Source organism: Puma concolor, chromosome B1 (genome assembly GCF_028749965.1).
Source record: "Puma concolor isolate L17-30 chromosome B1, mPumCon1.1.hap2, whole genome shotgun sequence".
Classification (NCBI taxonomy): domain Eukaryota; kingdom Metazoa; phylum Chordata; class Mammalia; order Carnivora; family Felidae; genus Puma; species Puma concolor.
The window spans coordinates 44711988-44959184 of record NC_141670.1 but is presented as its reverse complement, the minus strand read 5'-3'; the positions used below and the strand labels follow the sequence as shown (position 1 = coordinate 44959184).

Here is a 247197-nt window from a genome sequence, read left to right as displayed (position 1 = left end):
AGGGCCCAAGATACCAATTTCCACAAAGTTTTGATTTTTATACACACACATACACACATTATGCACATATGTATGTGTGTATGTTTTTTAACAGATTTTTTTTTAATTTTGAGATAATTTTAGACCTCCTGAAGAGTTGTAAAATGAGTAGTTTATGTGCATCTTCATTGAACTTTCCCTTATGTTAACATCTTATACAACTATAGAACATTTGTCAAATTAAGAAATTAGCCTTGATACAATACTGTTAACAAAAGTAGAGACTTTAAAAAGTAGAGATTTTCTTGGTCTTTTCAGTGATGTCCTTTTACTGTTCCAAGATCCAGTGCAGGATCCCACCTTGCACTTAGTTGTCATGTCTACATAGTGTCTTCCAATCTGTGACAGTGTATCATGACATCTGATGTCATAATGTATTTCTGGTGTTGTTAACCTTAATCACTGAGGTGGTGTCTGCTAGGATTCTCTACTGTAAAATTACTATGTTTTTCTTTGTAATGACTATTTGCTGGAGCTACTTTGAGACTATGCAAATGTCCTGTTTCTGCTTAAACTATTGCCCACTCATTTTCGCATTTGCCCACTCATATTGCCAGATCTTGCTTGTGTAAGTTACTACTGTGGTGTTCTAATGGTGACTTTCTATTTCTCTCATTTCTTCTACATTTATTAATTGGCATTCTTATGTAAGGAAGGGTTATCACATTCGGATTTATATTTTTAATTATAGTAAGATATTCAAGATAAGTACAAATTTAGAACTTAAAGATGTAAACCGTGTTAAAATGATTCCAAATACCAATATCAAAGAAAGGAAAGCTAAATTTGTAACCTGTTTGAGAAAATATAATGAACTTAAGAAGGAAAATAGTATTTATGATTTGTGGGTTTGGTTCAGTATTTGACTCAGTATCGACTCCAGACTAAATTCAAAATTGTCTTGGAATTTCACATCTGGACTTTCTAGAAGTCTCTAAATTTATATTACTTTGGGGGTAGTTTTTGTCAAAAGCTTGAATAAAGTTACCAAGACCTGGCATGTTAAACACAGCTATGTCTTCTTTATAATAAGCCACTAATGTTTCAAATGTAAATGCCAATATAAATATTTAGACAGATATGCCCTAATGAAGTATCTGGTATGGTGGTTTATGCTTGTTTCTACTTTGTTGGTGTGGAATTCTTCTAAATGCTTTAAAAAATAGGGTTTTAAAAACAGTTTGTAGTGGTTACTATAATTCTATTAATGGTAGGAAGATTTTTTAAAAAGTTGAAGAATATAGATTAAATTGGCATTTACAAAAGGTTTTTGTTTTTTTGTTTTGTTTTTTAGTTTTATTTATTTATTTTGAGAGAGAGAGAAAGCATGGGTGTGGAAGGGGCAGAGAGAGGCAAGAGAGAGAATCCCAAGCAGGCTCCGGAGTATCAGTGTGGAGCCCAATGTGGGGCTCAAACCCAAGAACCATGAGCTCATGACCTGAGCTGCAGTTGGACGCTTAACCGATTGAACCACCCAAGCATTTTTTGGGAGATGGGTAGTTGATGACTGGAATTTTTTCTTTTTCATCTTTTTTTTGTTTGTTTGTTTTTAAAAAGTTGAGTTTTAAAGACTCAAACAATTCTATGGAGGTTATAAGGTTAAAGAGTCAATTCTGTGACAGGGACCATGCTCCTGCTCCCAGTCCTGTGTTTCCTTTTACAAAAGCAACAACTTTTTTTTTAAATTATTATTTTTTTTAAGTTACATCCAAGTTAGTTAACATGTAGTGTAATAATGATTTCAGGAATAGGATTTAGTGATTCATAACTTACGTATAACACCCAGTACTCATTCCAGCAAGTTTCCTCCTTAATGCCCCTTGCCTGTTTAGCTCATCCTCCCACCCAAAACCCCTCCAGTAACCCTCAGTGTGTTCTCAGTATTTAAGTGTCTCTTACGGTTTGTCTCTCTTCCTGTTTTTATATTATTTTTGCTTCCCTTTATGTTCGTCTGTTTTGTATCTTAAATTCCACATATGAGTGAAGTCATATATTTGCCTTTCTCTAATTTTACTTAGCATGATACACTCTAGTTCCATCCACATTGTTGCAAATGGCAAGATTTCATTCTTTTTAATTGCCAAGTAATATTCCATTGTAGATATATACACCTCACCTTCTTTAAAAAAATTTTTTTTAATGTTAATGTATTTGAGAGAGAGAGAGAGAGCAAGCAGGGGAGGAGCAGAGAGAGGGAGACACAGAATCTGAAGCAGGCTCCAGGCAAGCTGTCAGCACAGAGCCCGACGCAGGGCTTGAACTCAAGAACTGTGAGATCATGACCTGAGCTGAAGTCGGACACTCAACCCACTGAGCCACCCAGGTGCCCCTATATACCACATCTTCTTTATCTGTTCATCAGTCAATGGACATTTGGACTCTTTTCATACTTCGGCTGTTGTCGATAATGCTATGTAAACATTGGGGTGCATGTGCCCCTTTGGAACAGCCCTCCTATATCCTTGGGTAAATACCTGGTAGTACAATTGTTGGGTTGTAGGGTAGTTCTTTTAATTTTTGGAAGAACTTCCATACTGTTTTCCAGAGTGGCTGCACCAGTTTACATTCCCACCAGCAGTGCCAAAAGGTTCCTCTTTCTCCACATCCTTGCCAACATCTGTTGTTGCCTGAGTTGTTAATTTTAGCCATCTGACAGGTGGTATCTCTGTGGTTTTTACTTGTATTTCCCCGATGATGAGTGATATTGACCATTTCTTCATGTCTGTTAGCCATCCAGATGTCTTCTTTGGAAAAGTGTCTGTTCATGTCTTTTACCCATTTCTTCACTGGGTTATTATTTTTTTTTTTTTTTTGGGTGTTGAGTTTGATGAGTTCTTCATAGATTTTGGATATTAACCCTTTATCTGATATCTCATTTGCAAATATCTTCTCCCATTCTGTCTGTTGCCTTGTAGTTTTGCTGTCTGTTTCCTTTGCTTTGCAGAAGGTTTTTATCTTGATGAAGTCCCAATAGTTCATTTTTGCTTTTGTTTCCCTTGTCTCCAAAGACATGTCAAGTAAGAAGTTGCTGCAGCCAAGGGTGAAGAGGTTGTTGCCCACAAGCAACGACTTTTAACTGAGGTTTTAAAAAATTATCCCTGTATTTTTTGTTCTATCGTTTAGTTCCTATATCATTTATTTTTGCTCTCATCTTTATTATTTCCTTCCTTTTGCTGGTTTTGGGTTTTGTGTTTGGTCTTTTTCTAACTCCTTTAGGTGTTACCTCCATATTTTAAATTTTTGTTTATATTTTAAAAGATTGGGGTGCCTGGGTGGCGCAGTCGGTTAAGCGTCCGACTTCAGCCAGGTCACGATCTCGCGGTCCGTGAGTTCGAGCCCCGTGTCAGGCTCTGGGGTGATGGCTCAGAGCCTGGAGCCTGTTTCCGATTCTGTGTCTCCCTCTCTCTCTGCCCCTCCCCCGTTCATGCTCTGTCTTTCTCTGTCCCAAAAATAAATAAACGTTGAAAAAAAAAATTAAAAAAAAAAAAAAGATTTTGTTTTAAGTAATCTCTACACCCAACATGGGGCTTGAATTTACAACCCCGAGATCAAGAGTAGCATGCTGTACTGACTAAGCCAGCCACATGCCTCTCCATGTTTTGTAATGACATAATTGTATTGCTTCTTTTGATTTATCAATTTTAGGTCATTTCTACTGATTTTCTATTACAGAGGGTGGAGGGTTAGGTTTAACTCTCTGCCCCTACAATACACACATCTCAGTCCTCATCTCCCCCGTACTCAAAATCCACCCCCTAATCTATGCGATGATTTTGTTGTACATTATTATGACCATGTAAATGCTAACCAGAGCTCAGTAATGTTGTAAACTGTGAATACATGTCCTTTTCTGAACAACTTCTTTTCCCTGCAATTAATCCTTTATCTTATTTATTGAGTTTGCTCATGTACTTATAACTAATTTTATCTCAAACCCTTCATCATTTATGTAAATCTTTTAAGATGTTCAGACATATATTTTGTCAGTTTCAAATTCCTGAAGAAGTCTACCCTGGAGCCTTCTGACTGTAGAACTGGTATGTTCCTAGTGCATATTGTCATTCTGGGATCTTCTACTTATCCTGGGGATTCTTTTGGCTTCTCCTGCTGGTTTCCTCTTTTCTGTAATTTATGTCTTTCTCTTAATTTATTCCCCCATTTTTGTAGAGCATGTTCTCCAGTAGCTTCCTGCAAAAGGGTGCATGAGAAATAGTTTTTTTAACATCTTGCATATTTGAGAATGTGTTTTCATGACCCTTTGTATAAAATCCTTCTCTCTGGAAGCTTGTAGGATATTTTTGTCTCCTCTCTTATGAAATTTCCTAACAATATAGCTTTGGTGTGGGTCTGTTTTTTGTGCACTTTACTGGGCACCTTTCATTCTGGAAACTTATACCCTAAGCCCTATGACATTGTCTTGACTTTGTTAATTTTGGCCCTCCATCACCCTCATCTCTGTTAACTCTTTCTAGAATTCCTGTTTCTGTCTAGACCTCTTAGGCTGGTTCTTTGATTCATTTTGCTTTCTTTTTTATTTTTTGCCTTTTTTGCAGTATTTTGTGGGAGATTTACTTACCTTTATCTTCTAAATCTTCATCTGGAGTTTTACATCTTGACTATATTTTTAAATTTTAAGAATTTTGGGGCGCCTGGGTGGCGCAGTCGGTTAAGCGTCCGACTTCAGCCAGGTCACGATCTCGCGGTCTGTGAGTTCGAGCCCCGCGTCAGGCTATGGGCTGATGGCTCAGAGCCTGGAGCCTGTTTCCGATTCTGTGTCTCCCTCTCTCTCTGCCCCTCCCCCGTTCATGCTCTGTCTCTCTCTGTCCCAAAAATAAATAAACGTTGAAAAAAAAAATTTAAATTTTAAGAATTTTTTTGTTCTCTGTGTTCCCGTATGGAATTCTGCTTTTGTCTGTGGCTGTAAGCACCTTATCTTGGAGGATTATTAATGATAATTTCTTGATGTTTTCTTTTTACTGAATAATGAATTTCCTCCAAAATGCATTTTCCTTTCTTTTTTGATCTTCAACTTTATCATGTTAGAGATATTTTCTTACATGTCTGGTGGTTCTTGGATTCTAGTGTTATACTGGAGACCCAAAATTACTTCTAGAAAGTGATTCATGACCATTCTGTTTTGTTTTGTTTTTTTCATAATCTTTGTTAGAGGGGGATAGCTCTTTTTATTTTTAAAGTTTATTTATTTATTTTGAGACAGAACGCAAGCAGGGGAAGGGCAGAGAGAGGGAGAGAGAGAATCCCAAGCAAGCTCTGCACTGTTAGTAAGGAGCCTGATGCGGGACTTGAATTCACGAACCGTGAGATCATCGCCTGAGCAGAAATCAAGAGTTGGATGCTTAACTGACTGAGCCAGCTAGGTGCCCCAGGGGATAGCTCTTTTAAATCTGAAATTGGGAAGGATAGATTATCTGATCATTTTCATTCCTGTGTGTAAACAGGAGGGTTTATACTCCATGTGGCTTTTCTTACCAGGAGTAGTGGGCACGTTTGTTGTCAGGAAATGTGAGGTGCAGGAGGTCCCAGCTGCTGAGAGTGAGGATTTAGGGGTTTCTGGGTTCAGAGCACATTTTGTGTCAGCCAATCCTTAAATCTCCTTTTCTTTTGCAATATGTACTCTGTCTTCATAAGCTAATGCTGAGTAGTATTGTCTGATAAATTATAGGACTCCTAGTTACATTTGGATTTCAGATGAATAACCTCATTTTTTTGAAGTTTTTTTTTTTTAATGTTTATTTATTTTTGAGAGAGAGTGAGTAGGGGAGGGGTAGAGAGGGAGGGAGACAGAGAATCCCAAGCAGGCTCCACACTGTCAGTGCAGAACTGATGTGGGGCTCAAACTCATGAATCATGAGCTCATGACCTGAGCTGAAATCAAGGTTAACCAACTGAGTCACTCAGATGCCCCAACAAATCATTTTTTAAAATAAATATATTCCAAATATTGTATAGGATATACCAATACTAAAAATGATTGTTTCCCTGAAATTCAAATTTACTCGGGGTATTATGTTTTCAAATTAAAGTTCTTATGTTAAGATAATTGTAGATTCACATGCAGTTTTAAGAAATAATGCACAGCTTTCATGTACCCTTTACCCAGTTTCCCCCAATGGTAATATTTTTGCATAACTTACTGCAGTGTCACAACCAGTATATTGACACTGATACAGTCAAAATACAGAATAATTCCACCATCACAATTATTTTACTATTGACCTTTCATAGCCACACCTACTTCTCTTTTCCCACCATTCTAAACCCGTGGCAATCACCAATCTGTTCTCCATTTCTGAATTGTGCCATTTCAAGAATGTTATATAAGTAGAATTGTACAGTATTGTAACCATTAGAGATTGGCTTTTTTTTCACTCAGCATAATTCTCTTGAGATTCATTCAAGTTCTCTCCTTATCAATAGTTCTTTTTTATTGCTAAGTAGTGGTCTATGATACGGATGTGCCACTATTTGTTTACTCACCTGTTGAGGACATCTTAGTTGTTTCCAGTTTGGGGCTATTATGAATAAAGCTGCTATGTACATTCATGTACAGGTTTTTGTGTGGACATGGTTCTCATTTCTTTGGGAAAAATGCCCAGGAATGCAGCTCTGGGTCAAAGAGTGGTTGCATGCTTAATTTTGTAGGCTGTTACCAAACTTTTCTAGGACGGCTGCACCATTTTGCATTCCCACCAGCATGCATGAATTTCTCTGCATCCCTACCAGTATTTGATGGTGTCACTATTTTTTATTTTAGGTGTTCTAACAGATGCATAGTGATACCTCATTGTGGTTTAATGATTTTGCATTTCTTTGATAGTTAATGATGTTGAACATCTTTTCATGTGCTTATTTGCCATCTGTGTATTCTCTTCTGTGAAATGTCTGTTCTTTTGCCCATTTCTGGGGGACTTATTCTAATAAACTTATTTTAGAATAGTTTAGATTCACAGAAAACTTACGATGCTACAGAGTTCCTATATACTCCACACTCTATTACCACTTTAGTGTTATACATTTGACACAGTTAGTGGACCAATAATGATACATTCTTATTAACTAAAATGCATACTGTCTTCAGATTTCCTTAGTTTTTTACCTGACATCCTTTTCCTCTTCCAGGATCCCATTCATGAAGAATACCACATTACATTTACTCATCATATAGTAAGAGCCTCTTGGCTGTGACAGTTTCTCAGATCTTCCTTGTTTTTGATGACTGTGACAGTCCTGAGGAGTACTGGTCAGATTTTGTAGACTGCCCCTCAACTGGGATTTGTCTGATGTTTTTCTCATATACAGTGGGGCTGTGGGTTTTTGAGAGGAAGACCACAGAGATGGTAAGTGCCCATCTCATCATATATCAAATGCATATATACTATCAACGTAACTTATACTGTTGATGTTAACCTTAATCACCTGGCTGAGGTAGTGTTTGTTGGGTTTCTCCACATAAAATTACTTTTCCCCCCCTTTTTCATACTACACTCTTTGGAAGGAAGTCACTACATGACTTAAGAAATAGGGAGTTGGGGCGCCTGGGTGGCGCAGTTGGTTAAGCGTCCGACTTCAGCCAGGTCACGATCTCGCGGTCTGTGAGTTCGAGCCCCGCGTCGGGCTCTGGGCTGATGGCTCGGAGCCTGGAGCCTGTTTCCGATTCTGTGTCTCCCTCTCTCTCTGCCCCTCCCCCATTCATGCTCTGTCTCTCTCTGTCCCAAAAATAAATAAATGTTGAAAAAAAAACTAAAAAAAAAAAAAAAAAAAGAAATAGGGAGTTATCCTCCACCTTCTTGAGTGTGTTTATCTGTGTAAATTATTTGGAATTTCCCTGCAAGGGAAATTTATTCTCCCATTTATTTGTCTGTGTAACCATTTTTATCAGTATGGACTCATAAATGCTTATTTTATACTTTATGTTACGATCTAATACTGCCTTATTTATTTTGTTCCTCCAATTCTCTTGTTTTGGCTGTTGGGAGCGCTCTCAGTTGTGTCCTTTTGACATACCTCCCGTCGTCATTGTATGTGGCTTTTTTGACTCCCTTCCCTTACTTTCTGGTACTAGAAGGTTTTTCCAGGCTTGTCCTGTTCTAGTCCTAGAATCAGTTGTTTCTCCAAGAAGCCCTGGCTCCTGTTACTGAAAAACAGTATTGAAAGCACATTTGGGCTCCATCGTCTTCCCTGATGAGTTTTGAGAATTCTTTGTTTTCTGGATACAAGTCCCTTATCGGATGTGTGGTTAGCAAATATTTTATTTTTGTAGCTTGTCTTTTCTTTCTTTTTTTTTAAATTTTTTTTTAATGTTTATTTATTTTTGAGACAGAGAGAGAGCATGAATGGGGGAGGGTCAGAGAGAGAGGGAGACACAGAATCCGAAGCAGGCTCCAGGCTCTGAGCACAGGTTCTGAGCCTCAGCTCAGAGCCTGACGCGGGGCTCGAACCCACAGACCGTGAGATCATGACCTGAGCCGAAGTCGGACGCTCAACCTACTGAGCCACCCAGGTGCCCCAGTAGCTTGTCTTTTCATCCTATTAACAGAGTCTTTCCCGGAGCAAAAGTTTTTAATTTTGAAGAAAACCTATTTATCATTTTTTCCTTTTAAGGATTGGACTTTTGGTGTCAAATCTCTTAGAACCACTGGTTTACTTAACCCCAGTTCCTGAAGATTCTCTCCTAGTTTTTTTTCTTAAAGTATTACACTTTTACATTTGTGTTTGCTACATTTACACTGGCTCTGAGGGGAAGAAAAAATTCTTCCTCTATTCTTAAGGTCTTCCTTAGCTGAACTAAGAATTAAATTTACATGAGACAGATGAATAGGAAAAAAACCCCAAAGTTTTATTACATGTGCACAGAGGCCCAATACTGAAATTGAGACCTCAAGAAATGACCAAGGCAACCAGTTTTTATACTTTTCAGACAAAGAGACAAATTTGTGAGGAATTGACAGGACACAGAAAATTTAACTCTGGGAGGTTTAATTAGTAAGGAATTGTAAACAGAATTTGGGTTGGGGTAGTAAATAAGTAAAAAATAACAAGGGTTGTTTACACAACCTTCTTGGCTCTAGATTTCCTAGCTCTGGGTGGTAAGGATGTCTCTTTACCTCCTGGTGCAGTGAGTGTACCTTTCACAGGGGAGATTTGTTTCCTGTTTTCAGAGAGACAGAGGATAATCTGAGTGTCCTTCCTGCACAGCTGTTTCTTCAGTAACTTTTATTTTAAATAATCAATATGCCAAAGTGGCCTATCATAGGCCACCTGCCCTGGGCCCCTACAGCCCATTCTGACAGCCGTAGCCAACAGGAAGGAAGCCTTGATGGAAACCTCCCAGGGCTGGTGGAAAGCCAGCTTGCTGCACAGCTTAAACTGACATTCTTAGGTTATCGGCCTCTAAAACAGCTTTCATTGCAGGAAGACAGAGAAATCACAGGGAAAGTATGTATCATTTTCCTCAAAGTGAAAACACTCTAAGATTATTAAATTGAGGGCAGGAACTATTCATTTGGGGCTGTGAAGTAATACAATGAATTTTCAAAACAACTTTTTTTTTTTTAATGTTTATTTTCTTTGAGAGAGAGTGTACATGTGTGAGTTGGGAGGGGTAGAGAGAGGGAAAGAGAGAGAGAATCCCATGCAGGCTCCACGCTAATACATTGTGTTTTCATGAACGGTTTATGGACTGACTTAACAAAAATTACCAACTTTGGGTTGGAAGAGAACATCACACTGGATATCAGTAAGGTTTCTTCTAGTTCTGACATTCTTATTTTATTTTTTTTAATGTTTATTTGAGAGAGCATGTGCATACACACACTCACATGTGGGGGAGGAGCAGAGAGGGAGAGAGAGAATCCCAAGCAGGCTCTGAGCTTAGCATGGAGCCCAACACGGGGCTCCATCTCAGGACCACAAGATCATGACCTGAGCCGATATCAATTGTCAGACACTTAACCGACTGAGCCATGCAGGTGTCCCTAATATTATCTTATAAACAAAGGTAGTGGCATAGCCAAAATTCTAGCTCAGACCTCTGTTTCTTGATTTAAGCACTTTGCCTCACAGCGGCTGCCTGTATATTCTTGGTTAAAGTGTAGATTCAATGACCCCTCTGATTAAACTATTTCAGTTAATAAGAAGCTCTGGGTGTTGGATCTAAAAGTCTACATTTTATTTTTTTATTTAAAAAATTTTTTTATTTTTTAATGTTTAGTTACTTTTGAAGGAGAGAGAGACAGACTGTGAGTCGGGGAGGGGCAGAGAGAGAGAGGAAGACACAGAATCTGAAGCAGGCTCCAGGCTCAGAGCTGTCAGCACAGAGCCCGATGCTGGGCTCGAACTCACAAGAACTCACAAACTGTGAGATCATGACCTGAGCTGAAGTCGGATGCTCAAACGACTGAGCCACCCAGGCACCCCTAAAAATCTACATTTTAAAGACTCTCCTTAGCATATCCTTCCATTCATTTGAATTTGAGAACCACCATCACAGCCTGAAGCCCTGCTCTTGTTATTTTTATAGTCAGACCATCCAAGACAATGGTGGAATTTTCTCCATTCAGGATGCCTAGCTGTCCACCAGGTATTGAGGACTCCTGCCTCCAAAAACTATGTATCCTCTTACCTAATGCCTTGATAGGCACTCAACGCATACATTTTGATGCTGAAATATGGTTTATTTTGGAAAGACATGAGAATTCAAAATTGATGCCTAGCAGTTTTTCCAACTCGGGATATAAAATCCAGTTGTTTCATGACCCTTAGACTCTTGCTTTTGCTCTTTAGGCAGCTTACTGGCAATTAGCAGTATCTTTTGTACTAGTGCATGGAGTCAGCAAACTGCCTAGCACTGGAGACCCAATGTAACCTCTCCTTTTGCAAACAAAGTTTTGTTGAGACACAGCCACACTCAACTGTTTACCTCTTGTCTCTGGCTATTTTTGTGTTACAACAAGCGATCTAATTAGTTGTGACAGAAACCTTATGGCCCACAGAGCCTGAAATATTTGTCTGGCTCTTCACAGAAAAAAGTTTGCTGCCTCCTGCACTAGACAATTGAAAGGGAAAGGTAGGGTTTGTTTCAGATTTTGCCTTTTTTTTCTGATAAGAGATCTGATATACAACTGTTAACAATAGCCAGTGAAATTGTATGTGTGTGTGTGTTCTGAGCGATATACCATAAAATATTCTCTTTCTGAGCCTACCTACTGGGCCTTCTTGGGAACCTAAAATTTATCTGCTTAAGGCAGTGTTTCTTAAAGTGTAGATCCCACACTATCTGCGTCTAAGTCATCTGGAGTGCTTGTTTAAAATGCAAATACATGAATCCCATCAAAGACTGACGGAATGAAAATTTCTGGAAGTATACCAGGACATTTGATTGCTCCCTCCTTTGGAACTGTTAGTGTATATGGTTCCTGTCTCTTAGGACACTCAAGATACATTAATTTGTTTATCTGCTTGTCTCTTAAGACTGTAAACTCCTTCAGGGTAGGTACTGTGTTAATCATTATTTTTGTATTCTAAGCTGCAGGGTGGGCACATTTAATTGCTATGGTCCATGCAAGCTGGGGATCCTTTCAGGGATCATAAGATCAGTCCATTAAGCAACCAACTCTTGATCTCAGCTCAGGACTTGATCTCAGGGTCATGTGTTCAAGCCCCGTGTTGGGCTCTGGACTACGCATGGAGCCTATTTAAAACAACAAAACTATTAATACTAAGACATAATTTGCTTTTTTCGCTGTTTTTTTTTTTTTTTTAATTTAATGTTTTATTTATTTTGAGAGACAGAGTATGAGCCAGGGAGGGGCAGAGAGAGAGGGAGACATAGAATCTGAAGCAGGCTCCAAGCTCTGAGCTGTCAGCACAGAGCCCAATGTAGGGCTGTAACTTGTGAACTGCGAGATCATGACCTGAGCCAAAGTCAGACGCGTCACCAACTGAGCCATCCAGGGGCCCCATTGCTATGTTTTTGACATTTGCACTGTTGATGCAAAAGCAATGGTGGGTAAAACTGCTTGCGCCTTAGCAGGAATTGTGAAAACTGTTAGGATGTCCTTGGAACCACAGAAGGGACGGCCATCTTGCCAGTGCAACCCAAGGAAAAGCCCCTAGTAGCGTGCCAGTACGAATTGGAGGTCAACCAATCACCGAGCGACAGCACGACCTGACGCGAAAAAGGCCCACCCGGACCTAAACCCGGAACCGCTGCAGCTCAAAAACCCCACCCCTCCACACCTGGGGGCGACTTCCCTGACTCCTCTCTCTCTCTCTCCCTGAGTCACAGAACCTCGCCGGAGACCTTAGTTCCCAAATAAAGCCTTTGACTGCTAAAATTTTTTAGCCTCTGACTCCTATCTTTACCCTGCCTTACGCCTGACCCTAACAAAAACAAATTGTAGTCATTCATTGTATTGTGCACTGCCATGCATCCATAATAAAAAGTGAAAATTTCACTTAAAAATACTGTTCACGGGGCGCCTGGGTGGCTCAGTCAGTTAAGCGTCCGACTTCAGCTCAGGTCACGATCTCGCGGTCCGTGAGTTCGAGCCCCGCATCAGGCTCTGGGCTGATGGCTCAGAGCCTGCAGTCTGCTTCCGATTCTGTGTCTCCCTCTCTCTCTGCCCCTCCCCCATTCATGCTCTGTCTCTCTGTCCCAAAAATAAATAAAATGTTAAAAAAAAATTAAAAAAAATACTGTTCACAAAGTACAAATTATTAATTTTATTAAATCCTAACCCTTGCATTCACACCTTTTTCAGATTCTATGTGACAAAATAGTATGCATAAAACAGTTCTGTATACTAAAGTATGCTGGTCTCTTGAGGAAAAAGAAAGATTATTTGAATTGGTAACTGAACTAGCTACTTTTTTTCATGGAGCAACATTTTTATTTAAAAGTATAACAGAGAAACTAGGACTAGTCAGATTTAGCTATTTGACAGAGCTTTTCTTGACAACAAAGTGAGCTGGTCACTTCAAGGAAAACAACTGACAGTAGTTCTTGCCTGTGATAAAGGCCTTTCAAGAAAAAAAGCAGAATTTAGAGAACTTGTATTTGCTAAGAGCTTGACAGCTTCCCAATATTTACAGACTCTTCTGAGATTGATGGTAATTAAAAAGAAAAAATATACATATATATTGTATTATGAAATGTGTTAATATTTGAAAGACTGCACAGCACAGTGAATTGATATTTTCCAAATGACCAATGGTTGATCTCATAAATCACGTATAGGTAAAAAATCCACTCAAACTGCAAAACTGACCAATGGATTTTAATGTATCAGAGTATAAAAAATTCACTGATATGTTTTCAGATTCCATATTGCAACTAACCTTTAAAAAGCCACCACTTGTTGAATTTTAGTGTAGCATTAAAAAGAATAGCCACAATTATCTGAAGAGGCTATTAAAATACTTCCTCCTTCTCCAGCTACAGCATAGTTGCGGGAGGCTGGGTTTTCTTCACAAACATCAACCAAAACTAAAGTTGTAAGTTTGAATGCAGAAACAAATATGAGAATCCAACAGTTTTCTATTAAACTAGACATTAAAGAAATTTACAAAACTGTAAAGCAATGTCATTCTTTTCTCTGATTTTTCTTTCACTTTGGAAACTAGTTATTTTTCCATAAAAAAATTTACAAATAAAATGGGCTTTTAATGTTATTTTAAATGAATTAGTAAATATTTAAATTTGTTTTAATTTCTAGTACAGTAAACAGTGATATATATAACTTACATAAACAATACCCTATAGGGTTCTCAATAATTACAGGGCAGAGTTCTTGAGACCAAAACAAAATTGTGAACAGCTCGTATAGAGGATATGGAGATTTAGAGATGATCTAAATTCAAGTTCTAGTTTTGTCACTTAACTGACTGATTTTAGGTAAGTTACTTAGGTGGAGACTCTGAAGATAGATACTGTGTTTATAATTTTGACTCCATCACTTTCTGGTAGTATGACTTTGGGTAAGTCATTTTATCTCTGCAAATAGGGATAACCATAGTCTGTACTTCATCAAGTTGCCAGGAGGACTAAATGGGATTACACCTGTAAGATGCTTACAAGTCTACCTAGAATGTAGTAAGAGATTAGCAAATGCCAGCTATTAGTCTATGATATTAGCTAATCATCTGACAAGATCCTGGAGAATGGGACAGTTCTGGCATTCCTCACCCTCTTCCTGCAGAGCAGAAGCTATTTAGGTGTTACAAATTTGAGAAGGTATAAATAAACTTGTGGATATCTGTGTGTGGCTATTGACCTGTAAGAGAATTAAAGTGTTGTAAGTTTTTTTCTCGGTTCTGAAGAAAAAAACTAAAAAACATTCCCTGAACCCTTGCCCTATAATCTAGATAGAAAACAGGCAAGTATCTTACAGAACACCCAAAGGAGCCGCGTCTTCCATAAAACTAAATACTCAGGAGAGCAGGGCAGGGCCATTAGCTTCATGACTGTGGGAAATTCGTTTAAACTTTTCACCTCAATTATGTCATCTTGTTTTGACAAAAATATCTCGTTTCCAACCTCTCGTGCAGCTTTTAAATCCGGTGAAGCTCACCTCTGCATTTTTTAGACATCTTTTTTGGCAGCCTTGAAATCCTAATAAAACAGAACGAGGAGGGGGAAAGCCCCAGAGATAACCCTTTTTTCTTTGCAAATGCCAATGGTATCCATTCTCCTGTGCACCCAAGGAGTCTGGGTGGACGATGCCGCTGCCAGCGCCCTATCGTTCTATTGCGTCTCCCTCGGGTTCCCGGCACCATTCCCGGCCCTTTAGTGCGGTCCGACATAGTACCGGGGTCAGCGGGCCTCTTTTCCCATTTAATCTACCAAGTGAGGAGGATGGGCTGATTAATCCCGAAGAAGCTTTGTCTTTCCCTGAAACTCAAAATGCTCCCTTAACCTGTCATCCTCCAACCCTGCCTTTCAAAGACTTCCGACCTCAGCCAGAGACTCCGCGCGCTGGCTCAGAGGGCAAGGCACGCCCCACGCACCGCCCGTGCGCTCGGCGCTCCGGCTCCCTGCCCGCAGGAAGGAGCCACATCTCGCGCGATTCCTTCTACTTCTCGCGACACTTCCTGCCAGTCTCCTGCTGCCTTCCTCGCCCCACCCATCGCTTCCACGCCGCGGTCCCGGCCACCTCACCTTTGCTCTTAGTAGCTTGGCTTGCCGCTCACCCGCTGGGAGCGCAGTGGAGACCGGTGTTGGGCACGAGCCTGGCGGGGCCGCAGGCTCCGCCCTGCTCCGCCCCGCCTCGCCCGGGCTCAGGGGAAAGGCCGCCGCGGGGACATGTGCCCCCCTCAGCGAGGACAGGAGAGTGTGAAAGGCAGCGGGGCAGCCAGGTGAGCCCGCGACGGCTTGCTGGGGTGGGCGCTGGGCTGAGGGAGGCCCCACTAGGGTGCGGGTTGGAGGCACTGCGGGATGGAGATGCCGGGGGCGGAGTCGGACGCGATGCCTGAGGCAGGGAAAGGGGGTGTTGGGAGTACCAGCCCAGGGGTGGGTGACCCCGGTCCTTAGGGAAGCGGTCAGGGCCCCCTTTGTATCGACTGCGCCCTGTGAGGCACTGGGAAATTACCTTGTTTCTATTGGTGGTTCCGCTCCTCTCTGCAGGGCTGGAAGCGGGAGGAGGCAAGTCCCCGAGCTCTGAGGTCCCAGATCCGGGCTGCAGAAGGCCCAGGGTCGTGGGGAGAAGGGACACGCCAAGGTGGCCGAGGTAAGTTGGCGCTAGGAAAAAAAGATCAAAGTGGCCGATAGCCTCGAGAGCGTTCGCTCTGAGCGAAGCCGGGTGTTTGCCATCCCGCTGCGCTCGGTGCCGAGAGACCAATAACGTTGCTCACTCTCCGCAGAGCTTGAGTGCTCTTTGATGTGTGCTGTTCTTTAACGAGTGGGCTGAGTGTTGACGGGGTAGGACCACGTAGGCCAGAGTCGCCTCTGAGGGAAGGAGGCTTTCGAGGTCGCTTGTTACTTTTCACCTGAGCCTTGGCAGGTGTGAGTGGGTGCGCTCTTGCGCACAGTGGCCCAAACGGGGGTTCGTGTTTTCGGAATTTGTGCTCTAGTCCCCGATTAAGCACATTTCCAAGATCAATAAAAGGTAACAGGTTCTTAAGTGAATAGTTTCATTTTCAGTATTTTAAGATTCCGGTAATCATGTCAATGTATAATGATAGGGGTCTGGAGCCCTAAAATCCAGGAGTTACTAAGACAGTTGGAGTTAATTTTTTGTCTTTATCAATAGACTTAGATTGAAATTGGGATCAGATGCTTTGTTGCCGTCAAGTTTTTGACCGTGTGTTTTCTTCTGATTCTGGGTTTGTCTTCTAATTTATTGTCTGATTAAAACCATGTAGTTTTCTGAGAGGATTGGGAGATCAGTGTAAAGTGGTTGGTCTGACTATAAGAAACATTGTGTTTAAAGCTCCCTCTCAAATCCAGCTCTTAATTTAGAACTTATTTCTATTTTCAGTTTAGATTTAGATTTTTTTTAGAAGTGGTTCCTTAAAAATGACCAGGTATGTGTGTGAGAGAGAGCAATTTCAGCGTTAATAGAAGGAAAATAACTTTTTCCCGATAGTTTTCTTTCATCTTGTCTTTTAGAGAGCGAAATGTCATCTGTGGGGTCACACCAGGAACAATTGTCCCAGTCAGATCCATCCCCATCACCAAACTCATGTAGTTCCTTTGAGCTACTAGACATGGATGCTGGCAGTTTGTATGAACCAGTTTCTCCTCATTGGTTCTATTGTAAAATAATAGATTCTAAGGAGACATGGATTCCTTTTAACTCTGAGGATTCACAGCAGCTGGAAGACGCCTATGGTTCTGGTAGGATGAAGATGATGATTTGTATTAGATAAAGACATACTGTTTCTCTCAGTCTGATGTAATAGTTCTTATACTGAGCACTATTAAAAAAGTAAGTTTTAGATTTTTTTCTGGTTGTCTCTATAGCATTTTAAAATACTTAAGAATTTGGTCTGTATTTGAAAACAGTAGTTACAATTTTTGCATAGTTATCTACTATTTCGTATGTTCTAGCTTATGTTTCAGTTTTTGTTTATGAAGAGTGGGGGATGTCACATTGTAAGAGAATGAAATAACTGTCACTTATTTTTTTCTTCTTTTATGAAACAAGAATGACGCTAGTAACCACTTTTACATCATGATGGTCATGGTCATTAATTTACCTTTTGGCCCCTCAAGCAAAAAATTCATAAAAAAGCCTTATATACTTTTTTTTTTTTTTTTAATGAGACACTGTTCTATCTCCTCAGAAAAAGAACAAAACAATGTTGGGTATTATTTTTTTCATGTATCATTGAAACCAGGAATGGTTTTGATGGTTTATAAAGTAGTAAAAAAAATATTATTTCCATTTTGTTTAATGTTAATTTTTTTTTAATGTTTTATTTTTGATAGAGAGAGAGCTAGAGTACAAGCAAGGGAGGGGCAGAGAGAGAGAGAGGGAGACACAGAATCTGCAAAGCAGGCTCCAGGCTCTGAGCTGTCAGTACAGAGCCTGACATGGGGCTCGAACTCGTGAACCATGAGATCATGACCTGAGCCAAAGTCGGATGCTCAACAGACTGAGTCACACAGGTGCCCCCATTTTATTTAATGTTTAGCCAGGTAGAAACAAAATTTGTATGTTTCATAACGTTATTTAGAATATAACTCAGAATTGTATTTTGGCAGGTTTATTTTTAATATATCTACTTCTTTTCCCTTTTCCAATCCTTGATAGGAAAAGATTGCAATGGCAGAGTTGTCCCCACTGATGGGGGCAGATATGATGTGCATTTGGGGGAGAGGATGCGGTACGCTGTATACTGGGATGAGCTAGCATCAGAAGTGAGACGATGTACCTGGTTTTACAAGGGAGACAAAGATAATAAGTATGTTCCCTACTCTGAGAGCTTCAGCCAAGTATTAGAGGTATTCCCCTGACCCCATTTCACTTTTTTCCTTCTCTTATTTAATAATCTTTTCCTGTGACTCATTTTAGTGAAATTTCCAGAGTTTGGTTGTATCCAGATTACATTTATAGCATTTCTTTTTGCAAATTAGTTTCAAGATAAAGTTATGCCTTTATGCCTGTTATGTCTTTAAATTAAAATTTTTTTCCCCTAATGGTGATCATTGTTCATATTTAAACTATGACCACAGGATTGGTCATTTTAGCCTTTTATTTTTCTGGCTCTGGAAACAGTCTGGAATTTGCTTTCTTTAAGTTGGAGTAGACATTAATATTATTGAAAGAAGTATATCAAAATGTTAATGATTTTATCTAGTTTAGATGATAAAATCAGGAGTAATTTTATTCTATACTATTATCTGTTGCAATTTTGAAAGATTTTTCAAATAATTTGATAAATTGGAGTTGGATATTCTTACGTAGTGATTTATCTAGCGGTATTCTTGTAAAAAAAAAAGTTTAATTTTAATAGAAAAGCTATTAGAGAAATCTAATGAAAGGTGTTTTCTTTTAAGGAAACTTACATGCTTGCTGTAACTCTGGATGAATGGAAAAAGAAACTGGAGTCTCCTAACAGAGAAATTATTATATTACACAATCCAAAGGTGAAGCAAATGAAACCTTTCTTTCATGTGGGATTAAAGGTTAATTGCATTAGTAAGGAGAACTTAATTGGTTTCTTTTTCATAGGGATTCTACTTAGGCTAATCTATGGAAATTTTTATATTGCATTCACAATTATGAATCTTAAAACTTGTAGCCACTGCCATCATTTTTTTACCTCATTCAGCTTATACAAAAGAATTTTCTTAGTGAAAATTATGCCACTGTAGATTAAGAATATCACACATGTGAGCATATCTTACATGTGTAGGGTATTATTGAAAGATCTGTTAGTCTGATGTATTTTTTTCTTTTTTGGCTTTATTGAGGTGTAATTGACAAAATTATAAGGTATTTAATGTGTAACACATTGGCCTATAATTTCAGGGTTCTCATTTCAGGCTACTCGAGTTGCATGTCAAAACTGTAGTTGAGATTTGACTATGTATTATGTTTTGAAAGACATGTTCCTGTCCTTCACAAAGAGGGATAAATAGAGATGTCTATAATGTAGAATATATCTGCTATATATGCTTTGATCTTTTCTGTTTAAGCTTATGGTGCATTACCAGCCAGTTGCAGGGTCTGATGAATGGGGTTCAACACCCACTGAACAGGGTCGACCAAGAACAGTGAAGAGAGGGGTTGAGAACATCTCTGTTGACATTCATTGTGGTAATGTTAATCATTTATTTCTTTTCTTCTTTTTCTTTTTTTTTTTTTTTTAAGTCTATTTTGTGAGAGAGAGAAGGGGAGAGGCAGAAAAAGGGAGAGAGAGAATTCCAAGCAGGCTCTGTACTGTCAGCGTGGAGCCTGATGTGGGGCTTGAACTCATTAACCTGAGCTGAAACCAAGAGCAGGAAGCTCAACTGACTAACCCACCCAGTTTTTTTCTTCTGATACACTCATTTATTACTTAAATTGTGACCTTTTCCTGTGGATTTGGATTACCTCAAAACTTAAAAATGATTTAATCATATGGTCTTATGAGTTGAGATCCGCATTGCTTCATGTACTAAGAATCTTAATAGATCTAAATACTGTTTTAAAGTTGCTGAGTATATATTGTGGGATGGGTAAAATTTGGCAGTACTAATCAGGAAGTCACTAGGTACAAATGAACTGATTAGTCCTAATTCTAAAAAGTGTGATTCCACCTGTTTGATTAGAAACTTATTTCTAGGAGCACCTCAGTGGCTCAGTTGGTTAAGTGTCTGACTCTTCATCTTGGTTCAGGTCATGATCTCATGGTTCATGGGATTGTGCCCCACATCAGGCTCCTCACTGATGGCTTGGAGCCTACCTGGGATTCTCTCTCTCCCTCTATCTCTGTCCCTCCCTTGCTCATGCTTTCTCAAAATAAATAAATAAATAAATAAATAAATAAATAAATAAATAAATAAATAACTTAAAAAAAATGGAAATTTATTTCTGGTAATTCCTGTCCTTGAAGATTTTTAGCTAAGGAAAAGTATTTGTCAGTAGGACCTTGATGGTTATCCATTGGTGTCCAGCTAGGTCCATTTATGGTTGGTTTTATAATATATTTAACTGGATTATAAAATTCCTTTTATCTTGCAGAGAAGATGGCTTATCTTAGACTTACTATACTTACAACATTTTAGACTTACTATAATTAAAAAAAAAATTTTTTTTTTTAACGTTTATTTTTGAGACAGAGAGAGACAGAGCATGAACGGGGGAGGGTCAGAGAGAGGGAGACACAGAATCTGAAACAGATTCTAGGCTCTGAGCGGTCAGCACAGAGCCCGACGCAGGGCTTGAACTCACGGACCACGAGATCATGACCTGAGCTGAAGTCGGCCGCTTAACCGATTGAGCCACCCAGGCGCCCCTAGACTTACTATAATTTAAAAAGATGAGTTTAGGGGCGCCTGGGTGGCTCGGTCGGTTAAGCGTCCGACTTCGGCTCAGGTCATGATCTCACGGTCCGTGAGTTCGAGCCCCGTGTCGGGCTCTGTGCTGACTGCTCAGAGCCTGCAGCCTGTTTCAAATTCTGTGTCTCCCTCTCTCTCTGCCCCTCCCTGTTCATGCTCTGTCTCTCTCTGTCTCAAAAATAAATAAACGTTAAAAAAAAAAAAAAAAAAAAAAAAAAAAAAAAAGATGAGTTTAGCGGCACCTGGCTGGCACAGTTGGAGGAGCATGCAACTCTTGATGTTGGGGTCATGAGTTTGAGCCCCACATTGGGTGTAGAGATTACTTAAATAAAAACTTAAAAAAAATAAAAAGATGAGTTTAAATGTTTAGGGTTTATATACACATCACACATTGGAACAATTGATAAAAATGGAATATTAGATAAAAGTGTTCTACCAATGTTATGTTGCCTGAATTTGATTACTGTGGTTATTTAAGAAAATATGTTTAGGAAATACACATTAAAGTATTTAAAGGGCTAAAGAGGTATGATGTATGCAATCTGATTATCTACGCAACTGCTTCCAAATGATTCAGAAAAAAAATGTGTGTGTAACACATACACATAGAGAATAATAAAGCAAGTGATAAACGTTGAAGTGTTGAATTTGTAAAAAGTACAGGGAAGTGTCTATACTGTTCTTTCACGTTTTCTGTAAGATTGTAGTTATTTCAAAATAAAAAGTTTAAAAAAGACTGAAAAGTTTTTTCACAGACTTATGTCAAGATAAATTAGAAACACAGTAAAATCCCTGTATTTTTACTAAGTAAGATATAGGTCTGTTTTATGTCCTTTAAAGTGATCTGCTTATCTTTATAACCTATTCATTGTGAATGTTTGATTTTAGAATATAAGACCAGGTATCTAAAATAATTTGTCTTTTTAATTTCATTTGTAGGAGAACCTTTACAAATAGATCACTTGGTTTTTGTAGTCCATGGGATTGGACCAGCTTGTGATCTCCGCTTTCGAAGCATTGTACAGTGTGGTAGGTTTGCAGAGTGTATAAGATTAAATCATTTTAGGGGAATATTAGTCTGTACTCCCATGAGCTGAGATAAAGTGTCTTTTTAATCTTTTGTCTTACCTGCATAATAAGATTTGGATAGCTAAAGACAGGTGGCAAGGTGGTAAATCTTCTTAACTTAGACCTAAAGTACTAGTAAATTCCCTAGGCTAATAGTTATATTCTTAACTAATAATTCTTGAACGAACAGGCCTTTAATTCTTATAAAATTATTTTATGATGTGATGGTCCTCTATTCCAAATTTAAAGGGAACCAAAAAATGATACAGTTTAAATGGATAACAGAACCTTTAATCATTGTGTAATTTATAGTGTGATAAAGCTCTTGATGTTCTACTTGGAATATTTAGGTCGTTAGTATAACTTGATTTTGAAAGGTAGTGTCTCTAAAACTTAACAGTATATACTCAGAGTCTAATTGTCCCAATTTGGGAATCTTATCCTACTGGCTAATGCTTCTAAGCATAAACGTTCTGGAAAGTTAAGATTGATGTGTATGAATTTCAAATAGTGTATATATTTTTTTAATTTAAAATATTGGATTGTGGTTGTTTATAAGAACCACAAAGTTAGGATAGGAATATAACTGCAAGGCCAATTGAAATAGTCATTTTTTTCTCTTTTATTAAAAAAAGTAAAACAGTCCCCATGACATAATAGAAATTTTGAAGTTAGCTTTTCTTTAGATAAAATGTTTTATATGGTAAAATAAAGTTCTGTGTTAAGGGAATAGCTCTTCCTATATGCACTGATAATATTCACTAAATACCACTTGCTCTTTGTGACTCAGGTAAATATGTGTTCTAAGCAAATGAAGATAGAATATAATTACATGATCTGTTGTATCCTAATTCTATAAATTGATTGCTTCCCTGGTGATGCATAAGTTCATTTCTTTTTCAGTTAACGATTTTCGCAGTGTTTCCTTAAATCTACTACAGACACATTTTAAGAAAGCCCAAGAAAATCAGCAGATTGGGAGGGTAGAATTTCTTCCAGTCAACTGGCATAGTCCTTTGCATTCTACTGGTGTGGATGTGTGAGTAATACCTTTCATATTTGAGTTGTTAACTATGATTGTAATATGTTTTTTGATCATTGATACGCTTGGTATGTTTCTGCTTATAGCTGATTGTATAAAAATTTTTTCAGCAAGTTTTGTGTGCTTCTGTGCCTTTTCTTAGAGAAACATTTTAAAATGTTGACCAATCCCTTAGTTTAACTATCCTGGTTAGGAGTAAAGAGCTGTGTGTATCTTCTAGTATGTTTTATTAGCTCATTACTGTTTACTATTACAGATATATTATTTCTTTAGCATTAAAAACAAACATTGCTTTCTTCCCATGGTATAAGCATTTCCTTCTTTGGACGTCAAAGCTAACCTACCTCAAGATTTATAAAGTATTTTATTGTATCGCTTCTCAGCCTTTTGGCTGAGATCAAGTGTAGTATCTGTTCTTATCAGTTTAATATAAAGTATTTTATTGTTCCTTTTGTGATCTTATTTAGATAACATTTGTCCACATTTGGGGGAAAAAAAAAGGAATCCCAAACATTAAATTATTAGCATTTATTACTTGAAGTATAGTTGTACAACTTTATTTTTTATTTTTTATTTTTTTGGTACAGCTTTTTAAAATTAAAGTTCATATTTATTTATTTTGAGAGAGCGAGCATGTGTGTAGGAGGGGCAGAGAGAGAGGGAGAGAGAGAGAATCTCAAGCAGGCTCTGCACCATCAGAACCATGAGAGCATGACCTGATGAGTCCAATGTCCAACCTACTCAGCCACCCAGGCTTAGTACCCTAATTAGTACAACTTTTAAGTGATGGCTGTTTTTCCTGATTTTGTTTTAGAGAAAGAGCACAAGTGGGGGAGAGGGGAGCCCTCAGAGGGAAGCTCCATGAGCCCAGCATGGAACCCAAAGTGGGGCTCAATCCCATGACCCTGGGATCATGACCTGAGCTGAAATCAAGAGTCAGATGCTCAACTGACTGAGCCATCCAGGCACTTCTTAAGTGATGGCTTTTTTTTTTTTTTTTAATGTTTTATTTATTTTTTTAAGCAAGAGCAAGCAAGAGAGGGATAGAGAGAGGATCCAAAGCGGGCTCTGCGCTGACAGCAGTGAGCCCAGTGAGGAGCTTGAACTCATGAACTGAACTGCAAGATCATGACCTGAGCTGAGCCAAAGTTGGACTTTCAGCCAACTGAGCCTCCCAGGCACCCATTAAGTGATGGCTTTCTTAGGTCACAAGCCCAGTAGTTTTGTTTATGGATTTTATGGTAATGTCAGAAGGTTGCCTTATGTTAAGGATATTCTAGAGAGCTATAGGCTCTCCAAAAAGAAGTGTGTTCATAATATAGTTCTAGGATAGAACTGGCAAATGCTTCTCTGGAAGATAAAGGAAGTAGTTTTACTTCCATGTTGATCTTGGAAATGGTTTTCCTAATTCTGCATCTCTCAGTTCTTAATTCTGTGTGATTTGAGCATATTGCATGTGCCCGATGTTGTATTATGTTGCTTTTACTAGGTATGGAGTTCATACTCATATCTGAACTGATACTAAGAGGTTACTAAGGGCATATTGCCCTCTCTAAACTACAGAAACTGTTGAGTCTTTGAGGAATCTTTATGGGTATCTTGAGAAAGCTTTAACGAAGTTGACTTAGATAATAATGTCTGCATGGTTTTCCTTTGCAGGATGAGAGTTCTGTTTGCCTTCTTTCAGCTTTTGGAAATGATGCATTGAGAAAGGGAGCTGATCCATTTATTATTTGACTTGTGATCCAAAAACCTTAATGCTGAGAATTCTAGGAAAAGCCTCTGTATTATCTGTCTTTTAAAAAAACTTTTTTTATGGTAGACAATTTTGTACAAAAAAGTAGCTTATATAATGAGTCTTCATGTACAGATGATGATTACCCAGCTCCAACAAGTCTCAACACATGGCCGATTCTGCTGTATCCATTATCTTCCTATCCCTGTCTACTGCCCATCCCTCCACCATGTTATTATTTTTTTCCCATCATATTATTTTTGAACCAAATCTTAAGATATTACATCATTTCATTTGTAAATGTTTGTATGTCTGAAAGGACTTTTAAAAATATATTAACCATAACACCATTATCACACCTAAAAAATTCTTAATATCAACAAATATACATATATGTATACATACACAAGCTCACACACACAGATTTTAAGCGGATCTAAATAAGGTCCATAAGTTGCAATTCACTGATACGTCTTTTAAGTCTCTTTTGATCTCTTGGTTACCTTTCCATCTCTTATTTCTTTGTAATTTATGTATTGAAGAAACTAGGTTTGTCTTGTATAGGGTCTCACTCACTTTTGCTGATGAAATTCTTTTGGCTTAATTAAACCTGTCTCTGAGTCCTCTGTATTTACTATAAATTGATTGTCTGTTGTATTTTTAAATATCTAAGTCTGAACTTGAAGGCTAAGCTGGATAATAGCTTAGAGGGGCTTTTGGAATGTATTAGGTTTTCTGCTTAAAATATTTTTCTTTTTTTTCAGAGATCTGCAGCGAATAACTCTGCCCAGCATTAACCGCCTAAGGCACTTCACCAATGACACAATTCTGGATGTCTTCTTCTACAATAGCCCCACCTACTGTCAGACTATTGTGGACACAGTTGCTTCTGAAATGAACCGAATATATACACTTTTTCTGCAGAGGAACCCTGATTTCAAAGGCGGTGTATCCATTGCTGGTCATAGTTTAGGTAACAAATGAGTTTTCTGTGACCAGAAAGGACTATTATATATTAAGGATACCTGTTCTTTAAGTACAGTGTCTTTTATCAGTATCAGATTCAGAGGTCTAGAACTGGTCTTTGATGTACAATTTGGAAGGGGTTGGAAGGGTGGTGGTCGATTGGAAGGAAAGACTTCCTGCTGCATAGATTTTGCTACATGGGTAATTGGCTTAATAATTTTTGTATAAAAGACAGCTATGTAGTGCCAATGCTTAGAAATTGTCCCTTTTTCTATTTTACTTACAGGTTCGCTTATATTGTTTGATATCCTAACAAATCAGAAAGATTCTTTGGGGGATATTGACAGTGAAAAGGTAATTTAGATGTACAGATAGATTCTCATATACTCTCTCTTAGTGTGGATCTTTAGATTTTAGACTTTTAGTTTTTTGCTTAGTTTAGTTTCATACCATAACGTTGATTTTACATTTATTTTAATTTTAATAGACTTGTAATTATCTCTGTCACTTTTGGATGATAGAAGCAAGATAGTAATATGCTCCCACAAATATTTGTCATATTCTAAAATAACTATAGGTATCTTATTTTCCATTATAAATACTCACTTCTGTTCTATTATTAGAATTATAGAATCATTGAGCTGACGTGGAGTTTGCATATGATGTGGAAATGAAGAATAAATTGGATGCAAACTGATATAATTTATAGAAATTCTGTCTGAAAGCAGTGGGAGGACTTGATGTTTAAACATCTTTTGTAAAACAAAGTCCTATGAACATTTATCTATAGTGTTAAATTAGTACTTAGCATATGCTATCTTGTGTATTTTCTCTTTTTATGTAAGTATTCTATTTATATTGTTGGACTATGAGTTCTTCCAGGACAGGGGCATTGTCTTAGATTGTTTTATGTCTTAAACACTTGTTCCTTAATAAGAGCTCAATAAATGTTGTGTTAATGAAGTTGAAAATACTTTGATAATGATTCATGCATTCATTTATTTAAAAACATTGTTTCAACTGAGGTTGCAAATTTAGAGATTAGCCCCTTCTTAAATTTTATATAAATTACAATTTATTTAAAATTAAGTATATCTTTATGTGGAACTCTTATACATTTTTATTGGCAAATAGTAATAATAAAGGAAAATCTAAATAAATTCAGAGAATGTGAGCTTTACTATTTAATTTTTAGGATGCACCAAATATTGTCATGGATCAAGGAGACACACTGACACTAGAGGAAGATTTGGAGAAACTTCAACTCTCTGAATTCTTTAGTATCTTTGAGAAGGAGAAAGTAGATAAGGAAGCGCTGGTAAAAATCATCTTTTAAAACTTTATGCTGTACCATTTTTAGTATGTTTATTGCTTATCTTCATCTTACCACTTACTAAGAGCCTGCCCTTTGGAATCATTTTAGTCATAAATACTTTGTTATCATTAGTGATGTCCTTTAGCTTGTTTATGTGTTTTTTTATCATATAAAGTGAGCTTGCTTTGTGGAAGTGCAAGGTTCAGAGGAGCCATGTCGACAAACATAGTGGCAGAGCAAGGACTAAAAAGCAACACAGCTCGGATAATGTGAACATGAGTTAGAATAAATGACCGCTAACTATTCTGACTCTAGTTTCTGTTATACCTTCAAGAACTCTGCTGCTGATATTTGCTTTTTATTTGTTTTTGTTTTTTGCCACTTTTTTGGTGCTTTTTCGGGTTTGCAATACATTCTTTCATTTAGTAGATATTTAGTGAATGCTTAATATGATCAGGCTTACTATACCAACTACTAGAGATAGAGCAGTCAGTAAGACAGATATGGTCTCTCATATCACTAGATTTATAGTGTAGCAGGGAAGACACATATTAAATACTGTATTACAATTATGGTAAGTTCTGAGTAGGAAAAGCACACAGTGGTATTTAAGAACTAACCTAGTCTGGGAGGGTGAAGGAAGCCTTAACCTCCTCAGGTAAGCAGCACTGAAGCTGAGATACTGATTGTTCATCTGTTTCATGTTCCACATTTGCTGTATGTTCTTACTGCTTGTGTCCATGAGTAGGGATATAGTATTTCTCAGGAATGTGACATCTGAGGCTGCATGGAAATCAAAGAGTGTTTTGTGTCATGCATTATCTACTCACTTCTGTAGGTTTGTTTTTTGTTTTTTTTTTTGTAATAATGTCATCTATATTACTATAGCATTGATACCTTTTATTTTTCTCTAGGCTTTTATGAATAAAATACTCTCTTCTTTTTAAAAAAAAATTTTTTTTTTTTAACATTTATTTATTTTTGAGACAGAGAGAGACAGAGCATGAACGGGGGAGGGTCAGAGAGAGGGAGACACAGAATCTGAAACAGGCTCCGGGCTCTGAGCTGTCAGCACAGGGGCCCGATGCGGGGCTCGAACTCACAGACCGCGAGATTGTGACCTGAGCCGAAGTCGGCGCTCAACTGACTGAGCCACCCAGGCGCCCCTAAAATACTCTCTTCTTAAAATTCTTAATGATGTTATACCACTAGGGACCCCTAGTGATATAAAGCAAAGAACAAGAATGATTAGGTCTTAGTCCTCTCAGAGAATAGGACATGTAATTTATTTTATTTTGCCTAGAAATAAGAAGGATATTTGATTTTCTATATCTAGGCTTTATGTACCGACAAAGATCTTCAGGAAATGGGAATTCCCCTAGGACCAAGAAAGAAGATATTAAACTACATTAGGACCAGAAAAAAATCAACGGTATGTTTAATATAGTTTGTAGGATTAAACAGTTTTTGACATCCTTGTATCCTTATGCTTTGTGAGGTGTTTAGGCAGCTAAGAAATTTTGTTAACTGATCTTCGGCTTTCTTTTTAGATATTAAACACATTTTTTATATTGACATCCTTAAAAAATATTATTAGCTTCAGAAATCTTATCTTCCCTGGAGTCTTCTCACCATTCCGTTTTTTTTTCCTTTCATAACCTTTTTATTGAAATACAATTCACATCACCTACCATAAAATTCACCCTTTTAAAGTATATAATTTAGCCATTTTTAGCGTATTCACAGAGTTGTGTAACCATTACCACTATCTAATTTGAGAACATTTCCATCACCCTAGAAAGAAACCCTTTTACCCATTAGCAGTCACTCCCCATTCCTTCCTCCTGTGAATCACTGGCCTTTCTGTTGTTACGGATTTTGTTATTCTGGATATTTCATATAAATGGAATCATACAGTATGAGGCTTTTTGTGGCTGGCTTCTTTCACTTTAGCATAATGAACTTGAGGTTTATCCACGTTGTAATTGTACTTCTTCTACGTTCAGTTTTTTTGGCCACTGAATTCCTTTCCATATCTTAGTAGTTGTCTTTCAACTTTGTGGCAGGCTGTTCAGTTCTTTCTTAAGGCCCAGTTCTTGGCCCACCATCTGCATAAATTTCTATACTCATAGAGACATTTTGCTTCCATTAAAAGGGCATTGCACTTGATTGAACTCCTTAGCAACCCTCAGCATTCTTTTTCATCATGCTCTGCTGTTGTTTTCTCTCCTAATGGTTGCCTGAAGTTTCAACTGCTGACCAAATGGCTGTGTACAGCTTTTACTATTTTAGAGCATGTATGGATGTTAGTTCATTATTTAAGACAATTTTTGTTTTCATCAGCTTTATCTTGTTTTTTGAGGACTCTTCCTAAAATTCAGAACACTCGTAAGCATCCTTTCAAACCAATAAAAAAACTATATAAGCCTTTGGATATTTTTACTGCATAGCTTCACGGCATTGTATTATTCTTTAGGGTATTAATAGACCAATCCTGCAGCCAGCTTCAGGGGTGAATATATCTAACATCCCCAAAGAATTGGAGTTTTGCAATAAAACAGACTCTACTGGAAATGGTGACTATCTGGATGTTGGCATTGGGCAGGTAACAATTTTAATTAATTCTCTTTGGTCATTTTATTGCCTGCCATTGGTATGGTAGGAACAATTGTCACTTCTGCTAACAATGAGAGATATTTTTATATCCTCTTTCCAGGTGTCTGTAAAATACCCCCGACTCATCTATAAACCAGAGATATTTTTTGCCTTTGGCTCGCCCATTGGAATGTTCCTTACCGTCCGAGGACTAAAAAGAATTGATCCCAACTATAAATTTCCAACATGCAAAGGTTTCTTCAATATTTATCACCCTGTAAGCATTGGACATGTTTTCACCTGAATATTAGGGCTCATTGGTAAAGAGCACATAATTTTCTGTTTCCTTTTTTTTTTTTTAATGGTTATTTCTTGATTTTGAGGGGGGGGAGGGGCAGAGCTAGGGAGAGTGAGAATCCCAAGTAGGTTCCATGCTGTCAGTGTGAGCCCAATTCAGGGCTCAATCCCATGAACCACAAGATCTGAGCCGAAAATAAGAGTCTGATGCTTAACCCACTGAGCCACTCAGGTGCCCCAAGAGCATATAATTTTCTGTTGTGTTGATTTGCTTTTTTTCTATATTATTTTGTGGTAATGAGACAACTTATAATCGTTTGAATCTGAAAGTAATGAGGCAAAATAACTTTTTTTTTAATGAGCTTATAGTTATTCTTGCCTGATAGTTCCTAAGACTTTCTGAGTTTCTTCAGCAGAGGTATATATGTAGCTGTTATTTTTTTTCTATGTAGTTTGATCCTGTGGCCTATAGGATTGAACCGATGGTGGTCCCAGGAGTGGAATTTGAGCCAATGCTGATTCCACACCATAAAGGCAGGAAGCGGATGCACTTAGGTAAGTCTGAGTTCAGAACTTGTAATTCTAGACGGTCTGGTCAGTGCAAACTGACTGGATCTCATTCACTTTATTTAACTGTGTTGGACCCTAAACTCTTTGTAAACCATGTAATGTTGTTATTCATGTATGTTTCAGAACTGAGAGAGGGCTTGACCAGGATGAGTATGGACCTTAAGAACAACTTGTTAGGTTCACTGCGGATGGCCTGGAAGTCTTTCACCAGAGCTCCATACCCTGCCTTACAAGCTTCAGAAACTGCAGAAGAAACTGAAGCAGAATCGGAATCGAGTTCAGAGAAGCTAAGTGGTCAGTGACACTGTACACTTTGATTTCCTACATCACATCAGATAAGAGTAACTCCATGATGTGTAATTCTTCTTCTCCCAGGAGTTCTTACTTACCTGTTTTTCCCTTTTTATTGTATAGGACCAATATTATGAGTCCTAATGGGCTTTCAGCTCTGCTAGTCTTTTCTATTATCGAATAGCCACGAATTATGGAAAAACATTATTTGTGAGGAAAAATGTCAAGAGAAGCTAAGCACCTGGTCAAGAGGCGTTAAAAGACATTCCTCACTTGGGAATTCTGGATGTTAGATCCCTCTGTGAAGCTTTTTCAGGGGAATGTCTGTGTATTCATTAGTCCATTTTATTTTCCTGGCTGGGCACTAGCTCATATATCTCCTCTTAATTTCACAGTTAACTTTGCATTCTTTTTGCTTTAATTTTCAACTGCCTAAAGATTTCTATAGGTACATTTATTTATAAACCAGATGCAAATGAATTCGCTATCAGAGGTACAGGAAAGAAAAAAATGGGATCGGACAAAATCATTGTGACTTGAGGAGAAGCTTTAAGGGGATTGAAAGGAAGAAGGTGCAGAGAGCTTTCTGAACAGAGAGTATCTCATCCCACTGTAAACTTAGCCATCTGAGGGGAAGTTAGGGTAATCTTGGGAGACTGGAAGCTTTTAGATGGTTATTGTGGTTCCTCCATGTCCAGATGTTAACACAGAAGAGGCCTCTGTGGCCGTTAAAGAAGTTCCACCCATCAATGTGGGAATGCTGAATGGAGGCCAACGCATTGACTATGTGCTACAAGAGAAGCCCATTGAAAGTTTTAATGAATATTTATTTGCTTTGCAAAGCCATCTATGCTACTGGTAAGTGTTGTTTGCTTTTGTTTCTGGGGTGTGGGTTTTTACTTATTTATTTTTGGTCTTTTTATTTTACTTTTTTACTTATTATTTTATTACTTATTACTTTTACTATTTATTTTACTTATTTATTTTTTTGGTCTGATTATTTTACAGATATTTGATAGATACAGAAAAGAGAGCATAGGCTAGTGTACATTTGGGATTAGAGTGATTTCTCATTTAGGTACTTACAAAATAACAATCATGTCATTTAAAGAAATCTGATTTAAACACGTTTTATTTTGCTGTTTGATAGAGCATGGGCAGATGATGCTGAGTTCAGTTAGTTTAGTTTTTAAAACCACTTTTTTTTTTTTTAATGTTTATTTTTGAGGCAGACACAGAGTGTGAATGGGGGAGGGTCAGAGAGAGGGGAGACACAGAATCTGAAGCAGGCTCCAGGGTCTGAGCTGTCAGCACAGAGCCTGATGTGGGGCTTGAACTCACGGAGTGTGAGATCTGACCTGAGCCGAAGTCGGATGCTTAACCGACGAGCCACCCAGTCTCCCCTAAAACCGCTTTTAAAGTGGTGTCCTTTGGCTATTGGTAGGACAGGATGGGTATGTATGAATGCACTGGACAAATATGTTACTGTTGCTAAAAGTATTTTAAACCCATTTAAAAGTGTTTATAGTAGCTAGAACAGACTTTATTTTTTGTTTTGTTTTAACATTTAATTTTTTAATTTTTAAAATGTTTCTATTTATTTTGAGAGAGAGAGATAGTAAGAGGGGGAGAGGCAGAGAGAGAGGGAGACAGAATCCTAAGCAGGTTGTGCGCTGTCAGGGCAGAGCCCGATGTGGGGCTCCAGCTCACGAACTGTGTGATCGTGACCTGAGCCGAAACCAAGAGTTGGACGCTTAACTGACTGAGCTACCCAGACACCCCTTTAATGTTTAATCTTTTAATGTTTAAATATTTTTTCAAGATTTAGAGGTGTAATTGACACATTATATAAATTTAAGATGTGCAATGTGATTTGATACATGTATATATTGTGAAGTGGTTAACACAATAGGATTAGATAACACCTCCATCGCTGCACATAATTATATATTGTGCGTGTGTGTGTGATGAGAACATTTAAGATTTACTTTTAGTAACTTCCAGGTATATGGTACAGTGTTACTGACTATAGTACCTTGCTGTAATTAGATCCCCAGAACTTATTCAACAGAATTAATCATTATTAAATATAATTATCTGATGGATTGTAGAATGGATTAATGATGCTTTTTGAAATTCATCTATTAGAAAAGAACTTAATCATCAAATATTTGAAACTAAAGGAAAATACAACTAGGAAAATAAGATGGGTAGGGGGTAAGAGTTCAAAAAATAATGCTTTAACGTCTTGAGAGAAATTTTTCTATTGAGTCCTGATAAAGGAGATTATTATTTGATGGAGTCAGTTTTATCTCTAGGTAATAAGTACAGTAGAGGCCATGACATATAATCTAAGTGCAACTCAATAAAAGCAGTCCTGTAAGAGGCCAAAATAATGCTCTTAAGAATGATCTCTGCTGATGTGGCTTGATAGAAATCTGAAAAAGGGTTGCTTTCTTTTTAAATTATGGTTCTTTATTATATTTTTTTTTTTTTTTAATTTTTTTTTCAACGTTTATTTATTTTTGGGACAGAGAGAGACAGAGCATGAACGGGGGAGGGGCAGAGAGAGAGGGAGACACAGAATCGGAAACAGGCTCCAGGCTCTGAGCCATCAGCCCAGAGCCCGACGCGGGGCTCGAACTCACGGACCGCGAGATCGTGACCTGGCTGAAGTCGGACGCTTAACCGACTGCGCCACCCAGGCGCCCCTATTCTTTATTATATTTTTAAGTTTTTATTTAAATCCATTTAGTTACCATACAGTGTAATGTTAACTTCAGGTGTATAAGATAGTGATTCAGCACTTCCATACGTCCACCTGGTGCTCATCACAAGTGCACTCCTTCATCCTCTCACCTATTTCACCCATCCCCCCACCCATCTCCCTTCTGGTAACCATCAGTTTGTTTTCTAGAGTTAAGAGTCTGTTTCTTGGTTTGCCTCTCTCTTTTTTTTTTTTTTTCCTATGCTCATTTGTTTTGTTTCTTAAATTCCACATATGAGTGAAATCATAGGTGTTTGTCTTTCTTTGATTTATTTCACTTAGCATAATACTCTCTAGCTCCATCCATGTTGTTGCAAATGGCAAGGTTTCATTCTTTCTTATAGCTGAGTAGTATCCATTGTGTATATATACTACCTCTTCTTTATCCATTCGTCTATCAATGGGTTTTGGCTGTTTCCATATTTTGGCTATTGTAGGTAATGCTGCTATAAATCTTGGGGTGTATGTATCCCTTTGAATTACTGTTTTTGTATTCTTTGGGTTAAATACCTAGTAGTGCAATCACTGGATCACAGGGTGTTCTTTTTTTCTTCCTTTTTTAAATTTTTTTATTAAAAAAAAATTTTTTTTTTTAACGTTTATTTATTTTTGAGACAGAGAGAGAGACAGAGCATGAACGGGGGAGGGGCAGAGAGAGAGGGAGACACAGAATCTGAAACAGGCTCCAGGCTCTGAGCAGTCAGCACAGAGCCCGATGCGGGGCTCGAACTCACGGACCGTGAGATCATGACCTGAGCCGAAGTCGGATGCTCAACCGACCGAGCCACCCAGGCGCCCTATTCTTCCTTTTTTTTTAGTAATTTTACTGATTTTATTACTTTTACTAAGCCATTATATCTTCCTCACACTCAGAGCAAAGAAATAAAACACTATAAAGAAAAATACATCCTTGTTGTTATTCACAATGAAAAGCTCCTGGTTCATTTTATAGGACTGGGCATATTATGCAATAGGTAGCACTTAATGGCTCAAGTGGATCAGTTTTTAATTTTTTTAAAAATTAATTTTTTTTTTAATTTAGAGAGAGAGGAGAAAGAATATGAGAAGGGAAGGGGCAGATGGAGACAGAGAAAGAGAATCCCAAATAGGTTCCATACTGTTAGTGCAGAGCCCGACCTAGAACTCAAACCATGAATCATGAGATCATGACCTGAGCTGAAATCAAGAGTCAGACGCTTACCTGACTGAGCCACCCACGCGCCCGTGTAATTATTTTTTTTAATGTTTATTTTTGAGAAAGAGACTGGGTGCAAATAGGGAAGGGGGAGAGGGAGAGGATCCAAAGCAGGCTCTGCACTTGATAGCAGAGAGCCCAGTGCAGGGGTCAAACTCACAAACCATGAGATTACTCATGACATGAGTAGAAAATAGATGCTTAAGCGACTGAGCCACCCAGGCACCTCCAGAGTACAATTTTGATTCTGACCCACTGAATAGAATCTCATGCGTAGTTGGTGACTGGCTAACACCATGAGAGCTGTGATGTATTGAACCATTTCTGTGGTATTCCCAGATCTCACTAAATAAGAAAATACCCTACGCATGAAAAGATAACAATATGTCCATAAATTTTATCTATAGGCTCTTTTTTTAGTGTAAGGTGGGAAAGAGGGCCCTTTCTTGAGTACAGGGATACAAGTATTATGGTCTGTAAAGATTGCTGGATTGATATATGTCTGTTATAAAGAAAGTTAAGGTATACATCAAAACAACTGCCAGATTAATGTCCACAACCTGTCTCAATTCTTCAAATAATGGAGCAAGTTCCTTTTCTAGGTTGACAATTAGTCCTGTATTGGCATTGCTGCTGGCTGTGAAACTCACCACCAAAAATAAACAATTGACTTGAACCACCCAGTAGGTGTTACAGTAACAGATGATACTTTCACTTTTTGGAAGTCCAAGTTTGCTCCTTTGGTCTGTTGGAAGAGCAAAAGTAGTTAAGAAACCAGGTCTCAAAGCATGCTCTGGAGCATTATCACTGGCCACTTTAATAACAGGCACTTCATCTTTATATGACACAACAATAGCATGGAGCTCTTCAACAACCTGATGATTTTTTATACAACAATCACTTTAGGTCATCTACCATGATGAACCCCTTTCTCCCACAGTCTCCACTCCTGGCTTTCTGGGCTGCTGTGTTCTCTCAGCTGTAAATTCAGGGACAGCTTCAAAGACAGTCTTGATCATAGGGTAGTTCTGTTTTCAACTTTTTGAGGAACCTCCTTACTAATTTCTTCTAGAGGTCTATTTTATACATGTATACCACAAGTGTGAATATGTGACTGTATTATATGTCTCTTTTAACGAATACAGAAGTATCATATTATAGGTATTGTTCTGTAACTTGCTTTTTTTACTAGCGAGTCTTGGAGTTTTTTGCCTATCAGGTATAAAGAGTTTCTCCATTCTTTTGTAGCTTTAGTACTCCACTATATGAATATTCTGTAATTCATTTAAATAGTCTTTTATTGCTGGGTCTCTTTAGATTTCTCTACTCTAGAACTTTATACACCTTGTTTATGTCATTTCACCTAATCATGAGTAGATCTGCAAATACTTACAGTTGGAGTTGCTGGCATTATGCCATATGACTTTTTTTTATAAATGGAATCCTATTATATATACCCTTTTTTGTATGGCTTCCTTCATTCTCCATGATGTGTATCAGTTTCTTTCCTTTTTATTGCCAAGTAGTAGTCTATTGTATGCATGTACCCCAATTTGTTCATTTACCTGCTGGTGGACATTTGGGGTGTTTCCAGTTTTTGGCTATTATAGATAAAACTGTGAACATTCGTGTACAAAACTTTATATGGACATATTCTTTAGTTTCTCTTGGGAAAATACCTAGGAGTGTAATAATGGCTAAGTATTGTAGGGTAAAAGTATTTTTAAAAGTGACTGCCAGGGGCGCCTGGGTGGCGCAGTCGGTTAAGCGTCCGACTTCAGCCAGGTCATGATCTCGCGCTCCGTGAGTTCGAGCCCCGCGTCAGGCTCTGGGCTGATGGCTCAGAGCCTGGAGCCTGTTTCCGATTCTGTGTCTCCCTCTCTCTCTGCCCCTCCCCCGTTCATGCTCTGTCTCTCTCTGTCCCAAAAATAAATAAACGTTGAAAAAAAAATTAAAAAAAAAAAAAAAAGTGACTGCCAGGGGTGCCTGGGTGGCTCAGTCGATTAAGCGTTCGACTTTTGATCTCAGCTCAGGTCTTAATCTCAGGGTCATGAGTTCAAGCCCCGCATTGGGCTCTGCGCTGGGTGTGGAGCTGACTTAAAATAAAAAAGAAATTGCCAAACTTTTCCTGCCAGCATTTTCCATTCCCATCAGCAATGTTTGAGAGTTCCAATAGCTCCGTATCTTCAAGGGTACTCGGTATGATAACTTCATGATTTGTCTCTTAGCCTTTCTAAATGGGTTGTAATAACACCTCACTATGGTTTTAATTTGCATTTCCCTAATGATGTTGAATATATTTTCATGTGATTGCCATCTATACATCTTCTTTGGAGAACTGTTTCAATCTTTTGTCCATTAAGGAAAATAGATTCTCTTTTTAAGTTTCAGGAGTTCTTTCTATATGCTAGTTACAAATCCTTTTCAGATACATGTTTTTTTCTCAGAATGTGGTTTTTCATTTTTCCAGCAAAATGTTTTGAAGAGCAAAAGTTTTTGATTTTGATGTAGTCCAATTTATTGACATTTGTGATTTTTTAACATATTTAAGAAATCTTTGCCAAATCCAAAGTCATTAAGATATCACTTGTGTTCTAGAAGTTATATCATTTTAGCTTTTATATTTTGGTCTGTGATCCATTTTGGTTGAGTTAATTTTTTAATATGGTGTGAGGTAAGAATTGAAGTTCACTGGTTTGCATGTAGCTATCCAGTTGTTGTAGCAACATTTATTTATTCAGATGGAGACTGAATTACCTTGGTTCTAGGTTGTTCCATTGATCTATTTGCTTGTCTTTATGCCAGTAAAACATTGTGTTGATTACTGTAGTTTCAAAATAAGTCTTGAAATCAGGTATTGTGAGTCACCCAACTTTATTCTTCTTTATTTTAGCTACTGTAGGTCCTTTGCATTTCCACGTATGTTTTAAATTGAGCTTGTTAATTTCAAATAAAAAGCTTTCTGGGATTTTGTGATTGCATAATATGTGCACATAAAATGACAGAATTGACATCTGAATGATATTGAGTCTTCAGCTCCACAAACACAGTATCTCTCAGTGTATTTTGGTCTTTAATTTCCTTCAGCAATGTTCTGTAGTTTTCAATGTATGTATTTTGCATACTATAGTTTTTATTTTATTTTTAAACTTGGTTGCTTTTCTTTCTTTTTTTTTTTTTTAAAGCCTGGAGCCTGCTTGAGATTCTCTCTTTCTGCTCCTCCCTCCGCCCCTCCCCTTCTTGTGCATGTGCTCTTTTTCTCTAACAACAACAACAAAAAAAAACCAAAAAAAACAAAAACCAAACAAAAAAAATGTCTAGCAGTATGTCTGGTAATGTAAAAAAAAAAAAAAAAATTTAGTAGTAAATGGCCAAGAACTGTTCCCTTTTCACAGAGCTCATTCTTGGGACAGTATGGGAAGAGCCATCCAGTTGGTCATCTTAGTTTTGTTTTGTTTTGTTTTTTACATTTTATTTATTTTGAGAGAGAAAATGTGAGCAGGAGAGGGGCACAGCGAGAGAGAGAATCCCAAGCAGGATCTGTGCTGTCAGCAACACGGGCTCTGTGCTGATAGCACAGGGTCTGCTTGGGATTCTCTCTCACCCCCCCTCTCTGCCCCTCTCCTGCTCATGCTCTCTCTGTCTCTCTCTCTCTCTCTCCCCCTCTCTCCCTCCCCCCCCCCTCTCCTTCAAAATAAATAAACTTAAGAAAAAAGGTAACACTGGGGGCGCCTGGGTGGCTCAGTTGGTTAAGTGTTTGACTTCAGCTCAGGTCATGATCTCAGGCTTATGATTTGGAGCCCCACATCGGGCTCTGTGCTGACAACTCAAAGCCTGGAGCCTGCTTCAGATTCTGTGTCTCCCTGTCTCTGCCCCTCCCCCACTCATGCATGAGTGCACTCGCACTCTCTCTCTCTGTCTCTCTCAAAAAGTAAAAAAAAAAAAAATTTTTAAGGTAATGCAATCACCTGGTTCAAAATTCAAGATATAAAAGGGTATAATAATGAAGTTTCCCTCCCACCGGCTTCTTAACCACTAGTTCCCATCTTATGACAGTCAATGTTATGAATTTCTCATGCATCTTCCAGATACTATTCTGTGTGTGTCCCAGCAATTGCTCATATCCAGTTCATAAAGAAATTTGGTTATATAAAATAACATCATGAAGGATTGCCTTAAGGATATATAGCTCAGGGACTCCTCGGTGGCTCAGTTGGTTGAGTGTGCAACTTTTGATTTTGGCTCAGGTCATGAACCCAGGGTCATGGGATCAAGCCCTGCATCTGACTTTGTGCTGAGCATTTATTTTAAGAGAGAGAAAGAGCATGTGTGAGCAGGGGAGAGAAGAGAGAGGGAGAGAGAGAATGCCAAGCAAGCTCCATGCTTCACAGAGCTGGATGCGGCACTTGATCTCACGACCCTGGGATCATGACTTGAGCCGAAATCCAGAGTCGGATACTCAAACCGACTGAGTCACCCAGGCGCCCCAACTTATTTATAACTGGAAGTTAGTATGTCTTAATTCCCTTCACCTATTTGCCCACACCCATCTCCCTTCTGGCAGCCACATTTGTTCTCTGTGTTTAAGAGTCTGGTTTGTTCATTTGTATTTTAGATTCCACATATAAGTGAAATCATATGGTATTTGTGTCTGGTTCACTTCACTTAGCAACCTCCAGGTCCATTCATATTGTTGCAAAAGGCATGATTTCATTATTCTTTATGGCTGAGTAATAAATATCCCACTGTAAAATGAACTTTTTATTGTAAAAAATGAACTTGCACAGTGGTTGTGTAAATGAGGTAGTATGTGTAAAGCATCTTTAAGTATGAACATTAGCTGCTGCTTTTTACAATGTAAGTTTTTCTCTTTACAGGGAGTCTGAAGATACCGTATTGCTGGTCCTCAAAGAAATCTACCAAACCCAGGGCATCTTCCTTGATCAGCCTTTACAGTAAAAATCAACTATGTATGGCTACTTAATGTGAGTTTTTAAATGTCACGTATGCTGCATGGTTCCTACATATTAATATGTTATGGGGAACAGTGTAGACTTGGGCTCTTTATAAATATACTTTTCTCTTGCCTGTCACCAAGATCTAGGTTATTATTCATTTTTAGAGGGACTCTGGTTAAAATTCCTGGGGGAAAAAGCACAATAGCCCACTTAGAGAAAGGTTAGTTAGTGTTCATTTACTTTGCTAGTGATTTGGTCCAATAACACTTAATCATTTTTAGGATCTAAACTCAGAATCTTAATAGTTCTGATCATCTGAGAGTTACCATGGCAGTAGTTAGAATTTTAATTATGAACAACACATCCTGAGATTTAAGTTACTCAGCCTTTTAGATGTGTAACAAGAACGTCCATGTATCAGGCTCTGGCATTCTGCTTGGCTGCCTTCCAGCTGTGACTGCATTGTGACCTCTTTCCACTCTTCCCTAGACAGACACTGAAGGATCCTTCCCCAGAAAATCTACCTGCTTGTTGCTGCCGTTTTCCTCTCAGCCACGTCATTTCTTGCATGTTACCTGCCACTTACCACTGGGGTCTTTGGAAGATAATCTTTTTTGGAAGCAAAGAGAAGACCGTATTGCTTTTTACCACTGGCTTCGTATAAGCACTTGCCATTCTTCATAGTGGGGCGTGTTTGCATCTTTAATTCTTGGGTGACAGGTGCCATCCTTTATTTTTATTGCTTATTCCTTGAGACCGTATAAAGTCTTTTGAGTTTATTTTGGCTTGGGTAGACATTTTTCTAGGAGGTTATTGCTTGTCTTTAGAAAATGCTCTAGTTTGGAAACAGGCTTGAGATTCAGAAGGCATTTTGGGGTACACATGTCTCATTGGTGTTCTCTGCACTTGAAGGCTAAGTGGGTGTGTAAAAGACTGTTGAGCAAATTCTTTTGAGTCCACTTTTCTTTCCTACAAGTACTTTGTGAAGGACCAAAATGTAGCTGGGAGAGAGTTATTGTTTATTCTCTACAGCTGACAGTTGATCAGAGGAATCACTGATGCTGTTCATTATTTTCACAGCTGTTGGAGCTGCTCTCAGAGTCTAAAGTGGATAGTTTAGTTCACATTAGGTGCATCTTTATAAAGCAAAGATGTTATATATGCTAGACCTGTCTTTGTATATCGTGCTTCAACTTAGGAGAGTTTAGATGAAATTTGACTTAGTTATTGGATAGTAGCTTCTTCCTTAAGTTGAGGGCAAAGTTATACAAGCCTTGACAGACTGCTTTGGTTATAAATAAAAATATTTCAGGAGTACATTTATGGTGAAATAGAATCTGTGACAGTCAACCACCATATCCACTTGGGTGAAGGTAGTACTGTGTGCTCTGTTTGAAAACATTTTGTAAACACCATTGCCTTCCTTGGTACCCATAATCCAGAAAATGTATTAGAAGCCTCATGGCACAGGCAGTGTTGGTTGGGCAGGTCGGTTTGGCTAGGGGGAAATGTTTCTTTTTCTGCAAGAAAAACCTACGCCTGTCGGGGCCAAGGAACAGCTACTGCAGTCATTGTCAGAGCATGCAAAGTGAAGGGTACCTTGAAGATGATGGGTGCGTGTAGACTAACTTTTTCCAGGCATCTGCTCACCACTGTGCTGTTTTCTTTCTCATTGGTCAGTTTGTCTTTGTAGTTCTCTTTGTGATAGTTCTTTACACTCCATAGGCCTATAACAATGGCACAGGCAGGCAAGCTGTGTTTTCGTTTTTTATAAAAAATGTTTTTTTGTAAACGTATCATGGTATCCAGTGCATTGGCATGTAACATTCACTTCAGCCATCCCTTCAACTGCAGTGGTCTTTATCCCTTTCCAGAGAGGAAAGGAAAAGGAAGTTAATCACTGTCACCTTAGAGATGGTAGAGGTGAGGTTGGGGTACAGGGTCAGTGCCTGGCCTTTCCTTGTCCATCTGCTTTACAGGCTAATGCTGACTTAGCCACTAAGAAGTGTCAGATACATGGAATACTTTTGTATATAAACTGAGTTTGAAGTAAGGGTTACTGAGAATTAAGTAGCATTAATTATATTTTAGAGGGGAAGCTTTTGTCAAGTTGTCTTCAAATTTAAGTTTATTCTTCCGATTAGCAGAATAGAGCGTATTTAAGAGTAAACCAAAGGACAAGCAAGGAGGAGTTCCTGTAACCAAAGATGAACAGCATACCCCTGGGATAGCTAGATCAACCACTGCTGGGACTAAGAAATGGTTCTTTCCTGATGGGGAGGGGCAGGCAGCTGTACAAGAGCTTGATGTCTCGTCTCTCCACCTGTGGTAGCATCATGGTTGCATATCACATAGGATGATAGGCTTGATTTAAATCCTTTAGTTATATATTATTTGCACTACTTTGGTCGTATCATGTGCAGTGTCTTGACCAAGACTATTTTTCAACTGTAGAGTATCATTTTCTACATATTTCCTGCTACAGAATTTGTATTGCTTATTTCAGCAACAGATTGTCTGCATGGAAAGATTAATAGTACTGATTAGCTTTCTAATATTTTGCACTTTTTGAAATGTTTGTTTTTTTACATGATTATATTTAAAAGTTTATGAAATACTGAAATAAAACCATATTGACCAGTTGCCTACTTTTACCTGGTTCATCCATTATACAGAAAGTTAATACAATAACCGTTTTCTCCCCGTATATATTTCTAAAGCAAATTAAAAAGATAACGTTTGGGCAAAGAACTAATATTTAAGTTCTTTTCCGAGGACTGGTGTTTTCTTTAGGCAGATACAGTAAAGCGTGGCAATTACAAAATAAATACTGAGACTGTTCTTCAGTAATTGCAGGTATCAGCCTCTACTACCGATAGTCGTGTCACTTATGTCAGATGGGGAATCCAGGGTTTTATTTGGAAATGTTCTGGCTCTCGTGTGGTATTAAGGACCCAAAACACCCACAGTCACCATCTTCTTTGAATATCACATTTATTGAAGGAAAAAGACACACTGAAGATACAGAAACACGTAAGCCAAGGTTATATTTAATGTACGATTGTAAAGAGAAAGGTACTTGTAGGTCCTGTAGCATCTCCTGTAAAATTGTTCCTTGTATCCCATTTGAAGAAGGGTCACAGAAAGTTCATTTTTCTGCTAGATAAGCACATCTGTAATTTTTCTTTCCTGCCTTAGCCAGTTGGCAGAGTTGATGCATTTGGGCAGGTCTTCAGTCATGCATGGAGAGAAGGAAACTAGTGAGCACAGTTTAGGAGTATGTTTCAGTACTAGCAACTGAGGGTGGTTTCCACCTCATTTGTCCTTACCATTTTTTAAAACTGTTTACTTAGTAATTCAATAAATAATTTATGTCCACAGTATTTAAAATGGACAGCAATATTTGACTAGACTCAGGTAAGGTACATATGTAGGAAGGTAAAACAGCCAGAATTGGACATTTTCCTATATAAGGTTTGATGGAATTGTCACCAGAGAAAGTAAACAGAACCAAAATTTCAGTTGGTCATGCCCTGGATTTTAAGATTTTGAGCTATAGAAAATGGAAATTCATCTCTAGCTTCTAGGATATGTAGAGGCTTCTTCGTAAAATCTTTTTTTCTTATTTTAGAGCCTGAGCGAGCAGGGGAGAGGGGCGGAGGGAGAGAATCTTAAGCAGACTCCATGCTCAGCACAGAGCCCGAAATGGGGCTCAATCCCACAACCCTGAAATCATGACCTGAGCCAAAATCGAGTCGGACGCTCAACTGACTGAGCCACCCAGGCACCCCTTGCAAAGGCTTCTTTGTGAAAGATCCTTCCCAGAATGGCATTTAAATGAAATGTAAAATGCTGTAGATATTGGGATACCAGCTGGTAGACTACTGTATGATCTTTTTACCAAATGTGTGGCACAGAGCAGTGAAAAAGAACCTTGAACTTTGACTCCATGATAAATCCATGTGAGCAAAACTGCATAAACATATGGAGGCAGAATGAAGTGCTGATGTCCTCACTTGTACCTCTTAAGAGACAAAAGGTCAGAAATTCTTGGGCAGTTACGAAGGGTGATTCACCTAATCTCCACCGAGGTAGTTCCAATTTCTAAATACTAAAATGATAAGGATCACCAGGCTTCTGTGCAATGGGAAGTACAAGTCTGTCCTGAAATGGTTTATGGCATTCTGCGTCAGTCAGCGGAGGATAATACTGCCTGTAGCAGACATAGGCAAATGTCAGGCCAATCATGGATCCAACTAGTACGTCTGAAAGAGAAGAGATAAGGTCTTCTCTTAATCATATTAGACTCGTAAATCATGTTAAAACACCACGCGGTGCTGGCATACTGATACTGCGAGTTCAACTGTAGATCACTGCAGTAAAGGGAATGTCTCAATAAAGCAAGTCAGATGAATTTTTTGGTTTCCCAGTGCAAGATGAAAGTTACGCTAATACTGTGCCGTAGTCTATTAAGTGTGCAATAGCATTACATCTAAAAAAAAAAAAAAGCATATACCTTAATTAAAAAATACTTTATTGCTAAAAAAATGCTAACCATCATCTGAGCTTTCAGCAAGTCATAACCACTGATCACAGACCACCATAACAAATATAGTAATAATGAAAAAGTTTGAAATATTCAACAATTACCAAAATGAGACAGGGAAACACGAAGTGAGCAAACGTGGAAAACTGGCACTGCGAGACCTGCCTAGCGCAGCATCGCCACAAACTTCGATTTGCACAAGACACGTTATCTGTGAAGTGCAATAAAATGAGGTACGTGGTACAGAGACCTTGGCCCTTCAGGTTTCTCTACTTGTTTGGGCTGCAAAAAAACCTCAATTCCAGGTTTATGGTTTCTTTAGGCTTTCTCAGTTTTGTTATATGAGTAATAGGATTATCATCAGGTTCTTTTCTAAACCAAATCAAAACACATCTTTAGTTAAATAAGTGTAAATGAGCCTTTTTCCAAGTATACCAGATTGAATTTTTTAAAAATTCGGAATAACGTTTCACTTAATGATATTAACCCCTTTTTCATCATTTAAAGAGTTCTAGAGGAAGCAATAAACTCCTCAGGAGTTGCCTTTCTTTGCAGGAAAAAAAAAAAAAGTTTATTCTTTAGGAGCCTTAGGGCTCCTAAGGACTTTTAGGAAATACTGTCAGGTTTTTTTTTTTGAATTAGGAGTTTTCTGGGAAGGTACTCTGTCACTTGGATGTTTTGCTTTGTCATTCAACTTAAATTTCTTTGGTTTAACTACAATTTTATGTTTTCTTGAACTTTAGTTTCTGAACAAAAACCTCATGACAACAAACTTGATTTTTAAGACCCTAAGTGAATTGAGCTTTTGAGGTTTGTGGTAAAAAATTTCTTAGATAAAAATGAAATACGTAGTTTATTCTGAACTTATGATGCTTCAGAGTAATGGAAAATTTAGGATATTTCTCCTTAAAAGGAAACTGTGCTTTCCCATGCTCCATACAGCTGGTTCAGAAACCCAGACCCTCCCATACTTATTTGTTTATTCATTTAGCAGACACATTCAGCGTCTCCTCTGTGCCAAATGCTTGGGGTAAAATGGTGGGTGAAACGTGCGAACTTGCACGGCACGAATACCTCGCTTACCTTGCCAGTGATGCTTATAGTCACAGGTGCGGGAAAGTGCAATCACAGCTGCGAGGAGGAGAGGCGACAGAAAGGCACAGAACCTCCAAGACTTCCCACGGCCTTGTGGCGCGAAGCAATGTAACTTCCCCGCCAGGTAGAAGGAAGCAAAGGCCAGACCAGCAAATGCAACTAGAAGAGGGAAAACCTATAAGTGTATGTCTCTTAAAGGAAGCGCTGTCATCCATCTGCAAATAGGTGGCGGGGGGGGGGGGGGGGGGGGGTGGGAGGGGGACATGCATGTTTTATTCTTTCTGGATACCCTTCTGGTAGAGATCATTGATGATGGAGGAGGAGGAAACAAAAGGGAAAATGAAGGACTTTGTGTCCCAAAGTTAATATTTATTCTGAGAATAGTTTTTGGAATACTAACAATTGGGCGGGTTATTTAACTTCTCAGTGCCTTCGTTTCCTCATGTATAAATGGGAATCATAAAAATACTACCACCCACCTCATTGTGCTATTTTGGTTATTAAATGAGGTAAGAATCAAAAATGCCTTCCAAAGAACCTGACGCATAGTAGTCCTTCAGCAAAGGTTAATGCTTTTATAACTAGTACAAGATTGCAGGATCTAGGCAAATAATACAACAATCCTAAAATGTTCCAGATCTCATGAAGGTAAACTACTTCCTCTCTCCTCCCTGATTTTTGAGGCTCAGACTTGTGAAATCTTGGGGTTATTAAAGAAGGGGGGGGTTCGCTAGTTTCTAGATACAAGAACAAAACTAGTGAGATGATCCCATCCTCACACATTTCCTAGGTTAAATTCAGTGGCCCCCCCAAAAGGCAGAGATGTCAAGTTCACATCGTACAGGAAGAATGTCCACTGGGGAAGCTCTTCCGGCCCTCATTCACCACGTCCTTGTCTCCTGTGCACTTCAAGTCAGAATGGGCTTGCCCATCCGGGAAGCAGCGGTAGAAGAAGTCTGGGCGTGGCCTGAAAGAAGCATGATCTCAACACAGATCGCCTGACAATGCCAGAAATTATTTTTTGGTTTTATCAGACATCTGTAATCTGTAATCCATTTACTCTCGGTCAAATGGTGTCCCAGGCAAAATAATGGAAGTGGATTAGGACAGTCACCATTAAAAGAAAAGCATTATTTCCAGGGTCAGCATTTAAATCGGGAGGTGGGGGGTGGGGTGGGGTGGGCGGGAGCCGGTCCAGCACATGATAAATTGTTAGGGCAAAGAGCAAGTCACCCTGCAGCTTCAGCAGGTGCTCTAGAGGACGTGGACCCTGCTGCGGCTGTCAGTGGGAAATGCTGTTCAGGGCAGCGAAGAGCCCAAGTGTCACCTGCAGGACAACCATAGGGAAAGGGAGGAAGAGTTAAGTGAAAAAAGCAAGGTCAGACAGAGGAGGAAAGGATAAGGAGGAAGCTGTTGGTGCAGCCATGAACCACCTCCTGGGGGGGGGGGGGGGGAAGGGCTGGCACCCAGGTGCAGACCCTGCTCACTCACCTGCCCACTATCAGTTTTATTGTGTTGGTAAAGACACCGTTCAGAGCCAGGGCAAGGCTGGCAGCTGGAAAGCAAAGAAACTTACTGTTAGTTTCTGCCTCAGAGGCGCTGCATGGTCGTTGTCTCTTGAGAGCAGCCATGTCTTTCTGAGACAGGAATGGTCAGGCTCCAACCGGAGCTGAGCGTGGAAATAATTCTCTTAACGTGTTGTTGCACAGAGAGAACTTCTGCACTAGGCTGAAGATGTTTCCGGGGTACAAATTATCCAGTGCATATAGGCACTGCTAGGAAGTTATGTTCTTAGAGTGCTAGTTTTCAGTGTCATGGGTGACAGCACAGGTACAGGGGAGATAGGACGACTTTAGGAATGCAGAACCCCATGGTCTCCACCCACTGAGGTCACACCTCCAGTGGCTGAAGCCCACAACTCCCACCTTCTCATTCCAGCACCAAGGAGGTAACCCAGCCAGAGACCGCTAGTTCTTACCCAGGCAGGCCTGTCTGCTGTCTGTCCTGCCCGCCTTCTTGAGACATCTGGCCAGGAGGATCAGAGACAGTGGGGAGAGAAATGCAATGACCTGAACCGGAACATGGCAGAGGTTAAAAAACCAAACCCCGAGACCACTAGTTGTTAAAGGAGCTCCCACAGGGAAGAGGGGTGGTAGGGACAGCAGAACTCACATGTCAGAGCTCCCTGTTCCCCTGTCAATATAAGCAGCGTCAGACTGGGCACTAGCAGCTCCACCAGCAAGTAACACCATCACCCCATGATTCTAAATGACCAGTTCCCTCGGGCCATCCCCATCCTAAGGAACAGAGCTCAGAACATGGCCCTGGAGCAAAAACTGACATCTTGCTAAATTTGGATCCTAATCATAAGGAAACAAAATTTTTAGCACAAGGGGGACAGTAAGTTTCCGTTTTGGAGCCAAAACGACCACCTCCTGCTGCTTCCTGGCATTAAGCTCAGTAACAGGTACTAAGGGTCAGAAGGAAGGCTAGTTCTCCACGCACAAACATGGGCTTGGTAGGGAAATACTCTGCTTCCACATACGGATTCCGGTAAAGCCACATCTCCTCTGGTTGGATCAGCCGCTGGAAGGGAGGGAGAACCTCTGTTACCCTAAAGGAGAAACAAAAATGTGCAGAGCCTGTCGGCTTGTTTCCTGGAACGGCCGGGGCTTCCGACCTAGGGACCCCGGACCTTGGCCCGCGGGCGGCGCTCGAGGAGCCCCAGGCCGAGGCAGGGGCTGCCTGCCCGCCTCCTTTGGGGTTGGCAGCCCGTCTGGAGTGGGGTCCGACCGCAAGACGCTTACAGGAAGGCCGCGAACAGGGCGACCCGCACGCCCAACTCGGCCCCGAGGGCCGCCGCCGCCTTCTCCATCCTGCGCTTGGCCCCGGACAGACGCCGCGCTGACGTGGCTGCCGCTGCGGCGGCTGCGGGGCGCGCGCCCGCCCCCTGGAGGGCCGTCCCGGGAGGCCGGGCCTCGGCTGCTCTCAGAGCTGGCTAGCGGGCGCCGGGGGAACTGCGCGCGCAGAAGGCGGGCGGCCACCTCGCGGCCGGGGCGGGTCGGCAACCCCGGGAGCAGGAGGGGCGGCTCCGGCGCCGTCCCGAGAGCAGCACCTCGCCAAAGGAATGGGGAGCAAGCGGGGCCGTTCTAGGGTGCTGGGCAGGGAGCTGGCTCCCGGTGCCCAGCCAAGCAGCAGTTTCTCCGTGGAGTCTGAGAAACCGACCGGATGAGAGGGACATCTATCCCCGTGGCGCCCTTCGCCAACCAGTCGGTGCCTCGATATTCTCCTACCACGCCAAGCGGGGAGCGACATTCTCCAAGGACCTCACCTCTATGAATACAAAACCAAACCCCACGAGTGCGGCCCCACGTTAATTCGCAGCGCAGCGGCGGGGACATCCCGAAGGGCCCTGCAGTGCTGCGGACTCCCCACCGCCCCCCTCCCCCTCAGGGTGCACATCTTGGGCCATTCAGCCCTGCGCCGGGTCCCCTCCCTCCCATTATGACCCCTTGTCCAGTAGTTGTGGCAAGAAATGACAGGCAATGAACAAGTCCACAATTTAATTTGTAACATACAGGACAATTTATTGAAGTCAATCTCAAGCAAAATCTGAAATCAGTGGAATGTCATTAAGAACCTTTCCAAATTAATCCTCACGGAAGCAAAAAACACGTCTGAATTCCAAAGTAGTTGTCAAATAAAAAAAGGCAACATCTCAGTAAATATAATGTACAAAAATTTATGTTCCTACCAGCACACACAGTAGTTAGAAGCTTAAAATTACAGGCAATCCTAAATGTACTGTAACTAGTCACCAATAAGCTATCTATATACAGGTTAACCAAGCTTTACACGTTTCACACTATGCAGTAAAACATAGGTCGATCAACAAAATCCCCAAAATATCATGTATCTTGAAGTCTATGTGGCAACATCAAGTCATTATACAGTAATGCCCTAGTGGAACACCCCCCAGGGAAAATGAACACTAATCCCTTAGTGTCAAGAGCTTCTAGCCAAGCCACAGAAACCCAAAAGAGATTGACTTTAGTGAATATTGATGCTCTGTTATTAAAGACTCAAATCTCAAGTGATTTAGGCAAAATAACATTTCACAGGATCTACAAAGTTTATTACAGATAAACAAAGTACAGAAATAACCAGTCTACAAAGGTCATTATCATAGATAAAGATCACAAGAAAATGAAAACAGAATCTGTAGGTATCTGTGTTTGTTGTGCAATATCACAAGTGGTTACAAATGAATTTCTCATACCAATTCCAATTATGCACACACCCCCGTATATAAAAAGGACCTAATTATTAGCCAGTTGTAATCATCATTTAGCATCTTGGTCATCGGAGGCAATATGATTTTCTTTTTTGACACAGGGTATGTGACAGCACAAATGAGATAAAAGTAGAAAAGTAAATTTTATCCAGTCCACTCCTAAACTGACAAGAATACCTTACGAATACCTTATCTCGGGGATCTGCTGGCTGCTGAGAGCCACCAGCTCGAGTCAGAGGTCCGCAGCAGGCAGGGAGAGGGCGCGCTGGCACCCGAGGGTGCTTTCTTGCTAATCCGCAGATGGAGAAGGTCACGTAAGAAAACTAGGGGCTGAATAAATGACTTTGGCAACTGTTTATCTTTTCCCTTTGTCTTACACGTAATGGACTTGCACGGGCTACTGAGGCACAGGTCGCTCTCCTCCTCCTCCCCTTTCACACGTATGTGCCACAAGCACCTGAACTTGTCACCTAAGCAATGGACTGACAAGAAAAGAACGGAAATGTTTTTTGAAACACGCAGGTTACACCCTGCATTTCAGGAGTGCAACGTAAGTGCAAATTTTTGTTTTTTTCCCTACACAGGCATATATATTAAAAGGAAAGAGGAGGTGCACGGGGATAGGGCTGACAAAATGACAAAATAAAGGACATACATAGGAGATATTCATAAAAATGCTGCTGGTATTTCATGCAAGAGTCTCTTCCTCAAATGCATACATGAAATCTGAGATATCTGCTGTGGACACCCTCTCCCATTTGCAGAACTTTGCCTTTAATCCAAGCTAAAGAGGATAAGAGACTAGGCTATTTGTTTTCAAAACAGTATACAAAACAATGCTTTCTACTTCATAAATTTAAAAATAACTGTAAAATAAGGGGAATCTGAAGAGTTTCAAGTACTTAAAAAACCTGAATTCAATGAGGCAGAGGTCTCAATGTTAAAGTGACTACTTCGTACCTGTGGTAAACATGATCAGTCCCCGCCCTCACCCTATTCTACCCCTTCTCTCCCGGTCCCCGCCCCAGGTAAAAGTCGGTAGATTTCAGTATATACAAATTCCCAACTTTTCAGTATTTGTTAATACATGGCAAAGCTGTCTAATTACATCTATTCCCCAGCTCATCTGAAACTGGGAGTTCTACTCTTTGTTTACAGATAACCAGGGACCAATTCGAGGTGGCTCTGGGCCAAAGGAAATGGTTCCCAATGATCTCGTCAAGTCGCAGCAACAAGGCCCAACGACTTGGGGCGGCCAGATGCCGCAGCCTTGGAAGAAGGAAGTGGAGCGGAATTTGCGCTGCCCAGCGATCAAGCAACTTCCCAAGGTCATGGTACCTCACGGAGAAGTACATCAAATGTAAGATTCCCAAGCCGTGAGGACTCCACGGCAACTCGTTTCCTTACCCTGTAGGGACGTGGCATGTGGCAGCACCTTGACTTTAAGGTGAATGCTAAAGGAAGAGCGTGGGACTTAAAAGGAAGTGAAGGACGAGCCACGAGTCCCGGGCAGTCCAGAGACTCCCCCCTGCACAGCGGCCTCCCCACCCTCCACACTGCAGCTCTGGGTCCGGCCCTGTGGAGCACAGACCACGTGACTAGTCCAAAAGGAAACTCTACTTCATGAACCATGAAAGAAACGTGTCCAACAGCCTGCCCTGAGAGTCCTTTACATGATTATCTCAGAATTTCAAAACATTTTTCACAAGCACGTTTCCAAATAGTCTGTGGAAATGGCAGAAGGGAGCTAGGAGCAGCCACCAACCCCCCCTCCCCCGCCATTATTTATTTATTTATTTAAGATATGGTCCTGACTTGAACACACAGCTCCAAGTTTCAATGATTCTAAAAGGCAGCCTATTCTATAGCTCAGGCCATCATTTTTGAGAATTAAGGTAGAGGAGGAACTTGTTAAGATAAAAATGAAAATAAAACCCACCTCCCTCCTGACTCTAGCCCTGATTAGATATTACAGGAGTGAATCACTTCCTCCAGCTGCTTTGGCCTTCCAGGAATGAAGGGTCAGCCACCCCCTCCCAGCCCCAGGCGGCCCTCCTGACTCCCCTGTGACCGGGGTCCAGCCCCTTCCTGCACTGCACACGCCTGGTGGCTTCCAGGATTTCCTCTGTAGTTGTTACTGTCTGATTTCTGAAGCTTTACGCTGATAATCAAAAATTTTACATTCACTTCTTCCAAAGAATTAACAGGAGGCTAAAAAAAAAAAAAATAACACCATTATCCCATGCTGCCATGAGCTATCTCATTTTTGGACAAGAATAAAAACCAACCATCTATGCTCTGACCACACATACAGATTTAAAAGTTAACAAATACCAACTTAAGCCTGAGAGAGAGACACGTCTTTTGGAATACCTCACTGGCGAGGCGCAGTTAGCGCAACTCTCTCTCCCTCTCTGCTTCTATCACCTGCAACTTGGAAATACATGAAAGAGGTCAGGAGTGACACCACGGAGGTGTGAGGAGAGCTCCTTGGCACTGGCAGGACCGAAGCCACTTTTTGGACTGTTAAAGAGCAGTCACGGACAAAGACTCCAGAGCTGTGGTTAGCCACTTTGTTTTCTACCCTGATTTCTGAAATGGCAGAACAATCCTATTAGGTACCCCCCACCCCCAACAAAAACGATGAAATCTCAGCAGAGCTGTTACAGATACATGAACCAAACACAACACAATGAAGAAGCTGCATAAAAATACTTAAACCTAAGGTACCTGCAGTGCAGAGGATGTACCCTGGCTTACCGTAGAAAAGTCCTCAGATATTAAATAGCACTGAGTTGGAAACAAAGCAAGGAGAGAAGATTTCATGTTTGATACTATTTCAACAAGAGTTGCACTTCGAATGTTAAAGGAAATCCTTCATGTTAGTAAGTTTAAAAAAGCAAACATCTATCATATATATATATATATATATATATATATATATATATATATATATATAAAGTTTTAGTATGATAAAACCTAGATTTTCTTAAATTATTTTTTAAAAGGATATCAAACCATATAATTGCTCAAGAGCAATTATGTTGCAAAGAGTTTAGTGTTTTGGTGAAGCTGTACTTCATGTTACTCATAGCAATTATATTTGGTAACACGTACAGCATTTTCCATTTTGCTCTTTCTTCTGGGACCATGTCTGATCAATAGAATTACTGGAGGCCCAAGAAGTCACCTCAGAATTAATTGCTGGAATCAGGCAAATGGCAGTTTAGGAGCTTAAGTAAAGGAAGTGTAGTGTGGTTTTTGTTTGTTTTGTTTTTTTTTACAAGAGAAAACCCAGTACAATTACACATTTACATTAAAAAAAGAGGCACAAAACAGTGTTTCTTCTTTTTTCCAGAGAAGAACTCTAAATTGACAAGAAAAAAGGAACACGCGTGACACAACCGAAGGAATGTGGCCGAGCATCTACTCTCTCAACCTTCATAAGGTTCCTAGAAACTTCTTGAGGGAAAATAAATGCTACCAGGTATCAGCAACTGTAAGCAGTCAGAATCCACAGAGAAAGTTATAGTTCATTCAAGCTAGCCCTAGACTTCTACTTAGCACAGTGTTACAACAAGGTCTGACATGACTAATTACTTCATACCAGGAATACTGGAATATACATATTCCTAAACATGAAATGCAAGTGAATTTTGTGGGCAGACACCTTGGTACACTTGCATCTGTGAGATCCAAGTATCACCACCAACCATTTTTGCTAACGCTGCTTTCTCGGGAGCTTCCCTAAGTGCTTCCTACAACGAAGTGTGTTTGTGTGGCTCTTACCTACCCTGTAGAAGTGTCCCCCTTCCTCAATGGGGGCGATGTTGGTTACTAGGTAATACGAGATATAAATTGTCTACATAGAACTTGGGGCTGCCCCTACCCCTTCTGCCCCCCAAATTAGGAACTAAACCAAGAAACCTACTCAGATACAGCTCAGATTCATTTGTGTAGTTCCCACTAGGAAACATGGCTGAGCGGCCAGCGAGCTGACAAAGGGAATGTTTGATTGGGACAGGGAAGCAGAGACAAGAGAGGAAATGCCCTTAATTCTCTCCAAGATGGACGAGGGGGCTCCACTATACTGAACAGAAAATGGTGCTTGTATGATACAGTGTCTGGTCTGGGCCTCTCGTCTCCCCTTATCTGCCTTTGTCAGTGTGCCAGGATAGAGGGGGGATGACCACTCACGTCCACATAAACACACTTCATCAAAAATGTCCACGATCAATGGAAAATATTTCCAACTCAGTGAACGCACCCCCTTCTGTCTTTCTCCAAAACCCAAAACCACATTACATTCCTTTCTAGGTAGAGTTATCACGTCATAAAGCCCACCTAGGTTAAGACCACAGAGGTAAAATCCACTGAGGCATTTTGTTCTCAAGAGGCCAGATCCAATACTCCCATAAAGCCCTTCTCTGAGACTATGAAAGACGTTCTGAAGGGAAAGAGAAATCAGCCTCCCTACTGCTCAGCAAAGAGGTATATGAAGATCATCAGAGCCTTTTCCAGAGGGCCTGCTCCAGCTCCTACGTGAGACGCACACGCACACTGAACAGACTACCTGACTACATTTCTTAAGATAAAAAAAAAAAAAAAAAAGAAAATAAATAAAGGAATGATGGCTACTTTTGCTTTTTACATACAAGGAACACATCCTAGACTTCAAATTTATCTCATTAACATAACTTTCTCTTCTAAAAGCGAAGACATCTCTTTTTCCAGCTGCAAAGGCATTGAAGCACAATAAAAGGCAAGAAAAGACCAAGGGAATCTGGCCCGCTACAGAAGAGGCCGCAAGCTGACAAAACAGAACCAGATCCCAGCAATTGCTCCTGCCCGCGCCACCCGGCTCCCCATTCGCACTTCAGTAAGGCAGCGCTGAAGGCCAAGGCCGCGCACCGCAGCCGGCTCTTCTTCCACTAACGCGTCACTGATTCCCCTTTTTTCTTTTCTTTTTGTCATTTCAATAAAAAGAAAAAAAAGAAATCACCACCCATTTATTCTCTCAGGTCTTCTCCACGATCCTGCGATTCCAACTTGCATTTGATCTTGCTCCAGTACTCTGCCGACACAGGAGATTCGGGGTCGTGCTCCGAGCAGCAGAGCCGGCCTTCCAGGGCCGAGGGAACCAGAGCGCCCTCTCGGTGATCTTTACAGAAGGAGCGCGGGCAGAACTCGCAGAAGGAGACGGCGGCACTGCCGCACTCCCCGCACTGGTGCCACGGGCACTCCCACTTTCCTAGTGAGGGGTGGGGACAGGGAAAAGAGCCCCATCAGTGCCCGCCTCGACGACCCGTGAAACACTCCCGTTCCCACCGTCTTCTCTGATTGGAGACCGAGTTCACCTGAGCACCACTCCGAATTTCAGCCAAACTTACGAGCAGGTGCACCGGTGAGCCCGGAGGCGTGCTGCTGCCCGAAACTCAAAGCCACAGGAGCCAACTGCTCACCCAGGGCAATAGGGACACAGAGACCAGTCTCTGCTGGCCCGCACCCACTCCCTATTTGCAGGGATACATTTTTCGTGAGCATACTTTATGTCTGCTACTGTTGGCTGTTCTAGTCAGCCTCATCCATTCCACGGCTCCACGAAGGACAGTGAAGTAACTCTTACATTACACGCACGTCAGAGACAGGGTCTCAAGAGTTTAGCTTACCATACGGTGGCTGAGTCAGGTTAAGGCATAAGAGGTGGTATGCTTTGGGACAGTCTTTTTTGTCACACATGACCAGCTCTCCACCATCTCCACACTGAAAACAGTAATCTTCATGCATCTGCTTTGGTTCTGCTTTGATTTTTCGCCTCTTCTGCTTTAATTTAGCATTTTTGGCTTTTTCTTCAGTTGTTGACGCACATGTTGGCTGGCAGGGAGAAGGATCACAGTTGTACTGAACACGGTGCGTGAAACTTCACACAGAACAGGAACTCCCACAACCCCACATTCATTTAAGCTCTTTTAAATTTGGTTGTTCAATGACCTAAAAACCACTGGGAGGACTTATCCCATAACAGTATGAACATGAAAATACGGCTTCATTTTCACTACTTTTGAATAAGGTGCTTTGTTTTTTAAATTGCAAGGATACTGAGACATAATTCGCATACCATAGAACGCACCATTTTTTTTTTTAGTGTTTATTTTTGAGACAGTGAGCGAGCAGAGGAGGGGCAGACAGAGAGGGGGACAGAGGATCTGAAGTGGGTTCTGAGCTGACAGCTGATGCGGGGCTCGAACTCACAAACCACAAGATCGTGACCTGAGCGGAAGTCGGACACTTAACCGACTGTGCCACCCAGGCACCCCAGAACACAAAACATTTTAAAGCGCCTCACTCAGTGGTTTTAAATAGAATGTGAATTTTAAAAAAAAGTTTTGAAAAGGATACTGGTAACTTCAAAAACAATCAGAAATACAGACACATTTTCAGAACCTGACAGGTCTTACTAAGATATGCTTCGTTAGAAAGTTAGAGAGTCTAAGCTCTGGCTACCACAACGACTGTCCCTCGAACTAATCCAGGTACCCATTTGCCAGCATTTTCCTGAGATGGTCATACACTTCTTGAGCAGCCCCACTCCTGATTTCCCGCTGGCTTGGGGTGCTTGCTTCCCTCACGACTGACCTTCGGCCGCACTCCCAGAAAGCCGCTGCAGTTCTCTGCTCCACAGTGGCATTCCGTTCTGCCGTTGCCCAGACAATCCAGGTTATAATTAAATGTTAACTCCATCCCTAAAACAAGAGAAATAATTATTCATACTCAAATCATGGGGAAGAGAAATGCTGCCACGGACACACACTCACAATGAAAGAGAGACATAATTCTGACATGAAGGCTTTTCCCTCACCCGTGTTCCACACAGAAGACAGTGATGGGGAAAAACAATAGAGGAAAACATCCCCATCCACCAGTGATGACAGCAAAAATAGTCTACAGAAGTCATCATATCCTTTTCATTGAAGTGGCCAAGATCCATGTAACACAGACTAAGAATCTAAAATCTGTGCTCAAGACAAATGGGTTCTGGTTTAGTTGCTTTCCTAAAGCTAATTTACACCAATTTCTGAATGACTAATAGGACCATGGCATCTTGGTGACCATACCATCTCTGGTGATTAATGCTTTAGATTATGATCAGAAAAGAATTCACCACGCAGATTTACTATTTACACCAAAGACCCAGGGATTTGAGCTGGGAGGTCCAAGCTTTCTCTTAGCTGGTCTTGAAGAGGCCACAACGTCGGGAATGCCTTTAATCTCTTCTAGCTATAGTTCTTCTCTTCTTACCCATTTTCCTACAAACCCAGCAGAGAAGAAACTAAGTTCTGCTGTTAAGACGCTAGATGGGTAAGGAAAAATGGAAGCAGCAGCTGGCTTCAGAAGCTTTTTATGTCTACCCTGAAACAGATGATCTTCCAACTAAAAAACATACACCCCCCACCCCCCACCAAACAAGCCCAGACACCAGTTGAAGTTAACACAGTATGTTAATACTTTAAAAAAGAAAACAAAAGCTTAAGCATCTGGTTATATCGCACAGACAGCAAGAACTTGGAGAAGTAATTCATTAGGGTCAAGGACCCAGAGAATTCTGTGACATCCTCTCTGCTTGCTTAAACTCCCTTTTGCAGGACACAGATTTTCACTTCTTAACGGCAGATAATAATTCTAAATAGAATTCTATCTTATTTGAATAAATCCTTAAGCCTCAAACCTTGAGGGATGTCCTGCCCAGGGAAGAGGGCATGGGGAACAAGCTGGTTTTTTACCTGCAGGAATATCACAAAGAGCAAAAAGTCCAACTCGAACATCTCCATTCACTGTCCACTTTTGTGTTTCACAGTTTGGATTACAACTGTGGTTCATAAAGCGAGAATAATTTCCTTTGGGGCCAGCATCAATTATACGGTCCTTCAGAAAGAAAAGAAATGAAAGGTGCCTTTAACATAAAGCTAAGTACAAGTCTCTCTCAGAAATAGCCAACTTGGTCAAGAGCCACAGGGAGCAGCTTTTTGCTACCAGCCGATGTCTGACGGCTGACAAATCTGACATCATGTGCTCTCTGAGCCATTGACTAAGTTCTTGACTTTATTTGATGACCTTCAAGTCAAAGCATTTAAGATAAAGTAGAATTTAGCTTTTCTTTCCTTCCTTCCTTCCTTCCTTCCTTCCTTCCTTCCTTCCTTCCTTCCTTCCTTCCTTTCAGTTTGTTTCTAGACATAGACCACAGAATAATGCTATGTGGAAGATCAGTTGGCCACAGGCTGAGGAAGGGCATTCTGCGATGCCAGAGCACAGAGATCGGTGAGCTGCGTGGGGTAGAAGCTATGGTTTTCTGCTGTCAGCCCTCCTTTCCTGCACTGCTCAAGCAGCGAAACGACCATGGGGGCAAATGGAGAAGAGTGTAGGCCACGGAGAGGGAAGGAGGAAAAATGAAAGACTTGGTCTCTGAATGAAGACTTTGGGATTTGATCAATGGAAGGGCTGTCGTGTGGGATATACTCTTTAGTAGTCATCTGTTCCTTCTGTTTCACTTACACTGATGTTCAGAATACAGTCAAAAGCTCAACAATCTGGCCCCTGAATTCAAACTCTGATAATCTGGATAAGCTCTGGAGGACGGGGCCTCCCCAGCATTGTCAAGATGGCTGGAGGGTCCCTGCCAGTGAGGGGAGGATGTGAAGGGCTTACTCAGTAATCAGAAATAATTGGTATTTTATGTTTATGAAAGTTACAATCATGAAAGTTGTAAAACTGTTAAACAATGACATATCAGCTAAAATAAGCTTTTTTGTTTTTAAAGTTTATTTATTTTGAGAGAGACAGTGTGAATGCTGGAGGGAGGGAGAGAATCCCAAGCAGGCTTCGCACTGCCTGTGCAGAGCCTGACATGGGGCTTGAACTCATGAACCGTGGGATCATGACCTGAGCTGAAATCAAAAGTCGGACGCTTAACCGACTGAGTCCCAGGCGCTCCTAGAGTAAGTTTTTTTTTTTTTTTTAATTTTTTAAATATTTATTTATTTTTGACAGAGAGACAGAGAGAGTGCGAGTGGGGAGGGGCAGAGAGATTAGGGAGACACAGAATCTGAAGCAGGCTCCAGGCTCTGAGCTATCAGCACAGAGCCCGATGCAGGTCTCAAACAGCGAGATCATGACCTGAGCTGAAGTCAGACGCTCAACCGACTGAGCCACCCAGGCACCAAGAGAATAAGCTTTTAAGTGATTTCTAGTTCTTACTTTTAATGGTATTCCCTCAGTTTCAGGGATAGCCTGGAACACCAGAAAGATGGGTACTAGTCTTTGCTCTGCACTCAACAGATCACTTGTCATGGCTGGACCTCAGTTTCTTGTCCCCTGCATGGCAGGGGGCTGCTGCAGAAGTGAGGTGAGATACAGACAGAACGCACAGCAAAGGTGGCTTACAATCTCATGGATTAAACTAGCAGTTTTCCTGTCATCCTGCTTATGGCTTCATTCATTTGTCCTAACTCAGACATGAAGTTTCAGTATACAGAACAATTCAGAGAATTTTTGCTAAATCAGAACTTTAATGGTGCTTTAGAACTCAGCATGGCAGAGCTGATGGTCTCCATCAGTAATGGAGAAACTGAGGGCCAGGTTCTTCCGTGACCATGTCTGCCCTGTCCTGGCTGTCTCTCCACTCACAGGGCCACCTCACATGCCACATGCAAAGCTTCACTAACCAGCCACGGTGCACTGTGGTGTTAAGAAGCACACTGTGGCTGGTAGCACACTGGCTACTTCAAACCATTCTAACTCTCCTGGAAAAAAAAATCAAGTTAGAGGAAATGGAGTTCAACCTAAGACCATGAAACAAAAACCAAGAATCCTTTTTTCTTACAAAAAAAAAGCAATTTTACCTTGGTAACAGTTAACATATAAAAATTAGTTACACTGTTCTCGTGGGCTCGCTTGATTCGCAATCTGCACTCTTCTTCATCAATTAATTCACCAACATATTCATTTACAAATTCACCCTGTAGAGAAGCACATAACACATAAGTGTAAAACCAGTGTGTTATATTTGAAAGCATTCTTTAACACTGTATGTGTAATGTAATCCAAGAGAATTAACCAGAAAGACTGCTGGAAGTACAACTTTAACCCTAGAGACAAATGGTGGTTGTCATTCATTGGCATGCAGGTGACACCTTTGTTCATATGTTGCATATATTTTCTCCATATGTGAACTCTTTGCAACAAAACATAATCCCTTATCATCTTTGTTGCATATATTTTTACCACATCTGTCTTGTTCCTTCTTTCTATTCAATTCTATTCTATTCTAATTGACATTATTTCTAACTTTAGATGTTTGGCAGATTGACCAGTGGAACCATCTGAGCTTAAAGTTTTCTTTTTTGGAACGTCTTTTTTTTTTTTTTTTTAATGTTTATTTTTGAGAGAGAGAGCAAGAGAGAGGGAGACACAGAATCCAAAGCAGGCTCCAGGCTCTGAGCTGTCAGCACAGAGCCCAACACGGGGCTCAAACCTACAAACCCTGAGATCATGAACTGAGCTGAAGCAGGATGCTTAATTAACTGAGCCACCCAGGAGCCCCTGTTGGAAGGTTTTCAATGATAGTTTCAATTTCTTTAATAGTTTATAGAACTATTCATATTTTTTAATTTATTTTTGTGGGAGTGGTGATGATTATGCTTTTCTAGGAATCCATTCATATAAATTTTCAAATTTATTGGCAAAAATGTAGTGATACTTTTATTTTTTTGTGAGTTTGAGCCTCATGTTGGATGTGGAGGTTATTTAAAAATATAAAACCTTTAAAAAAACAAAAACTCAAAAAATACCCATTAACTATGAATTAAATTATGAATAAAAATAACAAAAACAAGAACTTTAATAGAGCTAGAAATCTGTCCTCAAAGACTATGGCAAAAAGGTAAGCTGTAATTCAGTATTTAATATATATTTTCTTAATTTTGAAGAAAGAAATCACCTTGTTACAGGAAGTCCCTTGTTTGGCTCTGGCCCACATTTGCAAGGATCTGTTATGTGCGAAAGGAAGAGGGCTGGCTGTGTACAATCAAATTCCATATTTGGCCTTTGTCCCTCAATGTACCAAAAATCTTTTCCATGCTGCTACTAAGTCTTTATGATTTTGCTTTTCAGGAATATATACTTCCAACTATTTTGTAAAAGAGCAATTGTCTTACACTAGCAATTCCTCAAGTGCTACTGGACAGAATAATCCTGACTGTATTTTCTTTTCTCTTGATTATATCAATTTAATAAATTAGAATACATTTTAAAATAAATGCAACTACTGTTAAAAGATGTTAGGAGCACCTGGGTGCCCCAGTTGGTTAAGTGTCTGACTTTATTTAGCTCAGGGCATGTTCTCACGGTTCATGAGTTCAAACCCCACATCGGGCTCTTCGCTTTCAGTGTAGAGCCTGCTTGGGATCCTCTGTCTCCCTCTCTCTGCCCCTCTTCCTCCAACTCAAAAATAAATAAATAAACATTAAAAAATTAATAAAAGACGTTAACATGATATTAAACTGGATAAATTTCAGGATAGCCCCTACACCTCCCCTGAAGTCATAGGCAAAATTTATGTATGTGATATGCATGGCTTAAAAGTACCACCAAAAATTTTGCATTCTAGGAGCACCTGGCTGGTTCAGTCAGAAGAGCATGTGACTCTTGATTTTGGGGTCATGAGTTTAAGTCTCACGTCGGGTGTAGAGATTATTTAAAAAAAAAAAAAAAAAAAACTTAAAAAAAATTTTGCATTCTAATGACATTTTAAATGTCAATGACCTTTGGCCAAGCAATCCAATCCATATATTTAATGATCAGTGAATCCTGTTGGCTCCGCCTTCAAAATATCAGCAATGTACCCACTTCTCTCTGGCTCAGCTACAACCCTGGTAGTCCATATGCCACCATCATTTCTCTCCTGGACAACAATGGTCTCCTTTTTGTTAGCCCTTCCCCATGATCATAAATTCCACAGACTACAGCCAGAGTTAATTTTCGGAAACACAAGGGTGGGACACGGATACTTAAGGCAGCCCCCAAGATGCCTGTCTCCCAGCGCTCATGTCGTGGTGTGATTCTCTCTCCTTGAGTGAGTAGGACCTGCGACTTGCTTCTAACCAAGAGAATACGGCAAAGATGACAGAATGTATGTGATTCTGGGAGTCTGTTACATCAAGACTTTAGCATCCATCTTGCTGGAGTGTCTCTCCCTTGTTGGCTGTGAGGAAGCAAATAGCCAAGTCGGGGAACTCCATGTGGCAAGGAATTATGGGCAGCCTCTAGAGGCTAATAGCAGCAAAACAACAACAAGAACAACAACCCCAAACAAAAACCACCTGAAGCTCTCAGACCTATAGCTGCAAAGAGCAGAATTCTGCCAATAGCCATGCAAGCAGGAAAGTATATCCTTCTCTAGTTGGGGCACAAGAATGAGAAATCCAGTCCTAGAAGCATCTTGACTGAAACCTTGTGAGACCCTAAGCAGAGGACCCAGCCAAGCACTGCCCAACTCCTGACCCCTAGAAACTGTGAGAAAATAAAGTGTGTGTAACATCATAAGCTCCCAAGTTTGTAGTATTATTGTCAGGCAGCAATAGAAAATGAATACATCCAGTCAGATCAAGTCACTTCCCACTAACAACTTCCAGAAGTCTCCCTCCTGTGGTCTCTAAGTTCCCATAAGATCTGGCCCCAGGCTACCTTCTCTGCTATCTCCTGCCTCTCACCCCTCTCCTCCTCACTCTTCTCCAGATGCACTAGCTCTCCTGCTGTGCCTGGAGCATGCTAAGGCCCCTGTCTTTGCTCTTTCTTCAGCCTGAAATGCATGGCTTTTTTCCTCATTGTTCAGGTCAAATGGCACTCCTCAGCCTTCCTTAACCAAGGAATTTAAAATAACAATTCCTGTCACCAGCCATCCCCTTTGACAGTATTATTTTTCTTTGCAGCATTTTAGTGGTACCTAGCATTACATATCTGTTTATTACCTGTCTCTAGCAGACCCACAAAGGTATGTTGTTCACTACTGTTTTTCCAAATGCCTAGAGTAGTACCTGGCACATAGAAGCAGCTTCACAAACATGTGCTTAATGAATGAGTTTCGCTTCAAGTGATCTAATCTATAGAAATGGGTGCATGAAGACAGAAAATCAAGAATGTTCACTACAGAATTAAATAAATTATATATATATAAAGTTTATTAGAAGATAGGTTATAAGTTATGGTACATTTTACTATAGAATACAATGGGAGTTTAGTTAAAAAAGAATGAGCAAAAAAAAGAAAGAATGAGCAGAAATCTATATGGGTTGTCATAAAGGGATGTTTATGATACATTAAGTGTGATAAAATAATATGTACATTTGTTTTTAAAGATTCTATAAGTATAGGATATAGGACTATGTATTTGTATACATAAAAGGCTACATGACAACCTATTAACAATGGTCATCTCTGGTGAGGAGACCAGGAATTAAAGGGATGAAAGAATTTCACTCTTTATTATCTTTTTTGTATTGTTTCTCTTTCCTACAGTACTTTTTAACCACAAAGATGATTTTTCTTTTTTTTACAGGTAGAAAAATGTCAAGAGTAATTTTAATTCCCACTATGTCCACCTTCTCTCACTGAGAGTCTCTGCACTCTTGCTAGTTCGCTACTGGCCCTGGGCAAGCGGCGGGGAGGGGAGGGGTGGGGGGGATGGAAGAGAGGGCCGAAAGGGGGCCTCATTTGAAACCGCACACTATTCAGGCTTGTCCCTAGATAGTTCAGTAGGACACTGTTTTCAACAAAGATCCCAGGAGATTCCTGGGATCTCTGAAGTTTGAGAGCCACTGTTTGAACACTAGGATTTGCTGGTGATTTTCATTCTTTTTTGAGTTATTTGCATTTAAAAATTTTTCTTCAAAGAGACCGCTTGGAAAAAGCGCCTCAAAGTGTAAGAATGAAGATAATTTATTTATTTTTTTAAAGTTTATTTATTTTGAGCCAGAGAGAGCAAGCAAGCGTGCATGAGTGGGGAAGGGGCATAGAGAGCAGGAGACAGAAAGAATCCCAAACACGTTCTGCACTGTCAGTGTGGAGCCCAACTCAGGGCTCAAACCCACGAGCCAAACCGTGAGATCATGTCCTGATCTGAAATCAAGAGTCAGACACTTAACCGAATGAGCCACCCAGGGGCCCCAAGAATGAAGACAATTTATAAGTGTTAAAGATCTCAACCTTTGCCAGTTGCTTTTGCACATATACTCTAATTTGAGACTGGCAACAACCCTTTTAAGAGTGTAGGGCAAGGGTTATGATACATCTGCTTGAGAGTGGAGGAAACTGAGGCTCAAGGAGGTTAGTGATTTGGCCACATCCTCACAGCCAAGGAATTGTGACATTGGTGCAAAGCTTGGGTTTGCTAGTTTCCATCCCAGTATGTTCTGACCTTCATACTCTTTTGCCTTTACTAAGCCTTTTACATCTCTTTTGCTTAACAGGTCAAAAATATTTCAAATAGAAAATGACCAATGGGGGTGCCTAGGTGGCTCAGTCTGGCTCTTGATCTTGGCTCAAGTTGTGATCTCATGGTTATGAGATCCAGCTCTGTGTCAGGCTTGATGCTGAGCGTGGAACCTTCCTGGGATTCTCTCTTTCTGTCCCTCCCTCGCTTGTGCTCTCTCTCTCTCAAAATAAATAAGCTTAAAAAAAAAAAAAAAATAAATAAAAAAGGAGGGGCAACTGGGTGGCTCAGCCAGTTAAGCCTCCGACTTCGGCTCAGGTCATGATCTCACAGTTTGTGAGTTTGAGCCCCACGTTGGGCTCTGTGCCGACAGCTCAGAGCCTGGAGCCTGCTTCGGATTCTGTGTCTTCCCCCCCTCTCTCTGCCCCTCCCCAATGTGTGCTTCGTCTCTCAAAAATAAATGTAAAAAAAAAAAAATGTATAAAGACAGTCAATTAAAATCAGATTAAAAAAAAAAAAGGAAATGACCAATGTCCCTTCTCCTTTTTATGACTGACCATAGGACATCCAAAGTTTATGTGCATTTTATTACTGCCTCTTCCTACCACTTCTGCTCTGCTCAAGAAGTGCCAAACTTTCAACTTGGGAAGCTTCAAAATTTTGCCAAAAATCCCTGTGTATTTCACCCCTAGGAGGAGATGAAGCATCTTCTGAGAGGCACAGCCCTGGTCTGTCCCACCGCCCCCATGGCCTCTGTCCCAGGCTACCTTCTTAATGCTCCTTTTGGTCCTGAGGCCCCAGCCTCTCCGTTCTGTTTTGATGATTTCTGCATCAGGGTAGAGCCTCTTTGTAAAGCACTGGTTCTGGCACCGCTCTCCAGCCGGGCACACCTGCGGGTGGCACTCGTACTGCAGCATCCTGTTTAGGCACTCCGACTCCAGGCCGCACGGGTTCTCATCAGCAGGCTTGCAGTTACAGCGGGGGATCTCTGACAGGTCTGCAACATGGATCTGCACCTTTCCTATTACTTTGTTAGCCTGGAAAACCAAGTCACGAATGAGAGGGAGGAATCTGAACAGGAATCTCACACATCCATGAAATTCTTGGCTTTGCTATAGTGGTGTGATTCTGAGAAAGGTTCTTTATATATCTTGATTTCAATTTCCCCCTGAATAACTTAAGAACAAGCTAAGAATAAAATGGCCTCTTCATACTGGACACAAATATCAAAATCTGATGTGAATTCTCACTTATTTATCATGTGTATTTCTTCTACTAAATTAATGAGCATTTATAACTAAAAGCAACTGTGGGCTTTCTAGAATTTGTAAAGGAGCTAAATAACCTATCCTCTCACTTGCTGCAGGATAGCCTGGTAGGGCAAGAACAAGGTTTCACAGGGAACATGCTGCTCGTAGGTGTGAGAGGGCTTATCAAAGACTCCTCCTCACAGCGCAGTGGCTATGGCTCCCATTTTATGCTTCCAACAAAAGCTCTCAGTTTGCTTTACAGAAGACTGGGTGATAATCAGTAAAAGTCTTCATAAGTCAAAAAGGGCCTTCTAATTACTAAGAGGGCGATGCATTTCCTCTTGCCTGTCAAATACCAATGTTTCATGGGTAACGACTCACTTTGATGTGTTTGTAAGGAGGGGGTTTTCTTGAGTTTTTTTCAATCTCAAGTGCTTCTTTGCTTTCTCTTTGTGCTTTCAATTCCTGGAAACGTTTTGCAGCTTCTTCCAGTGCTGCCAATAGGACAAAACAAAGTATATAAATAACAACAACAAAAAAAACCACACACAAAAAAACAAAGACTGTTAGGAGAGCAGTTTTAGATTGCCTTCCCAATGCCCTGAATCTGGCCTGGGGTGTTCTTTTTAAAATTATTCTGGAAATAACCATTTTCCACCAGGATAGGATAACGCTGAAATAGGACATAACTCGTTTATAGCTGAACACTGTGCTCTGCGTAAGCCATTGCCTTAGAGAAGAGGTCCTACTTCAATAATCAGAGTCTTCCAAGTAAAGCAAAAAAATAGCCAACCAACCAAAAAAACCCAGCTTTTTATCTTGTACTAGATTTAAATTCCTTTTACTCTTACCCAGAAAGTCAAACTTCCTGGAAACTTGTTGCAAAAACACTTATAAGGCGCTTCATGGGAAGCTTTTACTACTCTTCTGTGGCAAAGGTGCCTCACTGGATTAAGAAGACTATTTCCAAAATAATCTCTATGTTTGTAGAAAGATCACTGAAGGTACTCTTTTCATACAGACGGCAGAGTCTACCATACTGAAATGTATTTTTCTAACTGATTGGATAAGATGTGCTCTAATGTGATTGGATACTTCTGGATGCTGGATTGTAACACCTGGTGAAAGTTCTCTAATACCAGAAACATGTCAAGTGCAAGTGAGGAGACACAGAGAAATCAACCGCTGAGTCTTGGTTTTGAGCCACTGTAAACATCATCCAACTTACCTTTTTTGAAGGTCTTGTTAATACTAGTCTGTCCCTCAGCAAAACTTTTGTCTCCTTCAACATAAGGGAACACTCTGCCCTGGTGTACCCAATAGTAGTCATGAGAACCAAAGAAGAACACAGGGAAGTCCCCCAAGTCATGCTTAAGGCCCTGGATGTTCAGTGGCACAGACCTGGGATTGCAGATCTCTGCTGGCCACCATCTGAAAACAAAACCAATTTTAGATCAATCAAGACACTGAAAAATCATACCATTCTTTACATGGCTGGCATGAGGGAGAAAAAAAGGTTTTGTACTTTCACATTGGGCTCTCTGCTGTCAGTGCAAAGCCCACTTGGGATCCTGTCCCCCCCTGCTCACACATGCTCTCTTTCAAAAATAACATTAAAAAAATTAATAAAAAAAACATATTGATCAGTGAACTAATGAAATCGTGAACACAGACTAAACCAACTAGACCCTAAACTCCCCATCTAGTTTTTTTCCTTTAAAAATTAATACCTGATACAAAGGAATATCATGAACATATAAGTTATAAAGCATAACAACTAAAAATAACAACTCATTACCCACTTAAGAGTTAGAATTTACCAATACTATTCCAAAACCAATTTCAATCCTAGAAAAGTTATGTGTTCCTCCAAATTTGACAATCTTAGTAGTAAGATTGTCTTTCAAGGTATAAAAGTTGATTTCTAGTAGTCAAGGGAACCATTTGAGAGTAAACTGATGCTATAGTGAAGAATGACCACTCCATTCAAATGAACATTTTCTTCCCTCTAATCAACCAGAGTAAATAGTTTTTGGTCAAATGTACTAGGTTTATGTCAGCGTGTATTTCAGAATCTAATTCATCCTACATCATAACAAATGTGGGATGTGGAACAGAATGAAAACATAACTGAATGAAAACAGGCAATGGCTGAATAGCATAGCGATCACTAAATGGAAATCATCTGTGAGGTACATATGACAGTTTCTAACAATTGGGCAAGTCAAGAATTGAAGAGGTAAGTTTTGGTAGTATATAGAATAATCAGTATGAACAGTAAATATACAAAAACTTAAAATTTTTTCAGTCTGTGTGCAAGTTGGGGAGGGGCAGAGAGAGAGGAAGACAGGACCTGCAGTGGGCTCTGTGCTGACAGCAGTGAGCCTGATGTGGGGCTCAGACTCATGAACCATGAGATCATGACCTGAGCCAAGGTGGGACACTTAACTGACTGAGCCACCCAGGTGCCCCTACGCTGTTTTAGCTATTTCTTATCCAGGAATGTCTTATCTATTAATTGTCAAACTTGCACTCCTGCCCACCCTGGAATGATACAGATTTTTAATTATAAAAAGCAGTGTGTGTTTAAAAGTTAAAACAATGCAGAAATGTGTAACAGAAAAACTTAAAATTACTCCCTTTAAAATTTTTTTTTATGTTTGGGGCGCCTGGGTGGCGCAGTCGGTTAAGCGTCCGACTTCAGCCAGGTCACGATCTCGCGGTCCGTGAGTTCGAGCCCCGCGTAAGGCTCTGGGCTGATGGCTCAGAGCCTGGAGCCTGTTTCCGATTCTGTGTCTCCCTCTCTCTCTGCCCCTCCCCCGTTCATGCTCTGTCTCTCTCTGTCCCAAAAATTTAAAAAAAAAAAAAAAAATTTTTTTTTATGTTTTACTTATTTTTGAGAGAGAGAGAGAGAGAGAGAGAGCGCACGAGCAGGGGAGGGACAGAGAGAGAGGGAGACACAGAATCTGAAGACAGGTTCCAGGCTCTGAGCTAGCTGTCAGGACAGATCCAGCACAGGGCTTGAACTCACGAACTGCATGATCATGACCTGAGCCAAAGTCAGACGCTTAACCAACTGAGCCACTCAGGCGCCCCATAAATGACACCCTTTTAAAATCTTATGCCTTATACTATTAACATCTGATGTTTTTCTTTCTGGGTCTGAAAAACATATCTAGATCTACATTTTTTTTTTAACTATATAAACACATGGAAAGATAATGTATATGCTCTTTCACATGCTGTCTAAATTCAACTATATACCCTGGATATCTCATGTTACTATAGAGATGAGCATTACCCCTTTACGGTTATGGATACACTATAATTTATTTGAGAAATCCCTCACTGACTGAGCATTTTGGTTATTTCAAATTTTTGCAATTAAAAATAATACTTTAATGAATACCCCTATAAATACATTTTTTCCTGTTTGTCCAGTTTTTTTCCTTAAATAAATTCCTTAAAAGAGAAGAGCTGAGGGGCGCCTGGGTGGCGCAGTCGGTTAAGCGTCCGACTTCAGCCAGGTCACGATCTCGCGGTCCGTGAGTTCGAGCCCCGCGTCAGGCTCTGGGCTGATGGCTCGGAGCCTGGAGCCTGTTTCCGATTCTGTGTCTCCCTCTCTCTCTGCCCCTCCCCCGTTCATGCTCTGTCTCTCTCTGTCCCCCCAAAAATAAATAAACGTTGAAAAAAAAAATTAAAAAAAAAAAAAAAAAAGAGAAGAGCTGAATCAAAAGGTAGACACTGTTACAATTTAATATATGATGCAAGACTGCCCTGTGGGGGCACTCCTTTTCCCTTGCCCTCCCTAGCCAAAAACTTATTACTCTTAAATCTTTGACAATCTGTTAATTGGAAAAAAACAAAAACAAAAATGAAATAAAAAACCTCTTTGTCCTTAACATATACTTATTTTTAGTGAGGCGCAGCATTTTTTACATATTTATTTTCTATTTGTTCTTCTTTGGCAACCTGGCTCTTTCTCTTCTTTGCTCCCTGTTCTAGGTAAGGTATTTGTCTTTTCTTATTAAAGTAGAAGTAAAAATACCTCCCCTTGGTTTGACATTTGCCTTCTGAAACTTTGTATTTGTTGCCATATAGTATAAAATTACTTATGTATTCAACTGCCAAGTTTTTTTGGGGGGGGTTTCTGTCATATGTTAAAAAAAATAGTGTTGGGGCGCCTGGGTGGCGCAGTCGGTTAAGCGTCCGACTTCAGCCAGGTCACGATCTCGCGGTCCGTGAGTTCGAGCCCCGCGTCAGGCTCTGGGCTGATGGCTCGGAGCCTGGAGCCTGTTTCCGATTCTGTGTCTCCCTCTCTCTCTGCCCCTCCCCCGTTCATGCTCTGTCTCTCTCTGTCCCAAAAAAAATAAAAAAAAAAAAAAAAAAAAAAAAAAAACGTTGAAAAAAAAAAGAAAAAAAAAAATAGTGTGTGTGTGGGGGGGGGGCATCACGTCTCAATCTCAAGGCCCCTTATATCTCAGCTAAAATAAAATTTTAAAGTTAAATAGGTAAGGCGCTCCTGGGTAGCTCAGTTGGTTAAGCGTCTGACTCTTGATTTCAGCTCAGGTTATGATCTCGCTGTCCGTCAGATTGAGACCCATGTTAGGCTCTGCGCTAGGTGTGGAGACTGCTTAAGAGTCTCCCCCTCCCTTTGCCCCAACCCTACTTGCTAGTGTGTGCACATACACACACTCTACCCCCACCCCCACACACAAAGTTAAATAGGTAAGTAAGCAAGCAGCATATTTAAAATTCAGAGAAAATGACATAGCCCTTACTAAAAAAAATTACAATGTTTGAAATCCTACAGAAATATATTTTACTTAGCATTCTGAAAAGTGGACCATTATTGTGCTCTCTTGAACAGTACCTATTTTCTCAGTAAATGATAAACATATGTCTCAAAATGTAGAATGTAGAGTTTTTAAAAATACATCACTATTCCTATTCAATGAAGGCTTGTTAAAGACAGGCTTCTATTTTCTAAGTTTATTTATTTTGAGAGGGGGAGAAAGAGCACATGTGCATGCTCGAGCAGAGGGAGGGGTGGAGAGAGGAGAGAAGAAGAGAAAGAGAGAATCTCAAGCAGGCTTCGTGCTGTCAGCACAGAGCCTGAGGCAGGGCTCCATTCCATGACTGTGGGACTATGACCTGAGCCAGAATCAAGAGTCAGATGCTCAACTGACTGAGCCACCTAGGCGCCCCAAAGACACGCTTCTTTTTTTTTTTTTTTTTAATGTTTATTTATTTCTGAGACAGAAGAGACAGAGAATGAGCAGGGTAGGAGCAGAGAGAAAGGGAGACACAGAATCCAAAGCAGGCTCCAGGCTCTGAGCTGTCAGCACAGAGCCCGACACGGGGCTCAAACTCACAAACCGTGAGATCATCACCTGAGCCGAAGTCGGTCGCTCAACCGACTGAGTCACCCAGGCACCCCAAGACAGGCTTCTTAAAAGGAGAAAGTTTTATTAATATAATGGCAATCACACATACTTCTTCATTCTCTTAAGAACTAAAAGCTCTTCATGAAATAATTTCTCTCCTTAAATTCTAAAGAGCTCTCTTCTTGCACCCAGTTTAAAGCCTCTAGCAGAAACTGAAATGGGTCAGATTTAGGGGTAAAGAGAACTATTTTGGCCAGGATATAAATTCTTTTATTTTATTAGAAATCAATATAAATGAATTAGGACACAAAGAATACATGTTCCCTACTATCTATATAAGACCTTTTATTCCAAAATCTAGTAGTACATAGTTCACTAGTGTAAAATTACTTTCAACTTAAAAACAAGGGTTGCCTGGGTGGCTCAGCTGGTTAAGCAACTGACTCTTGATTCAACTCAGGTCATGATCTCGAAGTTTGTGAGATTGAGCCCTGGGTCGGGCTCTGTGCTGGGCATGGAGCCAGCTTGGGATTCTCTGTCTCTCTCCCATTTGATCATGCACCCACACACACACACACACTCTCTCTCTCAAAAAGAATAAACATTTTACAAAAATAAGGGAGGAGCCTAGTGTCTCCTCTTAAAAAAGAAAAACTGAAAAACAAGTCAAAGAACCAATCTAAAAGAAAAAAAATCCAACAATAACCCAACCTTCCCAAATTGGCTTCTAAAAGCCAAATCAAAATAGATTTCTTTTCTCTTTCTTTTTTTTAAGGAAGTAGCTCTGTGTTGTTCTACCTATCTCCTAGCCAGTTTGTATATAGATTATGAACCTATGTCTGAACAATCATTGAATACTTCTTTTTTGTCCTGGAAAAACTTGCCTGTAATTTCCCAATTTGACCCAAACAATCTGCTTGTAATGTAGTTTCTTGCCAGCTTTACAGTCATTACAATTCCAGCAGCCTTCTGGCATTTCTATGCTCAGGCATTCTGGGTGGAAGGAAGCCGGGCACGATTCACAGCAGAGCAATCTTCCACCTTGAAACAAATAAACAGTCTTAATAACTAAGAAGAGAGGAAAGAGAAAAAGAAAGAGAAAAGAGAAAGTTATCTTTTAAGTGCATCAAATTTGACTCAAATTGGGGGAAAATAAAGGGATTGAGTCAGCTCTATAGTGATGGATTAAAATAGAAAACAAATGAACAGATTTAGCTACTTCAGTCCCTTTTCAGGGCTTCAGGGGCCAGAAACTCAACACTTTTGAGTGGTATGAAAACCATTACTGTAGTCTTTATAGTAATGTGGGCAATTGAGGCATCCGCTTAGCATGCAGCTAAAACTCTTAACAGATGCATGGAATCTTTGAGTAGATTTGAGAGCAGATTTTCAAAGAAATATGTAGCAACTTACTTTCTTTTCTCCTTGAGAGCTAAGAAAGCATGCAATGGTCACCTTGTATTTTAATCCAGTGCCATAGTTAACTAAATCCCTTTATAATAAAATTAGCAAGAATGAAAATAACCAATAGGTTGACCAGTAGTTTTTTCTTTCCATAAAAAAATGCAAAAAAGCAAAGGATTGAACTTTTTCAAATTGGTGATTACATTATCATTTAACTTTCCAGCAAAAATAAAGCAAGTCAAAAACAGGCTATACAGCAGTGGTTTGCAACTTTTTCATCGCCAAGGATCTCCTTTCTCTTCTTCAGGGACCCATGTTTCCAAACATGTTATCAACCAATAAACCCCCGAAACAAACAAACAAAAAAACCAATCCTAAACCAAAAAAACAGAATCAAAACCCCTGTTAAAAGGTAACAATTTCTCCTGTTTTTATTAACCAAAGAAATATGTAACTGCCAATCAGAGCTTCTGATCCCAATAACAAAACTATCACATTAAGTTGTTCAAATCATAGCCAAATATAAAGAAATGTATGCAGCCTTATTTTGTGCAAATGTGTGATTCTGTTAGATTTTCTGAAATATTAAACATAGTTAAAAAATTGTTTATATAAGTTTTTCTGACTTCACATTGAGAACCACTGCTTTATAGCATAAAACTAAGTAAATGTCACTGTGGAATAAGTACCACACAACGAGGAGATCCCTCTCCAGGTTCCCTGGCAAAATCCTCTCCTTTGAAATACACAAAATGATCTCTGGATTAAGACCAAGACAAGTACAGCAAACAAAACAAAAGGATATTTTTTAATGCAAAAATATAAAAGAGATTTGGGGGGAGATTAGGTATTTCTAAAAGGTATTTCAACAAGTGACAGAGAAGGATGTTAACCACTGAAGATGAAATATAATAAAGACATTTACTGCAAAAAAAAAAAAAAATTGTGTTGGAAAATCAGGCCATAACCTGATTGTACTGAGGTTTAATATCTCTCATAAGCAAAAGGTTAAGAGCCCTCTACACAACTTTATGAAATCACACGCTCTAACCTTTTGAGGGTTTGCTATCAATTTTCCAGAAAATCTTTTCTTCCTGTAGACTTTCAAACTTCTAACTGATTAACATAAAAACAAAAAGAAAATCTATATACAATCAGTGATGAAATAAATTACTATATTTCCTCTGCTTAAAAGCTTTTACTTCAGTCATTAAGATTTTTTCCTTTGTCTGCAGATCTCAATGTGGATTAATTGCTCCAATTCTCCAACCTACAGATTAGCTGCCTGAGTGCTCTTAGCCTAGGTAGGGGGTTCGGTAAGTTTAAAATAAAAATAAGATAACTGACTTCTCCATCAGAAAGGAATTACCAATAGGGAGAGCAGACTTTGCAAACAGCTTTAGGGGACATGTGATCATTAGAGCTGATGTGGAAGTCAGGCTGGCCATTTTTAACATTATGGAATAGTCCTCAATTTTAAGTGTTATTTCAGAGGAAATACAGACCCAGAATCGTCAATGAAAATCATCACGATTTTTTGACAAAAAATACACAAGAAAAATGAAAATATGAACAATCCACCTTGGTGCTATGCAAGAAAACTGCTTTAGGATGCAAGAAGAAGATGTGGTTCAAGCTAAGCAAACAGAGGGCTCAAAATAATTTCAATTCATGTCAAGGTCAATACTGAGTACCAAAAACAAAGTAAGAAACAATTGAATTAATCTAATTTTATAAAGCGCCAGTAGGAAATAAGGCATTTCCTAAAATGAATGCCTCGGGTAATTTTATTGCATTATGGAGTTAGCCAGACCTACGTCCATGTTTGTTTCAGAAGTAGATGGTATCACCAGTAAGGTGACATACTCTGACTTCAACGTAAAAACAAACAAACAAATGAGCAAGCCAATACTCTCTCCAACCTACTTCTCCATAGGTTCTAATCAACCTGCTTAATTACATATTTTTTAGTCTTGGGTTGCCACTTCAGATGTCTGACAAAGAGCAAAGATACATCATCAAGCAGGCAACATAAAGAATGGGGAAAAAAAACCTATTTCAAATATACCTAGTATTTTAGGTATGAATCAAATTTCCTTTAAAGATTCTGAACTTGACTTCCCAATCATAATGGGAATGTATACAGGAAAAGGCCTTTACCTTCAAGGTTATTCATTTTACCCTCTGGGATAAGACCTCCCAAAATAATATAGTACTGTTAAACTACTTTTTCCTTTTTTATAAGCAGGCTATGTAAAGTTAAATATAAGATTTGCTTTTATAGATTAAATTATTAGGGAGAATATAAATTACATTTAGTTCTTGATTCTCTGTGGATAAATTATCCATAAGTAATTCTTCAGTTGAGCTGGGCTGCCTTTCAATATCCAATATTTGGGATAAACTACCCCAGCTGCCCACCAAAGTCTCCTAAGAGAAGGGCAACTAGTTTTCATAGCATCTTAACAAAAACATTTAAGAAACAAAAGGATAAAATGTAGCCTAAAATCAAAATTTTAAGTACCAGTATCTTGGCTTCCCTCTTTTAATAACCTATCCTGGTTTTTTAGTTGAAAGTTCATGATAATTTACATCACGTCTATTCTATTCTAACATGAATGGTAGTTCTCCATCAGGCAGAAGAGAAAGAGCCCTTAGAATCTTTCTATATTAAGCAAAATCCTACTCAGTCTTTCAATTTTAATAACCCACAGATAGATGGAATGTGTGAGAATTTATTCAACGAGAAGTAAGAATTTGCAATAATGGAATTATTTTAAGCCCTTTTTAATAATGTTGCAGCCATATGAAGACACAGTCACAACCACCAAGGTAGAATTTACCAAAAGCAACAGATAGTGCTTGACAGGCATACATTTCCCCCCTTCATTTAAAGAGAAAAAAAAGGAAATGCAAAAATAAAAAGCAAGAGATAAACTATTTTGATTATTACCTTTCTCACATTTCTTTTTGGAAGCTGACGAAGAAGGAATCATAGGTAATTTCATCAACTCTGCACGATTTGATTCATTCAGTAGGTAGTGGGACTTATAGGCATATGAACTGAACATGGGGTCTGAATGGTCCTGAACTATCAGCCCTATACGAAACAAACAGAAAGAGATGAGCTGCAATGAAACTACCCATGATTCCATGAGGGTAAAAAATAAACCAACACCTATTATGTAGCTGTGCTAAAAGTTGGGGGGAAAATGAGAATATGAAGAAAAAGAAAAAACTGACAGAAAAGGCTTGCCAGAGTTATTAAAGGGAGTTTGAGCTACTCGGTTTCTTATCCTGTAAAAACCTACACACCCAGAAGAAAACCACAAATTAATTTGAAGATGTAAACTGCAGTTGATGTCACACTTAAAACCTGCTATGATACACAAAGCTACACTCCTTAATATTTAGAAATACTGTGATGACAATCCAAAGAACAAAATGACATATCACTTAATAGCAAGTAAGAGTTATTTACATAACATAGTAGAAACACTGATCTACCTTCAATGTATCAAGTAACACTGAAAGGCAGAATTGAGTCTCTTCTTCTCTAGTCATATCTTTTTCTGCCAGATAATGAAGCTGTTCTCTATCAGTATGATAACATGATTTTAAAGGAGCCAGGACTTGTTGAACTTCACTAAGGTAATGCAAACCATTTACATTTTTTCCCCCTGCCATGACATAAAGTAATTACCAACCTAAGGGTTTATAAGATAGTTCTTTTGATCTACTAACCCAGCTATCCTGTTTGGAAGGAAATAGATCTCCTCTAACCCACCTGTGACACCCTCCTATCCTCTTCCCCTTGTTGAGTTCACTATAGGCCACTCTTAACCTAGGTGAGTGTGAGACCAGGGAACATTGCTCTGTTTGGTTACTAGACAGTTTATAATGGTCTGAGGACTTTGCAATAAGGATCATGACAGCCATTTTATAGAGATCATTTTGAGAAGAGTCAAGAGTTTTGTTTTTAAAAGGGTTACCATTTATTTTTGCCATGGGTGTTATCTTCATTTGGTGCTACCTACTACATTGAGAAAGAGTCAAGACCTAACTCTGATCTGGAGGACAGAATGGAACTTAAAACTGCTAATTGGCAATAGTATAAAAATCTTCTAATAAAAGTTATATAATGTTGGGGCGCCTGGGTGGCTCAGTCGGTTAAGCGTCCGACTTCAGCTAAGGTCACGATCTCGTGGTCCATGAGTTCGAGCCCCGCGTCGGGCTCTGGGCTGATGGCTCAGAGCCTGGAGCCTGCTTCCGATTCTGTGTCTCCCTCTCTCTCTGCCCCTTCCCCGTTCATGCTCTGTCTCAAAAATAAATAAACGTTAAAAAAAAAAAGTTAAAAAAAAAAAAGTTATATAATGTCAAATGAATTTCATATGTTTAATAGAGAGAAGCAGGATAGTATAAAAAACATGGGCTTTGAAATGAGACAGACCAGGTACAAATGCTAGTCCCTCTATTTAACAATTTCTATGAACTTCAGGTAAATTATGGAATCTGGGCTTCAGTGTTCTCATCTACATAAAATGGGGAATAACTTCTTAGGGCAACTGTGACCATTCAGATGGTATCTGGTAGAGTTTGATTTACAGATGCAAAAAAAAAAAAATTGCTATTATTATTAAAATGAAAAGAAAACCCTAGTCTATCTTCTCCATTATAAATTACCATCACAAAGAAAGGCATAGAACGTTAAGTAACTTTTATTTTATACCCCCCCCAGATGAAAGGAAATGCTAGGACTGAACATTTCCTATGGTGCCTTGAGGGGAGGGAAGGAGCAATGTTCCTCTACACCTTGAAACATTTCTAAAAATATTTCTAGATATTTCAGTCCTTAAGAATTAGCTGAATTATTTTAAACAACCAATAATCATGAACTAAGAGAAAAATCCTTCATGAGGAGGGAAAAACTCTGTATAAGGCAAGAAACAAAAGCAAAACAAAGCTTTCTAATACCAAAACATACACAATTAAAACCTTTTATGTGTGAATTTATTACATTTAGGCCTCTTTAAAAACAAGGAGACCTGGGGCACCTGGGTGGCTCAGTGGGTTATACGGTTATACTAACTCCTGATTTGGCCTCAGGTCATGACCTTGAGGTTTCTGAGTTCGAGCTCCACATAAGGCTCTCCACTGATGGTGCGGAGCCTTGCTTGGGATTCTGTCTCTGCCCTTCTCCTGTTCTCCTGTTCTTGCCCATGCGAGCTTTCTCTCTCTCTAAATAAGCACTAAAAACAATTTTTTTTTAAAAAGGAGACCTCTATAAATACTGATGAAAGAACTCATATCATTTACTTGTGAAAACTTTTGACTTCAGCCTTCTCAAATCCCAACATCTGATCTATTTTGAATAAGTTTCTGTAAAAGGCTAAAAAGGAAAATGAAAGTTTGTTTACTGCACAGTTTCTTAGTTCAAATATTTGGGAATTAAATAATCTTGATTATACAGGCATATAAATATAGTATATCTTTCAGAATAACTGTCAAATTGATAAGATGCAAATACAGATCCAGTATTTCCATTATCTCAAGCTTTTTTTTAATCAAGGCATCTGAAGTTAAACTTAAAATGGGTAGAATCCCTATAAAGCTAGGTTCCTTGACAATGGCCATTTTCTACCTATCTTACATTGAAAATACCTGTTTTAAAGGTTTCCCAATTATTGAATGAAATAGAGCAAAAGAAAGTATTGGTTAATATACTGATGGTAACTGATTCAGAATGTACTCCAAAGTAAGCCGGCATGAGAGTTATAAACTTGATACTTAAAATGTAGGCTCAGTTATACACACTCACACACACACACACACACACACACCCCTGTAAACGTGAGTAATATTAAGTGCCTAGCAAGGTAGAATAAAATATTTACAAAGTGAGACTTCATGCTATCACTGACACTCATCTGTTTAAAGCCTCTAAAGCTAGCCATTCAACTGATAATTCAGTATTTCCATACTATCATTACTTTCTTAGGGATGGGGAGATGGAAAAGACACCAGTGGTGACTTTTTATTTCTTTTGACTATTTGAATCCTTTCTGCCACTTGTTAACTATGTGGCACAAAACATTGCAGACTTCCTCCTCCACGCACCAGCCAGGTTCAGAGCAGGATACAGCTGTAATTGCTCCCCTAAATAAAGACACAAGGCTTCCCCAGTAAGGGCAAACAGCCCCAGGGATTTAGCACACACTGGGGCAAACTGAACTGAAAGCCTACATACAATGGGCTGCCACCAGGAGGACAGCCATTTATTTAACCTTTTACTGCCCACCTCCTCTATTTTTTTTTTAAGAGAGACACAAAACCAAAACAACTCAAGATCTGTCACACTATCTAAATTCTATTTAAAAATATTTTACAGTGCTTTCACCAAATTAAAAGAATTATTATCCTAAAGCAAAAACCAAAATGAAACCACGTAACACCAAAACCAAACCAAACACTTCATCTTCAGCACAGTCTAAACATAATCTAATTGGCCCGATATACCAGAGTCCTTTCAAAGTTCAGAAAAGTTAGCACTTATACTTGAAAAAACAAACTGTATTTGGGGATATTAATTTCTAAAATGTTTACTAAACACTGAAAATTGTTTTATTATAATACAACTGAGATACTCTGTAATGCTGAATGCTCTGTACTATATTCAACTAAAGAAATTCTATTTTATATTTATCGTGAACTCCACTTCACTGACCCCCTCAGGGCCACAATATTGTTTTTACTTGATCAAGCTCTTGGCATACTTAAATACCAACAGCTGGCAAGTAAGAAAGCTTGCATTGCTGGCTCTTAGCTACCACCACCACATATGTTGCCTTGGCTGTATCCCATCAGGCCTTCCTCAATGCCAGACCAAAACATGATAAAATACAACATAAACAATTAAAAACTAAATGTGCTCATCTCTCCTTCCAAGTGAAATCTCAATCAGTTGAAAGCTCTGGATTAAAGAATATGATATGGGAAGAGTCTACTTCCAATAGAAGAATTGTTTGCAGAAGGGAATAGATTAATCTTTTGATACGCCATACAGGAACACTAAGAACTTATCTGTAATTTTAAGTTATTTAAAAAATTTAGATTTTAGCTTAATTTGTAGAAGAATTAATATTCTAACAATTGGAATGTTTAATGTTATAAAAGGGACTACTGAAAGTGTTAATGTCTCAGGGGTATTACTGAATCTCCATTTCAGTGGGGAAATATGCCAATGAACTCAAAGAAATGGAGAAAACGGATTGACACTCACCTCTAGCACAAACGAAACAAAAGCCTACATTTATGGCAGAGGATGAACTGCTGCTCCGTTTGGAATGATTACTACAGATGAGAATGTACGAGGATACAAATATGCTTCCGGCAGCAATGCAAGCATCTCCAGAGTGATAGGCTACTGGACATCTCAAACATCTCATCATGCGACCTGTTTAAAGATAAATTAAAAAAAAAAAAAAATCTACATAATTAGGTATCAGCTGGATATAAAATGAGTTTTTTGGAGTTGGACTCTTTTAGGTCCCATGTGATGCTGTTATAGTAAGATAATATTTTTTTTCACGAGTTTGGCTCTGTCATTCCTTATGCAGGATCCTAAATGCAGTGCCCACTGAGAGATCACGCAAAGAAAAACTTGTCTGCTCCACTGCTGGAGAGATGGTGGTCTTAATGTCACCTGTTAAAGAAATTTTCAAGGGTAATTTTGAACATATAGAATTTTCATAATTTCAATTAGAACCTAATCTCTATCATGCTATCTATCGTGGCTGAGCTGTTATATCTACAGAAAGCTGTATATATCTATATATACACAGAAAGATAATACCTGATATATTTTTTATAATAATGTGCTTATTATTTGCTACTGTACTTAAAAACCAAAAAAACAAAAAACAAAAACAAAACCCGGGGCACCTGGGTGGCTAGTCGGTTAAGCATCCAACTTTGGCTCAGATCATGATCTCATGGTTCATGAGTTCAAGTCCTGCATCAGGGTCTGTGCTGACAGCTGGGAGCCTGGAGCCTGCTTCAGATTCTGTGTCTCCCTCTCTCTCTGCCCCTCCCCCGCTCATGGCTCTGTCTCTTTCTCTCTCTCAAAAATAAATAAACATTACAAAAATTAAAACAAAAAAACAAAAAAAAACCCCAAAACACTTTGTCCCTCTTTTAAGCTCCATTTTACCTTTACTTGCTTTGTAGATATCTTTCTCCATGGAACAGGCAGAGCAACAGTGCTGGGGACAGCGGAATCCTTTTGATTCAAAGATGGCAGTGGGGAATTTGCGAACACAGGCTTCATGATAAAATTTCCCACAAGCACCAACAGAGCAACGCTTCACATCTGTACCAGACACTTTACATGAAAAACATGGGTGCTGTCCTGAAAAATTGGTTGAGGAACACAAATTAAATAAAATCTGATGAAAGCATATCCCTTTAAAAATTTTTTTAACATTTATTTATAAAGCATATTCCTTTTTTTTAAAAAAAAAAATTTTTTTTAACGTTTTATTTATTTTTGAGACAGGGAGAGACAGAGCATGAACGGGGGAGGGTCAGAGAGAGAGGGAGACACAGAATCCAAAACAGGCTCCAGGCTCAGAGCAGTAAGCACAGAACCCGACGCGGGGCTCGAACTCACAGACGGTGAGATCGTGACCTGAGCCGAAGTCAGACACTCAACCGACTGAGCCACCCAGGCGCCCCAAAGCATATTCCTTTTAAATAAAAGCAGCTAAAAGGTTATTTAATAATTTTGGCTAGAACAACCGATAATCAATTTGGAGATAAAGCACTAAAAACAATTTAGGTCTTCACTTTCTCACTCTACAATAAAATTAACCCATAGAAAACCCAGAGCAGAACTTTTCAACATATGGGAGCTGGGAGTGAGAAGGTCTTTCCAACCCAGAATAAATAAATTACCAAAGACAACGAAGATTCCATTAGGCACTTACAGTTTCCATATGTAAAACAGACATAAAATGAAAACTCATAATCCTAATACAAAACACAGAAAAATTATAACTAGATATCTCATTCAAACTGTAGTAAATCAACAACAAAGAGAAAATATTAAAATTACCCACAGAAACGACAATGATTTTCAAAGAAACAACAATAAGACTGAGAGCTGACAGCAAGGGAAAAATGGAAGCCAGAAAACAATGGGATGCTATCTTCAAAGGGCTGAAAGTAAACTTTTACTAAACTAGCATCCAGTGAAAGCACTCTTTAAGAATGGAGTGATGGGAATGCAAACTGGTGCAGCCACTCTGGAAAACAGTATGGAGGTTCCTCAAAAAATTAAAAATAAAACTATACTATGACCCAGCAACTGCACTACTAGGTATTTATCTAAGGGATACAGGTATGCTGTTTCAAAGGGGCACATGCACCCCAATGTTTACAGCAGCACTATCAACAATAGCCAAAGTATGGAAAGAGCCCAAAATGTCCATCGATGGATGAATGGATAAAGAAGATGTGGTATATATATACAATGGAGTATAACTTGGCAATCAAAAAGAATGAAATCTTGCCATTTGAAACTATGTGGATGGAACTAGAAGGTATTATGCTAAGTAAAATTAGAGAAAAGACAAATATCATATGACTTCACTCATATGAAGACTTTAAGACACAGAACAGATGAACACAAGGGAAGGGAAGCAAAAATAATATAAAAACAGGGAGGGGGACAAAACAGAAGAGACTCTTAAATATGGAGAACAAACAGAGGGTTGCTGGAGGGCTTGTGGGAGGGAGGATGGGCTAAATGTGTAAGGGGCATTAAGGAATCTACCCCTGAAATCATTGTTGCACTATATGCTAACCAACTTGGATGTAAATTAAAAATAAATAAAAAAGAATGGAGTGAAATTAATATACATTGGGGAGGATTAAAAAAAAACAGAAGTTGGGTGTTTTTGGAAAAAGATTAATAAAGCTGATATCTCTGGCAAGAATGACTAATAAAATAAAGAGATAAAAAGCAATAATATCAGAATTAATATTACAATTCCTACAACTGTTAAAAAAATTGCTAATAATTTGAAAATTTACATGCATGGACAGATTCTTAGAAAAGCAGGGTGGCTCAGTCTGTTGAGTAACTGACTCTTGATTTCACCTCAGGTCATGATCTCGTGGTTCATGGGATCGAGCCCCACATCCCCACACTGGGATTCTCTCTCTCCCTCTCTCTCTCTCTGCCCCTCAACCACTCCTGCTCTTTCTCAAAATAAATGAATAAACATTAAAAAGAAGAAAAGAAAAGCATAATTATCACCACTCCCACAAAAATAAATAGAAAATATGAATAGTTCTACAAACTGTTAAAGAAATTGAAACTATCATTAAAAACCTTCCAACAGGGGCGCCTGGGTGGCGCAGTCGGTTAAGCGTCCGACTTCAGCCAGGTCACGATCTCGCGGTCTGTGAGTTCGAGCCCCGCGTCAGGCTCTGGGCTGATGGCTCAGAGCCTGGAGCCTGTTTCCGATTCTGTGTCTCCCTCTCTCTCTGCCCCTCCCCCGTTCATGCTCTGTCTCTCTCTGTCTCAAAAATATATAAAACGTTAAAAAAAAAAAAATTAAAAAAAAAAAAACAAAAACCTTCCAACAAAGAAAAATTTAATCTCAGATGGTTCCACTGGTCAATCTGCCAAACATCTAAAGTTAGAAATAATGTCAATTAGAATAGAATAGAGTAGGATAAAAAGAAGGGACAAAGACAGATGTGGAAAAATATATGCAACGAAGATGATAAAGGATTATGTTCTGTTACAAAAAGAGTTCACCTATGGAGAAAATATATGCAAGATATAAGCAAAGGTAACTAATCAAAATTTATACAGAACTATAAACTAATACAGAAACAGAACAGCTTAGTACAAAAGTGGGCAAGGGTGCCTGGCTGGCTCAATCGATAGAGCATGTGACTCTTGATCTTGGGGTCATGAGTTCAGCCGCACATTGAATGTAGGGCTTACTTATAACTTGATAATTAGATAGATAAATAAATAAATGTGGGCAGGATACAAATAGGCTATTTACAGAAAGCAGGAAGACAAACAGCCAATAAACAAATGGAAAAATGCTCAACTTCACCAGTAATCAGATAAATGCTAATTAAAACCCAAGTAATATTTTAAAAAGTCATCAAGAAAAAAGAGCTTGATAATACCAATTATTGATGGGGCATGGGAAACAGGTACTCTCATATATTGCTAGTAGGAGTTTAGGTTCAAAGGTACTACCTTTAGAAGGCTACGTGGCAGTATCCACTAAACATACATTCATTTTCTGTGACCAAGAAATGCCGCTTTTTGCTATCTACATTAGGGAAGCCTTGTATATATAAAAGGAGGTTTACTGAAGCATTGTTTGTAACTGCAAAGAACTGAAAGCAACTCCAACATCCTTCAACAGGAGAACAGTTAAATAAACTATGATAGATGCATACTATGGAACCCTACGTAGTAATTAAATAAAATGTATCTGTTTAGACATAAAAAGAGTCCCAAGATAGTGAAAAAAGCAAGTTATAGAAAATTAATACATTTTGTTTCAACACACAGAAAAATGTTAAGTGCACGCTGCTTCAGCTATAATTATATTTTCGTAAGACAGTATTTATATATTATTTGTGTAATTAGAAATAAATTTAAAGTACTAACAAATGCTAAGAACATCTTTACCACCACAATACACAAATGAATAAAACATACACAGATCATTCACAAGAGAGGGAATAAAGATACAGAAAAAGATGTTTAGTTGTAAACCAAGAACTAAAAGGATAACAACATTTTTGTTGTTCTATTCTTTGAAGATAACTGTCTTTTCTGTGGGTAATTTTAATATTTTCTCTGTCCTTAATTTCTACAGTTTGAATAAGTGCCTAGCTTTAATCTTCTGCCTCTTTTATTAGGATAGGAGTTTTCATTTTGTGTCTGTTTTATGGATAGAATTTTAAGTGATTATTTACTGGCCATTTGGATATCATGTTTTGGAAACAGACTTTCAAGTCTTTTGCCCATTTTTCTCACAATACTATAAAAAATCTGAAAGACAAAAATGGAATAGTTTTTTTGTTTTAATTTTTTTACAGAGAGTTAGATTTTATTTTGGAAGTATCTAACCTTTACAAATTAGCTGAATTATAAAAATTGTTTAAAATTAGTACTTACAACTGTGATGTTCAAACGTGTTGGTTTTTTTTTTCCTTTACTGGTTTTGTTGTAAAATAAAGGACAGCAGGGTTGTGAGGTTCTTTTTGTTGTCTTGTTACATTTATATAATTTCAAATTATATTTTAACATGTATGTAGATATGAAAGCAACAGTATTGTTTTAAAAATAACTTTTAGAAAATTAAAAAATTAAAAGAAATTATTTTAAAGGTTAAGAAGTTTGATTTTACAGCTTTGCCTAACTGCATAAATTGCTCTATGTAAAAAAAGGCTTTCACTTGGATAATGATCAAAATAGGTCTTATATAGGGGCGCCTGGGTGGCGCAGTCGGTTAAGCGTCCGACTTCAGCCAGGTCACGATCTCGCGGTCCGGGAGTTCGAGCCCCGCGTCGGGCTCTGGGCTGATGGCTCAGAGCCTGGAGCCTGTTTCCAATTCTGTGTTTCCCTCTCTCTCTGCCCCTCCCCCGTTCATGCTCTGTCTCTCTCTGTCCCAAAAATAAATAAACGTTGAAAAAAAAAAAAATAGGTCTTATATAAATGAAAATTGCTATAACTAGTAACACTGTTCTAGAGAGCTGAACTATCAACCTCCTTAGAGATCTAAGGATATGAGTGCTTCCAATACTCTCCCTTCTCAGTAGGAAACAGTCTTCATTTAGAATAATTAATAAGTAAGCTTGACTGTTACATATTTTAATCATAAGGTAAAACATTTTAATCACAAGGTAAAATGAAAGTGCTTTCTTTCCAGAAATCACATTTGTCTTAAACAATAAAAAGAACAGTATAAGAATTTATTAGGCATGTATCCTGTAATACTTAAAAAAATTTTTTTTAATGTTCATTTATTTTTGAGAGAAAGAGCGTGAGTGGGGTAGGGGCAGAGAGAGAGGGAGACACAGAATACAAAGCAGGCTCCAGGCTCTGAGCTGTCAGCACAGAGCCCAATGTGGACCTTGAACTCAGGAACTGTGAGATCATGACCAGAGCAGAAGTCTGATGCTTAACCAACTGAGCCACCCAGGCACCCCTATCTTGCAATACTTTTTACATGCAAATGTTTGTCTTTTGATAAACAAAAGAAAACTTTCTAAATGAACTTAAACAATGGTTTGGAGTTTTTACTCCTATTATGTTGGAAGGGTAACAAATTGGTATCAAACTAATTTTCATATAATAAATCAAAAATTAAAAAATAATTGTTATTTATTTATTTATTTATTTATTTATTTATTTATTTATTTTTCAACATTTATTTATTTTTGGGACAGAGAGAGACAGAGCATGAACGGGCGAGGGGCAGAGAGAGAGGGAGACACAGAATCGGAAACAGGCTCCAGGCTCTGAGCCATCAGCCCAGAGCCTGACGCGGGGCTCGAACTCCCGGACCGCGAGATCGTGACCTGGCTGAAGTCGGACGCTCAACCGACTGCGCCACCCAGGCGCCCCAAAATAATTGTTATTTAAACTGTGGTTAAAAATATATAACATAAAATTTACCATTTTAACCATTTTTAATTTTTTTTAACGCTTATTTATTGAGAGACAGAGCATGAGCATGGGAGGGGCAGAGAAAGGAGGAGACACAGAATCCAAAGCAGGCTCCAGGCTGAGCTCCGAGCTGTTCGCACAGAGCCTGATGTGGGGCTTGAACTCACAAGCCACGAGATCATGCCCCGAGCTGAAGTCGGTCGCTTAACCAACGAAGCCACCCAGGTGCCACTACCATTTTAACCATTTTTAAATGTACAGTTCAGTGACATTAAGAACTCATTATTTTGCAACCATCACCACTATCCATCTCCAGAACTTTTTCATCATCCCATACTTAAATTCCGTACCCATTTATTTTTATGTATTTTTTAATGTTTATTTTTGAGACAGAGAGCATACGTGCGAGTGACAAAAAGGCAGAGAGAAGGAAAAAGAAGATCTGAAGCAGGCTTTGCACTGATGGCAGAGAGCCTGATGTGGGACTCGAACTCACAAACTGTGAGATCATGTATGACCTGAGCCAAAGTCAACTGACTGAGCCACTCAGGCACCCTTCTGTACCCATTTAAATAAGAACTCCCCACTTCTCTCAGGTAAAAACTAGTGTAAAACAAAACAAAACAAAACAAAACAAAAAACACCTTGGTAACAACTGCTCTACTTTCTGTCTCTATAAACTTGACTACTCTAGGTAACTCATCAAAGTAGAATCAAACAATATATGTCCTTTGTGACTAGCTTATTTCATCCACAATCATGTCCTCAAGGTTCATCCATATTATAGAATTAGAATTTCCATGTATTAGAATTTCATTTTTTAATTTCCTTTTTTTCCTCATTTTAAAAAATATTCTGTTGCATAGGGGCACCTGGGTGGCTCAGTCGGTTAGGCGTCTAACTTTGGTTCAGGTCATGATCTCATGTTCTGTGAGTTCAAGCCCTGCATCGGGCTCTGTGCTGACAGCTCGGAGCCTGGAGCCTACTTCAGATTCTGTGTCTCCCTCTCTCTGGCCCTCCCCTGCTCACGTTCTGCCTCTCCCTCTCTCGAAAATAAGTATTTAAAAAACAAAAAAAAAATTGTTGCATGTACACACCGCATTTTATTATCCATCCATTCGTCCATTCATCTATGGATACTTGGGTCATTTCTACCTTTTAACTATTGTGAATAATGCTGCAGTGAACATGGGTGTATAAATATCTGTTTGAGTCTCTGTTTTCAGTTCTTTCAGGTATATACCCCACAGTGGAATAGCTGAACCATATAGTAATTCTATGTTTAATTTTTTTAGGAACCGCCATACTATTTTCCACAGAGGTTGTACCTACCATGTTACATTACTGCTGACAGTGCACAAAGGTTTCAATTTCTCCATATCCTAGCCAACACCTGTTTTCTGCTTTTTACTTTTATTTTATAATGGTCATTGTAATAAGTGTGAAATGGCATCTCATGTGATTTTGATTTGTATTTCCCTGAATAGTAATGATTTTGAGCATTTTTTCATGTGCTTATTGACCCATCTGTATATCTTCTCTGGAGAAATGTCTACTGAAATCCTTTGCCCAATTGGGTTTTTTGTTTTTTGTTGTTGAGTTATAGAAGTTCTTTACACATTCTGGATATTAATCCCTTCTCAGATATGTGATTTGCCAATGTTTTCTTCCATTTTGTAGGTTGCTTTTTCAGTCTGTTAATGGTGTACAAAGGTTTTGATTTTTGATAAAGCTCAATTCATTTTTTTTGTTGCCCATGCCATTGGTGTTACATCCAGGAAATCAATGCCAAATCCAATGTCATGAAGCTTTTCCCCTATGTTTTCTTCTAAGATTTTTATAGTTTTAGCTTTTATGTTTTGGTCTTTGATCCATTTGTATTAATTTTTATATATGGTTATTAGGTAAAGGTCCAACTTCATTCTTTTGTATGTGGGTATCTAGTTTTCCCAGCACCATTTGCTTTTAGTGTTTTTTTTTTTTTTTTTTAATGTTTGTTTATTTTTGAGAGAAAGAGGGAGAGAAAGAGAGAGGGCACATGCATGAGCAAGCATGAGTGGGGGAGGGGCAGACAGAGTGAGGGAAACACAGAATCTGAAACAGGCTCCAGGCTCAGAGCTGTCAGCACAGAGTCCAACGCAGAGCTTGAGCTCACAAACCACAACATCATGACCTGAGAAGGAGTCAGACACTTAACCGACTGAGCCACCCAGACACCCCTCAGCACCATTTGTTAAAAAGACTATCCTTTCCCATTGAATGGTCTTTGCACCCTTATCAAAAAAATCATTTGACCATATGTGTGAATGTTTATTTCTGGGCTTCCTATTCTATTTCATTGGTTTATATTTCTGTCTTTACGCCAGTACCACATTATTTTAATTACTGTAGGATTGTAGTAAATTTTAATTAAACATTTTTTTAAATTGTTTTGCCTTATAGTGAATTTTTAAATCAGGAAGTAAGTCTTCCAACTTTGCCCTACTTGTTTTTAAATTTTCTACTTTCCTTTCTAAATTCCTCTTCTAAATTTTCTAATAGATGTGTGCCAAATTAAACTAGATCTAGCCTTTGTTGGCAGAATTCTGCTCTGTTGGGTTCTAGAGCTAGGAGAAAAGCCCTCAGAGTATTTCAATAACATGATACGTGGTCCCTCCTATCAGTAGTTTATAACAGAAACTGCAACTTAAGTGCTTACAAGGGGCCAGGCAGATTACATAAATGACTGGAATGACAGGGTTTTAGAAAAGGGAATGGCAGGGAATGTGAGGAACCAAGAATACGTGCCTGATCCATGTTCACACATTCAAAACATTCCAAAGGCCAAGTAAAATGACGCGCAGATAATCTGACCCTGAGGCTGCCAGTTGGCAAGCTGTCCTAAAGTTTTACTGCAGAAGCTAAATGTGATAAATGATATCTTATATAGGAAAAAATACAAGTATATGTTCAAAACAGCTTTTGTAGCTTCATTTTTTGCATGGGTGTGCAATCTCCACCCTACTTCATCAAGGTTGTCAAAGGCAACAGTACAGAGTAAGGACTCCGGGGTTAAGCTACTTCCTGGGTTTAAATCCCATTTTCATCATATGTTGTCTTTTGACTTTGGGTAAGGAATTAAACTTTCTCTCTCTATAAATTGTTTTGATCAGTGGTAGTCTATATGGGGCGGGGGGGGGGAGGAACATAAGACCAAAATGATGAATCCAAAATCCCCTAAACTGTCTAAAAAACAATTTCCAGTAGCTCCATCTTTCCAGTAAAAATATAATCACCATGGTTATAGTTCGTGAGTTTGTGACTAATGTTTATCCAATCTATTAAAGTCAAGGGGACTTTAACCTAATTTATTGAACACAAAACTCTCAAACCCATCTAAAAATAATTCACTTTATATATATATTGCATAGTTGCTTAGATAAAACACAAATCCATCTCGACGATTTGATCTTAGAAATCCCAATCACTGAATGTTCTTAATTTGTTGAAATACCTACGGGGAGTGGAAGATGAGAGCTACATAAAAGTGGTAAGAGAATTAGACGTCACGGGGGATGCTGGCATCACGCATTCCTCCCTATTTGTCTTTTCGTATCTATCAAACTAAGTAAACTTACCGGTTTTACATTCCACACAGATGAACTTTCCATCAGGGGGTGATGCCAATCCCAGGCACTCCAGGTGAAAGTGTTTGCAGCACTCTCCCTCACAAGGAATCAGAGAGTCACCAGAGCTTTCACAGATCTGTAATATGGCAAAAAGTAGTCATTCTTAAACTTTAGCAGGCATTAGAATCACTCAGAAGGCCTGTTAAGACAGATTTCTGGGTGCTCTCCCATAGCTTCTGATTCAGCAGGTCTAGGCTGGGGCCCAAGAATTTGCATTTCTAACAAGTCTCCTGACAATGGTGATGCTGCTGGTCCTTGGCCCTCATTTTAAGAACCCCTGAAGTAAGTTAATTTATTTTATTTTTTAACATTTTTACTTTAATTCCAGTTAATAATAACACATACAGTGTTATATTAGTTTCAGGTGTACAATATAATGATTCAACAATTCCATACATCACCTGGTACTCATCAGGAGAAAAATAATAATATAGGAAGACTTCTATATTTTATATTAAAAAAAAAAAAAGAAAGAGAGAACCACTGAATTAGATAACTATTTCCAGACCCAATATGGTATAAAGTTTAAAAGGCATATTTGATCTTTCATGATTCCTTCTCTGGAATCTGCACATTTTAACTTTTTCCCACACGGCAAAGCAGTATTTTTCAAAAAGGGTAAACATATATTTAAAAAGGTAATATCAGGGCACCTGGGTGGCTCAGTCAGTTAAGTGCCCGATTTTTGATTTTGGCTCAGGTCACGATCTCACAGTGAGCTCGAGCCCCGTGTCAAGCTCAGCACTGACAGTACAGAGCCTGCTTGGGATTCTCTTTCTCTGTCCCTCCTGTGTGCTCTCTTTCTCTCTCTCTCTCAAAATAAATAAATAAACTTAAAAAAAAAAAGTAATACCAACTTAAATTTAAGAAAATGTTTTTGAAATCAATCATATGTCATTTACTTTTTTTTTTAAATGAAATTTACTGTCAAATTGGTTTCCATACAATACTTTTTTTTTTTTAAGTAAACTTTAGGCCCAGCATGGGACTTGAACTCATGACTCCGAGATTAAATCGCATGTTCTATAGATTGAGCCAGCCAGGTGATCCTTTCCTTTTACTTCTAATTCAGAACTGAGTATCACAATCAAGATTAGCATTGCATATGAATAAAATTTCCAACTCGGAAAGGGAAGAAAAGAACTTTTAGACCTATAGCTTTAAAGTAGTATAATTTAGGAAGATAATATTCTCTCCAGCAGAAGGTTAGTATATTATTGGCAGAATATTAGAGCAGTTATTTCAAGCTTATTTGTCGCTTGCCTACCTGACACACAGTGTCCTTCTTACTGATTCCAATGCCTCTTCTTGACAAACTTGAATCCACGGACTGCACATCAGAAACATCTACATCTGCAGTAGCAGAAGGGCTATCTACTTGCTTTCCAAAGCCTACCTACATGGAAAACATAACACTTGTTAAGAAAAATAAAACAAAATTTCCTCAAAGTTACGCGCTATGAAAATCCTAGCAAGATTTGCTCAACTAAACCTTGATACAACTTTTTTCTTCCTTTCTAAAATCCCTGGATAGTATACGCCTGGTGTTTTGAGAGAAACTGTAGTTAAAACTTAAAAACATAGAAGCAATGCTTCTGTTATGTAAGAGATCAGCAAAATTAAGACGTTTGTAAGTTACAAAAGAACCAAGGTGATTTGCTCCCTGGGTATTTAAAAACTTCCCCAAGCCCCCCAAAATAAGTCAAACAATGTATTGTTACTTCGTTTTTCAAAGTGAAAAAGCAGTGTGCCCAGAACCTTGAACATTATTTACCTGCAGGTCACTCAGTCCTCTAGAATCGGAGTCAGACGTGTCTCTGTATGCTGAACTAGTCATTTCTACATCAGTGGAGGCGCGACTCCTTTTCTTTAGAGGTTTACAGGAATCTGAAATCTCGCTGGCACCTTAATACAACATACCGAAATTAATCCTAAAATAGTGCTTAAAGTTTTATTTATTTATTTTTTTTGTGGGAGATTCTTTCTTTCCTCAGACTCATCTGTAGTGTGAAAAAAAAGCACAGCTCTCTTTGTAACACTGAAGTCATGAGTCAAAACTTCATAAGCTTCTGACCTTCCTGATAGTGAGTGATTTAATTTACAACCGCTCTATTAAAAACATTTAATTCAGTGCTCCTGCTCTAAAGCTATTTTCCGTCGACAGAGCCCAAGTTCCAAGCTAAAAAAACCAATTCTATCAAAACTACAGGACAGCCGATTGATTTGGAGCAATCCAGAGAACCATTCAATTTGGAGGGGGAAGACATAAAACCCAACACACTGTGTAGCTTACAAATATGGTCGCAGAGACATCTCCATCTTGTTTTTATTAGGGATGTGACAAATCTTTGATTTGTATTCGATTCGTACACGGATAGTGCCATTTTCCCCCGAATTTTGCAATTCAGTTGATTATTGCCCCCCGAACAAGTTTTGGATGTTCAGAATTGTTCATCTGAGACTTCCTTGGTGAAGTGGCATTTATTGTGACCATTAACAAGTGCTGCAGCACATCTACATATGTCATGCCATTTAGGAGGCACATTGCTGAGGGTTGGAACGGATAATCAATGTTCAAGTGCAGCCAAATCAACGAAGAGCTGGATGAGAGGCCTCTATGTGGAATTTGTGCGGGAAGGAATAAATATGAAAAAAAAAAAAAAAAAAAAAGGCAGAGAATAGTGAGGAATTTTTTTTTTTTTTAAAACTGTGTGTAATACAAATCCAGCCAAAACAATAGTGCAAAAAGTTACAAAGCAACAATCTCTTGGGCTAATGCAGTATAGGCTATACAGAAACAGCCACGATGAAATGTGCAGATCAGGCACGGTGAATACCAGGGAACCAAGGAGACGGTTAATATTTCAACCCACAGTTTGTTTTGGATTTTTTTTCCCCCAAAATTTCCATACAACAAACAGACATCTAGATCAGCCCAGCAAGCTATGGTGGAAGTGTGCAGTCCAGAAGAGACCATGGAGAAACAAGTCTCCTGAGGCCATGAAGATCCGCAACAGGCTGAGTGAGAGTAGCACTTGGTATATAGCCATGTTCTGTGGTGGAGGATGTGGGCCTCTTTAGACTGCTCAGATTACTGGAACCTTGTTATCACATCCCATTCTACAAGTTTTTTCACTGAATGTTTCCTTACATCTATAAATGAGGGTGCCTGCCCATGTTAACGCTGATTAAAAAACACAAGTACACAAATCTATCTCCTTCATTGCTGGTGTGTGGACCCAGAACACCACCACAAAGTATTTCCTTGGCCTAAAAGATCACTGGATTAACAAGGAGTTTTAACAGAGGAACAGGAGTGCTGTACTGAGAGGCTTTCGAAGGGAAACACAGGTACCGCCATTTCCGATGAGTTTCTGAAAATGCTAGAAAAATGACAGACTGCCAAAGACAGCTGCCATGCTGTTCTCCATGATAACGGCACTAATATTAAAAAAAATAAGAGCTTTTAATGATTGTAATGTATACAATTTGGGCTGTTTGGCAAAACCCTGCAGATGTGCATTAATGATGCTTTATTTAAAAACAAAAAACAAAAAAACAAAAACAGTCCATGTTGAAATTGATCAGTGTACGTTAAACGGTGGTTTTAGGCTGGACCCATGATTTAAGCTGTACCCATCCAGCTCAGACCAAAAAAAAAAAATCATCTGAATGTTAAAGCAATTGTTCAGAGTCTTGAAGAAGAAACCAGGCAGGAAGATGCCAATAATGAGGATTGGCAAAATCAAAATTGAAAACAAAGAAACTGTTTATCGAGCCGCCGACAAAGAAATCTTGCATGGAGACTACAAGTCTGGAGTTTCTGGGATGAAATTGTACAGGAATCTCAGTCCACAGTTTCCTCAATCGCTGCGGAGACGGAGCTGTCACTGAATCTGACAGAGCCCTGCACTCCCCGGTCCGCCGACCCTGTGGAATGGTGGAAACACAACGCAATCAGGCCTCCTAATCTCGCAGCGATCGCGATGTCTTTTCTTGGAGCTCCGCCAAGCAGTGTTCCCTCCGAGAGGCTGTTCAGTTCTGCTGAGGATCTCCACGGAGACCATCGCTGCAGACTTCTCCCCGAGAATGCAGAGAGGCTGGTGTTTTTTTTTTTTTTTTTAAATAATGCAATTTGCCCAGAGTAAACTACAGGTATTAAATACAGTTTGAATGATCTCATCAAAAATGCACGAATCATGCTATGGAGTTTGTACTGTAGTCAAATTGCACACAGAAAATACAGATATAAGTTTAAGGTTTCTTAAACTTTGTGCATATCTCAAATAGATTTGCATAAGGTCATCTAATAATGGCCATAAATATGCTATGAATCATTTTAATTAAAAAAAAAAAAGATTTTACAGCACTGTAAAAATAAACGTGGCAAGATTTTTTTCAACCAGGTTGTCTTGTCTGATTTGTCATAGTCCATGTTTGATAAACATTAATAGCTACTATTCGGTATTCAGTCGAATACCAAAAAAAATGGATTCGTCACATCCCTAGTTTATTAACCAGTGAAACCCCAGAATCTTATGGAGAAAAGTTGAAAACAGTATCAAGTCTACATGGTGTTCTCCAATTTACCGAAACGAGTAAGACTTTACACATGGGAGGTACAGAATAAGATCAACTCTAAAAGACACACACACACATACACACACACGCACACGCCAGGAAATACTTCAATTTCACACAAATTTTTGACTGAAGAGCAACAACAGTGATTTACAGAGACAAACAAAAATACATGAAGTACAAATAAGTAATTCTTAAAATTTGGTTTTTAATCGAGGAAATGCAAGGCAACATTATAATAACTCACCTTTCTGTAATCCAGTCTTCACTGTAGCCTGAGGAACTGTTTCAACCTGTATGGACAGAAAAATATACCATTAACAATGAATTTTTTTCACTTTTAATTAACAGAGGGAAAAAACAATACTTCCATCAATCTAAATAATGATGAGTGATTAATGTATCTGTAATCTGAACTCCGTCCCATCTTCTGGGTAAAGTTCTGTCTCAAGGTCAGGGAGGGTTTAAATCCTAGCTGCCTGTGCTGAATACCAAGTGACAACACACAGCCACATGCTTTCTAGCAAAGACTTTTCCCACCATTCCCTTGGTATATGAAGAGAACAAGAATCCTTTTCTCAGTGTCTGGGAGGCAGGAGAGGGGTTGTTTCTGCAACCAGCCCCGATGTTGCTATAAACCCCTCCCGCCCCAAAGACGTTAGGATAAATTTTTACTTACTATGATACTCAGGTTAATGTAACTCACGCCACTTTAAGACCCTTCCGCGCCTGCACTCACAGCTAAGTTGCTGGGAATCAGGACCCTCTCTGTAGAGAGTGCTACAGGGCTCCATACAGCTGGAAGCTCAATACTTTTGCTGCTAGTACAAACTTAAGAAAATAAGTTTGTGATATTGCAAAAGCACTTTCTTGAGTGTCTTATGAACAGTGTCTTGATCCTACATTAGGAGAGCGAGATCAGAAGTTATTCTGCCAATGTATATGTACAACACGTGGTAATTTGAGGACTGAACCATTGGAATTAAAGAAAGGATGCTGTTTGGAGGAGTTCCTGTTTTAGCTATGAGTTGAATTTTATGTTTCTTTAAGATGTGGTGAGATATGCATGTTGAAACACATTTTGTAAATATTTAAGGATTGTTCTAAGCTTTTTAAAAAAATTTTTATTTTTTTTACAACAGGTAAAAAAACATACAACAGAAGCGCTTTTATAAGATACAATTAGTAATACAAATATAAAATCTTCTAAAACAATCACTGGTATTGTTCTACTACTAACTATTAACACAGTGGCATTAACAATTTGTCCCACTTTTTATACTCATTCTGCTTATTAATTTTAAACTGACTGGTCACAGAATTTGGGAACCAGCTGGAAAAATCACAACTTTGTTTTGTTAATGAATGCTATAGATTTGCAAGAGCTTAGAAAGATTTTTTGGAATATAATTTCCTAAGTATGAAAGTTAATTAATGATAAATGAATGACAAATTAGTACATTATTTAAATTTTAATTAAATGTTTCTGGGAAAATTGTTTTACATGCTTGGAGATACCATAGAGCACCCACAAAATTACCTTTTAAGTTTGGAAGTTTAAAATTATGAAGGAAACAATTTGAATAGAAAAGTCCACACTTCCATACTAAGTGGTTTTAAAAATATAAAGCTTATTGGAACAAGTTCTATCCAGAATTCTTTTTGTTTAATAGCAGCTGTCTGGGCTATACAAAATGGGTATTCTTCTACTTTAGAAAATTAAGAAAAATTCTTATTGTGAGTTTAATTTAAAGGAAAAATGGTTTCTTAAAATTTCTTTGAAAAAGGTAATTTAATACGTATATTATTATATTGGTTACACTGGTTTAATACCTTTCAGTCAAATGTTCCTCCTCTTTTTTGTTTTTACTTTAATAGTGTTTCTCTGATAGCCCAATCACAGGTGAGTGCCATTCCACTGGGAAAATAACATTCCAAAAAATCTGTGATACCAACAGAAAAACCAGATCATCTATGATTATCTGTGTCTTAAATATAACTCTCATAGTTAAATTAATTTGATTTGTTTAAAAAATAAAAACAATACAAACCAGCAGCTTAAACAAAAAATCAAAATTTAAAAGGGCAGGGGTGACTCAGTGATGGTTCCAAATAAAAATCGTGAAAACATGAAATCATTTTGCTCATAACAGAAATTTCAAAATAAATGTGAGGAATTCTTTAAGAGTCTTGTACCACTGGCTTCCCATCTCCTGTAGTCTGACTATGTTCTGTGAAAATGCTTGAAGCAGAATCACAGGGATGGTTGTATTAGAACTGGGCACTGGAACTCACCAGGACAGAAGCATACGAATAGTCCAAAAAAAGGAAACCCAGTGTGGGGAAAGTTTCTTTTTCTTTTAAGATACCATATAAGCCACAACATTTACAAATACAATGTTTTAACTCTCTACATGTAGGAAGCCAACCTGCTCCTTTTTGATCTTCTTCTTTGGCACAACCTCAGTGGATTTCTCTGATTCAGAACGAGTTCTAATTGATCTTCTCTGTTGCTTCTTTTCTACTGAGCCTAAGAGGTGATTTAAAGAAACAAAAAATAAAAACTCACTTAAGGATGACTAGACATTTATGTAAATAAGATCTGGCCCAATCCCCTGCTTTTTTATCACTTTTGTTGTTGTTTTTTACTTTCGGTCTTTTAATTATAAATCATTAAAAATTTAATCAGTGCTACATAGTTAGCATTTTTAACAAACGAGTGAAATTGATTCTATATGTAAAATGCTTAACAGTGCTGGTGCACTTATATAAGTTTTTGCTACTGTTATATTATTAACAACAAAGGAGAAAAAAGCAGTAAAGGGACAAAAGTGTGGCCAAAACCAAATCATTAACTTGGATGTCAAGGAATTGTTATACTTTAGACAGAATTAGTCATGAAAAACTATTTGAAACAAATTAGCAAGTTTTTTCATGTTAAATAGTACAACAGAAACTATTAATTTTTAAACAGTAAAATTCTTTGGAATAAACAGAAAAGAACTCACATGGACCCCATTTTGGAAAGGATAAAACTTAGACTGAAGACCGAAACTTGAAAGAACACTAAGTCAGGAATGATTCATTCTGTGATCCTGAGAAGGAATGACGCCTTCAGCACAGCTGTTCTCCACCTTCTCAGTGCTTGGACGACCCAAATGGTCCTTCCTAGACAATAATCACCTTTCACTTGCCACAGGGGAAAGCTCCTATCAAAGCAGGCAGAAGCTACTTCAATAAAGCCTTCCACATTACCTTCATATTTTGTGGTTTCATTGTGCTTGTCTGTGTGTACATGGTTTCCTTCACCTTAGTTCAAAGCCAAAACAAAGAAGGATCCCACTACTTCTATTCTGAGGAAGGAGGAGGTAGTCTGACACTAATATATTGTTTCTCAGCTGTGGTTAATCTCTACCAGAGAAGTCACAAATGAAGGTGTTGGCTCCTTCCTTCATTCTCACTCTTCTTACACTGAAGGAAATGTGTACCAAGACAACAGATCTCCTACCCTCACAGTCACCTGAGTATCCCAGAAATAAGAACTGCTTAAAACAAAAAGCTTTACTTGTTTGAAGGATGTCAACATAACTGTTCCATCAAGTACAAATGGTATTTTCGTACTTGATCTATCTTAGAGAAAATAAGGCAACATGACTTCTTAAAATTGTTCTGAAGGCTACCCAAAGAACACATAAATTCTACTACATTTAAAACCACTAAAAAGTACTATGTTTAAGTCCTAAGAGAGAGGAGGTGATCATCTCTGATTTGGAAAATAGCTTAGAAATGCAAATACAATTCTTCAAAACACAGAAATTAGAAGTACCAGATACTCTATCTATCCTCTAAATTTACTAGGAAAAGGCCCAAGAATTCTCCCTAAGTAGTTAACACCAACTGAGATGACACTATTGGTTTCTGAAGAGAGATCAAGTCTCTTTTCTCGGTTTTCAACTACTGAAGTTGTTTTCACAAGAAGCAAAATGGTCATTTAAAAAGGCAAAATCTGGGGCGCCTGGGTGGCGCAGTCGGTTAAGCGTCCGACTTCAGCCAGGTCACGATCTCGCGGTCCGTGAGTTCGAGCCCCGCGTCAGGCTCTGGGCTGATGGCTCGGAGCCTGGAGCCTGTTTCTGATTCTGTGTCTCCCTCTCTCTCTGACCCTCCCCCGTTCATGCTCTGTCTCTCTCTGTCCCAAAAAAAAAATAAATAAACATTGAAAAAAAAAAAAATTTAAAAAGGCAAAATCTGCTCATCAACCACAGCTGGTAACCAAATTTAAACCAAGGTCAAAGCTTTAGAGCACTCATTAATTTACAACCGAAATACAGTACCTGCCTAAGGAATAACTCAGTATAACCTTTCACTTAAAATAAAAAAAAAAAAAAAAAAAGAAAGAAATCATAGCAGAACTTAAATCTTACAGGAAGAAGACAATATGAATGTTCAGTAGCTGAGGGGAAGGGAAAAAAAGCTCCATTAAAAATAAAAGTATAGGGGCGCCTGCGTGACTCAGTCAGTTAAGCGTCCAACTCTAGATTTCAGTTCAGCTCATGATCTCATGGTTCATGGGACCAAGCCCCAAGTTGGGCTGTGCACTGACAGCACAGAGCTTGCTTGGGATTCTCTCTCTCCCTCTCTCTCTCTGCCCATCCCCTGCTCATGTTCTCTCTCTCTCTCAAAGTAAATAAATAAACATTAAAAAAAGTATAATATTTAAGATCAGTCTAATATGAAGATTACTTTCTCCCTAATTAGAATATAGATATTTAAATAAAGATCCCCCTAGCTAAGTATCACACTTAAATTCAGACAAATTACCAACAGTTTAAAAGATAACAAAACTGGAAAAAAAAATAAGAAAACTGATATACCTAACTATGGGAAGCCGAGGCCAAAAGATTTTTTTTTTTTTTTCAATTTATTTTTGGCAGAGTGCAAGTGAGAGAGGTGCAGAGAGAGGGAGACAGAGGATCCAAAGCAGGCTTTACTCTGACAGGCTGACAGCAGTGAGCCTGATATGAGGCTTGAACTCGTGAATCATGAGCACATGACCTGAGCCGAAGTCAGATGCTCAACTAAGCCACACAGGTACCTCCCACCAAAGACTTTTTTTAATCTTCAAAGAAGGGAACAAATGTTTTCAATTATGGCTAATTAATGCAAAATCTTTTAAGTCCATTTATTCATTTCTTTAGAATCATAATTTCATTTTTTATATAGTATTTTGAAATGATACAAGTTCTGGACTTCACTCTCCTTACTCCAACTTCTCTTCCCAACTCAATTTTGGATAAAGGTATATTGTTTAGTATGCTCCATCCAATATTTGTCCCATCTCCCTGCCACCACCTCACCGTGTCTTATAGCCCCCCTCATTTATTTTAATTTATTTTTTTAACGTTTTTATTTATTTTTGAGACAGAGAGAGACAGAGCATGAACGGGGGAGGGGCAGAGAGAGAGGGAGACACAGAATCGGAAGCAGGCTCCAGGCTCTGAGCCATCAGCCCAGAGCCCGACGTGGGGCTCGAACTCACGGACCGTGAGATCGTGACCTGAGCCGAAGTCGGACGCTTAACCGACTGAGCCACCCAGGCGCCCCCCCCTCATTTATTTTAAGAGAGCTACCCTAACTTCTTTCTCAAACAATGACTTTTATTTAGCTCTTATAATAGTAAGAATCTTACTCAAAGTTTCCCTTACAAAAAATATTGGCTCTTTAGTGCCACTCCATCTCAATTCTGCCTGAGTTACTACTGATTGAAGGCTACTACCTTAGTTCTCAAGACTTTAATCCTTTTCTATAAAATTACTTGGTTCATTCTTTGATTTCATTCCAAAAACCATTTAAAAGAACAAGATGAAACAAACTTCTTTCTCCTAAACTAAGATTCCAAATGACCAAACCAGTTGACAATCTAACTCTTTTCTTGATGACCATATGAATCAGCAATACTGTTATAGAAACCAAACCCACCAGATACTCAGTTAAACTATATGATCTTAGTTAAGTCAGTCCCTTAATAAAAATTACTTTGACCATTCAAAAGGCACAATCTTACTAAATATAGGTATTTCTCTTTTATGTTGTAAAAAAAATTTTTTTTTTAAAGTTTTTTTTTTTTTTTTAACGTTTATTTATTTTTGAAACAGAGAGAGACAGAGCATGAACGAGGGAGGGTCAGAGAGAGGGAGACACAGAATCTGAAACCGGCTCCAGGCTCTGAGCTGTCAGCACAGAGCCCGACGCGGGGCTCGAACTCACGGACCGCGAAATCATGACCTGAGCTGAAGTCGGCCTCTTAACTGACTGAGCCACCCAGGCGCCCCTAAAAAAATTTTTTTAATGTTTGTTTATTTTTGACAGAGAGAGCAAGAGCACAAGAAGGGGAGGGGCAGAGAGAGAGGGAGGCAGAGAAACCGAACCAGGCTCAGTGCTGTCAGCACGAAGTTGGATGTGCGGCTTGAACCCAGAACTGTGAGATCGTGACCTGAGCTGCAGTCAGACAGTCAATCAACTGAGCCACCCAGGTGCCCCTAGGCATTTCTCCCTTAAGCAAGAATAATATAGCTTGGTTCTCAATTAATGGGATCTGTTAATCAGAGAACAGATTAAAATAGGAGAGTTAGGCCCTAGTCCCCTAGTTCCAAACATCTAAGCATACTTAAGAATAATAAAAAAAAGCACAGGCATCTGTTAATTAGTTTCTAATAAGAGATGGAGGAAATGGTCTAAGGATGTGTAATAGTGCTAGAAAAGTAAAGCTGTTAACTCTCATGCAAAGAGAAATAATCAAATGGTGCGTTTACTGAAATGTGTACAGATTTCATAACTATGTTCTTTTAAGTACAGAGCCCTCCTATTACTTAAATTCCTGTAGGAAAAATATCCTACTATGAATAAAGCTCCCCAGCTCCTAAACCATTCTTTCCTACTGAAGTAATTGCTTTTATAATTTAATTTTTTAAATACAATTTGATTTGGTAACTAAAAGTTTCTTAGGAACACAGCTACCATTTTATACCAAAACAAAATTATGACACCTCAAAATGCGTCCACATATTTTTCATTCATTACTCACCTGTAGGACCAGATGTTGCTTCAGGAGATGATACATTCTGAGTTGCCTTTTCACTTCTCTGGTTTGGTGTGGAAATGATAAGTCTGTCTTGTCCCCTGACACTTATTTCCGTTTTGTTACCAATTCCCTTCAAAATAAGGAAAAATAAAAAAAATAGTTGATTACTAGCAAATGGCATCACTGACTTATAAAGACAGCTTAAGATGTTCATAATTTGCTTGAATTTTACTTGGTCTTTGAGTTAATTTATCATCTTAGCCATTATCAGAGCAATTTTATGAAGTCATCAGGATGTCTTCTAAAATGTAGAATGAGATTACGTAAAAAATAAAAAACAACTATTTGTCTAACTCCATATCATGCGTATCACTAAAAAATGAACCTGGGGGCTCCTGGGTGGCTCAGTGGGTTGAGCGTCTGACTTTGGCTCAGGTCATGATCTCATGGTTTCTGAGTTTGAGCCCCGCGTTGGGATCTGTGCTGACAGCTCAGAGCCTGGAGCTTGCTTCGGATTCTGTGTCTCTCCCTCTCTCTGCCCCTCCCATGCTCATGCTCCGTCTCTCAATAATAAATAAACGTTAAAAAAAAATTAAAAAAAGAAAAAGAATCTGTATCAATTTTCTATCAAAAACAAAATGTTTTCTGGTCTGAATAGCCTCTCCATTTATCCCTATCATAGGAAAAGAACTCAAGTCATTTTCATTTGGTACAGTACCCTAATATACAGATAAAAATATCAACACATCTTGAAAGACAGGAATGTCCTTAGGCACAGAAATCTGACATTTACGGTGACCACAATGTGTACCCAATAAGCAATTTGGAGCAGAGAGAGGCAGGTACAATTTTAGGTATTTTTAACATAATGGAATAAAGGAGTGATTTGTAAATATATATACTTTTAAGATCTTCATTTTTAAAAGATTAGTTTTATCTCAAATTTCATTTAAATAGCACTCCTTGGGGGGGGGGAGGGGGGCGTGTGACAAAGTTTGATTTTTGTACCAAAAGCAGATCAAAACTAGCTCCAAGAATGAAGCCAATTTACATTAAAAAAAAGATGCAAAGTATTCATTTGCCACTCAAAGCTACCAGCAGAATCAAGTGGAGACCAACTTAAGTTTTTCCAAGTAGTTTAGTCTTACCGAAATCAGTTGAACCTCTAGTCAGAAACAAGTTAATAGAGAACCCTTATGCTTCACTCTAGAAAAATATATCACTTGAGCACCAGGTGTGTAAGTGATGAATCACTGAATTCTACACCTGAAATACTATAATATTACGCTGTATGTTAACTATCTGTAATTTAAATAAAAACTTGAAAGAAAAAAAAAGAAAAAATATCACCGATGAAACATACCTATATTTACTTTAGTGTGCATATGACAACGTTAGGAAATAAGCACAAAGCTCTTAAAAGCACACACCCATGAAGTGACACGAACTCAAATTCACAAGTCCACAATTGTGGGAAGGGTTGGGAGGACAGTGAAGAGCAATACGCAGTAAACGTAACAAATGTCAGGAGACAGTTTTAAAGTCTAAAAGGCAAAATGGGGGTGCCTGGGTGGCACAGTTGGCTGAGGGTCTGACTTCGGCTCAGGTCATGATCTCGCAGTCTGTGAGTTCAAGCCCCGCGTAGGGCTCTGTGGTGACAGCTCGGAGCCAGGAGCCTGCTTTGGATTGTGTGTGTGTGTGTGTGTGTGTGTGTGTGTGTGTGTGTGTGTGTGTGTCTGCCCCTCCCCCACTCATGCTCTGTCTCTGTCTCTCTCTCTGTCAAAAATAAATAAACATTAAAAGCTAAAATATAAGTGCCCTAAATGGAAGCTCAGGGCTGGCTGATGAAGGTATTCAGTTTGAAGAGGTATTTTCACCCCTTTACCCAAGCTATCATCACAGTTAATTGTTATAGAACAAACACAGTTCTGGAATTTCTCTAAAATGTACTAGCTATCCCAAGCCAACATGAACCTAACAAAATTGCTGGTGCAACCAAAGAGATCAGCAAGATACATTATTACAATGGTTACTTCAGACAACTGACAAAAATAATTTAATAAGAAGCACAATTTGAGGCTAAGAAAAATTAACTATACATGCAGAAACAGGCAAAGTGCCCAGTTATTTCCCACAACTTTAGGGAGCTAAGCTCAATTTTGGCTGAACAGCCCAAGATTAATCTAGTACAGATGGGCATATACAAAAGAGGGAAAAAAAGAAGGAAAACATAGCCTTTTTGCCTTTTTTGCCCCCTCTTAAACACAGTGAACTGATTATACATTTCAAATTCAGCAGACAAAAGGGTATTTAAAGTATGACCTCATGTTGTTTGTGGGTTTTTTTTTAATGCCAAAGCTGATTACTTATTAATTACTGTTCCCCCCAAATACCCACAAAACAAAGGAGGTACCTTCGTTGAATAAACAAATTGATCGATAAATTTCCCATCTCCTGCAGCATTCTGAAGAGCAAACACTTGTTCAATTTTCACAACTGGAGACATGTTACACTTCTGCAAATCCAGGCTCCCTTTGTGCATTGTAATGGAAGCTGGTAAAGATTTCCTCGCTGCAGCCGTTTTCCAGGCTATTTTAACAGGAGGTGGTTCTTCCTCTTCCACACTTGTGTGCCGCCTCTGGCTCTGTCTCCGAATTTCAGTACTTGATGGTGAGGAGGCCACCTCACCTGCATCGGTCTGTTCTGGCTGAGTATTCAGCACTGACCTTGGTCTTCGTGTTTTCTTAACTTCGGCTTTGGAGGCAACATTCTTTTTTGCTTGGGATAAAGCCTCCTCGGGCTGTTTATCAATATAGATAAAAGTATACTGTTCTATTCTTTCCTCTCGGGTCATTTTCAATGCTTTCTCTGCATGGGCAATGCCAATATCCCACTGAGCACGTTCTCTCTGAGGTCGGGGTTTCCGAATCTTTAAAAAAAGACACAGGCATTATCGGATACGCTTTAATCTAATGGGTACATTTAAACCAATATATATTTCCCATGTGATTCTGTCATCTCTCCAGGTAATGTAAATATCTTCAGGTTCTTCGGTAAAACAAATGAAATGTTCTAACTCCTTAACTTTGGTAAGTCAGTATCAGCATCAGATGATATGCAGGTCTACTCTCTTTTATGTATTTTTTGTTGACCACTCTGCTGGATAAGTCCCTCAAAGAGGGAGCCATCCTCCTCACATTATGTTCATAAAAAGCTAGTAATAAAGAGAGCAAAGGGAAGAAAGATTACAGAATGATTACTTTCAGAGGCCAATAAAGCACTAACATTAAAAATGACACCCTAGGGTGCCTGGGTAGCTCAGTCGTTAAGCATCTGACTTCAGTTCAGGTCATGATCTCACAGTTTGTAAGTTCAAGTCCTGGTTTGGGTGAAAAACAGTCCCGCTTCAGGTGAGCCCTGTTTTTCTTTCTCTCTCCATCTTTTTCTCTGCCCCTAACTTACTTCCACCCTCTCTCTCTCAAAAAAAAAAAAAAAAAAAAAAAAGACACCCTAGGGGTACTGGGGTGGCTCAGTCGGTTGAGCGTCCGACTTCAGCTCAGGTCATGATCTCACAGTTTGTGAGTTCGAGTCCTGCTTTGGGTGAACCAGAGTCCCGCTTCAGGTGAGCCCTGCTTTTCTCTGTCTCTCCCTCTTTTTCTCTCTGCCCCTAACTTACTTCCACCCTCTCTCAATCCAAAAAAAAAAAGACACCCTAGGGGCACCGGGGTTGCTCAGTTGGTTGAGCGTCTGACTTCGCCTCAAGTTGTGATCTCACGGTTTGTGAGTTTGGGCCCCACATCAGGTTCACTGCTGTCAGCTGGGATCCCGCCTCTCTCTGCCCCTCCCCTGCTCATGCTCTCTCTCTCTCAAAAATGAATAAATATTAAAAAAAAAAAAAAAAACGACACCCTAAAGCTCAGGGGTGCTACAGAGATCACCACAAAGCTAAATGGCAGAGTCAGCATTTGATGCTGGGCTGGCAGTTTGTACCATAATGCAAACAGGAGCAGAATGAAGAAAAAGACAGAACCTGGAGAAACAAATGAGGGTTGACATGACATAGGAAAGAAGCAATGCATGAGAGAAAAAATAACCCTGAATCGGTTTCCATAGGTCTCTATCATTGTTGATCAGAAGACTTTGAGGTGGCAAAACACATAAGAAAACTTTGAATAAAAGTATGTGAGATGACCAAAGCAACTATGAATTCTCCAGGGGGTTAGACTGGAGGGAGTCCAAAATTAGCTAAGGAAACTATGAGAGGGGATGGTATATGTGGAACACTGATGTATAAATCTGTAAAATGTTAAGTCTGAAAATACTAAAATCCTCTGTGATAAAACTTAGCTTTTAAAGTATAAAAATATGAACAATTTTGGAATCACAAGAGACCCATCCTAAAATTAGTTGAGTTTAAAAATGTCAACCAGATAGATTATCAAGAGTTGATGTCCTAATTCTAAAACATCCACCACCACAAACATATTTCTTGGTTCCATCAAGTGTGATCTTGGCTGAATCCATTGTTTAAGTTTTCTATGTCTCAATTTCTTCATTTGTAGAAATAGGAATAATAGTATTTACCTCACTTAGGTTGTTATGAAGAGTAAGTGAATTAATATACATAAAATGCTTAAAATAGTGCCTGTCTCACAGTAGGTGCTCACTAAATATTTCAGAAGCTTTACTTTCACAAAACAATTTACTAAATAAGACTAAAGAGAATTATGGAAAGATGTTGAAATAGGAAAAAGAATAAAATTCCCTGGCAAAATCAACATTTCACTAGCATCTTCTAGTCTTATGTACAGTAATTCAATTCAAAATAGAATCCAACAATGTATTAAGCAGAGTTCAAGTTCTTAATAGTACTCTAATGTTGTTTATATGAAATATAAAACTTACCAACATAAAAATAAGTTATTAAAACTGAACTTAGGTTAAAATAACAAATCATTCTAACTGTCTGAATTTAAGTATGAAAAATTCTACTAAATTATTAAGTTCCCTAACAACTATATTTGATTGGTAATGTTAATACGTTGTCAGTTACCTTTTGTTTCTCAGAGTGATTGCTGGCTTGTTTGGTTGCTTCAGCCAACAATTCTTCATACTGTTTATGACCCTTATACTCTCGTACTCGCTTTTCATGAACCCAGGCCCTCTCTGGCTGGTTGCTAAAAAATTGGACGTGATATTCCCGGGCACCTGTAAGAAAAAATTCTTACTAAGCATTTGAGACCATAAGCATCCACATATACTCTGCCAAAAATGTGAACCTAAGCCAGGTTCCCTAGCATTACTCCTATTAAAACTTGTACACTTTGCATTGTCCAAGGATATAATCCAACACCAGCCAATTACACAACTAATAGTTACTGTAAAAAATCACTCCCAAATGATTAAAATTAGTACAGCAAGTTTTAAGAGAAAGGAAATCAGAAATTCTGCTAATTATCAGATTTTTTATCTTGGTTACACAACTTACTTTTCCTTGTCTTAAACCTTTTTACAAACAAATCTGTGTCTAAATAAATATTTTCTTCCTTCCAAAAATGTATAACATATTTTCTTGGACTTTAAAAGTGCCTGTCAGGGGCGCCTGGGTGGCAGTTGGTTAAACGTCTGACTCTTGATTTCGGCTCAGGTTATGATCTCACGGTTGGTGAGTTTGAGCCCTGCATCTGGCTCAATGCAGAGAACACAGAGCCTTTTTGGGATTCTCTCTCTGCCCCTCTCCCATTCTCTCTCTCTGTCTCTCAAAAATGAATGAATGAATGCTGGTCAAATTGCTTTTCTGGACATATAAAAGTGCGCTATACAAACAGGGGAGGGGAAGAGGCCACAGACTCACGAATCCTGTAAGGTCAAAACTATCTTTATAATAATACCAAGATGTTATTATTGTTTCACTTTGTTGACATTTGCACTTAATACTACAGGAACAATTGCAGATAGGACTGCTGGCATGTTAGCAAAAATAAAACCAGAGAGTGACACCAAACTATACTAGTATCACATTCTTCACAACCACATACTGGCAGTTAAAAAAAAAAAAAAAAAAAAAGCCAGTTTTATTTAATGTCCTTCATGATGCAGTAAAAATGATTAATTTTACTAAATCTCAACCCTTGGATACATGTCTTTAATATTCTGTGTGATAAAAGGGGAAGAATGCATAAAGTACATACTGAAGTGTGACAGTTATCTTGAGGAAAAGAACCTGTGCTGTTGTTTGAATTGCAAGGTCACTGGCCACTTTTTCACAAAACACCATATGTCAAAGAATGACTGGCAGAAAACCTATGATTATTTGAAATTGAGCATCTGGCAGATATTTCCTCAAAAGCAAGTTTGCTCTTTCAAGGAAATCAACTGACACTACTTGTGCCAATAATAAAATTTGATCTTTCAAGCAAAAATTAGAATTTTGCAAAACCAGTATTTATCCCTGTGAGTCTTCCAAATTCCCAATAATCAAAGAATTTTCTGATGAAATAACTGGTCATGTAAACTAATATGATTTAAAAATACATCTATAGAGGAATGTGTCAACATTTGGAAGATATGTCTCACTTGGTAAAACCAATATTTTTTAAGTGGCCAATATATGATATTACAAAATCATGTAAAGTAAAAGATTCATTCAAAGTGCAAGACAGAACCAACGGATTCTAATGTAAGTGCAAAAAGTTTATTGATACGATTTTAGGCTCTCTATTCCAACTTACCCACCACTTGTTGAGTATGGGTATAATATCAGAGAAATATATCCACAATTATCTAAAAAGGCTATTAAAATACACTATCCCTTTCTGACTACACACCTGAGGCCAGATCATCTTCATATATTTCAACCAAAACAACAAATCGTAACAGACTGAATGTATAGGCAGATATGAGTATCTAGTATCTTCACTTAAGTCAGACATTAAAGAGATTTGTAACAATGTAAAATGATACTCTTCTTCCTCATTAATATTTTTGAGAAAATAGTTATTTTTCATAAAAACATAATGATAACATATAATAGATTATTATTATTTTAGAGAGAGAGAGAGAGCACGCATGTGAAAGCGGGGAAGAGGGGGACAGGAAGAGGGAGAGAAGGCGGGGGTGGGGGAGGGTGAGGGAGAGGGAGGGAGGGAGGGAGGGAGGGAGGGAGAGAGAGAGAGAGAGAGAGAGAGAATCTTAAGCAGTTTCCGTGCTCAGCCTGGAGTACAGCATGGGGCTCAATTCTACCACCCTGGGATCATGACCTAAGTGGAAATCAAGATTCAGACACTCAATCGACGAGCCACCCAGGCACCCTGAAAATGTTCTAAAATTAGATGTAGAGGGGTGCCTGGATGGCTCAGTTGGTAAGTGTCTGACTCCTGATTTCAACTCAGGTCATGATCTCATGGTTGGTTAGTTCCAGTCCTGCATTGGGCTCCATGTTGTCAGCGTGGATTCTCTCCCTCTCTCTCTAAGTACATGCACACACTCTCTCTCTCTCAAAATAAATAAATAAACATTAAAAAAATACTTTATAAAAAATAAATAAATAAAATTAGATGTAATGCTGGCTGCACAACTCTGTAAATGTACTAAAAAATCACTGAATTGCACGGAATTGGCATGTAATGCATATATCAAAAAGCGGTTATTTTAAAAACTACTGCAGAAAAAGAGCATTAAAAATATCAGAATACACTTTTAATTAATTTAAATTTTTAAAAATTTCTAAGTTCTCAGAATTCCAGTTTTCTCAATAATGCAAACAAAATCAGTTCTTCCAGCAGTAAAGTAGAAGATTGTCTAGGGGATACCAAATTAGATTAATTCATAAAACTAAACTGAAACACTTCCTTTGAAACACAGATGCAGCATAAATTGTGCTTTCACTTATATCGCATAAAAAAGCTGAAATTAGCAGGTTTTCATAAAGTAACTACAGGTGAAACTATATAATCTCAGAAGCATGCTCTAACGGGAGAGAATTAAAGAGCTTGATAATTATCACATGATAATAATATCTCAGCTCTAGAAGCCCAGATAGGTACATGGATTATGTTATTTAAAAAGGTTCGGCCCTAAAAGACACAAGAAAAGATGCTCATCGTCATTTATCATCAAGGAAAGGCAAATCAAAAACTACAATGAACTATCATCTTACACCTGTCAGAATGGCTAAAATTAACAACACAAGAAACAACAGGTGCTGGCAAGGATGCGGAGAAAGGGGAACCCTCTTACACTGTTGGTGGGATTGCAAACTGGTGCAGCCACTCTGGAAAAAAATATGGAGATTCCTCAAAAACATGGAGATTCCTTAAAAACAGAACTACCTTATGATCCAGCAATTGCACTACTGGGTATTTACCCAAAGAATACAAAAATACTAATTCAAAGGGATCCATGCACCCTTATGTTTATAGTAGCATTATTTACAATAGCTAAGATATGGAAGCAGCCCAAGTATCCATCAATTGATGAATGGATAAAGAAGAAGCGGTATATATATACAATGGAATAATACTCAGCCATCAAAAAGAATGAAACCTTGCCATTTGCAATGACATGGATGGAGCTAGAGGGTAATATGCTAAGCAAAATAAGTCAGTTAGAGAAAGACAAATACCATGTGATTTCACTCATACATGGAATTTAAGAAACAAAACAAGCAAAGAGAAAAAAATAAGAGAGAGACAAATCAAGAAACAGACTCTTAATTATAGAGAACAAACTCATTTGTTATCAGAGGGGAGGTGGGGGGCGGATGGGTTAAATAGGTGATGGAGATTGAGGAGTGCACTTGTGATGAGCTTTGGGTGATGTATGGAAATGCTGAATTACTATATTGTACACCTGAAACTAATATAACACTGTATGTTAACTGGAACTAAAATAAAACTTTTAAGAAAAGAAGGCAGCTTGCTCCTTTTGGGAAATCCTTGTCCCTTTCTTCTCCCATTCATAAAATCATAGATTATTAAACCTTCAAGGTATTTCAGAGATTACTAGTCCAACACTCTGAGTAATAAGTAATAAATGAAAGAACTAGGACTGACTGCCTTCCTCCAACCTTAGTAAATTATGACTAGGTGAATTCAATTAACTTTCCTTTCAATACACAGTATGTTTAAGAGTGGAGGTTCTGGATATGTCTCTCTGAAACTCTATTTACTTATTCAAAACATAAGGATAATAATAGTACCTACTTCATAGTGTTGCTGCTATGTGGACTGCATAAAATACATAAGAGAAATGCTTAACATAGTGCCCTCCACAAAAGTAGACATTCCACAATGCTGGTTTTTTTTGTTTTTGTTTTTTTACGTCTGCTCCATTGATGCTTCCAGTTACCCAACCTTTAATTAGCAGGTTATAATGACAGATAATTGCCTCCTGTACCAGGGCAGATTACTGGCTATGTAGCACAAAAGTTATAGATATGGCTGATCTTGTCACAAATCTGACTTGCAAGACTTATGTAGACATTTTTTCTTTTCATAACAATGAACAGGAAGCAAGAAAGAAATTTTAAAGAGAAAAATAGGTGCAGAGTTGTCACAAACAATAAGGAACTCAACATGTAACAAGAGTGAGTTCACAAAACAAATATCCAGAAATAAATTCCAAGCTCAAACCTTTCTCTGGCTAACTAAGCAAGTCCATTCCAAATTCTAGAATCCCAATAATCTAGTCAACATGTTTTGGTCAAACCCATGAAAAGAAATGGAGAAAAGTTAGAAAACATCTTTTTCTTAACATTAATATTCCTAAGGTAGGATTCTATGCTAAATAGCTAGATTCAAGCTGTACATCTATGTTGTATTGAATTTATAAGGATGTCTCAGTAAATTTACAGATTAAAAAATGGATTGAAGGAGGCAAAAAAAGCATTGTGAAAATTTCATCAGGATTGAAAACACTGTGTGGGTAAAAAATTACTATCCATAGTAGTCAATGATGAAATAAAACGTACAGCGAGAAAGCATGGCCCAAATGCCCACTAAGCTCATGTAAGACATCTTATTACTTACCCATCTGCTTTCTTTTGGAATTCATATGAGAGGTCAGTCAGATAAAGGTTTTTTAAAGAAGCAGCACGAAGAAATTATAAAATGCAGAGTGGTAAAAGGGAAAACAAGGACTGTCTCAGGTGTAGAGGCTTTCTGCCCATTAAGATGACCAGAATTCCATCACTAGTAATTAAAAACTGATATTTTGGGGGCACCTGGGTGGCTCAGTTGGTTAAGCATTCGATTTCAGCTCAGGTCATGATCTCACAGTCGGTGAGTTCAAGCCCTGTGTGGGGCTCTGTGCTGATAGCTCGGGCCTGGAGCCTGCTTCAGATTCTGTGTCTCCCTCACTCTCTTCTTCCCCACTTGTGCTCTGTCTCTGTCTCTGTCTCTCTCTCTCAAAAATAAACATAAAAAAGCCCTGATATTTTGGTGTCAGATGGTATATTATGTGCACACTCTTATATACAATATTTAAGATTCAATCCCCCCCCCACCTTTTATTTAATATCTATTTATGCCTTTAGTTACCTCTTGTGTTAATTTTGGTATGAACCTCGAGCTGGGGATCACTTGAAACCATGCAAGGCCACCAAGGATAGGTTCCCACCTTAGACCAAACAAGATCGCCAACCTGGAACTTAACACCGGCTGACACTTCTGTTGTTGGAACAGAAGATAATATTGGCTGAACCTACAGGAAAAGGTCATAAAACTTCATTAGCAGACAAAGTTAAAAAAAGACATTATGTACAAGTACATTAAACATGTTAACCTAGTAAAATTTATCTTCAATTATATTTTCCCTGATACCTATCCATAACTAGCAAAAAGGAAAAGAAGAAAAACAATAAGCTTCACTCCAAATATTGAAAATAGGACTGATATTCTTGATGTCTTATCGATAAGAGACCTTGAGAATTCACATAATCCATTAAAAAGGTGTCATAAAAATATTTTTGTAACTTTGTATGGTGACAGATGGTAATTACACATATTGAGGTGATAATTTTGCAATGTATACACATATCAAATCAATATGTTGTACACCTGAAACTAATACAATGCTACATGTTGATTATACTTTGATAAGAAAAAGTGGTCATAGTTTTGAAAAGGAGAATAATTCACTGAAAGTATCTACCTCTTAAACCAGCTCCAAGATTTATTTCAGTATAATTTTGGAAATCCAGAAGTATGGAACTATAATAATATGTGTAAACATGTGTTATATTTTAATCACCCTGCTTTCACCTTCTCACACCATACTTGATTAGACAGTATTCAATATAACAACTCACCGGGGGTTCCTCTTTTAGTACTGGATCGTCTCTTGGTTTTTCTGACACAGTGTCAATCCTCTCATTTGGTCTCTAGGTGAAAAGGTATAGATTAAAAAAAATAAAATGGCAGCCAACCAAAGAATAGTGACATACACAAAAAAGAATCAAAACTAAATCACAAAGAGAATAAAGGACATTTATTAACTGGATAATGTAGGTAGTAAGAATACAACGTATGCAGTGCACGATGTCTTAACATTCATGGTCTATTCCACGCCATAGCTGTATCTCTCATTTCTTATTTCATCACTTCTAAAACTTAATTTGTTTATTTATGTATTTATTTTTTTAGACCTAACAGGGTGCAGAAAAATGAGTACTCTGAGATTGCTAGTAAGATATAACTTGGAATTTTCCTGGAGAGCAATCTGGCATGAATGAAAAGCCTTAAATTTTAAGACTCTGTTCCAGGGGCGCCTGGGTGGCGCAGTCGGTTAAGCGTCCGACTTCAGCCAGGTCACGATCTCGCGGTCCGTGAGTTCGAGCCCCGCGTCGGGCTCTGGGCTGATGGCTCGGAGCCTGGAGCCTGGAGCCTGTTTCTGATTCTGTGTCTCCCTCTCTCTCTGCCCCTCCCCTGTTCATGCTCTGTCTCTCTCTGTCCCAAAGAATAAATAAACGTTGAAAAAAAAAAATTAAAAAAAAAAAAGACTGTTCCAGAAGTTCCACTTCTAAATACATATGTATGTTGAAAAAGCGTGGAGAGGTATAAATATATATACACACACAGATATGCACACCAGTCCTATTTATAAAAGCAAATTAGAAAACAATCTAAATGTCTAGTAACATAAATTAGTTAAATACATTATAACTAGATAGCGAAGAAATATAAATGAATTTTAAAATGACATGGAAGGGGTGCCTGGATGGCTCAGTTAGTGAAGCATGTGATTCTTGATCTTGGGGTTGTGAGTTTGAGCCCTATGTTGGGTGTAGAGATTACTTAAAAATAAGATCTTTAAAAAAAAAAAAAAAAAAAAAAAAAATATATATATATATATATATATGGACATGAGAAAATAATATAACATTTTTTGAAAAGAGCAAATTGCAAACCAATCTGTATAGTATGATTCCAATCTTGGAAAAATAATTTTTTCTAAGTACACAGAAAGAAAAACTAGAATACCACCAGGTGATGGAAAAAGTGATTTTTTTTTTTGGTGTGCTTTTCTGTATTTGTCAAATTGTCTATGATAAACATTATTTTTCTAATCATAAAATCAACAAATAGGTTACTTAAAAATTATTTTTCTGGAACCCTTAGGGAAGACAATTTGGAAATATCTATCAAACTTCAAAATATGTCCCTCTTCAATTGAGCAATTATATTTTAGGGAACTATTTACAGAAAACAAAATGAGAAAATCTAAGCAGAGGAATGTAAGTATAGCACTATTCCATGTCAGTAATCTACATATCTATCAACATCTTCCAACTTTTTATTTTAAAATAGTCTGTATATGCCTTGAAAAGTATTTGATACATTTTATATCAAATTGATAAGAGTAGTTATCTTTGGGGAATGAGATTAGGGAAATGGTGAAGGAAGATCTATCTATCTATATATATTTTAAGTTTATTTATTTATTTATTTTAAGAGAGACGGAGACAGTGTGAATGGAGGAGGAGCATAGAGATGGGGAGACAAAGAATCCCAAGCAGGCTCTGCACTGTCAGCACCGAGCCTGAGGCTCGAACTCTCAGAATGATGAGATCATGACCCGAGCTGAAACCAAGAGTCGGACATGTAACCCACTGAGCCACCCAGGTGCTCCAGGAAGATCTATATTTTTGTGTTATTGGTACTTTCTGTATAAAGCATATTACTTTTATAATTAAAAAGATATTTAAGAGGCGCCTGGGTGGCTCAGTCGGTTAAGCGTCCGACTTCGGCTCAGGTCATGATCTCGCGGTCCGTGGGTTCGAGCCCCACGTCGGGCTCTGTGCTGACAGCTCAGAGCCTGGAGCCTGCTTCGGATTCTGTGTCTCCCTCTCTCTCTGCCCCTCCCCTGTTCATGCTCTCTCTCTCTCTGTCTCAGAAATAAATAAATGTTAAAAAAAAAAAAATTAAAAAAAAAAAGATTTAAAAAACTTCTCACTTGTCAAAGAACAGAATTTAATTTAGATGGCATAAAGAAAGATATATGTATCAAATTAGGTCTTAGTTCCAATTTAAAAATATGAGTAATTCTAGAAGCTACTTAAAATTGTCAATTCAATTAATTCAGGACACTGTTGTAATACCAGTAAAAATAAAGTTTTATTAAATAAAAAATTGTAGAGGGGCGCCTGGGTGGCGCAGTCAGTTAAGCGTCCGACTTCAGCCAGGTCACGATCTCGCGGTCCATGAGTTTGAGCCCCACGTCAGGCTCTGGGCTGATGGCTCAGAGCCTGGAGCCTGTTTCCGATTCTGTGTCTCCCTCTCTCTCTGCCCCTCCCCCATTCATGCTCTGTCTCTCTCTGTCCCAAAAATAAATAAACATTGAAAAAAAAATTTTTTTTTAAAAATTGTAGAAAGATTTTTAACTACAAGGAAATGATAAGCCAGACTAATACCCTAAACTCCAAGTATCAGTCATTTACTCAACACTGCCTATGAATTTCCAGGCACTGTTCTAGAAGGTGGGTATGCAATGATGAAACTAATAGATTTGATCCATCACCTCAAAGAGCTTATAGTTGGGTAGGACAGACAGACACTAAACAAATAAAAACATACACTTATACAATGTAAATGTATGAAGAGAAATAAAGGGGGGGTGCATCTTTAAATATGAAGGTCAAGAAAGGCCTTTCTGAAAAAGTAAATTGTAATCTGAGAATCAAAGGATGAATAGTCTAGTAAAAAGTGGGAAGAACATTCCAGAATGAAGTCATGGCATGTGTGCAGTTCCTGGGATTTAAAAAGGTAGAAATTTCAGGGGGCCTGGGTGCTCAGTCAGTTAAGCCTCCAACTTCGGCTTAGGTCAGGATCTCATTGTTCGTGAATTCGAGCCCTACATCACGCTCTATGCTGACAGCTCAGAGCCTGGAGACTGCTTCAGATTCTGTGTCTTCCTCGTTCTCTGTACTTCCCCCACTCATGCTCTGTTTCTCTGTGTGTGTATGTCTCTCTCTCTTTCTCTCTCAAAAGTAAACATTAAAAAAATTTAAAGGGGTGCCTGGGTGGCTCAGTCGGTTGAACGTCCGACTTCGGCTTAGGTCATGATCTTGTGGTTCATGAGTTCAAGCCCCACGTCCGGCTCTGTGCTGACAGCTCTGAGCCTGGAGCCTGCTTCAGATTCTGTGTGTCTCTCTCTCTGCTCCTCCCCCTGCTTGCACTCAGTCTCTCTCTCTCTCTCTCTCTCTCAAAAATAAATAAAAGCATTAAAAAAAATTTTTTTTAATTAAGAAAAAAAAGGTAGAAATTTCATGGTAGGAAATTGTAATGGTAGGAAGGCCATTACAACTGACTTAATTGCCCAAAGGAGAGAGAGGTTACATGATGAGAGAGGGGAGACAGGGTACATTATGAGGGCCTCACAAGTATATTCAAATGTTTTATCTTAAGTGCAGTAAAAAGCTACTGAAGAGGATTAGGTAGAGAAGTAACACACACCACTTTATGCATTAAAGATCATGTTAACTATTATGCGGAAAATAGAAGCAAGAGGAGAAACAGAATGTTTAATTAGGTTACTGAAAACAGCCCAGGTGAAAAAAGGTAGTGGCAACTTGTCAATGGGCACAAAATTCGCTGTCAGATGTGTCTGTGGTGGTACCACATAATCCAATAGGACACACTCATTGAGCAAGGAAAGAAAAATCTGTGTTCAAGTGGAAACTGTCTTCCTGATCACTGGTATAATAATAAAGCAGTTTGGAAATACTGTCCACATTTGCATAGTCCCTTTCAGTAGCTTCACTTCAATCTACAGATAGAGCTTAAGCCTTCACCTTAACTTCTCATTCTTCAGCTACTGCAGGAAGACAAGACCGCTTGAGGAAGCACATATGCCGCTAAGAAAGTGAGTTGTCCTCCTCCGCACACTCACTCTTCATGATGTCTGGGTGTAAGGGATCTCTGTGACTCCTTTTGAGGGCAGACAGATAAGAAGTGACTCATCTTTGCCACACAACAAAATCCTACTATTATTGTAAGAACTGGTCTGAAGCCCATTAACATTCTTCCCTTTCTGGATTAAAGACAAGGATTTCCTTCAAAACTGTTTATTATTCAAATGCCTTATCTTTTTAAAAAAAAATTTTTTTTTACATTTATTTTTTTTTTTGAGAGACAGAGTGAGACAAAGTGAGAGTGGGGGAGAGAGACCCAGGATCAGAAGCAGGCTCCAGGCTCTGAGCTGTCAGCACAGAGCCCGACGTGGGGCTTGAACCCATGGACCGCGAGATCATGACCTGAGCCGAAGTCGGACCCTCAACTGACTGAGCCACGCAGGCGCCCCTCAAATGCCTTATCTTTTTTTGATTGTTTTGGTTTGTTCCAGAATGCTTGCTTTTCAACTTCAGGCTAGCTTGAAACACTGTTAAAATCACTTTCACAGAACTAAAATTGTTTATACAGCCATTTTAAAAGGAAAACAATGGCAAGGGAGAGAAGCAAGCTTAAGATTTATTCTAAGCTTTCAAGACTATATAAAAGAAAGAAAAATAAGAAAGTCAAATAAGGATGCTGAAATGATAAAAAGGAAATATACATTGCAAGATATGCTAATACATGGGCAAAATAGAAATATCTAGTAGGCATTTAGAGATCTACGATTTGAGCTCAAAAAAAAAGGGTAAGAAGATAAACAGATAGCATAGTATCACAAACACCAATTAAGGGAAGTTTTTAAGACAAAATGGTCACTGGAAGTCAAATGCTTAGGAGTCAAGAAAAATGAGTCAGAAAATGCCAACAGATAAAATACTTCTGGGTATAATATCCATTTTCCATTAGTTGTTCAAAGGATAGATAAGCTTAAAAGAGATTTAAATCAAGTAAGGACAAGAAATACCTTTTGGTACTAACAGTGTTGCGTTAGGAAGAGAGACTCTGAGAAAAAGATGACAGTGAGTTAGCTCTCCTTAGTTTAAAATTTTTGATTTTATGGGTATATACCTCTTTGTTACATTTTTAGTTGATTCCATATGGAAAGACCTATATTCCAGGAAAAAATAACAAGAAGTTTCTTAAACAGGAAAAAAAATGTTAAGAAAACAGCTAAAATAAAATTACATTATCCAAAATACTCCTTTTTAAAGAATTTGGTCTAGTACTTTTATTAAAACCCAAGAGATTTATTAAAATGAATAATATGCATCAAATCCAGAATTCCTAATCCCTAATAATTTTCAAAACATTAAGCAAAATCACATTCTTTTAAAAAACCCAAAATTTATGTCAACATTTAAGGTGGAAAGAAAAATTCAAAGGCAGTAAATTGTTCGTGCATCTTTCTGTATTACTTTCTAAATAACTATTTAAGGTCATAACCTTAAACGTTAAAACATCTGTACAAAAGGAACATTTTGCACTTAAACAGTTTCTAAGAATTTTAAGACCTAATACTCTGAGGCTAGAGAACCAAATATAAGCTCTAACTTAGTGCTGAGGGGACCGGAAGCTATTTGGCTTTTTATAAATGAAAATGGCAAGCTAAGAGTTAATGAGACTAGTCTTAGTGGATAAGCCCACTGTGGTGCTGGTGGAAGACCAATGTTTGAATAGGGCCTACGCTCACATGCCTGAGGCATTACACCTGCCAGGGAGGAAGACATGCAGAAACATTTTCACATGTTTCTAATTTGATAGGAGGGAAAACAGCTCCACCAGCTTTACAGAATATACAATTTCAGTAGTGATCTCAGGTCTCCTGCTGCCTAGATGTTTGGACACATTTTATTGTTGAGAAGATATACTTAGGTCGTTCCAAATAACAGCCACTCTTTAGAAGGCCAAACAGCCCAGAACTGGGAGGAGATACTTATAGATCAAATACCAAGAAAAAAAGAAAAAAGTAGTGAGTGAAATCATTAAGGATTATTTTAAATGAGACTGCTCAAAAAAGAACTTATGACTGGGTTTTTAGGGAACAAAAATACGTATGAAAACAAATCCAGCTTAAGGACATTTCAAACTTTTCCTCCAAGCACTCAGTTCTCCTTATGCTTCCCTAAAGCATCTGGGGAGGGGAGCTGTCCAGTTGCGTCAGCAGACTCTCACTTGGGCTTCCCTTTCATTTCTATGGTCTCTACGATGCTAAACACCAAGTGCTTGGATCCTTAGTAACAACGAGGAGGCACAACGGTGTCAAATATTAAAACACGAAAAACTATCCTAAGGGAAACAAAATAAATGTTGTTCAAGTTAAGGAAACCTAATAATAAAAAAAAAGAAAACAAAGTTACAAAACCAATCATTTTGTGCACATTACTGGTCATCTGTATAGTTTAGTGAAGCATGACACTCACAGGAGTCTTGGGAGGCTCTAGCTGTAAAGTTCTATTATCAGAATGGAGTACAACTTTTATGGTGCCCACTTCTTTAGCTCTGTCCCCTATGTGTGATAAATTTTAATTAATCAAAATTCAACTAACAAGATCTTCTCATTTTTCTCTTTAGAAGAAAAGGGAGGAGTGAAGGGAGAGTAACAAAGAGAAAGAGGGAGAGAAACATTGGGGGAGAGGGAAAGGGGGCAAGGACAAAAAGGATGGGGGAGGGGAAGGAAAACCTGGATTTTCACCAAAAACTCAACTTTCAGGCAATGGTCTTGGTAATATTTAGTGCAATCAATACTACATCTATACCTTCAGTCAAATTGATATTCTTTTACCTCAAGATACTGTAAGATCCTAAATAATGACATATTAAACTATGCCCCACATGATTTACCAAAAAGAAAATGAACTAAAACTTTTAAATTGTATCTAATCATTTGAATCCTTGGATATAACAATTAACTCAAGGTTTAAGTGATACAAAGAGCTAGGCATAGCACATATCCAACAAAGACAGAATGGGCTTTAAAATCTCACTATTAGGAGTGCCTGGGTGACTCAGTAGGTTAAGCTTCCAACTCTTGGTTTTGGCTCAAGTCATGATCTCACGGTTCATGAGTTTGAGCCCCATGTCGGGCTCCATGATGGTGGTGTGGAGCCTGCTTGGGATTCTCTCTCCCTCTCTCTGCCCCTCCCCTGCTCTCTCTCTCTCTCTCTCAAAATAAATTAAAAAAAAACAACAACTTAAAATCTCATTATAAAGGGACTATTAAATATCATTGCACTCAATTTTCCTAGATTCCAATAAAATAAAAAGGATATAAAAAGTAAGCAGATTGTCTTATCCTGCCTCTAAATGCTTCCAGACCTGTTTCTATTTTGAAATATATTTTCAATGTACCTTGTCAAAAGAGGTAAAAAGTCTAGCCCAGTAAGTAAAATTGGATATTCTCCTATCTGCCAGATTGTCTAGAGCAAAAGCAAGATGGGCCAACAAAACAGTTCTCAGGAACTAAGCTTTAGCTCTGGTTTTAACCAAATTCAGGTTTTATGCATTTTTGTGATTCCCAAGGTCACAGTGTATCACATACCTTTTCACTGTAGGTCTAGGGAAAAAATGCTACAGTGAATGCATCTGGAATGCAAAAAGTTAACTTTTCTCCTTCCATTTATTCATTTACTTAATGAAGTAATTGATGTGCTCAATGTGTGCTCACTTGGCTGTACTTATACAGTCTGTATAAGATACTATGTGAGCTAAGTTCAAGGGGTGAGGCATTTAAGAAATGATTTCAGAAATGTAGGCATTTCAGAAAACACTTAGCTACAAAGCCTTCATTTTACAAATGCAGAACTAAGACACCAGAATAGCTAAAGTGTCTCTAATTACTCTTTATCTCATTACCCAGTTTTATTTTCTTTACAGCACTTAATACTACCTAAACTATACTATACTATACTATTATACTATACCATACAAACTATACTATACGTATGTTTGAATGTATGTACATATGTATGCATGTATTTTCTGATTCCTCTTACTAGAATATAAGCAACCTGGAAGTAGGCATCTTTACTTTCATTCCTTGCCCTACTTTAAGAGTAGATACTTAAACAGTATTGTTAAATTAATAAATAAAACTATAGAAAAATGAGAAAAACTGAAATATTACACCGGGACTCATGAGAGTCTAGAATCAGTGTGGCCTTTTACTCTAGAAAATGATCACATTTGAGTTGAATGAAGTACTGGAACCCAGCTACTGAGGGAAAGGTGAGTTGGTATGAAGTAAACATTTCTTTAAACAGAAGATAATAAATTAACTTATTCAGGCATACCAGATCAGACAGAAAAGCAGACTAGTATTATAAAAATATCTATTTCTTCTCAAATCAATGTCTGGGAAATGTCTTCAATTCATACCATGTATTAGAATAGTAACTAAAAACTCTTCATTCAAGCTAGGATTGATCTGTTACATACCTATTATTAAGTAAATTCATACTGAAACCTCAGAGATATTTTAAAAAATTGGCAGCATGCATCTTAAGTTACCTATGAAGAATGACTTTTATAAAAATTCCACCTGAAGATTTTTTTATTTCAATTTTAGTTAACATACAGTCCACCTAAAGTTTTAATATATATGAATACTAACTCTGATTTTAATACAAAGCGTTCCTCTATTCACATTATTTTGTAGCAAATACAATGGTAATGAGTGTTTAAATCTAAGCTCTCGGGGAAAAGTTAGTTCAAAATAAAGAAAACCAATATAATTAACCATCTTCTCTGCCTTTCTTCATCTTTAGAAACCAGGAGTTTATTATAAGCAAATAGAAATAAGTGAAGCTATTAGACAAAGAAACGTAAGCAGCAAGAGTCTTAGTGTCCGATGTCTTAAAAATATTTCTTCCCTCTAATGATGTCTATTCATTTATTCAAAAAATTTCTTACTCAGCACCTATAATAACATCCCAAGTTCCTTGCTAGGGATTAGAAGAAAGAAGTTATCAGGAATATTTATATTTGAAGAGATAAAAACTGAAAAATATTTCTTGGACTTCCAGTAAATCTGAAAGGTTACAAAATTTTTCAAATGTTTCAACTTACATTTTGTTCCTCTGGTTCTAATTTGGGGATTTTGTGTGACTTGCGCTCTTCAGATCTAGATGAGTCATGCTTGTTGCTTTTTTTCCTCTTTTCCTTTCTGCTTTCATGCTTTGATTTTGTGTGCTCACTTGCCTGTACTTCATTTAAAAGGTCTCCACAAAGGGAAGACTCAAACAATTCCCTGCCATTCTGGATAGTTTTGGTTATTTTTAGTTTAATTTCAGGTGAGCCAGTCTTCTTTGGAATCACAGTTTGTGGTACCGAAGGAGGAGGTGGTGGCTGCGGAGGAGAAGGTTTTTCCAGAATTTCATGTGGTCTTGTGTTTGGAATTTCTGAATGGTAATAGTCAGTGGGGCTAAAGTTTCTAACTGCACCAAAGCCATTGGCTGACCCATTGGGATACTGATTATATGACTGGTATTTGGTTTGAGTTTCATACATGCTGATCGATGGTGGATAGCCATTTGTGAGTGGAGGAAGATCTTCTGTTGTAGGTGGATACTGAAAGCCTTGCTGCAAGGTAGCTTCATATGGTGTCTGGCCACCATCTTCAACAATGTCACTGTTGTTATCAAAGGCATCCTCCTGACGGATGTTGGCGGAGTCAATGAGTTGAGGTGGTTGCTGAATTGTGTTTCCCATGATCCCTTGCATGAAAGAGAAAGAGAAATCCATTGTTCTGCTCCAGCATCCTTAACTTTCCCTTTCTCGCATCGGGCCTAAAGTTTTAAAAGAGGAGATTAAAAGGTGTTAATATCCCCACAGGCTAGAGGCTTATCAATTGAAAAAAAAGTCACTACAATATCCTGTACTCAATTGCCATATCCAGATATACACAAGCACTAAGGATTTTTAAAACAAGTAGCCAATATAATTCTGATACAAGGTAAATGCCTTTTACTTTAAATGCTTATCTATTTGAAACTCTCAATTACTTTCACAATTTCAGTAACAAAATTTTATCCTCTTAGCAAACACCCAAAATTGTTTTGCATTCCTTTATGTTTCCCAAGTTAGAAATTGTAAGTCTCAGGTTAAAATTGGTATTTCCAAAGTAAGCAATGTTTTGACACATATAAATTAGGTTCCATACAAGCTTCCTTTAAATCATTCATGTTTTGCCCAGTGGTTCTCTTTATCATTACAAAAATAACAAAATCTTATTGCACACATTTAAAATAATTTTTTTTAACATTTATTCATTTTTGGGAGACAGAGAGAGACAAAGCGTGAGTGGGGGAGGGACAGAAAGGGAGACCCACAATCCGAAGCAGGCTCCAGGCTCTGAGCTGTCAGCACAGTACTTGATGCAGGAATCAAACTCACAGACCGTGAGATCACGACCTCAGCTCAAGTCAGATGCTTCACTGACTGAGCCACCCACGTTCCCAGCAAATATTTTAAACACAAAAGTAGAAAGGTTTATGCCTCCCTCCTCCATCATTCCCATTCTTCTGTCATGGATAACCACTGTAAATATTTTGATGAGTATTCTTCCAAATCTTTCTCTATATATTTAGATACAAAATTTTAAAAATAGGGTTTATTCTGTAACTTGCTTATTCAACTTAACAATATATCCTAGATATCTTTCTACCTTGGCATGTATATGTTTCATGTATACCTTATTCTTTACATAGTTTCCTTGTGGTATTTAACTCAATGTACTTAACCATCTGTGTACTGACAATCACTTAGTTGCTCACAATTGTTTGATATTATACAACAGGGAACTTTCTTGAAACTAGATCTTTGTGCAGGTATGTATTCCTATTGGAAAGTTTGAAATTTTGATAGATACTCCAAAACAGTTCTATAGGCTGTGCTATATATCAATTCACCCTCATACCAGTAGTATATGAGGATAGCTGATTCCCTAACATTCTTGACAGTATTTGAGTTGTTTTTAACCAGCAGCATAAATAGAATCATCTGGGGTAGTTTTACAAAATGCACATGTCAAGGTCTATTTACTGATGAATCTGATTCAATAAATCTCGGGGGAGGCCTACAGCATGTCTGTTTTAAGTCCACATTCCAGCTGATTCCGATGCACACTTAGTTGGGTCACTGCATTACAATCTTTGCATTGTAGTCGCTCTTAAGATTATTGCACCCTGTCTGGAAGGTGCCTAAAGATGCTCATATTGTGTAACAATGTTGTAATACAGATAAGCACATCTGTCAGGAAATGCTCTACAACCACTCTGTTTTGTCATAAAGTTTGACAAGCCCATATCTTGAGAGAGGATTAATGGACAGCTCAGATATTAGTTTGATAATCCCATAAACATTTCTTCTAGAAAGCTCTAAGGCAGAGAGGATTTCTCTACTGTATTGAGTCTGATGAGCTGATTTTAGCTTCTTATCCTGAAGAAGGATTTTGAGGCTATAGTGCAGCCAATTCTATGACCAATTAATAATGTCTACCATCTTGATTCTAGTAGGATTTGCCATAATAATAAAGCACATAACCCAAAACAGCAAAGGAAGAGGGAAATGATAGCTGACAATACACTTTTCAAGGTATATCCAATTAAACAGGTGCTGTTTACTCTGTTAACAAATGGAAAGAAATTTAGAAGTTCTATAATTGCAAGCAAAGAAAAAGAGAGCATAGAGGAAATCAAACTGCCCATACCGCTCTATACCAGTATGGCAGGGGACCGGGGGTGTTAGACAACTCTCTCATTTTTTAGCATCTACTCTGGGTCAAGCACTTTATACATTATCTCATTTAATCCTCATAACAACTCTGTAGGATAGACATTGACTCCTGGTTCATAGGCAAAGAAACTGAGCTTCAGAGGGATTAGGTGGTTTGCTGAAACCATAAAGCAAAGGGGGCAGAATTACTATATGAATCTAAGTAAATATAACTCTACAGCCCATTATGTTTACCATGACACCCTTCCACTTCTCTCAGCTGTAAGTTCTGAGAGGATCAAAATCTCTTGTTCACGTACTTTATTCTTTGATCACTGCCAAAATAACAACAAACTGTTCTATAATAACCACCACTAACACTTAAATAGCACTTCTTATGTGCCAGGCACCATTCTAATTGCTTTCCATACAGTACTACATTCAATCCTCCCCAAAACCTTCAGGTTAGTTCCCATTACAGATGGAGAAATAGAGGCAAAGAGAGGTTAAATGATGTGCTCAAGTGTACAAGTCTAGTCATTAATTGACAGAGCTGTGATTTAATCTAAACAGTCTGGTTTCAGAGTTGCTGATGCCAACCAACATACCATACTGATAATGCTGATAAATGTTAGGAATCACTTCTTTACAAATAGCTGAAGAAAACTGAAACATTACCCTAAATGGAACCTTGGCCAAAATGTACAGCTCACAGACATAAGAATGGTATGTTCTAAAATTCTGTAAACGTACATGGGGCAACCATACAGGTGGAATTCAAAAGTTCTTTGAACTTCCAACTTGAAGTCAAGTTAAATACTGGCATTTGACAAGATGCAATCTGTGTTTTTGGTTCTCATAACTGTCATATACAAGATCAGCTTCCAGATTAGTCTCCCAAATTATAGTCTACAGAGGTTTTCAGGCATATGTATTCAGAGACTAAGGTTTCTGATGTTTCCGATTTATTTCCAAACACAAACTTTTAAGAAGTTTGGTATCTTCTCCTTTTCTTCTCTAGCCCTGAACCAAGTATTTCATTTTAATTTGAACTAAGAAATAACATTAGCACCTTATAATTATATGGGAGTTTACAATTACAGAGTATTTTCATAAGCATTCTTATTTGATCCTCAAAGCAATCCTGTAAGGCTGACAGGGCGGGTATTAGCTTCATTTTTTAGACAACTACATTTAATATTTGAGATGCTAAAATTTCCAAGACCACAAAGCTCATTAGTGATTAAACTCAAAAAAGAATTAATCTCTTGACTTCTAATTCTACAGTCTTTACCACAATATCTAACTGCCAGAGAATATCCACCTACCCAAAGACAACCACACTATAAGAGTCATACATTCAAAACTGAATGAACTGTCCTTTCCCTAACTCAGTTTTCCTTTTAGGCTACCCCAGATTTGTCATTGCTTCCACTATTTTTCTGGTTTCCCAAGCTCAAAGCCTTAGTCACATGGTCTTAGTCACTGATTCTTCCCCCCCCCCCCCCCCCCCCGCTGTTAAGCCATAAAATGAGGCATTGAACAAATCCTGTAGTTTCTTCCACTGAAATCTCTGATTTGTTCTTTGATCTCTACATCCATGTCAGGCCAGGCCCTCAGCACCTTAATCCTCAACTATGACAACTGATTTTCTAGATATTTCTCATCTTTAACTTCTTCCTGAATAGCATTTAGAAGATGTGTCCTTAAATCAAACTTAGATAAATCTATTCCCGTACTAAGAACTCTAAGGCTCCATATCATACCAAGTTTCTTCCATGCCTTTCAAGGTTTTCCATAATCTGAATTTCCTACCAACTCAAATTGTATACACGTGACTAAACTTTTCCAAGCATCCACTGGTCCAAATAACTATAAAATGTGGTCTTGCTCACATATTACACTTTATTTAACTCTATGAAGCCAAGTATTATTCCCATTTTAGAGATGTAAAGAAATGGCCCTCAAAAAGAACAAGTGGTTTGCCCTTAATCACACACACAGCTAACAGAAGTTGAATAAAATGGTGATATTCAAACCTTCTTAATATAGTACTCTTTACATGGCAGCTGCCCCATAATCTGTAAACTATCCCTACTTTGCACTTTTTTCCAATATGCTCCATAGCCACAATCCAAATGGATGTCTGACAGCTTCCCTCATATATCACAAGCAGCTTAAAAGACCTAATAATAAACTCAGTTTTTACTCTACTTGAATGTGTCCTTCCTCCAGTCCTTCCTAGGAGGAAAAAAAAAAGTGAAACTCCATCTATCAGTTGCCAAGCCAGAAACCTGGGACTATGATACATCCCTTACCCTCATTCTTACTCTTACCCAATGTATCACTAAACTCCCTGAGTTTTATCTCCAAAGTATACATTTCATATTTGTCTATTTCATTCCGTATCTTTTCTTCTTCATGCTAGTCCAAGCTCCTCACTTTGTCTATTCCATAGTTACCTTCCCAGTCTCCATGTTTTTTCTCCTGCCTGGGTGTAATCTATCTTCCCATACAACAGCCAGTCACCTTTTAAAAACTAACTCAGTCACTTAACTATCCCTCAAAATACAGCAAGAAAAGTAAATTATTGCTACACTCAACAACATGGATGACTCTCAACAATGTCATTTTGAGTGAAAGAAGCCAGACACAATGATTCCATTTATATAGTTCACAGTGTGATTTCATTTATATAAAGTTCAAAAACAGAATAAAGTTAAAACTAACAATAATGGAGACATGTGTCAGAATAGTACTTGCTTAATTGGAGGTGGGCAGGGGGTGGGGTGGCGGGCTATAAACACTGGACAAGACCATAATGGAGGTTTCTGAGCCGCTACTTACATTTAATGTATTGATCTAGACATACATAGTCTTAAGCAAAAACAAAAGAACAAACCTTCAGTGCCTTCCCAATGCACTCAAATAAAATCCAGACTACTTATCTTGGTCAGCAAGCCCCTGCACGGTCAGACCTCAGTTTACATTTCCAAAGTCACGTACCAACACTTTCTGCTTGCAGAGACACACGGGCTTCTTTTCAGTTTCTCAAATATGCCAACTTAATCTTTGTTAATCAGGAATTTCGCATGTGCTACTCCAGCTACCTGAACATACATAATCTTTCTGAGAGGCCTTCCAAGGTCCCATGCTCATTCTACCGACTAAGCCTGCTTTTTCTCCTTTATAGCGACTTAATATATGTTATACAAACATGTGTTTATACATTCTTACTGTCTGTCTCCCTTACTTGACTGCATGCTCTATGAAGACAGAGATGGGCAGAGACCATGTATGTCTTATTCAATATTCTTCAATTAATAAATGAAAGAAACAGTCCCTGTCCTTTAAGGGCTTATAATTAGTATATCTCCATTTACCTGCCAGATTTCTGGGGATATCAACCTACAGCATAACTTTACCCACCCACTAATTCCTTGTTTGGTAAAAATGCGTTATGCTCATTATGAAAAATAATAAACAAATATTTAAAATATTGATATCCATAGTTACATGATCAACTGATCTTCCACAAAGGTGCCAAGGCTATTCAAGGGGAAAGGACATCATTTTCAACAAACGGGGCTGGAACAACTGACTGGATATCAATATAGAAAAAGTGAACCTCAACCCTTACTTTATATTAAACAAAAAAAAATAACTAAAATTAGTTCATAAACCTAATACTAAAGTCAAAACCATAAAACTTCTAGAGTAAAACATGAGACAAAATATACCACTGGGTTAGGCAAAGATTTTTCTAAAGAAATACCATGAACTATGAAAGGAAAAGATTGACAAAATGGACTTCAAAATCTAAAACTTCTGCTTTTCAAAGGACACTGTTAAGAAAAGAAAAAGGGAATTAAAAATGGTAGCCATGAGAATGGGGGAAGATGACAGAGTAGGAGGATCCTGAGCTCCCCTTTTCCACAGACACACCACGACAACAACTACATGTCATGCCACTCACTCTGAAAACATCCTGAAGACTAACAGATCAGCCCACAACTAAAGACACAAAGAGAAGGCCACAATGAGAAGGAGGATCACAGACATGTGATCAAGAACCAGACCCCTGTGCAGTGACCTCCAAGTGGGAGGAATATCACAGGCACAGAGGTCCTCCCTGAGGAAGGGGTCAAGCCCCACAATGGGGACTCCTGGTCCTGGGGTTCTCCTGCAACCAGGAAGACGAATCCCCATAATGTCTGGCATTGAAAATCCAGAGTTTAACTCTGGGAGATCCAGAGGGCTACAGAAAACCAAGACTTTGCTCTTAAAGGGCCAGCACTCCATAGCACTTGGTCTGAGACCCAGTACAGAAGCAGCAGTTTGAAAATGCCTAAGTTATAATGAAGGGGATTTATTGAGATTTAAGACATATGCCAGAAGGGCAGGGATCTGTAACAGCTTTCTCCAGGAATAGAAGTGCTGGTGAGTCATTTTTCTTGCCCTCCTTTCAGCCTAGTTGGCTGGACACTTGCAGGAGTCAGTTCTGACACTCTCCATCTACCCTGCTAGCACCACTTGCCCACCCTGGAGTTCCCCTGTGGACCTGCCCCATCCAACCCACCCATCCCAATTAGGGCCCCTCCAAAGCAGCTCCTACCCCACCACACCCAGCAGGTAGCCTTGATCAGGAGCGACATCCCCCCAAAATGACTACCACCCCACCACAACCTTCAGGCAGCCATGGTCCAGGACCAACACTCCTTCAACGTGACCTCTGTCCCAGGGAAAGGGGTGAGCCAGCTCTGCCCTCAGCATGCCCACAACAGTTGTGGTCAAGCTGCTCAGCCAGCTTTTCAGGGGGCCAGTCCAACCCGCCAGTATGCCCTCAGAAGCTACAGCTGAACTATAGCTTCAGCTGTGCTGGAACTGACTGTACTGCAGCCAGAAGGCCTGGGGACAGCCCCGCATAGGGTCAAGCACTGCCCACCAGTGCACTTGCAGTAGTTGTGACTGGTTATTGCCCATACCTGGGGTAACGGCCAACCCACCCACCAGCAGCACACTCACCGCAATGAGGGCCCAGTCACAACAGGAGGACACAAGGAGCCAGAAGATAATGTGGTTCTGGTGACAAGGAGGACTACACTACAGGATGCCTTCTGCATAAGATAACTACTTTTTAAGACCAGGAAACATAGCTGACCTACATAACACACAGGAACAAAGAAAGTCAGACAAAATGAGAAAACAGAGGAATATGTTCCAAGTGGAAGAATTAAGACAAAACCTCCAAAAAAGAACTAAACAAAATACAGATAAGCAATCTATCTGATAAAGAGTTCAAAGTAATGGTCCGAAAGATGCTAACCAGGCTTGAAAGGAAAGTGGATGAATTCAGTGAGAACTTCAACAAAGAGACAGAAAATATAAAAAGAGCCAATCAGATCTGAAGAATACAATAACTGAAATGAAATATGCTAGAGAGAATCAAGAGCAGATTAGAGGAAGCAAAAGAACAGATCAGAGATCTCTAGAATACAGGGTAATGGAAAGCACCCAAACTGAACAGCAAAATTTTTTAAAAATGAGAATAGGTTGGGGCACCTGACTACCTCAGTTGGAAGAGCATGCAACTCTTGATCTTGAGGTTGTGAGTTTGAGCCCCATGTTGGGTACAGAGATTACTTAAGTGAATAAATAAATAAACTTTTAAAAAATGAGGATAGGTTAAGGCACCAATAGAACAACATCAAGCATACTAACATTCACATTATAGGGGTCCCAGAAGAAGGAGAGAGAAAGGGCAGAAAACTTATTTGAAAAAATAATAACTGAAAACTTCTCTAACCTGAGGAAGGAAATAGACATCCAGGTCCAAGAAGCAAAGAAAGCCCCAATAAGATGGATCCAAGAGATCCACACCAAGATACATTAAAATATCAAAAATTAAAAATAGAAAGAGAATCTTAAAAGCAGCAAGAGAAAAGCAAATAGTTATGTACAAGGAAACCTCATAACACTATCAACTGATTTTTCAACAGAAACTTTGCAGGTTAGAAGGGAGTGGCATGATATATTCAGAGTGCTGAAAGGGGAAAAAAAAAAAAAAAACTTACATCCAAAAATAGTCCATATAGCAAAGTAATCAGTCAGAATTGAAGAAGAGATAAAGAGTTTCACCAAGAAACAAAAGTTAAAGGAGTTTATCACCACTAAACTGGCCTTACAAGAAATGTTAAAAAGGGAAAAAAGAAATGTTAAAGGGACTTCTTTAAGCAGGAAAAAAGGTATAACAAGAAGAAAATTATAAAAAAGGAAACAATTTCACTGGTAATAGCAAACATAAGTAAAGGTAGTCAATCTTATAAAGCTAGTATGCAGATTAAAAGACAAAAGTAGTAAAATCAACTATATCTACAAAAATTAAAGGATACACAAAATAAAAAGATATAAAATATGATGTCATATACATACAACATGGGAGAGAGGAAGTAAAAATGTAGTGTTCTTAGAATATGTTTGAACTTAAACAACCATACACATAGGATGTTATTCATGAAACTCATGGTAACCACAAACCAAAAACCTATAATAGATGCACAAAAAATAGAGAGAGAAATCCAAGCATAACACTAAAGAAAGTCATCAAATCACAAGGGAAAAAGCACCAGAGAAGAAAGTGACAGAACAAGAACAACCAAAAAACAATTAACTGGCAATAAGTACATACCTATCACTAATTACTTTAAATGTAAATGGACTAAATGTCCCAAAAGACATAAGGCAACTGAATGGATAGAAAACAAGACCTATCTATATGCTGTCTACAAGAGACTCACTTAAGACCCACAGACCCATACAGACTGAAAGTGCAGTGGAAAAAGATATTCCATACCAATGGAAGAAAAAAAAAAACTGCAGTAATACTTCTATCAGACAAAATAGACCTTAAAAGACTATAACAAGAGACAAAGAAGGGCATTAAATAATGACAAAGGCATTGTTATACAACAACTCGAGGATGTAACAATTGTAAATATTTGATATACCAAACATAAAAGGACGGAAATATATGAAGCAAAAATTAACAGACATAAAAGAGAAGTTTGACAGTAACACAGTAGTAGTAGGGGGCTTTAGAGGTACCTGGGTGGCTCATTTGGTTGAGCGTCCAACTTTTGATTTTGGCTCAGGTCATGTTACCAGGGTCATGGGATCAAGCCCTGCATTGGGCTCTGGATTGAGTGTGGAACCCGCTTAAGAGTCTCTCTCTCTTTATTCCTCTGCCTCTGTCCCCCACTTACATGTTCTCTCTCTCAAATAACAACAACAACAAATTATTATAATCATAGGAGATCTTAACACCCACCTACATCAATGGATAGATCATCCAGACAAAATCAATATGGAAATAGTAGCTTTGAATGACACGATAAAGCAGATGGACTCAACAGATATATATAGAACACTCCAGCCAAAAAAGCCAAAATACACATCTTTTCAAGGGCACATGGGACATTCTCCACGGCAGATCACATGTTAGGCCACAAAGCAGTCTCAATACATTTAAGAAGACTGAAATTATATCCAGCATCTTTTCTGACCACAACAGTATAGAACTAGAAATCAATTACAAGAAAACACCTGCAAAAAACACAAACACATGGAAGCTAAACAACATGCTACTAAACAAGCAAAGGGTCAAGAAAGAAATTTTAAAAATACCTGGAGACATTAAAATAGAAACACAATGGTTCAAAAGAGGCAAATTTATAGCAAGACAGGCCTACCACAAGAAACAAAAATCTCAACAGATAACCTAACTTTAATTCTAAAGGAACTAGAAAAAGAAAAAAATAGTCAAAGCTAGTAGAAAAAAGAAACAATAAAGGTCAGAGCAGAAATAAATGAAATAGAAACTAAAAAAACAGTAGGAAAGACCAATGAAACTAAGAGCTGGTTCTGTGAAAAGATAAACTAAATTGATAAACCTTTAGCCAGACAATAAGGAGAGAGAGAACTCAAATAAATAAAATCAGAAATGAAAGAGGAGGGGCACCTGGCTGGCTCAGTCGGTTAAGTGTCTGACATTGGCTCGGGTCATGATCTCATGGTTTGTGAGTTCGAGTCCCATGTCAGGCTCTGTGGTGAAGCTCATAGCTTGGAGCCTGCTTCTGATTCTGTGTTCCCTCCCTCTCTCTCTCTCTGCTCCTCCCCCGCCCACATACTCTCTGTCTCTCTCAAAAATAAATAAACATTTAAAAAAAAAATTTTTAGTAAAAAAGAAATGAAAGAAGAGAAGTTAACAACCAACACCACAGAAACACAAAGCATTAGGATAGACTACTAGAAAAACTATGCGGCAACAAATCAGATATCTTAGAAGAAATGGATAAATTCCTAGGAACATAGAATCTTCCAAGACTGAATTAGAAAAAAGAAAATCTGAATAGACCAATGTAATGAAATTCAACCCATAATCTAAAAACTCCCAACAAAGTCAACGACCAGATCACTTCACAGGTGAATTCTACCAAATATTTAAAGCAGAATTAATACCTATTCTTCTCAAACTATTCCAAAAAATAGAAGAGGAAGGAATACTTACAAATTCATTCTACAAGGGCAGTATTATCCTATGCCAAACTAGACCAAGACACTACAAAAGAAAAAGAAGAAAATGACAGAACAATATACCTGATGAATACAGATCCAAAAATCCTCAACAAAAGATTAGCAAATCAAATTCAACAAAAGGAGATCATTCACCACAATCAAGTGAGATTTGTTCCAGAGATGCAAGGATGTTCAATATCTACAAATCAATCAACCTGGTATACATTAACAAAATGGAAGGATAAAAATCCTATGAACATCTCAATAGATGCAGAAAAGAATTTGACATTCATTCATGATAAAAACTCTCAATAAAATGGGTATCAAAGAACATACCACAACATACTGAAGGTCACACCTCAAAAACCCACAGCTAACAATACACTAAATGGCAAAAAGCTAAAAGTTTTTCCTTTAAGATCAGGGAAAAGGGGCACCTCGATGGCTCAGTCGGTTAAGTGTCTGATTCTTGATTTTGGCTCAGGTCATGACCTTTGTGAGTCCAAGCCCCACACTGAAGTCTGCGCCGATAATGCAGAGCTTGGTTTGGATTCTTTCTCTCCCCCTCTCAAACTTGTGTTCTCTCTCTCTCAAAATTAATAGACTTTAAAAAATCATTAAAAAATAATAAAATAAAAGCAGAAAAGAGACAAGGATGTATACTCTTGCCACTTTTATTTAGTGTAGTATTGTAAGTCCTAGCCACAGCAATTAAGACAAGAAAAAGAAATAAAAGACATGTAAATTGATAAGGAAGAAGTAAAACTGTCATTATTTGCTGATGACCTAATACTAGATATAGAAAACCCTAAATATTCCACCAAAAAAATATTATAATAAATGAATTCAGTAAAGTTGCAGAATACAAAGTCAACAAACAGAAATCTGTTGCATTTCTACATACTAATAATGAAGTAGCAGAAAGGGAATTTAAGAAAACAATTCCATTGGGGTGCTTGGGTGGCTCAGTTGGTTGAGTGTCTGACTTCGGCTTAGGTCGTGATCTTGCAGTTCGTGGGTCTGAGCCCCTCATTGGGCTCTGTGCTGACAGCTCAGAGCCTGGAGCCTGCTTTGGATTCTGTGTCTCCCTCTCTCTCTGCCCCTCCCCTGCTCATGCTCTGTCTCTGTCTCTCTCAAAAATAAACATTAAAAAAATTTTTTTAATTAATTAATTTAAAAAAAAACTTACAACTCTATGCCCAAAAAAACAAACAATCTGATTAAAATGAGTGGAGATCCTGGGGCACCTGGGTGGCTCAGTTGGTTAAGCATCCAACTTCAGCTCAGGTCATGATGTCAAGGTTGGTGAGTTCAAGTCCCGCCGCATTGGGCTCTCTGCTATCAGCAAAGAGATTGCTTTGGATCCTCTATCCTATCTCTCTCTGCTCCTCTCCCGCTTGTGCTCTCTCTCAAAATTAAATAAACATTTAAAAGAATAAATAAAATGGGTGGAGGTCCTGAATAGATATTTTTCCAAAGAAGATATACATATGGCCAACAGACACATGAAAAGATGTTCAACATCACTCTAATCACCAGGGATTACAAATCAAAACCACAATGAGATACCACCTCACATCAGTCAGAATGGCTAGTATACAAAAGACAAGAAATAACAAGTGTTAGGCAGAATGTGGAGAAAAGGAAACTCTTGTTCACTGTTGGTGGGAATGTAAAATTGGTGCAACCACTATGGAAAAGATATGGAGGTTCAAAAAATTAAAAATAGAAATACCATACAATCCAGTAACATGACTCTGGGCCAAAGAAAATAAAAATACTAATTTGAAAAGATATAAGCATCACTATGTTTACTGCAGCATTATTTACAATGACCAGACTATGGAAGCAACCTAACTGTCCACTTATACATGAATAAAGATGTGATATACACACACAGTGGAATATTAGTCATAAAAAATAATAAAATCTTGCCATTTTGATATAGAGGGTATTATGCTAAGTGAAATAAGTAAAAGACAAATACTATACAATTCCACTTATATGTGGTACCTGAAAATACAACAAATGAGCAAATAAACAAAAACAAACCAAAAAAACAAAAAAACAAAACAAAACCCGGAAAATGCTCATAACTTGACAAACTGCTGGTTCCCAGAGAGGAAGTGGATGGCAGTATAGGTGAAATAGGTGGAGAGGATTAAGACGTACAAACTTCCAGTTAAGTCATGGTGATGAAAAGTATAACATAGAGAATATAGTCAATAATATTGCAATATATTTGTATGCTGACAAATGGTAACTACACTTATTTTGGAGAACATTTGGTAATGTATATAATTGTTGAATCATTGTGTTGTACACCTAAAACTAGTATTTTATGTCAACTATGCTAAACTTAAAAAAAAAAAAAATTACAGGAGCACCTGGCTGGCTCAATAGGTTAAGCATCCGATTCTTGATCTCAGCTCAGGTCATGATCTCATGCTTGGTGAAATCAAGCCCCGTGCCAGGCTTTTAGTCTGCTTTGGATTCTCTCTCTCCCTCCCTCTCTGCACCTCTCCTGCTTGTGCATGGCTGCTCGCTCTCTCTCTCAAAATAAATAAATAAACTTTAAAAAAAATTAGAGACAAAAAACCCCCAAAAGGTGCGTTATAGGCAGGGAGAAAATATTTGCAAAACACTTCTCTAACAAAGAACATCCTTTATTCTTTTTTTTTAAGTTTATTTTGAGAGAAAGAGAGAGAGAGAGAAAGTAGGGGAGGGGCAGAGAGAGGGAGAGAGAGAATCCCAAGCAGGCTCCACACTATCACCAGGGCTTAAACACACAAACCATGAGATCATGACCTGAGCCGAAATCAAGAGTCAGATGCTTAATAAACTGAGCCATCCAGGGGCCTCAAACATCTTTTATTCTTACATTTTAGGAAATGCAAACAGGCCCACTAAGGGTTTCTGAGCAAAAATGAAACAAGTGAATGATAGTTTAAATATTTCTTTCTTTCTTTTTTTTTTTTAAGATTCTTTTTTTCAACGTTTTTTTTTTTTTTTTTTTTTTTTTAATTTATTTTTGGGACAGAGAGAGACAGAGCATGAACGGGGGAGGGGCAGAGAGAGAGAGGGAGACACAGAATCGGAAACAGGCTCCAGGCTCCGAGCCATCAGCCCAGAGCCCGACGCGGGGCTCGAACTCACGGACCGCGAGATCGTGACCTGGCTGAAGTCGGACGCTTAACCGACTGCGCCACCCAGGCGCCCCAATAGTTTAAATATTTCTTACTCCACAGATTACTTACTAATTGCAAACAGAAATACATACAATAGAGAGATCTGGCAGGCATCATTTTAAACAAGTTATTAAACGTGGCATCATCAAAAGCAGGACAACCTGGCATTATGTGCCTCATGATGTGATTCACTGGTTATTATCATCTCCTAAGTATTATTCCCAGTGCTTAAACTGAATCTCACAATGAGGAAACAATCAGACACATATAAAATGTGGAACATTCACTTAGACAACTGGCCTGGGCTCTTCAAAAAAGCTAATGTTATAGGGGTACCTGGGTGGCTCAGCTGGTTAAATGACTGACTCTTGATTTTGGTTCATGTCATGGTGTCACTATTCTGGAGACTGAGCCCCTACTTGGGCTCTGAGGAGTCTGCTTGGGATTCTCTTTCCCTCTATTTCTGCCCCTCTCCCACTCATGTTTTTCTCTCTCTCTCAAAATAAATAATATATTTTTTTTATGTTTTAAAAAGCTAGGGGCACCTGGATGGCTCAGTCAGTTAAGCATCCAACTTTGCCTCACTCAGGTCATGCTTGTGGTTCACCAGTTCAAGTCCCGCATCAGGCTCTGTGCTGTTTGAGCCCCGCATCGGGCTCTATGCTGACAGCTCAGAGCCTGGAGCCTGCTTTGGATTCTGTATCTCCCTCTCTCTCTGCCCCTCCCCTGTTCCTACTCTGTCTCTCTCTCAAAAATAAATAGACATTTAAAAAAAAGGTTTTAAAAAGCTAATGTTATAAACAAACAAAAGATGGAAAGATTCTTCTACATTTTAAAAGATTTAAAAACCCAATGTAATGCATGAATTTTGATGAAATCATGTGTTTAAATACACAGTTAACAAATGTATTTTGGAGAAAACTTAGAATTTTATATGGACTGGCCATTAAAAAATGGAGCTATTCGGCGATGATGGTGCAAAGCCTGCTTGGGATTCTCTGTCTCCCTCTCTGCCTTTCTCTCTCAAAATAAATAATAAATTTAAAAAATTTTTCTTAATGGAATTATTAATTTTCAATGGTATGATAAGTGTTTGGTTTATATAAGAGAATGTCTTTATTCTTAGAAGAGACACTAAATATTTCAGCTGTGAAATATTTAAAGTGCCATGGGATCACAATTTTCAAATGTCCTGTTATTAAAAAAGTACATACAAAAGGAGGCAAAATGTTAACAATTGGCTAATCTAGGTGTTGACTGTAATATTCTTTTAACTTTCCTAAAAGTTTGCAAAAAAAAAAAATTAAAATAATTTGGCTAGGGTTTGGAAGAATTTTTTTTTTTAAGTTTTTTTGGTTTTTTTTTTTTTTCATATTTACTTTTGAAAAAGAGAGAGAGAGAGAGAGATGTAAGCAGGGGAAAGGCAGAGAGAGGGACACACAGAATCTGAAGCAGGCTCCAGGCTCTGAGCTGTCAGCACAGAGCCCGATGCAGGGCTCAAACTCACAGACCGCAAGATCATGACCTGAGCTGAAGTCAGAAGCTTAACTGACTGAACCACCCAGGCGCCCCTGGAAGAAATTTTTAAAAGAAAAAGTTAAACAGCTTCTTAAGGTGGTAAAAGCCTGCATTAAAACTTGGCACCAGGGCAGCTGGCTGGCTCAGTTGGTAAAAAGCATGTGACTTTTGATCTGATGGTTCTGAGTTCAAGCCCCACGTTGGGCAGAGAGATTACTTAAAAATAAAACAAGACAAAACAAATTAAATTTGACACCAACTAAGCCAAATGTTCCACACTGTTATCTTTTCTAGAAAGCAGAAGCGTGAATAGAGCCATACTTTTTCATCAAGAAAGCAGTTTTGATCATTTCTAAAAGAAAGATATTTTAGGACTATAAATTCCTCTACTGATTTTTGTATGTACTGAAGTCTGGCAGTCAGCCTTCAAACAGCAGACACACCAAATGATCTAAATAGTTAAGACCTTAAAGAATTAGATGGCTCTCTAGTGAGCATGTGGTTGAAAATACAGGCTCAGAATCAAACTGTTAGGTTCAAACCCCAATCCAAGGCTGGTTAACTATGTGACTTTGGCAGCTTAATCTCCCTAAATCTCAGTTTCCTTATACATAAACTGGATATTTACAATTCCTACTTTGTGCAGAATTGTTGTAAGAATTAACAGTTAATCTGTAAGCAGTACTTCGGACAGTGCCTGGAGTATAGTTAAAGCCCAATACTTATTGGCTACCATTATCAGTTGGTGTGATGCTGGGCACACAGAACTTGTGAAAAACCTGATCTCTGACCTAAAAGCATTTACAATCTCTTCAGTAAACTAAACGAGACATTATGGGCAAGAGTCATAAAATAGTAAATAACGTGAACAATGTGAATCAGAGGGTGACTAAGAATTAAATTGCGTTACCATCACAATTACAAACGATATTTGAGAAAGAACAATGTTCATTCACTAAGCAAGGAGGTATTTAGGCCATGAAAGACAGGCAGGATTTGGAAGTTAGGCAGTTTTCACCCATCATAGTTAACACCACTCAGTAGAGGCTACCAAAAATTCTCACTTGTTTGTCCTTAATAAATCCCCTGATGAAGATGGTATGTTTTAATTTTTTTGTACTACTAAAATAATAATAATAATAGCTAATATTTGAGGGCTTACTATGTGTCAAACTATCCTGCTTCACATTCATTATTTTACTCCTAATAACACCTCTTTGAGGAAATACGACCCCTATTTTACAAATGAAACAGAAAGGCCAGCATGATTAAGTAACTTGCTCATAGACATCCTATAAAGCCAAGGCTCTCTATTCCACAGCACTGGCTCTTAACAAGTAAACTAATTTCTCAAAATCCCTAAGTGTATCAAGAATATAGCAACAACAATGACAAAAACACTCACATTTTACACTTCACACTTCCCTGATCCCACTCTCCAGAGTTAACAGTTTGGTGGGAGACTAAATAATGGTACTAGTCCTCCACCCATTCTAATATGTACTTCCAAATAAATGAAACCACCACAGGCAAATAATTTATGATAAATTCTGCCTCTGACCAATGTTTCTGGTTTTAATGTTTATTTATTTTGAGAGAGCAAGAGAGAGCATGGATGGGGGAGGGACAGGGAGAGAATCCCAAGCAGGCTTTATGCTATCAGCACAGAGCCTGACTTGCAAGGTTAGATCCTACAGACTGTGAGATCATGACCTAAGATGAAACCAAGAGTCAGACAGTTAACCGAATGACCCACCCAGGTGTCCCTCTGTTGTTGTTACTGCTGCTGTTGTTGTTGTTGTTTTAAGATAAAATAAGTCAGTCAATGAATACCATTCTAATTTTGTTGAAGCTGTCCACAGACAGTATTAAAGGGGGAAAAAAGTTGAAAATTATCAACTAAACCTTTAGGGCTCTTATATTTACCAACTTACTCAAGAGGAGAATAATAATATAAAGTTTATAGACTCAAGTCAAATCTTAAGATATGAGGTTAAAAAAAAAAGTGTGCCATGAACAGGTTGAGGCTATGAATATCAATTAAGTATTCATGATGTGTTAAATGTAAAGGTCAAAGATTTATGTGATCTGTCACAGTGTGTTAAATGTATAGTTTAAGTCATCATAACAAATTCTTAAAAGGGACAATTCCCTCTACTAAACCATACATACTGCTGGATTCTACCTTTTTTTTTTTAATGTTTGTGTTTGGAGAGAGAGCGAGCACGTGCAAGCAGGCGAGGGATAGAGAGTGAGGGGGACAGAGAATCTGAAGCAGTTCATTGCTGATAGCAGCAAGCCTGATGTGGGGCTTGAAGTCACAAACGGTGAGTTCATGACAGGAGCCAAAGTCAGGCACTCAACCAACCAGGCCACCCAGGCCCCCTGCTGGATCCTACTTTATAGAATTACATGTTGTGCTTATATAGTATATTTTTACAATAAACTAAATAAAAGATCATATTAAGAAAATCATAAGAGAAAATATACTGTACTGTACTGTATTGAGAAAAATCCACATATAAATGTAGCCATACAGGTCAAAGCCATATTGTTCAAAGGTCAACACTAGTTTATTATAGGTCAAAATTGCTCATGTCAATATCCTAATTCAAGTTTTCTGGAATCAAAAGTGGATCTAAGATGTCATATAAATTGCCTATATCTGTTTTCAGATACAACTACCTTTAAATACATTCCTAGATCACTTAATTTTCACTTTCCTGATTAAAATCCTTCAATGATTCCTAGAAAAAGTCCAAAACCTTGGCCAACAGAGCACTCAAACCCCTCCAAGCAAGGTCTCTACTGAGGTCTTCAACCTCCAGTCACTTTTGTATGCTAGTAATGTTAAACTACTGAGAATGAATGTATACACTACAATTTCATACCACTGTGCCTTTACCAATGTTATCTTTGATGCCTAATATGTCCTTTTATACTTTTTTTGGCTTGACTTTTAACCCATCTTCTGAGCTCAGAAAGTCATTTCCAAGAAGTAGTCACTTAAGCTCTAGGCTGGTCTGAGTAACTTTCCTCCATGTTCCGAAGATACACCATGCATACCTCTTAAGAATTAATCTTGAAACAACCTGTTTATGTGATTTTCTTAAGAGTAGGAAGTAATTTTATTCATCCATATGCTCCTAGAGCCCAAAGTGAAGGCTCAGAGGAGGGGCTTAACGAGTCTTTTAAACTGAACTGTGTAAACTTAAGGGAGTTATTACGTATAAATGAAATGCCTTAAACTTGTTGAGGATCTTTCCATGCAGAATGCAAGAGAATATAAATGCAGTTATAGTCTCCTCAGGCAATATCCTCGTCAAAATTTGACTAATAAATGCTTACCTAGACACTACTGATTATCCTTAGTTGGGGCTAAACTTCCCAGCAAGACTTATTAAGGCCCCAAGGGACTGGTATGAAGTCAAATGAATTTCCAGAATCTGTTAACCCAACAAAAGACCAAAATATATCAAAAAACCCCTAATAAGCATACTACTTAGAACCCTAGTGTTTTTAAAATTGTAGATCTGAAACTCAGAATATAGAAGCTCTTAAAATATAATTTTCATAGTCATAGTTAATTGAATTGGCATGAACATCAACCTTTATTTTCCAAAGCTATTCCAGTAATTATCAATCATACCAAAATACAGAGCATACTTGATGTATCAACATTAGAAATTTTAACAGCTAAAGAAATATAGTGGAATATAACAAACATGACTTCCACAACACAGAGGAAGAGAATGGTCTTCCTTTACCCAGGTAAACAAGGGATCCAGATTTTTTTTTTTAATGTTTATTAATTTTTTTTTAATTTTTTTTTAACGTTTATTTATGAGACAGAGAGAGACAGAGCATGAACAGGGGAGGAGCAGAGAGAGAGGGAGACACAGAATCTGAAACAGGCTCCAGGCTCTGAGCTGTCAGCACAGAGCCCGACGCGGGGCTCGAACTCACGGACCATGAGATCATGACCTGAGCCGAAGTCGGATGCTTAAACGACCAAGCCACCCAGGTGCCCCGTAATGTTTATTAATTTTTGAGAGAGAGAGAGAAAGAGAGAGAACAGGGAGGGGCACAGAGAGAGGGAGACACAGAATCTGAAGCAGGCTCCAGGCTCTGAGCTGTCAGCACAGAGCCCTATGTGGGGCTTGAGCCCACGAACGATGAGATCAAGACCTGAACTGAAGTCTGATGCTTAACCGACTAAGCCACCAGGCACCCCCAGATGTTTTTTTTTTTTTTTTTTTTTTATGTGAAGTACTGCAAGGAACATTTCTCAAGGTTTACAATAAATCCAGTCTATGTGTGTTTCTATAGTAACAGGAATGGAGTGCACACAGTCTACAGTAATAAACCTGGCGTTTTTACTGTTTGGTGATTCCTGCAGCAAAACATCATTAAAAATTTTTTTTAGGTGTGCCTGGGTAGCTCAGTCAGTTAAGCACCCAACTTTGGCTCAGGTCATGATCTCATGGCTCATGAGTTTGAGCCCCGTATCAGGCTCCATGCTGACAGCTCAGAGCCTGTAGCCTGTTTTGGATTCTGTGTCTGCCCCTCTCCCACTCCCGCTCTGTCTCTCTCTCAAAAATAAACAAACATTAAGAAAAATTTTTTTAAAATTTAAAGACACATAACGTTAAAAAATTAGAGGGTAATTTTGTCTTACAGCAAAAACTTGAAATGTAGTACATAAAGGCAAGTTTAAGTATACATTCTTTGAGGTGTAAAGAGAAAGCTACCAAATATATTCATATACTCATTTCTAACTGATCACTCATGTTTGACAATCAGATCTTGTATCAGATCTTGTATTTGAAATCAGTTTAATACATACAAACATACCCACTCCCTCCAAAAAAACTTCTTCGACTATGTCTCATACTTAATGACAGAATATGAAGATTTTTGGATGACAGCATCAAGGGTGATTTTCATTTTACTATTTCCCCCCCCCCAAACTTACGCCAAAAAGAAAATGAGACAGGAGTTAAATTTTTTTTAAAAATATGATCTATTATTTTAAGTAAATAGGTTTGCATGGGTAAAACCTGAGACTCTTTAAAGTAAAATTTTGAAAAACATGCTTAATCTATAAGAAAAGTGGCCAGATCCATTAATGCCAGAGTTTTAAAAGAGACTCCATTCTTTTTGGTTCTGTGTTCTATTTATATTTTGATTTAATTATATGATCAGAGTGATCTTCTGACTATAAGTTAAATTCTGTACTGCCTATTTTGGTTTTCATAGTTTAAAAAATCATTTAACTGTTAGTAATGTAATAACAAAGGTGTACTGTTAAAGAACAGAGGTATGTTATTTTGCTTTCTTATATCTATTTTAAAACTATAAGCCATTCGACCTTTTTGGAAATAAGTAGAAGATAAATATTTTTAAAGAGCCCAAACATATACCTATAATAATCAGCAAACACAAACTGCTATTATTAAGCATAAACAGGATGCAAATTACACTAAATCAATATTTTTCCTTCACAAGCCTTCTACATTTTAACTTAAAAAAAAAAAAAAAAGCAAGGGTGAGGGTGGAGGTTATGGAAAAAAAAAAAAGAAAAATCAACCATTTGGTTCTAAGAACTTGATCACGCCTCTACAGCACCAAAAAAGGAAATGAACAACAATGTTTACCTTTTATTCACTAAAAGCTGCTAGAATTGATAGCATCTAATCTAGCTCTGTTATAGGCAAAAAACAATAACCGAGTCTGGTACAGTGACTACACAATCCAATGTCAATCTTTCAAACAAAATGGATCCTGCTTGAAAATTTCTAGCAAGGAAATACAAATAAAATTACAAATGGAAGTGGTTGTTGCATTTGTCTTTGGATAATCTTATCCTTTAAGGGAACAAAAACTGTATCAGATTATAAGATTTACTCTTTACTCACAAACAAAATAAAGTACTTTTAATAATAACCAAGTGTTACACAGTTGGTAGTCACAGCCAACCATAGCTGTAACCACAGTGGTATAGAAGCAAATTATTTCTCACTGAAATTTGGGCACTTTTTCTCAATTTGTTACATTCCCAAGGTAATGCAAATGTTTGGACTTCTGAGACTTTGAGGCCATTATATAATGATACTAATTCTATAGGTACTTAACACATTTTTAGTTTCCCTAAGATATTTTTAACGAAGATTTGAAGATGTCAAAATTATGACGTTTGAAAAAACTGGTCAAACTTCTGAAGCATTTAAAGGTATTTACTACCATTCTGGTTGAGGCTAACTCTTTGAAAGTTTAATGATATAACTTGGGAAAGATCTTCTTTTCTGAACTATTTTTCAGTTATTATACTAATAAAGCATCAATTCGCCAAATGACACAAAAAGCTTACAACATTTTTGTATGTTAAATAAATGTTCTATGTTAGTAAACCTTATCTGGGTATCTTGACTTAAAGGTACTTTCCGAGGTAGCCTTTTAAAAAGAACTCTAAGCTGCTGACTAATTTCTGGGTTAAACTGGAAAATCTGCTTGTGTTAAAAAATAGGCAATTCAGGAGAGAATGTATCCCCTTTATATTTTCATGTGATCTTACTTATCCACCAAGATATAAGGCAAATTGTGTCATTTTTATACAATTACAGACAACATTCAAATCAAAGTAGTCTCACTCCATCTATATCTAATAAACTCAAGATGTATCAACAGAAGAACAAAATTCTTGTAGAATTTGCTACATGACATTTACTCATTACCAACTAAGCAAAAGATAAACCACGTTCTTCAATAATGGAGAAATAAAATATGAATTTGATGCCTAGATAATAAAAACAAAACAAATAAATCCTGGTAAGATTTTCTCTTCTTTCTCCCTACTAAGGTACAGTATTTTTGTTCTATTTTCTTAGATAGTATTATTCCTAGAGAATACCCTGCTAATCTATCAATTTTACTCAATTTAAATAAGAATGCTGTCATGAAAGGCTGCATATTGTATGATTCCATTTGTACGAAATATCCAGAATAGGCAAATTCATAGTGACAAAAGATTAGTGGTTGCCAGGGACTGGGAGAAGGGAGAAATGGAGGCTGACTGCTAATGGGTACGGGATCTCTTTTTGAGGTGATGAAAATGTTCTGGAATTAGTGGTGGGGTTGCACAACTTTCTGGATATACTAAAAACCACAGAACTGTACACTTGAGAAGGGAAAATTGTATGGTATGTGAATGATATCTTGAAAAAATATGCTCTAAAAGAAATCAACAAAGGATCTGCGTATGCTTCTCAACAATAAAGTCTACGATATCCAAAGGATGACTAGTTTGTACAACTTAAATGTGCTTAAAATAAAAAGATTTACATTTATTAAGTTACAGTAATTAACAATGAAACAGTAAGATCCTGGACACACATCCAAGCCTATATGGGAATTTGGCTTATAACAGAAACAGCACTGCAGGTTAGTAAGGAAAGAACAGAAGATTTAAAGAATGGTACAGATAGGGGCACCTGGGTGGCTCAGTCGGTTAAGTGTCCAACTCTTGATTTTGGCTCACATCATGATTTCAGGGTTGTGAGATTGAGCCCCGTATCAGGCTCTGTGCTGACAGTGCAGAGCTTGCTTGGGATTCTCTCTCTCCCCCTTTCTCTGTTCTTACCCCATTCATATTCTCTCTCTCTCTCTCTCAAAATAAATAAGAATGGTATGGAAAACTGCTTCTCCATGTAGAAAAAAAATTAGATCCTTACCATACAGGATACCAAGTCCAGGTGGATTAAAGACCAAATATAAAAAGTAAAACTTACAAACTTTAAAAGAATAAACAAAAACATAAAACAGGAGATCTTTACAAACTCAAGGTGGAAGGATTTCTTAAAATACACAAAGAGTTTAAGTGATTAATAAAATCAACAATCTTAATTTTAACAAACTGTATGTCAAAGATACAACATAAGTGAAAAGATAAGCCCCCCAACTGGGAGAAGATAAACGTAATGCATAAAAGAAAGCTGGATTCCACCCTCAAACTTTCTTCCAAATCTACCCAATTCTTGCTATGTTCACTGGCTCTGCCTTATCATTTTTCATCTGGATTAGAGTATCAACTTCCAAATTGTTCTTCCTGCTTCCCAAGTCGTTCACCTCCAATCTGTTCTCTATAGCACTGACAGTATTTAAAAAGAAAAACAAACAAACAAAAAACCCCTCAAATTTAATAACCTCTCATGACTCTCCATGCCTTAGGATAAAATCCAAACAGCAGAAGACCCTTCTTGATTTGCCTACTTGTCCGGCCTCCTCTCCTGCTGCTGCAGCTTTCCCACCTTGCTCTCCATCATTCTAGCATCTTCTCTGTCATCTACTCATGCTTGAAGATTCTATTCAGATGTGTTAAAATACTCCAAGAAGCTTTTCCAGATCACCTCTCACACATCACACACACTTTGAAGCCAGGCCAAGTACCCTCTTCTGCTGGCATAGCATCCCTACCTATACTTTACTTAATACACTTTAGCACTTAATACACTGTAAAGGGCTATTTTAACCTACAGGAAGTGTGTGTGTGTGTGTGTGTGTGTGTGTGTGTGTGTGTGTGTGTGTGTATGAACATGATGAAATGAAATGAAATGAAATGAAAACATTTGTGAAAGAAATAATGGTAAAACAACATTTTATCATATTAATTCTGGATACCAGCTGCTGTCTGTTAACTACCCTCTGTGGGCTGAGGCGATTTGGGGCCAAGGTTCATACCAGCTCCTCCTTCCTTCCCATTCTGGTGCTACTGCAATGGGAAGGAGAACAAAAGTTGCAGCCAGATTGTCCCCACTCCAACCTATACAGGCTTCTCTAATAAAAGAAATATTTATTGAGCATCTACTGTTTACCAGACACTGGGCTCAGCACTAAAGTTACAGGGATGAAAATTCAGACATGGCTCCTGCGATTGTACAGTTACATTATTACCAGAGAGAGAAAAGCAATAAAGGGCAAGTGCTGGAGAATAGGCTCAGAAATTGCTCCTGGTAAGATTCATTTATTCATTTCACATCAAGTACTCGTATTATGTTTAGTCTTGAGTACTAGAGATAAAAGATGAGCAAGACAGAGTCACTGATAACAGAAAGGGACAAATGCCTGGATGGCAAAAGAAAATGCCCAGGGTTAAGAAGCTGTGGGACATGGAAGAGGATCTAGGGACTTCAGACATTTCCAGACTTACGGAAAAAAGTCCTAACCTGTGGAAAGGGAGGGGAGCGCCTTTGCAATACCTACATTAACCATTATCTAAAAGGGTTTCAGCTAAGAACTTTCTTGGCTTCTTGGGTGCCTGGCTGTCTCAGCTGGTGGAGCACGCAACTCTTGATCTCAGGGTTATGAGTTTGAGCTCCACGTTGGGTGTAGAGCTTACTTAAAAAAAATAAAACTTACTTGGCCTCTTAATAGCATAGCTTCCAAATATCTAGGTTACTAGAAGAATCTTTCTTGATATGTTACAAAACTAAATTATAAGCATGTAATGAAACTACATAATTTAGGGAAATAAAAACAACTCAGATGCCAGACAATATGGAAAGACTGGAAGTCTATATTAAGGACAGTGGCCTACTTCATCTCTGAATCTCCAGGCTAACTACAGTGCCTGACTCATTATCAATAAAGAAATCAACTGTAAACAGAAGGGAGTATCACAGTAAAGGGCCACAGAATTGGCTTGACAATGTAAATATTTTATTAAAAAGTTTTTTTAATGTTTATCTATTTTTGAGAGGTGGGGGACAGAGAGAGGGAGGTACAAAATCTGAAGCAAGCTCCAGGCTCTGAGCTGTCAGCACAGAGCCCGACGCGGGGCTCGAACCTACGAACCATGAGATCATGATGTGAGCTGAAGTCAGATGCTTAAACAACTGAGCCACCCAGGTGTCCCTGTAAATATTTTAATATGAGCTATAACCACTAACTAGTATTAGTGAAATACCACAGGCTGTTTGTTAGGAGCATGCATTTAGAACTGACTGTACAAATTTGCTTTTTCCTTCTTAAGAAAGGTCACGAATTAGGCTAGAAAGTACCTGCACTCTGATTATATGTCCAACACAAAACCAAACTAGCAGCAGGTTATCAGGTCACTAAGAGGAAAACACAACAAAACAAAATTTGCCCCAATTATTTTTAAACAATTTCAAAAGTTACTTTGTAATCTTACTAGATTTTATCAAGTAATCTTTTCATCAGATGAGAATAGAAGACATTTTATTAAGTGCTAGAAATACAGTATATAAACACATCACACAAGAGTCACTGACTGACAAGAGATTTTTTTCCCCAGGAAACTAAATATTTACACAACCGTATTTAATATGAAACTCACTACCATGAATCTAATAATTCTACAGGTGTATATAAACTATTAACATATTAGGGATATTTTTCAAAGCAGTAGGTATATAATGAAATGAATCTCTGTTTTTTGTTTCAGTGTATAAAAACTGCAGTCACTACTAATGATATTAAGAGAAACTATCATAACATTATCACCACTGAGCATAATACATAAGAAGAATCTAGAACTCTAATAAAATGACTTTCCCTTTTTTTTTTTAAATCATGTACAGACTAACACAAAGCCTGTATTAAAACAAAATCAGCTTACATTAGAATGCCCAGCTATATTTGAGGTGTCTTTGATTAACTTCAGCATTCTGAGAACTGCCAAATGTGTTCAGATATCTGAAATTCATGTTTATCTTTAATTTCCAAGGCAAAGGACAGCAGTGCCATCTTTCATCATGGAAAAAGCAACCAACCAACAAAACCAAACCATGTTGACCCTCGAACAACATGGCAGTTAGAGGTGCTGACACCCAGTGCAGTCCAAAATGTGCATAAAACTTTTGACTCACCAAAAACTTAATTACTAACAGCTAACTGTTGACCTTACCACAACATAAACATACATTTTGTATGTTCTACATATTACATACAGTATTCTTACAATAAAATAAACTAGAGAAAAGAAAATGTTAAGAAAACCAAAAGGAGAGGGGCGCCTGGATGGCTCAGTGGGTTAAGCGGCCAACTTCGGCTCAGGTCATGATCTCACGGTCTGTGAGTTCGAGCCCCGCATCGGGCTCTGTGCTGACAGCTCAGAGCCTGAAGCCTGTTTCAGATTCTGTGTCTCCCTCTCTCTGACCCTCCCCCATTCATGCTCTGTCTCTCTCTGTCTCAAAAATAAATAAAAAACGTTAAAAAAAATTAAAAAAAAAAAAAAAGAAAACCAAAAGGAGAGAAAATACATTTGCAGAACTAGATTTATCAAAAAAAATCTGTGTACAAGTTGGCCTGCACAGTTCAAACCATGTTGTTCAATGGTCAACTGTACTTCAATTCTAGAAGAAGTACTAGGTACTTTTTTTTACATTTTGTTAATTGTTGTATGCCTATCCCTTAGTGCAGTAAGTAAATGAGAAAGACTGCTAAATGAAATACAGAGATGACAGAAAAATCACATCTCGGCCTTTTGGCTAAGATCAAGTGCAGAGATGACAGAAAAGACCAAAGAAAATTATAACTGTTGTTTTACTAAATACTCATTTCCAACCAAGTAATGAAGACAGAAGAAAATACATTTTAACTATCAAAATATAGTCAAAAGTACAGCCCCAAATCACAGCATTAGTGTTTGCTGTCATACGATTTCAACTTCATAATCTAAAATTATGCAGGTAATTTTAATGTGTAAACCTTCTTTGGAAACTTCATCAAACTGCTGTGTTATACTAATCTCTAAAATTATTAACATTTCTCAAGAGCCAAATATGAGTTACCAAATCAAATTTGGTCTTTAGTATCTAGGCTTTCTGTAACTCACTGATTAAGAAGTGATCCAAAATTCAAATATATGACTGAGAACTAGACTAAGAAGGCAATACATTTATCAATGAGTTCACACTGTGAAACAAGATTTCTCAACCTTAGCACTACTAACATTCTGGGCCAGGTAATTTATTGTGGAGGACTGTCATGTGCATTGTAAGATGCGTGATAGCCTCCTGGCCTCTGCCCACTAGATGACAGTAGAACCATCTGCCAGTACTAAGAATCAAAAAATATTTGTCTCCAGACTTTGCCAAATGTCCCCTTGGATGCAAAATCACCCCAGGGTTGAAAACTACTACCCTAAAATGATGTTCACTAAAATGTAAATGTTTACTACCTCTGAATGGAATTATGGATACATTCTGTTCTTTTTTGCTTTATCTTTTGCTTTTCTGTATTTTCTAAAATGAGTATAAAAGTTTCAATACGTTTTACAAAAGAAAAAATACAATTCACTAATTATTAATCAAGGAAATACTCAATTTATTCAGTTTGTACCCTAGTTTTTAATGACTAGTATGCACAGATGTTTTCCCAAATATGAAATGTTTCTGAGTATTCAAAATGTTTAACAAAAAAAAATTCATCTCAGAATACACCCAGATTTTAATCTATATAAGGATTTCTTGAAATTTCAAATGAAAAATACTTTAAAGATCCTTTAAGTAAAACAGGATCATTTACTGAGCACTTTTGATGTGATGTTCCAAGTGCTCGGCAAGAATTACAACATTTAACCCTCAGAAAAACTAAAGTGAATGTTAGCATCTCCATTTCACAGATGAGGAAACTGAAAAACAGCTTAGGTGTCTTGTCCAAGGTCCCACATATAATAAGTGATAGAGCTGGGAGTCAAACCCAGGCAATCTTACCTCATGACCTGCACTCTTTACCACATGCTATACTCACTGACCATTAAACCACTTTCTGTCATGTCTGTATTAATTCAGAAAGGCAATGCTTACTGCTTCAGAAAACATCCCTTGTTACTATAATTAACAAAATCAGTATCTTCAACTTGCACAGAGGCTGTGATATAATAATGCCCCCTCTCCCACATGCCCACATCCTAACCCCTAGAACCTGTGAATGTTACCTTATGTGGTAAAAGGGACTTTGCACATGTGATTAAGGATCTTACCAATGGAGAGAGCATACTGGATTATCTAGCTGGGGCCAACGTAATGGCAAGGATCCTTACAAGTGAAAAGGGGAGGGAGAAGAGGCCGGAAGACACTACACTTCTGGTTTTGAAAGTAGAGAAGGGGGGCGCCTGGGTGGCTCAGTCGGTTAAGCGTCCGACTTCAGCTCAGGTCATGATCTCACGGTCCATGAGTTCGAGCCCCACGTTGGGCTCTGTGCTGACCGCTCAGAGCCTGGAGCCTGCTTCGGATTCTGTGTCTCCCTCTCTCTCTGACCCTCCCCTGTTCATGCTCTGTCTCTCTCTGTCTCAAAAATAAATAAACATTAAAAAAAAAAAAAAGAAAGTAGAGAAGGGGACCAGAAGCCAACAAATGCAGGCAGCCTCTGTAAGCTGGAAAAAGGCAAGAAAACAGATTCTTCCCTTAGAGACTCCAGAGGAATACAACCTTACTGATGTCTTGATTTTAGCCCTGAGAGACCCATGTTGGACTTCTGACATCCAGAAGTATGTGATAGTAAATTTGTTGTTTTAAATTTCGTTTGGCATCTAAGTTTGACATCATTTGTTAGAGAGGCAACAGGAAACTAATAGAGTCTTCTCTGAAAGCATTTCCACTCACTTTGTTGTCCTTAGTTCCACTAACACCCCTATAAAGCACAAACAGGGAGGAGGGGAATTACCATAGATCCATTAACCTAAGATTCGGAGAATCTGAAACAGAAACATCACTTTAAAAAGTCTTACCCTGTTACAACACAAATATTCCTGTGTATGGATACAAATATAGTAATGTGACCTACAATTTGTCCCTGGACAGCCAGAAAAAGCCATTAGATTTAAATTGCTGGTAGGGTGTGGCTGCCACCTTTTATACATGCAGAAAAAAAGGAAATACTTCTTCCCATTTTGTTGGCACAGTCACTGCTGCTTTCTATGCTCTAGAGTTTACTTTCATTCTAGTCATAGATGTGATACAAATAATGAAATGGCAGTAAAGCCATTCCCAGACAGGACACAATGTTATAGGTCATTTTATTACTAAAATACTTACTGTTTTTAAGATCTTCAATTTCTGGCAACTAAAATCACTGGGCCACACTGGGTTTTGTGACCGATTTTCACAAAAATATGTAGAGGGAGATGGAGAAAATCTGCACTAATAAAGATAGCACTCTGGTAAGAACCATATTTTAAAATTCTGTTAAACATAAATGAACAAGTTAAAAAAGAAAAGCCTCACACAGCCATCCAAAAATACTACATTAAGCCAATATGTAGTGATGAATAACCTCTGATGAATAACCTCTAAGTGGAAATGTATTTTGTCAAGGTAAAATAATAAGTTCCCTAAATAAAAAGGCTTTCATTCACATCTTAAAACACTGTTTAACTATTTAAGAGTACGTATAGAAATAAATAGTAAAAATAAAATCCTTTCCACACTTACCTTGTTGACATTTTAAAATTAGAAATTAAATCACCTAATTTACTGTAAAAGAATATTTGATTTCCAACAACTTGCAGATAATTCAAATCATTATTAGCCAAAAACTGCTTGTATCAGTTAAAGTGCCTATGTCTGCTACCCAGCGATGTTCATTCATAGATCATAAGTCAAAACATACTGGAAAATCAGGAGCAGGTAGTTCTCCTACCATTTCAGTATATATATACTGGTATATATGTATGGTATATAAATGGTATATAAATGACTCTGAGTAAACCCCTTCATCTCTAAGAAGTTATGAAATGAGGCTGAATACTCAAAAACTGACCGTGTAAATATTTTCTCACTTTTTCCTTCCATTTTGTCAACTCTATGATGTTTTTATGTGGATGAGATTTATTTAGTACATGTATGTATGTCTAGACAAAAGCTTGTTTTAAATTTTTTTTTAATGTTTTTATTTATATACTTGTTTATTTATTTATTTAGAGATATAGAGTGAGCAGGGGAGGGGCAAAGAGAGAGGCAGACAGAATCCCAAGCAGGCTCCGCAGCATCAGCACATGAGATCACAACCTGAGCCAAAATCAAGAGTTGGGCACTTAACCAACTAAGCCACCCAGGGGCCCTGACAAAAGCTTGTTTTTAAAATAAGAGTTCACAGGGGTGCCGGGGTGGCTCAGTCAGTTAAGCATCCGACTTTGGCACAGGTCATGATCTCACAGTTCGTGAGTTTGAGCCCCACATCGGGCTCTATGCTGACAGCTCGGAGCCTGGATCCTGCTTTGGATTCTGTGTCTCCCCTTCTATCTGCCCTTCCCCCACTCATGCTCTGTCTCTCTCTGTTTCTCAATAGTAAATAAACCTTAACAAATTTTAAAAATAAATAAATAAAATAAAAGTTCACAGAGAAACATTTCTATACAAAATCATTCTAAATTAATCACTTTAGGGGCACCTGGCTGGCTCAGTCGGTGAAGTGTCAGTTTAAGGTCATGATGTCATGGTTCGTTGAGTTGGAGCCCCACATCAGGCTCTGCACTGTATCAGTGTGGAGACTGCTTAGAAGTCCCTCTCCCTCTCTCTGAGCCCCTTCCCCACTTGCTGTCTCTCAAAATAAATAAACTTAAAAAAAAAAATAATTACCTTAAATTACCTACACCAGCATCACTAAGATAATCAAAAGCTGAGTCTCACCCTGCCTATTCCCAGACTCCAACTGGCATGTTATTCCAAATATTTATCTTATTCTTCACAGAATCCTTTGTTTTGTTTTGTTTTGTTTGTGAAATGGTTCATTACTGAACACCAACTATACAGATCTTGTTCTAGCTCTGGGAAATCAAGGGAAATAAGATTCTAGTCTCATGGAGCTTAAATAAACCAGAAAATTTCAGATAGTGATAAACTACTACAAAACAGGGTAATAGGATACAATGACTGAGGGGCTAGCCTGATTTAAAAAAAAAAAAAAAAAAAAGGCTTAATCAAAACCAGGAATTAGTTATATAGAAAGATTTTTTTTTTTTTAATTTTTTTTTTCAACGTTTATTTATTTTTGGGACAGAGAGAGACAGAGCATGAACGGGGGAGGGGCAGAGAGAGAGGGAGACACAGAATCGGAAACAGGCTCCAGGCTCTGAGCCATCAGCCCAGAGCCCGACGTGGGGCTCGAACTCACGGACCGCGAGATCGTGACCTGGCTGAAGTCAGACGCTTAACCGACTGCGCCACCCAGGCGCCCCTATATAGAAAGATTTAAAGAAGACAAGTGAAGAGGTGATCATTAGGCATATCTTTTATTTCAATTTCTCTTTGTTTCAGAGACTTCTGAGATATGGCAATAGCAAAAAAATTTAATAATAATTTAATCAAATGTTCCATGTAACATGAAAAGTTTAAGTTTGAAATCTTATTTAACCGTAACTATTCCAGAATACTACAGAAATAAAATTATTCTGTTGGTTGGCAGTCTATAGTCACTTAATTGAATCAATTAAGAGAATTTTTAAAAACACGTTAGCTTTCAAATAGCTATTACTAAGTTGTTTTCTATGACTAGATTTATTCACTAAGACACTGAGTATTTTGGAAAAATGAGATTTTAAAACCCGACCCCACAAAAACACACAAATAGATTGCAAGAGCAAATAATGTGAAAAATATGTCCACCTCTACTTAATTCTTTCCTTTATTAAGAATATCTAAACCTGGGGCACCTGGGTGGCTCAGTCGGTTAAGCATCCAAGTCCTGGTTTCAGCTCAGGTCATGATCTCATGTCTCCGGAGTTCAAGCCCCAAAATGGGCTCTGTGCTAACAGTGCAGAGCCTGCTTGGGATTCTCTCTCTCTCCCTCTCTCTCACAATAAATAAATAAACTTTTAAAAAGTTTTTTAAAAAATATTTTTTAAAAATGTCTCAATCGGTGCTAGCCACATGTGGCTATTTAATTTTAAACAAATTAAAATTAAATAAAATTTATCAAGTACATTAGCCACATTCTAACTGTTCAATATCCATATGTGGCTAGTGGCTGCCATGTTAGACAACACAGCTATAAAGCATTTCATCATCACAGAAAATTCTATTGGACAGTGCTGATATAACTTATTTTTCAAAAAAAATTATTTTTCATATTTGAACTAAACAAAAATATTCCAAAGAAGCTTATAAAAATAAGGTTAATCATAAACTTTTTACTTTTTTTTAATGTTTACTTATTTTGAGAGAAAGAGAGCGAGTGAGCAGGAAAGGGGCAGAGAGGGAGAGAGAGAATCCCAAGCAGGCTCTGCACTGTCAGGGCAGATCCCGATGTGGGGCTCTAATTCACAAACTGTGAGATCATGACCTGAGCCAAAATCAAGAGTCAGATGTTCAACTGACTAAGCCACCCAGGTGCCCCAGTCATAAACTTTTTAAAGGAATGGGTGAGTAGTACTGTGAAGCCAGAAAGAAGTCACATAAGAGGTTTAGTAATCAGATCTATATTCTAGAATAAGACAGACTGAGATAAGTCTGGGATAAGCAAAAACGTACTCTGACATCCGTCTTTCGTAATGAGACTTGAATTTTAACTCTGATTCTACCTCTAATTTAGCTGTATGAATTCTGAGGGATACAGAATTAGGCTTTTGTGTATATCTAATAGCAGAGGTTAAAAATCAGATGATCCAGATAACCTGAAAAGACCCCAAACAATGGAAAATGGGCTGTGATTCCTCCTAGTTATCAATAAATAGGTGTACAAGTTTGGATTTTCATGCTGACAGAAATATATGTGGTTTAAAAAAATTAACTTTAAGGTCTTACCTAACATTAACATTACATAAAGATGTTCATTATTTGAAAGAGCAAACAATTATATGAAATTGACAATCAATATCTATTTACATAAATAAAATTTTAGGGGGTAAAATCAGCCCCATATTTCTTTCTACCATATTTCTTTCTACCAAATTCTCTAAGTAAATAATAAAGGTGCGTTACATAAGTGGCACATTTTCTTCTAATTTTTATTTTAATTTTTCTGAGTCTATACTACTAATAAAAGAGCAACACTATTTTTAAAAGCGCAACTGTATTACCCCACAATCTGTTTAACTACAGTGTTACTGCCACAAATATTTTCTGAAATTTTCACTTAAAAATTATCCACAAAAAATGTGTGGATAAGGGTCAAGGATATTAAAATATCCTGTATTAGGAAGTGACCTGCATGAAATAAAACACAATTAACTAATGAAATACAAACAAAACAAAAAAACCCCACCCTATATTGTATTTCAATGGACTAGTAAGTGTGTCATTGAATACAATTATACAAATTTCATTGACTATGATTTCATTGTTATACAATAAGTTTAGGATGCTTTGTAGTTCTTTCCTGACTAAACCTCAATACTATTGAATTGCCTATACCAATATAAAACTTACTAGTAATATACCATATTTCCCTTATCTACTTGGTTTAACCTCGATGGTCTTCACTTTGTTCTTGACCCCACCTGGCACAGCAGACATGGTATTAACACTTGAAGAAAATTTAGATTATTTTCCAATCCCTTCCATCAAGGGTATTGACTCATACTAAAAATTACTACAAAATAAGTAACTCCAATCAGTCATCTTGCTCCATGCACTATGAAATCTAGTAAACTAGCAAGTTCATCCACATATTTTCCTACCTCTTTCACCAACAAACTTTTAAGTTATAGTAAAATGATTTGAGATTGGTTCTCAAAATTTTGTAAATGTTTAAATTTGACTTTACCTTGTATTCTCCATTCACCACAGCAAGACAAAAAGAGAATGCATCAAAGAACTGATATGTGGTTTTTAAAATACTAAGTAACTTATTATAATATCTAAAATAGTAATTTACTAAGTTTATCTTTCCTATAAAGACCAGTTTTTGGTTTTTGGTTCATCAGGTTTATCACTTTAGTATTTTAGGATCAACTGTATTCAACATTCCATTTCAAAATAAGCAATAAAAGTTAGGACATAAGACACTTCATACCATATACTCAAATTTTACACTATCAGCTATTTGCTGAATCAGAACACTAAGCATTGGTGAAGCTATAGCCACCATGCTGTTGTAATGACAACAGTGCAAGTAAATTTGGACTGGAAAGTTAACTTCATGTTCGTACTTGTACCAGCATGAATTCTTACAACTGGGAAACACTCACATAACCCATGCAAAGATTCTATTCAAGTATTAGTTAACATTCACTTTTAACTTCTTTGAAACTGAGTTTAGGCCAGATGAATTCATTTCTTCATCTATTAAACATGGGACTAAAGTCTAGTTCATTTTGCAAATATTATTTTTCTTATATTAAAAAAAAGTCATCGGGGCACCTGGGTGTCTCAGTCTGTTAACTCTCTGACTGGCTCAGGTCATGATCTCGCGGTTCATGGGTTCAAGCCCTGCATGGGGCTCTGTGCTGACAATTTGGAGCCTGGAGCCTGCTTTGGATTCTGTGTGTCCCCCTCTCTTTGTCCCTCCCTGCTCATGTTCTGTCTCTCTCTCTAAATAAACATTAAAATAATTTTGGGGGGCAGCTGGGTAGCTCTGAGCGTCTGACTTCGGCTCAGGTCATGATCTTGCGGTCCACCTCAAGCTCTGTGCTGACAGCCCAGAGCCTGGAGCCTGCTTCAGATTCTGTGTCTCCCTCTTTCTCTGCCCCTCCCCCACTTCTCTCTCTCTCTCTCTCTCTCTCTCTCTCTCTCTCAAAAATAAATAAAAATGTTAAAAAAAATGTTTTTAAGTCATTAATTATCAGCTATATGCCTGGTCCAGTTCCAGGTACACTCTAGCAGTTCTAATTTGGATCACTATAACTCCAAAAAGTAGATATTTTCATCTCCAGGGATGACAACACCGAGCCTTAGTTGTTAAGGTGGGTCTCTTGCCCTATACTCCACAGGCCCATGAGTTGGGGGAAAAAAAAAAGATGTTTTGTCAAATGGCTTAAAGCACACAGAATGACAGAACAACTTTCAGGGTGAAGGTCATTTAAGCAAAGCAAACCTCTCTTAATAAAAAGAAAACCATACTTTCTTTAGGGTGACAAGTTTGCTATAGTTAATTATACAGGTATAGCACACTTTCTATAGCCATTTTCTAAAATAAAATGTTTCTAAATAAAATTTGAACGAAAAGAAACATATTTTAAACCATATACAACACTCTCTCAATAAAGGCAACTTGACTGGAGAATGATTTTATAATTTGTAAAAAATCTGCCACATACTTTGTTTCATAAACTTAAACTCTGTTATGTCAGGATTTCTGAACATAGGATATGAGCATCTTCATCAGTAACTTTCTAAACTCACTTATAAATGGATATAAAGTGTGTGTCAGTCAATTGTATCTCAATAAAGGTAGAACTAAAATTTGGGGATGCCTGGGTGGCTCAGTCTGTTAAGCCAGCTCAATCTCAAGGCTCACGAGCTCGAACCCTGCATTGGGTTCTGCGCGGAGAGCATGAAGCCTGCTTCAGATCCTCTGTCACCCTCTCTCTGCTGCTCCTCTGCTCGTCTTTTCTCTCTTTCTCAAAAATAAAAAAAATAAAAAAAAAAAAGCTGGAAATAAAATTTAAAAAAAAATGGTGATCACAAAGAAAAAATATGTTATCACATAAATGATTGTGTTATTATACATTTGCACTACACTTTAAAAACCACAAATTTAACAAAGCCTTTCTGATATTGCTCGGAGTTTAAACTAGCTCAAAATTTTCTGGAAATGCTCTAAAATTAATTGTGGTGATGACTGTACAATTCTACGAATATACTAAAAAATGCTGCATTGTATACTTTAAGTGGGTGAATTGTATGGTATGTGAATTATTTCTCAACAAAACTGTTATTTAAAAAAACCCTTCTGGAGAACCAACTGGCAATATGTGTTAAAAGCCTTTGAAATGTTCATATCTGTTACGTAATTCTATTTCTAGGAATCTGTTGTAAGGAAATAATCACAGTCATAAAGGTTTTTGTTTTTTAATGTATAAGGATGTTCATCAAATCATAATATCCCAAAACTGCAAACTACCTAAAATACCATCAATAGAAGAATGGTAAACAGATATGGCATACCCATACAATGAAATTAAATGTCAATTCAAAAATCACATTCTCGGGGCGCCTGGGTGGCGCAGTCGGTTAAGCGTCCGACTTCAGCCAGGTCACGATCTCGCGGTCCGTGAGTTCGAGCCCCGCATCAGGCTCTGGGCTGATGGCTCAGAGCCTGGAGCCTGTTTCCGATTCTGTGTCTCCCTCTCTCTCTGCTCCTCCCCCGTTCATGCTCTGTCTCTCTCTGTCCCAAAAATAAATAAACGTTGAAAAAAAAAAAATTAAAAAAAAAAAAAAAAAAATCACATTCTCAAAAAATTAATTTCACAATGAACCATGTTACCAAAATAATATTAATGTACAACTGCAGTTTGTTAAAAAAAATACATAGATGCATAAGAGAAAACACTGGAAAGATATAGAACAAAATGTCAATAGTTACTTCCAACTGGCAGAATTTCAAGTGATCTTAATCTTCTCTATATCTGACTAGTCTTCAATTTCTCTACAATAAAAATCCTTTCATAAGTTAAACATAAGTGTTATTTTTAAACTAGTAGCCACTTTGAAAAGTACAAATTTTCCATTAAAAAATAAAAACAGGGCCATCAGCATTTCTCACGAGTATTATGTGTGTGCATGTATGTATATGTGTCCAATACCTTAATTAATACATTAACCTCATAGTTTAAAACCTTAACTAATTCTATCCCCAATAAAATAAATTGTAATGATCCACACTTAATTTTACAGGTGTTAACACAGAAACCACGAGCTGGCCAAAAGCGTATTAACTCTACTTCATACACAAAGCCAAACTACCTAATCTAGGTTTAAAACATTATTATATCAAATCACATTTGCTTCCACATCTAGGAAAACTCAACATGTATGTTCATTTCAAGATTTAAAATAATTACTTATCATCTTTGCTAGGGGAAAATTAGCCAGAATAAAAAAGAACATTCTACGGCATTACAGGAAGGAATTCAAGGGTATGGTAAAGCACAGCAAAAAGTTTCTCATCACAACCAAATATGAAATACTATGTGCTAACGTATTGGGATTCTGCAGAAATCATTAAAAAAAAAAAAAGCTTAAAAAGTAACAAAATTACAATAACCAAATAAAGGTTTTACTTTATGTATGTAGATATGTTCCAAAAATGTGTTCCAAAAATGTCTTTTCCAAAGTCCACACTGCAGAATTTTATGCAAGTATACTGTATGCAACAGGTAGTCAGAAAGGAAAAAAATTCAATTTTCTCTGTTATCAAAATCCTCGAAAATCAACATTTAACACTTCCAAACATATAAGAAAACAGTCTGTTAAGACAAAGAAGCACCCTCAAGTAACTTTCTTCAGTTTCAAAAAAATTTGATTCACCTAAACAAAATACAGAAAAGATAAGAATCAAAAGGTATCAAGGATGAAGTGTCCAAATAGAATGTCACTACTGATTACTTCTCAGGTTAATACTTCTTGAATAGTTACATTAATGTGAAAGCAAGAGAGTCAAAGCAGTTTTTATAAAATAAGATACTTAGCTTAGGATATTATTAATAACTCAAATTTGATATTTTCTAAGCAAAAATCATTGTTAGAGTTTGCATATTAATCTAAAAATCAGTAGTCATTAAATTCTACAAAAAACTGTATCAGAGATGAACTCTGAAAAAAAACACTTTGTATAAAATGGCATGATTATTCTTATAGAATTTGGTGTCATTTTTTGTTTCACATTCATTAATATAGCACTAAGATTTCAAATCACTAAATGACTACACTGGTAGGAAACTTGTTTTTAATTGCCTAGATAACCCTTTTGATAATAACAGTAACTGGTGATTCAGTTTTTACATTTCTTGACCCCTCATCATTAATTTTTCAGATTACTTTCAGCATACTGTTATCCTGAAAGTCCAACTACCATCAAGGCAATACCAACTAAACCAATGAAGCAGTCTCTGTAGTTTTCCTTAAAGGGTTTATTACCTGAGTGGTCACTACATAATGTTTACTTTCTAATTATTTGTTTATACTGTAAATTTAGGGTTTTTTTTTAATCTTTTTTTTTCAAGTTTGTTTATTTATTTTGAGAGAAAGAGAGAGTGGGAGGGACACAGAGAGAGAGAGAGAGAGAGAGAGAGAGAGAGAGAGAGAATCCCAAGCAGGTTCTGCACTGTCAGCACAAAGCCAGATGTGTGGCTCAAACTCATGAACCGTGTGAGATCATGACCTGAGCCCAAACCAGGAGTCAGACGCTCAACCAACTGAGCCACCCAGGTGCCCTGTACATTTAGGTTTTGTGCTTTTTTCTTTATATGTCATATTTCACAACTTAAAAGTTTAAAATTGTTTCTTTCTTAAGGTGTTTTATGTGTATGTGTTTAAATGTACAGTTTTCTTAAGACTCTATAGCTAAGAGATATTAGTTACACAAGACTCAACAGACACAATACTGTCTTGGCTACAGCCAAAATGCCACTAGTTAAAGGCAAGCCTCCATACAAGACTTCTTCATCTCAAATCAACTTGATAAACCAAGTTTTGTTTGACTCACAAAATCCCAGGAATACATACATTTCTTAAATTTAAAATATCCATCTATGTACTTCAAGATGTATGTATATACATCATACAAAATTCAAAAAGCATGTTCCATGGTAGAAAACACTTTACTGTTATTTAATGTTTATCTATTAAAGTAAGGATAATGCAGGCTATGAAGAAAAAGTCAAGAAACACATATTTTTTTAAAAGTGTCTTTTTTAAGTAAGCTCCACACTCAACGTGGGGTTTTGGAACTCACGACCCCAAGATGGAGAGTCGCATGCTCTACTGACTGAGCCAGCCAGGCATCCCTAAAAAAAAATTTTAAGTAATCAGAACTCTGAAAACCTTATTCTACCTAACATGCCAATCTACTCGGCCTAAGGATTTCCTGAAACCTCAATTTTCCCATCTTTAAATTTGGGTTAAATAATTTTTATGCTTTCCAACTTCACATTTTAAAAACAAGTCCAGTTATCATGTAGGAATTCAATCAAACATCTTAGAAGATGTCATAAGTGCAAGGTACTATTAGATAATAAATTCATACATTTATACAGTTAAAATGTAAAGGATACAAATTTTTTTCATTTTCCCTTCACTTTCTCCTCAATGTAGCTCTAAATCTACATGAAAAAAGGAACCTAGTAAAAAAAGAGTTACAGATCCACATCTTAATAAATTTAAAAATAAGTCAAGAATCATTTTTCAAGGAGCTTTGCAAATTCAAAATCTCATCGATAGGCAGATATATTTTAGGAGTAATAATACATATCCATGTAGTGAGAACTGAACATTCTCTAACTTCACAAAATTTTAAATATGCCTTTTACCTTTATTTTATGCCACACTGTGCAGGCACAACATAATACGAAGTGTTTGAAAGTACTTACTAGGTACTTAGTAAAATCAACAATAAAAACCAAAACTAAAACTCTGTAAGCTTTTTAAAAACGTGTTGGGTAGTTGTAGTATAATCAATTTCTTAAATCTACCTTTATTAACATTTATAAAAAGATTAGCCTGCAGAAATAAAGGTGACCATTCATTTAAAAACTCAAATGCTGGACATGTTGTTTATTAACAAAGGAATAAATCATCTTAGTTGCTCTTTCAAAAAATAACAGACTCTACTTTTTTTTTTTTAAAGTAAAACTAAAAACAGCATTGTATCAAGAAACAAAGTTTATAGACACCAAATTCTAAATCTTTTTAAGGCTTTGATAATTCTAAATTTTAAGTGTCTAAAACTGAATTTGTTTCAAAAGAATCCAATGAATAAGTATCCATGGTAACTTATTTTCTTCTTGACAAAAATAATTAAAAATAAAGTAATCAGTGGTGCCTGCTAAGATCTTTTAAAACTTGTTTTCAATGAGCTATTTTTTAGCTCATTTTTAAAAACTTACTAGTGACTCCATTTTCTTTCCAAGTTCCTTTCTAGGACCACGATGGACCTCTTATTTTTTTCATTTCACTGCTATTTTATTTCATTGATAATTTTATTAAAACAGGAAAAATTCTGCCAAAACCATTTCGTTACCCAAAACACAAACTCTAAGATCCTTAGACAGGGTTCATTTATGCATGTAAGAATGCTTCGTGCATATACTATATGTACAACATAGTGAACAAAGTATGAAAAAAAGAAACAAGATCCTTTGCCTCACTGCAACTTAATCCTTTTGCATTCATTATATTAAACGTGCCTAACCTTGAATATTCCCCTTCACCTTGAGCTTTTACAGAGAGCTCAAATACCTTCATAATAAATGAAGTAATGTGGTGTAGTATAAAGAGCCAGGTACAGATCTGTCACCAAAGGAACTTAACTTCCTTAGGCCTCTGTTTTCTCTCTTATAAAATAAAGTAGTTGGATTATATCTCTTCCATTTAAATTGGCTATTAGGTACTTAATTCAGAACCTGCTATACTTTTACATAGTAAAAATAGTTAACATCCTGTTAATCAATATTCCAAACAATAGAATACTACATGACCCTTTAAAAAAAAAAAAAAAAAGTTGTAGGAGTGCCTGGGTGGCTCAGTCAGGTATGCATCTAACTTTGGCTTGGGTCATGGTCTCACAGTTTGTGAGTTCGAGCCTGGCACTGGGCTCTGTGCTGACAGCTCAGAGCCTGGAGTCTGCTTAGGATTCTGTCTCCCTCTCTCTCTGCCCCTCCCTATTCATGCTCTGTCTCCCTCTCTCAAAAAATTAAAAAAAAATTTTTTTTTAATTAAAAACACTTGTAGATCAAATATGTGCTAATTTAAAAGGATGTGCCAGGGGAGCCTGGGTGGCGCAGTCGGTTAAGCGTCCGACTTCAGCCAGGTCACGATCTCGCGGTCCGTGAGTTCGAGCCCCGCGTCAGGCTCTGGGCTGATGGCTCGGAGCCTGGAGCCTGTTTCCGATTCTGTGTCTCCCTCTCTCTCTGCCCCTCCCCCGTTCATGCTCTGTTTCTCTCTGTCCCAAAAATAAAAATAAAACGTTGAAAAAATAAAATAAAATAAAATAAAATAAAATAAAAGGATGTCCCAGGTAGCCTATTAAAACACAAGAGCAAAAAACAAAAACAAACAAAAACCCCAAACACCACAATAGCAAATGCAGACAGTATGACCCATTTTGAATGTATTTTAAGACAGATATACATATGTATGTACAGATATTTTCTAGAAGAAATAGAATATATAGAAAATATCTATAGATATTTTCAGAAGAAACTTCAAAATGGTTATTGGGGGAAATGGGGTGCTAACTTTTTTTTTTTTTTTTTTACCTCTTAGCCTTTTATAATATATTTTCAGAAGAAACCTCAAAATGGTTATTGGGGGAAATGGGGTGCTAACTTTTTTTTTTTTTTTTACCTCTTAGCCTTTTATAATATTTGAAAAAAAATTTACATAATGAACATGTATTATCTTTATAGTTTTTTTTAATCTTTATAAATTTTTTAAAAGAAACTAAAAGACCTGCCGATCCAGGTTATATAATTAGAAAAGACCTGGATTCAAATACTGGCTTTGCTAGTTACCATCTGTGTGCTGTTAAGATACTTAACCTCAATTTCTCCATCTCTAAAAAGGAGTCGATAGTACCGACCTCATGCAACTGTTGGTAGGATAAAAGGAAATTATACGTGTAAGGCACTTAGCATAACATACTGTAAGAAGACAACTATTAGCAGCATTGCTATAATTATTATATCATAAACTTCAGAAACTGAGTGTCTTTAGAATCAGATTTGACAATTCACTCAAGGAGGACCATCTCAAAGGCAACCAATTTCCTTTACCCAAAATTGAATCAATCTGATTAGTATAGGAAAGAGCATATTTAGTAAGATTAAAAAAAAAAAAAAAAAAAGCTATCACAGGTAGCAAGTGGGCTGACAGACATGGTAATCACAGCGAAGTCTGGGTTTTAATTAATTATTATCTAACTAGAATAGCCTTCTTCATTATGTGGATACCTATCCAAAGAGCCAGAATACTCAATACAGCTAGTCAGGGGACCCTGCTTTTGACAAAATACTGAATACATAGGAATACACTTTTTTAAAAAAGTAATTCAAGCTTCCAACATGAGTTTTTTTCTTCTTTCAATATACAAGAATTTCTCATTTTCCTAAATTTATGGCAGTGATAGTTCACGCACACAATTTTACCAGTTAATTACAAATAACACGTCAACTGAGTGGAAGATATAAAAATGAGATCTCCATAAAAATTAATTCCAAAAAAGCATATTGAATAGTTTTTTTTTTTGAGTGAAACTTTTCCTCACAGAATTTTTTAAAATTTGGGCTTAGGGGCGCCTGGGTGGCTGAGTCAGTTAAGCGGCCAACTTCAGCTCAGGTCATGATCCAGTGGTTCACGAGAGCCCCACATCAGGCTCTGTGCTGACAGCTCAGAGTCTGGAGCCTTCTTCGGATTCTGTGTCTCCCTCTCTCTGTTCCCTCCCCTGCTTGCACTGTCTCTCTGTCTCTCTGTCTCTGTCTCTCTCTCTCTCTCTCTCAAAAATAAATAAACAAACATTAAAAATTCAGGCTGAATATCATCAAGTCAAAATACATCAAGTTTTGAATCTGGCCTTTAAACTAAAAGTACTCTCATAAAGTATTACTCTAACAATATTCAATTTAATTTTTTCAACACACCAAGAACACCTCCTAAACTTCTATATAACAACTGAAAGGATATTGCATTAAGATAGATTAAATCAATATGCAGTACAACTGGTTTGAGTCCATCATATTACAATTTTAACACACCTTCCTGGTATTAGAGAACAGGTTCAAAATCAATATGATGGATTAAAGTTTGAATTACCCCAATTACAACTATAAAACAAAAATAAAAGGTCACACACACACACACACTTAATCCTTTTCAATAGGAAAATAAAATAGGCTCCACTTAACAATGTATCTACTGTAAGTTTGTCAGGATTTAAACCTTTAGAACAGTAACCATTTCAAATTACACAAGCAGTTACATTTTAATACATTAAAGCGTTATTGTAGCTTTCCTGAGAGTAACCTGAAGTTCTCACCAAAAAACAAAAAAAAAAAAAAACCCCAAAAATCCGGCACTTCACTGAGGCTCTAAGAACTGCATGCCTACTTCATAGATCATTACACTGTGCTGAGCTGACATCTGGAGACTGTACTGACCTGTACCCATGAAGCAAAGAGAAGGGATGGAGGAGAGAGAGCGTATTAAAAGAAAAACACTTCTTAACACACCCGTCACCTATGAGCATGAACTGTCGATAACATCATTGTAAAATGCACCTACTTCTAATTTTCCAACATTCAAAATACAGCAAGAACATAACCTACCACAAGCAGATCTTTCTACCCCTTCTCACCCCCACACAGTGCTTTGCCAAGAACACAAGCCCAAGAAAAATAACCAATGCAATTTCCTTGTTTACTTAAAGAATTTCAGAAAACATGTTGACTGCTTCCGAAGCTTCTAAAACAAATGAATTTTCAACATTTAAGAGTTTTTATGATCACATTTGAAATACGATAGCAATGATTCCTTCACCCAGTAAACATACAGTTTCAACTTTATAAAAAGGGTTAATTTTACACTGCAGTTCATTAGCATGCCTTGTTTGCAACCAGAAGGAAGAGGGAAAGGGGGTGGGGGGAGCAGCAAAACACACAAGATGGAAAACATCACTACCTCCTTTGGTGGTTATGAATAATTTTAAATTACCACAAGATGTATGGGAAGAGTTCATGAATAGAAAGAAAGGGGGTTGACAATCTGAACTGGCCCCTTCCACATTCATACTGCTGTCGGAGAGAAGGAATTTATTTACACTGCAGTGCCTGGCAGCAAACATGGCTGCCCCTACCCCCTTTAAATCTGAATAGTCTTCACTCCCTCAGCAAAACCATCAAATTATGGCCATGTCTCTGCTGTCTTGACACCATAACACTAACACATTTCCTCCTCCCTCAAAACAGTAAAACCCCACACCTCCTCATTTCACAGCAATCACAACACTAGAACCACTAGCTTCTTCTACATTCTCTAGCCTTGAAAGAAAAGGCCCAGAATACACAGAAATATAGGAACAAAAGGCTTTCCCTTCCTTTAACAACCCCCTTCCCCTTCTTTTCCTCCCACTCTGTGATGCTTGGTCGGTAGTTCTCATCCTTCTCAACATTCAGTGCATTTCCCTCCCTATGCCAATTCTAAGTCTTCCAGTTTCCTGAGTCTGCGTCCTATCTTCCTATGCATCCTGTCTCAACAATTTATATCCCTTTTCCTAATCCACCTTTTCCTTTACTTCCATCCCCTCGTTTCCTCTCTTGATGCCCCATTTCTCCATACAATTCTGTCCCCTTCCCCCAGACTCTTCAAGTTTCCACACTGCACCCCCAAACCTAGTTCAGTTCACCCAGGTCTCTAATCTCCAAACCTAACTCTTCTTCTCGTTCCCCGCCCCTCCCCCGTTCCATCTTTATCCCCGCCCCCATCCCACCTTTACTCCCAATTCCCACCTCGGCGCCACTCCATCGCTCATCCCGATCCTACCTCCTCTGCCCCACCTCCCAATCTCCACACCCCCCACCTAGCCCTCTGCTCTTCCTACCGAGCTCCCCTCGAACCCTTTCTGGCCACCAGCTTGTCCTCCCATCCTTGTTAGGGTCTCTCTCTCTCTCTACCCGGGTCCCATCCCTACGTCGCTCCCTCCTCGTCGTTCCCTCCTCAGCCCTTCCTTCCAGCACACACACATACACACACAGACGCATTAACTTTACCTTCAGTTTGTTCCATTCTAACCCCCCGGCCGTGTCAGTACGATCACAGGAGAGACACGGAGGCCCGGAGTGGGGCTGGGGTGCGGGCAGCCGCCGGGGCTGCGGGGGGAGGAGACGGAACCGAGCTAGGCCGCATGAAATCCCCGGGCTAGATTTTCCTCGCGCCGGACGCCTCTGCCATGGCTGCCGGCACCGAGGAGGGCCGCGGCCGGCCAGGCCGGGCGTGAAGCTGAGATGAGGAAGGCTGCGGGAGACGGGGTGGCCAGGGGCGGTGGAAGGATGATGGGGGGTCGCCGCGCAGCCGCTGCTGCCAGAGAGAAGGCTGTGGCTGGCGGCCGCGCCGGAGCAGCAAGGTCCTCGGGGCTCTACTCGGCCTTCGCACGCCTCTCCGCAGCGACCAGTGGACAGTCCCCTTCGGTCTCCGCCTCCGTCCTGGTCGCCGCTCCCGCCGCCGCCGCCCGCTCCCGCCGCCGCCGCCGCCGCCGCCGCGCACAAAGCCCCCCCACCCGGGCTCTCGGAACGCCGCCGCCGCCGCCGCCGCCGCCGCCGCCAAATCCTCAGCCTCTCATTGGCCGCTGGCCGCGGCGCCTGCCGGGAAATGCAGTCCCGTGTTTGGGGGCAGGGGGTGCGAAAGGAGGAAGAAGGTAGTCAGCGGGGCGGAGAGGAGCTGCCCGAGAGAGTCTAGACGAGAAGTGAGACCGCAGGCGATAAAAGCAAAGACAGGAAGGAATGATACGAAGGGGAGCTTAAAAAAAAAAAAAAAAAAAAAAGACTTTAGAAAGCTAGGTTAAAGGTTGGGCCTGTGAGGTAAAATTGTGTTCGTGCGTGTTCTGATACTTATTAAATAACAGCACATAATAAACACCATATGGTACTCCTCAGAGTGACACTGCTGTACACTCCTTAGATGTTAGAAATAACCTACAAACGAGTGCCCGGTTAAGATGACCGGGAAAGAGAAGAACAATTTATGTGCAGCCTTGGCTGCCTTCTGTCCGACAGCTGTCAGAGAAGAGCTCCCTATTTCACAGGAGTCTGTGTCTGGAATCCGTGGCAGCAATTTCAGTTTTGAGCCTTGGGGGATAGTCGCTCATCCAGCCTCGGATGTGAGCCCCGGATGCCCCACCCCGCCCCCACACCCCGTCCCGCCCCACAATCTCAAGCCGTGGCGGCATCTCAGTCGCTATGAGGAAGCGCTGACCTCCCTGGCAGACACCGGGCCCCGCACGCCTTCTTCCTGCTCGCACTGCGGGCCCGGAGGCTTGTGGGTAACCAGGAGGACGTCGTCAACGCCGACTGCAGCCCGGACCCCAGGGACCGAGAGGGCTCAGTGTCCGTCACGTGCCTGGGTCCTCTGCTGCTCACAGCCAGACCTTCGCTTCCAGGGACGGGAGGGCATTTGTCCTCCACAGAGCTCACTCAAGCTTGAGAAGAGGAAAAGAGACCCAAATTCTCTGTAACCCTCTAAGCGCTCCCCTTCTAGGAAATTTATGTTAAACAATAGAAGGTGTGTGACATAGTAAAGTAGCCTTGCAGGAGTGTGCGAAATTTGGTGATATTTCCTGGGGCCTGGTGGTAATGACTTAGAATGTTGCAGCACAAGAGACGTGAACGTACGAAGGAAACACAGCAGCAGAGAGACAGCGAAACCTATCCTCTGCGTTATGGTCTGAGAATAAAGCCGTATCACTACTAGATGTTACACTCTGCACCGACATTATAGTTCTGGATCTGTTTGGCACGGCCACAAGAAATTCCTGATATTTTTATCTTAAATACCATTTAAACAAGAAATTAAAAGACTCCTACAGATCAGTTATTTTAATGATTACTAATTATGTTTCAGGGTTTTAAAAACATAACCCTGTTAATAATACTGCAGATGATATTGATAATTAAGTGTCTCATTACTGTCAACCATTAACTATTTCTAAACCTATTTCTATGGTTTGTGCAGTACCAAAAGTTAAAGGAATCAATCCGAATCTATTTTTGTTTACTTTAAATGTCTTTTTAGAACACAGACATCTTAAAGGAGGACACCTGAAAGGTTAAACCTTTTTTTTTCTATGATCCTTTCCACCATCATCCTTCCTTTCCACCTTCCTGTAAACTCCTTGCTTTGTTGACAAACTGTTGCTTTGACCTGACACCTGGATTTTCCCCTTGAGGAGAATCTGATAAATTGTCCCCAGGGATTTTATTTTAATCTGCTTCTAAGTGACAAGAGTTTTAAAATTAAAGTTATGCTGGGGCACCTGAATGGCTCAGTCGGTTGAGTGTCCGACTTCGGCTCAGATCATGCATGATCTCACACCTTGTGAGTTCAAGCCCCGCATCAGGCTATGTGCTGACAGCTCAGAGCCTGGAGCCTGCTTCAGATTCTGTGTCTCCTCTCTCTGCCCCTCCCCTACTCGTGCTCTGTCTTTCTTCTCAAAAATAAATAAACATTAAAAATAAATAAAAAATAAATAAATGAAATTAGTTATGTCAAGTAGTCGTATAATCTCTTCCTGCAAAACATTAGAAAATATAGGGGCGCCTGGGTGGCGCAGTCGGTTAAGCATCCGACTTCAGCCAGCTCACGATCTCGCGGTCCGTGAGTTCGAGCCCCCGTCAGGCTCTGGGCTGATGGCTCAGAGCCTGGAACCTGTTTCCGATTCTGTGTCTTCCTCTCTCTCTGCCCCTCCCCCGTTCATGCTCTGTCTCTCTCTGTCCCAAAAATAAATAAACGTTGAAAAAAAAAAAAACAAAAAAAAAAACATTAGAAAATATATTGTTAATAATATTGGATCTTGAGTCATATTTAGAGAAACGGCCGTTAAAATTAATAATTTACATTTTTAGCATCTAACATCTTCTGAGGTTCAGATCATGCTTTCTCTTCTCCATACAAAATGAGCAAACAGTTCATTTGACGACAGCAATCAAACACAATTCGCAGGGCCACAGTTAAGGAGAAAAAAATTTTTTGTTTCTCTTCCAAAGATTATATCCAAAAACTCCTAACATGATAAATCACTTAATCATGAAAGTCAAAAAATTGCCAGGCCTGAGAGCAGAAGGCAAACATTGCTTTGAACAAACAGATTTCAATAGGAAGGTTCTTAACCCTTCCCTTTTTAGAATAGGATTGCTGACATATGGCTGTGGTAGAAAATCTAGCTCATCTTTCCAATACTGAGCTTGGAATCGTTCATCTGGTTTATGAATACTTAATGATTTTCACTGTGCCTGGTTGTAAGTGAATACAATGCATGAATAAGAATATTTCCCGGTATAAAATGTCTCCCAGGGAACTGAAAGGAATATTTTTGCATCTTTATGATCTGTTCCAGAAAAGTACATGTTTATGATAGTGCAGTGATTAATTTATGGAATTAATTTGAAAATTATAACTACCTAGCCTTTTAGAGCTCAACATTTGCCATCGGGAATTTTCAGGAAAGGAAAGGTGAAGAGACCAAAGCTTTGTAGATTTTGTTAATTCTAGTAAACACAGAACGTGAAGTGAAACCTTTACGTGCAAACTCGGGCATCAGACATGCACAAAGGGCCCTCTCGTGGCCAAACTGAAAAGTTTTGCTTATTTAATATGGTTGATCTAACTGGTTATTAGCTGAAAAATGCTTTGTGGATTAAATGCAGTCTACATTAAAAAAATAATAATAATAACTGAAATTCAATACCCGCCATCTTTCATTCTTACAAATGTGCAGCTCAGATGACTAGGGTCTGTGGTCAGCTCACATGTTAAGAGAAGTATTATCCGTGTGAAAGCGATTCCTTGTTGTCTGGTGTTAGTCCAAGCAGAGCCACTAAAAATGCTGTTTTTCTTCTAGAGCCAGAGGAAATGGATGAGTAGAAATAACAAGAGAGCGAGAATATTTCTGCATCTTTCACTTTTTCAAGATGGCTCAGTTACCCAACCTAGGAACTGAAGTGCCCCAAACCTGTAGTGCCTACGTCACTGTACGGCTACTATAATATACATCTTAAATGCTATTTGACATTTCTACAAAAACTATTATCATAAACAATATCTGTTAAGAACGGATTTATAAAGCAAATTACTTTAGTGGAATTCATATTTCCATATGAAGATTTCACAGCATTCCACTCTTAGGCCTCGGAGAAAGGAAAGGGATGTTTTCCTAACCATTCCCGCCCTTTCTGCCACTCCCTCTCCGCCTAGCTCTCGGCGCCACCCCAACCCCGGCAGTTGCTGATTCGGAGGGGTGGGGGTGGGGGAGTACATCAAAGTGATGTAATTCGTGACTTTAAGATGGTTACCATGGCGACTATCGGGCATATTACGCCATCGGTAGGGTAAGAGGTTCTTTAGCCTTCAATGAGGGTTAGCCCACAGCTCATAGAGTGTGGACGGGCGAAAAAACGTCAGTCTTGCCCCCTCCCGCAGTACAGCCTCTTCTTAAACTGAGCCCAATAGAAAGGTCGTTTAGCTGGTGGCAGCTGGACCTTCGCTGCCTCCAGGGCTGCCACAGCGAAGGACGCCCTCCCTCCCCGTAACCCGAGCGCTTATTGGTGGGTGGTGTCGTCACTCAGAGCGACGTAACGGGTGAGGAAAGAGGTGGAGCCATAGAGACTTGGCCCGGGGCCCTTCTAGATGGGGAGCTGGGGGAGGGGAGACTGGGAAGGGACTGGAGGACTGAGGCAGCCGTTCCGGGGAGCCTGCCCAAGGAGGTAGGGGTGGGCGGGCCAAGTCCTCCAGCTGTTATTCGGAGGACTTCGCCTGCTTTTTTTCCCCTCCGGAGCCCGGTCCCGCCGCATCCTGCTCTTCCCATCAGCGTCCAGTTTTCCCGACAGCTTCCAGTTCCCCTCAGCACTCTCCTCAGCCCTTGACCTCGTGCCCCTGCCCGCCCCCCAACTTTGGAGCTCAACCTCCATTCCCCCTCCCTCGGTGCTTCGCTTCCTCTTTTCTCTTCCGTACCCCGCGCCCGGCTTCTCCTCGGCTTCCTTCCATAAACCTGGATCGCCTACAAGGTTGTCGCCCCCGTACCCGCATCATCCCCGCACCCAAACACAAAGAACCACCCCCCCCCCCCTCCCCGAGACCCCGCTACCACAAACACAATCCTCCAACACACTACGTGCACAAAAGCCGAGAGCGCGTTTCGCCCCTGTGTCGTCAAGGGCCTGAAGCAAAGGTAACCCGGGGAGCCCGGGGCCCTCGGCGTGTGGGCGTGGGCGGCGCGATGGCGCAGGCGGGGCTCCCGGCAGTCCCCGCCTAGGAAGTGGTTGCCCACAGCTCCGGGCGGCAGCGCCCGGGGGCCAGAGAGCCGGCTAACCGCCGGATCGGGTGTGGCATCCCTCCAGCAGGAGACCACCCGCCCTTAGCCTGGGTTTAGATGTTTTTAGATGTTCCGAAGGATTATTTGAACTCCTGTTCAAAATGTCAGCTCTGTGGTTGAGGTTTCCGTCCAGGAGAACACCCTGGTCTAGGCCTTTTCCAGCTGCAGGAAGGCAGAGTTGACGCTAAGGGATATTACTAAAGCACCTTGCTGCCCTTGGCTGAAAAGCGCCCCAGGATGGAAAAGGGTTTTGATAAAGCTTATTTAAAGGTGCAAAGCTCAGTTTGGACTCTGGAGAACCACCAACACAGGAAACCGATTTACCTCCACTTGAATTATTAGTAGGTACCATGTTATCTCTTCACTGCTACATGAGTGTTTAGTGAGTACTTTCAGTCTTTAAAGTTTGGGGCAGCTTGGCCAAGTATGGGGGAAAAGCTAAGTGAAACAAATTCAGGATATTTACTTCATTCTACCTGTATTCTTAGACTACAAATAAGTGTGTATTGCTTAGCTTCTTTAATAACCTGGCAATCATTCTAGTGGGTTACTAGGTGTTACTGACCACAAATAGAAGTCTTGGAAGACCATATCGCCATCATGAGCACCGTTATACTAGAACTTATTTCTGTTTGTTGGGATCTCAAAGTACCATTTCCAGATCCAGGGCTGAGAAAACATTCATGAACTTGAGAGAGATTTTATGCCTTGAATGGAATGTGCAAATTTTCTACCCTTGCAATAGTAAACACTTAAATCCTGATATCTTTATAATTGATGTGTTTTTAAAATACTAAATCGTGTACTTACTCCTTCTGTCTAGGTTCCTATGTTGACTAGTTGAGACAAATATAAACATGGCTTTCTACAGTTATAATACAATCTTAGCTATTGCCCGAACAAGGTAAGCTGTGGAATCCCCCCTTCCCCTGCCAAATTCATATGAATTTTCTTCTAGATGAAAAAGATATATGTGAAAGGAATGGCTGGTTACACAACAAATTAAAGCTTTGCTGGGGGCACCCAGCTGGCTCAGTGGGAAGAGTGTTGGACTCTTGATCTCAGGGTTGTGAGTTCAAGCCCCACGTGGGTGTAGAGGTTACTTAAAAATAAAACCTTTTAAAAAAGTAAAGTTTTGTTGCCTTTAACTATCCTGGTTTTTAGGAAGCTCATATTTTATGGTATTTAAACCTACCCTGAATTTTCTATATGCCTTAGAACTCAGCCTGAGTAATTCTGTAGATGTATGGCACAGGTAAGACAGAAGACATCATGGTTTTAGAGTGACACCTCCATAATCAATAAATGTTACATGCCGCCCTTAGATATAAAAATGAGTACAGTGGCTGGCAAACAAACCAGTCCTAGGCCTCATAACTGCCATAGTAGGGTCTGTTATCACTTACTATTCCAAAGTATATTCACTGAGAACTTACTTTGTGCCTGATACATTGCACATTTTGCCTTTTGGCCCTTCAAAATGTGTTTTATCTTGGCATGCTTCAAAAACAGTCCACAAGAATGGAAAAGCCATCTCTTTGCCAGAAGAACTGTCCTTGCCAGGAACTTTCTTTGCCTAGATGGGTCGAATTTTTATTTTCAAACAATCTAATGTGCTAATTTAACTGAAGATTATGAGCTATTGTAAAACTACGATATAGAAATCTATGGATGGGGAGCCCAATTCTAATTCTTACCTAACATTCTTGAAGAATCTTAGGTGAAGGGCATTTCAGCTGTAAATGTCTCTCATTTGAGGGAGTCCATGGGCAGTACACAGACAAAGCGATATTATGTGATTGGTTAATACCCACGGAGGCCATGAAGAGTTTTGTTCAAGCAATCTTACTTTTTTTTTTTTTTTTTTTTTTTTTTTTTTTGAGAGAAAGCAAGTGAGCGGGCAGGAGAGGGGCAGAGAGAGAGGGAGAAAAAGAATCCCCAACAGGCTCCACTATGTCAGCACAGAGCCTGATGCAGGGCTCAAACTCACAAACCTTGAGATGACCTGAGCCTAAATCAAGAGTCAGATGCTTAACTGACTGAGCCACCCAGGCACCCCTCAAACAATATTCTTATTGTCAGCAGAGTAACCGAAGACACAAACATTCCACCTGTTTCATGAGAGTAGATAAAGGCAACACTTTCAAACACACACCGTGATGGAAAAATATTTGCTATTAGATTTGTATTTTATTTATTTATTTATTATTATTATTTTTTTTTTTTAATTTTTTTTTTTCAACGTTTATTTATTTTTGGGACAGAGAGAGACAGAGCATGAACGGGGGAGGGGCAGAGAGAGAGGGAGACACAGAATCGGAAACAGGCTGCAGGCTCTGAGCCATCAGCCCAGAGCCCAACGCGGGGCTCGAACTCACGGACCGCGAGATCGTGACCTGGCTGAAGTCGGACGCTTAACCGACTGCGCCACCCAGGCGCCCCTATTATTATTATTTTTAATGTTTATTTTTGAGAGAGAGATAGAGTACGAGCAGGGGAGGGTCAGAGAGAGAGAGGGAGACACAGAATCTGAAGCAGTCTCCAGGCTCTGAGCTTTCAGCACAGAGCCCAACGCGGGGCTTGAACTCACAAACCCATGAGATCATGACCTGAGCTGAAGTTGGAGGCTTAACCGACTGAGCCACCCAGGCGCCCCTGCCATTATTAATTTTTAAATTAATAGTTGTGGGGTTTCTAACTTGTAATATACCAGTTATTTTTAGGAATTAACTTATTAGTATTTCTTCTAGAGTATATCATTCAACCATAAAGTACCTTGTTCTTCAACTGGGGCAAAAAGTTATATTTCATTCGTTAATGACTATCATGTGCTTTTAAAATACAACCTTAAAAACTGTTGTTTTATTTTAACCAGAGAAAATGTCTATTTCTTTAATTTTTGAGTTTGTCCTAGTATGTGCTCAACTCAGAGGATGTTGCTTTTTATTCCAGATTCCCTAGCCATTTTGTCCATCTCACCAGCTCTTCTTACTCCCCATCATTTGCACTTCTTCACTTGCCAGATTCCCATTTAAAGAAAACATATGTGAAGGACTATGGAAGCAAGAAGCATTCCTGTCCTAATCAGTCAGGCAGTAAAGTACTGCACTTACGAACTAGAATAATACAAAAGCTACACACATCAACTTGCTGGCTACAAGACGTCCCTGGTAAACCTCAGCCGGAGCAAACCCCAAAAAAGCCACAGGTGACAAACCCTGAGCCCACGAAAGGAACTGGCATGAAGATTAAAGAAGAAAGGCGATCTTATAGACAAAAAATTATGGGTGAACTTAAATATTATTACAATGGATTTTATTTACTTTGGATTGACACCAAAGTTGCTGCCCGGATGGTTTGGAGGCTATTGCATGGACAGGTGCTGACCAGACGAGAGAGACGAAGGGTAGGCAAGCGTCATACTTGAGAAAGAAAATGTAAAATTAAAGTGAAGTGTTGGGGAACCAAGTTTTAAACTCGACGTAAAGTTCATCCTAAAAATCCCAAAGTAGGAGTAGTAACTGATGGTGAGAACCAGAGTTTCTGATTGAGTTTATTTGTCTGAAACTGACTGACCCTCCAACTTTAGGCAAGATTCTTATTTGCCTATAAGACGATTATAATTGTATTTTCTGATCTCCCCACAGAGTGGAGAAACTTCAGGTTTGATCTGTGCACCCGAAGTAGAAACTACTGTTGATATATTCTGTATATGCATTTCAAAAATCAGTTTTTAACAGATACTGTATTATTAAAGTACAGGCCTCTAACTTAGATGAAAGCTAAGAGATGCCAATAACATGTTTTGGTTGTCATAGATTTCCTTGAAGGTGTCCCATAGATATTACTTCAGAGCTGTGGTAAAGAGGAAAACTCTACCTTTCCATTTTATAAACAGAGAAAATCTGTTGAGGGTTTTTAACACTTTAAGAACCAAGGCAGGCTTTTTTGGTTTCTTTCTTTTTTTTTTTTTTTTTTTGGACATGCCCTAAAATAATTAATACCGCATATGCATTTAATTCTTTAGCTCTTGAGAACTTGTGCTGATTTCTTCCGCCTGGTTCCATTTATGGTGTTCCTCATTGTACCCTTCATGGAATTCTTATTACCAGCATTTCTGAAATTCTTCCCAGAGATGTTGCCATCAACTTTTGAAAGTGAATCCAAAAAGGTATGTAGGATTTTTTTAAATTAAAAAAAATTAATAGACTTTATTCTTTAGAGCAGTTTTCACATTTATAGAAAAATTGAGCAGAAAATGTGAAGGGTCCCCAGGTACCACCTCCCATTTCTCCTATATTAACATCTTGCATTTGTGTGGTCTGTTTGTTATAACTGAAGAACCAATATCTAGATATTATTATTAGTTAAATTTCATACTTTACATTAGGCTTTACTCTTTGTAATGTACAGTTCTTGGGTTTTGAAAATTGCACCACTGATCTTTTCACTGTCTCTATAGTTTTGCCTTTTCCAGAATATCAGATAGTTGGAATCATACAGTGTGCACTCCTTTCATGGCTCATTTCTATCAGTGTATAATATTTCACTGTGTGAATGTACCACAGGTTGTTGAATTCACCTGTTGAAACATATCGTGGTTGTTTCCAGTTTTTGGCAATTATAAATAAGGCTGCCATAAATAAATGTCTGTGTGCAGGTTTTTGTACGAGCATAAGGTTTCAACTCATTTGGGTTCCTAAGTACATTGAAAAGCAATTGCTGGATCGTATGGTAAGACTGTTTCGTTTTGGAAAAAAAAATAACTGTCTCCCCAGGTAGTGATACCGTTTTTTTATTTTCACCAGCAACGAGAGTTCCCATAGCTCTTTGTCTTCATCAGCATTGTGTTGTCACTGCTGTGAATATTAGCTATTCTAATAGGTGTAAAGTGATATCTCATTGTTATTTTAGTTTGCAATTCTCTGATGAGGTATAATATTGAACACATGCTTATTTTCATATGCTTATTTGCTACCTGTATATCTTCTTTGGGGAGGTATCTGTCTTTTGCCAACTTTTTAATGGAGTTGTTCATTTTCTTATTGTTGAGTTTTAGGAGTTCTTAGTATATTTGGATACAAGTCCTCTATCAGATATGTGTTTTGCAAATATATTCTCCCAGCCTATAGCTTGTCCATTCTCTTAACTGGCTTTCACAGAGCTAAAGTTTTTCATTTTAATAGAGTACAACTTATCGATAGATTTTTTTCTTGGCTCATGCTTTTGGTGTTGTATCTAAAAACTCATTGCCAAACTCTAGGTCACCTAGGTTTTCTCATATTTTTTTTTTTTTTTTTAATTTTTTACATTTTATTTTAAGTAGGCTTCACACCCAGCATGGGGCTTGACTCACGACCCTGCGATCAAGAGTCGCATTGCTCTACTGACTGAGCCAGCCAGGTGCCCCTCCTGTGTTTTCTTCCGGATGTTTTATAATTTTGAGTTTTAAATGTAAGTCTATAATCTGTTTTGAGTTAATTTTGGTGAGAGGTGGAACATCAGTGTTAAGACATTTTTTTTTTTTTTTTTGGCGTGTGGATACCAAGTTTTTCTAGCATCATTTGTTGACAATGTGATCCCATTGAATCGTAACTTTTTAACTATTAAAAAAAAAAGAAAACAAAAATCAACTGCTATTGCAGGGACTAGTTGAATAGTAGGTTTAGCCAGACAGACACTTTAGTGCTTAAGACTCGTCCTGGAGAAGAGGGATCCTCACTGGATGGTCACTGGGGTGTCCCCTTCATTCTTTCCATGCTGTGCCACTCTTACTACACAGAGGTACAAAGGCATGAACACATTACAAGAGGACAAAAAGGACAACTTTTATGTATTTGTTTTTAAATGTTTATTTCTTTTGAGAGAGAGAGTGTGTATGCAGTGGGGGGAAGGGTGGTGGGGCATGCAGAGAGAGAGGGAAAGAGAGAATCCCAAGCAAGCTTCATGTTGTCAGCACGGAGCCCAATGTGGGGCTCAATCCCACAAACCGTGGGATTATGACCTGAGCCCAAATCAAGAGTAGGACATCTAACCAACGAGCCACCCAGACACTCCTGAAAAGGACAACTTTTAAATGGGATTGGGAAATGTCTCATAGAAGAGATAGCTAGGCGACTGAGACTAGAAAAGTGGTAGAATTTTGCTGCAGCATTTGAAAGGCTTTCTGGATAGAAAGAGGAGCACTTACAATGGCTTAATTGTATAAAAGAGTATGACAGAATCTGAGACACTGAGTGCTTCTTTGTGGTTTGAGTAGGGAATACAAGGAGATCCATGGTGGAAGATGAGACAAAAGTGATGTGTTGGGTCAGGTTGGAAAGCGTCTACCACCCTAAGGAATTTAGAGTTTGCCTTTGACCATGGTGAATGATGGAAGGTAAATTTACGCAGAGGGTGAGTAACATGATTAGATCTGTACCTTAGAAAAATAGTTTCGCTAGCTGGAAGGATTGACGAGGGCAGAGCCAAGGGAGGGAAATCATCTGGAATACCGTTACAGTAGCACAGGAGTGAGAGGATTAAATTATGAAAGTGGTATTAGGAATAAAAACTTGAAGATACATTTGAGATAGGTGTTAGGGGGTAGAATCAAGCTTCAATATTTAACTGACTGGTAGTGGTTTAGTTTACTTACGTTTAGAGTAATCAGGACCTAGAATTAATATCTTGAGATTCCAAGGAATGTATTTGTGCGTGCAGGAAGATGGGGGCAGAGAGGAAGTGATTTATCTAAACATTCCTCTTTCCTCAACACTTCTCGTTCCCCAAACATACATATACACACATCATGGCCAGAGTTTTAGAAAGTAACTTTTTCTTTCTTTCTTTTCATGGAGATGGATGAGACAGACAGACAGAGTAGGTGATGGTGGAGGGAAGCAGGTTATGGGAGGCAGGACACTATTTACATCAGATTAGAGCACCCATTCACTCTCATCATACTTATTTGTTACACTTTTACATTAATTTATGGAAATTTTGGATTATCATTAGTCACTAATGTTTGTCTTTCCCATTGGACTAGAAGTTCCATGAGGGCAGGAATTCTTCTCTGTTTTTGCTTGTTTTATCCCCAGCACCTAGCACAGGGTAGATGCTCAGTAAATAAATGAATAGATGGATGGATGGATCTCATGATGGTATTGCCATTGCCATTGTGTGATTTTTCTTTTCTTTCTTTTTTTTTTTTTTTTTTGGTTGCGTCTCTTCAAATCTTTCTAAAAATCAGTGACTGTTATGATTGGCTGATCATTAGAATCTCTTGGACAACTTAAAAAATAGACAAAGATTTCTCTTTCTCTCCATCCCCCTGAGTCCTGACTATGGTTATTCTGAAAATGCTACCACACTGCATTTCTGATAGTGAATGAGGATTTAGAAATACTGATCAACATCGAGTCTTAAGAGTGTACATTTAGGGGCTGGCTCAGTCAGTAGATCATAGGATCTTGGAGTTCAAGGCCCACCCTGGGAGTAGAGCTTACTTAAAAAAAAAAAACAACAAAGGAATGTACATGTAATTCTTTTTTGTGTAGTGCTTTGTTCACATCTGTTGTAACACTTACGTCAGTGTATTATAATTAATTGTATCTGTTTTGTATGAAACTACGTGCTACAGTAGCATAGAGTTACTTTCCCAGTTTCTTTCCCAGTTACTTTCTGGCTCATGCAAAATCTGGGACCACTGAGACCGGAGGTTGGTCCAACTAGATGGTTTGGTTGTACCAGGCTAAGAGATAAGATCTCATTCTAAATAATGACAAAGGCTGCCATTGAGGGGACAATTTGGATCTGTCAAATATTTATGATCATTGTGTTAGTAACAAATAAAAGGTAAGATTAAGGAGTCAAGTTGCAAACAGAGGCTAGTTTTTATTCTGCTTCTCACAAAACCCATTTAATTAGGTCTGAAAATAATATTAACACATGAAGTAGGGATGAACGATAACAAGGTGGTGGTTATTTTTTTTATCATCTTTATGAAGTTGCAATCATGAATGATTAACTTCCTCCTCTTCTATTATTAAGGAAGAAAAACAGAAAAAGAAAATGGCTGCAAAGTTGGAACTAGCAAAATTTCTTCAAGAAACAATTACAGAAATGGCAAGGAGGAACAGGGCCAAGTTGGGAGACGCCTCTACACAGTTCTCATCCTACGTCAAACAGGTGTCAGTCTCTTTTGTAATACCAGACAACAACTTCCAGGCTGGCAGTTATATGAAAACTTCATATCATCATGGAGCTTCCAAATTGTTCATGGTCTCTGACTTTGCAGATACCTTAGTTATACAGATACAATACTGCAAACATTTAGAGATTTGCAGAAAAACCCATTTTAAAGCAGTCATGTGTTGAAGACGTTGATAACTTCATGGAAAGAACCGTAGATCTAGAGTCAGACTTGTGAACTACTCCTGATTTTTCAGTTGACTTAGACTGACTTGGACAGATTTCTCCTTTTTGTATCACAGGGCCGATTTCCAGACATAAGATAGAGTCTGTGAATGCCTTGATGTGTCTTTCAAATAGTCTACAGGGAAGGTTAAATTAAGTAAGAAATACATTTTAGGGGCACCTGGGTGGCTCAGTCGGTTGAGCGGCCAACTTCGGCTCAGGTCATGATCTCGCAGTCCATGAGTTCGAGCCCCGCGTTGGGCTCTGTGCTGACAGCTCAGAGCCTGGAGCCTGTTTCAGATTCTGTGTCTCCCTCTCTCTGACCCTCCCCTGTTCATGCTCTGTCTCTCCCTGTTTCAAAAATAAATAAAACGTTAAAAAAAATACATTTTAATGAACCTCTTTGTCTCATTGCCTAGGTTCAGACAGGCCACAAGCCCAGTACAAAGGAGATAGTTCGCTTTTCCAAACTGTTTGAGGATCAGCTAACCCTGGAACACCTAGACCGACCTCAGCTGGTCGCCCTCTGCAAACTACTAGAACTGCAGCCTTTTGGAACCAACAATTTGCTTCGCTTTCAACTTCTGATGAAACTGAAGTCTATCAAAGCAGATGATGAAGTAAGAGCTTAACTATAGCCATAGGGAATCAGCAAGGCATGGGAGATCCCTTAGGGTGGCTTTGTGATAAAGTGCAATATCTTCTCTTAGATCTTCTCTGGGACTGGTTCTGGCAAACCATTGAATGGTTTAAACAATCATTACCATGGCAACGTGAACTGTGATTACTCATTTTAGGAGTTGTTTGTCTTACTCTGACGCACTTTCTGGAGAAGGCCCTCACAAGCAGTTAGTAATTTAGTAATCTAAAGTAGTTAGGACCTGCTGGGAAGGAGCAGCAGCCCAGGAGATTCCTGAGAGTCTTCCATTGCTAAGGCCAGTGCTCTACCCCCACACCTCAGCTCACCTTCCTCAGAGCTGATGCCAGAGTAAATATTCTGCCCGGTGAGTTGGCCTGATAAGAAGGGGTGACAAGTCATAATGCAGAGAGGGGAAGCAGAGCCTGGACATCTTATGGAGGAAAAGGCACTGTAACTACTAATTAGGCTCCTTAAAAAATGGAAAGAATGTTTTTTGAGTCAGAATCAGCTGCTTTAAGGAAAGCATTCTGCCTGAGGGAGCAAGATTCCCAGAACTGAGAAAGCACCATCCCTTTGGCCTCATTTAGATTTCAGCTGTTGCTTCCAGAACTTTGGAATAAACAATACCGGTCCCAGAAGTACCGTAGTTTTGGGGCACAACAAGCAGAAACTGTTAGATATTGAGAGAGTTTTGTGGACCAGAGGTAGGGCTGTGCCCCAATGGGGGCGGGGTTGGGGGGAGAGTGATACTGGGACACGCAGCAAATGGTAACACTGAAAACTTTTTTTTTTTCTTTTTAAAAAAAAATTTTTTTTTTCAACGTTTATTTATTTTTGGGACAGAGAGAGACAGAGCATGAACGGGCGAGGGGCAGAGAGAGAGGGAGACACAGAATCAGAAACAGGCTCCAGGCTCGGAGCCATCAGCCCAGAGCCCGACGCGGGGCTCGAACTCACGGACCGCGAGATCGTGACCTGGCTGAAGTCGGACGCTTAACCGACTGCGCCACCCAGGCACCCCACACTGAAAACTTTTCAAGTGGAATATTTTCTGATGAAGCCTAAAGCTGCCACAAAGGGGAAGAGATGTCACAACCAGCCAAAATGCAAACCAAGAAGGGAAAGAATTACTTGGATGAGAGTGTTGGGGAGGAGTTATGGGACTCTGATACTATTAATACCTGTTGGCAGGATTCCCTTCATTTCCAACTGCTGCGCCTTTAGTCAGTGCAGAGGACAAGGTGTGAGAGATGTAGTGTTTCCCCTGATCTGTTGGAATTTAGGCGTTTGGTATGATTGGGATGGAAAGATCCAGTACCACTGCTTACGTTTCTTTCAGATAATTGCCAAAGAAGGGGTGAGTGCTTTGAGCGTGTCAGAACTGCAGGCTGCCTGCAGGGCCCGAGGAATGAGATCCCTGGGTCTCACTGAGGAGCAACTGAAACAGCAGCTCACAGAGGCAAGTAGCGGCTCTCCCGGGCCACTTTCACTAGAACTCTCTTCCCTGCGATTTGCAGACCTCACTTTGCAATGTCGACTTCTCAGGCGAGCCATCTTACCTTAGTTTGCCTCATGTAATTGAGCAGTGGGACACTGAAGCAGCTAGATTTATTTTGTTTTTAAGTTTATTTATTTATTTTGAGAGACAGTGCAAGTGGGGAAGGAGCAAAGAGAGAGAGGGAGAGAGAGAATCCCAAGCAGTCTCCACACTCAGTGCGGAGAGCCTGATGTGGGGCTCGAACTCATGAACCATGAGATCATGGCCTGAGTTGAAGTCAGATGCTTAACTGACTGAGCCCCCCAGGCACCCCAGAAGCTAGATTTACTTTTTTGATGGAGACAGGGTACTCTGTTAGTTTTCTGTTGCTGCTAAGAAACTACCACAAACTTAGTTGCTGAAAACAGCACCTGTTTGTTAGCTTACAAGTTCTGTCTGTCAGAAGTGCAAAGCTTCTCACTAGCCAGACCCCTGTAAGCTTCTCATCTCAGACTTCCCCTTTTTGACCTCTAGCTCCACATTTAGAGATCTCACGTGATTAGGCGAGACCTAGTTAGATAACTTCCTACTTTAAGGCCTACTGACTTGGGACCCTAATTATATCTGCAAACTCCTCCTGGCAGCACCTACATTCATGCTTGAATAACTGGAAGGAGGTGTGGGTGCACTGGGGACGGGGAATCTTGGGGCCACCTTAGAGTTTTGCATACTTCAGCTATTTAACGGGTTTGGGCAAAATCTCTAATCCAAGGCCTGTCATGTGTGAATCCACCCGGAGTTCTAAACCTTGCCCGGTGGCTCACCTGGGACCACTTTTCCAGTTAATGCCTCAAGCCAATGTAAAGCCTTGACTTTGGCAGCAGATGTTTCATAGTTTCCCTCAGACAACATATTTTAACTAAGAGCATCAATGTTTTCGAACAAAGGAGCAGCTCCTGTTAAAATTCTCATAACTGTAAGAAGTGCTATCAAGTGTACACGGAGTGTTTTGGAATGGGAGTCGCTGTTGTGGCTTCGAAACCAGGTCAGGTAGCTCTTTCCTCTTACATGTCGGACCTGCTCTGGCTGGAAGGTGAACATACTGTAGAGAAAGTTTCTTAAAATCATTTATTTCTTGAACATAGAGTATTGGGTGAGTTCATACTGTCAAATAGCTTTCTTGAGAGGGTGTATCATTTTTACCACAAGAAGTGAGGATACTAATCCAACAATATGACATCCAGCACTATGTATTATTTAAAAATTCCTTGGGGCGCCTGGGTGGCGCAGTCGGTTAAGCGTCCGACTTCAGCCAGCTCACGATCTCGCGGTCCGTGAGTTCAAGCCCCGCGTCAGGCTCTGGGCGGATGGCTCGGAGCCTGGAGCCTGTTTCCGATTCTGTGTCTCCCTCTCTCTCTGCCCCTCCCCCGTTCATGCTCTGTCTCTCTCTGTCCCAAAAATAAATAAAAAACGTTGAAAAAAATAAAAAATAAAAAAATAAAAATTCCTGTGTCACAGGGCGCCTGGGTGGCTCAGTTGGTTAAGCGTCCGACTCTGGCTCGGCTCATGATCTCATGGTTCATGGGTTCGACCCCACGTTGGGCTCTGTGCTGACAGTTCAGAGCCCGGAGCCTGTTTTGGATTCTGTGTCTCCCTCTCTCTCTGCCTCTCCCTTGCTCACACTCTGTCTCTCTCTCAAAAATAAACAAACATTAAAAAAAATTAAAAAAATAAAAGTAAAAATTCCTGTGTTAGGATACAGGCAGACACTTTATAGAAAGGAAAATCTAAAAATGATAATCAGATGAAACATCTTAGCTTCATAATAAGATAAATTACAACTACGAGATATCCCCTTCACGTGGGCAAAGATCAGTCTGATGACACACTGTGTTGTTGAGGGTTGGGGAGAGGGGTGCTCATGCATTGCTGAGAAAAACCTCCACATAATCTTTCAAAATTTAAAAATGCATTTACTTTGACCTAGAAATTTCACTTGTGCAGTATGATGTATCAATAAGATTATCCATTGCAGCACCATTTATAATAGCAAAAGATTGGAAACAGCCTAAAGTTTATTAATAGGAAAATAATCAAATTGTGGCATTTCCATGCAACAATAGAACACTTAGTAGATGTTTAAAAAGAAAGAGGCAGCTCTATTAACTACTGATATGAATCAATCTCCAAGATATTTTAGTGGAAAAAAAAGCAAAGGGCAGAACAGTGTATATATATCATACTTTATGTAAAGATGAAACACCTATAAATTATGTTTGTATATTCACAGGACAACTGGTAACACTGGTTGTTTCTAGGGCGGGAAACAAGGTAGCAAAGGGTAGGAGTAGAAGGCAGGCTTATTGTTACTGATTACATTTTACTTTTTGAATTTTGTCTCTGGTCATGTATGATCGCTCTAATAATATTTAAGCTTGACCAATCTGGTTCTTGAAAATTACGTCTCATTTTCATTTTAAAGTTTATTTCCTTGGTTATGCATGAGTCTTATTTTTTCTTTCACATTATCTGCTTTGTGGCTAAGAAAAGATACTGAGCTGCTTTGATCCACAATTGGGTTGAAAGTTTAATGGAACACCCCCTCTCTCACTCTGATCCCACTGGTGTGAGGGGGTCGCACAGCACAACTACTGGCTCAGAAGCCCGGAGACGAGCATTATCCTTGTGCCGTTGTTTACCAGGGTGTGGCTGGGGAAGCTGTAAAACCAGGGAAGCAGTAGATGACTGTGGGTCATGTCCAGTTCTAACATTCTGCGATTCGATCGTGTTTTATCCTCCTCCCGTTCTCCAGTGGCAGGACCTCCACCTGAAGGAGAATGTCCCTCCTTCTCTGTTGCTCCTGTCCCGAACCTTCTACCTGATAGATGTGAAGCCAAAGCCAGTTGAGATACCACTAAGTGGGGAGGTGAGTACCTGGGTTTATGGAGTTTCGGGATTTCTGTTACTGGGGCCTCTCCGTAAATGTCTTATTTCCTCTTGCAGTTAGGGTAGACCTTTCTTTTGGAATATCTTTTGGAATTTGGTCCAACTGGCTTTAAAATCATTTTAGAATTCTTTAAAAAATTAAAATCATTAAAACTAGCTCCAGCTCTAGAGCTATTACTTTTTTTTTTTTTTAATCCCAGCTTGATTTAGGAATCCCATTTATTCTTTCTCTTTAGCTATCTTGTCTTCAGCAGCAGACTGTTTTCACCACTTTCTGTTTTGAAACTAAATAGTCCCTGTTCTTTCGTGTCTATTTGTCCAGATTCCTATTAATTTTTAAGCAGTGAATGGCCAATCTAGAATGTAAACTATTTGTTTTCCTTCAACTCGTTTCCTTAATCATTTTTTGTTGCCTTTAATTCAGCAGTTTTTTTTTCCCCTCCTGGTATTTTACTGAAAAACCCAGGATGGGCCCAATCACTAGAGCATCTTGCTCTGATCAGAAAGGACCTCTTGGGGCACTTGGGTGGCTCAGTTGGTTGAGCGTCGACTCTTGATTTTGGCTCAGGTCATGATCCCGTGGTTGTGGGATTGAGCCCTACATCAGGCTCTGCACTGAGTGTGGAGCCTGCTTAAGCTTCTCTCCCTCTGCCCCTCTCTCCCACTCGCGATCTCTTTCTTTAAAAAACAGAAAGGGACTCTCACTTCTCTACTTTGTGGCTTCACGTCTAAGTCAGAACCTACGTGGGTAAGAAAGGAGAGACCATTACAGAAGACGCTGCACATGTGGTTTAGTGAAGTACTCTGGATTGGGGACCAATCATTTTTAATTTAGTTAAGCTAGTGATTCCTCGGACAAGCCAAGGGATATTAGATGAATTCCAGCATGAAAAATGTACTTCAGGGAACACCACCTTGCTTTTCCTTTCCATATTTCCAGAGACTAATCAGATTTGGGCTTTGTCTGGGAAGGACCCTGGGGAGAGTAGGAACAATTTTGGAACCCAGACCATGTTCTAAAAGGCAGCCTACCTGATTCTTACTCTATCTTTGGTCATTAAGACAGAACAAATTTGTCATTCTTAGACTGTTCTCAGGAGCAAGGAAATCTTGGAATAGTGTAATATCTCAGAGCTAAATTTGTATTTCCAGAATTATTCTAGAGGGGCATAAGCCCTTTATCCAGATGCTGCTTTCTAGAATGTTTGAGAAAAACCTAGAAATCAAGGACAAAATGACAAGCTCCTAGGCATTTTATTAGTTTTTTTTTTTTAAATCCACGTCTTTAAACGTCTATTTTCCATATATACAAAATGAGAATAAGTAGCATGCTAGGTTCTGTAAAGACTTTAGAGACATCAAGTTAAGTATACTATAATTTAGGATATATGTAGCTTTTTTCCCTCCAAAGTGCACAAAGAAATTACTTATTTCCAAAGAGCAGTGACATATTTACTTTTCAAATCTAATTAATATAATTCTTGAAAGTAAGTTAGCCAGCTATTCTAAAATACCATCCCTTACATTTTCCTCATGTTGCAGGAGCTTCTCTTAAGCAGCACCTACCATTTTAATAATTCAGACAAATTTATCACTTACTATTAGACACCAAGATGATAAAGATGTCAATTTTGACTAAGTTATATCAATGCCATTAGAAGCTGATGAGGGGCGCCTGAGTAGCTCTGTCAGATGAGCGTCCTACCCTTAGTTTCGGTTCAGGTTACTCTCAAGATTTGTGGGTTCAAGCCCCCTGTTTGGCTCAGGGCGGAGCCTGCTTGGGATTGATTCTCTGTCTCCCTCTCTCTCTGTCCCTCCCCTACCCACTCTCTCTCAAAAATAAACAAACATTAAAAAAAAAAAAAAAAAGCTGATGAATGATTGTTGTTGAGTGAGAACAGGATCAGAATTGACAAATCAGGAGCTTGTTCATAAATGGGGATTTTTTTTTTTCAGATTTTACTTTTTAAGTAATTTCTACACCCAACGTGGGATTCAAACTCACAACGCTCAGACCAAGAGTCAGTCACACACTCCACCAACTGAGCCAGCCAGGTGTCTCAATGACTGAGGATTTTTAATACTAGGATCTCCTTAGGGTGCAACTTTTGTATATAGGGTGCTCATAATTCAAAGATAATAATACTAAGTTGCTATTTCAGGGACATATTTCATATGTTCTCACAAAGGGTATAGTTGGAAGAAGCCAGGGATTTAGTGGAAAGCAAGTTGTGCTAGAAAGCATTTATTACTATAAGTGCTTCTGAGTTTCAGGAATAACAGAAAGCTTATGTTTATATAAAATATCTCTCTTCCTAGTCTCCAAAGATGGATATTCCTGTGGAACCAGCTACTTCTCCTGAATCTAAAGAGAACCTGCTGGATGTAGCACCTCCACTGAAGGGAACTAAGGTTGGACAGTTACTTTTCATTTGATTAAAATGAGAACAAGTTTAAAAATGAGAACAAGTTAACATATATTTTTAAATCCCTCAATGAAACTGTATTTGAATACAGTGGTGTTCTTTAAATAAGGAATATTTATTGTACTAACAGATCTATTTGTAAGAAAGGTCAACATTTGGCTATATGCAATTAGGTTCCAAATGTAGCCTCTTGAATCCTGTGCCAAAATATGTCATTGTTACAAGTTCCTGGCAGTCATGGCAGTGTGACTATAGATCTAGTACACATTTTGTTTTAAACCCGTAACCTAACTCTCAGTTCTGATGTTTAAGGATGAGGAATGTATACAACTGCCCCCAGTTACCTCATCGTCCATACTGCCATCTTCACCTGTTTCATTACCGAAAGGACTCATCCCTTCTGCTAAAGAAGCTGTAAGTGTCTGAAAAAAGAAAGCCTTTTCTCTCTGGCTATTTTTAAGGGCAGGGAGAATCTAGAATTGTAACTATTGCAAAACACTGCACAGTTCTTCCTGTCCTCCAAACAGGAAGTTGTAGGCTGAACTTTAGTCATTTTATAACCACTAACATTTTTAAAACTCGGTTATCGAAAAGCGAAACAAAACAAAACAAAACACCTTATCAACCAATGCAATCGTGGATCAGGACTAAACATGTTAAGTCTAGAAGCTAATTACAATATAGGCAGATTCTTATTTTCTTTTGTGCCAGATGGAAATAGTTCCCATATGTTGTGTATCTCACACAGGCTTCAGATGTCAGGAAATACTAGCAGGAAAGCAATTTAAATCTTAGGAGAAATGCATGTAAATAAGAAATTACTTACTATCCATTTCTCCCATTTGGGTGAAAGAATTTGGGGCAAGAGCAGAAGCATGACACAAGTAAGTGGGGGGGGGGGGGGTTCATGGGAAAGTTGGACGGTGACTGTCTCCACTGGCTCCTGACCACCAAAGAAGAGAGCCAGCGAACATGCAGACATCTGGGGGTGAACATCCAGGGGCCTTGCTTGCAGGGCTCCCCCTTTAAAATTTTTAAATTTTTATTATCAAGGTAAATTATAACCTTGGATCTGACTTTATGGTCTGTCATTATTTGATTAAGAAAATACAAGAGGGACTCCTGAAGAGCTCACACATCTGACTGTGACCAGTGCCTAAAGTCCTTATGTTTTACACCTAGACACTCCAGGTCAAATCCCAAAAGACAACCCAGAACAGCAAGGCTAGTTCAAAAGGAGCATAAGGACTACTGAGGACGAAGCTCACTCTCTCCAGCTCCCTGCCCTCCGCAGTGGCATCCATAACGGGCCGCCCAGCTAAGACGATCTGTGTCTGGTTTGAGAAGAGATCAGCCATTTCGTCCTTGGGGCCTTGTAACCATCCAGATGATGTCAGCAGTGAGACCAAGTTCAGACCGTTTAGAAATATAATTGCAAAGCCAACTTCCTCTGTACCATTATGTCATCCCACTAAACTTTGTGTAAAGCCCCCTCCCCATGTTATTTTTGAACAGCTTCGTATTTGTGTGCGTGTCCTCTACGGAAGGAAAGTTTTCACATAATGGAATCAGCTTGGCACCTTAGATAGCTTGAGTGAGAACTTGGAAACTCCAAAACCATTGTAAGACCACCTCACTTTTCCAGTGATCCATCAGTATGAATAGTGCCCTGGAAACAGAGCACCTTATGAAATGGGATGGATGTACTCGCCGGTAAAGTCTTTCTGGATATAAAGAAGAAAAAGCTCTTCGGAGAAGAAAATGGGGAGTTAAGCAGACTGGCAGTCCAAAAGGCTTGGCTGCTGCTTGGCTGTTCTGAGACGTCCCCCTCTGGGGCCTGCAGAGGCTCCAGGAATCTGGGAGGCTGCCACTATTCCAGCACATGTGGCTTTCATTAGCCACCATTTTGCCAGGAAACCTAATTAAGGGTTTAAGACTTAACCATTTGTCTGTGCTGGGTGTATGTTTTTCTAGTCTGTCTTCTACAAACAAGACTATTTGTTGGTCATAGGGGTTGTTAAAGTTTGATATAATCCCTGTGCTACCCAGTAACAAGTATTATGTTCAGATATTTATGTTTGGTGTGTTCACGATTATTAATACTGAGAAAAAAAAAAAAAAAACAACCTTAACATAATAGATTGCCATGCAGCTGACCCAACAGCTTTCTTCCCTTGGGGAATGCTTAGAAAGAAAAGATACTTTGGCCCGGGGGTGATGAAATTAGTTTTCTTTGCTTGCTGTGAAATTGAAAGCGGTTAAGTGGAAGTCAGTTAAACCAAGTAAAACTCAAATCTCTCTCTCTGGGATCACTTAAGTGAGGACTGTCATCAGCACTTCACAGCAAAGATCTGTACCTTACAATGCTTTTTAAGCCTCCTCTCCCCCAGAGGAAAAGCCCCACCACAGCCTGCTAAATGATGAATCCCTACTATACAGGTTCCATGGATTTTGCTGTTGGCCCAGTAAGGTGATTCACAATAAACTTTCCCATTTTTAAAATGACGGGCGTTTGTTTTAATTAGCTCACATTCAAGTGTTAAAGGTGGGAAAGGGCCTAGCTAGTCAACTTGTTCAATCCTGTTTAAGCTGAATGATTCATAAATACTGTTGGCTGTTCTCCGGTTCTTTCTGGCTTTCCCTGTAAGCAGAGTGGGATTGGTTAGGTCAAGGGGCCCCTGGGCAGTTCTGGCCCCAGCTGGCCCTCACCCATCTTTTTTCTACATCTAGGCATCTGAGACACCTGATACAGCCCTCTTCCCGTTCTTAGGATAGTGGCTCAGAGAAGTCAAGGATGTTTCTTTGGGCTCATCATCACACAGCACTCTTGGCTGTCAGGCTCTATGTGATTGTTACATCTATCCCCGTGCTGAAACCGAGCTGGTGTTCTGGCAAACGATTAACAACCAGCTCTGGCTGGGTGTGAGGGGGTGCCCTGATTTGTAGCACTCGATTTCAAACTGCCAACAGGCGGTCACTGAAGAAGAGTCAAAGGTGTGCACGATCAGCTCCAACACACCACCGGACCCCAGCCCTCCTTGAGCAACAAGGGGCAAATCTGTAGTTGGCAGCATGTTCATTAAATGTGTCACTTGTGCTCCAATCCAAGCATCTGGGAGGCAGAGCGGTATACATGGCCCTGAATATGTTAGGTGCCAATCTAATGAGAACTTGCCCCAGACCGAATCTTCCAGAACAGCTGGGTTCTTGCTCACCTTCCGTCTCTCATCGACTGAGGGAATGGAAGGCTATGCTGGGCTGCTTGCTACAAAGCCCGCTTTCCTGCTCTCCATTCTTCCCTGCAGAGGCAGCTGCCTCAGCTGCGCCGGTGCTCATCATCTCACTGGGGACGATTTCAGGCAATTTTTAAAACCAAACCTCGGTGGTGAGGTCGGCTTCGGCCTGTGTCTCCCACATAGAGGATTTTGCTACAACAGGGAGAGAGGTGCTGGTGGTACTTGACTTTTAGGACCTGCACTCGTGCCAGGACTTGAGTCGTTACAATACCAGTCATGTTGGTGACATCAAATAAATGCTCTGTAATGCTAAAACCGAGGCTAAAGATTTCCCAGTCACCACCAGTTCACCGTAGGTGAGGTCAGACTAAGGCAACTTCAAAGCAGGTTGGCTGCCGAATGTGAATGTCGACTGAGAGTTTGGCCTGCTGGCTCCTCCCAGTGGCAGCCGATAGTCACAGCGGCTTCACGGTCCTTGAGACAGATTTCTTGCTTCCTGAGGTTCCATCTTTCTTACTTGAGATCGATATCGTACATTAGTGGTACCGAGGGACTGATGACCCTCAGTCTGTGGCAATTAGAAAAGGTGGAAAGGCAGTATTGATGAATGCTGTGGTGGTCCCAGGCCCTAATCTTTTAACCCTCAGGAAACCAGAGATTCAGTGCCTTGACAGCACGACGTCTTCATTAGATAAACTGGATTCCTTTCCTCAGGAGACCCAATCTGGTTATCTAAGTAAAATGGCCACTTCATTTTCTCTCCGGTCAATTTTACTATCTTTTATTTGACAGCTAGCTCAGTCTCTGGGGAAATCTGTGGGTGATTTTGAGTAGTAACAGCAAGGACATCACGGTTATCATAACAGTGCCTTCTCTTTCTCTGGTACCTTTCCCAAAGGCATCTGAAGCTCTTCACAGGTCCTCCATCCACTCACATAACATTGCTTCGAGGGAGGGCCAAGGCAGAAATTATCTGTACTTTACAAGGAAAGACACCACTCTAAGGTCTCAAAGCAAATGGTTTTAAGATCAGAAATTCATTTCCTGGCTCTTTGCACCAAATTACGCCTTTAAGCATAAACACAAACTGTAACATGTTGACAGACGCATATTTACAGAGAGACACAAGGATAAGAGAGAACTTTACACAATAGTGGCCAACACCGCAGCTGCCAAAACATAGCTAGCTTAGAAAGGAGACTTAAAGCAGCAATCCCATTTGCCCTGCAGAAATGAAAGTGAATCGAACCTTCTTTTTGTATTTAGCAATAATCCAGCAAAGAGTAAGCTTTGGGTATAGAGGCCGAGTGGTAGCAGGTTGAGTGCTAACGTTCCGAGGAGCAGGGATCCACGCGTGGAACGCAGCAATAACCAGCAGGTGGCAGAGAGAGTAAATTTCCAAGCAGCCAAAATCCACACATTCAGAGAATTTTTTCCCTTTCCTGGGGGATGGGGTGGAGTTTGTACAGGAAGAACTATAGGAAGCCAAGATCTGTGGTAGTTCCAACACATGAAGTCGGTCACAGACACAGGAAGCACGATGTGGGGGACCGCCATGAACACAGTAAGCCAGGAAACATGAAGCAAGGGACCCGAATGTAAAGCTGATCTTAGGTGACAAGCTTTCCCCCACATAGAAGCACAGACAAAACCACACCCACATAAAGGGGCAGATGTATATCTGGGTTTGAGTTTCTGCAGGCCCTTGGTGGAGTAATCCTTAGCTCTCCTCTTAATCACTTAGCTCTACCTCTTGGCTATTTCCCAGGGAGGCCCCCAGCTCCCCCTCTGACCCCCCAACCCCACCAACCCCATCAGTTTCCTCTGAGGAAACGATCTGTGGTTGAGGGCGGTGGGGCCTTGGCTCCGGGCCCAGCACCTCTGGTGCACTGATGGGAGGTTCCTGCCCATTACACACACATCGATGCCTTTCCAAAAGCATCGGAGGGATAGGAGGTTTGTGGCGGAGGTCTCGGTGCAGGACCCGAGGGGAAGAGATTTAGGAGGGAACTGCAGGGAACCTGTGGCGCCCTCTGCACAGACACAGCCCCAGGGCCCCATTAGGCTCACTCCTTTTCAGCTGACATTCTTTCCCTCGTCACACAGCCCATATAAAAATGAAGCAGCAGCAATTTTTATTGAGGGACCTAAACTGAAAATAGGTTTAGAACATAATTTAAAAAAATAAAACAGCAAAAGTAGCAAAAAATATATGACCTTTTTAAAAACATTTTCCTTTTTTTTCTTTTTTCTTTGTTTTTAATATATAGCAACTGATGCCTCCCAGCCACCAGGAGCATCTTACCCAATGGGTAAATCTCTGGTAACGACCCTTTTAAAAAGACATGTAAATATATACTCAGATTTATACACTTTGTGTTTTCTTCATAGCTATGTACAAAGCCCCCAGTTTGGGGCTGGGCCCCAGGGCCACGACACTGCTCCCAGCCTTTGCCTCCCCCTCCTCTGGTACCAGGTATTTGGTCAGCAAAGCGAATTAGTATCGGAATTAATAAGCCACTGGCACCATCTATCTGGAGCAGAGGCTGCCTTCAGCCGAGGCCCGGAGCACGGACCTCCCCTCACCACCGCGGTGGCCATGAGGATGAGGCCCCCGCCACCGGAACTCAGGCTTACGGGTTATTCGAAGCAGACAAAACCAACATGGGAAAGCTCAGTCAGCTCTCGCCTGCACGCCTGCTCATCTCCCACTCCCCAGCCCTCCAGGCAGTGCCAGGTGGTGGGGAGGGTCTTGGTCCAACATCTGGGAGGGAACGAAGTGGCCATGAGCAAGTACCTGCCTCTCTGCTCCTCTCTCTCACAAGCAGGTTGTGAGGAGGAGGAAGAGAGGTGAACTCCATGGGGTGAAGGCCTCAGGTAGGCAGCCAGCTCCTGCCAGCAGGAAAGGGGCAGAGGGGAAGGCAGTGAGTCCCGCAGGGAGGGGTGGGTGAGGGTTACAGCTGACGATGGAGTTCGGGGATGGGAACTGGGGTGCTAGTCAGCGCCGTTTGAGTCCGCCATTGGCAAGCTGGGCTGGGTGTCGGGGCAGACAGGGCTCCTCAGGCAACGGCTCATGAGAGAAGACGGAATCCTCCCCTGAGGAGCAGGTAGAGCTTCGGGTGTCGGGAAAGCTGGGAGAGTATTGGTCCAGGGGCATTGACAGGTCCAGATACTCCTGTGAAAGGAGACACAAAAGATCCGGCACTCTCCTCCCTGTGGTAGTGTTCATTCACAGAGATGCACCTAGTTGATGGTGGCTGAAGGTCTAGGATAGGACTGCCTCACCTGGTTGGAGGTCAAGGCCACAATGCGGTCCAGGTCTTCCACCAGCTGCTTGAAGGTAGGTCTCTGAGAGGGTACTGCATGCCAGCAATCCCGCATCATCATGTATCTGGGACAGGATTGTTGAGTCAGGGGAGGAAGGACATATGCAGACAGATTAAAGAGCTCACAGCGAGGGGCCATGGGAGGAACGACCAGGAAGGGCTACTTGATCCACCTAAGCCCCTTTCTTCTCCCCTTCATCCCCAGGGCCTGGCTCAGGACCTCAAGTGTCTTCCCATGCTTACAGCTCATTGGTGCAGTTACTGGGCTTGTCCATTCGATGACCCTCCTTCAGCAGCTTGAAAAGCTCCTCCACAGGCACGCCAGGATACGGGGAGCCTCCCAGAGTGAAGATTTCCCACAGGAGCACCCCAAAAGACCAGCTGTGGGTGAGCACAGAGCCACTGGGTCTTACGGGCACAGAACTCGGGCAGCCTAGAACCCTCTCCATCTCTCCACCAGCACGTCATCCTGAACCCACCCTCCCGGAGCACAAACTCTTCAGGGGGACGCCAAGGGCAGTGCTGGAGAACAGACTGGCCTTTCAACCTCTACTGAGTGAACAGAGTAGGTGCGCACATACAATGTTTCCTTCGTTCTGAGATGGAAAGAGGGCCCCCCCCCCACCCCCCATCCAGAGGGGTATGCTCTATACCAAATATCCCCGGCAATCTCTTCTTTCAAACTCACACGTCACTCTGGTGGGTGTAGATCCGGTCAAACAAGGCCTCGGGCGCCATCCACTTCACAGGCAGACGGCCCTGCAAGCAGCACAAGGGAGGTTGGGGGTGGCCCAAGACAGGGCAGCGTGGGGACCAGCAGGGGCACACACAGGACGGGGCACACGCTCGGCTCATCCCAGCACACTGCTTCTCAAGCAGGGCTGCCTGCGCTGGGTCACAGCCAGGAGATGTAAGTAGGAGGAAGCCTAACAGGGCAGAGGCCTGGGCCGAGGACCAGCGCCCAGTTCCGTCCTCAGCACTTACATTGGTTGTCTTTTTATAGTAGTCGATGTGGTGGATGTCCCGAGCGAGCCCGAAGTCTGCGATCTTCATCACGTTGTCCTCTGTCACCAGGACGTTCCTGGCGGCCAGGTCTCGGTGTATGCACTGTGCAGAGATGAGGTGGGATGCGGGTGAGGGGCTGACAGTGCCCAGCTGTCGGTCAGCCTCTGGCCCAGCCGTGACGCTGCAGCAGGCAGGTGGCCCAGGTGCCTTTACAGGCCTTCTCCTGCCACACCACTTCCCCCTGACCATTCTAGTTCACTGTTAGGAGGTCCCTCTGCTCCACTTCAAAGTCAGCCATTCGAACACCTCCGGCTCCAGGACTCTCAGTCACTTGAGCAAACCCTCCTCACGGGTCTCCTTCGCACCCGGAAAGGCGGAACCTGGATGCTTCTGTCCAGTCTGTGTAGGTGTGTGCTCTCAAACAAAGCATCCGTTTACCAAGCACTAGAACTGCAGTTAACACTGTCACAAACGACTTCATTTTACCCACAACATAGGACTCCCCATTCTTACTCTACATTTGGAGATATGTAAGTAGCTGCACAGAAAAGGGGCAGTGTGCACGGATCAGAACGTTATCCCGTCTGACCAGAAGGCCACCAGGCTCTCCTGCCGACGTCCCTGAGAGCCGCAGACAGCACAGGGAAGCGGTGCTGCAGACATCTACGACCCCACCAGAGGATTAAAAGTCATCAACTGGAGTGCAAGGAGGGCTCTGTTCCCACCCCAACTTTGCCCAGGGGAACCTTCAGGTGCCACACCTTCTTGGAGGCGAGATACTCCATGCCTCGGGCCACCTGATAGGCACAGGAGACCAGGTCCTTGGAAGAGAGCTGCTCCTCTGGGTTGTGGCTGGGGTTATAACAGTACTCCAGCCCTGGGGGCCGCCGGGCCTGCAGGTATTCCCGTAGGTTGCCTTTGGAGGCATACTCCACGATGACGTACAAAGGACCTGGGAGCACGGGGATGGACAGGCCATCAGGGTGGGCAGGCAGGTGCTCTGGGTCAGCTCCACCCTGAGGAAACCCCACCCCCAACTGCACACCACGTGTCTGTCCTCCAATCCTAACTGCACCTCTAGGGAGCCTGGGAAATTCAGTCCACTACCCAAAGAAAGCTAGGGAAGTGGTTCTTCCTAGCATACACTAGGAAGTTCCTGAGCCAAGCTGGGTTGGGGGAGGGAGGTAAGAGCCCTAATTGAGACCACAAGGACTCACCTGGTTCTATCTACACACTGTTCTCAGATGAGCACCAACAGGCACAAGCCCAGCCCCCGAGAGGTAACTCCCAACTGCTGCTAAGCTGGACCCCGTTCCCTCAGTGTAGCTGAGATGCCTGCTCACTGATACCCCCAGCTCGTGATCTCCTCCCCGACAGACACTGTTATCCGTGGGAGGCCCGGGTTCCCGGCTGGGGTGGGAGAGCCGGCCTGGCTTAGCGCCTACCATCCTGCGTGCAGGCCCCCAGCAGGTTGATGATGTTCTTGTGCTTCCCGATCATCTTCATCATCTCCATTTCTGAGATCAGGTCTGACAGGTCTTTCTCTGTTGCGTCCGCTTTACACATAAACCAGAAGGGCATGAGACTCATTTATGTGGGAAGGAGGACAAGAGGAGGAAAGCTAAGGGAGAGGGGATGAGGTGTATGCTCAAGGAGTCCCTGTCCTCCGGACTGGCTTCTCTCCTCCCTGTTTCACACCCAAATCTATTTTCCCTTCCCTCTTCTGAGAGCGGTTGTTGGCAGTATGTGCTAACAAGTGGGACGGAGGATATGATAAGAAAAACCAGCCGGCAGCGAGATCTAGAATAAACACCTGGCCACCACCCAGACTGACGCCGAGGAACAAAGTGAGATCATGGCAATCTCGGGGTACGGAGTGCCCCTCCACTCCCAGGAGACGCCAAGCAGGCAGTGCAGCCGGTGTGGACGGTGAAAGAGCACCGGAGAGTGTGTTCTATTTGGTCCGAGGTAACAGTTTGCTCGGAAAAGGAAGGGATTGTTTTTGCAAGGACAGAAACATCACTTACACTTCAACATCTTCACAGCCACTTTGGTCACACGGTTGGGTTTGTCCTTGTCCAGCCCGATGGCCTCTGCCAACACCACCTGCCCAAAGCAGCCCTCTCCCAGGGGTTTGCCTAAAACCAGCCTTTTAGGAAAACAAAGGGTGGTGTGAGTCAGGACCGGTAAAGTTCAGGCCTTAAGAGGGCACCCCCTTTCCACCTGTCCATATTCCACTCGACTGAGAACAGAAGTGTCAACTATGATTTCTGGAGGCATCTGGTATACCTTCACTCCAAGCAGGGAACTTCCTCAGAAGTTGAAGTTAGAATATTACCTGTCTCGAGGCAGCTCCCAGCGTGGATCTTCAGGAAGCTCATATTCAGAGACCCCAGCCAGCATGGGGGTTCCGCTAGAGGAGAGACGTGAGGGCCGAACCAGCAGAACCCCAGAGTTCATGGAGGCACTAGAATCAGCCGACACCTACAGGGAAGCGTGGGGTCACCCTTCTAGCGAGCATAGGGTGGGGGGTTGGGGGGACTGAGCAGCAGCAGCAAGTTCCTGCAACTCTTAGGGCTTTCCACCAACATGGCAGAGGTATCTGGTATCTGATGTTCCTTCTCTAACACAGAGTGACAGAAAGACCACAAAAGGTCTGAAGGCCTAAGTTCTAAAACTAATTTTTGCCACCGGCCAGCCTTCTGTGTTCACTTACCTTCAACACAAACAGACCAAGTCTACCTCTTCCAGACTGATTATTTTATAACTTACTATTGCAACCACAATTCTATTCCTGTTCCCATTCTTTGTGAAAACCCTGCCTCAAATTATGGATTCCTAACCCCCAAAGCACCTTCCAGAATTAGCACCGCTCTGAATGAATGTTCCCTCTCTTCCACACGCCTTCACCCTCTGTTCCATTTCCTTGGACAAGAGGAGGGTAGCATCCTGGAGAGGAGAGAGAGGCAGTCTGGCACCTGACTCAGGCCCTCTTCTGTACTCTGTATCTTTGCACCTGTAGCTGGCTCTCAGGGACAGTTCAAAAGTGCAATATCAGATGCACATTCAGCCTGGCTAGGGCCTTCTCCCAAGCCATGTGCTGGAGGAGCAGGGGGCTCGCAGTTCTGGTACGGTAGGTGTACGGAATCCATGGGCTAGCACAGCCTGGAACCCAACTCTGGAACACTTAGGACATTCCACTGCCTCTGGCCCAGAAGCTAGAAAGCAAAGCTGGAAGCGGTAGGTTGGGGACAGAGGAGGGCAGGGCATCAGAATCCTGGAGAAGCCCCTGCGGGCACAGGAAGGAAAGGAGATATAGAGCGTGCAAATCCCCTATCTACTTTCTGTTACCTGTCTGCGCAGAGGGATGCTCTTGGCCAGCTTATGCACGGCCATCTGGCTGTGGAAGTCGCTTTTCTTGGTGCCACTCTTCATTTTGTAGATGATGACAGACCCCACCATGCAGGAGATGAGGAAGGCCCCCGTGCAGTAGATGATGATCTCCAGGTACAGGGGCGAGGTCATCACCGCCGGCCTCTCTTCCAGGGCTGAGTCAGTGTGAACACCATGTTAGCAGGCGTGTTAGCAATGCGCTAGGCTTCCAGCTTCATAAGAAAAACAACCCCCATCTCCTTTCCTCTGAGAATTTTCAGGGCAGAGAATGAACCAAGCCAGGTCCTAGCTGGGACTGTGGTCCAGCATGGAGCAGATCAGATATCCTACCATCTTTGAGTCTTCCTGATCCTGACTTGGATCCCACAAGAGGGATGGATTAGAACCATCTTTTAACTTGAGGCCCATCCTCATTCATTCGGTCAGGAGCCTGCCTCGTTCAGTGGAACCACTGGGCTCGGTGGGTACCAGGTACGCAACAAGGACCTTCTCAGTCGCCTCATGGAAACATGGCCCTTCTCCACAGGGCCCCAGCATTGTGTGCCTACACCTATCACATGCGACACAAGGAACCATCTGTCTTTGGTCTCTGACAGCCCATGAGCACCCTGAGGGCAGGAGCCCGGCGCCTTGTTCATCTCCACGTGCCACAGCGCCTAGCATATAGCAACACTCACATAACGAGAACAAGAGGGGAGGGAAAGGAGGACCCCAGTCAGTGTCCTGACCATTCCTCACCTCTTGCCTATTTCACCTGTGTCAGGTCAGACCTGCAAATATTCCTACCTACATGCCTAGCTGAACCATAGGCAGAACTGCATTTCCAACCATGTCTGGGCTGCTTGAGATGAGAACGTAAACTTTGCTGCACTTTGTAAGAATTCTACTCACAGGCCCTAACTCCTGAAACTGAACGAGGACATGGGGTGGGGGTGAGGGGTGGGGGGGGAAGAAGGTACTGTTGTATTGTCATCTCCCACTTTCCATTTAGAACGCAGCCCGTTTCCCACAGAAGCCCATCCAGCTGAACCCACCCTTCCCTCGCATACGAAGCCGAAGCTGAAGCCGGGGGGCTTCACAGGACACTCCTTCGCCACCAGCGGGAACGCCCCTCTTCCTTGCATGGCTTTCCTCCCAACCCTCCCCTTCCAAAGACCCCAGCCAGCCACAGAGGCTGGCATGCCAGGGACCTCCCCAGAGAGGCACTAGGTGTGACCCCAGACAGAGCCCCAAGGGACTCCCGAGCCTGACAAGGAGACAGCAGAGCTGATAATAAGAGGAAGTGTTTCTGTTTTTCTCTTTTCCCAGTATGGACGGACGAAGACAAGTGACTGGGAGCACACACAGGACAAAGACAGTGACAGGGTAAAAACAGAACGCTTCTCCCCTGAAGGAGGGGTGTTCTCAGACCCTGCTGGGCGAGCAGGGCGGAGGAAGATGGAGGGAGAGAGAGGAAGGCAGCGTCAGCGGCAACAGGAGCGGCACAGCCCCCAGACCCACGTGCAGGACACTCGAGAAGCAGCGATGGGCAGCCCACCACCTGAGCAGGCCGCAGGCTCCTTCCTTCCCAGCCCCACACACAGACCTCCCCTCTTGAGAGGAGAAACGTCAGTAGCCCAAGAGGATAAGGGGGCACCACTGTGTCCCAGGCGGCCTTACTTTATTCAGAGCTCAAGTTCACTCATGTGGATGGAACCTCTCCTCCAAGATCAGAGGATGGCAGGGTGGGCTAGCACTGTTCTCTGTAAGCAACAAGCCCCTCTTTACAGAATGCCTACATTTGGTGAGGGGAGGCATGGGCCCGAGACTTGCGGAGCCAGCAAAAAAGGATCGGACAAGTTGGGGAAGGCTGCTGGACCCAAGGAGGGAAGGAGCCTGGCCGGCAGGAGAGCCCGGCTGCAGGTTAACTCCAGATCCCACGCATGCATCGCACTGGCCAAGGGGAGAGGCAGACGCAGGCATAGAGGTGGGAGGCCTCTGTGTTCCTGCAAAACGAGGACAGATCCTATGTGAGCTGAGAGGATTCGACACTCAAGGTTGGACAACCTGCCAGGGCCATTCCTCTACCTCTCCTGGCTCTGTGTCTCCACCAGCCCCACAATGCATGCTCCCCCCGTGCCCGTGGCGAGGGCAGGACATCGAGAGGAGAAGTACAGTGTATACCTTCCAAAACGGTCAACCATGCAGAGTGATGGGACAGTCCGATAGAGTTACCCGCCAAGCACGTATACTCCCCCGCGTCCTCAAAGGAGACATTCCTTAAGTGAAGCACTTCCATCTCTTTGTCGGTGGTGTTAACTCCGGCAGTCTAGAAGAGACAACGGAAGCAAAATGGACAAGCGCAGGACATGAGACCTCTAAGAGACACACAGGAAGGGAGGGAGGAAGAGAAGGGGGGGAAAACCGGAGGAAGAAATGCTCCCCAGCGTCTCCTTTGCAACAAGGAACAAACAAAAACCACCAGGCAGCGAGACCTGTTAGAGGAAGACAGTGAAACCCTGAGGGAGGGACTCCGCAGACCTGAGACGACGCTGGCTGGTTACAACCCTTCACCAGACGCTGGCAGCCCCTGGCCCATCCAAGCATGCGGGCGGGCAGTGGGCAGCATGGAGAAATGGGGCCCGGCGGCGGGGGGGTGCTGCTTGGTTTCTGGTAAAGAAAGTCAGAGGGCACACACAGGAGGGATGGAAGGGTGCTGCAATCACGCGTACACACACACACACACACGTACACGCACACACGCACGCACGCGCACGCACACACACACACATGCGTGCACGTGCCCTGCCAGTTTGCAAGGGGACATCTGGCCCCTTCTCCACCATTCAAACCTCAGTCTGTAGCATCATTCACCACGCAGCCAGGCTGTCCCCACAAGTACGCACATAGCCAAGGAGGACACAGAAGGCACAGAGGGAGCAGACACCAACACAGTACCAAACCAAAGCAGCCTCCCAGGCCGGGTATTTTTCCATGGCTCTGGGCTCTAGAAATACAGCAGGATAACAGGGAGAGTTGGGTGCTGGCTTCCCCATCTGCCCCAGCAGCTTGGGGCCTGAATCAAACTCCCAGCACACGGCCCCATCCATCTTCCCATTACCTTTTGCCACAGGTCTGGTGACAGTGAGCCACGCAGACTGGTTAGCTTCACCAATATAATTGGAAACCTTACACACATACTCCCCGCTCTGGGCCTCTGTCACATTGAACAGGGTCAGCACCTCCGCATCCGAGCTATTAATCCCCGAATGCTAGAACAAACCAACGACAAGCCAGTCAGTGGGGCAAACACTGAGACGTGGCCACACTTGCTCCCATGTAACATTAAGGCAGGCCCAGGGAGCTAAGGCGAGGGAGACGTTAGTGAGATTTGTCATTTCTCTTTTTAGTAGGACAAAACAAGTTGACTTCAAAGGCCCAAAGCATCTGACTGAAAAATAAGCTTTAAAAAAAAAACAAAACAAATCGCTGCCCCCAATCAAACATTCTGTGTTAAACTCACTCCTCCAGGTCTAGGCCAGGGATTGTGAATGGAGACTGTGGCCAAGGGCCAAGGCCACGGCCTCATCTCCTTCACAGCAGGCTTCAGCACCAATAGTGAAGAAAAGGGATAGCCAGTAAAACTCTGGGACGGACAAGCCAGGGGAGGATGAGGTCTAACTCTGGGACCAGGAGGTAAACCACGTTCCCAGCTTCTGGTTACTTCTTGTTGTGAGATCCACTGGGGAATTAGGTAATTACCTTCCCTGGATTAGTGGAGCATTCAGGGACAATGTAAGTCTGGGATTGAGAGGAAAAAAGGAAGAAAATGCCATTATTCCTGATGCTGTTTAGAATTTACCTGTGGCATTTGCTTTTCCAACTCTACCTAAGAGTCGTGACCTTATCATCCATTCACTCACTTGCCAGAAAGGACGGGACTTGGGAAATAGGGCAGAATCTGGGAGACATTTGCTGGAAAGGCTTTGGTCCCAGGCAATGTTAAGTCAGGAGTACAAAGGCCTTGAGTAGCTGACCCCAAAACCTGAGCAAAGTCACTCTCAAAGCTCTTTAGAAACTAGTGATGCCCACCCCACCCCCTGTCCTCTGTTCCCATTGCACCTCTACTCTGTGACCTGTCACTAATTCTGGGGAATGTGGCTAGGTCCCTATTGAAAAGGATAAGGGATGGGTCCCAATCGCCGGTGCTGAGCCTGACCACAGCAACTGGGGCCCCAGGAGATGCAGGAGACCTTCCCAGACCCAGCCCATGGAGACTAGGGCAAAGATTACCTTCAAGATCTGGACATAAGGCAGGTTGTCTGGACCAATCTTACTCCCATTCACCTCGATGTGCTTTAGCCACTGGATATGGGGCTGTGGGTCACTGTACACCTTACACATGAACTCCACATTGCTGCCCAGGGCCACTGTCTTGTTGGCAGGCAACCCCGCCTGCAGGATGGGCCGATGAGGGGACCGCTCTGTGGAGGAAGGGAGAGGAGAGGCTCGTCAGGCTCTGCCATGGCCTGCTCCTGGCTGGGATGCTGACAGAGCATTTCCAGTCTCTGCTGAGCCTTAGCCCCTTGACCCTGAGCTGGAAGAAGAGAAGGGACACTCTCTCCTCAGGTCTTAAGCTGTTAGGAACCTCCTCCCCAGGGCAGTGCACCCATTTCCCCAGGCACCAGAAGTCCCTCTTGCCTAAATGGAGACCCTATAACTTAGTCACACTCCCAGACCTAACTAAAATTAGAGAGTCACTTAGACTTGCTATTCAAAGCGTGGTCCAAGAACAGCATCACCGGCAGCACTTAAGAGTCCACTAGCAATGCCAAATCTCGGGTCCTATCCCCCTCGGACCAGAAGCTTCTTTTTATACCATATCTGCAAAGCCAAGACAGAATGCTAGCTGAGAAACTCTTCACCTTAAGATCTCTAGGGAATGAGATTCAGAGTCTCCGGAAGGAAGAGGCTGCAGTAACAGCACCTAGAGGCAGGGACTACGTCCTTCCTAGTGCTTCCTGTGATGCCCTGCACGGGTCTGCAGTTTTACATTAATGAGGTCTCTGATTCTGGGCCTCAGTCTGCTCTTCTGTAGGGTGGGAGTGACAGTGTGGACCTCGCAGGGCCCGTGAGAACGGCCGGGTGTAATGTACCCAGCAGGCTGCCGGCCCTGAAGCAGCAGCAGCTGCCTGTGTATCTGCTACGTGACACCCTCCCCAGGCAGCCCTTGCAGGAGACCAGCCACAGCACCTTTCACCTTACAGTGAGTCACAGAACTGTCCAATCCTCTCAACCATTTACAGGTAAGAAAAATGTACAAATGACTTATGGAAAAGCTGCTTAAGGTGACAGAGCTAGTAAACGCCAATGACCTGTAAGTAAACCTGGACCCCACGGCTGTTTTCTCAACGCCCTGCTCTTTCCTCTAAGCTCCTTAACCTTGTTGCCACTGCCCTCTTACCCACGACGTCGAGCTGGTAGGTGTGGTTAATGCTGCCATACTCATTCTCCACAATGCAGGTGTAGTTGCCCTTATCAGAAGGCACTACGGAGTCCATTATGATGCTCCAGGTGGCGTAACGGACCTGGGGGAAAACATGCCAATAGCTCCATCGCGAGTCTGGAGGAAAATGGAGGCAGAAGCCACGGGAGGCACTGGCACCCTGTGCCACTTACCCTCCAATCACAGCCCAGAGCACACGGCCCACGCAGCAAACGAGCCAGGACAGGGCAGACGGCCACCCTGGTCCAAGTTCGGGGAAAGAATATATCAGGCAAGCTGGCAGGTGGGTATGAGAAACTCTGGAAGTCTGCCCGCAACAGCCAGGGCCATCCATGATCTGGACCTATGTGCGTCCTGCACACTCCCCAATGCACTGGGAGCTTTCCACTCTGTTCGTGTCCTGGGCCGGAAGGGCTCCCTGCAAAGAGTTCTGCCCTGTCTGCTCTTGACCTCTCCTTTCAAAAACCATCTCCTCCAGCTCAACCTGGGTCAGAATGGTTCTCACTCCTGTGGCCCTGCTGAAGCACTGATCACAGTCTGCTTTTTGCAGCAGTGTTCAAGGACATCTGCCTTCCTACCAGACTGGAAATTCTTTGTGGGCAGGAATGCTGCCTTGTACCATGGCAGTGCCTTGCAAGTGTCTGGTAAATTAATTTACAGTTTCTCCTATTTTTCCTGATTTTTAAGAAACATTTTACTTTTTTTAGATTTATTTATTTATTTTGAGAGAAAGAGAGCATGAGCAGGAGAGGGGCAGAGAGAAAAGGAAAGAGAATCCCAAGCAGGCTCTGCACTGCCAGCACAGGGCCTGACGTGGGGCCCAAACTCCTGAACTGTGAGATCATGACCTGAGCTGAAACCAAGAGTCAGACGCTTAACTGACTGAGCCACCCAGGTGCCCCTAACGATTTTACTTTTTTAAGTAATCTCTACACCTAATGTGGGGCTCAAACTTACAACTCTGAGATCAAGAGTCATATGCTCCACTAAATGAGCCAGTCAGGCTCCCCGGACCTCTGCTTTTCTTATACAAGATTAATGGGGAAAGAGCAGCTAGGTGAAATGGGATATAAGGATGATCTGGGAGTCTAAAGAAGAGATTAGGATGAAGTTCTTCCTAGAAACCAAGATGGGTAAAAGATACAAACAGACAATTCACACAGCAGGAAACGGAAATCACTCATTAACATACGAAAATTCTAAGTTTGTTAATAAGCAAAAAAATGCACAAGAGAACAATGAGATACTTTCATCATCTATCTAAGTTGTTGGCTCAGGTATGGTGAGCTTGTCATTCTTGTACTCTGCTATGGGAAGATGAATCAATCTTCCCTTTTAGGAAAGTAATTGTTACCACGATAAAATTAAATTAAAAAAATAAAATCACACCCAACTCATTACATCATACTCCATTAAAGCAAATGTCACAATAATTAAAATTTTGTATCTTCCTGTTTTACTTAGAGCTCTACTTGTCCAGCCAGTACACCTTCTGAAAAGACATGTGCTCAAGAAATGTTCATAAAGGGCCACTTGGGTGGCTCAGTTGATGAAGCATCCAACTCTTGATTTAGGCTCTGGTCATGATCTCCCAGGTTCATGAGTTCAAGCCCCGCATTGGGCTCTGTGCTGATGGTGCAGAGCCTGCTTGGGATTCTCTCTCTCTGCCTCTCCCCCACGCACATGCGCACACACGCACTTCCTGTCTCTCTCTCAAAATAAACAAAACTTTTTTAAAAAAAGAAATGTTCACATAATAAAAAAATAAATGATTAAAATTATCTAATTACCAGGAGGAAATAAGGTAATGGGGAATACGCATCAAGGGCTTAAAAAAATGCTTCTACTTTGATCTAGTAAACTTCACTTCTAGCAATCTGTCTTAGGGAAGAATATTTTAAAACACCAACAAAGATTTATGTATAAATATATTCACTACAGCATAATTCATAATAGTGAAAAATCAGAAAATAACTAGTATGACAATGTATGTCATCAAGTTATGGACATTTTAATAATGAAATATTGTGCAGCCATGAAAAATTATCTACCGAACACATGGCAGAAGACACGTGCTGTAATGTTAACAAGGGAAAGAAATTCTACACACATTGCGATTAACTATGCAAAAACCAGACACATAAGAAAAAAGACTGAAAAGATTAAAATTTTATTTATTTATTTATTTTTTTTTGAGACAGCGCGCGCGCACGCGTGTGCAAACAAGCGGGGGAGGAGCAGAGAGGAGACACAGAATCTGAAGCAGGCTTTGGGCTCTGAGCTGTCAGCACAGAGCCCAACATGGGGCTCAAACTCACAAACCTTGAGGTCATGACCTGAGTCAAAGTCGGACGCTTAACCAACTGAGCCACCCAGGCGCCCCAAGACTGAAAAGATTTTGAAGCTTCATTTGAAGTTTTTATATTTGAAATTCTTCTAAGGCACACTACTTTTATAGTTAGAAAGCATTACTTTAAACCATTAATGCCACATAATAAGGATTTTCTAAGTAGATTTTTTCATTCATCTTACATTAACTTCCATACATACACACGTACCTTATAGCCTCCAATCCTGTGGTCAGGTTTGAATTCTTTGCCATTTTTCAACCAGCGCAGCGTGGGGTTAGGAGTCCCACTAGAAGGACATTTGAACTTCACAGTCTTGGCAGCTGGCACCGCGTGCAATTTCTTTTCCATCTTTTCTGGGGATGTCCAGTATGGAGCCACGGCTACCCAGGGAAAGCCAAGAGAGACAGGCAGGGTCCAGTCAGGCTCAGGAGCAGGGGCCCAGGCCAGGACCTGGAGGTGTCCCCAACACTGTAAACAGTGCCCGCACTAATCAGGGCACCCAAAGGATCCCATGACCCCATGTGCCCTCTTCTCCCCTTCTCCAAACAATCATCTAAGCCTCCCCCTTCCCACTCAAACCCAAGGCCCGGCCCGAAGGCAGTAAGGTAGGAAACAGTGTCTCACGCATACGGTTTGGTTTGGTGTTATCTGTCTCTTTCTCCTCTGAAGAGGAGTCATCATCATCGTCGTCATCCTCCGAGGAGGGGAGAGCATCTATGGGAAGAAGGGGGCACTGAGGTCCCTTCGAGGGAAAAGGGCTCACTAGATTTCCATCCATATCAACAGCCAGCCATGAACATAAAGGCCAGTCCAGTTACAGAACGAATGCATCTGGAACCCCCCAGTCCCATTCCACTCTTAGTGACAGTCTCTCTGTGGGACAGAAATGGTTTAAGAACTGCATGCTCTATGCCTGTCCCCCGCCTTCCCCAGCCCAACGCAGTGCCCCTTTCTGTCCACAAGCCTTGATATTGGCCAGTTCCATCAGGGGCAGCAGGTCCTCTTGGATTTAATTACACCTTGTGTTGAGAAGTTCTCTCAACTCAGTAGCACCCAGACGTGCTGGGTCTCGGAACTAGCAGCCAGGGGAATCTGTGTGTATCCTTCTTCAGAAACCCAGACAGATCTAGGCACGCTATGGCGAGAAGCTATTTCTAAAGCCATGAGGCTGAACAACTCACAGATGGAATTTTCCTAGCATGTATCTGCTGAGGTTTGGGGGCTGCCCTTCTTGCCCAGGGTAGATAGGGAGCCCACCACACCGTCTGCAGCTGCCGACACTTCTCCCCAAGTATCCACCCCTTTTAAAAGGCTTGACACACATGTGGTCACCAATCAGGGTTCATGCCAGATCTTTTTCCAGTCCTTCAAATGGGGGCAGGTTCTAAATGATGCCTGAAGGGGAGGAGATGCCCAGCCCTCCCCCTTAGGATGCACAAACGGCATCAAGAAAATTTCAACTCTTCTTTGTTTCATCCTAGAGTTTTGTAAAACTCGTGTTCTATAAGTGGCAGTTTCCCAAAGTCACAGAACTCCAGGGTTCCCTGGCTGCCCTTAATACAGCTCAGGAAGCTGGAGGACCGATGTTTTCCATGAAGCCTGTGAATATGGCGGTGCACCTGGATCCTTTCCCATCATAGTAGGGACCTACCTCACCACATATTCTGGGGCTCTAACCCCTAAGCCGAATACCAAGTCCAAATGGCAAGGGAATGACAGAATGGAAGCTGGCCGAGCCCCAGGTAGCACCTGGAGATCTGGACAAGCTGTGGCGGAAAACTATCAGTGTCTTGCTGACCCAAGTGTATCAGCAGTCACTTGAGGCAGATCCTGGAGGCCTAGATCTCTGACCTGAGGCCTGCCCCACCTGGTCACCCCTCTGAGAGCTAAGCCACGCGGCGGGCAGGGAGCAATGTTAGTGGGCAGCAGTTTTGGAAGCAGAGTGGGGGCAGATCATGAAGGAGAGGAGGTTCGCCTCCCCCTGAAACTAGAAGAGAGGGTTGGAGGGGTGGATCCAGGGAGAGGGGGAGGGCAGGCTTTGCTACCAACCTGAGACATTGACGGAGAAGTAGGTGGTGTCGCTGCCCGAGGGGCTGCTGGTCACGCAAGCGTAGAGGCCGGAGTCGGCAGGCACCGAGTCCCGCACCTCCACCTCCTCCCCTGTGATGCGGGTACGGTTGCTCTCCACCAGCTGCACCCCGTCCCGCAGCCAGTTGATGCTCTGGACATCGTCCCGCAGCCGACAGCGAAGCTGTAGCAGGTCACCAGGGTGGACCAGGAAGGACTCCACTTCCACAGGGGCTCCCCAGGGCTGGGCTGCAGCCCCCCACAGGGACCGGGAAGGGGGACCAAGGGATGGGACAGGAAGAGGGGGAGAGGGGGAGAGACAAAGGGAATTATGCTAGCTAGCCGCACTGAGCTGCAACATCCCGGGGGCTACAGAGCCGGGAGGTGAGAACCGGAACAGGTGTCAGTGGGAAACGGCTGGCTACCTAGAACCCCACCTCTTCTGCTATGCCCCACTCCCCCAAAGGTCAGAAGAAGAAAGAGGCAAAGCCAGGAAGCAGCCACAGCAGCAATAAGCAGTTGATGTTTCATTTCCCTCCACCGGAGGGCGGGGGAAAGGCCGGCCCTCCCCAGGGCTTCGTTGTGTCCAGACTGCCCCTCTCCCACTCGCTCAGTCCTCTGTCAAGGATGGCCACTTCCCAGGAGGACACCCCATTTCTTTTTGGCTAGCCCAGCCTCACGCCTCTCACTAGAAACAGCTGAGCAAACCTGTCCCTCAAAACTCCAGCAGCCCCCACCTAAGTTGAGAGAAGGCAATTTGTCAACCGGGGCCCTCAGTCCAAGTGATTCAGCAGGGAGGGGTCTGGCCCCTCAGTGAGTCAGATGCATAAGATGCATATGTGGGAGAGGCGGCCCAAGGAGAGGTCAGCTCAGGGGAACCTCTGGCTAACAGGTGTCGGGCCAGAGGATTCGGAGCTTTTGACTATATTAGGAACGGAGGCCTGCAGCTGCCACCAAACCCACACTTGCTCTGGCTGCAGAAGCCCTTGCACACAAAGCTCCTTTCTCCTCATCCCACCGCAGGGCTCCCGCGCCTCAAGCCCTCCCGCTTCCCCTCCCCCAACACACGGTCACACACATCCATTCCTCCTCACCTTTCTTTCCCTGGATCCCGAGTGCCCCACGGCTCACAGATCTGATACAACCCGTTTACCCATCCATCCTCACAACCAGCAACTGGGCACCCACACTGACAGTGAAGGCCAGAAGCCAGGCACACTCAGAGTCCACCATCCCTGACTGTGACCCGCTCTTGAGCAGCTCCCCTTTACCAACTAGGGGGAAATGCAGTTTCTGTTTCCTTTCAGGATGTTCAGTTGTGCTCCCTCCTGGCATCTTCTGCCAACTGTCCACCCCCCACCAAAAAGTGCACCTGTTCCAGCTCACATCTACCACCTGACCTACGTCTCCACTGCCCTGGGAGCCTTCTTTCTTTCTCACCCCTCGGTTAACCATCGGCTGCCCAGCTGGGGCTCCTTGCAGGTCCCCAAAGCACCTGCCTCTGAAACACGCTCTCCCATCCCTGCACCCCACTGCCCTCAGGGCCCGTGCCCTGCCTGGCTCTCAGCTACCTTCCAGTTCTTTGGCTGGCTGGGGACTCTGCCTCAAAGCCTTTTCTGACTCCCAGGCTGGGGCAGGTGCTCTCCCACTGCACTCGTCACACTGAAGGACAGTCCCCTTTCTCGACTGAGTTGTGAGGGTGGGGACGTGTCATATTTACTTTTAAAATGCCCAACACCCAGTACAGTACTTGGCACACAACAGTTGCCCAATGAACGCTTGTTGGAAAATGCACGGTTTCCTCACCGTCTTCCTTTCTAAACTCCCTTTTCTCCTTTACCACCTTCACCGTAACCGACTCCTTCTGAAGTGCTACCCAGGTGCCAAACCTTACAAATGAAGAAATGAGCACCCTGGGCGTCAGATGGCACCAGTGACTACCAGCTAATAGCCATCGTCCTCAGAGGGGCCAAGGCTGCCGTCCCCGACCCTCTTGCAACCCAAGTGCTGTCTTAAATACTGGGTAAATACTGAGTCATCGAAAGGGGGAGGTGCTGCTGCAAAAGGGTTTGAAAGCCACTAGGCTAGCGTTCATTTATAGTTTTGTGAATCGGGTCAAGAGGAACCCCACAAAGGTGAGCAGACCACATAACTGATTAAAAATAAGCTTTTGTGGGTCTTAAAAAAAAGTTATTCTTTCCATTTTTAATGGATTGTGGTTTTGCCAAAAGAAGGGGGAAGAAAAGCAGTTCAGACTTGATCCTTAAGGGAAACAGCAGACACTCCTATTGATCAAACCTCTGTTTCCTCCAGTGACCTCACTGATTAAATATTTTGCAGCTCGTGATTCTGTACAAGCCATTGGTCAAACAGTAAACTCCGTAAACTCGAATTCTTAGCCTCTGGCATCACAGCCTATTTTGATAGGTCTCGGAACAAAAAGGTAGCGAGGAAAACACGGGCATGCCCCCCCAGAGAAAGCAAAGGGTCACTGGCCCTACTGAGACCACTCTGGCTGATTCTAGCTCGGAGCCCTGACTCCCCGCTTGTTCTAACTAGGATGTGCACACAAAACTTCTACAGGATACATAGAAAGTCTCAGGGCACCTGGGTGGCTCAGTTGGTTAAGCGTCCAGGTCTTGATCCCAGGGTCATGGCCTCAAGCCCCACATCAGGTTCCACACTGACAGCGCAGAGCCTGCTTGGGAGTCTCTCTCTCTCTCTCTCTCTCTCTCAAGCATAAATAAAACATTTTTTTAAATTTCGTTTTAATGTTTGTTTTATTTTTGAGAGAGAGAGAGACAGACAGAGACAGAGCATGAGCGGTGGAGGGGCAGAGAGAGAGGAGACAGAATTTGAAACAGACTCCAGGCTCTGAGCTGTCAGCACAGAGCCCGATGCAGGGCTTGAACCCATGAACCATGACATCATGACCTGAGCAGAAGTTGGACGCTTAGCTGACTGAGCCACCCAGGCACCCCTCTCAAGAGTAAATAAATTAAAAAAAAACAAAAAACAAAAAACAAGATTGAAGCAATTTGTTAAATAAATAAATAGCCTCAAGGACCACCTTCTTTTCTCTGCCTCTGGAGTTTTGTCCCTTAATTCTCCTGATCAAGATCCTATACCGTGTATAGGATTAAATCACAATCCTTGCCTGGCATTCAAGGCTCATTGACAATCTGTTCCCACCTCTCCACGCAGCCTTCTTCTCCCCACCCTCCGCTTCAAGGCTGGCTGTTCTCCAGCCCAACTGCATTCTTCTCTCACAACAAAACTTACTTCTGCTCAAGACTGTCAGTGTTGTGATTCTCTAGCCCCCCTTCCCCCCCCCCCGCCCCCCCCACTGCTCAAAGTGCACCATCAAAGCCAGCCAGGAAGCCTCCTCTTGTCCCTAGTGTTGCCACCCCAACTGTCTGTAAAACATACTGTACAAACCACACAAATTCACACTCGATCACATACCATCTTGTTTCTTTTTTAAACATCTTTATTGAGATATATTCACATACCAGAAAATTCACCCATTTAGAGCACATAATTCGATTTTTTTTAGTATATTCACAGAGTTATGCAACCATCACCACAATCTAACTTTAAAGTCTACTTATTTATTTAATTTATTTTGAGTGGGGGGGATGAGAGCAGGGGAGGGGCAGAGAGAAGGGGGGAGAGGGAGGGAGGGAAGGAGAGACAGAGAGAGAGAGAGAGAGAGAGAGAGAAAATATGAATGAATGAATGAATGAATCCCAAGCAGGCTCCACACTGTCAGCATGGAGCATGATGCCGGCTGGGCTTGAACTCATGAACCATGAGATCATGACCTGAGCTGAAGCTGGACATTTAACCTGCTGAGCCACCCAGGCGCCCTCACAATTGAACTTTAGAACTTAAAAAAATTTTTTTTGTTTTAAGTTTATTTATTTTGAGAGACAGAGAGAGAGAGAGAGAGAGAGAGAGCAAGCCCAAGCTGGGGAGGGGCAGAGAGAGAGGGAGAGGGAGAGAATGCCAAGCAGGCTCTGCACAGACAGCAGAGGGCCCGATGGCGGGCTCAAACTGAGAGATCATGACCTGTGTTGAAACCAAGAGTCAGACGCGAGTCACCCAGGCGCCCCTAACTTTGGAACATTTTTATCATCTCCAAAACAAACTCCATACCCACTGGCAGTCACATGCCTTCTCCTACCCTTTCCCTCAGCCTAGGAAGCTTGATGCTTTCCATCTCTATAGATATGCCTATACTGGATATTTCATATGAATGGAATCCTACATTATATGGTCTGTGACTGCCTTCTTCCATTTAGCATAATGCTTTCAATGTTCTTCTATGCTGTAGCATGTCTCACTACTTCATTCCTTTTAATGGCCAAATAATATTCCATTGTATGGATATACCACATTTTATTTATCCATCCATTGGTTGATGCACACTTGGGTATGTTGTTTCCTAAGAGTCACAAGTGTCCCTGTGTTCCTCTCCTAAGAAACAGAAAGCAATTCAGAGCAGAACTGCTTATTATAATTTTTCCAGAGTGCCTAACAATGTCACAAGCTGAAAATACCCAATAGGTCTTGAACTGAATTTAGCTTATGGCCAAAATGCAGCCTACGGCTCTTGGGTTTAGAGTGTATATTTTTTTTTTCATGGCTAATAGTGCTCTTGGATGTGTGTCAATGTCTCTATTTATAAAGCAGGGATAATGCCACTTTCTTCTAGGTGACAGAAAGGTAACAAAGCACTCGCTGGTTTACTGGACCCTGCCTGTCTGCATCACTGCCCTCAATAGCGGTCCTGGCCTTGGGAAGTCCTATGTGTGGTGGCTGATGCAAGGGCATCACTGCTCAATGTAACAATTCAGTCACTACTCTCTATTCTCCTTTTGGGTTTGGTAGTGTCCTCCATTTATGTCCCCACTGGGAAAGGCCCTTATATCTGTGCTCCATCTGAGCGGACTATTCTCTGGTCAAGGCCAGCAGGCCAGGGCTATGTTTGTTGTTGGCTGTCAGGTAGCAAGAAAGGAGCTGACACCTTTATTGGGCTGGCCATGAAAGACGAAGAAAAGAAAGCCAAGTGTATTGCTTGGCCACTTGAAACCAACATTCCAACTCTTGGAGAACCTGGTTAATTGGAATGGGGATGCTGTGAGGGAAGCAGCAAGCCAGAACACTTGCTTTCTGCCTCGTTTCCTTAGAGATTAGGTGGGAAACAGAGGCTGGAGGACATTTGGTATCTGGATTCTATGATGACCTAGCCTGAGGATGAAGGTGTTTGGCTGTGAGTCAGATAACAACATCCACTCTTACGGGCCCTACGTGCAATGTGTTCAAAGTACATTGTGGAAAAAGATGCATTGTGTTCTGATGCCCACAGCATGGGGTCACTCTTCTCATCACTGGGAGCGGGAAGGTTAGGGGTAGGGTTAGGGCTTGACTTGAATATCCCCAGAGGATTAAGGCTGCCAACACCTTGGCCAACTCTTCAGAAAACAGGAGCGAACAAAGGCTGTCTGGGAGACTGAGGAGGCCTCTGGTCCTGAGGCAGGTTCCTGGGACAGTGTGGATGGCAGGTGCACTGTGGAAGGCTGTGCAGGCTGGATCCAGTACTTGCTTTAGTGAGAGTGGAAGGGATTCCTACACCAATCATCAATCCTGTCCTACTTCTCTAACAGAAGTTAGAGCCTCTCTATTCCCTAGGGAAAAGTAGGAGCAGATCAGGGACCCACACTTTTTCATAGTCCTCAGGGAAGCAGCTAGAAAGGGGAGCAGTGTTTTCCATGGTGCTCTCAGGTCTAGGAACATGATTAATGCTAATGGAGCCCTCCTGAGTCTCCCATCGCTTCCTACATTTCTCCAAAATACCAGGGCTTTGCAATTCCCAACAAACCAATGGGATGTACCATTTTGCTTGTGGCACGACTGGCCAGAAATCTGCCACTGTCCTCCAGCAGGCAGTTCTGCCCTGGGTACATCGGATTAGATCCCAGTTCTTGATTCTAAATCTGAGTCTCCCACCAGCCATGAGCAGACACTGTGCAAGGGGGAGGAACGGAGTCTCCAAGGAGGCCCAAAGCCATACAAAATTTGTCATTCTTATGAGAAGATGAGACCCTAGTCCCCAAAAATCCAAGGAGAAGACAGGGAGCTTTCTTCAAAATAGCTGTCATTGGGTGCTTTCTGTGAGTCCTGGTTACCGTGCAAGGAAAAGACATGGATTAAACAAAGGAGCAAACCTATGCCTTGCTCTAACCAGGGTGGTAAGATTTACACAACACCTTGACACGGATGAGGCATTTTATATTGCAACATGAGACAACTGGAGAAGAACATGAGAACCCAGTACAGGCAATCCAACACAGCCTCTGAGGTTACAGAACTTAAACAAAAAAAGTATTGGTGGTCAGAGCAGATAGCAGTGTTCACAGCAGAGGCTGGACATACTGGTAGGGAAAGGGGAGGAAAAAATTAAGAATTTAGATGGGGAGGGGCTCCTTTGTGTCTCAGTTGGTTAAGCGTCCATCTTTGGCTCAGGTCATGATCTCACGGTTTGTGGGTTCCAGCCCTGAGATGCGCTCTGTGCTGACAGCTCAGAGCTTGGATCCTGCTTTAGATTCTCCCTCTCTCTCTGCCCCTCCCCCCGCCTCTCTCTCTCTCTCTCTCTCTCTCAAAAATAAATAAAAACATTAAAAAAAAATAATTTAGATGGGGAGGGGCACCTGGGTGGCTCATTAGTTAAATGGCAAAACATCCGACTCTTGACTTTTGGCTCAGATCGTGATCTCATGGTTCATGAGTTCAAGCCCTGTGTCAGGCTGTGCACTGACAGCTCAGATCCTGCTTGGGATTCTCTCTCTTTCTCTCTCTCTCACAATAAATAAATAAACCTAGAAAAAAAAAGAATTAAGATTGGGAGTATAAACTTTGGGGGGAGCAGAAAAGGATGGGATGTGCCTGGAGATGAAGGAGAGTAGGAGACGAGGTTAGAGCGTATGGCCTGCCTACGCTCTACGTGAACCAGAGGTTCACGGCAGAAAATAGCAAAAAATAATGATTCTAACCTGTGAGGTGGGTAATAGATAGAACAGAAGCACTAAAGAAGTCCCAGGGAACACATTTCTCTGCAGACCAAGAATGCAGACCTTTCCTGCCACAGACAAACACACCTGAAAATGTATTTTGAAATGCCACTTTACCAGCTCTGGTCCCATAACAGCCAATTTGGTTTGAGTTATCCATCTCCAAACTTCACAACTTAATATGAACCCGGTGAAGAATAACAACATATTTGCATAGCACTTTGCAATTTACTATGTGTTTTCCCCTATATTATCTTGGGATCATAAACAATGCTGAAAACGATCATGGTAATTAATACTGGCCGATATTTACAGCGCGCTTACTGTAAGCTTTTAACACAGACTCTCGTTCCATCCCTTATAAGGTACATACTATTATGATCTCTACCCTATGGACACGGAAGCTCCCCGCATGCCAAGCACATTTAATCACCACAACCCTGTGAAGTAGGTACCACTATTACCCTCGTTTTATAGAGGGGACACAGAGGCACAAAGAGATCCAGTATTTGTCCAAGATGGCCCACCTAGCTAGTAAGTGGCCAAGGTGGGATTCAAAAGCGGGCGGCCTGGCTCTCCAGAGTCCACACATGTCCAGAGCCCATGTCTATCACTTTGAAAAATATTCTCTACCCTCACTTTGCTTTTGCAATCCCTGACTTCTGAAAAGTGACCGAAATCCTTATCCTAACGGCACTCATGTCTCCTACTTCCTCGTATGAGCTTATGAAGTTGACTGCTTTGACCTTAACCTGTCTTCTCATTCCCTCCAGCTCACCACTTCTACCTTATACTTTAGGGCTTTTTAACTTATATATGCATTTTTCTGTCCACACTCATCTACCCTCTAAAGCTGAGCAGGTATCAATGTGCACATTTGGCAAGTGAGAAAATGGGGGGTGGGGGCAGGCTTGGGACTAAGAATAATGCCCTATTTTGGTATGGCACTTGATACTCCAAAAGGCATGTTAATTCATGTTCATGTTATTGGTGTTCATTCCCATCTAAATACAAAAAAAAAAAAAAAAAAGAAAGAAAGAAAGAAAGAAAGAAAGAAAAAAAAGAAAAAGAAAAAAAGAGATTGAAGGACTTCTCTCAAAGTCACAAAACAGGGATCAGCGCTGGCTCTCGATTCTGGGTCTGCCAGGGCCTGGGCCCCTCCACAGTGTCACACTTTCCACTCAGCACTTGGGACAGTGACAGGTGACCCACTCGAGGTACTTACTGTGGCTTTGGCCACAGGTGGACAGCACAGTCCCTCCCTCACTGTGTCCCTGGCTCAATTCTGGGTCACCTGACACCTTCTCCTGCCCTAAGACCCTCACCTCTGAATACAGTTTACAGCGGAGCTGATGACCTCTGATGACCTCTGCCTGACTCTGCTGCGGAAGATTAAGAACATCAGGCACAGGGGCCAGCTCTCCTGGTCACACATCCGACTGCCCCCAGCTCTCCAGCCCTGACCTCTCTGCCTGGGCGCCCTGCGTTCCATGCCCTCACACTCCTGGGGACCTCGGTTTATTTCCTCCTCCTCCACCATCTGGAGCCCCTCAACCACACCTCCCAACCTCAGCTGTCCAATCTCCTAGCCTCTTTGGCCAAGCCACTGCCCTCCCTGGCCTTCTTATTTTTGCTTTCTCCGACAATGCCTGTTTTCTCCGCTCTCTCCCTCACTCCTCTAAGACTTTAAGACTCACTCTTATGAGACACCCCCAACTCCAATCTTCGTCCTATTCTTAATGTGCCTTCCTAGGACGTACGGATTTTCACGACTTTATCTTGTGCTTATTCATGCTGCTTGGTTGTGGGCTGGTCCCATAAATATGCATCTTCTCTACCCTCTGTGGTGAGGAGTGGTGTCATCGACATCCTACATTCCAAAGGATAACCAGCCCTTAACAAAGTCCAGACCTGTTGTCTCGGGGTCGTGATTGCTGTCATCCTTATGAAATCCTTTTGATTTTAGATTTCTGGGTTAAGAAAATTAGGGGAGAACGGCCCATTCTCTTCGGTAACATGGGGGAACTGGTGGTCCAGGAATGTTTACAGTTTTGGCACAAACTCCCCAGAGATAAATGAGGGGGCAATTGTGGGTGGGGGAGGAACTCCGGGTGGCTTTGAAGGCAACTTAAAAGGAACACAGAACAGCGCGGCAGGGCTCCGGGAGCCCTCTGCAGAGGTTTTTTATTACGTTATTTTGGCTTTGAAATGGAACTGAAAACTTACTTTAGTCTGGCAAGGCCAGGCCAGAGTGGGGATCTCACTGAAATCCCAGGGAATGACTATCCTCCTACAACCAGGGGTACAGAGAGGAAGCCCTAAAGATACAGGATTCCCTGTGCCCATGATATCCCCAACATACAGTGAAAGCTGCAGAAATGGGGAGCACAGGCATGTGTGATAGGGGAGGCAGAACACCAAATCAATTAGCAGGGTCGGACACCCTGATCCGGCTGCATTCACCAGTCCCCCCACCGACTCAGGAGATTTGGAGTGTAGGTTTTTTTTTTTTTAATAGAAAAAAAGGGAAAGAAGTACGAGGGAACATTTTGCATGCAAATGGGCCACTGCCAGAAGAACCCATTAAAATGTAAAAACTCCACATTCAGCCTGACAAAACGGTGCAAACTGCTGTGTTTGCCAGAGGGGCAGCAATACAGCTCCCGACAAAGGGGCCGAGGAACAATGGCGGGCTGAATGGCCTCTGTCAGCAGGTCCCCTCGCGCGTTGCCATGGGGACCCCACCGGGGCTTACTAAAGGTATTTCCTGAGGAGAAAGGCAGCGCACACAGGCCCAGGCGGCCCGGCTAATCCTGACAGGAAGCCATCGCCATTCAGCAGCCCAGGGGCTTGGGGCCGGAGTTTTGTTTTGTTTTTATTAAAAAAAGATTTTGGTCTTTTGTGTGTCCCACCTCGTCACTGTAATTTAGTGCAGAGCCGCCTGCGCTGGCCAAAGCCTCAGCGCGGGGCCTCGCGCCCGCCCCAAGACCCCCCAAAACAGCTCCCCAGTATCTGGGCAGGAGGAGGCCCAGGCACGCAGAACCCCACTCGGGAGACCCCAGCCGAGAGCGCCCTGAGCCCAGCGAGGTCTGTGTAAACTTTCAACCAGATGAGAGTCAGGATGGAGTCCAGGATTCGAGCCCGCGCGCCGGGTTCTATGGGTTCTATGTGGTGCCTCCTCATACTTGTAGTTTTTTTTTCCCCCTCCTGAGGACTGTGCCCCCATCAGCACCCGTGTCCCCCACGTCCCCTCTACCTCCCACCAAGGGCAAAGCACTCACCCATTGGGGAGAAGGACCGTAATTAAGTGATTAACAAAGGAATGTGCCCAAGAGCTGTTTTAAAAGAAACTTCCCTTCTTCCTCTCTGCCAGCAAAAGCTCTCTCGCCAAATATTTACTGACACACTACGGATGGAGCCCGAAGAAATCTCTTCCTATCCCCATTTCCCAAAGCAATTGTCAGTACGCGATGCTTCTCTCCCGCCTACCTTAGCTGCTCTGAGGCAAGTTCACTTAAGAGGCGCAGGAAGCACAGAGCCCACTCACCCCAGAGCAAAGGGAGGTGCCCCGCAGCTACGGGGAAGGGCGGTCTAAGCTCACAGTTCCTAGAAGTTGGTGTCACCGGGGTTCACATTTGGCACCAGAGGAATCCGGCCTTGGCAGATTCAGGGAAGAAAGCCAACAACACAGCTGGCGGTGGAGACAGAAACTCCTGTGTGACAACTGCCCCCCAGGACACACTTGAGGGTAAATTAACATTTCCTGAGCAAACTTGCATGTGGAAGGAGCCATCCCCAAAGAAGATGGTCAGAGGAGGCTCTGCGTATTAAGATTTGCACCCAGAACTGTGTGTTTGCAAAGCCCATGCTCTTGCAACTAAACCATCCCCCAAAAGAGGTTCTGAACCTTGCATTTTGATAGAATCATAAGAAAAACCGACAATTTTGGAGGTATTAATACTATGCCTAATAACTCTCCTGGACATCTGGGAAGCTTCTAAAGCCATATTAAATGGGTCCTGTTTTGGGAAAAGGAGCAAAGAGCCTCTGCTCAATGATGGAAAACCCCCCTGAAAGAATCCCAAACCCAGTAAGGACCACTTGTGTGGGTTGTAAGCTGAGGGGATCTGGACACTCAGGTGGTGGTCTTCTGCCTTTAGTAAAAATCAAGTCCTGAACTCAAAGCAAAAGTACAACTGGCCACCAACTGTTACAACACAGAACACCTTCCACTGAACTAGCTCAAGTGCCTGAGTGTGTGCATGCGTGATTGCCTGCGTGCGTGTGCGTGCGTGCGTGCGTGTGTGTGTGTGTGTGTGTGTGTGTGTGTAGGGTCCCGCTGCTGTAAAGAGAGCTCAGACCCTCCCACCACTGGCTCGGAGCCCAGGCCTCCCAGCCATGTGTCTGCAGCTGCGACCTGTCATGCACTTCCTGGTCTGGGTTCTGTAATGGAAAGATCATTAAGGCTGGGGGAGGAGGACAGTGAGATGAATCAACAGGGAAGAGGTAACCCTGCAGCTCCCACTCTGCCGTGCTCTGACCTTAAAGTCCGGTCAGGTTCCTTAAAGAAAAGAAAGTACAGCCCTGCCCCCACCGCGCCCCCTACAAGGGCCCCTTGGAGGGCTTCCCCTCCCCCACACTCAGCCGAGCTTGTTTGGGGAAGGAAGCACCAGCAGCTGGGCAGGAAAAAATTGCAGCTCCCTAAACTTGCTGATGAATTAGTGGAGGAGTCAGCTGTTCCAGAATTTGGCTTTTTGCGCCCCCCCCCCCCAAACCTCAGTGGGTGCTTGAGAGCATGCTTCACCAAAACTCTCAGCACTCCAGTGTACCTGCCACCTTCCCTCCCCGTGTCCAGTCCGATCACTGCATGGCAGGTCTGGGTCACACAGTGTACAGGGGTCACTTACTGCAGTGGGCCATGGAATGGGCTCTTCATAAGGTTACTTTTTCTCAATGTTAAAGAAATGCCTCTTATTGTTACATTATGAAAATAAAGGCCATAAGCATCCTTTAAAAATAAAATGGTGGGGGCGCCTGGGTAGTTCAGTCGGTTAAGTGACTTCGGCTCAGGTCATGATCTCACGGTTTGTGAGTTCGAGCCCCATATCGGGCTGTGTGCTGACAGCTGGGAGCCTGGAGCCTGCTTCGGATTCTGTGTCTCCCTCTTTCTCTCTGCCCCTCTTCTGCTCGTGCTCGGTCTCTCTCTGTCTCTCAAAAATAAATAAATGTTAAAAAAAATTTTTTTTTAAAGAGAATAAAATGGTGTAGAAAGGTGGTTGCCAGGGGCTGGGAGAGGGGAGAATGGGGAGTTCAAGTCTAATGGGAACAGAGCTTCAATTGGAGAAGATGCAAACATTCTGGAGACAATGATGGTGATGGTGGGACAACAACATGAATGAACTTAATGCCATAGAACTGGATACTCAAAACTGGTGAAAACAGGTCAATTTTATGTTATGTGTATTTTACCCCAGTTAAAAAAAAAAAAAAAAAGGAAGTAATGGTAGTGAACAGTGTTGGTTTTTAAAAATGTTCTTACATGGGGGCGCCTGGGTGGCGCAGTCGGTTAAGCGTCCGACTTCAGCCAGGTCACGATCTCGCGGTCCGTGAGTTCGAGCCCCGCGTCAGGCTCTGGGCTGATGGCTCAGAGCCTGGAGCCTGTTTCCGATTCTGTGTCTCCCTCTCTCTCTGCCCCTCCCCCGTTCATGCTCTGTCTCTGTCCCAAAAATAAATAAACGTTGAAAAAAAAAAAAAATTTAAAAAAAAAAAAAAAAAAATGTTCTTACATGGGGGCGCCTGGGTGGCGCAGTCGGTTAAGCGTCCGACTTCAGCCAGGTCACGATCTCGCGGTCCGTGAGTTCGAGCCCCGTGTCAGGCTCTGGGCTGATGGCTCGGAGCCTGGAGCCTGTTTTCGATTCTGTGTCTCCCTCTCTCTCTGCCCCTCCCCCGTTCATGCTCTGTCTCTCTCTGTCCCAAAAATAAATAAACGTTGAAAAAAAAAATTTTTTTTTTAAATGTTCTTACATGGAGCACCTGGGTGGCTCAGTCCGTTAAGGGTCCGACTTTGGTTCAGGTCATGATCTCACGGTTCAAGCCCCACATCCAGCTCTGTGCTGACAGCTCAGAGACTGGAGCCTGCTTCAGATTCTGTGTCTCCCTCTCTCTCTGCCCCTCCCCTGCTCGCACTCTGTCTCTCTGTCAAAAATAAACATTAAAAGAAATTTTTAAAAAAATGTTCTTAGGTAGCAAAATGAGTTGTTAACCCTATGTAGGTTCTGAAAAACTGGGAGGAATTTTTACTGGCTCACGAAATGTAAAAGTCTGGGACTTCTGGTCTGTTCCACAGATTTGCAGGACAGTGAGGACTCAGGGGATACATTGACATACTACATATTCATTTTTCTCTTTCACACACACCATGAAAGTTGAGCATTAAGGGCTCTTTAAGAAATTACAAGAACATGCTTCAGGGATCTCTCTACCTGAGACGGTATGGCTGTCAGGTAGCGAGCAGGTGGAAGGAGGAGGACCAAAGGCTTGGTTGGAGGAAGGTTAGGGACCAATGTCTACACTGGGGACTCCTTTGCTCAGTCGGGAGGATCTTGAACAATCAGAATCCAGGGAGAGAGATAATGTCAACATTATCTGGGCAATGTCAACATCCAGATGTCCTAAGGGATGCGACCCTAGTCTGAAACCCTTGTGAAAACCACTCAGCCCCAAACCCTGCTTGAAGCACAGGTGTAACTGGCTGGGTGCAGTGGAAAGAACATCTGAGTGGAAATCACTCAGACAACTGGCCCTACCACTAACTGTGTGACCCTGGGGAAGTCATCTCCTCCCTTGGGCCTCAAATTCCTCATCTGTGAAATGGGAAAGCTGATGGACCTGACAAGCTCTGGGTGCCCTCTAGTTCTAACTTTCCAATTTTCAGCTGGGGCTTAAGAAGTGAGCATCACTTACTGCTACCCCCTTCTGCCCCCACGAGCACACAGTGCTCTCTGGTGTGAGGAAAGGCAAGAGGCTGCAAGTTAATTTGCCTTAAGAAGCGAGGATTCTGGGGGTGCCTCGGCGGCTCAGTTGGTTGAGCATCTGACTTCTGATTTCAGCGCAGGTCATGATCCCAGGATCATGGGATCCAGCCCCCGCCTGGGCTCCTTGCTGAGTGTGCTTAAGATTCGCTCTCTCTCTCTGCCTCTCCCCTGCTCATTCTAAGGAAGGAGGGAGGACGGGTGGATGGGTGGATTCTGTTTTGGTCCCAGATCTCCAGCCACCAGCACTTCAATAAATGCTTGTCTTCATGGCTTCTCTTTGACCCATGTTCTCACCAGAAGAAGTCTTAGAATGGAGGACGCGGAATAGCTAAGAGGCTGTGACTGACAGAAAACTGGGAGCCCAAGTATTCTAGAGGGATTTATTTCACTGTCCTTTTTGACTCATGATATATTACCCCATGAGAACTAGCGAGGCAAATAAATTTCAAAAATGGAGTGGAAGCACTGAGGGTAGTGAAGGGCTCACCTTATAAAATAAATGCCACCTCCAAGAGCACCCTTCAGACATTAATATAGTCTTGACTGCTCAAATGACATCGGTAAAAGTTTTGAATGTCACAGGAAGAACTTCATTCAGTAGTTAGGTAAGGCTGACTCTTTCAAGATTCAAGAGCTAATTCCCAAAACCTAGGGAAAATAAACCTTAATTCCAAAAGTAAACTCTAAAGTTTGACAGTAAAGGAACAGAGATTTCTGAATGCAAAAGGGCCCTTCTAACAGGCTGGAGAGCAGATCAGCATTCCAAAGACAGTGATAATTGACTTAAAGCCCCGCATCAGAGAAAGAGGGGAGAGAGTCTTCTTCCCTGGAAGGCTTTCAGACCAACCTACCCCTGCCTCCCCAGTACCTCCAGGCAACTTGACTCAGCCCTCTTCCACCTTTCCCACTACCTCTCCGCCTATCTTAGTCTTTCTCTCTCCAGCCTCTCGGATATTCCACCTTCCTGCCTCTCATCCTTTCCAGTACAGGAGTTAGGGCTGCAGGCATTGATACCCACCAGACTCCAGTCTCAATCCCACCACTTACTGGCTGTTTAATCTCGGCAAGTTGTGTGTGTTTGACCTCTCTGGGTCAGTTGCCTAAACTGTGACGTGGAAACAGCACCTACGTTATAGACTTTTTTGAGAAATTAACTGAACATCAGAGATTCTCAAATTCTCCTGGATGGGCAGGGAACTTGTCAGAACTACCAACCTCGGGGGCGCCTGGGTGGCGCAGTCGGTTAAGCGTCTGACTTCAGCCAGGTCACGATCTCGCGGTCCGTGAGTTCGAGCCCCGCGTCAGGCTCTGGGCTGATGGCTGGGAGCCTGGAGCCTGTTTCCGATTCTGTGTCTCCCTCTCTCTCTGCCCCTCCCCCGTTCATGCTCTGTCTCTCTCTGTCCCAAAAATAAATAAACGTTGAAAAAAAAAAAAAAAAGAACTACCAACCTCGGGCCCTGCTTCAGAATCAAGAGCTGTGGGAACGGAGCCTGGCCACCAGGTGATGCCATGCCTCAAGCACCCAAGAATCGTTCCGTGAGATGATGTGAAGAGTGTCAGATGTGGGAGAAATGACTCCTTACATATTTTCCTTATCTTCCCGCTAAAAAGGATTTTATTCCCACCGTCTCTTTTTTTTAACTTAAAAAAAAATTTTTTTTGAGAGAGAGAGAGAGAGCGAGAGCGAGTGTGAGTGGGGGAGAGAGAGGCAGACACAGAATCTGAAGCAGGATCCAGGCTCTGAGCTGTCAACACAGAGCCTGACATGGGGCTCGAACCCACAAACTGTGAGATCATGACCTGAGCCGAAGTCGGACACTTAACCGACTGAGCCACCCAAGTGCCCTGCACTGTCTCCTTTTTTAAAACTGGAAATTTTAGGTTATCTTTTAAACAAAGAAAATGGGTGGTTCCTTACCTGTGTGTTCATGCATGTATTTATTTGTTCTAAGGTGTGAACAAAAAGACAAAACCTCTGCCTTCACGATGTATATGTACATCGCACAGATCACAGCTCACAAATGATGGTTAATTTGTCCCTTCACGTTAGGGAAGGACCCTCTCCTACGTTTGCAGATGTCCTCATAACCTCGGTTTTATGTCCTTACTTGATGCAGTCTTTTGATGACACTTCTTTAACGAGTCATTTGCTGTATTTGCATATGTCTGGTAAGAATAACACTGGCCAGGGGGGGTGCCTGGGTGGCTCAGTCGGTTAAGTTGGTTAAGCATCTGACTCTGGATTTTGGCTCAGGTCATGATCTCACAGCCCCTTAGGGCTCTATGCTGACAGCTCAGAGCCTACTTGGGATTCTCTCGCCTTCTTCCTCTTTCTCTGCCCCTCCCCTACTCTCTCTCTCTCTCAAAATATATAAATAAACATTAAAAAAAAAAAAAAAAAAAAAGATAACACTGGCCAGGACTGGGCCTGATCCATGGTAAAGCTAGGGGAGGGGAAGGCATTTGTCCTGGCCTCTCTTGAATGGGGGACTTTTGGTGTTTTCTCCCCAGGTTACACAGATAGTTACCAACAGAAATGGAAGAAGATATTTGTCAAACAACTTTTAATACATCTATGTCCTATTCCTGGGGCACACTTCAGACAGTATACCACAAATTAATATAGATTTTTTTAAAATTATTTTTTAACATTTATTTATTTTTGAGACAGAGACAGAGCATGAGCAGGGGAACGGCAGAGAGAGAGGGAGACACAGAATCCAAAGCAGGCTCCAGGCTCCGAGCCATCAGCCAGAGCCTGACACGGGGCTCGAACCCATGAACCGTGAGATCATGACCTGAGCCAAAGTCAGACGCTTAACCGACTGAGCCACCCAGGCGCCCCTAGATTTTTTAAATCCTGTAATTATTTGTGACTAGCCCAACCACAATATAATACATATTTTTGTTTAAAACATTAATGTGTTGAATATCTTAGTAGGCACTAAGACAACCAACAGCTTCAGGATCTCTGTCCCTGTTTTTGTATTTCTTCATGTCTTTTTTTTTTTTTTTTAAGTTTATTTATATATTTTGAGGGAGAGAGACAGAGCATGAGAAGGGGAAGGGCAGAGAGAAGGAGAGAGAATTCCAAGCAGGCTCTGCACTGTCAGTGAGGAAGCCTGATGTGGGGCTTGAACTCACGAACCGTGAGATGATAGCCTGAGCCCGAATCAAGAGTCAGATACTGAACTGACCGAGCCACTGAGGCACCCCTGTATTTCCTTATGTCTTAAAAATATACATAGTGGTAGCCTCAAAACAATGCCAGTGCTTTAGCCTCAGTGAGCCCTTCTGACATGTTTATTTCCACCCAGCAGACACCACTGGACCACAACCATTTTAGAAGCAATCTAGGTGATTTGTATGTCTGGGCAACACCACCACATTCTAGAATAAGTGTGACCTATGAAGAAAACTCAGGTGTGGCATCTGACACTTTGGGGACCTCCGATCCTAGACCTTCTCCAAGTAGGAAGGCTCTGCTACAGTAGAAAAGGCAGCCTCCATGGGGTTTTTGTTCTATTGAATATTCTAGGCTAGGGAACCCCTGCCTTTAGGCAGCTCACAGACTTATGACCCATGCATAACCTCTGAGCAGAGAGAAGAATGTCACACAAGAAATGCTACAAGGCAAGCATCTCAGCTGCCCTTACCCCAATTGCACACCTACCCAGAAAGGGAGGTGGGGCCTGATTCCTGTGGGACAGAGAAAGGCTGACCCAGCAAATTGAAATGTTTAAATCCAAATGTTGGGGGTGCCCGGGTAGCTCAGTCAGTGAGGTGTCCGACTTCGGCTCAGGTCACGATCTCACAGTTTGTGGGTTTGAGCCCCGCGTCTGACTCTGTGCTGACAGCTTGGAGCCTGGAGCCTGTTTCAGATTCTGGGTCTCCCTCTCTCTCTCAAAAATAAATAAACATTAAAAAAAAAAAAAATGTTCGTCTGTCTGAACTTTGGGGGGAAACCCAATCTGATATAGGGACATAGTGTAAAAAACACACTATTTTTTCTAGGGACTAGAAAAAAATACTGAAGTCAGACCTACTTGAGTGTGAATCTAATAACCATGTTTCACCAACTATGACCTCAGGTAGGTTACTTAACTCCTTGGATCCCAGTTTCCCCATCTGACTATGGGAGTAAAACCTATGGCCATGGGATCAGTGTAAAGATATAAAAATGTAAAGCAGACAGGCTGTGAAGGTGCAATAAATAGTATTTATTATTATTTTAGAAGAGTTTTACTGGCTTAACCTTTCTGTGGCAAATTTGTCAGTATGTAATCAAGACTTTTAGAATGTAAGTATCCTTGGAAATATGGACAAATTTTATTTGTAAAAGTATGTTCACTTAAGTGCAAACTATTGAAAATAACCTAAATGCCCAACACTAGAGGACTGGGTAAATAAATACATTTTGCACACCCACACAATGGAATACTATGTAGTTATTAAGCACAATGAAACAATTTTCTTTGCTTGGCAATAAATACTACATGCTTGGGGCAGCTGGTAGAGCATGTACCTCTCCATCTTAGGATCACGAGTTCAAGACCCACACTGGGCATAGAGCTTACTTAAAAAAACAAAAAAACCTATGTGCTTAAGTTAAAAACCAATATATGCCATATAAATTCCATATTTGAAAAGTCACATTTGTATAAATGCAAGAAAAACAGTCTAAAGAAATAGATTCACAGTTAACAGTGACTAATTTTAGATGATGGGAATAGTTTTTCTTTTTCTCTTTACAAGTCTGTATTTTCTAAATTTCCTATGGTAAACCTTGATGACATATCAAATAGCTGTGTTTTAAAAGAGCAATGAAAATATTCTTTCTGACTGCTCAGAGCTTTGCTCTGAGGAAGAAACAAACCATATGTTAAAAACCTCTAGGGCACCTAGGTGGCTCAGTCAACCGGTTAAGGGTCTGACTCTTGATTTCGGCTCAGGTCACGATCTCATGTTTCGTGAGTTTGAGCCCTACACCAGGTTCTGGGCTGACAGTGTGGAGCCTGCTTGGGATTCTGTCTCCCTCCCTCTCTCTCTCTCTTGCCCTCCCCCACTTGCTCTTTCTCTCTCTCTCAAAATAAATAAAAATAAACTTTAAAAAAGCTCCATATAACATTAAGGCAAAGTGCCAGCTTGAAAGTTAAACAGAGGGGCGCCTGGGTGGCGCAGTCGGTTAAGCGTCCAACTTCAGCCAGGTCACGATCTCACAGTCCGTGAGTTCGAGCCCCGCGTTGGGCTCTGGGCTGATGGCTCCGAGCCTGGAGCCTGTTTCCGATTCTGTGTCTCCCTCTCTCTCTGCCCCTCCCCCGTTCATGCTCTGTCTCTCTCTGTCCCAAAAATAAATTAAAAAAAAAAAAAAAAGTTGAAAAAAAAAAAAGAAAGTTAAACAGAAAGAGGGATCAAAAGAAGTGATTAATTTGGAGACAAGAGGAAGGCTTCAAGGGGTAGGTGGCCCTCAAGCTATGCCTTAGGCTAAACTCAAGCTAAATCCAAGCTAAACCCTCAGCTAAGAGTAGGAATTACAAAAAGTGAAAGGAGAAAAAGATAGGGGCGAACATTTCCTACTGAGGGACCAGGATAAACTACGGTTATGTATGAATAAATACATTGTATAAAAGAAGGAAAAGGAAGTCTTGTTTTGGCTGGCTGGCTGGCTGGGAGGAAGGGAGGAAGGGAGGAAGAAAGGGAGGGAGGGAGGGAGGGAGGAGAAAGAAGAAAAAAAAAGGAAGGAAAGGAGGGAGGGAGAAATCTGTTAATGAATGAATGACTGACAGAATGAAGGGACAATCAGCCAGAGGCTAGTTTTCAATCCTACAGAAAAATTTAGGAAGGGCTAAACACTAAACTCAAATTTGAAAGTTCAGTGTTGGTGGATTTTAACCTCTCTCCCTGCCCCAAGCTCGTAACCACTGAGGCCTGTCTTCACCGAACTCCCTGACCCTCTCACCCACTTGAGGCTCCAAGCGCCCGCACGTGCAGGGCCAGGGAAACACAGCCGCATTCGCTCAAATGGCGGTGCCGGCTGCCCCACCATTCACCTCCTTTTACACAACCCATCCCAGGAGGCTTAGCTACGCCATAGTGTGTGGGATAAGGAAGGAGGATTGAGTTTCAAGCTCTGCCAGAGCCCATCTTTCTCAGCGCTTGGGACTAACTGGACAGATGCCTCACCCCAGCGCTGCCCAGTTTGCAAGGGGCAAAGTCTTTAAATGAAGGCAGTGGGCACCTCATCTGGCAAGGGGAAAGATGAGAGTCCAAGTGAACTGACAACCAGGAAAGAGGAACTCTGAGACAGGAGCTACCATTAAGAGGCAACAAGCCCAGGGGCGCCTGGGTGGCTCAGTCCGTTAAACTTCCAACTTCGGCTCAGGTCATGACCCAAGGTATGTGGGTGTGAACCCCACGTCGGGCTCTGTGCTGACAGCTCAGAGCCTGGAGCCTGCTTCAGACTCTGTGCCTCCTTCTCCCCTTCCTCTGCTCGCACTCTGTCTCTCTCACAAAAATAATAAAAAATTAAAAAAAAAAAAGCGGCAACAAGCCCACCATGGGGGCTTCAGGCAACTGTCTCCCCTACTTGGCTGTCACCAGCTGGAAGTCAGAGCAAACCTCCAGTCAGGAGCAGCCGGGCTCCAGAAGGCCTCTCTCTGGGAGGAAACAGTTTGGGATTTACTCCAGGCCCTTAAGAGCCCCGTTGAGCACTTACTTAACTTTCAGCTAAATCACTTGGGGCCAGAGGGGAGGGTGTAGGGTGGGTGGGCAGAGAGAAGAGAATGTTTGCAGTAAGTCTGTAAATGAGCCATCTTTCCAGAATGAAAGAGAGGCCTGGGCAGCTGAACTCGGGAGACCAGGAGCGCCAGAGCAGCTGGACTTTCCCCGGTCAGCAGGGAGACACTTGTCTCGTTTCCAGGCTTCGGGGAAGGAAGGAAGAGGCAAAGGTGGTGTCTACAGGGTGAGCTGGAGCTCCCAGTGGCCTCAGAGGAACCAGGCGCTGTGAAAACAGGGCGCAGCTGCTGGTCAGGCTCTCTGACCCCGGACATGGCCCTCCCGGATAATGACTCCCCAGAACTCGCTTCTCCCAAGGCCATCCATCACCACCCCAGACACAAGCCATCACTCACTGCTTCTGCCTGACCAGGAGCAAGCACCCTGGCTGAGCCCTGCTGACCTACCTCCACGCTGGGGCCACAGCGTCCAAAGGAATCCTTGGCGCTCTCTCTTCAATTCCCGCCCACCCCAGACTAGGTAGTCACAGAAACCAGGTGACAAAATCCCAGCCTGATTCTTTGTTTGGGCTCCCTCCCCTCCCCCACCCGCAGCAAGGGCTCTGGACAGCCATTTGTTCTTCCCTGAGAAATTCCTCCTCCCTGACTTCGGGGAGCTGGCTGGCAAAGCCAGAGTGGAAAATCAGTGAAGCTAATAGTGTAGCAATGCAGAAGCCAGAGCCAAGAACACAGCCCTGGAGTGGCTTTGCTGCACTTGCCCAGCGTGGTCAAGCAGGACACGTGAGTGCTCCTCCTTCACATTCTCTCACAGGCTGAGCACTGGGTCTCCCTACCCCCACCCTGTTCAGCTCAGCTCTGGGAACACTGGCAAACACGCCCTTTCAAAAACACTCGGGCCTCCACTCTGGGGAAAAGGATGTGGGACAGAGTGGATCCTCGGGGGAAACCTGGTAGGTAAGCACCCTACAGATTTCTACCGACCTAAATCCTGCACCCTTGTTCTCAAGTGGGTCACCCAACGTCGCCTTCTGCTCCATGTGATTCCGCTCGCCTTCTGGCTGCGGGAGGAGAAACTCCTCCTGAACATCCAGTGTGCATTCAAAGGAGACAGGAAGAAATGATGTTGGGGGGCAGAGGGGGCAGAGGGACGCTCCTGGATGTGTGCCCCAGTACAGCCACGGGACACTGGTGCCCCGGCCATACCAATCAGCTGCAGCCTGTCCAAGGCAGGCAGTGGGATACCCTCTGGTACCTATTTGCAGCTCCCCCTGCAGCCAGGCTGAAATGCATACTCCTTAAGGCCAAAGACAGCTGTGGGACCCCCTGGTGGGTTGTCTGGGGTGGCCGGGGCCCTCCCACCTGAAGCTGGGGCAATGTCTCTGGTACGGCTTGTAGCCACCCCGCCACGGGCGCAGGTTTTGTGGAACACAAAGACAAAGCCTTGCTTTGTGGCGCCCGGCATCGAGGGGGCTTGCAGCCAGCAATGGAAACGTGCGGCTTTTCCATTAAGGGTAACCTCTCCCCCTTCAACCGGCCACCAGACTCCTTCAAATCTGGGTAGGTGGGAGGAGCAGGAAAACCCCAGCCCATTAAATCGCTTATTAGTTGCAGGTTTCTGAGTATGTACGCAAGTATTTTGAGACTGCAGGTCTCACACTGTCCCCTTGACCATGGGGTTTGGGGTGTTTAACCCACGTTACTACTGGAAAGGGGGCAGGACCCCCAGCCCCAACTGCAAGAAGCAAGCAGTTTTGGATTCACCCACGTGCTTTTCCAAGTCTTATTCTAAAGGAGAGAAAAACACACAGACACAACCCTCCTCAAGCTCAAAATGTCTTTCAAGTCAGTATTTCTCTTTTTAAAGGCGCATTTCTGCACCTCCACCCATGACCCAGGTTTAGTCTTTCCACACAACTCCCTCTCCCTCCTTCCTCAAGACCTGCTCTGAAACAAGCTTAGCCTCTTTACGATCCCAAACTAGAGAAAGGAAAGGAGAGGGAGGGACCAAGGGAGGCTGGTTTTCCTGGAACCCTTATTAAATCAACTTTCCAAGGACAGCCAGAAACTCCAGGCCCTCCCCACTCCCTCAGGAGCATTTGCAGACTGGGGGAGGGGCTCCCAACACACACACACACACACACACACACACACACACACACACACACACACACAATTACAGAAGGCCCTTCTGAAGGGGAAAAGCTCTCTGTGGGAGCAGAGTTTGGGGTTTAAACTTTTGCACAAACCCTTTATACACAGATTATAGTCTTTTCTGAGGACAATAGCAGCATTATTATTTAATAATCAGCAGGGCCAAGACCATACAGTGATACTTTACCTTTGTGGGGTACCTTATGGTTTACAAAGCGCAGGGACAGATTTTCCCTAATGACCTCCCAGCAATTCTCTGAAGACTGTGGGGGGCACGTACTTTGCTATCACAAAGCTCAGGAGGGGTAAAGCTCTGTGAAAGAGCCACACTGCACCCACAGGGGGACTTAACCAAACAGGGATCTGGGACTCGTCCCCGGAGTCCAGTGGACTTCCACATCTGTGTCCTAACATTCCACACCACCCAGGGAACAAGCCCCTCACCACGTGCTGTCTTCTGTGGGGTCCCAGGAAAAAGCACTCACAACCGTCATTTATTGCCCACTGACCATGTGCCAGGCACTGTGCTGAGAGCTCTGCACACATTCTTATTGGATCTTGGGAGCAGATGTTCATTATCATTATATTTTATAGAAGTTCCACACACAGGAACTTTCCCAAGAGTCAACAGTAAGAAGTGGTGCCAAAATCAAAACCAAGGCAACTGAGCAAACCTTATGTCCACACGAGACTTACACACAGATGTTCACAGGAGCTTTATTAATAATAACCAAACCTGTTAACCCAAGTGGCCATCAACCGGGGAATGGCTACACAGTCACCACATAATGCCATTATGTGAAATTCTAGAAGAGGCAAAGCTAGTCTATAGTGACAGAAAGTAGATCTGCGGTTGCTGGGGTCAATGCTGCATAGGTGACTGAATGCAAAGGGGCCAGAGGGAAGTTTTGGAGGTGATGAAAATGTTCCCTACCTTGACTGGGGTGGTAGTCACATGGGACATTATATTTATCAAAACACACTATACCCTTAAAAATTGGTGTACTGGGGCACCTGGGTGGCTCAGTCGGGTAAGCATCTGACTCTTGATTTAGGGTCAGGTCATGATCTTATGGTTTGTGGATTTGAGACCCGAGTGGGGCTATGCACTGACAGTGCAGAGCCTGCTTGGGATTCTCTCTCTCCTTCTCTCTCTCTCTCTGCGCCCTCGCCCCCGCTGGTGCTCTCTCTCAAAATAAATTATATTAAAAAAAATGGATGTTATTTTTCAAAATGTAAATTATGCCTCAGTTGATTTTTTTTTTAAATGGGGGTCTGACTTCAGTCTTCACTGCTGCAGAGCCCTCCTAATAGCCCCCTCCACCTTCCCTATTCCCTCCCTTCTGTTCCTGGCCTGTGTTTCCTCCTCATCAAAACCTTCAGCCCCCTGGCTCCACCCTCTATCACCGCCTGGACTTCCTTTCTCAGTTAGGATCCACAGCCAGTGGATTCAGTGAACCTCTCCACACCCACCCCACCCCACAATTCCTTGGGCCCGAGACCCATACCATTCACTTACTCCATTCTCCATTTCTCAAGGGCAAAGGAGTTTGATAGAGAAAGTTGAAGAAAAGAAAAAAAAGCACTTTAGGGCCCAACATAAATTCATATTCTCAAACCTCATCCAAGCCCTCCTTGCTTTTTGGACTCCCTTATTACCGTCTACACTGTGGCTGATCCAAATCTCTGCTCCTCATAAACCTTCTGCCCTAACTCACTCCTTTTACTTTCATTCTGTCTCTGTCTCGAATCACCCAGAGTTGACAGCCAACCTACTGAAAACCACAGATTCTATTTCTATAGTGTCTGCTGGTTTTCCCTTCCAACTCACGCCCCCCACTCTGGTTCCTTCCTCTAGCTAGACATTCAAAACAAACAGCTAAACAAACAGCTAACTCGTCTGTCTGGCAACTGTGGTAACAGCAGTAATAACTACCAAAACTTTACCTGTAGGTGTCTTATCTGGGTACCTCATTTAACGCTTTATTACTGTCCCCATTTTAAAGATGGGCAAACTAAGGGGCATCTGGGTGGCGTAGTCGGTTAAGTGTCCAACTTCGGCTCAGGTCTGATCTCACCATTTGTGAGTTCGAGCCCCACAAGGGGCTCTGTGCTGACAGATCAGAGCGTGGAGTCTGTTTCGGATTCTGTGTCTCCCTCTCTTTCTGCCCTCCCCACCTCACACTCTGTCTCTCTCTCTCTCTCTCAAAAATAAATAAACATTAAAACATTAAAAAGAAAAAACAGATGGGCAAACTAAGTCTTAGTGTGCTTGAGTAATTTGTCAAAGCAAGTAATGCAGATATTAAATGGCAGAGCAGGACTCAAACACAGACTTCTTCTTCCCATCTATCCAAATTCAACTGCCAAGTTAATTTTCTGAAAGCTGGATCCACATCATTACCTGCTCAGAACTTTTTGAGATTCTTAGTATCTACCCATTTATTCCCAGTATCCACTCGTTTAAGCATAGTGTCCTTAGCAGGGTGTTAAGGCCTTCCATATGCTAACGCAATTCAGTTCTTCCAGGTATTACTCCCCACAACTACCTACTCACCAGGCAAGTCATTCTGTATACACCTTATACATCTTGCCTCAGCACCCTCATTCATGCTAGTCTACCTGGAATGCCCTCCATTGCCCTCCAAACCAACCCCCTTGGCTGTCATCCAACAAACCCTCACCCATCCCTCTAGACCCATCTCAAATGCTCTCTGCTCTCCTCTTCCTCTGCATTCCCACTGCATTGTTATGACTCCACTGTGTGGTTAAAACACGGTCTACCTTGTATTTAGTTACCTCTGTACTTATCTCCCTGATAATAAACTCCCTGTGGGCAGAGATGATCTCTCCCACTTTGGGTCTCTGGCATGTTCTAGCTCAAGTCTTACTGAAGTTCAGCTCTGTCTCCGAATGCAACATTAGTCTGTGTGGTCCACCCAAGCACACCTTCCAGAAAGTCTCATGTGATCTTCCCCATCACCATGAGAGTAGACAAATATTTTCACTCATGATTTATCACTCGAACGGGTCCTGACAGTTGAGACTGATGGTTCTTTAAACTCAGCCACTACCTCACATGCACACCTGAGCCTCTCGCCCACTGCCTGCCAACCTTCGTATTTGTGTGATGAGCCACCGAGTCACAAGCCACACTACTCTTTGGCAGCAGTAAGTTCTCACAGTGGGTTCTCACAGGCCCCTGAAAGCCACTAGGTGTGTTATATACCTGTAACCTCCATGAAGTACTTTCACAATTCCAGTAAATCCCATGAGCAAGTCCTTCTCATTACTAATAATGTCCGACTTTGTAAGAAGCTATAGATCTCCAGGAGCATCCATGCACCATAATGCTCCCTGGCTTTCCGTCTCTCTGAAATCCCTCCAGTGGTGCGTATCCAAAGCAAACCGCTCGGCAGGCTTCCAACCACAGCCTGTCAGACATGGCCAAGGACGGCAAAATGGCAGGCACGTGGCCATGACTGCCAGCCCTCAAAGGAGATGGAACAATTGTCTTTGGAACAATTTTCTAGAAGCCAGAGGTCTTTATCAAGCTCCCACACCCCTCAACATCCAAGTGCTAAACAAACAAATTCATAGGTCACTTGTGCCCCATTTTATATGTCATCTAGGTTGGGGAGTCAGCTCTTAGATCCCAATCAGAAGTTCTTCTTCAGGAAGAGAAAAGCATATATTTCTGCCCTAAGCAGGTCACCTCTGGCAAATGGACGTCACTAGCCTTTATGACCCCAGCCTCTGCTGAAGCTGGGTGTGTTTATAGCCAAGTGCAAACCAGCCCAAGTATTTTGGAAGCCTCTCCTACAAAAAGGAGCCCTTTGCTCCATCCGGGGTGGAGCCTTGCCTTCCCGGTCAACCACAACATCACCTTTGTCCTAGCCTGCCAGGTCTCCGAGGCCCAGGAGTCCAGGCTGACCCCTCAGCCCGTGCCTTACCTTGTTCGGGCAAGGTCGGGGCTGGCCTGGCAGTGCAGAGTGTGGCTGTGACCAGCACAGCCAAGAGGAGGTACTTCCAGCTCCACATCCCAGTTCTGCAGTTAGAGGTTGGTGACCAGGCTCCACACCTCCATGGAGACTCCGTCTTGAGCTTGATCCTCCTTTTCAAGCTGACTCTAAGGAAAGAACAAACCAAAAAGTTAGGAGAGTCTGCGTGGGAGGGGGGAGATAGGGAGAAAAAGGAGTTAAAGTGGGTCGCACAGTCACCCTGTCCAGAAGGGTGCTTAAAGCAAAAACTTACTCTTAAGACACAAAGAAGGGAACTGTGGTCCTGCCCCAATACTGAATTTGAGGTTACAGGCCTTAATTAGACAAAACAGTGCTTTAATTCAGCTCTCCGACTACTTCCTGAGTGTGGGCTACATGGCAAGCCTCGTTGGGAAAATTGTCGTGAAGTCCTCCAAGGCAAAAGCCCCAAGATGATTTGTGCTGGGAAAGCAAAGAGCCTGGTGAAAACCCCCAAGAGTTCCGCCCCTTCACAGGCAAGGGCTCCGCAGAGTGTGGTGGGGCTGCGGGAGGCCCCTGCGTGCTGGTGCCCCTCCCAGTACACACTGCACTTCCTCCAGAGCAAACCAGCCCTTTGGTGAGGGGTAGAGAAGATGAATTCTGGAACAAACCAAGGACTGGGAAACCAGTACAACGCTGACCTTCTCTGGACCTGTGCAACCAGGAAGCTGCAGTGAGTGATCTCCTGGGTTCTTTCTTTTGGTCTCTAACACCACACACATCGCAGGGACCTCTGATTCTATGAAGTTCCCGTATGGACAGAACACAACTCTCACCAACTCATAAAGGACCTCAAAGCACAGAACCACGAGGTGGACGCAATGCCCCTCCCCGACGCTGCAAGATGTCTAGCAGAAATGGTTACGCTGAAGAATACGAAGGTCCTTGCCAGGACCCATTCCAAAAAGCACGGACTTTAGCCCCTTACCCTCCTCAGGTTTGGAGTGGTAAAATTTTAAATACCCACTGAGGGTCTTAAGGACAGGATCGTTGCTGCTGCTAAGCATTTACCAAGTGCTAAGACTTTCTGGGCCCTGTTTGGACTGGGGTAGGAGTGACGTCTCCATATTATAGGTTGCTTCTGTCCTAAATGCTCCAAGGAACCATCCAAGTTATTTGGAGAATCCACTTCTCCGGAACATGCCCTAATGTGGTGCTTCAGCCCTGCCTCCTTGGAGCAGACAGGGCCCCTCATGAGTGAGTCAGTCCCCATGAGTGAGTCAGTCCCGGTTGGCAGAAAACCCCCCAGATTCTTGGCTTCGTTCACAGGCGCTGGCTAGTGGGAGGAGGCATGTACTACCACTAGCTTCCTTCCAGGGCTTTACTAAAATTTGATAACTTCAAATCGTTAAATAAATAAACACTTCTCTTTCAATGTTCTAAATTTAGGAAAGGGACTTGAAGAGACAGAACAGGATATTTACTGAGCACCTACTATGCATGAAGCATGTACTAGGTAAAATTTATACTTATAAAACATCTTCTCTTCCTCACTATACACTTTTGGAGGTAGGAATTACTATTCCCCTTTAAGGGATGGGGAAACTGAGACTCCAAGAGGTCGAGTACTTTACTCCTGGCTATGCAGCTGGTAGGCAAAAGCACTGGGACACTCATCACTCGTTTTTAATGCTAAAGGACAGGGCCCAGGGGGCAAGTAGGGGTAAGCAAATCTGGCTCTATCTGGCGCAAGCCCATTTTCTCCAAAGAGCATCTCTGTGTCATAAAGAAACCAAGCAGACATGGACAGACCCAAGGTAGCTCTGGAGATGGGAGCGCCTCAGTTCCTTCGCCTGAGAGAAGACCCTTGGAAGCAGATCAGAGATCTGTCTAGGACCGTCTAAGGGCCGAGGATGGGGCACGGTCCCTGGCCTGGGACAGAAGCGATGCTTGCTACAACAGGGCGTCTGTAAGCCACATCCCACATCTCATTATGCCCCCAAAGATACACCAAACAAAAGATAACAGGCTTGTCATCCAGAAAGGTACCCCTGGCTAAGAACCTAAGCATCACAGGAACTGCCAGAGTAATGAATGAATTTTCAGTATCCAGTGGAAAGGGTGGTACCATGCTGAGGCGATTAAGCTTGTTTTCAATGCAGCAGACAGGTGGCTTCCACCACCACTCAGCCACTCTGTCCCCCAAAAAGCCTCTCCGGCTCCCTCACAGGTGTGGCTGGCTGTGCTCAGCTCTGCTACCAGTGCATGTCAAACTCTTCTAGCTGCTTCTCTCCAGCTCAACCCCAAAAAGGTGCTTCTCTCTGGGCCTCCAGTCCCACATCTGTGAAACAAAGGACGTCAAGAAAACCCAGCCTCCCAGCACCAACCCCTGGAATGAGAAGGATCCCCGTTCCACAAACCTACAGAAAACATGGTGACCCAAACCACCAATCCACATAGTGTCTGGGACCCTAGAACTGTCACCTCTTCCTTTACCACACCCCCCTCTCCTTCTACTAATTAATGAATTCTTAAAATCCCCTAGGGACAGTCTCCCTCCTTCACTGCTGGACAGATGTGACCTGCAGCCTTGCAGGTGTACTCAGAAGCTTCCTCAGAGACCTTGCAGCTGGCTCTACCCTCAGTCTCTCTCAAACCAGTCAGGTCTCCGGGGACCTGAAGCACCCCCCCCCCCAACCCCACCTGGGCACGGAGGTCATCCTCAACTGGGGACTGGAGGGGGGGACACAACTTCTGCATTTCCCCACTTGTTGGAGGAGGTATTTGCCCAGCCTCCATCACAGGTGGTTAAGAGATCATATGGGCAGCATGGGTGAAAGAACCTGCCCTCTCCTAAGTACAAATCCATGTAAGAATCATAGACACTGTGCTTTGAGTCATTCCTGGCCAGCACTCTCAGGAGACGTTGGTAACTGGTGGCAGAAGACACAAACTTCCTATCTTTACAAAGGTATTTCTCACTATCTATCTTCAAACCCTATCCTCTAGACCTAGGTATCCCATGCAATAGCCACTAGCCACTTGTAGCTGCCAAGGACTTGCTTGGAATGTGGCTAATGTGAATTAGGACGTGTTAGAAATGAAACATACACACCAGACTTCAAACCTTGGGTGTGAAAAAAAGGAAGGTAAAGTATCTCATCAATAATTTTTTACATTGGTTACATGTTCAAATGATAGCATTTTGGATTTATGAGGCTAAGTTAAATAGATTATTAAAATCTCAACCAATGAATTAATGAAAGTGAATTCCACCTGTTTCTTTTTTCTGAATTTCAAACATGGCTACTAGAAAAATCTAAGATTACATGTGGCTCGTGTTCTATTTCTTTTTTTTTTAATGCTCATTTTTGAGAGAGACAGAGTGTGAGCTGGGGAGGAGCAGAGAGAGAGAGCAAGACAGAAAATCCAAAGCAGGCTCCAGGCTCTGAGCTGTCACCACAGAGCCCGATGCAGGGCTCAAACCCACGAACCATGAGATCATGACCTGAGCTGAAGTCGGACGCTTAATGGACTGAGCCACCCATTGTGCTCTATTTCTATGGGACAGCATGATCCTAGGCGATCTTCGTGCTCTGCCCTCTTCTTTGCCCTTCCCCCATCTTTAATGGGCCAAGCTTTCTTATTCTCTGAATCCCACCTCAAAAACAAAACAAAAAACAAACAAAAAAAGCCCCCTACCTCTTCCACAAGTCTTTCTTGAGCCTTCTAGCTGAGGCTTTCATTCCTCCGAATTTCCAAAGTATCATGGGATCGCAAGCTCCTTAAGAAGCAGGGTCTTTGCCTGACTAACTTTCCCTTAATACCCTTAGCACCCACGATCTGCATAGCAGATGCTGACACATTTGTTAATTGGATGAGTAAGTGAATGAAGGAAAGGCTGATTGAAAAGAAACTGATACAGATCTTTTTTTTTTTTTTTTTTTTTTTTTTTTTTTTTTTTTTTTTTTTAGTTTACGTATTTTGAGAGAGAGCAGGGGAGGGGCAGAGAGAGAGGAAGAGAGTATCTCAAGCAGGTTTCATATTGCTGGTGCAGAGCCTGACTCGAGGCTCGAACTCACAAAACGTGAGATCATGACCTGAGCCGAAAAGGGTCCTACGCTTAACCCACTGAGCCACCCAGGCGCCCCCAGACAGTCTTGAGGAAAAGAGGTTGCCAGTGCCACATAAAAGCAATAGTCAAGTACTCCTTCTTAGCCAGCCAAACTCTATCTCAAAAAATACCAAATGAGGGGGCGCCTGGGTGGCGCAGTCGGTTAAGCGTCCGACTTCAGCCAGGTCATGATCTCGCGGTCCCTGAGTTCGAGCCCCGCGTCAGGCTCTGGGCTGATGGCTCGGAGCCTGGAGCCTGTTTCCGATTCTGTGTCTCCCTCTCTCTCTGCCCCTCCCCCGTTCATGCTCTGTCTCTCTCTGTCCCAAAAATAAATAAACGTTTGGAAAAAAAAAATTAAAAAAAAAAAAAATACCAAATGAGACATTTTCTAAACATTTTGATTCCTCAGAATTGAGGAAGTAACATCAAAACGTTCATCCCTTTAGATGGGAAGAAGACTGACTTCTTAACAGAAATGGTCGCACTCCCCCAAAATGAGTATTCTCTACTCACTGTTGAGAGTACCAGGGCAAATAATTAATAGACACCTGAAAAAAGTTATGCAGCTCAGCTTGTAAAATTTTTATTGGTCCAAGGGAGACACTGTTTTTTTTAACAATATTTTATTTACTTATTTATTTTTTGAGCAAGAGAGCACAGCAGGGCAGGGGCAGAGAGAGAGGAGAACACAGGATCCAAAGCAGGCTCCATGCCGAGAGCATAGAGCCCAATGCGGGGCTCAAACTCGGGAACCATGAGATCCTGACCTGAGGCAAAGTCAGACACTTAATGGACTGAGCCACCCAGGTGCCCCAATGGAAACACTATAAATGTTGAGTCTTTATAAAAAATGTGTCCAATGTCCTTGGGAGGGAGGTATACCAAAAATTAATAATAATAAGTGAAATACTAATTGCTCCACCATAACCTGGGAAACCTTGCTTTTAAAGACAAAATGGACTGGTGGAACACCACCATATTCACCATATTCTTGGAGTTGTTCACCCAAGTGACAGCTATTTACCTGGGAGGTGGGGGGGGGGGGGCGCATAGGGAAGACCAAATATAACTTCTTTAATTGCAAGAAGTGGTAGTGACAGAGAATTTCTGTTTAAGGTAAATGCAAGCTGAGGGAAAAAAGCACATATGCTGGCCCAAGTCTGGAATTTAATCCTCTCTGGAAACACCAGAATCTTCTCTAAAGCTCTACATGTGGACTCCCACCAGTCCCTGGTGCATCCAGACCTTTGACAAAGCTCTTGGGAAGACAAATGCAAGGCAAATTTCCCAAGAGGAAATTAAACTCATCTCAAGGGATGAGGCTTTTTCAGAACAAGACATTTGAATCAATTCTATCTACCTTCGTTGACTCTAGCAGGCTCAAACTTTCCTCAGGAAGCTCTTCCCTAACAGCCATTTTGATGAAAGAGATTTAAAAATGGAGGCAAGTAGAGTGTGTTCAGAGAAGCTGGCTCATGGGAGCAAATCCCCTGCTTTAGGAGTCTTTTTTTCAGGTCAATGCCCCAAACACAAAGCATACAACCAAAAGCAAAAACCTGCAGATTTTCCTTGGGTTTCCATGGCTGGAATCTGCCTACTCAATGCTCAGTGTGCTCTTCCTGCCCTCTGGAGTCCAAGCTAGCTCAGGCTTAGGTATATCTTGATGTACTCTAATCTCCCTCAAGACACAAGGGACAACAGCATCTGCAATGTTCCTACTCTATTTCTTCCTGTGCTTTTGCTTCACTTGCTCTTCTACTGGAACTTTCTAAGTTCAAGGAACTTTAACCAAGGAAAAGAAGTACCCACGGCTGTCTACTTTGGAACCAAAGTAAGTGGTGCCCCCTCTGGCCCAAATCCCATTTGTGAAAACGTCTACAAAATGGGCATTTGTACAGGCACGGTAAACGCAGGCAGTGAAAGCACACATGTCCAAGTGGCTCTCCATCCGGATGGCCCTCATTAAAGAGCTGACACTTGGCTATGACTAACAGTGAATGCAACAGATATTTCAAGGAGCTTGTCACTGATGCAGTATGTAACCAACCCTGCTAGAGCCAGGCCCCAGCAACCTCCTGACCCCAAACACCCTGTGCTCCTCCAGGGGTCAGCGGCAGCCCTGGAGCTTCTCCCAACTGGGGTGGGGTGGAATACATAAACAAGTCATTACAGGGGCAGGCCATCAGGACCAGACAGTTGGCAATGGCTCTCCCTTGGTCACTGGAAGGAAAGGAGATGACCCAGGCTTGGGGGTAATTAGCTAGACTGAGACACGTCCCACGGGGCCCTGCTACTTAGCTTTTAAAGCCTCAGAGAGGAAACCAGGAGGCTGGGCCCAGGGGGAAAATGGCCACTTTCTGCTAAACAGTCTCAAGGCTAAGGTTCTACAGTTTAGACGCTATTCCAAAAAAAGCGCTGGTCCGGAGGTGCAAAGGGCAGGGCACATCTGCGGAGGAAACAGTCACCTTAATTACCATGTCTAGAGAAAGTGCGATTTCATTACAGCCTCCAAACTACCGCCCAAAGGAGGAAACCAGAGAAGTGTTTTCAATTTGAAAGAGACTGGAAAAGAGAGGGTGAGAGCGACCAACTCTCCCCACCCTCCCGCAACTTTGGACCATAAGGTGCTTTCCCACCTCAAAGGCTATTACAAAACAAAAACAAAAACAAAAACAAAAACAACACACACACACACACACACACACACACACACACACACACACACACACACACACAAACCCTCAACAATCCAACGCCGCGCTTTCAACCCTGTAGCCCTTAAGAGGTAAAATGTCTCACTTCAGTTTCCAGCCCACAGAACGACTTTGAAACGCCCAAGGAGAGCCCCCAGCAGCAACAGCGGCCGCCCCCCTCCCATGCCCCCCGCAGCTGCGCCCCAGGCTCGCTCCAGGGAGGGTGGAAAAGGAACGCGTGACGCCACCACGGGGCGGTCAGACACCGACGGCGAGCTACGGACAGGGTCAGAAACCCTGGCTGCTCCAGCTCTAACTGAAGGGACGGAAAAAGGAATGCTATGGTTCCAGAAACTTCCGTCAGGGCCAGTTCTGGGTCAAACCCATGGCCAAAGAGGCCACCTCCAGCAGAACCGTTCCCAAGTGCCACCGCCCCTAAAATCGTGACCCCATCTCCCACGACGCCTTTTTCCGGCACAATCTAGACAGCATCTCCACCATCAGATTCGAAATAACTTGGGATCCAGAGTAACTCTCTCTTCTCCTCTCCAAGTCTCAAAAAAATTTTAAAGAGGGAGGTGGTAAGGACAAGTTGAAGAACAGCAGTTTTAATTTGGGTGAGGGGGAAGGGAGGGAGAGGGATGTTAATGTGGCTGCGGTGTGGGGCGAAACGGAACCAGATGCAGCTGCTACATCTGGAAAATGGGGGAAAAAAGTGTTGGGGGAAAAAGACACCGCAGAAATTTTTTTGGTGGACCAATAGCTTCTGGGCCCAGAAAGAAGCAAGCTTCAACCACCACCACCCACTCCACCCCCGCGCGAAGGTGTCTGGCTGCCTTCATAGGATATGTGTTAAATGAACTCCGTCTACAACGCCAATAAATTCCTCTGCAAACGAGGGTTCCTCTTTTCCCAACCCCAAACATAACGGGAGGCGGGAGCAGGGCGGGCAGAGGGTCTGAGCCAGAGAAGCAACAAGCGCTGCCGAGTGAACCGCACCGGGCAAAACCCTCATCCCTTCCCCCACCTCCTAGAACCAGATTGGAACTGAACGTTCCCCTCCCCCCCCCCCCCACCCGACCCCATAATGGGGCTTAACATCACCCGCTGGGCGCCCTCCCTTCCCCAAACTTCCGACCTTTTCTGAGATCGACTAAGTAGAAGAACCCCCTCTGGAAAAGGGAATTCCTTTCTCGCTCTCCGCTACAGCCGATTCAGCCATTTGGTGACGACACCTCCTTAAAACCTATTCGAGGAGAGGCTAACCTACTCCTCCACTTCCTTCCTTCTTCATATCCCCATCCACCCACCCGCAACTCCGACCCCAGACTTGCCCGGGGTGGGAAAGGACTCAGAAATACCTCGGGTTTTTACCGTTCCACCCAAAGCTACCTGCTGAATTGGGGTGAATCCCCACTGGTGGACTAAAAAGAGATGGGCTGGAATGCAACACACACACACACACGCACACCCCACCTCGCTGCCCACTCCCGCCCTCCCTCTCCAGTCCGAGGAAACCGAGAGCCGCCGCCGCCGCCTTCGCCCCGGCCCTGTCCCTCCCAGGTCTCACCGCGGAGCCGCCGCCGCCTCGCCAGCTCCCCAGCGCGAGTTGGCGGAAAAGTTGGGCGGCAGGAGGAGCGGCGGGACCAGCGCGGGGAGGGGGCGCAGAAGGCGACGCGAGCGGGGAGCTGGGAGGGGAGACAAAAGGGGGGCGCAGAGCGCTGGGAAGGGAGTCAGGAGGTGGAGGGGGGCGCGTAACCATTGGAGGGAGGCGCCGGACCCAACTGGGCTGCGGCGGGGTAAGCGCGCAGCCAGGAGGCTCCAGCGCCGGGGGCCGCTCGGGACGCCAAGCCCGCCCCGGATCTGCGGGCGCCGCGGCTCTTACCTCACTCGGCGCTGCGGTTCCGCCTCTGGAGAGTCCGCCGTGGCTTGTGCGGGCGGGCGGGCGCCCGCGTCCCGGGCTCCGGCCCGCCGCCCCCGGGCTCCGCTCGGGTCCTGGCGGGGCCGCGAGAGCCCCGCGGCCGGCGCTCGACTCCCGGTGGCGCTCGGTGCTCTGCGCCTCCAGCCCGGGCGGGAACAATGGAGCCGGAGCTGGTGCCCCGGAGGCGGGGCGGGGGGAGGGCTCCCGTCCGCCGCCCGGGGTCTCCAGACCCTGTGGCCCCCCTCTCTGGAACCGGGCGGCGGCGCCTCACGCTTCTCGCAGACCCGGCTTCATCGCCCTGAGGGGTTCCCGGCGCCGCGGCGTGCCCGACTGCAGCACTAGGACGGTGCGCGCTGCGGGGCGCCCCTCGGACCGGCGAAAAGTCCTCGGTCTCCGCTGCTTTTCCAGCTGCGGCGCGCGCTCGCGCCCGGAGAAGGCGAGGTCGCCGCAATGCGCTAAGCAGAGTCTCGGTCCAGTCGGGACGTTTCCGCCCAGCTCCGGGCACAGCCTGGGCTCCTCCGCGCGCTGCGGCTACCAGAGTCCGGGCTCCCGCTCGCCGCCGCCAGCTGCCCAGGCCGCCGCAGCAGTACCCGCAGGAGCGCTCCGAGCGCTGTGCGCCGGCGAGGCGCGAGGGCTCGCTCTCTCACTCCCACCCGCGCTAGTCCCACCCCCTCCTCCTCCCCCTGCTGCTGCCTGCTGGGCCTTGTAGTTCCCAGCCGCGGCCCCCGAGCCGGGGGAGCGGGCCCAGCGGCGCGGCGCTCTGCGGCTGCTTTGCTGCAGCCTGGTCTCCCTGGGCGCGCGTGCCCCTGCATCTGAGCACCGCCAGGAGGGCGCCCGAATTTCAGGCAGTGGACACAGAAGCGGTTTGCGGGGTGAGGTGGGGAGACGCTGTAATCCCGAGGTTGGACTCGCTAGCCCCTGCTTTGGAGTCGCACTTGACTGTGCGCCTTGGGGAAATGATTCACTCTAAATCTGTTTTCTCTCTATGAAAAGGTGGATAATAGTGCTTTCCATATAGAGTTGAGGATTAAATGAGGGCCTGCCACATAGTTAACACTCAATAAATACAAGCTTTTTTATTCACGAGAGGATCTATCCCCTTTAGACCCTTCCCCTCCATCTCACTTGCCCCAGCCACAGAGTTTAGGTTTTGAGGTCCACGCAAAGATGGGCCCTGTGAATTCTACGGCACCATTCTTGGCCTCCAGAAGTCTTCCACCTGCAGCGACTTTTAGGAAGCAAAGAGTGAGCCATGGGAGCTGGGCATGCTGTTGGTTTGGAAATTAGTCGGAACCCACCCAGAATACCCGAAGAAAAGGCTCTGTGGAACCTGAGGAAAAGTGGCTCAGATGCCCTTTCCTCTGGATCCTTCCCCTGTAAGCTAATGGTTCCCTAATCCAGATGGACACTAGTCCTCTGGGGAACTTCTAAAAAAATACAAATTTTAGGACCTGCTCAGACTTCAGGAACTAGGCTGTGCCAGGAAGGGGTCAAGAGTCTATATTTTTTTCTGAGGCTCCCAGAGTGCCAGGTTGGGGCCATTGGGAGAGTGAGAAGTGTGCCACAGGAAGTATGAAAGATATCTCCATTCTCGTCCCCTACTTACAAACTGGTTGACTTTGGACAAGTTATACATCTGAAAAAAATCAAGACTTGTTTACCTATTTCCCCCTAGCTGGATGATTGTCATGAGAATCAAAGAAAATAATGGTTGTCAGTGCACCAAGTGTTCACAAATACAAGTCACTATGTCAGTTAAGGTAGGGCTGATACCTCATTGCCACCCCCCACAAAACCCCTCGAACTTGTGGAAGCTGGAATACTGAATGAGATTAACCACCAGCACCCCAAATGTAAGGAAATGAGCTGTTATTTTTCTATTTGACCAGCATGTGAAAGAATAGTGACTATCATGGTGTCGTTCACATAGTAGGAGATCAATAGATGTTTATTGACTGACTAGAGATATTCAATAAATATTTATTGAATGGATGAGTACATTAAAAACTAAATAAAGGGGCGCCTGGGTGGCGCAGTCGGTTAAGCGTCCGACTTCAGCCAGGTCACGATCTCACGGTCCGTGAGTTCGAGCCCCGTGTCGGGCTCTGGGCTGATGGCTCAGAGCCTGGAGCCTGTTTCCGATTCTGTGTCTCCCTCTCTCTCTGCCCCTCCCCCGTTCATGCTCTGTCTCTGTCTGTCCCATAAATAAATAAAAACGTTGAAAAAAAAAATTAAAAAAAAAAAACAAAAAACAAAAAAACAACAAAAAAAAAACTAAATAAAAAGCAGGAACACATGTATTTGCAGAATAAATGAATTTCAGCCATGGTTATAGATTTATTCCCCCTACAAGCCTATTC

General features: G+C 41.3%; 5 protein-coding genes and 2 pseudogenes across 31 annotated transcripts; 3 read left to right on the top strand and 4 right to left on the bottom strand.

Annotated features, from left to right (window-relative positions):
• Positions 1 to 15302: 15302 nt before the first annotated feature.
• DDHD2 (DDHD domain containing 2) lies at positions 15303 to 41987 on the top strand. Of its 4 annotated transcripts, none has more exons than XM_086703699.1 (18): positions 15303 to 15414; positions 16667 to 16894; positions 17814 to 18004; positions 18560 to 18649; positions 19202 to 19322; positions 21485 to 21574; positions 22517 to 22652; positions 25155 to 25363; positions 25643 to 25710; positions 26552 to 26674; positions 28008 to 28103; positions 29148 to 29276; positions 29388 to 29543; positions 30016 to 30118; positions 30257 to 30427; positions 31123 to 31282; positions 39264 to 39371; positions 39838 to 41987. In XM_086703699.1, the coding sequence occupies exons 2-17, from the start codon at positions 16675 to 16677 to the stop codon at positions 39343 to 39345; spliced, it is 2145 nt and encodes a 714-aa protein (XP_086559825.1). In that variant the 5' UTR covers positions 15303 to 15414; positions 16667 to 16674; the 3' UTR covers positions 39346 to 39371; positions 39838 to 41987. The 4 variants fall into 4 exon arrangements, with proteins under 4 accessions (XP_086559825.1, XP_025777285.1, XP_086559822.1 ...); XM_025921500.2 differs by lacking the exon at positions 15303 to 15414 and adding an exon at positions 15684 to 15785; XM_086703696.1 differs by lacking the exon at positions 15303 to 15414 and adding an exon at positions 15684 to 15785 and having other exon boundaries at positions 39834 to 41987.
• Positions 23027 to 23165, top strand: LOC112859209 (U2 spliceosomal RNA; annotated as a pseudogene).
• Positions 34854 to 35304, bottom strand: LOC112858206 (ragulator complex protein LAMTOR3 pseudogene; annotated as a pseudogene).
• A 334-nt stretch (positions 41988 to 42321) lies between the features above and the next one.
• Positions 42322 to 47927, bottom strand: PLPP5 (phospholipid phosphatase 5). 4 transcript variants are annotated; one of them, XM_086703703.1, is made up of 8 exons: positions 47793 to 47927; positions 47491 to 47599; positions 46964 to 47054; positions 46477 to 46540; positions 45828 to 45952; positions 44974 to 45144; positions 43421 to 43609; positions 42322 to 42574 (listed from the first exon to the last, which is right to left on the bottom strand). In XM_086703703.1, the coding sequence occupies exons 1-7, from the start codon at positions 47858 to 47860 to the stop codon at positions 43449 to 43451; spliced, it is 789 nt and encodes a 262-aa protein (XP_086559829.1). In that variant the 5' UTR covers positions 47861 to 47927; the 3' UTR covers positions 42322 to 42574; positions 43421 to 43448. The 4 variants fall into 4 exon arrangements, with proteins under 4 accessions (XP_086559829.1, XP_086559831.1, XP_086559828.1 ...); XM_086703705.1 differs by lacking the exon at positions 43421 to 43609; XM_086703702.1 differs by having other exon boundaries at positions 42322 to 43609; positions 47793 to 47926.
• A 619-nt stretch (positions 47928 to 48546) lies between these two features.
• Positions 48547 to 167221, bottom strand: NSD3 (nuclear receptor binding SET domain protein 3). Of its 8 annotated transcripts, none has more exons than XM_086703689.1 (24): positions 167098 to 167221; positions 121294 to 122012; positions 112149 to 112220; positions 111379 to 111541; positions 105894 to 106048; positions 103254 to 103769; positions 100844 to 100970; positions 96192 to 96292; positions 94010 to 94055; positions 90956 to 91086; positions 90449 to 90577; positions 89131 to 89257; positions 80012 to 80209; positions 79082 to 79255; positions 74756 to 74902; positions 71283 to 71466; positions 66240 to 66442; positions 65393 to 65505; positions 64529 to 64798; positions 59176 to 59292; positions 57061 to 57202; positions 55916 to 56022; positions 54949 to 55153; positions 48547 to 54530 (listed from the first exon to the last, which is right to left on the bottom strand). In XM_086703689.1, the coding sequence occupies exons 2-24, from the start codon at positions 121966 to 121968 to the stop codon at positions 54289 to 54291; spliced, it is 4344 nt and encodes a 1447-aa protein (XP_086559815.1). In that variant the 5' UTR covers positions 121969 to 122012; positions 167098 to 167221; the 3' UTR covers positions 48547 to 54288. The 8 variants fall into 8 exon arrangements, with proteins under 8 accessions (XP_086559815.1, XP_086559816.1, XP_025778199.1 ...); XM_086703690.1 differs by having other exon boundaries at positions 59209 to 59292; XM_025922414.2 differs by having other exon boundaries at positions 71283 to 71439.
• Positions 167222 to 171723: 4502 nt separating this feature from the next.
• On the top strand, positions 171724 to 190800 carry LETM2 (leucine zipper and EF-hand containing transmembrane protein 2). 7 transcript variants are annotated; one of them, XM_086703684.1, is made up of 11 exons: positions 171724 to 171801; positions 173233 to 173313; positions 175362 to 175815; positions 176437 to 176580; positions 180441 to 180578; positions 181226 to 181426; positions 182786 to 182905; positions 185736 to 185849; positions 188189 to 188281; positions 188608 to 188709; positions 189478 to 190800. In XM_086703684.1, the coding sequence occupies exons 2-11, from the start codon at positions 173267 to 173269 to the stop codon at positions 189538 to 189540; spliced, it is 1476 nt and encodes a 491-aa protein (XP_086559810.1). In that variant the 5' UTR covers positions 171724 to 171801; positions 173233 to 173266; the 3' UTR covers positions 189541 to 190800. The 7 variants fall into 7 exon arrangements, with proteins under 7 accessions (XP_086559810.1, XP_086559809.1, XP_086559813.1 ...); XM_086703683.1 differs by lacking the exon at positions 171724 to 171801 and adding an exon at positions 171808 to 172265; XM_086703685.1 differs by lacking the exon at positions 171724 to 171801 and adding an exon at positions 172304 to 172791.
• A 1739-nt stretch (positions 190801 to 192539) lies between these two features.
• Positions 192540 to 245127, bottom strand: FGFR1 (fibroblast growth factor receptor 1). Of its 8 annotated transcripts, none has more exons than XM_086703678.1 (18): positions 244802 to 245127; positions 236104 to 236279; positions 209141 to 209407; positions 207716 to 207805; positions 207299 to 207471; positions 204699 to 204822; positions 203528 to 203718; positions 201419 to 201563; positions 199208 to 199410; positions 198201 to 198346; positions 197890 to 198011; positions 197308 to 197418; positions 196624 to 196814; positions 195842 to 195964; positions 195546 to 195616; positions 195101 to 195238; positions 194817 to 194922; positions 192540 to 194706 (listed from the first exon to the last, which is right to left on the bottom strand). In XM_086703678.1, the coding sequence occupies exons 2-18, from the start codon at positions 236189 to 236191 to the stop codon at positions 194530 to 194532; spliced, it is 2466 nt and encodes an 821-aa protein (XP_086559804.1). In that variant the 5' UTR covers positions 236192 to 236279; positions 244802 to 245127; the 3' UTR covers positions 192540 to 194529. The 8 variants fall into 8 exon arrangements, with proteins under 8 accessions (XP_086559804.1, XP_086559805.1, XP_086559801.1 ...); XM_086703679.1 differs by having other exon boundaries at positions 207722 to 207805; XM_086703675.1 differs by having other exon boundaries at positions 199214 to 199410; positions 244802 to 244935.
• Between the last annotated feature and the right edge of the window lie 2070 nt (positions 245128 to 247197).

What these genes read in the sequence shown, in the direction of transcription:
- LETM2 (XM_086703684.1), top strand. Translation starts at nt 173,267, where the DNA reads ATGGCTTTCTACAGTTATAATACAATCTTAGCTATTGCCCGAACAAG. An exon ending in TTAGCTATTGCCCGAACAAG is followed by an intron (nt 173,314 to 175,361) that starts GTAAGCTGTGGA and finishes TTTTTATTCCAG; the next exon opens with ATTCCCTAGCCATTTTGTCC. An exon ending in CTCCACTGAAGGGAACTAAG is followed by an intron (nt 188,282 to 188,607) that starts GTTGGACAGTTA and finishes CTGATGTTTAAG; the next exon opens with GATGAGGAATGTATACAACT.
- FGFR1 (XM_086703678.1), bottom strand. Translation starts at nt 236,191, where the DNA reads ATGTGGAGCTGGAAGTACCTCCTCTTGGCTGTGCTGGTCACAGCCACA. An exon ending in TGGGAGCTGCCTCGAGACAG is followed by an intron (nt 198,012 to 198,200) that starts GTAATATTCTAA and finishes TTTTCCTAAAAG; the next exon opens with GCTGGTTTTAGGCAAACCCC. An exon ending in AGTAACTGCACCAATGAGCT is followed by an intron (nt 194,923 to 195,100) that starts GTAAGCATGGGA and finishes ATCCTGTCCCAG; the next exon opens with ATACATGATGATGCGGGATT.
- NSD3 (XM_086703689.1), bottom strand. Translation starts at nt 121,968, where the DNA reads ATGGATTTCTCTTTCTCTTTCATGCAAGGGATCATGGGAAACACAATT. An exon ending in AGAAGATCAAAAAGGAGCAG is followed by an intron (nt 94,056 to 96,191) that starts GTTGGCTTCCTA and finishes CTGTCCATACAG; the next exon opens with GTTGAAACAGTTCCTCAGGC. An exon ending in TCTTTGTGATATTCCTGCAG is followed by an intron (nt 56,023 to 57,060) that starts GTAAAAAACCAG and finishes CTCTTGTTTTAG; the next exon opens with GGATGGAGTTAACATTTAAT.
- DDHD2 (XM_086703699.1), top strand. Translation starts at nt 16,675, where the DNA reads ATGTCATCTGTGGGGTCACACCAGGAACAATTGTCCCAGTCAGATCCA. An exon ending in CTCTGTTGACATTCATTGTG is followed by an intron (nt 19,323 to 21,484) that starts GTAATGTTAATC and finishes TTTCATTTGTAG; the next exon opens with GAGAACCTTTACAAATAGAT. An exon ending in GAGTTCAGAGAAGCTAAGTG is followed by an intron (nt 30,428 to 31,122) that starts GTCAGTGACACT and finishes CTCCATGTCCAG; the next exon opens with ATGTTAACACAGAAGAGGCC.
- PLPP5 (XM_086703703.1), bottom strand. Translation starts at nt 47,860, where the DNA reads ATGGAGAAGGCGGCGGCGGCCCTCGGGGCCGAGTTGGGCGTGCGGGTC. An exon ending in TCCCTACCAAGCCCATGTTT is followed by an intron (nt 47,055 to 47,490) that starts GTGCGTGGAGAA and finishes GTTCCGGTTCAG; the next exon opens with GTCATTGCATTTCTCTCCCC. An exon ending in CTATAAGCATCACTGGCAAG is followed by an intron (nt 43,610 to 44,973) that starts GTAAGCGAGGTA and finishes CTTCTCTTTCAG; the next exon opens with ACGTACTAGTTGGATCCATG.